At 42.5% G+C, this 258638-nt stretch overlaps 10 protein-coding genes across 16 annotated transcripts; 5 read left to right on the forward strand and 5 right to left on the reverse strand.

Annotated features, from left to right (window-relative positions):
• Nucleotides 1-8374: 8374 nt before the first annotated feature.
• Nucleotides 8375-51469, forward strand: LOC139479877 (cytosolic carboxypeptidase-like protein 5). 4 transcript variants are annotated; one of them, XM_071262789.1, is made up of 18 exons: nucleotides 8375-8458; nucleotides 10234-10371; nucleotides 13504-13611; nucleotides 14918-15017; nucleotides 15420-15591; nucleotides 17509-17675; nucleotides 17977-18157; nucleotides 20877-21998; nucleotides 25021-25190; nucleotides 26022-26157; nucleotides 26783-26967; nucleotides 27793-28013; nucleotides 28168-28397; nucleotides 29194-29546; nucleotides 29889-30085; nucleotides 37120-37204; nucleotides 47440-47518; nucleotides 48258-51469. In XM_071262789.1, exons 3-18 carry the CDS (start codon nucleotides 13512-13514, stop codon nucleotides 48348-48350), a joined length of 3591 nt encoding a protein of 1196 aa, XP_071118890.1. In that variant the 5' UTR covers nucleotides 8375-8458; nucleotides 10234-10371; nucleotides 13504-13511; the 3' UTR covers nucleotides 48351-51469. The 4 variants fall into 4 exon arrangements, with proteins under 4 accessions (XP_071118890.1, XP_071118892.1, XP_071118889.1 ...); XM_071262791.1 differs by lacking the exon at nucleotides 37120-37204 and having other exon boundaries at nucleotides 48258-48342; XM_071262788.1 differs by lacking the exons at nucleotides 47440-47518; nucleotides 48258-51469 and adding an exon at nucleotides 46955-47182.
• Nucleotides 51470-54652: 3183 nt separating this feature from the next.
• On the reverse strand, nucleotides 54653-77227 carry LOC139479074 (histone-binding protein N1/N2-like). The gene is made up of 17 exons (XM_071261827.1): nucleotides 77110-77227; nucleotides 71603-71764; nucleotides 70751-70869; nucleotides 70307-70387; nucleotides 67137-68072; nucleotides 64243-64388; nucleotides 63915-63988; nucleotides 63019-63092; nucleotides 61580-61670; nucleotides 60244-60341; nucleotides 59874-59921; nucleotides 58885-58970; nucleotides 58194-58277; nucleotides 57564-57602; nucleotides 56187-56234; nucleotides 55740-55862; nucleotides 54653-54820 (listed from the first exon to the last, which is right to left on the reverse strand). The coding sequence occupies exons 1-17, from the start codon at nucleotides 77148-77150 to the stop codon at nucleotides 54767-54769; spliced, it is 2304 nt and encodes a 767-aa protein (XP_071117928.1). The 5' UTR covers nucleotides 77151-77227; the 3' UTR covers nucleotides 54653-54766.
• Nucleotides 77228-77416: 189 nt separating this feature from the next.
• On the forward strand, nucleotides 77417-82216 carry LOC139479935 (transcription factor BTF3 homolog 4-like). Its single transcript, XM_071262871.1, has 7 exons — nucleotides 77417-77498; nucleotides 78768-78834; nucleotides 79114-79227; nucleotides 79912-80020; nucleotides 81114-81203; nucleotides 81563-81622; nucleotides 81896-82216. The coding sequence occupies exons 2-7, from the start codon at nucleotides 78772-78774 to the stop codon at nucleotides 81940-81942; spliced, it is 483 nt and encodes a 160-aa protein (XP_071118972.1). The 5' UTR covers nucleotides 77417-77498; nucleotides 78768-78771; the 3' UTR covers nucleotides 81943-82216.
• A 1781-nt stretch (nucleotides 82217-83997) lies between these two features.
• Nucleotides 83998-91009, reverse strand: LOC139478885 (required for excision 1-B domain-containing protein-like). 2 transcript variants are annotated; one of them, XM_071261559.1, is made up of 5 exons: nucleotides 90931-91009; nucleotides 89869-89981; nucleotides 87090-87294; nucleotides 86258-86346; nucleotides 83998-84570 (listed from the first exon to the last, which is right to left on the reverse strand). In XM_071261559.1, exons 1-5 carry the CDS (start codon nucleotides 90940-90942, stop codon nucleotides 84474-84476), a joined length of 516 nt encoding a protein of 171 aa, XP_071117660.1. In that variant the 5' UTR covers nucleotides 90943-91009; the 3' UTR covers nucleotides 83998-84473. The 2 variants fall into 2 exon arrangements, with proteins under 2 accessions (XP_071117660.1, XP_071117661.1); XM_071261560.1 differs by lacking the exon at nucleotides 90931-91009 and adding an exon at nucleotides 90601-90630.
• On the forward strand, nucleotides 90861-102685 carry LOC139478884 (phosphatidylinositol-glycan biosynthesis class W protein-like). Its single transcript, XM_071261558.1, has 7 exons — nucleotides 90861-91110; nucleotides 91519-91938; nucleotides 92361-92517; nucleotides 93447-93697; nucleotides 98039-98180; nucleotides 101452-101533; nucleotides 102410-102685. The coding sequence occupies exons 1-7, from the start codon at nucleotides 90941-90943 to the stop codon at nucleotides 102652-102654; spliced, it is 1467 nt and encodes a 488-aa protein (XP_071117659.1). The 5' UTR covers nucleotides 90861-90940; the 3' UTR covers nucleotides 102655-102685.
• Nucleotides 102686-103329: 644 nt separating this feature from the next.
• On the reverse strand, nucleotides 103330-116074 carry LOC139478759 (hydroxysteroid dehydrogenase-like protein 2). The gene is made up of 8 exons (XM_071261371.1): nucleotides 115947-116074; nucleotides 113722-113885; nucleotides 112889-113102; nucleotides 110858-110961; nucleotides 109440-109541; nucleotides 105966-106166; nucleotides 105538-105747; nucleotides 103330-104030 (listed from the first exon to the last, which is right to left on the reverse strand). Exons 1-8 carry the CDS (start codon nucleotides 115961-115963, stop codon nucleotides 103789-103791), a joined length of 1254 nt encoding a protein of 417 aa, XP_071117472.1. The 5' UTR covers nucleotides 115964-116074; the 3' UTR covers nucleotides 103330-103788.
• Nucleotides 116075-116319: 245 nt separating this feature from the next.
• On the forward strand, nucleotides 116320-125681 carry LOC139478794 (sterol carrier protein 2-like). Its single transcript, XM_071261420.1, has 5 exons — nucleotides 116320-116417; nucleotides 116796-116915; nucleotides 117999-118226; nucleotides 118940-119716; nucleotides 124743-125681. The coding sequence occupies exons 2-5, from the start codon at nucleotides 116810-116812 to the stop codon at nucleotides 124904-124906; spliced, it is 1275 nt and encodes a 424-aa protein (XP_071117521.1). The 5' UTR covers nucleotides 116320-116417; nucleotides 116796-116809; the 3' UTR covers nucleotides 124907-125681.
• Nucleotides 125682-131979: 6298 nt separating this feature from the next.
• LOC139478652 (tubulin polyglutamylase TTLL7-like) lies at nucleotides 131980-160321 on the reverse strand. 2 transcript variants are annotated; one of them, XM_071261214.1, is made up of 18 exons: nucleotides 160173-160321; nucleotides 158776-158956; nucleotides 154060-154278; nucleotides 153235-153292; nucleotides 152709-152840; nucleotides 151847-152005; nucleotides 148798-149014; nucleotides 145810-146133; nucleotides 145626-145720; nucleotides 144855-144996; nucleotides 143870-144082; nucleotides 142746-142844; nucleotides 142024-142341; nucleotides 139449-139583; nucleotides 137579-137659; nucleotides 136453-136613; nucleotides 135905-136108; nucleotides 131980-133489 (listed from the first exon to the last, which is right to left on the reverse strand). In XM_071261214.1, exons 2-18 carry the CDS (start codon nucleotides 158831-158833, stop codon nucleotides 133384-133386), a joined length of 2721 nt encoding a protein of 906 aa, XP_071117315.1. In that variant the 5' UTR covers nucleotides 158834-158956; nucleotides 160173-160321; the 3' UTR covers nucleotides 131980-133383. The 2 variants fall into 2 exon arrangements, with proteins under 2 accessions (XP_071117315.1, XP_071117316.1); XM_071261215.1 differs by lacking the exon at nucleotides 145810-146133.
• A 22781-nt stretch (nucleotides 160322-183102) lies between these two features.
• Nucleotides 183103-204188, forward strand: LOC139479111 (very long chain fatty acid elongase 2-like). 2 transcript variants are annotated; one of them, XM_071261877.1, is made up of 7 exons: nucleotides 183103-183219; nucleotides 196426-196496; nucleotides 199172-199362; nucleotides 199612-199698; nucleotides 200432-200603; nucleotides 202463-202587; nucleotides 203412-204188. In XM_071261877.1, exons 2-7 carry the CDS (start codon nucleotides 196445-196447, stop codon nucleotides 203694-203696), a joined length of 912 nt encoding a protein of 303 aa, XP_071117978.1. In that variant the 5' UTR covers nucleotides 183103-183219; nucleotides 196426-196444; the 3' UTR covers nucleotides 203697-204188. The 2 variants fall into 2 exon arrangements, with proteins under 2 accessions (XP_071117978.1, XP_071117979.1); XM_071261878.1 differs by lacking the exon at nucleotides 183103-183219 and adding an exon at nucleotides 190484-190600.
• Nucleotides 204189-208242: 4054 nt separating this feature from the next.
• On the reverse strand, nucleotides 208243-253583 carry LOC139479095 (regulator of MON1-CCZ1 complex-like). Its single transcript, XM_071261857.1, has 23 exons — nucleotides 253440-253583; nucleotides 253034-253144; nucleotides 252832-252908; nucleotides 250248-250332; nucleotides 248864-248926; nucleotides 248553-248639; nucleotides 246953-247024; nucleotides 246578-246646; nucleotides 245725-245828; nucleotides 243458-243541; nucleotides 240668-240773; nucleotides 238343-238454; nucleotides 236689-236742; nucleotides 233934-233987; nucleotides 232853-232911; nucleotides 231966-232139; nucleotides 231172-231276; nucleotides 226855-226932; nucleotides 219952-220056; nucleotides 217200-217268; nucleotides 213430-213500; nucleotides 211003-211157; nucleotides 208243-210402 (listed from the first exon to the last, which is right to left on the reverse strand). Exons 2-23 carry the CDS (start codon nucleotides 253142-253144, stop codon nucleotides 210320-210322), a joined length of 1977 nt encoding a protein of 658 aa, XP_071117958.1. The 5' UTR covers nucleotides 253440-253583; the 3' UTR covers nucleotides 208243-210319.
• Nucleotides 253584-258638: the final 5055 nt, after the last annotated feature.

The raw sequence follows: 258638 nt of genomic DNA on the forward strand, positions 1-258638 counted from the left end.
GAATGGGGTGGTCAGACTGAGTGACTTGGTTGTTTGAATGTCATCGTGACCCGATGACATGGATCATTGCTCATTATATCAATCAACCAACACTGCATTGTCTTGTCCAGACACGATTATTGACAGGTCTCCCTCATAATATTACTGACAACATTTACACACTGGTATTTGTATCAATTACTTCAGGAAAGTAGTCTACACAACTGAGTGAGTGAGTTAAAGTTTAACATCACATCGGCAATATTTCTACACAACTGAAACATCGTCAGTATAGTTGACAGTGTCTGATAAGGAAACACATTATTTCAATTTACCATCAGAGGGACTCCCACAGACCAACAGAATCTCGACACTGACTTGGTCACCTTGTTAGTGTGTTCATACAACCCTTGGCACCGATAACACACGCACGCACGCACGCACGCACGCACGCACGCACACACACACACACACACCAGAAAATCCGATTACCTGGTGAACACAACAAATGGATTAGATTTTTATCTGTTCAGAAACAGCTAAAAGTCCCCTATGTTATTTATGCAGATTTTGAGGCAATCACCAGGAAAGTTAAACATACTGAAAATAACACATCAAACACGACTGTTTATCAGAAACATGAGCCTTCCGGGTTCTGTTACAAAGTGGTCTGTTCAAAACCTACTGGTACAAAACCTGCAGTGACCTATAGAGGCCCTGTGGTGATTTCGCATTTTATTGAATGCTTGTTGGATGAAGCACATCTCATCTATGAAAAGCTTAAAGTTCCTGAAACTTTAAAAATGACTGCAACTGATGAAAGGTTGCAAAAAACAAAACTAAAAGAACAAAGAACTAGTATATTCTATATACATATTTTTATTACATAAATACAATACATATAATAATATGATATGTACAGTCACATAATTACAGAATAGTGTTTTAATGTAAAATAGTTCAATTATTATTAAATATACTCATCCTCATTATCATTATCTTGGTCATCATCAGATTGGTTGACCAGTTCTAAATCGTCGGCCAGTGACATGTCCACTTAAGAGAGGATATCTTTGACCACTGGTTTCATCCACCGATTGATTTTATGATCCATTTCACTGCGATCCATGTCAGGGTCTAACTGTTTCATATTCTCTAGAATAGGTTTGAAGAGAGGCCCATTTCCAAAGTAGCCTATATATCTAATGGCTGTCACAAGTCTTTCAAGAAAAGTAGTTTTCCAGAACTTCGTCAATTTCTTTTCAATCCATCTCTCACTCTTCCCTTCATCTTCATACTCTTCTTTCTTCTTCCAGATTTCTTCCCTGCGCGTTTTTAGTGTTTCTTCCCACATGTACTCTAAGCCTTTCACCTCCCACTCTTTATCAGCTTCACTGAATTTAGAGGTCATTGTAGGCTGTCTAACATCGCTCTCATCAGCTGTCTGAATTATAAGTCGTTTCCTTAGGGGTCCCCCTCCATTCTCAGGGCACCACGATCTGACATGACACTGAAGGTCATGATTATTTTCAAACACAATACCACACTCATCACAGGAAGGCATAGTTGTATCAGTAGTGTCGTCCTCTGATTCACTGTCCACTGGAGCGGCTACTTCTGAGATGTAATCTCTTCTGGTGTCTGGCTTCAAATGACACTGATTGACAGCCTACTCCTCTTTTATAGGCTGTGGGGTGTTGACTGTTTCAAGTACATTAGGTTGTAGTCTTCCTGATTCCAAGGTAGTAGGACGCAAGTCGATTGTCAGATTGCCATAGGGTTTTTCAACAGCTTCTTTATACACAGACATAAACCAGCCGGTATTGTTGGGATAGAAGCGCCTGGCAAACAAGTTGACTTGATGTCTGTCCACAGGGGAATTAAACAGTATCACGTAATGAGAATTCAAAGCAATATCACGTGATTCCTTACCTCTGGGAAACAGATTTTGTAACAGTAAGAAAATAATGACATTCTCATGGTGAGAGGTTCGGGTGAACAGTTGGGAGATGCGTTTATCATCTTTAGCCTCTGACATGAGGTCATCCAGTACAATCATGTTGTTATTCCGTGCATTCAGATAGTTATCCTCGTGCAGGTTGTAAGGAATCCCCTTCACAAATGTCACATAGGGTAACTGTCCACTGATTATCTGATACAGAGGCTGCCACTCCGTATAACACCAGATAATGTTATTGGGTACAGGTTGGATGCGATTCTGTTGTAAAATGTTGTACACAAACATAGTCTTGCCACTTCCACTTGGACCCACCACCACAGTATTGGATGGAATGGTAAAGTAGAACTGTTCTTTTAGTGCTGAAGGAGGTGGGGGAGGAGGAGACGTGGGAGGAGGAGGAGGTAAGGTTCCCGGAGGAGGAGGAGGATATGAATGCATTTGTCTCCTATGTCTATGCATATTATCATTTCTAGAGAATTGTCTCCCACAATCAGGACACGATGTGGACTCCATGACGATTGAAATGCAACTGACACTGGAACAAGAGGAAGACCCTTATATACTCTGAAGATCAGTTTCTGGGATCCAACTGTTAAACTTTTTGGGATAACCCATCCATTTCACAAACACCTCTTTTACGCCAGCTCGCTTCCTTTTCTTCAAAACCTTCTCCACTCTCCACACTGTGTCTGCGGGCTTGTCTACTCTCTGTAGTTCATTTGCATAGAAACTACCTTGAACTAGATCATAAGCCATATCTTTCAACAGATAGATAGGCATACCATCACGATAGAACCTTCTTCTGATAATAAAGATTTCCTCAGTCCATTTTTCTTGATAGTCTCTTTGAAATGTATGTCTCAAATGAGAGAGTCTTACTTGATCGCCCACTTTAAATTTAAAGGGTTTCTTCATTGACTTCTGTTTGACTGGCTTTATCAAAGTGTCAATGTATTGTTCCTTCCATACTAAAGCTTCATTAGTCAGATTAATATCTGAGGGTGATCTTTCATTCAATTATCTGTGAGGTCTGTGGTTATAATCCCGGACGAGATCTTGTAAAATGTTCAGGTAATGGTATGTTTGTTTGTAGGTGAGATATATGTACATCGTGGTCTTGAGGGTCCGTATCACTCTCTCGACATAAAAAGCCTTGGTTTCATTCTGTGTGACATAGTAAGTGATGCCCTTGTTTCTTAAATAAGACCTTATTTTCTTATTATCAAATTCTCGCCCTTTATCTGATCGTATAATTTGTGGCAGGGTAGCGCGGGAGAATATCTTCTTCAAGGCCTTAATGACCGCATCCGGTGTTTTATTTTTAAGGGGCTCGACCCACAGAAAACGTGTTAATACATTTATAGCTATGAGTAAGTATTTCACACCGTCATTGTCCGAGGCTATATTAGATACATCAGCCAAGTCAATATCCCATCGAGCATTGAGGCCTGAAGCCACCACTCTGTTCCGCTTGAACTTGTAGCTTAAAGGTCGCTGAAGCGAATAGGCATCTTGGGATGTCAACCACTTCTTTATGTGATGCAAACTAATATCAAATTTCCCCTCCTTTTTCACAATGTGATACAACTTAGTAGGGCAAGAAAAGGAGGCTGGGTGTTTGGGATTCAAATAAATACTAGACAAGTATGCTTTCCATCCGTCAGCAGGCATGGTTACACATGAAATGAAGCCTACACGATGTAAATAGAGCTTATATGTTTATCCACTACATAGCCTATCAAAACTACAGAGACGGGCCTGGGTTACCTTGAATAACAAACGTGCTTGTGTGTTTATGTTAACCCGTGGATACAGCTGACTGCCTTCATTGTATACCGTCTGGCGACGTGACCTAGTTCATCACACTGTTTAAAGTAACAAAACAATTCTCCTTTACCTATGCAACTAATGTAAACATAGAAGAACTGACTACATTGCTTCCTCACTATTCCAAAGGATTCCAAAGGAATTTCATACATACTATTCTACAGATTTTGATACTTATTAGTCCATGTTTGAATGTGTAACCGTTGATCTGTCTATAGCGCGGGGATTCCCCTCCACACCTGGCAATCTCATTCGGGTCGTTTCCTGTGACGTCATCGTGCACCACCGGTGAAGTGATGTGGTTCTGTCAGTTAGTATTCATCATGCCACGACTGACGGAGGCCAAAATTACACGATTACTGAATGGGAATTTTCACCTTAAGAAATAGACGACTCTTTGACCGAATATACCTGAAAGAAATAGGGTTTCTTTATAACAATCCTGCAGAAACCGGACTGCACTGTGTTCAACACAGTTGTGATCTCAAAGCATAAAATTCCTGGCAGGAATTGAACGTAATAGTTGCCAGCTTTGGGGGAGAATAGGTCCCCAGCAACTTTACTTATTGCCGTGGAGGGACTTAATTGATGAGCTTGTCAGGCCCAAACTCCACCTCGACATTACGGATTATCTGTCAATTGTGAACAATGATGTACAGGAATCCTTAGATCCCCTTTAGAGCTTTTTGGTTATTCTCTAATAATTTTTAACCGTTAATTAGGTAGGCATTAGATGCCATTGTAACATGCGTTAATGGAAATAAAAGCTACGAAACATTTCCACATTCATAAGAAAGCTCTACTATATAACGAACATGTGTAACAGTTTATGAACTACTGTGAAATGGTGATATATACCAGCCAGGGGAATAGGTGAGCGTATCCTGCCCCACCGCTGGCACCCGTCACAAACACATGCAAAGGCAATTCAAATGTTCAACGGGAACATATGGCACAAGTCAAAATTGACAATTGCATCGGACATCATTTTTGTCACTGATGTGTCAAATTTAAAGGGAAAGTCGCACCTCTTCAAGTCTCGAGTTTGCTTTTGTATTTTTGAATCTTTATGCACATATCAAAATATGAGAACAGATAAAGCGTCCGCCCGGAGAGCGGAAGGTCCGGGGTTCGATCCCCGTCCGCGTCATACCAAAAGACGTTAAAAGATGGTACTTGTTGTTACCCTGTCCTGCGCTCGGCATTTGGGGCTAAAACAAGGACTGGTCGGCTCAGAATCAGGATACTGTGTCGGAGCGGGGTATTCATGTTAAACTGCGGCATGGTATCTCAGTGTGCTAGCACTATAAATCGGCATTCGTCCGGACTAGTACAAGCAGCCACACACACACGTGCATGCACGTCGCAATATAAGTGCAATAATCTTGGACGCGACGTTAAACCCAATTTCACCTCACCTCACCTCACCTCACCTCACAGATAAAACGACCTCATTGGTCCCCTAATTTCGTGTTCATTTGGTTATATCAGTGGAAGGGAATAGACTATTTGATGGTTATTGTTTGTTTGTTTGCGCTCACCAATATCCCAGCTATATGACGGCGGTCTGTAAATAATCGAGTCTGGATCAGACAATCCAATGATTGACATCATGAGCATCGATTTAAGCAATTGGGATACGATGACAAGCATCAACCAAGTCAGCGAGCCTGACCACCCGATCCCGTTAGTCGCCTCTTACGACAAGCATAGTCGCCTTTTACGGCAAGCATTGGTTGCTTAAGATCTATTCTACCCAGGATCTTCCCTGACTATCATGGGAAATATAAAATAAACATGAATTCATCATGAAAGCGTCAAAACATTTACACGTCATCTCAGGCTGAAAGTAATGGGTGGTCACAGATGTTACATTTAGGATAACACTTTCTCAGTAAAGTACAGATTCTCTTTCTCAGTAAAGCAGAGATTCTCGAACTTTGTGTGCTGGCGATAAGGTGCCTCACTCTGGCAGTGTGGGTTCGAATCCCGGACGGGACTCAACCCCCAAAAAGTACGAGAATCTGTACTTTACTGAGAAAGTGTTATCGCAAATATAACATTTGTTACATTTGACCACTTTCTAAATGGCATTTTGTGTTCATAGTGTGGGGTCAGTTGTCAGTTCTCAAGTCAGTGTCCGGTATGCCCATCATTAGCAATGACACAAACTTGACACCGGCGCCGTATTGACGACACAAGCTGCTTGAGGAAGGCTTGTGGGATGTCATTCCGGTTGGTTGGAAGTCGGCGTAAACCACGATTCATTTCATCCATGACGTCATGGTTGACAGATCTGGCGAAACAGCGGGCCAAGGAGTGTTTGGCAATAAGGCTGTGAGCTGGCGAAACGGCAGGCCAAGGCGTGTTGGGCAATAAGGCTGTGAGCTGGCGAAACGGCAGGCCAAGGCGTGTTGGGCAATAAGGCTGTGAGCTGGCGAAACGGCGGGCCAAGGCGTGTTGGGCAATAAGGCTGTGAGCTGGCGAAACGGCAGGCCAAGGCGTGTTGGGCAATAAGGCTGTGAGCTGGCGAAACGGCGGGCCAAGGCGTGTTGGGCAATAAGGCTGTGAGCTGGCGAAACGGCAGGCCAAGGCGTGTTGGGCAATAAGGCTGTGAGCTGGCGAAACAGCGGGCCAAGGCGTGTTGGGCAATAAGGCTGTGAGCTGGCGAAACGGCAGGCCAAGGCGTGTTGGGCAATAAGGCTGTGACCACACGTGTAAGGTCCTGCTGTAACGTCATGTGACGCCCATGGGCTTAATGACCGAGCGGATGTGCGGACGGATACTTCGTCATGGTACCGTACACCTGTTAAATTGCTATCGATGACCACTAGAGGGGTCATGTGATGTGCAGTGATGCCTCCCAACACCATGACGCATCCACCACCGAATGCAACAATCTATGCGGAAGAACACACGCATCAGCATAACGTCGTGGGACATCCAACGTCGATAAACACGCTAACGGCCACCACTGCTGTCAAGATGAAACCAGGGCCACGTTCCACAATGCGACCATAGCACTTGGCTGGCCGTAAGTCTATGTTAAAGTATTGGAGTCACGATCGTCGTAGGCTAAGAATGATTTGTGGAACGGCACCCAGGAGTCGTCTGTGAAGAAGCCTGACTAACCTCCATTGTAGTCCTGTAACCTCAGATGTTGTCTCGACCAAGCCAGCAGTTCCGTGTGACCTGGCAGCAAAATTGGACGTCGTGGTCGGGTGTTGCGCTCTCGTGATCCGCGCAGTCCTTGCACGAATCGGACGGAAGCCAGGATGCTGCGGGTATGATAATGTTGCCGACGTGACGTTACCGGTGGAGCTCCAGAACGAGGTCGTTCCCTGGCGTTGCCAGTCTGTTGGTACCGACCCCAGAGTGACTACATGGTGTTACCATAGAAACCAAAACGTCTTACAGCAACTGTTTGTGCACTTCCAATTTCAAGCAGATTTCAATTGCACGCAACCGCTCATCTTCAGATGGGAGTTGCACAACCGCTACCATGTTTGGCCATCAACAAAGTGAAAGTTGCTTTTCACAATTAAAACACTTCAACGATTTATTTTGTTTGAATTGACTGCCCCTGTGTACAGTGATGTGTGATCTGGTTAACATGCAGAATTCTGATAAAACCAAGGCAATTTCCATTTCATGTGTGTTTGATTATAATGCACAGAATTTTGTTCCGATGGTATATGTACTTCGCTGTTGACGGGAACCAGTAGAAAGATGATCAGGGAACACATGTGTACAAGTTCCTGTGACATATTGTATTTCCTCTGAGCCAAGATAAGGACATAAAATTATACTGTCTGTCAATTGGTGGTGGTGCCACATTCTAAAAAAGCACAATCATCTACATAGGTGATACTATCATCTATACGTACGTAGATGAATTTGAGAATGTGTCACCATTCCGCTTCCATACTTTTCATTAGTGAATGTAGCCAATGCAGCACTGTTGTTGAAATATTAAGCGCCGGGTATATTACCTGCCGAATTTGGAAGCTTGTTCATAGAACAAGACCGCCGAGGCGCCTGTTAGGGGAAATACGGTAATCTTCTGATTCTGCTGTTTATATATTTAGTCACAAATTGCACTTTAAAAAGTGTCGGTCTCAAATACCCGGGGTCATAGGTGCGCGTGCTTTCAGTCACAGGTTTGTCTGGACCAGACTCGATGATTCACAGACCGCCGTTATGTTGCTGATCGACTGCTGAGTGTGGCATACAACAACAAACAAAAATGTTCATCTGCAAGCGCGGATAGTATTCAAGTACACCTATATGATTCCAGAAACAATTTTTATCTGATTAATTGTGAAGTGTAACAACATTCCCTCCATCTTTAGGAAGTAATCAATATGTAGATCTAGTCTGGACAATGTTTATTAACAACTGGAAGAAGTAAGAATAATTTTCCTGACTAAACACGAATACACCTGATGAACCCCATTCTACTCAGGATAGAACGAAGATTGTCACGTGCTGACTTTAACGGGATCGTCCATGTTTTGATCATGTGATTAAGGGCTTAAACTTGATTGGTTAGTACGGATCACATGGTCGGCAACCATGATAGTTTACAATATGTCTGCCGTAGCACTAAAAAACTACAGGAAGCTATGTGATTTATGATTTTTATACCCGCTTGGAAAAGGAATACCTTGCAGACATGTTGATTACATTTAGGTATGTTTTAGTCACATACTCGAACGATATTATTTGTGAAATGAGAGTTTTCCTGTTCGTACTGACAAGTCTGAATCCGTCCATAAACATGATTCGTTTCAACTTGTCAGAAGCACCTTTTGAGGTTTGTACCGGTGGATTGGAAAAAGTCAGCTGATAGAGTGTTGTAGTAGTGCTGACAACTTACTTCATGAAGTAATTTCTTTATCGACTGTATGTCACTTTGCATAACTGCGAAATTACGAACCCATCTCTTATATTTTGTGTCATCTAGATTGTTCCTGATAGTGTAGTTTGTTGTTACGCCGCACTCAGCAATATTCCAACTGTGTGATGGCGGTCTGTAAATAATAGAGTTCTGACCATACAAACCAGTGATGGACATCATGAGCATCGATCTATGCAATTTGGATACAATGATATGCATGAACCAAGTCAGCGAGCCTGACCACACAATCCCATTAGTCGCCCCTTACAACAGCATGCAGGGTCCACTCTAGGAATTTTCTGACGTTGGCCCTTTATGTGAAAATTGTAAATATTCCAGAGGTACGCCCATACATCACAATGTTAAATTAGCCCATTGTATTTGAAAATATGGGCCTTTTTTCAATTTTAGGGGCTATAAGCACAAGGCCCCACCCTAGAATTATCCGTGAGCATGGGTTTCTGAAGACCAATTCTAACCCGGAATCTTCACGGGACTTAAATGCCTTTTGTTCAAGGTTTGGATACCAGCCACATTACTGCTCACCGTTGATAATAATGCATATTTATAATGTGCCTGATCCATATCCTAGAATGTACTCATAACGCTACACAAAGAACTAGACTGGACAATGTCTAGTTGAGGCAGTGGAGAGTAAGGAGGTGTGTTTGCAGTCTGGACCTTGTATTGTTGTTGATCAGTGTTCCATAGAACTGTGTCAATGTGGGAAAATGATGCTAAGTGCCTGAAAAGTCCAAATCCAGAGGTCTTCCAGCACGCTGAACTGTTCATGCTTGTATAGGACCATGAACAGTTTTATTGAAGGACCAAGTTTATTTTGTCAGTGCCAGCGTTTGTTTTTCCAGGTTTGTTGCAGGTATTGAACTATTTCGTTATCATGTCATAGTCAGATAAACGATAATATGTGAAGAAATATTTCACATGAATTTTTCTCAATAGATGAGCACATTTGATCATGTTTACCATGTTTAGTATAATAAAAAAAAATATGTTTGACACAGTTTGGTAAGTAGTTGAACTGTTTACCGGATGTTAACATCATTAAGAACCACATAAATGCATTTCAATAAGTGCTCCTATCTAACCACGTTAACTTGTCTAAAACAGCATGATGCCACACTTTTTTTTATTTTATGTTTCACGGATCTATTCCAGTTTTTTCCACACAAGGTCAGTCGAAATAAAAATAAAAATAAATAGCTATGCCAATCATTTAAATATTTATATGAAAGTCATTCTGCCGTGAAGTTAAGACTGCAGCTGGTTCTTGAATCCTGGATAGTAGTGGAGACATGGAATTTATATATAACATTTTGTGTTGTATAAGACTAAAGAGGGTTAATATTACTATCGGGAGACATAATAAAAATACATCTTTTTATGTTTAATTTATTTCTTTTCCAGCTGCTTTTCAGTAGCCACAGCAGGCCCATGAAACAGTAAATTAAAATGCGTGGCCTGATGTTGTATTTCCCATGTACAACAACATGTACAACAACATGTACAACAACATGTACAAAATCATGAACAAGATCCTTTGTTGCAGCTGCTTCAACAATGTTGACAGTTTTTGGGGATGTGCCGTAGTGTCTTGATTGCACAATGGCATGATGCTGTTTGTAACGTCTGCATTACCAACAGCACAGCATTCTTTTCCCATCTACCTACTGTAGTGTTCTGTAAGGTAAGTACTTCTGGGACATGCTGCTTGTCATGTCATTCTTCATTAATGTAGTGATCATGTAGTCAGGCCAATGTCAGAATATTTCTAGAGTGAACCCTGTATTCTGAATAATCAAAGGCAAAGTCCTAAGTAGAATGTCCCACAGTCCTATATAATCCAGGTTGTCCTAACATGTGGTGATCCCACAGTCTTCTATAATCCAGGTTGTCCTACCATGTGGTGATCCCACAGTCCTATATAATCCAGGTTGTCCTAACATGTGGTGATCCCATAGTCTTCTGTAATCAAGGTTGTCCTAACATGTGGTGATCCCACAGTCTTCTGTAATCAAGGTTGTCCTAACATGTGGTGATCCCACAGTCTTCTATAATCCAGGTTGTCCTAACATGTGGTGATCCCACAGTCTTCTGTAATCCAGGTTGTCCTAACATGTGGTGATCCCACAGTCTTCTGTAATCCATGTTGTCCTAACATGTGGTGATCCCACAGCCTTCTATAATCCAGGTAGTCCTAACATGTGGTGATTCCACAGTCCTATATAATCCAGGTTGTCCTAACATGTGGTGATCCCACAGTCCTATATAATCCAGGTTGTCCTAACATGTGGTGATCCCACAGTCTTCTGTAATCCAGGTTCTCCTAACGTGGTGATCCCACAGTCTTCTGTAATCCAGGTTGTCCTAACATGTGATGATCTCACAGTCTTCTGTAATCCAGGTTGTCCTAACATGTGGTGATCCCACAGTATTCTATAATCCAGGTTGTCCTAACATGTAGTGATCCCACAGTCTTCTATAATCCAGGTTGTCCTAACATGTGGTGATCCCACAGTCTTCTATAATCCAGGTTGTCTTAACATGTGGTGATCCCACAGTCTTCTGTAATCCAGGTTGTCCTAACATGTGGGGATCCCACAGTCTTCTATAATCCATGTTGTCCTAACATGTGGTGATCCCACAGTCTTCTGTAATCCAGGTTGTCCTAACGTGGTTATCCCACAGTCCTCTGTAATCCAGGTTGTCCTAACATGTGGTGATCCCACAGTCTTCTGTAATCCAGGTTGTCCTAACGTGGTGATCCCACAGTCTTCTGTAATCCAGGTTGTCCTAACATGTGGTGATCCCACAGTCTTCTGTAATCCATGTTGTCCTAACATGTGGTGATCCCACAGTATTCTATAATCCAGGTTGTCCTAACATGTGGTGATCCCACAGTCTTCTATAATCCAGGTTGTCCTAACATATGGTGATCCCACAGTCTTCTGTAATCCAGGTTGTCCTAACATGTGGGGATCCAACAGTCTTCTGTAATCCAGATTTTCCTAACATGTGGTGATCCCACAGTCTTCTGTAATCCAGGTTGTCCTAACGTTGTGATCCCACAGTCTTCTGTAATCCAGGTTGTCCTAACATGTGGTGATCCCACAGTATTCTATAATCCAGGTTGTCCTAATATGTAGTGATCCCACAGTCTTCTGTAATCCATGTTGTCCTAACATGTGGTGATCCCACAGTTTTCTGTAATCCAGGTTGTCCTAACATGTGGTGATCCCACAGTCTTCTGTAATCCAGGTTGTCCTAACACGTGGTGATCCCACAGTCTTCTGTAATCCAGGTTGTCCTAACATGTGGTGATCCCACAGTATTCTATAATCCAGGTTGTCCTAACATGTGGTGATCCCACAGTCTTCTATAATCCAGGTTGTCCTAACATGTGGTGATCCCACAGTCTTCTGTAATCCAGGTTGTCCTAACATGTGGGGATCCAACAGTCTTCTGTAATCCAGATTTTCCTAACATGTGGTGATCCCACAGTCTTCTGTAATCCATGTTGTCCTAACATGTGGTGATCCCACAGTCTTCTGTAATCCAGGTAGTCCTAACATGTGGTGATTCCACAGTCCTATATAATCCAGGTTGTCCTAACATGTGGTGATCCCACAGTCCTATATAATCCAGGTTGTCCTAACATGTGGTGATCCCACAGTCTTCTGTAATCCAGGTTGTCCTAACATGTGGTGATCCCACAGTCTTCTGTAATCCAGGTTGTCCTAACATGTGGGGATCCCACAGTCTTCTGTAATCCAGGTTGTCCTAACATGTGGGGATCCCACAGTACTCTATAATCCAGGTTGTCCTAACATGTGGTGATCCCACAGTCTTCTATAATCCAGGTTGTCCTAACATGTGGTGATCCCACAGTCTTCTGTAATCCAGGTTGTCCTAACACTAGTTGATGTGTCTGTAACCAGCCAGGCTAAATGTGCTGGGAACAATTCAAATTTCAGTGATGGTATGGTAGTCCACTGTTAACCATTGAGCATGTTGATGACTATCATTCTTGATTAGATCTCAGTGCTTTGATTTTAAATAAATAACATTTCGAGCAAATCAGTCTGGCAAGACTAGCTATAAACTCTGAGGATTAGTTGAATAGGTTTTTAAATTAGCCCTTTGGACCTAAAATATCTGGGGCTGTGTAACCATGCCCCTCCTCAGCTCTATAAGTTGTCCCCAGTTTCTCCTGCTAGTTGTAAGTCATGTGGTTGTGTTATTCTACTGTGTACCTCAACAACATGGATCCGTGATGATTCTTTCAGTCTCCAGCCACTCAGTTATTGCAGGCTTTTTGTCACGAAGTGGAAGGGGGAAAAAGGAATGGGTGCCATCCGTCCGTCCGTCCGTCCTTCACGTTTCATTTTCAGAGCAGGCCTCAAAAAGCATGAGAGATATCACATAGATAGGTCTCGTCGTGAACTGGTGCCTTCTCAGTGTAAGGATTTTAGTAAAATTGATTTTTCAAGTTTACACGGACTGAATTTGACTTAGACTGAAAATAGTGGTGGTGCTTCTCTCCGGAGCAGATCTTGAAAACTGTAAATATTTCTTCAACAAACTGAGCACATAGATAGGTCTAGTGATGAACAGGCTCTGTGGTTTCTTTTTATAGTTAGGGTTTTTTTTTTCCCAAAATTATTTTTCTTAGCTTTGAGTTAGGGGCTCATGCTTTTTGACGACCTGACATGTCATATTGGCGGGGGATATGAGTATTTCGTGCTTGTTTTAGTTGGAGTATTTCTGACAACTGCATTAAACACCCTTCAGTTCATGTTGTCTCTCTGTTTGTCTGCAGCGGGTAACATGGAGAGTCGTGTTGGAGGACTACTGTTTACGTCAAAGTTCGACTCCGGCAACCTCACCTGTGTGGAAAAAGTTGTCAGGGAAGATGAAGATGAATCAAGTAAGTAAACAATGTTGATTTCCTGAAACCTTTGTCGCTTTTGGAAAACATGAACCATTTGTAACCATGGTAACACACAGAATATATAATAGTAGCATATTGAACCAGACAGTTGTGGGTAAAAAAGTATCCACGCTGAGTAATATCCCTGTAAATAAGTAGATTTGTCAGAAAGTGAGAAAAATAACAAGTATGTGTTTCCCAATAATCAGAGACATCACTCCAGTAAATGTAACCTGAAACCTTCATGCCAGGTAGGAGCTTCTACACCTGTTCTGTGTCGCCATAAGCTAAGGGTGGTTTCATCATTAGTTAATCTGCACCAGTGCACTGATATGACATCATGTTGTTAAAGAATGTTCCAGTCAGTAGGACAAAATAGTAGTTGTAACGTAGCTAATCAACATGAAGCAAAATGGCTGTCAGTGACCGAAAATAATTGCCCCGATATTCATGCCCATATGGGAAGTGTTCACGTGCATGCACGCAGTCACCTTGTGTTACAGTTATAATTACATTCAACTGAGTATGACAACTTGGTAAATATCCCAGAAAATGTCCAGGGACTCCACAGAGTTGTGTCACAACTACCACAAGTTTGTTGAGTATTCATTTATTGCAGCTAAAGGAGTCCTACTTTTACATTAACCAGTGAGGGCAGATAGGTGTAAGTATGAATCGCTGGGCAGAGATTGGTTTGGGTCAGCCCTGGGTCACAAGCAACAATGTCTGGGTCTTAGACGAGTATAGGGAATGACATCCTGATTCTAATGATGAAAGTCTTGTAACATAATTCAGCAGCTCTTCAGTTGGCATGGTTACTGAATGAAATAACCCTACTTTCTCTAAGATTTTAAAAACATTTTATCCTTTAAAAGTCAAGATTACTGTTATTATTTTTTTAAGATTGAAATTAATATGATTAATATATATAACTATATATGTTTACACTTCTTTGATCATTGTTGATTACAGAAAGAGCATTAGTGTTTAAGATCAGGTGTGAAATGTTGTAATTGAATTGTAACACAGAGTTTTTGGAAATTGACTCCTTGAAAAGCTGCATAAACAACAGTTGACCCTGGCTGAATAGGTTGTAGCTGTGTGTATGAAGTCTACTGGTTGTAGCTGTGTGTATGAAGCCTACTGGTTGTAGCTGTGTGTGTGTTGTATGAAGTCTACTGGTTGTAGCTGTGTGTATGAAGCCTACTGGTTGTAGCTGTGTGTGTGTTGTATGAAGTCTACTGGTTGTAGCTGTGTGTGTGTTGTATGAAGTCTACTGGTTGTAGCTGTGTGTGTGTTGCAGGTGGCAGCTACTACTCCGGACAAGAACCTCGGCCGGACTATGAGTTCAATGTGTGGACAAAACCTGACTGTGGAGGCACTGAGTTTGAAAATGGGAACAGGTAGGAGGAATTGAACAGGTTCAGTTAGCATGATTGGGATTTAGGAGAAAATATCTCATGGGTTCATTGTCATGACAAATAAGAGCAAGTGTTATTATCAACTAATGCTTTATCATGTTTGTATGTGAAGTATTTGTATCATTTTGCAATGGTTCAGTGCCATCGCCTAGTTTCTCAAAGCAATCTCAGCACTACGTTGGCTGTTACTCATATACTTAAACATGGACTTAACATAATGTAATAGATGTACGACAGTCATAGTGCTAAGATTGCTTTGTGGAACTGGACGCATGTAATTGAAAAATAAACTTTACAAAATGACATTGGGAGCTTAAACCATGTCAAAGTTGGACTGTTTCCCTGTCAAATGTTTTCCATCCTTGTGTTGTCATCTTGTTGCAGATCCTGGTTCTACTTTGGGGTCCGAGGCTGGAACCCGGGTCGCCTCATCAAGATCAACGTGATGAACATGAACCGGCAGGGCAAGCTGTACAGCCAGGGTCACACCCCACTTGTACGCATCCTCCCCAACAGACCAAAGTGGGAACGCATCAGAGACCGGCCATCTTATGAGGTAAATGGGAATTTCTTGGCTGAAAGGGAAAATCAGTTAGTGATACTGACGGCTTCTCGACTCACTGTGTATGAACCAGGTGAAGAATTTAAGGACTACGAGGGCTATGGTATTTGCTCTTGTGTTATGAATATTCATATTATTTGAATTAAATTGTTGTTTAACGGAACAAACATCTTGATAAATCAGATCACTCTTCTGAAATGTCTGAAATGCATTCCACCCCCTGGGCACGTGGGTGACAGCAGGGCACGTGTGTAACAGTAGGGCACGTGAGTGACAGCAGGGCACGTGGGTGACAGCAGGGCACGTGGGTGACAGCAGGGCATGTGGGTGACAGCAGGGCACGTGTGTAACAGCAGGGCAAGTGGGTGACAGCAGGGCACGTGTGTAACAGCAGGGCATGTGGGTGACAGCAGGGCACGTGGGTGACAGCAGGGCACGTGTGTAACAGCAGGGCAAGTGGGTGACAGCAGGGCACGTGTGTAACAGCAGGGCATGTGGGTGACAGCAGGGCACGTGTGTAACAGCAGGGCAAGTGGGTGACAGCAGGGCACGTGTGTAACAGCAGGGCATGTGGGTGACAGCAGGGCATGTGGGTGACAGCAGGGCATGTGGGTGACAGCAGGGCACGTGGGTGACAGCAGGGCACGTGTGTAACAGCAGGGCAAGTGGGTGACAGCTGGGCACGTGTGTAACAGCAGGGCATGTGGGTGACAGCAGGGCACGTGTGTAACAGCAGGGCAAGTGGGTGACAGCAGGGCACGTGTGTAACAGCAGGGCATGTGGGTGACAGCAGGGCAAGTGGGTGACAGCAGGGCACGTGTGTAACAGCAGGGCATGTGGGTGACAGCAGGGCATGTGGGTGACAGCAGGGCATGTGGGTGACAGCAGGGCACGTGGGTGACAGCAGGGCACGTGTGTAACAGCAGGGCAAGTGGGTGACAGCAGGGCACGTGTGTAACAGCAGGGCACGTGTGTAACAACAGGGCACGTGGGTGACAGCAGGGCACGTGTGTAACAGCAGGGCACGTGTGTAACAGCAGGGCATGTGGGTGACAGCAGGGCACGTGGGTGACAGCAGGGCACGTGGGTGACAGCAGGGCACGTGTGTAACAGCAGGACACGTGGGTGACAGCAGGGCACGTGGGTGACAGCAGGGCACGTGTGTAACAGCAGGGCACGTGGGTGGCAGCAGGGCACGTGGGTGACAGCAGGGCACGTGTGTAACAGCAGGGCACGTGGGTGACAGCAGGGCAAGTGGGTGACAGCAGGGCACGTGGGTGGCAGCAGGGCAAGTGGGTGACAGCAGGGCATGTGGGTGACAGCAGGGCAAGTGGGTGGCAGTGGGTGACAGCAGGGCACGTGGGTGACAGCAGGGCACGTGGGTGACAGCAGGGCACGTGGGTGACAGCAGGGCACGTGGGTGGCAGTGGGTGACAGCAGGGCACATTGGTGGCAGCAGGGCAAGTGGGTGACAGCAGGGCAAGTGGGTGACAGCAGGTGGGTGACAGCAGGGCACGTGGGTGATAGCAGGGCATGTGGGTGACAGCAGGGCACGTGGGTTACAGCAGGGCATGTGGTGACAGCAGGGCATGTGGTGACAGCAGGGCATGTGGGTGACAGCAGGGCATGTGGGTGAAGGCCCCCCTCACCCATTCATGATCGAGCATACATAGAAAGAAGGTTGCTACTGTGACAGATAACTTTATGCTTTAACACAGTGGATAAATTTTGAAATGTTTAACTTCTTGCTATACAACTATCAATGAAAGTTGAAATTTACAAAAACAAAAGGTATTTTCATAATTCAAAAATTCCATGATGAACATTGTAAAGAAGTTCCATTCAAATGAAGGAATGATCAGTGGAATGTTGGTGGCTGTCTGATGGATGTATCATATGTTTGGTCTCCAGACGGTGGATGGTCAGTTTATCCTGAGCTTCAGCTACCGGTTCCCGGACATCAAGGGAGCGACGGTGTACTTCGCCTTCAGCTACCCCTGGTCTTACACCGAGTCCCAGGACAGGCTGACCGAACTCGATAAAAAGTTTGAACATTGCAAAAACCTCAGCCCTGACAGGTAGGTAGTCAAAGGTGTCTTTCTGAAGTCTGTCGGTAGATTAAAGTCTACGCATAGTTTAAACATGGATATTGCTCCAGACCAGTGCCCTTGAGCCTTTCCTCACACAATAGGTTCACACGCCGTGATATGACTGAACTATTGTTAAAGTCATCATTGAAACCAGACTGAAATGAAAGAAAATTTTCTAGAAATGGGCTTTTATCTATTGGCTAAAGTGTCAGACTGGTTCAGTTACAGTGTACAACATTAAGTACTGCATGCAGAACATGTTCACCTTCCTTTGTGTTATCGGTTGTAGCCGACCTGACTCCATCTACTATCATCGAGAACTTCTGTGTAAATCTCTGGACAACCTGCGGGTGGACCTCATCACAGTCACGTCTTGTCACAAGCTCTGCTCACAGCGGGAACCCAGATTTGACGGCAAACTGTTTCCTGACAAGGCCACGCCCAGATGTAGACAGTTCAAAGGCAAACGGGTGAGAGAAGTTGTCTGTCATCAGTGTACTGATTTGGTATGATATCACAGTTGTATTCATTGTACTGATTGGCTATGATATCACAGTTGTATTCAGTGTACTGATTGGCTATGATATCACAGTTGTATTAAGTGTACTGATTGGGTTTGATGTCACAATTGTATTCAGTATACTGATTGGGTACGATGTCATAGCTGTATCCAGTGTTATGATTGTATGATGTCACAGTTGTATTCAGTGTAATGCTTGGGTATGATGTCACAGTTGTATGCAGTGTAATGATTGGGTATGATACCACAGTTGTATTCAGTGTAATGATTGTATGATATCACAGTTGTATTCAGTGTACTGATTGTATGATATCACAGTTGTATTCAGTGTTATGATTGATGTAACAGTTGTATTTAGTGTAATGATTGGGTATGATGCCACAGTTGTATTCAGTGTAATGATTGTATGATATCACAGATGTAGTCATTGTAATGATTGTATGATGTGACAGTTGTATGCAGTGTAATGATTGACTATGATGTCACAGTTGTATTGAGTTCAGTGGTTGGGTATGATCTTACAGTTGTATTCAGTGTAATGATTGGGTATGATGTCACAGTTGTATTCAGTTCAGTGATTGGGTATGATCTTACAGTTGTATTTAGTGTAATGATTGGGTTTGATGTCACAGTTGTATTCAGTATAATGATTGGGTTTGATGTCACAGTTGTATTTAGTGTAATGATTGGGTATGATGTCACAGTTGTATTCAGTATAATGATTGGGTATTTTGTCACTGTTGTATTCAGTGTAATGATTGGGTATGGTGTCAGTTGTATTCAGTTTAATGATTGGGTATGATATCACAGTTGTATTAAGTGTTAAGATTGATGTTTTTAGTGTAATGATTGGGTATGATGTCATAGTTGTATTCATTGTAATGCTTGTTTATGATGCCACAGTTCTGTTCAGTGTTAAAATTGACTGTGATGTCATAGTTGTATTCAGTTTAGTGATTGGGTATGGTGTCACAGTTGTATTGAGTGTAATGATTGGATGTCCCAGTTGTATTCAGTGTTATGATTGACTATGATGTCCCAGTTGTATTCAGTGTTATGATTGACTATGATGTCCCAGTTGTATTCAGTTTAGTGATTGGGTATGATGTCACAGTTGTATTCAGTTTAGTGATTGGGTATGATGTCACAGTTGTATTCAGTGTAATGATTGGATGTCACAGTTGTATTCAGTTTAATGTTTGAATATGATGTCGCAGTTGTATTCAATGTAATGAATGATGTCACAGTTGTATTCATTTTAATGATTGACTATGATATCACAGTTTTATTCAGTGTACTGATAACAAGTTATCCAGGTGTATTTACTGAGGAGTTATTTGTCATTCCAGGTGTATTTACTGAGGAGTTATTTGTTGTTCCAGGTGTATTTACTGAGGAGTTATTTGTTGTTCCAGGTGTATTTACTGAGGAGCTATTTGTCGTTCCAGATGTATTTACTGAGGAGTTATTTGTTCTGCCAGATGTATTTACTGAGGAGTTATCTGTTGTTCCAGGTCTATTTACTGAGGAGTTATTTGTTCTGCCAGATGTATTTACTGAGGAGTTATCTGTCGTTCCAGGTGTATTTACTGAGGAGTTATTTGTTGTTCCAGGTGTATTTACTGAGGAGTTATTTGTTGTTCCAGGTGTATTTACTGAGGAGTTATTTGTTCTGCCAGATGTATTTACTGAGGAGTTATCTGTCGTTCCAGGTGTATTTACTGAGGAGTTATTTGTTGTTCCAGGTGTATTTACTGAGGAGTTATCTGTCGTTCCAGGTGTATTTACTGAGGAGTTATTTGTTGTTCCAGGTGTATTTACTGAGGAGCTATTTGTCGTTCCAGATGTATTTACTGAGGAGTTATTTGTTCTGCCAGATGTATTTACTGAGGAGTTATCTGTCGTTCCAGGTGTATTTACTGAGGAGTTATTTGTTGTTCCAGGTGTATTTACTGAGGAGTTATCTGTCGTTCCAGATGTATTTACTGAGGAGTTATTTATTCTGCCAGATGTATTTACTGAGGAGTTATCTGTCGTTCCAGATGTATTTACTGAGGAGTTATTTGTTGTTCCAGGTGTATTTACTCAGGAGTTATTTGTTGTTCCAGATGTATTTACTGAGGAGTTATCTGTCGTTCCAGATGTATTTACTGAGGAGTTATTTGTTGTTCCAGGTGTATTTACTGAGGAGTTATTTGTTCTTCCAGGTGTATTTACTGAGGAGTTATTTGTTGTTCCAGGTGTATTTACTGAGGAGTTATTTGTTGTTCCAGGTGTATTTACTCAGGAGTTATTTGTTCTTCCAGGTGTATTTACTGAGGAGTTATTTGTTCTTCCAGATGTATTTACTGAGGAGTTATTTGTTGTTCCAGGTGTATTTACTGAGGAGTTATTTGTTGTTCCAGATGTATTTACTGAGGAGTTATTTGTTGTTCCAGATGTATTTACTGAGGAGTTATCTGTCGTTCCAGATGTATTTACTGAGGAGTTATTTGTTGTTCCAGGTGTATTTACTCAGGAGTTATTTGTTCTTCCAGATGTATTTACTGAGGAGTTATTTGTTGTTCCAGGTGTATTTACTGAGGAGTTATTTGTTGTTCCAGGTCTATTTACTGAGGAGTTATCTGTCGTTCCAGGTGTATTTACTGAGGAGTTATTTGTTGTTCCAGGTGTATTTACTGAGCAGTCGTGTTCATCCAGGGGAAACACCGGCAAGTTTTGTGTTTAATGGATTCTTGGATTTTATCTTGCGAGAAGATGACTGTCGAGCTCAACAGCTACGTAAACAGTATGTGTTTAAACTGATACCGATGCTGAATCCGGACGGGGTGATGCGAGGTCACTACAGGACTGACCAGCGGGGCGTCAACCTGAACCGCATGTACCTTGACCCAAGTTTCACCCTCCATCCATCCATCTACGCTGCGAAGAGCGTCATCATCTACCACCACGTCCACAACCGCATCAAGAAAGAGGGTGACCTGTCTGACATTCAGGTCAACTTCCCACAGGGAGAACTTGTGTCTAGTCCACAGCGACCAGCAACACGTACCCCGAGGCTCAACCTGTCAGGTCAGGGGGAAGCCCTGAGTTCTCGGACACTGGTCGGAGCTGACCCTCTCTCGTCAAGGACGCCGGGCAGTGGTGCTACAACTGTTGTGATCAGAGACCGTGTTGAACCAGTGGACAGTCATCGAAGTGACCGGAATCCGGGCGGAAGTGAGGCCACATGGCTTCATGAAACGAACAAGCTGCCCACGCTTGATGTTGAAGGACTAGACTCAAGTCACATGGATTCAGCTCAACCAAAGTCATTTCAGATTGAACCTCTGAACCTTGCAGATCTTGACGGGACAGACACATCATTGAGCGATGGTGGACTGGCTCCGGACACCATGCCTGCCAACCACGTGTCGTCTTCATGTTGTAGTGTACTCAGTAATCTCGACATGACCAAAGACCAGCGCCGCGTGGACAGCGAGTTGAGACTCCGCCTGTCAGAACTGAACATGTCAGATGACTTCCGATGTGATGGTGGCCCGGCCAATGAGTTGATGGCTGATACAGATGATGAGGGTGATGGAGACACAGACAACCTTGGCAACGAAGGGTCGGAGGATGAGGGGGCCGTGTACGTCACTAGCACTAACTCCCCTCATCTGTCAGATCCGAAACTCAAAGAGATTCCTCCTCATGAGAGTGGGATAGCTTTTTATGTGGATTTACATGGGCATGCGTCGAAACGAGGCTGCTTCATCTACGGCAACTACTATGAGAATGAAGATACTCAGGTGAGCTGCGACTGCTTCTTATTATGATCATGCTCAGTGCACTAGGGTCATGATGATGGTGAGTTTTGCTTATGAGTGTAAAAAGATCCATGTTTTCTTGGTAACATATTCCGTGTTACACATCCGTGGTTCCTGGGGTGCTTCAGGTCAACTCTTGTAGTGTTGGAATCTTGACACCCTAAATTTAAAACTTTCAACATTAGGTTTATGGAGCGGCCCATTGACTTGTTTGCATATTTTCAAACACTGCTTGATATTGTCTGCTCTTCTGTGTGGAACTGACATGTCCTTAGTTAATATACAGTGTCAGGTCATGTAAGTCGGTAAAATCTGTTGTTCTAAGACATACAAAAAAGTATTGTTTAGGATGAAAAGTTAAGATTAATTTGTTCTCATTTTCTGACTTTGGAGAAAGTCCAACATGTCTGAAGCTTAAAAGGTTCCTTTGGTCAGGTGAGCTATGCTAATAATCATCCTCATATTCACAATAAAATCTACTGGAAATGGAGTCACGAGACAGGTTCGGTCTGTAGTAGACTCAGAAGTTTCTATGGCAAACTGTTGAGGGAGGCAGGCATCTTTGTAAGATTCTTTTTTATTGATCATTTGATGTGGAAAAGACAGCTTCTCTCCATGAGGACTGACAAGCAGGACAATAGTCTTCATCTATTATGTGTTTCTGACTGTAACCATGTGTATCTGACTGTAACCATGTGTATCTGACTGTAACCATGTGTATCTGACTGTAACCATGTGTTTCTGACTGTAACCATGTGTATCTGATTGTAACCATGTGTATCTGACTGTAAGCCATATGTATCCGACTGTAGCCATGTATCTGACTGTAACCATGTGTATCTGACTGTAACCATGTGTTTCTGACTGTAAGCCATGTGTATCTAACTGTAACCATGTGTATCTGACTGTAAGCCATATATATCTGACTGTAGCCATGTATCTGACTGTAACCATGTGTATCTGACTGTAACCATGTGTATCTGACTGTAACCATGTGTTTCTGACTGTAACCATGTGTATCTGATTGTAACCATGTGTATCTGACTGTAAGCCATATGTATCTGACTGTAGCCATGTATCTGACTGTAACCATGTGTATCTGACTGTAACCATGTGTTTCTGACTGTAAGCCATGTGTATCTGACTGTAACCATATGTATCTGACTGTAAGCCATATGTATCTGACTGTAGCCATGTATCTGACTGTAACCATGTGTATCTGACTGTAACCATGTGTATCTGGCTGTAACCATGTGTTTCTGACTGTTAGCCATGTGTTTCTGACTGTAACCATGTGTATCTGACTGTAACCATGTGTATCTGACTGTAACCATGTGTTTCTGACTGTAAGCCATGTGTACCTGACTGTAGCCATGTATCTGACTGTAACCATGTGTATCTGATTGTAACCATGTGTACCTGACTGTAACCATATGTTTCTGACTGTAAGCCATGTGTTTCTGACTGTAACCATATGTATCTGACTGTAACCATGTGTATCTGACTGTAACCATGTGTATCTGACTGTAACCATGTGTATCTGACTGTAACCATGTGTATCTGACTGTAACCATGTGTTTCTGACTGTAACCATGTGTATCTGACTGTAACCATGTGTATCTGATTGTAACCATGTGTATCTGACTGTAACCATGTGTTTCTGACTGTAACCATGTGTATCTGACTGTAACCATGTGTTTCTGACTGTAACCATGTGTATCTGACTGTAACCATGTGTTTCTGACTGTAACCATGTGTATCTGATTGTAACCATGTGTATCTGACTGTAAGCCATATGTATCCGACTGTAGCCATGTATCTGACTGTAACCATGTGTATCTGACTGTAACCATGTGTTTCTGACTGTAAGCCATGTGTATCTGACTGTAACCATGTGTATCTGACTGTAAGCCATATGTATCTGACTGTAGCCATGTATCTGACTGTAACCATGTGTATCTGACTGTAACCATGTGTATCTGACTGTAACCATGTGTTTCTGACTGTTAGCCATGTGTTTCTGACTGTAACCATGTGTTTCTGACTGTAACCATGTGTATCTGACTGTAACCATGAGTATCTGACTGTAACCATGTGTTTCTGACTGTAAGCCATGTGTATCTGACTGTAGCCATGTATCTGACTGTAACCATGTGTATCTGACTGTAACCATGTGTACCTGACTGTAACCATGTGTTTCTGACTGTAAGCCATGTGTTTCTGACTGTAACCATATGTATCTGACTGTAACCATGTGCTTCTGACTGTAAGCCGTATGTATCTGACTGTAACCATGTGTATCTGACTGTAACCATGTGTTTCTGACAGTAAGCCATGTGTATCTGACTGTAACCATGTGTATCTGACTGTAACCATGTGTTTCCGACTGTTAACCATTTGTATCTGACTGTAACCATGTGTATCTGACTGTAACCATGTGTATCTGTCTGTAACCATGTGTTTCTGACTGTAAGCCATGTGTTTCTGACTGTTACCATGTGTATCTGACTGTAACCATGTGTATCTGACTGTAACCATGTGTTTCTAACTGTAAGCCATGTGTATCTGACTGTAGCCCATGTATCTGACTGTAACCATGTGTATTTGACTGTAACCATGTGTTTCTGACTGTAACCATGTGCTTCTGACTGTAACCATGTGTATCTGACTGTAACCATGTGTATCTGACTGTAACCATGTGTTTCTGACTTTAAGTCATGTGTATCTGACTGTAGCCATGTATCTGACTGTAACCATGTGTATCTGACTGTAACCATGTGTATCTGACTGTAGTCATGTTTCTGACTGTAGTCATGTTTCTGACTGTAACCATGTGTATCTGACTGTAACCATGTGTTTCTGGCTGTAAGCCATGTGTATCTGACTGTAACCATGTGTATCTGACTGTAGTCATATTTCTGACTGTAACCATGTGTATCTGACTGTAGCCATGTGTATCTGACTGTAACCATGTGTATCTGACTGTAACTGTTGTTATCGCCAGGTTGAAAACATGATGTTCCCAAAGTTGATCTCCATCAACACAGCACACTTTGACTTCACGGGCTGCAACTTCTCGGAGCGGAACATGTACTCGAAGGACAGGCGTGATGGGATGTCCAAAGAAGGCAGCGGCAGAGTCGCTGTGTTCAAGGCTATTGGCATCATACACAGGTGAGTTGGGAATCTATTCTACCCTGAAGTCCCCACAGGGGAGAAGTAAGTACTTGAGTGTGATCCTTGTACTGATTCTAGGAAATGAGTGTTAGTGTGTCATAAATACATTTCTGACACAAGTTTAGTTTGGGATATCAAAAGCAACATACATGATATCATAACTGTTTACGTCATCAGTGCTGTGTATGTCGTGTGTATTGTTATCGATGTCAACAGTGGCCTCTGCATGACGTCATCAGTGCTGTGTATGTCATGTGTATTGTTATCCATGTCAACAGTGGTCTCTGCATGACGTCATCAGTGCTGTGTATGTCATGTGTATTGTTATCCATGTCAACAGTGGCCTCTACATGACGTCATCAGTGCTGTGTATGTCGTGTGTATTGTTATCCATGTCAACAGTGGTCTCTGCATGACGTCATCAGTGCTGTGTATGTCATGTGTATTGTTATCCATGTCAACAGTGGTCTCTACATGACGTCATCAGTGCTGTGTATGTGGTGTGTATTGTTATCCATGTCAACAGTAGCCTCTTCATGACGTCATCAGTGCTGTGTATGTGGTGTGTATTGTTATCCATGTCAACAGTGGCCTCTACATGACGTCATCAGTGCTGTGTATGTGGTGTGTATTGTTATCCATGTCAACAGTGGCCTCTACATGACGTCATCAGTGCTGTGTATGTGGTGTGTATTGTTATCCATGTCAACAGTGGCCTCTACATGACGTCATCAGTGCTGTGTATGTCGTGTGTATTGTTATCCATGTCAACACTAGCCCCTGCCTTGTCTATGCCAGCTGACAGGAATACTGCTGTATGTGTTTCAGCTACACCTTGGAGTGCAACTACAACACCGGCAGAATGGTCAATTCTGTCCCCCCGGCCTTCCATGACCAGGGCCGCGCCACACCCCCTCCAATCGCCGGGTTCCCCCCCAAGTACACTCAGGCTCATTACGAAGAGGTATGTGACATCCTTATGGACTTTGTGTATAGGAAAGATCTGGTTGGCAGTGGAGTCTGTAGTTAGACCAAGGTTTGATACCTCACCGGTGAGGCAGTGGACACTTTAGTTAGACCAAGGTTTGATACCTCACTGGGGAGGCAGTGGAGCGTGGTAGTTAGACCAAGGTTTGATACCTCACTGGGGAGGCAGTGGAGCGTGGTAGTTTGACCAAGGTTTGATACCTCACTTGGGAGGTGGTGGAGCGTGGTAGTTAGACTAAGGTTTGATACCTCACTGGTGAGGCAGTGGAGCCTGTAGTTAGACCAAGGTTTGATACCTCACTTGGGAGGTGGTGGAGCCTGTAGTTTGACCAAGGTTTGATACCTCACTTGGGAGGTGGTGGAGCGTGATAGTTAGAACAAGGTTTGATACCTCACTTGGGAGGTGGTGGAGCTTTTTAGTTAGACCAAGCTTTGATACCTCACTTGTGAGGTGTTGGAGCCTGTAGTTAGACCAAGGTTTGATACCTCACTGGTGAGGTGGTGGAGTGTGGTATTTATGTCACTCCTTAATATGAAGGAACTAGTGATGTTGATAGATCCCTCTTGATGTTCAGTAGTACATCGTTGGCCTTGTGTTGCAGGTGGGGAGGGCTGTGGCTACAGCAGCGTTAGACATGATGGAGACCAACCCCTGGACCAGGCTCACCCTGTCAGAACATACCAGCCTGCATGGTGTGCGCGATGCCGTCCGCCGGTACCTGCGTGGTCTGCGAGGCGGGCCGCGGGTTCCACGCAACCCTGTCATCAGGAGCTACGGCAGGAACAGGTACTGCAGCAGTGTCTGCTACAACATCCACCACGGTGTCACTGGCGTCATTGTCGACTTTCTAGAGAAATAGTTTGTAAGAATCATGGTGACTGCATGTATCTGAATCATTGTGGTATTGTACTGAATATATAGATTGAAAATATTTTTCTAGAAAAGATCATCCTAATTGGGAGTGTGTTGTCAGTACAGGCTCTCAGATGATGAAGCTGGAGTTTACAGTATTGGGACATGAATGATAACAGCATCAGGGCTGTACGTGTCTAGTTGTGGGTGGCAGGAAATGAATCTTAACATGAGACAACTGTTTAGGGATTAGACTTCTTGAGTGGGGATTAGCTGTGTAACAACTGAGATCAATGCAATTTGTTTGTTGATTTAGAAATGGGAATCATCTCAATATGATTAACAACATTGCCAATTCTTTGTCAAATTTAATAATGGCATTAACCATAGTGGCATTATAACCAGGAATTGGAATGGTTGGTTTGAAAAACATTGGCATTGGCATTATAACCAGGGCATTTTGCACTTTGGTAAATCTGTTCTGAGAAAAACATGGCATTATAATCTTGGGGCATAGTATAACCAGGGAGGACTGTACATGCACTATTAAACAAGTCCCAAAGACTTCCCATTTAACAGTCTTTTTCAACCTACCAGAGCAAAAATACTCAAATATATTTGACATTCTGTAATAGGGGACTTGCATGTTGTGTGTGGCCTGTTGAGCCGGACACCCTGTTGTTGTTATGTTGGTCATCTTGTCTGTCTGTGGAAGTTGTCATTTTCTCATTGCATTTATGATACATTGCCTTTTCACAGTTTGACTGGCAGCAATTTGAACAACAATCGTCAGAATCGCGGGAACCTGAGTGAGTCCAACATCCATCAGAACAACCGCGGTGCATTCTCTCGCTCCACTGTCAGTGACACCAACACAGCCAGCACCTCCCGCACAGTGCGCGGCGGCGGCGGCGGCGGGTACACCAGACAGCCCACTCTGGGGCCGGGCAACAAGCGGGAGTTGGCGCCAGTCAGAGAAGGTAGGCCCAGTGATAACTATTGTTTTATTTTTGGCAACTTGTTTGTTTCCTTGCGAGTTATTTCAACATGAGATGACTTTGCTTCCGTCCTGACATCATGCAATATCCCTAGCGGCATCTCTCAGGGTTTCCGTTTCTATGTCTGTTGTTTCAGCTACCCGCGGCGCGCTCGGTAACCAGACCCGGCGCCGAGTCACTCTGCCGTCCTGTAGCTCACCTGCCAAGCCAACGTCTGCTTCCTCGGTCCCAGCATCCACCAAGATGGCCTTGAGAATAGGGTCAGGATCAGGGTCAGGGTCAGAGGAGAGGCGGCAGCAGTCCGCAGACTGTTCGCTGAGGATGAGGGAGGAGGACAAGTACCAGGAGCTGAAGAACAGTGGCCTGGTGAGATAGAGAGGCAGCCATCCTACAACTGTATCTGTGTCTGCTGAATGGCCCTTGAGGCCTTGTTTGATATTAAGGGAGCGATGAGTTTTATGGTCATATACCAATCAGTGGTATGAGGTATTTTGCATGTGTGATATTGCCAACATGGAGACTGTCATATCATAGGGGGTGTAATAACCAAACCCTTATTAAACCCCCTGCCGGGCTGATATGGCTTGTCAATGCATTTTGATGGGCGATCGAAATCAGCCCAGGTGCTAAGGAATTCCAAACAAGGTGAACATGTTAGAGATGTTTTACGAATGGATACATTTTACAATTTGATGTTATGGTATGTGATAACAAGGTTGTTATATGGCATTTATGTAGCAGGGTGTCGAGTCATCCTACAGATGACATCCTTACCTTGTCAGCATGCTGGCGGGGTTAACCTCTTCGGTCATGTGGACAAGGCGTCCGACCTCGGATCAGAAGGTCCGTGGTTCGAATCCCATCACGGGACTCGGAAATTTTATGGCCGCTACAGTTACATATCATATCCCATGTCAACCCTCAGGCTGATATGGCGGTCTAGGGCTGATATGGCGGTCTAGGGCTGATATGGCAGTCTAGGGCTGATATGGCGGTCTAGGGCTGATATGGGGTATGACAGCCATATAATAACCTCTAAACATCAACTAGGTCTGTAACATGAACGTTACGTTACGTTACGTTACGTTACGTTACGTATATCTATATGCACTGGCGCTTGGTTGAATGTTGGTGTGTGGTGAGCAGGACATTGTGTTTTCAGTTGGCTCTAGCCAAGAAGGGGGCCTCTCCCAGTCGGATCCCGCTCCCCACCAACCGCTCCCAGCTGAACCTCCTGACCCCCCAGAGCATGGATGTCCACTCCAAGTTCCTGGCCCAGGGGAACCTGCGCGCCACCAAGCCGGGGACCAAGTCAGGGCCGCACAAACCAGGGGAGATAACTCACCCAGCTGAGGTTGACGGCAGCATGCAACCAGGAGGCAGGAGTAATGATGGTCACAAGGGACCCGAGGACGCATCTCACCCGTGGGACAGCATCCCTATCACTCTCACTAAGGATGCAGTTCCCATAATACAGAGTACTGTCACAGTCCGAGACGGAACAGATGCTCATGGGTGAGTCCAGACATCAGAATGTCATACAGGTCATAGGTGATGGCAGAATGGTGCCCCTTATCTATGCCAGGATCTGCTGGTCAAACATGGGTGGGTTGGGAGTGTGTGGGGGTGTGCTTAGGACAAAACAGAGTCTCATGGTGAAGCAAGTGATTCAAATGTTCTCACAAGTCTTCGTATTCTTGAGCAAATAACATCATGTGTTTTCTGTTTCATGAGATAAAAAATCAGCAAAACTTTAACTGATCTTTGTCATATGAAAATGTTGAAAGTTGAAATGAGGAAAGTGTATGATCCCACTAAGCTACCGAATTGTCTTGAAAACTATACCACTATTTGCAGTGAGGTGCCTCGACGGAGGAGGTCGACTTTCGGACGCCGGAAGAGCTTGACTCGAAGCCCAAAGAACGGTGTGACCAAAGGTATGGGTAGCAAACAGGGGAGTGCGGACAGTGACTTTGAACGGCGGCGGAGACGGCGTAGGAGACAGCGCAAACGGACGACAGAAGCGAGCCCAGCGTCAGATGACGGGGGACAAGGTAATGGTTGACAGAGATGACAGTGATAGACCCATGTGCAGGGTGCAGTCAGGATAGGCAGGGTGTAGTCAGGATAGGCAGGGTGCAGTCAGGATAGGCAGGATGTAGTCGGGATAGGCAGGGTGTAGTCGGGATAGGCAGGATGTAGTCGGGATAGGCAGGGTGCAGTCAGGATAGGCAGGGTGTAGTCAGGATAGGCAGGATGTAGTCGGGATAGGCAGGGTGTAGTCGGGATAGGCAGGATGTAGACGGGATAGGCAGGGTGTAGTCGGGATAGGCAGGATGTAGACGGGATAGGCAGGGTGTAGTCGGGATAGGCAGGATGTAGTTGGGATAGGCAGGGTGTAGTCGGGATGTGCAGGGTGCAGTCGGGATAGGCAGGGTGTAGTCGGGATAGGCAGGATGAAGACGGGATAGGCAGGGTGTAGTCGGGATAGGCAGGATGTAGACGGGATAGGCAGGGTGTAGTCGGGATAGGCAGGATGTAGTTGGGATAGGCAGGGTGTAGTCGGGATGTGCAGGGTGCAGTCGGGATAGGCAGGGTGTAGTCGGGATAGGCAGGATGTAGACGGGATAGGCAGGGTGTAGTCGGGATAGGCAGGGTGCAGTCAGGATAGGCAGGGTGCAGTCAGGATAGGCAGGATGTAGTTGGGATAGGCAGGGTGTAGTCGGGATAGGCAGGATGTAGTTGGGATAGGCAGGGTGTAGTCGGGATAGGCAGGGTATAGCTACTCACTTGTTTCAGCAGTCTACAGCACTCATCTCTGTCTCCGGAGGCTCATGAACAGATGTCACATTGGCTGTTGAGTGTCAGTTCAGTGTCAGGCTTTTGACCACTGGTTTGTCTGGTCCCGGCTCTGTTAGAGTTAGTGTACTGTTAGTGTCAGTGTACTGTTAGTGTACTGTTAGTGTACTGTTAGAGTACTGTTAGTGTACTGTTAGTGTACGAGTACTGTTAGTGTTAATGTAATGTTAGTATTAGTGTACTGTTAGTGTACTGTAAGTGTTAGTGTACTGTTAGTATTAGTGTACTGTTAGTGTACTGTAAGTGTTAGTATTAATGTACTGTTAGTGTTAGTGTACTGTTAGTGTTAGTCTACTGTTAGTGTTAGTGTACTGTTAGTGTTAGTCTACTGTTAGTGTTAGTGTACTGTTAGTGTTAGTGTACTGTTGATATTGCGGACTTTGAAGGGTGTGCTACTGAGGTCAACTCAGGGAGTGGTGTTTGTTATTGTGAGGGAACTGATCTAGTGAGTGCTTGTTGATTACAAACCGTTCTGCCGTCCCCTGCACATTTGGTCATCTGCCGTCTCACCGGCAAACTGCAAACTTAGACAGTGATGGTGTCGTCATTCCAGACTAACTGTGTAGATGTTTTTCCATCACATTGAGACATTTTAGTTGGCTTGCTATTATTTATTCCCAACTTTAGATTTGCATGTTGCATGATTAGATACAGAGGAACAGAGTGGTGTCCGTGCTAGTCTTCATGTTTGTCTTGTTGGTATTGCTGTGACGTAGATGCCCTTATTTGATTTTTTTTCTGCCACTCCTGTGTTTACCTCCCTCATCTTCCTGTGAGATCAAAGTAAGAGAACACTGGAACATGTTGGTTTTAAGACAACAGAGAAATATTAGATTCATGATTTTAAATATAGATCTGAGGAAAGTTACTAGAAATGTATGTAATTTCTAATCCTTCCTCTTCTAGTGTATAGCCAGTCTGACTTTACTCTGAGCTTCCATCACGGCTTGCTTGATTTGTGTCACTCTCTCCAGGATTTCCCCTGTGATTACCACAATACAGCGCTTGTCTCCCTTTGATACCTGTCTCTCTGTGATAGTACAAATGTGTGTACTCACACTTGATACATAACTCCCTGCATTCACACTGGTCAACACTAACACTACCTCACACTGGTTAACACTAACACTATCTCACACTGGTAAACACTACACTACCTCACACTGGTCAACACTTCACTACCTCACACTGGTCAACACTAACACTACCTCACACTTGTCAACGCTAACACTACCTCACACTGGTCAACACTAACACTACCTCACACTAGTCAACACTAACACTACCTCACACTGGTCAACACTAACACTACCTCACACTGGTCAACACTAACAGTACCTCACACTGGTCAACACTTACACTACCTCACACTGGTCAACACTAACACTACCTCACACTGGTCAACACTAACACTACCTCACACTGGTCAACACTAACACTACCTCACACTGGTCAACACTAACACTACCTCACACTGGTCAACACTACACTACCTCACACTGGTCAACACTAACACTACCTCACACTGGTCAACACTAACACTACCTCGCACTGGTCAACACTAACAGTACCTCACACTGGTCAACACTAACACTACCTCACACTGGTCAACACTAACACTACCTCGCACTGGTCAACACTAACAGTACCTCACACTGGTCAACACTAACACTACCTCACACTGGTTAAAACTAACACTACCTCACACTGGTCAACACTAACACTACCTCGCACTGGTTAAAACTAACACTACCTCACACTGGTTAAAACTAACACTACCTCACACTGGTTAAAACTAACACTACCTCACACTGGTTAAAACTAACACTACCTCACACTGGTTAAAACTAACACTACCTCACACTGGTCAACACTAACACTACCTCGCACTGGTTAAAACTAACACTACCTCACACTGGTTAAAACTAACACTACCTCACACTGGTTAAAACTAACACTACCTCACACTGGTCAACACTAACACTACCTCACACTGGTCAACACTAACACTACCTCACACTGGTCAACACTACACTACCTCACACTGGTCAACACTAACACTACCTCGCACTGGTCAACACTAACACTACCTCACACTGGTCAACACTACACTACCTCACACTGGTCAACACTAACACTACCTCGCACTGGTCAACACTAACACTACCTCACACTGGTCAACACTACACTACCTCACACTGGTCAACACTAACACTACCTCACACTGGTCAACACTAACACTACCTCACACTGGTCAACACTACACTACCTCGCACTGGTCAACACTACACTACACTATGTCCCACATACCCCATGTTTGTTGCTTCCCCACCTGGCCATGTCCAGCATCAGTCTACCTCTTACTTCCAAACACAGTGTAGTATGAGTACACTATGAACCATACGCACTTCACACATGTCACATATTGACCACAGTTTCACCAATTACAACCACTGCATTCAAAATTATCCACACTCACACAGTCTCCATCAATTTACACCCACACAAAGTCTCCAACAATCCACACCCATACACAGTCTCCATCGATCCACACCCACACAGTCTCCATCTCTCCACACTCACACACAGTCTCCATCTCTCCACACTCACACACAGTCACCATCTCTCCACACTCACACACAGTCACCATCTCTCCACACTCACACACAGTCACCATCTCTCCACACTTACACACAGTCTCCATCTCTCAACACTCACACACAGTCACCATCTCTCCACACTCACACACAGTCACCATCTCTCCACACTCACACAGTCTCCATCTCTCCACACTCACACACAGTCACCATCTCTCCACACCCACACACAGTCTCCATCTCTCCACACTCACACACAGTCACCATCTCTCCACACTCACACACAGTCACCATCTCTCCACACCCACACACAGTATCCATCTCTCCACACCCACACACAGTCTCCATCTCTCCACACTCACACACAGTCACCATCTCTCCACACTCACACACAGTCTCCATCTCTCCACACTCACACACAGTCACCATCTCTCCACACTCACACACAGTCTCCATCTCTCCACACTCACACACAGTCACCATCTCTCCACACTCACACACAGTCACCATCTCTCCACACTCACACACAGTCTCCATCTCTCCACACTCACACACAGTCTCCATCTCTCCACACTCACACACAGTCTCCATCTCTCCACACTCACACACAGTCACCATCTCTCCACACTCACACACAGTCACCATCTCTCCACACTCACACACAGTCTCCATCTCTCCACACTCACACAGTCTCCATCTCTCCACAATCACACACAGTCTCCATCTCTCAACACTCACACACAGTCACCATCTCTCCACACTCACACACAGTCTCCATCGATCCACACCCACACAGTCTCCATCTCTCCACACTCACACACAGTCTCCATCTCTCCACACTCACACACAGTCACCATCTCTCCACACTCACACACAGTCTCCATCTCTCCACACTCACACACAGTCACCATCTCTCCACACTCACACACAGTCTCCATCTCTCAACACTCACACACAGTCACCATCTCTCCACACTCACACACAGTCACCATCTCTCCACACTCACACACAGTCTCCATCTCTCCACACTCACACACAGTCACCATCTCTCCACACTCACACACAGTCTCCATCTCTCCACACTCACACACAGTCACCATCTCTCCACACTCACACACAGTCACCATCTCTCCACACTCACACACAGTCTCCATCTCTCCACACTCACACACAGTCTCCATCTCTCCACACTCACACACAGTCACCATCTCTCCACACTCACACACAGTCACCATCTCTCCACACTCACACACAGTCTCCATCTCTCCACACTCAAACAGTCTCCATCTCTCCACACTCACACACAGTCTCCATCTCTCAACACTCACACACAGTCACCATCTCTCCACACTCACACACAGTCTCCATCGATCCACACTCACACACAGTCTCCATCGATCCACACTCACACACAGTCTCCATCTCTCCACACTCACACACAGTCACCATCTCTCCACACTCACACACAGTCACCATCTCTCCACACTCACACACAGTCTCCATCTCTCCACACTCACACACAGTCACCATCTCTCCACATTCACACACAGTCTCCATCTCTCCACATTCACACACAGTATCCATCTCTCCACACCCACACACAGTCACCATCTTTCCACATTCACACACAGTCACCATCTCTCCACACTCACACACAGTCACCATCTCTCCACATTCACACACAGTATCCATCTCTCCACACCCACACACAGTCTCCATCTCTCCACACTCACACACAGTCTCCATCTCTCCACACTCACACACAGTCACCATCTCTCCACACTCACACACAGTCACCATCTCTCCACACCCACACACAGTATCCATCTCTCCACACCCACACACAGTCTCCATCTCTCCACACTCACACACAGTCTCCATCTCTCCACACTCACACACAGTCTCCATCTCTCCACACTCACACACAGTCTCCATTGATCTACACTCACACACAGTGTCCATCTATCCACACTCACACACAGTCTCCCTTAGCCATAACAGGATTCAATATCTTAGTAACCCTGATTATTATCCTTGGTTTGTGAGCACCATACAGTCTAACTATGCTTGTGGGTTTCTCAAAAGTGGTAAATGTTTCTGACATTTATAATTTTGGGTTATCATCCCTCATTAAGCTGACACGTGTGATATGATGGGAATATTGTTCAAAGCTGTGTTTCACCCACTCACACACTCACCTACTCACCTGCCTGTAGCCACACTAACTCTGTCAATGTGGCGACATCATCGTTGTTGAAAGCTAATCTCTGTCATCATTACTGTGAGCAGGTCCTATCTGACGTGGGCTTGCAGTGCTCATAATAAAACTGATCTAATATTAACAGGGTCTTTACTGAATAAACAATCAGGCTACACCCAGGTACTATGAACTGAAGACACCAGGTGTTACACAATGTCTATGTCAGTAAGTGAAGACACCAGGTGTTACACAATGTCTGTATTCATAAAGTGAAGACACCAGATGTAACACAATGTCTGTATGTTCTGAAGTGAAGGGGGCGGTCGGGTAGCCTAGTGGTTAAAGCGTTTGCTCATCACGCCGAAAACCCGGGTTCGATTCCCGACATGGGTACAATATGTGAAGCCCATTTCAGGTGTCCCCTGCCGTGATTTTTCTGGAATATTGCTAAAAGCGGCGTAAAACCATACCCACTCACTCACTCTGAAGTAAAGACACAATGTCTGTATGTTCTGAAGTGAAGACACCAGGTGTAACACAATGTCTGTATGTCATGAAGGGAAGACACCAGGTGTAACACAATGGCTGTATGTCATGAAGTGAAGACACCAGGTGTAACACAATGTCTGTATGTCATGAAGAGAAGACACCAGGTGTAACACAATGTCTGTATGTTCTGAAGTGAAGACACCAGGTGTTACACAATGTATGTATGTCATGAAGAGAAGACACCAGGTGTTACACAAGCTCTGTATGTTCTGAAGAGAAGACACCAGGTGTTACACAATGTCTGTATGTTCTGAAGAGAAGACACCAGGTGTAACACAATGTCTGTATGTCATGAAGGGAAGACACCAGGTGTAACACAATGGCTGTATGTCATGAAGTGAAGACACCAGGTGTAACACAATGTCTGTATGTCATGAAGAGAAGACACCAGGTGTTACACAATGTCTGTATGTTCTGAAGAGAAGACACCAGGTGTAACACAATGTCTGTATGTTCTGAAGTGAAGACACCAGGTGTTACACAATGTATGTATGTCATGAAGAGAAGACACCAGGTGTTACACAATGTATGTATTCATAAAGTGAAGACACCAGATGTTGCACAATGGCTGTATGTCATGAAGACACCAGGGTTTTATGGTATTATTGAGTAGGCAACACGGTATTGTTGTCCTCTATCAGAGGTGACCATGGCAACACAGTTGTCAAGGTGATGAATATAAGGAATTGAATACAGTGCCATTATTGGTCACTACGAGCAAATATTCTGTTATCTTATGACAAAACAAGTTGATGTTGTGCTTAGAGTTAGCATCAGTGTCATGTCAGTGTACCCATGAAGGTGATTGACATGCGGTCCACTACGTGGTGAGTCTGGCTGTACATGTGTCAAGTGTATTTCACCCTGTGTTGTCGACCCACAGAGCATCACAGTGTACCCTACAATTCCCATGTAGCAGCAGCAGCAGCCCGGGGCTTGGAGGGGGCCGCCCTGAAACTGTCACCCAGGTAACCACTGGTAGTTGTGTGGCTGCTACTATAGTGTGGCCAGCAGTAGGTGTGTGGCTTCTAGTATCATGTAACCAGCTGTAGTTGTGTGGCTTCTAGTATCATGTAACCAGCTTTAGCTGTAGCTGTGTGGACGCTAGTATCAGGTAACCAGCGGTAGTTGTTTGGCCTCTAGTATAATGTAACCAGCTGTAGTTGTTTGGCCGCTAGTATCAGGTAACCAGCTGTAGTTGTGTGGACGCTAGTATCATGTAGTCACATGTAGTTGTGTGGCTGCTAGTATAGTGTAACCAGCAGTAGTTGTGTGGACGCTAGTATAGTGCAACTAGCTGTAGTTGTGTGGATGCTAGTATCATGTAGTCACCTGTAGTTGTGTGGCCGCTAGTATAATGTAGCCAGCTGTAGTTGTGTGGCTTCTCGTATTGTGAAACCAGCTGTAGCTCTTGGGCTGCTTGTATAGTGTAACCAGCTGTAGTTGTGTGGCCTCTAGTATAGTGTAACCAGCTGTAGTTGTGTGGCCGCTAGTATAGTGTAACCAGCTGTAGTTGTGTGGCTTCTAGTATCATTTAACCAGCTGTAGTTGTGTGGCCGCTAGTATAGTGGAACCAGCTGTAGTTGTGTGGCCGCTAGTATAGTGTAACCAGCTGTAGTTGTGTGGCCGCTAGTATAGTGTAACCAGCTGTAGTTGTGTGGCCGCTAGTATAGTGTAACCAGCTGTAGTTGTGTGGCCGCTAGTATAGTGTAACCAGCTGTAGTTGTGTGGCTTCTAGTATCATTTAACCAGCTGTAGTTGTGTGGCCGCTAGTATAGTGTAACCAGCTGTAGTTGTGTGGCCGCTAGTATAGTGTAACCAGCTGTAGTTGTGTGGCCGCTAGTATAGTGTAACCAGCTGTAGTTGTGTGGCCGCTAGTATAGTGTAACCAGCTGTAGTTGTGTGGCCGCTAGTATGGTGAAGCCAGCTGTAGTTGTGTGGCCGCTAGTATAGTGTAACCAGCTGTAGTTGTGTGGCCGCTAGTATAGTGTAACCAGCTGTAGTTGTGTGGCCGCTAGTATAGTGTAACCAGCTGTAGTTGTGTGGCCTCTTGGGCTGCTTGTATAGTGTAACCAGCTGTAGTTGTGTGGCCGCTAGTATAGTGTAACCAGCTGTAGTTGTGTGGCCGCTAGTATAGTGAAGCCAGCTGTAGTTGTGTGGCCGCTAGTATAGTGTAACCAGCTGTAGTTGTGTGGCTTCTAGTATCATTTAACCAGCTGTAGTTGTGTGGCCGCTAGTATAGTGTAACCAGCTGTAGTTGTGTGGCCGCTAGTATAGTGTAACCAGCTGTAGTTGTGTGGCCGCTAGTATAGTGTAACCAGCTGTAGTTGTGTGGCCGCTAGTATAGTGAAGCCAGCTGTAGTTGTGTGGCCGCTAGTATAGTGTAACCAGCTGTAGTTGTGTGGCCGCTAGTATAGTGAAGCCAGCTGTAGTTGTGTGGCCGCTAGTATAGTGTAACCAGCTGTAGTTGTGTGGCCGCTAGTATAGTGTAACCAGCTGTAGTTGTGTGGCCGCTAGTATAATGTAACCAGCTGTAGTTGTGTGGCCGCTAGTATAGTGTAACCAGCTGTAGTTGTGTGGCCGCTAGTATAGTGTAACCAGCTGTTGTTGTGTGGCTTCTAGTATCATTTAACCAGCTGTAGTTGTGTGGCAGCTAGTATAGTGTAACCAGCTGTAGTTGTGTGGCCGCTAGTATAGTGTAACCAGCTGTAGTTGTGTGGCCGCTAGTATAGTGTAACCAGCTGTAGTTGTGTGGCCGCTAGTATAGTGTAACCAGCTGTAGTTGTGTGGCCGCTAGTATAGTGAAGCCAGCTGTAGTTGTGTGGCCGCTAGTATAGTGTAACCAGCTGTAGTTGTGTGGCCGCTAGTATAGTGTAACCAGCTGTAGTTGTGTGGCCGCTAGTATAGTGTAACCAGCTGTAGTTGTGTGGCTTCTTGGGCTGCTTGTATAGTGTAACCAGCTGTAGTTGTGTGGCCGCTAGTATAGTGTAACCAGCTGTAGTTGTGTGGCCGCTAGTATAGTGAAGCTAGCTGTAGTTGTGTAGCCGCTAGTATAGTGGAACCAGCTGTAGTTGTGTGGCTTCTAGTATCATTTAACCAGCTGTAGTTGTGTGGCCGCTAGTATAGTGTAACCAGCTGTAGTTGTGTGGCCGCTAGTATAGTGTAACCAGCTGTAGTTGTGTGGCCGCTAGTATAGTGTAACCAGCTGTAGTTGTGTGGCCGCTAGTATAGTGTAACCAGCTGTAGTTGTGTGGCCGCTAGTATAGTGAAGCCAGCTGTAGTTGTGTGGCCGCTAGTATAGTGTAACCAGCTGTAGTTGTGTGGCCGCTAGTATAGTGTAACCAGCTGTAGTTGTGTGGCCGCTAGTATAGTGTAACCAGCTGTAGTTGTGTGGCTTCTTGGGCTGCTTGTATAGTGTAACCAGCTGTAGTTGTGTGGCCGCTAGTATAGTGTAACCAGCTGTAGTTGTGTGGCTGCTAGTATAGTGAAGCCAGCTGTAGTTGTGTGGCCGCTAGTATAGTGTAACCAGCTGTAGTTGTGTGGCCGCTAGTATAGTGTAACCAGCTGTAGTTGTGTGGCCGCTAGTATAATGTAACCAGCTGTAGTTGTGTGGCTTCTTGGGCTGCTTGTATAGTGTAACCAGCTGTAGTTGTGTGGCCGCTAGTATAGTGTAACCAGCTGTAGTTGTGTGGCTTCTAGTATCATTTAACCAGCTGTAGCTGTGTGGCCGCTAGTATAGTGTAACCAGCTGTAGTTGTGTGGCCGCTAGTATAGTGAAGCCACCTGTAGTTGTGTGGCTGCTAGCATCATGTAACAGGCTGTAGTTGTGTGGACGCTGGTATCATGTAGTCAACTGTAGTTATGTGGCCGCTAGTATAGTGTAACCAGCTGTAGTTTTGTGGACGCTAGTATAGTGAAGCCACCTGTAGTTGTGTGGCTGCTAGCATCATGTAACAGGCTGTAGTTGTGTGGCCGCTGGTATCATGTAGTCAACTGTAGTTATGTGGCCGCTAGTATAGTGTAACCAGCTGTAGTTTTGTGGACGCTAGTATAATGTAGTCACCTGTAGTTGTGTGGCCGCTGGTATGACATAACCAGCTGTAGTTGTGTGGACGCTCGTATCATGTAGTCAACTGTAGTTTTGTGGATGCTAGTATCATGTAGTCACCTGTAGTTGTGTGGCCGCTGGTATGATGTAACCATCTGTAGTTGTGTGGACGCTCGTATCATGTAGTCAATGGTAGTTATGTGGCCACTAGTATAGTTTAACCAGCTGTAGTTGTGTGGACGCTAGTATCATGTTGTCACCTGTAGATGTGTGGCAGCTAGCATCATGTAACCAGCTTTTGTTGTGTGGCAGCTAGTATCATGTAACCAGCTGTAGTTGTGTGGCAGCTAGTATCATGTAACCAGCTGTAGTTGTTTGGCAGCTAGTATCATGTAACCAGCTGTAGATGTGTGGCCGCTAGTATCATGTAACCAGCTGTTGATGTGTGGCCACTAGCATCATGTAACCAGCTGTAGTTGTTTGGCAGCTAGTATCATGTAACCAGCTGTAGATGTGTGGCCGCTAGTATCATGTAACCAGCTGTTGATGTGTGGCCACTAGCATCATGTAACCAGCTGTAGTTGTGTGGCCGCTAGTATCATGTAACCAGCTGTAGTTGTGTGGCAGCTAGTATCATGTAACCAGCTGTAGTTGTTTGGCAGCTAGTATCATGTAACCAGCTGTAGATGTGTGGCCGCTAGTATCATGTAACCAGCTGTTGATGTGTGGCCACTAGCATCATGTAACCAGCTGTAGTTGTTTGGCAGCTAGTATCATGTAACCAGCTGTAGATGTGTGGCCGCTAGTATCATGTAACCAGCTGTTGATGTGTGGCCACTAGCATCATGTAACCAGCTGTTGATGTGTGGCCACTAGCATCATGTAACCAGCTGTAGTTGTGTGGCCACTAGCATCATGTAACCAGCTGTAGTTGTGTGGCCACTAGCATCATGTAACCAGCTGTAGTTGTGTGGCCACTAGCATCATGTAACCAGCTGTAGTTGTGTGGCCGCTAGTATCATGTAACCAGCTGTAGTTGTGTGGCCACTAGCATCATGTAACCAGCTGTAGTTGTGTGGCCGCTAGTATCATGTAACCAGCTGTAGTTGTGTGGCCGCTAGCATCATGTAACCAGCTGTAGTTGTGTGGCCGCTAGCATCATGTAACCAGCTGTAGTTGTGTGGCCACTAGCATCATGTAACCAGCTGTAGTTGTGTGGCCACTAGCATCATGTAACCAGCTGTAGTTGTGTGGCCACTAGCATCATGTAACCAGCTGTAGTTGTGTGGCCACTAGCATCATGTAACCAGCTGTAGATGTGTGGCCACTAGCATCATGTAACCAGCTGTAGTTGTGTGGCCACTAGCATCATGTAACCAGCTGTAGTTGTGTGGCCACTAGCATCATGTAACCAGCTGTAGTTGTGTGGCCACTAGCATCATGTAACCAGCTGTAGATGTGTGGCCACTAGCATCATGTAACCAGCTGTAGTTGTGTGGCCGCTAGTATCATGTAACCAGCTGTAGTTGTGTGGCCGCTAGTTTCTTAGTCTCCACCCAGACATGTCTCACTGGCAGACATCGTGCAACCCTCATCAAGCCTGCAGATGGTCGCTATGGTGGAAGTTTCGCAGACATGTCTATCCTAATGATTTTAGTGTAAACAGAGCTAAGGATTTCAATCAAAAACCCAATTTTTCTCAACCCATTTCTATGGATTCTTTTTCAAGAGAGAAAATAAACAACTATCTCACTAAGCATTGTGCAATATAGGGGCGGTAGGGATCAGGTCAACTCTTCAGTGGCAGTCGAGTCAAATTTGGTATTGATAATTAACATGCTTAGAGAGAGGTTCCATTGTAGATACTTAAAGCATTTTGTAGGATTATAGCTGAAGACACTTATAATATTTTTTTTTGTCACTGGGGTCGGCTTGTCTGCAGAAATGTGGTAGGACTTACATCTGTCTGCTTGTCCGCTGATACTTGGCACCACGTGAAGACGGTTAGAATTGATCTTCAGCAACCCATTCTTGTTGCAAGAGGCGACTAACAGGATCGGGTGGTCAGGCTCGCTGACTTGGTTGATGTATATAATCGTATCACTATTGTGTAGATCAGTGCTCATGAAGTCAATCACTGGCTTGTCTTGTTCATGCTTGATTATTTACAGACTGCCATCACATAGTTTGAATATTGCCAAGTGCAGTGTTAACAATCAGATACTTGTTGAGTGACATCATTGGTCAGAGTTGGTCACATGTCCCGTGTCACGTGACACATGTCTGGTGGTGGTGGTGGTGGTGAGATCTACAGCTTGTTGGTCTATAGGCTGCCTTGTAGCATGTGCCTGCTTACAGCCAGATTCCTACTGGTTGGTATACAGCATGTATTGTGCTACAGTTTGGCTGAACATGCATGTGTGTAGATTGTAGATTATATAACATGCATGTATGTAGATTGTAGATTATATAACATGCATGTGTGTAGATTGTAGATTATATAACATGCATGTATGTAGATTGTAGATTATATAACATGCATGTGTGTAGATTGTAGATTATATAACATGCATGTGCGTAGATTGTAGATTATATAACATGCATGTGCGTAGATTGTAGATTATATAACATGCATGTGTGTAGATTGTAGATTATCAAACATGCTTGTGCGTAGATTGTAGATTATCTAACATGCATGTGTGTAGATTGTAGATTATCTTACATGCATGTGTGTAGATTGTAGATTATATAACATGCTTGTGCGTAGATTGTAGATTATATAACATGCATGTGTGTAGATTGTAGATTATATAACATGCATGTGTGTAGATTGTAGATTATATAACATGCATGTGCGTAGATTGTAGATTATATAACATGCATGTGTGTAAATTGTAGATTATCTAACATGCATGTGTGTAGATTGTAGATTATATAACATGCATGTGCGTAGATTGTAGATTATATAACATGCATGTGTGTAGATTGTAGATTATCTAACATGCTTGTGCGTAGATTGTAGATTATCTAACATGCATGTGTGTAGATTGTAGATTATCTTACATGCAAGTGTGTAGATTGTAAATTATCTAACATGCTTGTGCGTAGATTGTAGATTATCTAACATGCATGTGTGTAGATTGTAGATTATCTAACATGCATGTGTGTAGATTGTAGATTATATAACATGCATGTGCGTAGATTGTAGATTATATAACATGCATGTAATTAGATTGTACATTAATTCTTATTTACGATGTATGGTAGACTATGGCTATCGGCCTGTGCAGCATGTATTCTTGTCTAACAGCCAATGAATGTCTTATAAGCAAGAAGCTGCCTGGAGCCGTGTGTTATTTGCCAGGGCACTGCATGTATTCATGTCTAATAGCTAATGAATGTCTAATAAGCTAGAAGCTGCCTGGAGTCGTGTGTTACTTGCCAGGGCGCTGCATGTATTCACGTCTAACAGCCAATGAATGTCTAATAAGCAAGAAGCTGCCTGGAGTCGTGTTACTTGCCAGGGCGCTGCATGTATTTGTAGGGAATCCTTCAGCAGGACAGAGTCAATTACTATTATCAGATGACACTATGCACGATAGTGTTGAAAAATTATAAAGGAAACTGCTGGGTTTTTTTTACATCTTCTGCAACTGTAAATACATAAAAGATCAAATATTCACAGTCTATATGTTAGGCTGCGTGTGTATTAGGAAGCCCAGACCAGTTTGTTTTCTTGTTTTACAAGCCTACCACCTCTCTTACCCTTTATGTAAATTTGAAAACACACTCAAAAATTTGCCTTTTTTCCTCATCTCTTTGCTTGTATACACTGTATATGTTTGTGTGTACTTATTTTGAGATATATCTACGGAACCAACTCTAACCTGACAATGTTGTTACTTTGCACCCTGCATTTGGCAACTCTACCAACTGATGTGTAAAACAAGAATTTGAAATGGTCTGAAGCATATTAATCTGTGAGTGTAATTAGTTTCTGCATCATCATCCATGTGAGATGAGCACTGCTACATCAGCAGCAATCAGGGACTGACTTCCATGTTGTGTTTCTGTATGCTTGCCAGGATTGTGACTCTGTCCATGGTAGGTATGCAGTGTGCTGTGATGAAGGCCGGTGTAGCTGTCCCACAAGTGTGCTGCTCCTGGTGTACACTGGGACATTGTTTGCACTGGGACATTGTTTATATTGGGGCATTGTTTGCACTGGGACATTGTTTATATTGGGGCATTGTTTGCACTGGGACATTGTTTATATTGGGGCATTGTTTGCACTGGGACATTGTTTATATTGGGACATTGTTTGCACTGGGACATTGTTTTTATTGGGATATTGTTTGCATTGGGACATTGTTTATATTGGGACATTGTTTACTGTGGGACATTGTTTACTTATTATGGCTAGCTTCAACCTCCACCAAACACCACATTTAACACTGCCTTCAGACATCTGTCTGCCAGTTCACACATAGGGGACTATCATGGACACTTTTCATCCCTTAAGTCCCAAAACATTTACATTTAAGTGTCCCAAATATTTGGACTGAATATGTATTGTATGAATGATTCAATTTTTATCCTTGCTGATGTTTTCTATACACAATAACAGCATCCAAACCAGATGTTTGGTGTACTTAAAGGTGAATGATTTCAGAACTAGGAGGTGTAAAATGTCCGTGACATTCTCTGATGGTCATCTGATAGAGCTTGTGTGGAGTAGTATCAGCATCGGACTCCATAGGACCGTGATTGTGGGAGGGATCCACCGCAGAGTGTGATGACCGGTAGAGGGTTCTGACCAGTAGAGGGTTCTGACCAGTACAGTGTTCTGACCAGTAGAGGGTTCTGACCAGTAGATGGTTCTGACCAGCAGAGGGTTCTGACCAGGAGAGGGTTCTGACCAGCAGAGGGTTCTGACCAGCTGAGGGTTCTGACCAGTAGAGGGTTCTGACCAGCAGAGGGTTCTGACCAGCAGAGGGTTCTGACCAGCAGAGGGTTCTGACCAGTAGAGGGTTCTGACCAGTAGAGGGTTCTGACCAGTAGATGGTTCAGACCAGTAGAGGGTTCTGACCAGTAGATGGTTCAGACCAGTAGATGGTTCTGACCAGTAGATGTCTGATTGTAACAGGGGAGCAGCACATGGCGATGATTTGTCAGGTGGTCTACAGCTAGTTGCCGGCCTGACTATAGCCTCCGTGTGTGTGTGCTGGGACTTGTTGTTATCTCAATTCTTTAGTATTTGGAATGTGTTTGGTTGTGATGGATTTGCCTCTTTGTGGTAAACTGTTTTTCCCTAGTCTATTATCGCTGTTTCATCTTTTAATTTATAATAATCTGCAAGCTCACCTTGGCCACAGGTCCATGTGAATGTGTGGCATGGCATGTTGTCTCTATCTATCCATCCATCCATCCATCCGTCCGTCCGTGATACATACCACTAGAACAGTTTCCAAGGAGTATTTGTCAAATGAAATTTGAGAGTTCCATTTGACTGACATTTTGTTTTCCAAGTACATGTAACTTATTGCAAGGCATCAACAGAAGCTAATAGTAGCAGACACCAGTAACAGACTTCCAACATCTGATTAACACAATTACTCCACTTGGCCAGGTGAGCTATGGAATCCTTTGGTTGATGGTTACCTGTACTTCCCGTAGTCCTGCCCATTAATTTGTTACCAAAGTGCTAACTAATTAAACATGATATTAGAATAAATTATTCCTGCTAAAATAATAGTTTCCGATACAATTCTTCCGATCATTGTATCAAAATTCTTTAAAGTTCTATTAGTTGGTAATTTTTAACCAAATCACTGGTAGATTCCGAGAAACGCTGATTGCTACTTTTGGCTTACCGGTAGTTTACGAGAAAATACAGACGGTAATCTTAATCTCTGCATATTTAATAATCCTTATCAGAACTGGAAAAACAATTAAATAGGTATATCATCATGTCTAGTGTTTTTTTTATCTCTTTTTTTCAAATTTGTCTTGACCAAGTTTAATTTTTATGATCTGTTTGTTTCCCTGAATTTGCTGAAGGCATAAATGTAATTTTTTCTGGTGAAGACAAACACATTTCTATTGCAAATGTAGGGATTGTGTATGTGCTGGTGACGTGCTTCATTCCGATTCACTTTGTAGACGGGGTTTGTAAATTAGCATCCATTTTGAAGGCCTATACACGGGGTCACTTTATAGACGGCGATATACGGTAGGTCTGTCTCCACGGCCTACAGCAGCTCCTTGTGTTTGCTGTCCACATCCAGCAACTCACACTCATGTTCTTCAAATGGAAACTCTCATAATACAATGATGACATTATGTAAGACATGACCTGCTTTGAGAGTATGCGAGTTTGTGTTCCTCAACAGACAATCCTAACCCCCAGATGTATCTAGATGTCTCCCTGACTGTTTCTCACTTGCTTCCAACACATATTCTTGATGGTTGGCTTCCATTATTTGTGAGGCATTTTGTGCTCAGTGTGTTTTTTATTCATATTTTCTATTTCTTTTCTTTAATCTGATAACAAAATGTGTAAAGACAAAAACATTGTCGCTTGAATACATCATCACTGATGACATGAATTTCTCTTTTCACAGACACGTTGATCATCAATACCTACACACTGCTATTTCTCTGTTTACAGACACATCATCAATACCTACACACCGCTGTTTTTTTGTTCTCACACATTATCAATACCTAGACACCACTATTTCTTTGTTCTCACACATTATCAATACCTACACACACACACACTATTTCTCTGTTCACAAACACATTTTCAATACCTACACACCACTATTTTTTTGTTCTCACACATTATCAATACCTAACACACACACACACACACACTATTTCTCTGTTCACAGACACATCATCAATACCTACACACACACTATTTCTCTGTTCACAGACACATCATCAATACCAACACACCTCTATTTCTCTGTTCACAGACACATCATCAATACCAACACACCTCTATTTCTCTGTTCACCGACACATCATCAATACCAACACACCTCTATTTCACTGTTCACAGACGTATTATCAATACCAACACACCTCTATTTCTCTGTTCACAGACACATCATCAATACCTACACACCGCTATTTCTCTGTTCACAGACACATCATCAATACCTACGGCCCTTCCAGCTGGCACCGACTCCCACACTTCAAGCACACATCGATGAAAAGACAGTGGGTAAGCATAACCTGCCCTCTGAACCTGGTAGAGGTGGTCTGGTGGGGATTCTAGAGTAGAACAAGTCCCCAGTAGACCATGCTTACAGAGCCGACCAGGTGGAGATGTGTGGTCAAGCTGTGTGGACCTGGTAGAGGTGGTCTGGTGGGGATTCTAGAGTAGAACAAGTCCCCAGTAGACCATGCTTACAGAGCCGACCAGGTGGAGATGTGTGGTCAAGCTGTGTGGACCTGGTAGAGGTGGTATGGTGGGGATTCTAGAGTAGAACAAGTCCCCAGTAGACCATGCTTACAGAGCCGACCAGGTGGAGATGTGTGGTCAAGCTGTGTGAACCTGCTGATGGTGTGATTGTAACCCAGTGATGTCACAAAGGTGTCCCTTTGCTCTGTCAGGATCCATTGGTTGTGGGATTGATTAAGATGCTTACTTGGTCATTATTGTCTAACAAAGTTTTTTGTAAATGGTTCCAATCTGCGGTACTTTGGTCTTACCTCCCACATTATGCTGACACAGCATGTTATGATAACTAACCAGTCCTATCCACTACCAATGCTGTTATGCTGTTGAGGACCCCTAATGGCAACTAGATATCAGTATTTTATATGTCTGCATGACTCGATAGACGGAAGTGTTCATGCAATTATCAGCTACATAGCTTCACATGTGTTTTACTGCAATGAAATTTGAAGATAAGCAAATGTTATGAACTCCGCTTATTGAAAATGTTCTCCGTTGTGAGGACCCCTCTACTGCTGTTCCCCGCACCTTCCTCGGCCCCCCAGCAACTAGTCAACCCTCCAGCAACACTGACGTCTTCTGGGTCAACTTCTGATAGATGCCAATGACTGCTGCAATGAAAGACATCACCAGTGGTTGCCAGGGGAGGCAACTCATCATCCCGGTCTGTGCCAGAACATACCAGTGTACATCTATCCCCCGACCTGCTGGATGGTGGGTGTCGGTGATGTGTGTTGAAGCCTGTCTGGAAGGCAGTATTACAAGTTTATTGTTGAGGAACAGAATTGTCTTCATACTAACATCGAACTATAGTTTTAGACTAGAATTCTGAAGAAGGTGAAACTTCAGTCTCTCAGTTCATCCAACTGTAGACATGCAAGGAGCAAGTTAGGTGCCATGTTTTTTCAGAAACATTCTTTTTCCAACTTGATAAACATGGTTCAACATACTTGATTAAGGTAGAATACTCTCTATAATAAGATCATCATTTTACTAATGACATTTCTTCCTGACTTACATTTAAGTCACAAGCATTTCTTTTTACATATCGATAGGTGACAGTTCAATACTCTTGCTGTTGAATTAGTATGTATTGTTTAACATGTAACTATATGACATAACATTTAAACCCATAGCAGGGGAGCTGCCTTCAGGCCGATTACTGTTGGGATGTAGAATCGATTTCAACCATGTATGTGTTAGTCTGCATAACGTTGAGAGTTCTGATAGCAGGATGTGATATCATTGTCATCAAACCAGGATCAAACCAGGATATCACCAGGATATCACCATTGCCATGTTCACACAATGAGGCCCTGGTGGGGTGGGGAGTATATACAACATCACTTACCGGTATACAAGCCCATATCATATGTCATCACCGCATTTACATATCATGTGTGTCGGTCTTCATCACATTCACACATCACATATTGTCAACAGTACACCATGGACTGTATAATGTCTGTGGAATCAGATCATCTCACATCGAGGGTTACTCTACTGAACAACATATTCCTGTGACATTCAATAAGATTTAATGCAAAGTTATGTTTTTTACCAAATCTGAAACAATTTCGGTTTGCAACAGATAAAAGACTCCTGTAAGTGTTAAAATGGTTTAATTTGCAATACTGACTCCAGAAAATGCATGATTTCATAAAAAACATGAACATGCCAAAATATCAATTTACAAATCAATAACGTGTGTGTCCACCTCTCGTTGCGATGCAGGCAACACATCTTCGTCTCATGGAATGGACCAGGCGTCCGCCAAGGTCCTGCACATCTGAGGCGGCGACGTACAGTTTGTGAACATATTCGTCGAAGGCCAGGGATGCTTCTTGCAGTCACTGTTGCTGGCTGGAATCAATTTCGTAGGTGTGTTGTTCGAATCCAGTGGTCTTGTCGATTATTGGTTACGCGTGGCCTGCCACTCTGAGGATGGTCTCTGACTGCATTCGTCTGTTGCCAATGCTGCCATGAACACCAATAGTGTTTCTATGGACATTCAATTGTCTTGCAACATGACGTTGACTCGATCCTGCTTCAAGCATACAAATGGCTCGCAGACACTTATTTTGTTATTTTTCTGAGTGGTTGTTGTCAGCACGATGCTAAACAATGCATATGGAATCCAGTTAACGCACATGTTTTTATACCAATTCTTGGGTAGTGAAATGCATGGGGCTTGCATAAAAGTCAACTTTTGCATGGAATGCATGCTTTTCTGTGACTTGATTCCATACATGTACTACAATATTCAAAAACCAAACTTTACTTGTTTGAAAAATACTCTAAAATATTGGTGTCACAGGAACTTTTGTTGTTGAGTATATTTGGCTGAAACAATGCAGTCGAACATTAGATTTTAGCTCTCTTATGTCCAGAAATTCCATGTTTCAAAAACTATTGATGAACACTGACTGCATGAACACTGTTAGTCTGAGACCCCTGCTCACTGCCAACTGTCCTCTGTGAGTAGACACCAGGCTACAGGTGCCAGGTTACGTTCCTCGGGACAGTTGTCAGTCTAGCCGAGTTCATGACACACTCTAGTGTGGTGGGCTTCCACTGTTACTTCTCTTAAACATCGACATTGATACATATGTATATAACCACCAGCCAACTCTCCCCCACACCCACCCACAGAGCGCACAAGTTGCATGAAGTGTGTTGCTCAAGCCCCCACCCTGAACACACAATGTCTACCAAACTGTTTCATGTTGATATACCAAGAATCTCACATTCACTTCCACATCTCCACAGAGGTTGTGACTCTCAGTCAGCATTACGGCAGGGGTGCCAACGCGCCAATGTCACAGTTCTCAAAACTCAAGATCTGATCTGAAGTTGAATTTTGCGAAAAGATAAAAGTCCAGTCATTTGTGACTGTTGTTGTGGTCTCTGTACACTGGGATATGGTAAAATAGAGCCATATTTTGATTAAGATGGCAGCTATGTTTTCCACGCTAACATGCTACTGAGTGCATCGTGGGCTTGGCACCTCTGATTTCAGAGCGAACAAATCTGTCACCTTTGTAGGATGGATCTGAGTTATATTTTAAAATGTTTACGGTCTAGCATTTGCTACGCTTAGAAGAATTTCCGTCCAGCCTGGCTCTTGCGTCAACTTTTGCTTATGTTTACATTGTGTATATATAACATACCAACTGTACATACCAATCTTGCAATGATATGTAATTATTCTTCTAATTTATTACTGTTGATCAGTATTTTATCTATTTATTTCAAGTTTTAAATCAATGCTCTGAGGACATTTTTTTATGATGATTTATGCTCATTTTACCTGAAACTGACGAAGCAGATCACTTCCATATATAAGCCAAAGACCATGTGATCAGTATTGATGGCTGTTCGGCTGCTCATGGAATGTAAAAAAGAAGTTTCTATTTCACTGGAATGTGTCAACTCTGTACAACAGCCGTTTTATGTTCTTCACATGTAACTTGATGTAAGTCATCTTCAAAGTTAATGTTACAACAACATGGGAGTCCTGTCTCAACTTATCGGACCGCTGGTTTACAATCGATTTACGGCCTTAAAGCAGATAAATCAACAAGCTGTTTTTACCAAAAATTGTACATATATATGTGGATCGATTTGGTCCACAGCTTCTACCTACTGGGGTACAATGTATTGCCCATGTCTCGTGTCCTGGGAACAGGGGTACAATGTATTGCCCATGTCTCGTGTCCCGGGAACAGGGGTACAATGTATTGCCCATGTCTAGTGTCCCGGGAACTGGGGTACAATGTATTGCCCATGTCTCGTGTCCCGGGAACTGGGGTACAATGTATTGCCCATGTCTCGTGTCCCGGGAACAGGGGTACAATGTATTGCCCATGTCTCGTGTCCATGAACTGGGGTACAATGTATTGCCCATGTCTCGTGTCCCGGGAACTGGGGTACAATGTATTGCCCGTGTCTCGTGTCCCGGGAACTGGGGTACAATGTATTGCCCGTGTCTCGTGTCCCGGGAACTGGGGTACAATGTATTGCCCATGTCTCGTGTCCATGAACTGGGGTACAATGTATTGCCCGTGTCTAGTGTCCCGGGAACTGGGGTACAATGTATTGCCCGTGTCTAGTGTCCCGGGAACTGGGGTACAATGTATTGCCCGTGTCTAGTGTCCCGGGAACTGGGGTACAATGTATTGCCCATGTCTCGTGTCCCGGGAACTGGGGTACAATGTATTGCCCATGTCTAGTGTCCCGGGAACTGGGGTACAATGTATTGCCCATGTCTAGTGTCCCGGGAACTGGGGTACAATGTATTGCCCGTGTCTAGTGTCCCGGGAACTGGGGTACAATGTATTGCCCGTGTCTAGTGTCCCGGGAACTGGGGTACAATGTATTGCCCATGTCTCGTGTCCCGGGAACTGGGGTACAATGTATTGCCCGTGTCTAGTGTCCCGGGAACTGGGGTACAATGTATTGCCCATGTCTAGTGTCCCGGGAACTGGGGTACAATGTATTGCCCATGTCTAGTGTCCCGAGAACTGGGGTACAATGTATTGCCCATGTCTAGTGTCCCGGGAACTGGGGTACAATGTATTGCCCGTGTCTCGTGTCCATGAACTGGGGTACAATGTATTGCCCATGTCTAGTGTCCATGAACTGGGGTACAATGTATTGCCCATGTCTAGTGTCCCGGGAACTGGGGTACAATGTATTGCCCATGTCTAGTGTCCATGAACTGGGGTACAATGTATTGCCCATGTCTAGTGTCCATGAACTGAGGTACAATGTATGGCCCGTGTCTAGTGTCTCGGGAACAGGGGTACAATGTATTGCCCGTGTCTCGGGAACAGGGGTACAATGTATTGCCCGTGTCTCGTGTCCATGAACTGGGGTACAATGTATTGCCCGTGTCTCGTGTCCCGGGAACTGGGGTACAATGTATTGCCCGTGTCTCGTGAACTGGGGTACAATGTATTGCCCGTGTCTAGTGTCCCGGGAACTGGGGTACAATGTATTGCCCGTGTCTCGTGTCCCGGGAACTGGGGTACAATGTATTGCCCATGTCTAGTGTCCCGGGAACTGGGGTACAATGTATTGCCCGTGTCTCGTGTCCCGGGAACTGGGGTACAATGTATTGCCCGTGTCTAGTGTCCCGGGAACTGGGGTACAATGTATTGCCCGTGTCTAGTGTCCCGGGAACTGGGGTACAATGTATTGCCCGTGTCTCGTGTCTCGTGAACAGGGACATTGCATGGTAGAAGAGCAAACTCAAAATACAGCCACAGTTGAGAACCAAGGGACATAACTCTGTTGAATCTGCAGAGCATAGCCAACAAACCTAAAATTTCACTAATGAATGTGCAAACCACACGCAAGGATATGTTGGTTTGTTGTTTAAAGCTGCACTAAACAATATTCCAGCTATATGACGGCTGACTGTAAATACTGAAGTCTGGACCAGACAATCCAGTGATTAATATCATGAGCATCGATCCATGCAATTGGGATACAATGACATGTATCAACCAAGTCAGGGAGCCTGACCACTCGATCCCGTTAGTCACCTTTTACGGTAAGCATGGGTTGCTGAAGACCTATTTTACCCTGGATCTTCATGGGACCAAGGAAATGTAGTCACATTTACAGGTCAATGTCATTTTTAAAACAGATCTTGTATATACCGATTATTTCTTATCCAGAATACTGTCAAATTGACATTTTTACTGCAGGGTTGAAGATGGAGTCCTTGTGCTAATTTGTGTGAAGCTTTAATGGATTCATTTATTTTATGCAGTTGCTTTAATCATCTACATGTACGTATAAATAAATCCTTGCCTGTCATTTTAAGCCATATTGTACTTGCTCTCTGGTGTGATGTGTGTTGCAAGTGAACAAGATTACTAGACAATCTGTGATATGCAGTAAACAGTGAAATAAAATAACTTGTTTGTCATCATTAGCTGCTTGGGAAGACAAATAAATACAGTTGGTTTGTTCCATGTGCGACATGTTTCCAGTGAACTTGCTGACAGAACCAGTTCCAAGGTTCAAATATCTGCATGGTTTGCATGGCAGAACATGGGAGCTGTGCCACAACACTTGTGAGAGGGGTACAGAAAGTACCTGATCTAGACTAAGAGTTGTCAGACTTTCACAAAATGTGAGCTTTGACCTCACTGAATGTGCCAAACTTAATCCAAGGTCCATTGCAGGAAATCCTGTTAAATCTTTATGCCATATTCAAAAGAAACAATTACCTAAAATGTGTCCTTGACCTTTGACAAATGCAATTGACATAGGATTTAAGAAACATGTAAACAAAGATCCATGCCTCAAACTGATTGATATAAGCATGTTTTACATCAACCTTTAAGTGTCAAGCTGCAGAAACCATGATGACAGTTGACATGGATTTCAACTCTTAGTTTTTCATTGCAATGTTCCAGTACAGATGTTAGTATGTGGTGAGTGAGTTTGATTTTGCGCCACTTTTAGCAATATTCCAGCAATATCACGGAAGGGCACACCAGAAATGGGCTTCACATGTTGGGTCTCAAATACGGGTCTTTGGTGTGATGAGTGAACACTTTAACCACTAGGCTACCCGACTGCCCCTTACTGTATGATGAAACCTTGAGCATTCGCCAAAGCCTTTCAAATCAAGGCCCCCATCCTAAAAGGACTCCGATCTGCCCCTGGCCACGTCTGTCTCTGTCTCTGTGTGCGCGCTCACCACGCACGCACGCACGCACGCACGCACACATGCACGCACGCACGCACAGTCAAGAAGCTGATGTTCTCATTGCATCAATCCAAGTTTGACGTCTTTTATCTCAAACAAATCTTTCAAAATGAGAAAAAAATCAACATGACAAAAAATATGCAAACAATTTAATATTTGATTTTGTACAAATGGCAGATGAAATGGAAACAGTACAACTACGTATATACATGGACAACTGTATGTACAACGTTCTTACACCGGAGACTAACATCATGAGTTCTGCACTGGAGACAAAGGCACATTCATGTTGCCATGGGCTCCGCTTCTGTGGCGACAGCAGGGGTCTCCTCTTTCTTCTGAAACAAACAAAATTAAATATGTGACGGGTCCAACTTCAAAGTTAAGTAAAACTCCATTCACATGGATGCATCATCAGACCCACCATGGTATTACAAGCATACGTTGCTGACTAGAAGCATACGTTGCTGACTACAAGCATACGTTGCTGACTACAAGCATACGTTGCTGACTACAAGCATACGTTGCTGACTACAAGCATACGTTGCTGACTACAAGCATATGTTGCTGACAGTAACCTGCGTCCCAAGCTCAGTGATGTCTTACACAGAACAAGACTATAGTCACAACACATGCATGTCGGTCCCAAGGGTCAACCTCCAGGGAACGTGTTCTCACTGTGGTCCCTCATGACCAACCGCCCCACACCCCTCTACAATCAGCGTACCTCTGTACTGTTGGCATCAACAACCACCCCACACACCCCTACAATCAGCGTACCTCCATACTGTTGGCATCAACAACCACCCCACACACCCCTACAATCAGCGTACCTCCATACTGTTGGCATCAACAACCACCCCACACACCCCTACAATCAGCGTACCTCCATACTGTTGGCATCAACAACCACCCCACACACCCCTACAATCAGCGTACCTCCATACTGTTGGCATCAACAACCACCCCACACACCCCTACAATCAGCTTACCTCCATACTGTTGGCATCAACAACCACCCCACACACCCCTACAATCAGTGTACCTCCATACTGTTGGCATCAACAACCACCCCACACACCCCTACAATCAGCGTACCTCCATACTGTTGGCATCAACAACCACCCCACACACCCCTACAATCAGCGTACCTCCATACTGTTGGCATCAACAACCACCCCACACCCCTCTACAATCAGTGTACCTCCATACTGTTGGCATCAACAACCACCCCACACACCCCTACAATCAGCATACCTCTGTACTGTTGGCATCAGCAGCTGGTTTGTCATGGCCGTTCTGTTTGGGGGCATCTCCTGAGCCATCTTCCTGCCGAGATTTCTTCGATTCAGGGTCATCTGCATCCTCGTCAGGTTTACGCTTGAAATATACCAGACACCGTTTCATTTCTATCACAATGTGGAGAGAACACCAACATGGCACAGGTCTACATTCTTAAAGACATACTGAGAATGATAATGGTGGCATATTAGGGAGATTCAAACATATAAGGTATGGATCCTAACATGACAGGCACATAACTGACTAACAAAGTGCTGCCACCTGGTGTGTGTGGTCGTAAGTGAACAATGAGTTGTATCAGATAAGAACTGGCGAAGATTGCTGCCTGGAAGCCTGGGGTATTTTATTAGTGAAATCTAGATGCTTGTGAGAATCCCTACAAATGTGATCATGTCAACCTACCTTCCTCCTGATGAGATGGCTGATGTCAGAGGCTTTCTTCACTTCAATCTGGAACACAACATGAGACATGGAACAACATGAGACGTGGAACAACATGAGACGTGGAACAACATGAGACGTGGAACAACATGAGACGTGGAACAACATGAGACGTGGAACAAGATGAGACTCGGAACAACAAGAGACGTGGAACAACATGAGACTCGGAACAACATGAGACGTGGAACAACATGAGACGTGGAACAACATGAGACTCGGAACAACATGAGATGTGGAACAACATGAGATGTGGAACAACATGAGACGTGGAACAACATGAGACGTGGTACAACATGAGACGTGGAACAACATGAGACGTGGAACAAAACATGAGACGTGGAACAAAACATGAGACGTGGAACAAAACATGAGACGTGGAACAACACGAGATGTGGAACAACATGAGACGTGGAGCAAGCCATGAGGTGACAAACATCAACCCCAACTATCAGTGCAACGATGTCTGGAGAGTTAATGTTAACAGTGTTTAGTCAACTCACTGAGGTCAGTGATCCAAGCCCAAACTGGCCAGCTCCGTTCACCAGGTAAATAGCACTTACACCCATGTATGGAGTTGCCAGCTCCGTTCACCAGGTAAATAGCACTTACACCCATGTATGGAGTTGCCAGCGAGGTTAACCAGCACTCACACCCATGTGTGGAGTTGCCAGCGAGGTTAACCAGCACTCACACCGATGTGTGGAGTTGCCAGCGAGGTTCACCAGCACTCACACCCATGTGTGGAGTTGCCAGCTCCGTTCACCAGGTAAATAGAACTCACACCCATGTGTGGAGTTGCCAGCTAGGTTCACCAGCACTCACACCCATGTGTGGAGTTGCCAGCTCCGTTCACCAGCAATCACACCCATGTGTGGAGTTTCCACCTAGAAACTAATCAAACTGGGATTCGAACCCACAATCATAGGTTTCTGGGGCATGCCCAAGGGACGTAACTCTGCACAGAGAATCACAGCGCCTTACATGTTGATTTATTTGTCACATTAAGAAGCAGTTTTTTAAATGAGGCCGTAAGAGTTTAGTCCGGGCCTGAAGTTTGTTGTTTATTTCACACTGCACTCAGCAATATTCCAGCTATATGATGGCAGTCTGTAAATAATCAAGTCTGGACCAGACAATCCAGTGATTGATACCATGAGCATCGATCCACATATTTGGAGTACGATGACATGCATCAACCAACGGGTCCAGGGCCTGAACAGAACAGTGTGGGTCCTGATGGCAGCCAGGCAGTTTAATTTTATTTCAAACACTGGTGCGCCGCTCAGAGACAGGACCGTCAGATTGGAGCTACAAGACATGCTCACTCCTCACACTCACCGGGGTTGCTGCTGTCGTCGTTTCACTGGTTGACGTAAACTGAAGCAAGATTTGAAGACAAGATTTACAACATCCATTAGCAAACATCTCAACATTTGAACCAATTTCACAATATTTACGTTTCTTATTGAGCATTGGCCGATCCTCAAAGTTCGACCATTGAAATCCCTACCTATATAAACCTAGAAGAAAAGCAGGTCCAACAACAGAAAGAAGAAAACAGCCTTATTACTCCCTGCCATGGGGCACATTAGAATTGTGTATGTTCATATGGTAGTGAATATACATGGAGAAAGTGAGGGAACTCCAGAACAAAAACATTACTGCATCAACTTCAGAGAACGTTTAGTGAATGGCCAAATTGCAAGCACTATAGAGCCGATATGTCACATTTCCCGCTATTCATTTCACAGAAGCGAGCAGTCACATGACAAGCAGGAGAAATATGATTGCGATAAAAAGTAAAAACATTATTTCAAAACATCAAATGTAACTGTTTAAGTTGTTTGATAGTCTTGTAGACAGAATTTATATTATAACTTTAATCTGATAATTCAGAATACATCATCAATGCACCCCATAAAGCATGGTTGAACACTGTCATATAAAACAGGGACCCTCTCCACTCACTGTGGTCAGTGTTCCTCCAACAATTTCTTTGGTCATCGTCTTCAGCTGTTCGAGATTCTTCTTCTCCTCCTCTGCGTCTTCAATCTGCAAATAAAAAACATCAGTAGAAACAAACTGATAAAAACCCTGGCCAACCCTTCCGTTAGCTACAGTAAGTGTAGGTTTGGCTGTAGGGAAGTCCCAATAACTAAAATAGCAGCAGACATCACTGCAGGGTACTGTGCCTCAGGTCACTCAACCCTTCATTTCTTTTCCAATTTGTTTAACGCCGCACTCAGCAATATTCCAGCTATATGACAGCGGTCAGCAAATAATTGAGTCTGGACAAGACAATCCAGTGATTGACATCATGAGCATCGATCCACGCAATTGAGATACAATGACATGCATCAACCAAGTCAGCAAGCCTGACCACCCCATCCCGTAAGTCGCCTCTTATGACAAGCATGGTCGCTTTTTAAGGCAAGCATGGGTTGCTGAACTATTCTTCCCTGGATCTTCACGGGTCTTAAAAAGATGAAATTGGCCGTCACCTGTACGTCATCACGTCCTGTGTGAAGAAGTTGAAATCTAACATTGCAATCACAAGGACCCCCTTGGTCACAATCTAATCTAAAGGTCAGAAGGTCAGATCAAATGTTCTCATTTGGCCAAGGACATTCCCCTAACTGAAACTGACAAGTCTGTTTACCTTGGATGCAATATCGGGCAGGATTTCCTTTAACTCAGAGATTTCTTTTGTTGCCTGTGTAACTGGGTCATCGGAACTTGAGAGTTCTGAAAACACAAAGGAAAATCTCATTTAAAATATAGTGAAGTCAGTTTGGTTTTACGCCTCTTTTAGCGATATTCCAGCAATATCACGGCTGGGGGACACCAGAAATGGGCTTCAAACATTGTACCCATGTTTGGAATCTAACCCGGGTCTTCGGTGTGACGAGCAAACACTTTAACCACTAGGCTACCCCACCACCCCATTTCAAAAATAATTGTAACATTTCACATTAAACTGCCAGCAATTAGTGCAAACATTGTTTACTCCTTAGGGACCAGGAAAGTACACACTGAACACCCTTGACGATCCAGTGCATATCTCCAATATCTGCCATTACCACCTGCCCCAGGTCCCCACCATAGCTCCATCCATCCATCCATCCATCCATCTCTACAGCGCTAAAACTAAACGGCCAATCAAACTATGGTGTGAAGAGTGAAACACGACTTGTTTTGTACCGTCTCATACAACTGGGACTCTCAACACTCTGTAAATCGTTAGTGTGCCAGGTATTTGGCCATGCTGTATGACAAAGATGGCTCATGCACCATATTGGATCGTGAGCGAGGTATTGTGGTATCTATCACATCGCACAGGTCGTGTATCGTCCAAGCCCTGGTAATTACATGATTAATTGGTTGATGCATGTCATCGTATCACAATTGCTGGATCGATGCTCATAATGTCTATCACTGCTTGTCCAGACTTGATTATTTACAGACCACCGTCATATAGTATGGTATTTCCAGTGTTACATGCTTGCTGTATTAGAGGGTAAAATCATCAAAACTCTTCTACCCTGTGTATAGGGCGACCCCCTTTGAAAGCCTCCTAATTCTAGGAATGAATAACTCACCTTATTCATGGCCCTCAATGGCAAGTATTTCTTCTAAATCGGTGCTTACCTTTTCCCTTTCCCTTGGACTGCTCTTCTATGACCTTCTCAAGGTGACCTGGAAAAACAGGGAATGATTTATGCAAACATTTAATCTTTTATTTTCTAAAACAAATTCTCATCAATTTCTTACAGGCAAGTAAGTCTTGATATCATTACTAAGTGGGTGACAAATTCACTTCCCACGTTGCAACCCCAGGCAACCATTGGAGCCACACACAGCAACCATCTGAGCCACACACGGCAACCATTGGAGCCACACATTGCAGCCATCGGAGCCCAGACAGGCAACCATCGGAGACATTCGAAATTTGGTCAAACAGGTCTTCTACGTCAAGCTATGATTCAAAGAAACTTATGGTAACAGATTCACGACTCACCAATTTTTTCTTCGATGACTTTTATTGCTGCCCTGTAGTGTTCGACCGACTCCTCATACTTCTTATCAAACCCGAACGCTAGTCCCAGCTGGTAATGTCTCACAACGTTAAGGCACAACAGCTCACCAGCACCAGGGACACTAAACAGCTCACCAGCACCAGGGACACTAAACAGCTCACCAGCACCAGGGACACTAAACAGCTCACCAGCACCAGGGACACTAAACTACCTGCCCACACACTGCCACGAATAATCTCAACATGGATGCCATTTGTTTGTTTCTTGTTTAATGCCCCACTCAGCAATATTCCAGCTATATGACGGTGGTCTGTAAATAATCAAGTCTGGGCCAGACAATCCAGTGACTGATATCATGAGCAATGATTCACACAATGGGGATAAGATGACATGCATCAACAAAGTCAGAGAGCCTGACTACTCGATCCCATTAGTCGCCTCTTATGACAAGCATAGTCGCCTTTTACAGCATGCATGGGTTGCTGAAGACCTATTCTACCCTGGCAAGCATGGGTTGCTGAAGACCTATTCTACCCTGGCAAGCAGGGGTTGCTGAAGACCTATTCTACCCTGGCAAGCATGGGTTGCTGAAGACCTATTCTACCCTGGCAAGCATGGGTTGCTGAAGACCTATTCTACCCTGGCAAACATGGGTTGCTGAAGACCTATTCTACCAGTGAATGAAGTATGACAGACACACATCTCCTGAGAAAAGCTGGTTTCCGGTGAGCTAAAAACAAGTGCTTACCGGGTGAGCTAAAAACAAGTGCTTACCGGGTGAGCTAAAATCAAGTGCTTCCCGGGTGAGCTATTAACATGTGCTTCACAGGCAGGAATATCTGCACAACGTAGACTTGCATATTTATTGCACTACACTTGAGGACAACAGATCATTCATAATCAAATCCTTAAGACATTGCACCCAACAACGTAAATGATTCTTGTATTAGCGAGGCTTAACACCACTGAGTATTTCAGCAGTGTATAATCACAACTTCAGTGATATGACGGTGTGTCAGCTGAATGTTGGTGTAAAGTTTGAAGTGTTGCAGGTCCTGAATTCACCACGCTGGTGAAACCCAATAGGACAGGTATGACAAATTAGGAATGTCATGAGCATAGGGACCTGAACCCATGGTCATAGGTTTCTGGTATGCTCAAGCGACGGCAGTCTGTACAGCGACCTGCTGTCCTCAGGTGACAGGGCCGCCTGTGCCTCGCACGATGACATCCAGGCATGATAGGAGCTATGGAACTGGTGCTGAAGCCTAACACTGAATGTGACAATGTTTCAGACAGTGATCATCCAAAGGATACGATTCAGCAAGCAATCTGTCAGTGGCTTCAAGGTGTTTCTTTTGGATTTCCAGACAAGCCTTGAAGTCCTCGGTAGCCTGCTCGTACTGCTCTGAAACACAATGTCAACAACCGTATTGTTGTGTGCGGACTGTGCCAAAACCCAATCCCCACCATGTCTCTATTACATCAAGCATATCTGAGTCTTAGGACACGCATGAACATATGTTGTAAATATTATATATATGATCGTAAATACTAATGGACTTGGGCTTGAGACTTGTGCCTAAAGGCGCAGACTGTCATGTTGAGGCCTTTCCGCTCTCTGGGCAGACAATCTCCGACCAGACCACACAGGGAGTTGCTACCTAGCCAGGGATCAAACCCCAGGCCTTTCCGCTCTCTGGGCAGACAATCTCCGACTAGACCACACAGGGAGTTTCTACCTAGCCAGGGATCAAACCCCAGGCCTTTCCGCTCTCTGGGCAGACAATCTCCGACTAGACCACACAGGGAGTTGCAACCTAGCCGATTCTCACCATGCACAAACTGGAATTCTGGAGACTTCTCTATTGTTTAATGATGTTTTGGGTGTTATTTATCATCAAACATGTGAGTATGGTATTATGCCGCTTTTAGCAATATTCCAGCAATACAATGGCGGGGGACACCAGAAATTGGTTTCATACATTGTACCCATTTGGGAATCGAACCCAGGTCTTTAGCATGATGAGCTAACACTTTAACCACTAGGCTACCCAAACACACCTATCAAACATGAAGAGTGCTAACAATGCATGAAAGCTGAGAAATTGGATAACATTTATATGAAGTTATTTATGGTCTAGTCTCCCCAAACCAATGTTGTGACATCCCTGGTGTGTCTGTAGAACTAGGTACAATGTTGTGACATCCCTGGTGTGTCTGTAGAACTAGGTACAATGTTGTGACATCCATGGTGTGTCTGTAGAACTAGGTACAATGGTGTGACATCCATGGTGTGTCTGTAGAACTAGGTACAATGGTGTGACATCCATGGCGTGTCTGTAGAACTAGGTACAATGGTGTGACATCCATGGCGTGTCTGTAGAACTAGGTACAATGGTGTGACATCCATGGCGTGTCTGTAGAACTAGGTACAATGGTGTGACATCCATGGCGTGTCTGTAGAACTAGGTACAATGGTGTGACATCCATGGCGTGTCTGTAGAACTAGGTACAATGGTGTGACATCCATGGCGTGTCTGTAGAACTAGGTACAATGGTGTGACATCCATGGCGTGTCTGTAGAACTAGGTACAATGTTGTTACATCCATGGTGTGTCTGTAGAACTAGGTACAATGTTGTGACATCCCTGGTGTGTCTGTAGAACTAGGTACAATGGTGTGACATCCATGGCGTGTCTGTAGAACTAGGTACAATGGTGTGACATCCATGGTGTGTCTGTAGAACTAGGTACCTGTTTCTAGGCTGACTTCCCCCAGCTTCAGGTACGCTTGTGCTGCCTTCAGTTGGGCTTCTTTTGTAGTTTCCCTGAAGAGAAAGTGGCATGTGTAGAATCTAGAGATGTTTCCGACTGACAAATCTATGGAATCCAGCATGAGCATCCGTGATAAAACATCTGACTGCCGAAACTTCATCAGCTCGCTCTTATGTGTGAGGACAACAAAAATAATGAAGTCAGCAAAAAAAGCAGCAATGTATTTCATATTGGTTGGCTGAAAACTTCTAAATGGCTTCGATTTAACAACAGAATGAATGCTTCTGTGCCGGAAATCCAGAAAATCTCTGCTTAATGCTTTTGACACTTGGATGAGAAATGGTAAAAAAAAATCTGATCTTAAGGCTAAAAAAATATAATAGTCTTGGTTCTAAGGCACCGCCCGCAAGTTCGCCGCACGTTTCATTTTTATTTCCATTTTTAAAAACAAAACACACCAAAAAACCCTTAAATATTCCAAGTCTAACAGTAGTCAAATACTGTATTCCAGTATTTTACTTACCAAGGAATACATTTATGTAGGGAGGTTGATTGTTGATTGTACACAATTGCTTATTGATTACACAACTGTTTTTTGATGACATACTAGTTTTAACAACAAAAAAAAGGACACCGCCCGCACGCACTATATTTTCAAAAACCATTGTCTGAGAACCATTTCTTTTATTTTTTTAAGCCTAATATACACTGCATACACAATTGCCAAAGATGAGTTGCCTTTCACAAAGTTCAAACTGTTTCTGACAGATGTGATTAGCATTAATAACATGAATTTACTGGTTATGTTTTTAAAGGCTTCTATAAGGAAAGAAACATGTCCCCCGCCCGTCCCCCCGCCCGCCCTGTCGACTCACTTGAGGTAGATCATCTTGGCGAGTTCCAACATCTCCCAGGCCAGCTGTAGGTTGGACACATCGTCACTATCTTCCTGCACACAGAGAAAACACAGGCGTAAACAACAGATTCTGTCTGACAAGCAAACAATACAGGACAAGCATGTACATTCGCTGTGCACCTCAGTCTCAATCTCTCCCCCTCCCTGGACGATATTACCCTCCTCTTCCCTGGACGACATCGCCTCTCCCCCTCCCTGGACGACATCGCCTCTCCCCCTCCCTGGACGACATCGCCTCTCCCCCTCCCAGGACGACATCGCCTCTCCCCCTCCCTGGACGACATTACCTCTCCCTCCTTTGGCTCACTGGTTCCTTCAGCCCCCTCTCCCTCTGCTGTCTCTTCACCTTCCTCCTCCTCTTCTTCCTCCTCCTCCTCCTCTTCACCATCTTTAGTTTCTTTGTCATCCTTGGTTGCCGAGGATTCACCAGTTTCTTCAAACAAAACGACAAATTTAAAAAACTTCTACAAGAGCACCCATAAAAACATTTGACCTGTCCAGGGGTGTACTCAATTTATTGAAGCCATTTGAGGATTATTATCAAACAGTTTGATGGCATTGGAGAGAACTAATTCCTGACTCCGAGAACGTAAGAATCAGAGCGCGTGCAGCTCATACATGCATGACATTGATCCAGGTCATCCTCCATTTAAAGGAGAAAATAAATTCCACAATGTAGCGGTGGACAGTTTGTATAATTAACTTGAGGGTGGAGTGAGTAGGGCCGAGTGCTGCATTGGACTTTCAAAGCTGTATTGTACGAGGGGCGTTCAATAAGTTTTGCGACTTGGGCATTTGTGTTTACACAAACAATGTCAACCCAACTTGTGGCAGGTGTGACACTAGTCATAACATCAGGCTGACATGTGTCATAACAAGTTCCAGACACAACAATAAGTCAGATGTGATGGCTTCATTCACCAAAGGATCACAGTCATGGATTCTCTCAAACATGAACAATGCGCTGTAATAAAGTTTCTTACGAAGGATGCAAAGCCAAAGAAATCCATCATCACATGTGTAAAGTGATGGTAAGGACAGTTAAATCACCTTCCCTACAGCCCCGACTTAGCCCCCAGTGACTATTGCCTGTTCCAGCGAATGAAATCTGCCCTTCGTGGAAGACGCTTCCAGGATGATGAGGACATAAAGGCTGCCACAGAGGCGTGGTTAGAGGGCCAATGAGCGAAATTTATATAAAAGTGGTATTAAAAGCTTGAAGGACAAATGGAATAAGCGTATTGAATTGAATGGAGATTACACTGAAAAATAAAAATGCAAAAGATATTCTGCTACTTGGTCATATATTGAAGTTGCAAAACTTATTGAACGCCCCTCGTAAGTAAAGATGGCTGTAATTGCAGCCATTTTTAATTTATCAACATGGAAAAAGACTGTTGCAGCAAGGGACACACTACAGTGGACATACGTACATGTAGCCGAGGACATACGTACATGTGGCAGAGGACATACGTACATGTAGCCGAGGACATACGTACATGTGGCAGAGGACATACGTACATGTAGCAGAGGACATACGTACATGTGGCAGAGGACATACGTACATGTAGCAGAGGACATACGTACATGTGGCAGAGGACATACGTACATGTAGCCGAGGACATACGTACATGTGGCAGAGGACATACGTACATGTGGCAGAGGACATACGTACATGTGGCAGAGGACATACGTACATGTAGCCGAGGACATACGTAAATGTGGCAGAGGACATACGTACATGTAGCAGAGGACATACGTACATGTGGCAGAGGACATACGTACATGTGGCAGAGGACATACGTACATGTGGCAGAGGACATACTTACATGTGGCAGAGGACATACTTACATGTGGCAGAGGACATACGTACATGTGGCAGAGGACATGCGTACATGTGGCTGAGGACATACGTACATGTGGCAGAGGACATACGTACATGTGGCAGAGGACATACGTACATGTGGCAGAGGACATACGTACATGTGGCAGAGGACATACGTACATGTGGCAGAGGACATACGTACATGTAGCAGAGGACATACGTACATGTGCCAGAGGACATACTTACATGTAGCAGAGGACATACATGTACTTACATGTGGCCGAGGACATACGTACATGTGGCCGAGGACATACGTACATGTGGCCGAGGACATACGTACATGTGGCCGAGGACATACGTACATGTGGCAGAGGACATACATACATGTGGCAGAGGACATACGTACATGTGGTTGAGGACATACGTACATGTGGCTGAGGGCATACGTACATGTGGCTGAGGACATACGTACATGTGGCTGAGGGCATACGTACATGTGGCTGAGGACAGGACCTGGTTTTGGCCTTCAGCCATACTCACGGATGAACAACCAGATCGAGGTTCCATACGGTATTAATGCAACTACTTTTCCCCATTCTTACATGCACATAAATGTTAAAATAATGTCAGCAATTGTGTCAAACTTGTCCCACATTCTTCTAACATATAGAGAATCTCACCCCTCGTGTCTTTTGATATCAAATATATCAACGACATGATGGTGAGATTGTATTTATCAACCAACATCATTCTTCCAACTTTTTCTCTTAAGTGTAAATAAAAAGTACTGCTTACAGCTTCAGTAGCAGAGCCATTGGTGATGTCATTTGATTGCGACCTCATGGTAACCAATGACATCAAAATGATCTGCAAAGCATTGTGATGCAAGTTCATTACAGCGATATCTACAGTGTAGATATCGCTTGATCTCACTCCAGCGATATCTCCTGTGGGAGCCAGTTTTGGATGATAAATTTTATTTGCAAGAAAATGTGTTACCCTATAACTCTTCTGCTAGTAAACAAACATGGTTAGTTGGAGTGGAATGTGAAAAGACAAGCAGCATGCCGGTGCAGGGTGTAACCAATGAAGTCCTGTACAAGAACAATGAAGTGCTGTACAAGAACAATGAAGTCCTGTACAAGAACAATGAAGTCCTGTACAAGAACAATGAAGTCCTGTACAAGAACAATGAAGTGCTGTATAAGAACAATGAAGTGCTGTACAAGAACAATGAAGTGCTGTACAAGAACAATGAAGTGCTGTACAAGAACGCTGTCAGTGTGTTGTGTCATCAAATAAAATAACAAGGTTAGCCAAAACCATTTGCCTGGTAATCTTAGAACCAATGTCCACCTTTCTCACTTGTTTCCATAGCTTCCTCATCGTCAGCTTCCATTTTCTCCTCCTTCTTTGCTTCTGTGGCAGCATCCTCCTTCACTTCTTTGTCTCCCTCTCCTTTTGCAGCCACATCAGTTTTTCCATCACCATCTTTCTTATTGTCGCCTTCTATTTTGGCGTCCCCATCTTTCTTGGCGTCGCCTTCTGTTTTGGCGTCCCCATCTTTCTTGGCGTCGCCTTCTGTTTTAGCGTCGCCTTCTGTTTTGGCGTCGCCTTCTGTTTTGGCGTCCCCATCTTTCTTGGCGTCGCCTTCTGTTTTGGCATCCCCATCTTTCTTGGCGTCATCTTCTGTTTTGGCATCCCCATCTTTCTTGGCGTCGCCTTCTGTTTTGGCATCCCCATCTTTCTTGGCTTCGCCTTCTGTTTTAGCCTCGCCATCCTTGGCATCAGGATCTTTCTTGGCATCAGGATCTTTTGTGTCAGCATCTTTAGTATCTGTTGATTTAGATTCCTTTTCTGTAGACTCATCTTTCTTTTCCTCGTCTTTCCTTGTTTCCCCAGCCTCCATGTCGGTGCCTTGTTTGGCAGCTTTGTCATCTGTTTCCATGTCCTCCCCCGCCGTCTCCCCCTCCCCTTCGGTCTTGTCACCCTTCTTCCCCTCCCCTTCGGTCTTGTCACCCTTCTCTGCTGCACATTCTTTCACAATTTCGTCAGTATTTTCACTATTTTTCACCTTTTCTAAAACTTTTTCTTCTATATTTGCATTTTTTTCTGTTAAAACTTTATCAGTTTTATTTTTGGAACCATCCTTATCAGTCTTTGTATTTTCTACATTCTCCTTGTCCTCCATGTCTACATCCATGCCGCCATCCTCCGCCTTCTTCACATCCGTCTTATCTTTCTCAGACATGGCATCATATATCTCCATTCTTAGCTTCTCCCTCTCCTCTCCTGTTGAACATCCAGACTCAAAGTTACGTTGCAATTCAGGAACCAAAACAAAAGACTCCGGAACAGCCAAGACAAGTTACCATGGTTACTGACTCCTGCTAAAACTTGGGTCAGTATACAAGAACCAATAATAACCAAGCAATCACATCTCATTTCACATTAACATCCAAAAACTTCATGCAATGTGTTTCACTGTTCCTAGATGGACCATTCTGCCATATTGCTGGCATAGATCTCACAAGTCAAATACATTCAGTGGTGAGAGTTGATCTGCCATATTGCTGGCATAGATCTCACAAGTCAAATACATTCAGTGGCGAGAGTTGATCTGCCATATTGCTAGCATAGATCTCACAAGTCAAATACATTTAGTGGTGACAGTTGATCTGCCATATTGCTGGCATAGATCTCACAAGTCAAATACATTCAGTGGCGAGAGTTGATCTGCCATATTGCTGGCATAGATCTCATGGCAAAGGCAATCAGTAGTGAGAGTTGATTTGCGCAGTACTAGACAATATTTCAGCTTTATCACTGCAGATATTATCTTGGCTATGCAAACAAGTGGTTGATCGATGTCCCATGACATCAGTTGTCGATGTCCCACAGATGGACCATGTTCAGGGTGGCGGGATCTCGACCTGGAACCTTCTACAGGGCAGTCCTCAGGTCCTCAGGTCCCACCAACCTGCCCATGCTGCCACTACCAGTCACTACGGACACAGAAATACTAAAGCAATGCCAAAGTCCAGAAGCAGAGGAGAAAGGAAGACAAAAAGCAACATTTGTCAAAATTCATGTCCAACTGTTTCCACACCGGGGTCCCCGAGTCCAAACTTTGCTCGCAGCATTCTCTACAGTTTCACATTTTAACACTAGGATCCTAAACTTTTCAAACCTGATTAACCATCCCAAAACTCTTTCATGCTAAAAATAAACCGTTCGAACCAAGCAGAATTGTTAAAAATGTGAAAGCTTACAATATCAAATGAAATTTAACACAATGGTGACCCTGTGTTCGGTCTCGTGGTACTAGTGACAGGCAGCCTACTGTTAAGCACGGCATTCTTTCTAAAACAATCAACTGCACCTGACGAGCAATGGATGGACAAATTATTCAAAAAAATATTGCATGCCAAAGATTGGTCTAAACTTTAAAGTAAATGCTAATACTAAAACTACAGTGTTCCCTCGCTATTGTTCCCTTCAAATTCAATATGGCACTAACTATAGTAACGTGCAGTAACGGATGACAACACCATCATATTTGTGGCAATTGACTTTCATGTCAACATGACATTTTCAAAATCGAAATGTACGTAGCGTGAGAGGTCTCCATGGTGACTGGTCAAATTGTTACGCGTTTAAAAACATATTTAGCAATGGCATCAGCGTTACCAAAGTGACATGCTTATGGTTCTAGTAATCATAAACATGTAAAATAGCACGACTAAAATAACACCTGACAAAATAATTTCAGATACAATTTCTTCAACATTTGATTAAAGTTCTTTGATGTTGTGTCATTGGGTAGTTAACTAACTAACTAGTAGATTGTGAGATAACGGGTTTACTGCTGATGGCTTTTTCCAGCTTAGTTGACAAGAAATACACTCTGTAATCTTTCATTTCTGCATAAAAAACAATGCCTTGTAGAGCGGTAAATACAACTTGTAATGGTGAATCATCATGTCTAGTTATTGACCAATGTTTGTTCGTTCACCTGAACTACCTGAAGGGATACGATGTAGGTTTTTTCTGTGCATAACACTCAATAAATGTATGCTAACACTATTAATCATAAACAACTACTATGTTTTAATCTTTTTTCAAACTCTGACGTGCAGCGCACTTTGTGACAGGTAGGCTGTGCATGTACTGTCGTGTTGATCATCAACCCCTAGCCTTGCTCAACACCATCCCTGTCATTTCTGATGGCCACTGTATCCACGACAACCCCCAGCCTTGCTCAACACCATCCCTGTCATTTCTGATGGCCACTGTATCCACGACAACCCCCAGCCTTGCTCAACACCATCCCTGTCATTTCTGATGGCCACTGTATCCACGACAACCCCCAGCCTTGCTCAACACCATCCCTGTCATTTCTGATGGCCACTGTATCCACAACAACCCCCAGCCTTGCTCAACACCATCCCTGTCATTTCTGATGGCCACTGTATCCATGCCAACCACCGGACTTAGTCTCGCTGAAGGATGGAGGCTTTACTCACCTTCAAGATTTTCGGGTTTCTCAAACTGTTCATTTTTTGCTGCCTCCTTCTCCTCCCCATCATCTTCTGTGTCAACATCAACTGCAGAATGTCAGTTTCCATGGTTACAATGTCATGCCAGAATGTTTAGCTATCACTGTGGTAAGTCATAATCAAAGAAAGAGCAAAGGAGTACTGAACATGGTTTGCACTGAGAAACAGATCTCCAGGACTGAAGAGTTCTTATGGCTGCCTTCATATACAAACAATGTTACATGTAACAGAACAAATATTAACAAGGGCAAAAAACACAGCAACCTACAGCGACCATTCAATAACTATCAACTGTTCAGATCTCACAGTAGAAAACGTGACTCGGGTGTATCTGGGGGCCACAGCTTAAGGCAAAGATTGTTTAGCTCAGTAATAATGGATCATAGACACTGAAGTGATTTAATACCACACCTCCTTGCAAAGCGTTGCCCAGGACCCCGGTCTCCATGCGAGCCAGGTCCAGCAGCGACTGCCCGTAACAGAAGTAGGCCTCGGCACACTCCGCCGCCGTCTCCCCGTACTGCTTGGCCCTGGCAACAACAGATTCAAATACTTACAGGAGTTCCATGAAGATCTGCGGGTAGAATTGGTCTTGTGCTTGTTGTAAGAGGTAACTAACAGGTAGTAAAGCTCGGACTTGGTTGATGCATATCAGCTGCGACGACTGATGCTCATGATGTCAATCACTGGACTGTCTTGTCCAAGTTTGATTATTTACTGACCGTCGTCACAGAGCTGGCTTACTGCAGAATGTGACGTTAAACAACAAACTACATATATGTCAGAAGGCACTACACTTGTAACCTAGGGAACAGATACGTTCAGTCATAACATCATCATGAAAGAATGGAAACTCAACTAAATGAGCACTGGCTCCTTGTTTACCAGGGACAACCTGTGTATGTTTACCAGGGGCAACCCGTGTGTGTGTACCAGGGGCAACCCGTGTGTGTTTACCAGGGGCAACCCGTGTGTGTGTACCAGGGGCAACCCGTGTGTGTGTACCAGGGGCAACTCGTGTGTTTACCAGGGGCAACCCGTGTGTGTTTCCCAGGGGCAACCCATGTGTGTTTCCCAGAGGCAACCTATGTGTGTTTACCAGGGGCAACCCGTGTGTGTTTACCAGGGGCAACCCGTGTGTGTTTACCAGGGGCAACCCGTGTGTATGTACCAGGGGCAACCTGTGTGTATTTACCACGGGCAACTCTTGTGTTTACTCAGGGCAACCTGTGTTTATTCTGGGCAACCCGTGTGTTTACTCACAGCATGGCACATGCCTCCTGGAACTGGTTGACAGCCACTGGGATCTCGCCACAGATGATGTTCCTCTTGCCTTGGGCCAGCATGTTGATAGCCAACTTGGTCTCGTCAACATTCTCACCAACTTTCTCGACAACTTTCTCATCAGGTGCTTCCTCCTTCGCACTGAAGATAAACAATTATAGGATAAACAGGTCAGCAAGCAATTTCAGACTCATACTATGACAACCTGTCAAGTATTGCACCATCTCATCCATGAGCGGAGTTCTCTACCTGGCTCCCCAGGGTACATTTTGCTAGTGTGTTCAACATGCATCCAGCTTCTTACCTCACCTATCAAAATGTTTCCTTTTGTGCCCAGGTTACCATGTACTGAAGCATCAGGTCTCAAAGTTTAAATATTTACCAAGCAGCCATATGGCTACAAGTAGTTTTTAACAGGTAGCCAGTGGTAAAATCAAGAGATAAGCCAACATTGTAGGAAGGGGAAAGCATTTGAAATTATCTTTTATCAAAAAACTATTATATGTACAAGTCATAGCACTAGTCTTGGAATTGCATATTAGTGGAAACTGTACTTGAGTTTTGTTATTTGTGTCTCGAACAATGATGCAATTTAGATAATATAGGTATATACTTGCTTATCAAATAAACTTACCAACTAAAATAAAATACTAATGACATTAATATTTATGTATTTCGGTTCATTGTTGACTTAAGGAGGAATTTTTTGCGAGTATAATTAGTAAGACGTGTCTTCCAAGATCAACTGTCATTTATTTTCTGCAGTCTGCAGAAGTCACAAGATATTTTTCAAGGTAGTCATTTGGCTACCTCTGTATTTCAGACAGTAGACAAATTGAAATTTAGGTCGCATAGGCTACAGTTTTAGTCGCAACTTTAAGGCCTGAGCTAGTGAGCACTGAAGGCTTCCGGCATTTACGCCACCACAAACTTTATGGTCGCAGTTCACGCAGACAATTTGTGTAGAAGCTACACTCGGTTAACTGGAATGTTGCCATTTAGTAATCCCACAGATGATATCCTCACCTTGTCAGCTTGATGGCGGGGTTAACCTCTTTGGACATGTGGACAAGGCATCCGACCTCGGACCTACCTTTAGAATACAGTACCACAAACTTTTCAAACACATGACAATACCCAATGACGGAATTTGTAGTATTTTGTTGCCAGTCACACAGGCGAAACAATGCCCTGTGACGTCAGTGATTTACGTGTTATCGCGGTAGTTAATTTATAATGGATTGTAATGGGGTACGTTTACAAACTTATTGAATGTGTGATTTACAAAATGTTTGTTGTTCATTGGATTGAACGATGCTGATTTTCTTTAACGAGTTTGGTAAACAAAGTACCTGTCATTGGTGAATCTTATCGCAGTAAGTAAAGCTGTGTGGATTATATGGTTTACATCACTTTCTGTTTTTGTATTTTGCATACGACCAAGGTTTGGTCAAGGGACTTCGTTTGAATAAATGGGTTCTTTTTCTAATCCGTTTCGAATGGAGGTAGGGGTAATTCCACTTCAAAACATCCCAGAAACTATCTGAAAAAAGTTAACGTGTGTACAAGTAGCTGTGACATACCGCAATGAGTCCTGTATTCAATCATGCAATGAAATATATCGTGCTTAGATTTGCCTAAATAAACAGTCGACAGGTTGTATGGATTATGAGATTTATCGATACCGCGATACTGTATATGATAGAGAATAAATGCGAACAGTTGAATGTAAGCATTGTTTTTATTTAGGGGACTCTGAGTATTTAGTTATTCTACAACAGAATTATCAAGCTGATAATAATTCAATCTCTTGTGAGTTATATTAAGAATTGCAATTGTTATTCTTCCCCGCCCTTTAGGCGCGGAAGTATACGGGAAACGTTAATTTTGTAGCATGTATGTTGACATGTTGGTTTATTTGAAATTTCAAGCTACGCATTTACGGAAACAAAACAAATCATGTGCGTGGAATGTTGATGCTATTCTTTTCCAGCAATAAGAGATACTTCAAAATCGTCTATATGTAGCTAATTGATGCATCTGACCGTTTCTGGTCGTTAGCTGACATTGTTAAACCATTCATGTGTAATCTGACGTCCTTTTTTCCTCAAGGACTAATTTTCTGATTTTCACGGTGCATACAAAAGAAGAACTGTGCTCCGGAGATCGTAAATAACAGCATAATATAAAATATGTTCTGAGTGTTTACTCATGAACAACGACAACATTTCAATTTAAATGTAATATGGCTGAATTCCACATTCTACATACCACACTTTTGATTGCTTGGATGCTCATGTACACTGGAAATATTTGGAATAGTAATATTCCGTATTTTGAATTAACCCAGTCCCCAGTGTGCGGCGTTAATCAGTGCACCGCACATAGCCACATGTGAAACGTTTGGTAGCAAAGTCGAAGCAAAATCGGAGTAGTCTGTCGGCGAATTTGCATCAAGGCTGTAGTATTTTTCATTCGTTTAATGGAATTCAATGTACAGCCGTAGCTCTGGTCGCTATCATATATTTTGTGTCCCATGGCTCAAATTTATTTGCGTCTGTACCGTGTTCCACTGACCTCGATAATCTGTTGGATGAAGGCACAGCTCTCTACAGCCACAAAGTTATCACCGAAGGCTATGAGGGGTATTTAGGTCATAATCAGTTTTATGGCCCCGTCACATGTGCTCCAAATATTGAAGCACGGAAAACAAATTTTATAGAATCATTTCAACAAGCAATATTGATATCCCAGTCACTTTTGGTAACTTTAAATGTCTCTATTGCAATTTTTACGGATTTTGATTCGTATGCATTATTTGACTCATCAGCGGAATGGTTTGGGTCAGACTCATCCGAATGGACAAGCAGTTTTACTTCTGTTTAGTAGTATGGATGAACTGTTATGTTACATCTGAACAGTATATCAGGCGACTATGCTTCTCATAAGAGGCGACTAATGGGATTGGGTGGTCAGGCTTTGGTTGATGCATGGCATCGATCCCAATTGCGTGGATCAATGCTCATGATATTAATCACTGGATTGTCAGGTCCAGACTCGATTATTTACAGAACGCCGTTATATAGCTGGAATATTGCTGAGTGCTGCGTTAAACGACAAACTAATCAATCATCATCATATGAACTCAAACCAGTCATTGTTACAAGTAAACCACATTCCACAACAGTTACGGACACTGGATAAAAAAACAGTACATAGAAAAAGACCAAGTAACTCAACTCATCATGATCACAATTACTTTTCTTTGAAAGAAAGAAATACAAAAAGGAAACTGACCACAAAACGTAAAAGAAGAGACGAGGAATCTCTGTTATTGATTAGTCCCGGTATTGAAATGTTCTCCAACTACTTGATAATATTTTGAGTATGTGCATCTGTGATTGTGACAAAGAGACCTTATCTAGTATGACTTTTTTGCCATATGGAGCCCTTAGTATTTTCATTTACATTATTATAACCAAATGCCAAGTGTAAAAAGAATGTGATCTATTATTTGAGTAGGTTCATCTGCCAATGTTGTTGGCAGTTTTGATACTATTTCCACTTGTTTACATTTGTGCCAGAAATTGCTTCCATTTCCTTCGATCTACTTTTTAAATAATGACCCAGGTTAGAATAGGTCTTCAGCAACCCATGCTTGCCGTAAGAGGCGACAACAGGATTGGGTAGTCAGGCTCGCAAATTTGGTCGATGCATAACATCATATTCCAATTGCGTAGTTCGATGCTCTTGGTGTCAATCACTGGATTATATGGCTGGAATACTGCTGAGTGCGGCATTAAACAAGAAACTAATTTTAAATAGACCTACCCTATACAAATGTATCAACTGTATTGCCCAATACTCAAAAATAATATTTTTTTCCACAACAGCGTTGTGTTATTTGTGGTTAATTTAATTATGCTCCTTCATGCCTTTCAGTAACATCCTAATTATGCGTTTGTGAGGCATCCATAATTATGCGTTTGTGAGGCATCACATATGGCGGGGAACTTTGATGCTCTGCATCAATGTTTTCTTGTTAGTGTAACTGACATGTTTAAACATTTATAGCACCTGAAACATGTTGACAAGATTTAGCAAGGAAATGCTGGATCCTGAACATACTCTGACTAAAAAAACGTTTGATATGCCAATTATGTTATGACTCATTGATAATTGTGACAGTTACATGAACTCACTAGTCAGCACAGTGGCATCAGAACAGCCATTGAACTTGACTGAATCCATAAACTTCAAATCATTGGTAGATTTCTAGATCTAGATATAAACATTCACAAATGTCTGCCCCAATGACCCCCTACCAATGGCTAATAACCTGTGTACTGCCTTTTCATTTACGAAGTTAGATATTAACATGGATAATTTTGTGTTAAAATATTCATTATTATCAAATGTCCCTTTTAAGAAATTGTTTGTCCCTTAACGTAAACCTCTTGGTCATGAGAGCAGGATCTGCCCTGATGTGAACCTTTCTCTCACTTTGCCTGTTTGTTGATATTTTGCAGTTGGGAAAAGAATTCTGATTTTTCACAACCACTGGGTTCTGTTGTTAATGTTATGTTATAATGCTCTAAATCGGACCTCTCTATTTTTGTTTGAGACCCCTATTTTTATGATGAAGGGGTCCAAGTGACCCCAAGAAAATTTAAGCCAGAGCAGACACTGCATGTCATTCACGCATACTTGCGAGTTCAACGCCTGACGCCTGGAGCCGTTTTTTCAGTCCGCGCCATATTGGCTCATTCCTGACCACTCGGTATCTTGTAGATAACAGAATAGGACGAGTGCGCCAAATGGCATCGGGATCATTTGTGAGTGTCTGTAGACTAAAAAAGTCACAAGACACCATGCTTACCCGTAACCTTCGTAAGTGTCCATCACCTATTCGAACCCTTTTCGTTCAGTTCCATTAAGTCATAGGCAGGACTAGGTATATTTGCACTTGTTTTCACGGTGTGGACATAGCTCAGTCGGTCAGCTGTCAGGCTACCAATCCGAAGGTCGTGGGTCCGACGGATTCTCACAAAAAGATGTGACCTAGGGTGAGATCGTCTTCACCTGAAGTTGTGGTGCTGTATTCTAAAGGTACTCCGAATCCAGTGCCGTAGCCAAGGGGGGCAGCAGTAGAACAATTTTCCTTGTAAAGTTAACTGGAACTTGATACTTGTACAAATGTCTTCATACATTGAACCCATGTCGGGAATCGAACCCGGGTCTTCGGCGTGACGAGCGAACGCTTTAACCACTAGACTACCCGACCGCCCCCAAAATCTTTCAGATAAACTATCCCAGGCTAATAGAAAGAGCTCTGATTCGAGTCATGTCGCCGGTGACTTCCTTCTCCAAAACTGAACAGCCAAATGCTGTTCATAGAAAATAAACAATCAAGCTGAGCCAAAATAGGAACTAAAGTATTGAATGTAGGTTGTGTTGCTATGCGTTTCAACTGCGTAACAGAATACCTTTCTTGTGTTACTGCGGGTGTCTTTTCTTCGGTGGCCATCTTGATGAGGAGACTGACTGAGTTGTAAGCCCGTGCACAATGTGTTGGAAGAAAAGCATGAAACTTCGCGCGTAATCTTTGTCACCTGGATACTCTCTAACCAGACCTCTTTTAGCACGTACAGAATATATCTTCATCATTAATATTACTTAAGCAATAAACGTAGAAAGAGTTATGACATAGGTTGATATATGTAGGAATTATTTAGGTGATAGTAAAAGTAAATGTTCAATAACATATGGATTTAGAGTATTTATCAGTCTACGCAAAAAGTCATGACGTCAGGACCTCTTTCACAGCGGCCATCATAAGGACCTCGTGGGATTGAATTTGTCCCGCATTGTTGAGGTATTTATATGTTTGTTGCATACCTATGGTGATGATATTAATATGTTTCACTCTCGTCACGTTTGTAATCACTAAGAACACTTCTTTGTTTGCTATCATGATATTATTGATGAAAGTAGGGAAGTGGCAGCTAGCACCATGCTTTTCCTCGTGGGTTGTGTTTTTCGGGTCAACATAAACATGAGCATGCTTGCCTAAAACGGAATGACGTACGTACCGCTGTCAAACATAAGAGATTTTATCAATTTTAGAATGTGTAAAACTCTTTAACTTTAACTCTTTGACACGATTTCTCAAATTAGTCAGTTAATCCCACTTAGTTGAGGTTATATTTAGAAACATGTTTTCTACAACTTATTATTCAGGAAATGTTACAGCCATTTATTCTTATATGTCAGTATATATGTATGTCATACGAATTTTATCACGAAATAATTTGTACTTTTGATGGATGTTACTATGATATAAAAGGGGATGTTTACTTTTTATTGTAAAAACACAATTTGATCATCAGTCCCAGATCTATCAGTTAACATTCAGATGTGCCATGAACATTATGTGTAACTTCTTTACATTTTTCTGCTGATTTTATTTAACACATCAAAAACAATATATGATAAAGTTAACTATAGTTATCATTAGCATTTTCATTACCATAGCAGCATGATGCAAACCTTACCTTATATGGTCATTGCTTGACAGGATAATATATCATCGGATTAACCTCATTATAGTACATGTAGTATTGAGTTTGTTCTTCAGTAGTGATTTTCACTAATTTTCTCATCTTGTGTCAAAGGGAAATATTTCTTTTATCTGTTGTTATTGAGACTTGTTGTTTTTCGTAAGGACTCCTTCAGTCATTAGTACATGTAATAAGTCTATAGTTTAATGCTGCAGAAGACAATAATATTCCAACATAATCACAAGGGCCTGTAAATCCATTCTGATAATATCAATAACATTTCCATTTTTGGGGGAATTACAATGACACAAATCGGCCAGGTTACATGTTGAAACGAACCAATTCTTATTTTCTATTAGTCTCTAGATAAAGTATGAAGTACTGGGAATCTGTTTTGCTCTGGAATCCCAAAGTTTCAAGTGGCCAATTTCACGTGAAACTTCCTTGATACTGGGGAATCGTAAGCCTAATAGAAATAATGGGTTAGGTATATTTGAGAAGAAACTTCAACTTTGTTGGAGAATTGCTGTACTTGACAACTGAGTGAATAATAATTATTATTGAATCTTTTTCTTACCTTTCAGGAACATGAATCCAGAGAAGCTAAAAGCTTTACAGGCTAAGGCCGATGCTGTTCGAATTGGGGGGAAGGTATGTGTTGACCAGTGTTTGTGTATCAATTAGTTCGACCAAAATGGTAATAGACCTATTTTTCTGAGTATTTTAGAATGCTTCTTGCAGTTAAAGTATTCATGGGTATTGGAATCAATATGAACGCTTCATGAAAACACTGTGCAGCTGTGACATTTCTTCATACTCAGAAGATTATTTCGTGACTGGAATTGTATACAATAACTACATACTTAGTGTACAATTTGTGGAAGAACAATTTATTATCTGAAAATAAAATGATCTTATTTTTTATCTCAGGGAACTGCAAGGAGGAAAAAGAAGGTTATTCACAGAACGGCAACAACTGATGACAAAAAGTTACAGAGCTCTTTAAAGAAGCTCTCTGTTAATGTTATTCCAGGAATTGAAGAGGTTGGTATAAGTTCTAACATGTCTGACTTAAACCAATCCCATCTACCTCATTTGGCACCTAGTATCAACAACTGTTGCATGATTTTACCCCATGTCATTTTGGTAACATTTCTGTAAAGCTGGCCTGACTGTCTAGTTAATACATATTTATTTCTTCAAATCCTCAAGTCAGTTTGGCCATCATTAGTCAAAGTCTGTTGTCACTAAAGGTAGACTGTAGCCATAAAGTAGGGCTAGTAATGTAGGATGTGGCCACGCAATTGTCAATAGGACATTCCAAGGCAGAATTGGTCCACAACACCCCATGCTGGTTCGCAAGGCGATTCTGTGCATCCTGCCATGAAGGATGGGATCGTTGCTCTTGTCGTCGACCAATGTGCTTTCCTCAACCAGACTCCATTGTTTACAGGACAGTGTGATGTGGATTCAGTATCACTTTGGCATGAAACAGCACACACATACAGGCAACCCAGCTACAGTAGTCTTGTGTCAGAATAAGGTTCCCAGTACATGCTTGCCAGATCATCAGATGCATGTCCTGGCGGTTTGTCAACTTCTGTACCTGCCTATCTAAAAGATGCGAGTTGACACATCACAGACAAAGATGTGGGTTGACGCTAAGCCAAAAATGTTTAGATGAAACCAATTACTGAATGAATCATGAGGTACGTTGTTTGTTTGCAGGTTAATATGATCAAAGATGATGGTAATGTGATCCACTTCAACAACCCTAAGGTTCAGGCTTCACTTGCTGCCAACACATTTGCAATCACCGGACATGCAGAAAATAAACGTAAGATATGACATGTATAATTGCATGTTTGAACTTTTATGAATGTTTTAGGTTGTTTACAACTTTGTAAATGATAGTCCAGGATTCTTTGTAAGAAAGCCTAGAAATAAAACAAACTGATACCTGGACAGAGAGGGGATGGTCAAGACATTTTGAGAACATTTGTAAAATTACAAAAATCAATGTCAGATGACTGACTTATTGATGCCTGGCCACATTGTTTGGCTTGCTGTTTTTCAGAATCAGAATGGGAGTATGGAATTTACTTGGGGTACCTTGAAGGGTTTATGCATGAATCTCAACATACTATGTTTATGATAAGAGGCTTTTGTGTCATATGAACCATTGTCCAGCTGCTACAAGTAGGAGATAATGGTTGTCTTGATAGAAAATGATGCAGTTTTCACTCAAGCATGCCCACTGATGCCAGAGACTTCACAGGGCATCTTACATTGCACTGGCATTGATGTCAATTGGCATGGCTCCAACTTAATCTAGAAATAAGGAAACTCTAAAATTACAAAAATGAATCTTTTGTGACTAGTCTTAACTAGAATTTGATGTCTTTATCTGAAATCAATGAATTGTTTGGGTAAAATTAAAATTATTAAAAAAAGATGGTGAAACAAGACCATTGTCCAATGATAATGTTGTTTCATCTGATGAGATGAGCTGGAAGTGAGCTGCCCCCTGACAGATAGTCAGTAGATAATCAGGTGTTCATTGTAAGTCAGTTAAAGTACACTTGTACCACACATACAGAACCCTCTTGCAGTGTTTGTCCCTTCATGTTCATTTGCCCTGCCCTGCCCTGCAGAGTTGTGAAGATGTCATGGTTACCATGAATGATTGAACATGAATGTGAATTTGATAAGTTGAAAAGTTTAATGATAAGTTTTAAAGCATTCTTGTTCTGTATCGTTCATGTAAGTAACATAAAATGCAAACACTTGAATGATATTTTACTTTACTTGGAAATCCACATTAGAATTTGTCTTCAGCAACCCATGCTTGCTGTAAGAGGCAATTAACTGACTGGAATTATTCACCAGTTAGAAGGTCAGTGACTGACTTGATAATGCTGACTTTGCAGAAATAGCTGAAATGCTGCCAGGTATTCTCAACCAGCTCGGAGCAGAGAGCTTAAGTAGCCTGAAGAAGCTGGCATCAACTGTAGCAAATGGTGAGTCTTTTCTATAGAACAGAGGAGAGGAGAAGCACTTGAATAAGTGCGCCCAGCATCCTATAGTTGGTATTGGTGGGGTACTGCCCATGTACGGCTCTTCTTCTTCTAGCATTTGAAAAACTCTGTAATTTCATCATTCTTGAAAATTGTTTAAATCAAATTGGAAAAGCATGTATATGGCTTATTTATGCCTTAAGCAACTGGTTGGTCTGGATTTTGTAATAAATAGATCCTAAAGCCTTCAGCAACTGGTTTCTGTCGACAGTGATCTTTTACTTTCATTACCTTTAAGAAAACGACGTGCAACATTTGAGTATGTAAGCCAGTCATATATTAATGTGATTGTTTTCCTTCAGCTGCTGGAGAGGGAGGGAAGACCTCGACGGGAGAAATCGACGATGATGATGATGTCCCAGGTTAGTCCATACTTGCCATGGCAATCTTGGTTTTGAATATATCATATTTTCTATGTTGATATATTTGAGATCTTTTATTGCCAACACATTGGCTGCTGTTCATATAGGCCATTTTAGAAGTTAGCCTGAAGGTTTTTGAAACCCCAGGGTGTAGTTTGTTCAGTTTGTCTTCTAATTGGCGATATTGTGTAAGAAACATTAAGCCTTTTTTAGTTTTCAGTGAACATGCCATATATCTGACGTTTGTAATTTTCAAATTTGTTTCCATTTTAGATCTTGTTGAAAATTTTGATGAACCATCTAAGGGTGAAGGTGTGTGAGGACTGGCCTGGCTGCCCGTGAACCAACTTTCATTTTGAGTGCTCCTAAATCCCAACAGTCGAGGCATGAGGCCACGTGTACAGTGCATATGTAAATCTATAAGACCTTCATCAATGTTCTGTTTTCTTATAGTTCTCTTGTCTTACTTGTGAAGCTTATGCATCGGGAGCACTTGAATTAAGTGTGACTGCTGCATTTTACCAATTATTTGTGGTATAATCAATTGCACTTGATTCAAGAGCTAACATACTGGAATAAAAGCCATATTCTTAATACATGTATTTGTTGTTGATCGGTTACTGTAACATTCAAGTATGATACAGGATCATATCTTATACATGGTATGCAGAGGCCTTGAGACATTTGCGTTAAAAGCAAAATTAGCTTGAAAAAGGCCTGGAATTCACACAAATTTCCTTGAAAGGCGTGGAATTAACAGTCAAAGTCAAGTCTTTTTCAATTTCGCTGTTCATTATGTTCATATTTTTAAAGGAAAAACATTACCTACATAGAATGCGAAATATTGATAAAACGTTTTTTGTTTGTTGAATCTAATCTGTTCAAGGATTACCAAACTCTGTTCAGTTTTAGGTAATTAAACCTTTTAAAAGTATGTCGTGTTTTCATTATTAGGGTCTTAAGTCTTGTGCAAATTTGGTGACTGAAACTCGGAACCTGTCATGCCAAGGTGGAACAAGTGAACAGACCTAAGGATACTGACTCAGATGGCTAGTGATGTCACGAGACTATGGCATTAGGACATTTTTTAGGATACTCCCAACTTTCATTACCTGATTTGAATGAAATCTTTGGTGTATTTTGGACATGAACCAATCTATTTAATTTGGACAAGAAGGCAGCTACGCATTGGGACTGCCCAGCATTCCATCATGGTGACAGTCTGTCTTGGTGGGCGTGGCTTATGTGTTCGCATTTATTAAAGATGAAAGCAATAGTAATTGACACATTCAGCCAGTCAGATGGCATGAATTACAATGAACACTAATTATGTACATGCATAAAGTATATACATAGATTGCTTTAGGGTCTTTGAACAATTTATGAAGACTGGATGTCAATGCATTTTCTGAAGTACTTTTACTAAGGCCAGCACTATGAAGTAACAATCAGATGGCCACTGTAACAAACCCATTGATGGACACCTGTCATTTGTATGTTGCGTCCATAGCCATGAACACTGCCTGCTGAACACGAGCAGGTTCCACTTGAATTGGCCGTGATAACATCGTGATATTGGAAAACCAACTTTTGCTGGTCAGGGGTTGAACCCCAGATTTGCCCCAGTATCTAAGGATGACAAAGATGACAAATTGGCAGGAACAAAAAAGAGCTGATTGTTGGCAAGATAAAAATTGTCTGATTTTGACAATAAGCAAAAATAGTTGTGTTATATTGTAGTGTGAGTTTTGTACCATGTAATGCATGCATCCTAACGCCCCACCACAATAGCCCTTGCTCCCTCTGGGTACACTGGTTGTAGGCTCCAGGATAATCCTTGGTTCAGGCCACCCTCTTAAAGTGAGTGAACACCATACGCTCCAGACCACAGTATTTCCTCTAGACCACAGCAGCCTACAACTCAAATCTGCATCAGACCAGTGACTGAAAGCATGATCACTGATCTACCTGGCCAGTCACAATGGCCTGTTGTTTAAAGCCACACTCGGCAATATTCCAGCTATATGCCACGGCCTGTACAGTAAGTAATTAAGTCTGGACCAGACAATCCAGTGATTGACATGAAAATCGATCCACACAAATGGGATCGATGACACCAAGTCAGCAAGCCTGACACCCGATCCTGTTAGTCGCCTCAAACGACAAGCATAGTCACTTTTTACAGCAAGCATGGGTTGCTGAAGACCTATTCTGGTCCGCAGCAATCTGTGCTGTTGACTGTGTGCCTTCATACCTTGTGGCATGGATCATTGCTCATAATCATTGGTTTATCTGGTCCAGACTAAAAGGCTGTTGTCTTATTGCTGTGTGCCCTAATAAACAACAAACCAATCAAACGAGTAGTATTTGTTGTATCAAAGTTATATTAGCTAATATGTAAAACAGTTATGACATTTTGCTAATTAAATGTTCAGCTTGATGATCTTGTATGAAATGATAACCTGTTTCTGTATTTGCTGGTACAGATGTATGTGTTTTGATATGATGCTTGGTGTACTGAAATAACATCTGTGTGAATGTGGACCCACAGAATGTCATTATGTCAGTAGTCGGACCTTGATATAGCACCAACACAATGTACAAGTCCAGAACATGACAGCTCTCACATGGGAACATGTTTTCCTCCACTCAAAAACAGACGTGTGCCAGTGAACCGAGTGTGTTAGTCTGCCTTGATACCATGAACAACAAAGTCTCCAGGAGAATGTTCTGTAACATCAACACTTTAGCTCCATGTGCAACAGCATTGTCAGTCACAACTGCATCCAGGGCTTTGCTGCATGAGTTCTTCCCTCACTCATCGCTTCCTTCCAGGCTTGGACTCTCCATGCTACCTCTCCTCCTCCTCCTCGTCCTCGTAGAGATTCTCCGACTCGTACTTGAGTTCCTCTAAGTACTCATTGATATTCTGTATCCTTTCACTCACTCTGGAAGAAAAATGAGAAGTAAAACTTTAGAATATTACACAAAACACATGACCGAAAGTGAGAACGAATGGTTACTTGCCCTGCTGTCCATGACTGTAGCCAGTACATACATCTGCTGTCTGTGACATGCTGCACCAGTGTGGCCAGTACATACGTCTGCTGTCTGTGACATGCTGCACCAGTGTGGCCAGTACATACGTCTGCTGTCTGTGACATCACACTGCACCAGTGTGGCCAGTACATACGTCTGCTGTCTGTGACATCACCCTGCACCAGTGTGGCCAGTACATATGTCTGCTGTCTGTGACATCACACTGCACCAGTGTGGCCAGTACATACGTCTACTGTCTGTGACATCACACTGCACCAGTGTGGCCAGTACATACGTCTGCTGTCTGTGACATCACGCTGCACCAGTGTGGCCAGTACATATGTCTGCTGTCTCTGACATCACACTGCACCAGTGTGGCCAGTACATACGTCTACTGTCTGTGACATCACACTGCACCAGTGTGGCCAGTACATATGTCTGCTGTCTGTGACATCACACTGCACCAGTGTGGCCAGTACATACGTCTACTGTCTGTGACATCACACTGCACCAGTGTGGCCAGTACATACGTCTGCTGTCTGTGACATCACGCTGCACCAGTGTGGCCAGTACATACATCTGTCTGTGACATCACACTGCACCAGTGTGGCCAGTACATACATCTGCTGTCTGTGACATCACACTGCACCAGTGTGGCCAGTACATAACGTCTGCTGTCTGTGACATCACACTGCACCAGTGTGGCCAGTACATACGTCTGCTGTCTGTGACATCACACTGCACCAGTGTGGCCAGTACATACGTCTTCTGTCTCTGACATCAAACTGCACCAGTGTGGCCAGTACATATGTCTGCTGTCTGTGACATCACACTGCACCAGTGTGGCCAGTACATACGTCTACTGTCTGTGACATCACACTGCACCAGTGTGGCCAGTACATACATCTGCTGTCTGTGACATCACACTGCACCAGTGTGGCCAGTACATAACGTCTGCTGTCTGTGACATCACACTGCACCAGTGTGGCCAGTACATACGTCTGCTGTCTGTGACATCGCACTGCACCAGTGTGGCCAGTACATACGTCTGCTGTCTGCTGTCTGTGACATCACACTGCACCAGTGTGGCCAGTACATACATCTGCTGTCTGTGACATCACAGTACATATGTCTGGGCAGTCTAGTCAGTGGTTGATATGACTATGACACAAATGTCAGAAAACCAAATTATATCTTTTGACAAACATGAGATACTGGGGACCTATTCTAACCCTGATCATCGCGGGGGACCAACATGAGCTACTGGGGACCTATACTAACCCTGATCACCACGGGGGACCCACATGAGATACTGGGGACCTATTCTAACCCTTATCACCGCGGGGGACCCACATGAGATACTGGGGACCTGTTCTAACCCTGATCACCGCGGGGGACCCACATGAGATACTGGGGACCTGTTCTAACCCTGATCACCGCGGGGGACCCACATGAGATACTGGGGACCTGTTCTAACCCTGATCACCGCGGGGGACCCACATGAGATACTGGGGACCTGTTCTAACCCATGAGCACAAACAGATGTTATATACATAACAAAGACATGTTGTGAGAGTAATACAACTTGTCGCTCACTTCAGTTTCAGCTCCACTACTTCTGCCTTGTAGCATTCATCGGTGGGATGGTCCACAGCGTTCTGCTGGGCAATCTGGAGACTAGCCGTCTGCAACATGGATGGGAGTTTGAGAAACTCCTGTGTCCAGATGAGGTCTTGCACACCTTTGACTTTATCTTCTGTGTAGTAGACATAGGTGTGTGACCCTCTTGTGGGGAGTAGGGGTGTTAATGTAGATGTGGGGCCAGAGTAGGGGCGTTAATGTAGATGTGGGGCCAGAGTAGGGGTGTTAATGTAGATGTGGGGCCAGAGTAGGGGTGTTAATGTAGATGTGGGGCCAGAGTAGGGGTGTTAATGTAGATGTGGGGCCAGAGTAGGGGTGTTAAGGTAGATATGGGGCCAGAGTAGGGGTGTTAAGGTAGATGTAGGGCCAGAGTAGGGGCGTTAATGTAGATGTGGGGCCAGAGTAGGGGCGTTAATGTAGATGTGGGGCCAGAGTAGGGGTGTTAATGTAGATGTGGGGCCAGAGTAGGGGTGTTAATGTAGATGTGGGGCCAGAGAAGAGGTGTTAAGGTAGATGTGGGGCCAGAGTAGGGGTGTTAATGTAGATGTGGGGCCAGAGTAGGGGCGTTAATGTAGATGTAGGGCCAGAGTAGGGGCGTTAATGTAGATGTGGGACCAGAGTAGGGGTGTTAATGTAGATGTGGGGCCAGAGTAGGGGCCTTAATGTAGATATGGGGCCAGAGTAGGGGTGTTAACGTAGATGTGGGGCCCGAGTTTGGTGTATGGGTGTTAAAGTAGAGTATAATCTCATTATGTAATCTGCTATCCAGGATAAAAGCGGGTATTACCAGTTCCAGCTTGTTCCTCTCCTCATCTTGCACCTGGTCCAGGATGTTTGCAATCTGGTTCATGTTACAAACATTCGCCAACCTGTCCTTCACCCCGATCACATCCTGAGAGATCTTCTGGAAGGTCTCCGTGATCTCATGGACCAGCTGCCGGTACATGTTGAAGTTGTAATTTGGGGCTCCCTTCAAATACGCTTGGAAACCCCTGGAACAGAGTCTTACTCTCAAACCAAACAAAACTTGACTCTAAACATAATTTTCAGTCGAGTTTAGTGTTAATATATGTACTATCACTAGCTGAGCTTACTAGAATTTTACTAGACTCAGGCTTCGGACTAGTGGTTAAAGTCGCAGACAGTGATTTTTGACTGGGCTCCTGTCTACACAATGGACAGGTGTTAGTTACTATTGGCTCAGGTCAACCAGATTATTATGATGACAAAGACTGGCAACTGATCTCCCTGGGGGTTTGCATTATGAATGAGGTAATGGGACCTATATTGCCGTGTAATCACCAAAGAGTGAGTTAATGTTGTTTCAGATGACAGTCAGAACATTATAAGTCTGGGTCTGGCAAACAAATGCATTAAAAACATGAGCAACAATTTTCCCTAGGAGGTGTGACAAGCATTGGATAGGTCACACATATAATCACCTGCAACCTCATTCATCATCTCTTACAAGCATGGGATAGGTCACACATACAATCAGCTGCAACCTCATTCATCATCTCTTACAAGCATGGGATAGGTCACACATACAATCAGCTGCAACCTCATTTATCATCTCTTACAAGCATGGGATAGGTCACACATATAATCACCTGCAACCTCATTCATCATCTCTTCCAAGCATGGGATAGGTCACACATATAATCACCTGCAACCTCATTCATCATCTCTTACAAGCATGGGATAGGTCACACATACAATCAGCTGCAACTTCATTCATCATCTCTTACAAGCATGGGATAGGTCACACATATATTCACGTGCAACCTCATTCATCATCTCTTACAAGTATGGGATAGGTCACACATACAATCAGCTGCAACCTCATTTATCATCTCTTACAAGCATGGGATAGGTCACACATATAATCACCTGCAACTTCATTCATCATCTCTTACAAGCATGGGATAGGTCACACATACAATCAGCTGCAACCTCATTCATCATCTCTTACAAGCATGGGATAGGTCACACATACAACCAGCTGCAACCTCATTCATCATCTCTTACAAGAATGGGATAGGTCACACATATATTCACGTGCAACCTCATTCATCATCTCTTACAAGCATGGGATAGGTCACACATATATTCACGTGCAACCTCATTCATCATCTCTTACAAGCATGGGATAGGTCACACATATAATCACCTGCAACCTCATTCATCATCTCTTACAAGAATGGGATAGGTCACACATATATTCACGTGCAACCTCATTCATCATCTCTTACAAGCATGAGATAGGTCACACATACAATCAGCTGCAACCTCATTTATCATCTCTTACAAGCATGGGATAGGTCACACATATAATCAGCTGCAACCTCATTTATCATCTCTTACAAGCATGGGATAGGTCACACATACAAATACCTGCAACCTCATTCATCATCTCTTACAAGAATGGGATAGGTCACACATATATTCACGTGCAACCTCATTCATCATCTCTTACAAGAATGGGATAGGTCACACATACAAATATCTGCAACCTCATTCATCATCTCTTACAAGAATGGGATAGGTCACACATATATTCACGTGCAACCTCATTCATCATCACTTACAAGCATGGGATAGGTCACACATATAATCACCTGCAACCTCATTCATCATCACTTACAAGCATGGGATAGGTCACACATACAATCAGCTGCAACCTCATTTATCATCTCTTACAAGCATGGGATAGGTCACACATACAAATACCTGCAACCTCATTTATCATCTCTTACAAGCATGGGATAGGTCACACATATAATCAGCTGCAACCTCATTCATCATCTCTTACAAGCATGGGATAGGTCACACATATAATCACCTGCAAACCTCATTCATCATCTCTTACAAGCATGGGATAGGTCACACATATAATCAGCTGCAACCTCATTCATCATCTCTTACAAGCATGGGATAGGTCACACATACAATCAGCTGCAACCTCATTCATCATCTCTTACAAGCATGGGATAGGTCACACATATAATCAGCTGCAACCTCATTCATCATCACTTACAAGCATGGGATAGGTCACACATACAATCACCTGCAACCTCATTCATCATCTCTTACAAGCATGGGATAGGTCACACATATAATCACCTACAACCTCATTCATCATCTCTTACAAGCATGGGATAGGTCACACATATAATCACCTGCAACCTCATTCATCATCTCTTACAAGCATGGGATAGGTCACACATACAATCACCTGCAACCTCATTCATCATCTCTTACAAGCATGGGATACTGGGCACTGTCCCAGGCTACGTGATCCCTGACCTGGTATTGATGTGAAAGTTGTGCAGCATTCAGACTCTACACAAGTTAAAGTAAGGCCCTGAACTTTTAATGCGTGCTCCAATCATTGCAATCGTGTTCAGCCTTCAAGTTAAAAATTACTTTTAAACTGATTTATTTGTTCTCAACAAGTGTCTTCTCCAATATGCTTTGAAAGAAATTTCACAACTTATCCTTTGCAACTTATACCTGTCCTAAAAATGAATCTACATATTTTTCGGCAATTGCCCCTAGGAACATACTCATCAAATAGTAGATATGTCTGGACTCGCTCAGCTTGTAAATCATAGAATCTCCTCAGCAACGATCGGGGACTCACTGCAGTCATCTCATCCATGGGTGTTGAATTATCAACCTGAAAATGAAGAACAATAATCAGTAATGTCCTCTCCTAGTATTCTAGTAGTGCAGTCCATTGCACACACACACTCCCTCGCACACACACACTCCCTCGCACACACACACTCCCTCGCACGCACACACTCCCTCGCACACAAACACTCCCTCGCACACACACACTCCCTCGCACGCACACACTCCCTTGCACTCACACACTCCCTCGCACGCACACACTCCCTCGCACGCACACACTCCCTCGCACTCACACACTCCCTCGCACACACACACTCCCTCGCACGCACACACTCCCTCGCACGCACACACTCCCTCGCACACAAACACTCCCTCGCACACACACACACTCCCTCGCACACACACAACATTGCTACTGGCCCATGCACAGATAACACTTCTTTTGGTGTAGCTACGTATTCCGTGCCTCATCAAGTTCACTCAGACAAAGCAAGGGTCTAGTTCTGTTTCGTTCTCGTGTTGTTCATAACTTTATTCAGCTATGATAATTCTATATGCAGTCAAATCATTTGCACTGATTATCTGAGTACATAGGAAAATGCTGTCATTCTTGAAGAAAACAGCTATTGCGTGAAATATGTGGAAAATGTTTCGCCATATACCTCCATCCTCCAAATTGCTGTGTCATTCACAGTTATCTGCCCTTTTTTGGATCGGTCCGGAAACGACATATGATTTCTTTATATTCATTTTGTGTGTGTTATGATAGGTTCATTGCTATTTATTTGTTATATAGATGAAAGTAGAAATATTGGTTCTGTAATATGGACAGAAAAGGGCTGATAAAACATCACAACTGATCTCAGATTCCTGTCCATTAAATTGATCCATTGATCAATTTCTATTCAACCAAGATGGCCGCGCCCATGAAACAGGAAATGGTATTTTTAACTTAAAAGTATAACATTTGCCATTATTTGCTGTTCACCTACCATTTGGACCATGGATGTGCCTGTTAGCAATGTATCGTACAAGCAACTACACGAGGAGTTTATGAGTGGATTGAATGGGTCGTCTTTGGTGGAAGTTTCTGTACTGACTCTGATCCCAGTCGGTTCAACTCTTGTCCGTGATTTGTTTTGCCTCTTCGTCAACGACTTCACACAACCATGGTAATGGCACCTGTCACCAAGGATACAGTTTAATTGTTCCAGGATTACCAGTTTAACTGAAAACCTGTCAATAAATATTTTTAGACAATACATAACTCAACCGAAGACAAAATAAAACTCAATCTAAATAGTAAACATGTACCTTAATGACAAATCACACATGATCCGATTGTCTTAACATATTTAGCTTGAAGAAAGGAGTAAGCATTCTAAGGACAATGATCCTGACAATACTCTAAAATACATAAAATCAAAATAAAGCTGAAAAAGTCCATAATTGAGATACAGTTGACTATTGTTGAGTAAATTCTGCTGATCGAGCAGAAACAGATAGCTCAATACTTGGGTTGAGTCTTAATCTCTTGAACTGCCTCTTGATGAATCTGTACTCCCATTTATTGTTTGCAGGTTGATTGTGGTGAATGTGATGATCATCATTGTCCCCCTGCTCCTCAGTTTCACCGTTCTGAACTTCACGGACTTCACTGTGCTGGTGTCCCTCTTTACCACAGCTGCAGGCATGCTAGGACTCATCGCAGCCAGGCATTCACAGTCCAGGAAAACACAGCAGTCAAAATCTGGGTCACTTTTAGAGACATTCCTGGATTTGGAGATGAGTTCCAGACGTCCATTTATTTCCTATTTCCGAGGTCAGACGCTGCTGGCAACTGCGGTTGCCATTCTGGCTGTGGATTTCACTATTTTTCCCAGGAGATTTGCTAAGACTGAGACGTATGGAACAGGTTTGATGGATACAGGAGTAGGGTTGTTTGTTGTTGTAAATGCAGTTGTCTCACCTGAAGCACGGGGAAAAGTTACAACTAAAAGGTAAATATTTATATTGAGTTGTTTACTGTCATGACTGATATTTGCTACCTTGATTGTCTTATGAAACCAGATATAGTTTCGTTAACAGGTTCTTGACCTACTTTCTGTGAGAGGTGGAGATGAACAATTTTAATGTTTACTCACAACACATTTTGTGCAGGACATCCATCATGTTTAGGGAGTTTTGTTTACTTTTCCCGATAATACCCAACCCACCGAAAGTCGTTCATAGTGAAGACCAATGTGAAGAACGTAAATCTGAACAGTTTCCCCATTTTGTCAGCATTTACCAGGAATTGTTATTTCTTCTGAATTGAGTCTAAATAAAATTGTTGTGGAAATGTCACAGCCGTTGGCATTGTGATGTATATTTTAAGGTCATACTCTGTCATGATCATGAAGTGTGTTTGTTGATGTGCAAGTCCTGTGCTGGCCGTGATGCAGGCTGTCAAGTCCAGCATGCCACTGGTGGTGATCGGAGCTCTACGACTGCTTGCTGTGAAGAACATTGACTACCAAGAGCATGTGTCAGAGTACGGTGTTCACTGGAACTTCTTCCTGACCTTGGCTGCGGTCAAGGTAATGGCACTCAAACAGGGCGGGGATTTGTCACATGATATGCTGTTTAGTGGCATTAACAATAAAACTCCATGGTTACGCTACAGGTAGCTAATGTTCACATTTCTTTCTGACTATGCAAGCATTCATTCTGACTTTTATACAGTAAGGATAAAGCGTCTATCAACTTCAGTATTTTTGGGCAAGACTGTGGTAAAACAATTCCCATTCTGACATTTTGTAACCAACTCTTAAGACCTATAGTGGGTACATGGGTAAGGCCGGATAATAGAGTAACCATGGTAACGGGTACCCAGGTAGTAAATTAAGAATGGCCCCAGCCCTACCCTCAACACAGAGAGTGATGTCTTTGAATCGGCTTATTGATAACGATCTGTTAAGACTGACATGTTTTGACATGTTTGTTCAAATAATAAATTCTTCCTTAACTGTTTGACAAAACATCTTGTATTATTATAGCAAAAGGACTTCATTTTAAAATATTATGATGTATTAATATGATCCGAACAGTTTGTTTGACTGAAAGTGATGATCAATCCAGGTTTTCAGATCATTCTCATTACAAAATACCTTATAACTACCGTACATTAAAATATATCCTCAATTCTTTCTGTTTAACATATTTAAGGAGGAAAACAATAAATACACATGTAATGATATGACATACGGTGGCATTGATTCAGATTGATTTCTCAGTGTCATTAACAACATTGGTGGGAAGCTGTTTCTTGTGTGACATGCATCACTCAGCCAAGTAGTTGGGGGCTTCAGTTCCTTGCCATGAAAACGCTTCCATGACTCTTATCACCACAATCTGTCGTTTAATGTTGGGTCAGGATTGTCTGGTCTGGGTTTGTTCAGCCGATGATATGATTGACATGCCATTCTGTCAGAGCAGCAATGAACCTTTAACCATCTTCTGGTCCCAGGTTTTATCAGCCGTGATTCTGTCGGTGTTCCCTGTGCACTTGAGCGGCCTCCTGTCCATCATCATCGCTGCAGGGTATCAGTACAGCCTGACGGCCACCAGTCTCACCCACTACATCCTGCACGGGGCAGACGGGCGGGGCACACGGGGGGGCTTCCTTGATGCCAACAGGGAGGGCTTGTTCTCCTGTATCGGCTACCTGGCTATATACTTCGCCGGGGTGGAGATTGGAAGCTATATATTTAGAAAAAGGTGAAATTTTCAAGCTTGTAATAATGTGTGGACTATTCCTTTATGTTTTTTTCTTTTTCATTTATTGTTTTTAAAAAAGAAGTACCTGTTACATAAAATGCAGAATGCCCATGACATATAGCACAACTTATTAGTACATCTTAGTCTTTTTACAGAAAATATAACATACTTGTCACTCATACATTCACTCTAGTAAGACAAACACACTGCATATATCAAGTATGCATAACTATTAAAGCTTATATCTGAGATTGCAGTGTTGGAAAGTAAATGTTTTCTAACATTAAAGACTTAAGTATAAAACTGAAATTAAAATGAAAGCTGCTCCTCATTTTGAAAAGTTTATGATACAGCACCAAGCATCATAGAATTTCTGCTGATTACCTGTCTTGAAAGCAATATCTCTTTCCATGTTGTATCATGAAAAGCTTCCTTTTTATAAACATGAAAATAAGGTTTTGTATTTTGGAATTTGCATCTATAAATGTAGAATTTTGCAATAAGTAAAAGTAAATAGACCACTATATCTGTTTTTATGTTCTCTTTAACTCTAAAAAGTATCAATTCTGCACAAAATGTCACATAAACATGAAAGCACTGGTATATCAACACTGACATTTATCCTAAAATCGTTCTATTACATCACATTCCCAAAACAAGTGAGCATACGGTACATGTATGTTTGTCTGTGATGTATGTTTTGGCCATCATCTAGCCACATGTGGTTACCTCCCTTGTTCCTGACGAAGCAAACACACTTCTCTCCAAACACACTTCTTCTGAACATCTGAGGAGTCACCAACGATACAATCTGAACTGTAGAGGTGTCACCATGTCTAGAACAACGCCCAATGATACAATCTGAACTGTAGAGGAGTCACCATGTCTAGAACAACACCCCCCGGTACAATCTGAACTGTAGAGGAGTCATCGTGTCCAGAACAACACCCCCCGGTACAATCTGAACCGTAGAGGAGTCACCATGTCTAGAACAACACCCCCCGGTACAATCTGAACCGTAGAGGAGTCACCGTGTCCAGAACAACAGCCAACGATATAATCTGAACTGTAGAGGAGTCACCGTGTCTAGAACACCACCCCCCGGTACAATCTGAACTGTAGAGGAGTCACCGTGTCCAGAACAACACCCAATGATATAATCTGAACTGTGGAGGAGTCACCATGTCCAGAACAATACCCAACAATATAATCTGAACTGTAGAGGAGTCACTGTGTCCAGAACAACACCCAACGATACAATCTGAACTGTAGAGGAGTCACCATGTCCAGAACAATACCCCACGGTACAATCTGAACTGTAGAGGAGTTACCATGTCTAGAACAATACCCAATGGTACAATCTGAACAGTAGAGGAGTCACCGTGTCTAGAACAATACCCTATGGTACAATCTGAACTGTAGAGGAGTCACCATGTCCAGAACAACACCCAACGATACAATCTGAACTGTAGAGGAGTCACCATGTCCAGAACAATACCCCACGGTACAATCTGAACTGTAGAGGGGTCACCTTGTCTAGAACAATACCCCATGGAACAGTCTCAACTGTAGAGGAGTCACCATGTCTAGAACAATACCCCATGGAACAATCTCAACTGTAGATCAGTCACCATGTCCAGAACAACACCCCCCGGTACAATCTGAACCGTAGAGGAGTCACCATGTCTAGAACAACACCCCCCGGTACAATCTGAACCGTAGAGGAGTCACCGTGTCCAGAACAACAGCCAACGATATAATCTGAACTGTAGAGGAGTCACCGTGTCTAGAACACCACCCCCCGGTACAATCTGAACTGTAGAGGAGTCACCGTGTCCAGAACAACACCCAATGATATAATCTGAACTGTGGAGGAGTCACCATGTCCAGAACAATACCCAACAATATAATCTGAACTGTAGAGGAGTCACTGTGTCCAGAACAACACCCAACGATACAATCTGAACTGTAGAGGAGTCACCATGTCCAGAACAATACCCCACGGTACAATCTGAACTGTAGAGGAGTTACCATGTCTAGAACAATACCCAATGGTACAATCTGAACAGTAGAGGAGTCACCGTGTCTAGAACAATACCCTATGGTACAATCTGAACTGTAGAGGAGTCACCATGTCCAGAACAACACCCAACGATACAATCTGAACTGTAGAGGAGTCACCATGTCCAGAACAATACCCCACGGTACAATCTGAACTGTAGAGGGGTCACCTTGTCTAGAACAATACCCCATGGAACAGTCTCAACTGTAGAGGAGTCACCATGTCTAGAACAATACCCCATGGAACAATCTCAACTGTAGATCAGTCACCATGTCTAGAACAATACCCCATGGAACAATCTCAACTGTAGAGCAGTCACCATGTCTAGAACAATACCCCATGGAACAATCTGAACTGTGGAGGAGTCACCATGTCTAGAACAATACCCCATGGAACAATCTCAACTGTGGAGGAGTCACCATGTCTAGAAGAATACCCTATGGTACAATCTGAACTGTAGAGGAGTCACCATGTCTAGAACAATACCCTATGGAACAATCTCAACTGTAGAGCAGTCACCATGTCTAGAACAATACCCTATGGAACAATCTGAACTGTGGAGGAGTCACCCTGTCTAGAACAATACCCTATGGAACAATCTCAACTGTAGAGGAGTCACCATGTCTAGAACAATACCCCATGGAACAATCTCAACTGTGGAGGAGTCACCATGTCTAATACAATACCCCATGGAACAATCTCAACTGTAGATCAGTCACCATGTCTAGAACAATACCCCATGGAACAATCTCAACTGTAGAGGAGTCAACATGTCTAGAACAATACCCCATGGAACAATCTCAACTGTAGATCAGTCACCATGTCTAGAACAATACCCTATGGTACAATCTCAACTGTGGAGGAGTCACCATGTCTAGAACAATACCCTATGGAACAATCTCAACTGTAGATCAGTCACCATGTCTAATACAATACCCCATGGAACAATCTCAACTGTGGAGGAGTCACCATGTCTAGAACAATATCCCATGGAACAATCTCAACTGTAGAGGAATCACCATGTCTAGAACAATACCCCATGGAACAATCTGAACTGTAGATCAGTCACCATGTCTAGAACAATACCCCATGGAACAATCTCAACTGTGGAGGAGTCACCATGTCTAGAACAATATCCCACGGTACAATCTGAACTGTAGAGCAGTCACCATGTCTAGAACAATACCCTATGGAACAATCTCAACTGTAGAGGAGTCACCATGTCTAGAACAATACCCTATGGAACAATCTCAACTGTAGAGGAGTCACCATGTCTAGAACAATACCCCATGGAACAATCTGAACTGTAGATCAGTCACCATGTCTAGAACAATACCCCATGGAACAATCTCAACTGTAGAGGAGTCACCATGTCTAGAACAATACCCCATGGAACAATCTGAACTGTAGATCAGTCACCATGTCTAGAACAATACCCCATGGAACAATCTCAACTGTGGAGGAGTCACCATGTCTAGAACAATATCCCACGGTACAATCTGAACTGTAGAGCAGTCACCATGTCTAGAACAATACCCTATGGAACAATCTCAACTGTAGAGGAGTCACCATGTCTAGAACAATATCCCACGGTACAATCTGAACTGTGGAGGAGTCACCATGTCGGAAGTTACCTACTCAAGTAACACAAGTTGACAGAGGCAGAGAGGAATTCACACAATACAGTTTGTGCAAGACATGCTCTCAATATACAATGTAGTTGTGCTCTGGATTTTGTGTTTCTCACGAAGTACGTGTCAAGTGTGATCAGTTTATTTACACAGGTTGCAAACCAATCAAACCGTTAGGCTGTTGACAACCATTTTCTTGGCAACATTGTCAAGTAACCATATCATTGTTTTATTTCAAAGGGAGGGAAAGTTGCATTAATTTCATGATCTTTTTTAGACTAGGGGTCGGCCCTTGTGTTACATGATGACACATAAGGCTAAAGAAAATAATAGTCTTGGTTATTAGGCACCGCCCACCTCATCATAAAGTCTGCCATAAAGTTCCGTTTTTATTTCCATTTAAAAAACACTCCTTAGATATTCCCCATCTGGAACCCAAGGAGGAAAATGCTACAATATTTGAATTAAAAACAATGCGATAAATTATAGCTCACAGTTACTTTCCTTTACACGTGCACTGCTTTACTACGAATCTCGTGTTATGGTCATGGCGGCAATAGGAGTTTATTTGCTTGTGTTGGTCCATTGAAACATAAAATTAACGATAAAGCATCACTAGACATGATGATTTACAAATTCAAATTCCAGACGGCGTGTGCGGGACTGGATGCTGGTTCTGTGTGTGTTCGTCAGCATGTCACTACTCTCATGGATAGTCCTGGGGATAGTCAGCAACACTGTGGAGCCTGTCTCACGCAGACTGGCAAATGGACCTTTTTGTATATGGACGGTGAGCATTTCTAGAATGATGTACTGTCACTGCCATTTACTCTTTCTTAAAACAACCCCACCCCCACCCCCACATGGCGTGACATAGTTGTGTCCAGTATTGAGGTCAGTGGTCCATGTATGTAAAGCAGCATTCATTATGTCAACAAACAAACAAATTATACAAGAAGAGAGAGATAAGATAAGATACGACTTAATTTCTCATGGGAAATTAATATTTGACAGTTAATTAGCACTTTAATATGAAAAAAGAGAAAAATTAGCCTTTTAAATAATTATCTGTTTAATACATTTCTACATGTACTTGTACATACATTCCTTGTTGTCACTGTCATAGTGTTCACTTCTCTACATGTCTTTACATGCGTTTGTGTTAGTAAAAGTCTAATACTAATAGTATGAATTCATTATTCTTTCAAACTGACTTTTTTTTGTAAGTGCTTCTTTGATCAATTTAGTACAGTTGTTTGATATGATTGATTTACTAATGACAATCAAATTGAAATATTTCTTAATTGTAGCATTTACTGTTTTTGTTGATGATAATCTTTATTCCTTAGATTAAAAAACTTTCATACATGTATGTCCACCATCTCCAGAAGCTTGGGACAATGATATGATACAGCCCTCAGCAAACACATTTCTAATCTCCAGTGAGTGAATGAGTATGGTTTTATGCCGCTCTTAGCAATATTCCAGCAATATCACGGCAGGGGACACCAGAAATGGGCTTCACACACTGTACCCATGTCGGGAATCAAACGCGGGTCTTCGGTGTGAAGAGCAAACGCTTTAACCACTAGGCTACGGGACTGCTGCTCCGATATCCAGGAGTGTAAATTGGGATGCATAAGGTTTTGTCTGAATTTGACCGACACTGCCACCTCATTTAGTTCTTGAAACTACGAGGAGCTTGGACACCCACAGGTATCATGTCATATGTATCTCCTTTATAGTTGGGGGCACGGGTGGTCCAGTCGTCTAAGGCGCCTCGATTCGCTGTGCAGAGTTGCATCCTTTGGGCACGCCAGAAACCTGTGATTGTGTGTTCGAATCCCGGTTCGCCCCAATTATGTTTCTATGTTTGTCAGCACCATACCCGTGCTCCTGGGTTTCACCGAGGTGGGAAACGTCAAAGACCTGCATCACTTCAGGCTTTCCTCCCACATTAAGCTGACACACCACGATATTACTGGAATATTGTTAAAAGCGGCGTTAAACCCAAGTCACTCACTCACTCTTTATGGTCATGTGAGTTTATTTGACACATTGACCCGTCATGTAAAAGTTCAAGGTCACCTCCATGGTCATTGCCTGAAGAAAAGTCCAAGAATCAATTACCTAATGTCCATGAAACTTGGTACATGTGTAGGTCAATATTGAGGTGTGGCCACCATCTGAAAAGGTTGTGAGTGACCCACGTATAAGGTCAAGGTCACAGTGAAGGTAATAGTATGTTTGCCATTTTCACTGAAATGCCTTTTCTACAGATATTTTTAAAGTCATATACATGTAGTGGTTACATCATTAGAATCTTATGTATTGCAAGTGATGACAATCTATGATAAGTGCGGCAGGTCACTTTGTCTTAGTTTCAATGAGCTGCAGATCCCTGAAGATCCGGGTTAGAATAGACCTTCAGCAACCCATGCTTGCTGTGAAGGTCTGGGTTAGAATAGGCCTTCAGCAACCCATGCTTGCCGTGAAGGTCTGGGTTAGACTAGGCCTTCAGCAACCCATGCTTGCCGTGAAGGTCTGGGTTAGAATAGGCCTTCAGCTACCCATGCTTGCCGTGAAGGTCCGGGTTAGAATAGGCCTTCAGCAACTCATGCTTGCCGTGAAGGTCCGGGTTAGAATAGGCCTTCAGCAACCCATGCTTGCCGTGAAGGTCTGGGTTAGAATAGGCCTTCAGCAACCCATGCTTGCCGTGAAGGTCTGGGTTAGAATAGGCCTTCAGCAACCCATGCTTGCTGTGAAGATTCAGGTGAGAATAGGCCTTCAGCAACCCATGCTTGCCGTGAAGGTCTGGGTTAGAATAGGCCTTCAGCAACCCATGCTTGCCGTTAAGGTCCGGGTTAGAATAGGCCTTCAGCAACTCATGCTTGCCGTGAAGGTCCGGGTTAGAATAGGCCTTCAGCAACTCATGCTTGCCGCGAAGGTCCGGGTTAGAATAGGCTTTCAGCAACTCATGCTTGCCGTGAAGGTCCGGGTTAGAATAGGCCTTCAGCAACCCATGCTTTCCGCGAAGGTCTGGGTTAGAATAGGCCTTCAGCAACCCATGCTTGCCGTGAAGGTCCGGGTTAGAATAGGCGTTCAGCAACTCATGCTTGCTGTTAAAGACTATGCTTGTTGTAAGAGGCGACTCGGGGGTCAGACTCGCTGACTTGGTCAATGCATTTCATCGTATCCCAATTGCGTGGATCAATGCTCGAAATATCAATCACTGGATTGGCTGGTCCAGACTCGATTATTTACAGACTGCCATCATATAGCTGGACTATTGCTGAGTGCGGCGTTAAACAACAAACCAACAAAACAAACAATCAATGAGGTGTATATGTTATTTTTTGTTACATTGAATTCCAGCAAGGGACATCATATTTGGTTTATATGGAGGCTAGTCCTTTGGAATGTTCATATGGCATGCATTTTCCCAAACCGGAAGTGATGTCATCAGAAGTGCCCTTAATATGAGGTGGCATAGGTGCCCTGTTGTTAAGATGCCACAATTCGCTATGCAGCATTGCATCCCTTAAGCATGCCAGAAACCTATGATCGTGGGTTTAAATCCCAGTTTACCCCGATTGTTTCTAGGTGTGTCAGCACCATCATCGGAGACCTGCATCATTTCAGGCCTCCCACATGAAGCTGAAATACTCTCCAAAGCGGCGTTAAACCCAACTCCTACCCCCCTCCCTCACTCACTCGCGGTTGTAGCCGACATATTCCACCATACCAAGGGCAAGGGTATGACGCTGGAAATGTTGGTATGTGAGGAGGGACTACAAATGGCAGCAATGGGCTGCTTCTCTTTTTGCGAACATGTTCTAGTTAAAAGTTGCTCTTGACTTCGTGAATAAGCGTCATCATAAGTGTTGGCATTCTTCCTACATCATAGACAGATATCTAGAGTAATGACATGTCTACTGCTGTGCTCCTCTGTGTTGATGTCCACGGTGTTGATTCCTGGTGTTGATGTCCCAGGTGTTGATGTCCCAGGTGTTGATGTCCCTGGTGTTGTCTTTCATTAATGCTTCGGTGACACATTTCAGGTTGCGCTGTCCTTCCTGCTGCTGACAGTCAACTTGGCTGGAGACATCGCTGTGACCTGTGCCCAGTCCTTGTGTCCGAGAGGTGAAGGTCTTCTTTCTACTCCTTAATTCAGTCAGGTGTTCAAATACTTTAACGTTGAAACTGTTGCCTTCTGTAGGCTGTAACATGTAACCTGTAAGATCTGACTGTGGATTGAGTGAGGACATTGTGTTATCTCACACTCGGTCCTCTGTCAGTTCTTTATGTGTGACCTGTAAGAATTGACTGTGGACCGTGTGTCTATGTGTGACCTGTAAGAATTGACTGTGGACCAAGTGTCTATGTGTGACCTGTAAGAATTGACTGCGGACCGAGTGTCTATGTATGACCTACAAGAACTGACAGCGGACAGAGTGTCTACGTATGACCTACAAGAACTGACAGCGGACCGAGTGTCTACGTGTGACCTACAAGAACTGACTGCGGACCGAGTGACTACGTATGACCTACAAGAACTGACTGCCGACCGAGTGTCTACGTATGACCTACAAGAACTGACTGTGGACCGTGTGTCTATGTGTGACCTACAAGAACTGATTGCGGACCGAGTGTCTACATGTGACCCGTAATAACTGACTGTGGACCGTGTGTCTACGTGTGACCTACAAGAACAGACTGCGGACCAAGTGTCTACGTGTAACCTGTAACAACTGAGAATCAGGTGGCTGCAATGTGTGACGTATAATTTTAAGATTTTTCTTTGGACAAGATGGGCATTGATTTTCCACATCTGTATGGCCATAAGTATTCACGGATGATGGGGGAATGTTGTGTAGTAGACGGTGTAGTATTGACGATGGACCCGGGTATCGTCTCCCAGATGTCAGTTGTTTTCTTCCAGATAATTTCAGAGGGCACTTGCAAAAGTTTAAAACATTTTAGACAGATTTGATAATCCTCATTGCTTCAACATTCCAGATGGACGTGAGAGCAAGACGTTCCCGGAGGATCTGAGTACCACGTGTCTTCTGTCGGCCATTAACTACAACAGTCTGCTGTACTTCCTGGTCGCCAACCTACTGACCGGGCTGGTCAACATGTCCCTCCAGACACTCTACGCCCCTCCCTCACTGGCCATCACCATCATCACTGGCTACATGCTCGTACTCTCAGGCCTCGTCATGCTGCTCTACAGGAAGAAAATCTCTACTAAGTTTTGGTAGCGAAAGGTTTTATATTGTTACAATCTGTTGTTTCTTTCCCAAGTTTTTTAAATAAAATATTATATATTCGTAAGTATTCGGATGTCTGTTATTTGTACAAATTTTTAGGGGGCTTGGTGCTTTAATTCACAATGCTGAACTCTCCCTTCACAATTAGCTGACACACCATGACACAAGCCAAACACTTATAACCAGCGACCCCCTGTGTACATCTGGGATACAATAGTCTTCAGCAACCCATGCTTGTCATAGGAGGCAACTAACTGGATCGGGAGGTGAGACTCGCTGACCTGGTTGATGCAAGTGATCGTATCCCAATTGGGTAGGTCAATGCTCATGAGGTCAATCACAGGATTGTCTGGTCAGACTTGATTATTTATAGACCGCCGTCATATAGCTGGACTATTGCTGAGTGCAGTGTTAAATAAACAAACCAAAGCAGTGATAACCCAGTTCACTCACTGCCAGTTTTCAGTACACAGAGAACCACAGAACCAACCAACACTTCAGAGGAGGCAACACTTCACTCAAAGATCCAACTGTCCAAGTTGGCAACACAGAACACAGCCAAGCAAATAGTACATGTACTTCTGACTTCTGAATACAACGTCACATGTAAACCGGCTCTCACACTTCACAATTAAACGAAAAGGACTCCTGAGACAACAGAACACAGACAGTAACAGTAACTTTATTACAAATTACATGTACTTGAAACAGTATAAAAATAAATACAATTTGCAAATTGATCGTGGAAGTCCTGGCAATTCCCTGACCACAGCATGCTGTGATTCATACAAACACTGCATGTTACAATACTCCTTGAAACAAGCTTGAAACATAACAGCCAGAATGAGGAGCCTGATACAAGAACCTGACTCTGTCAACTGAAGCAGACAACGACATGTTCACCATTCTCACTCACTCGTATTTACACTGACATTTCTCAATCAAAATTTCACTGCCTTGTTTTTGCTCACAGTTCCACTAATCACTTGTAGATAATGTCATGTAACTCTAGTACACTGTATGGACGTCATATTTGTACACTGTACCGTCATGTCACTAGTACACTGTACCGACATGTCACTAGTACACTGTACCGACATGTCACTAGTACACTGTACCGACATGTCACAACTTGGCCCGTGTTTTACTCATGAGTTTCTCCAGCTTCATGGCCATGCCCATGTCTCCCTTGATCTTCAGCTTGCCGGACATGAAGGCGTTGGTGGCGTTCAGCTGGCCTGCAAACATCTTGTTGAAGTCGTCACTGTCCAGCGTCATGGTGCACTGGGAGCCGTCCGGAGCCTCCCCCTCCCCCACAGACCCCTCCCCCGTCTTCAGATCGAGGTACCAGCTGCCTTCATGGGCTCCTGCAAAGGTCAGTCATAGTCAGTGGTGAAGTGTTGAAAGGTTAATGAATAAACTGCAAGTGGTTCTGTGCCATTTGATTAGCTAACCAAGCAATTTGTGTTTCCATACACACACCCTCCACCCAAAAGGCCACTGTTGTATCCTGACTGGCTGATAACGGAATGGGCAGGGCACGTGCTGCATTACTGCGCTGAACGATGTCAATGATTACATGTATATTGTTTTGTGTTCATGGTTAAATGTGCTGCCTGGGAAGTTTCATGTGATGCTTTTGCATAAATAGAGTTATAAATTGTCAATGTTACATATTTCAGTAATATGGTGTGTCACATTGATCATATTAGAGGAAAGGTCAAAGTTCACCACTATGAGTCATACAGCAATGCCATTAAAATCTGATCTTCGTTCTCGCCACGGCTAAGCAAAGATCTGAGAACATCCTATAATAGGTCACGCCACCTTACGCAGTCAAATTACAAAAAATGACAAGTTAACATTTGCCTATAAGAAAGCAGTTTTCTGGAGCTTTACAACACTAGTACCAAACTGTGGACTTCCATATCTGATGACGATTTGAAAAATATTCTGACAAAGTTCACGATTCAAACTGAAAACTGAAACAAAGAAAATTCTGGAATGTCTAATTGATGCCTGAGATTGTACAGCAGTACTTCCCACGAGCTATGGAAAGTCTCTTCCATTTCAAACGTTAATCCCATTAAAATGAGAGATAGACGATGATTTGGCGGAATCTGTCGTACAGCCCATAAAAAAAACCTGTCACTCAGAATACCCAGAGTTTACCTTTTCGAGGTTGCATGACATGAGAACATTGTGACTGTCACTTTCTTGATCTGGTAAGTGACGCTCTTTGGTTACAGATGATTTAATGAGACTGGGCACACTGTGGTTGAAGGGAAATGTGACAGTAAGCCCTATTGAGAGTAAAACGTCAACCCTTCACTCCAGCATCTACAAACCACTGCCTTCACTCCAGCATCTACAAACCACTGCCTTCACTCCAGCATCTACAAACCACCGTCCTCGTCACACATCGCTGTGATCAGAGTCTCAAGATGCAGGCGGCAAGACACCTACTGTTTTATCATGTTGTAAGTGGCCGGCAAGATTGTGGCCGGCACCTACGGTAACTCACATGACTGGATAATGGACCCTTGGTCTAACTGTATCATACTATCAGATTTAACTTGTTTTGTGACAGGTGATAAGATGAAGCTAGTCCAAGAAGTTATCAAGTCATATTCTGCAATACATTCCAAAATTAGTTAAATGTAAATATCTTTTACATTTGTACACTTATCCTGCATTACTCCTTACTGCATTCACTGCTCACCTTATGACAAGAAGAAGGAACAGCGTAATGGCGATGTTTCTGGGTGAAGAAATAAACAGCATGTAACTAGACGTGGGCTTCAGACTCGTGGCCAAGTCCAAGGCGGATACGATCAGGTGTAAATTCGTGGCACTCCTAGTTAGTGTACGAACCTGTGAGTTTGAACTGGAAGATGCCATTTACACTGTCAACCAGGTCCTTGCCGAGCATTGACTCAATCATCTGGAATGTTTGGCCGGGGTTGCCAGCGCCCCCTGATGGCGAGGCTGCAAACTTGGGCTTGAGTCCCTGCTGGGCCATTTGGTCGTGCAGGCTCTCCGGGGTCTTGCCGTCCAGGAAGAAGTCCGGCAACAGCTGGGATCCTGAAACATCCAGATATACAGTCCTGAATGAAGGGCCCCTGTATCATGTGGAAGCTGACACGGACATAGGAACAACCCAACTCAGTGAGTGAGTGAGTGAGTGATGACACATGCTAGTTGTGACACAAGCAATGATTGAAAAGAAATGGTCAAATATGACAACAGGTCAAACAACTGCACAAACAACGGCTGTATGGACAGATCTGCCCTGTCGTTACCTGGCACGCAGGAGTACTGGTCGATGTCTTTAACTCCCGCTTCAGCAAGGACCTCGTCGTCAATGGCGAAGTTGCCGGTGTAAGACTTGCTGTCTTTGCACAGCATCACATATGCGGCATCGCTCATGATGTCTGCCTTTCGACACTGAGTGGCCACACCGTCTCCCCCACCCAGCATCTCCATAGCTGCAGTCAGGATGGCTGAAATGACATATTGATATCTGAGAAACAAACAGACAGACAGTCTCCATCAAGAATCATATATTCATTAATATTTGTCACTATGTTATACTTTGGACAAGCTTTTATGACATTTGAGGTTTCCTAACACTGCCATAACACATTCACCCTTACAGTACAACAGACAGGTGTCGAGACTCGGCGTTTATAATAACATCGAAAGTGTCTGATATACATGTATCAACATGATCACCATAGGAAACATGATCTATAAGTATTAAGTGTATCATAATGAGGTAAGTATCATATCGTAGATAAGAGTCAAGTTGTTTCATATTATGAGGTAAGTATCAAGCTGTTTCATATTGTAGATAATTGTCAAGTTGTTTCATATTATGAGGTAAGTATCAAGCTGTTTCATATCGTAGATAAGTGTCAAGTTGTTTCATATCATGAGGTAAGCATCAAGATGTTTCATATCGTAGATAAGTGTCAAGTTGTTTCATATCATGAGATAAGCATCAAGCTGTTTCATATCGTAGATAATTGTCAAGTTGTTTCATATTATGAGGTAAGTGTCAAGATGTTTCATATCGTAGATAAGTGTCAAGTTGTTTCATATCATGAGGTAAGCTTCAAGCTGTTTCATATCGTAGATAATTGTCAAGTTGTTTCATATCGTAGATAAGTGTCAAGTTGTTTCATATCATGAGGTAAGGTTCAAGCTGTTTCATTTTGTAGATAAGTGAAAATCTGTTTCATATCGAGAGGTAAGTGTCAAGCTGTTTCATATCGTGAAGTAAGCCTCAAGCTGTTTCATATCGTGAAGTAAGCCTCAAGCTGTTTCATATCGTGAGGTAAGTGTCAAGCTGTTTCATATCGAAAGGTAAGTGTCAAGCTGTTTCATATCGAGAGGTAAGTGTCAAGCTGTTTCAATCATGAAGTAAGCCTCAAGCTGTTTCTTATCGAGAGGTAAGGGTCAAGCTGTTTGATATCGTAGATAAGTGTCAAGTTGTTTCATATCATGAGGTAAGTATCAAGCTGTTTCATATCGTAACTAATTGTCAAGTTGTTTCATATCATGAGGTAAGCGTCAAGCTGTTTCATATTGTAGATAAGAGTCAAGTTGTTTCATATCATTTGTAAGCGTCAAGCTGTTTCATATTGTAGATAATTGTCAAGTTGTTTCATATTATGAGGTAAGTATCAAGCTGTTTCATATCGTAGATAAGTGTCAAGTTGTTTCATATCATGAGGTAAGCGTCAAGATGTTTCATATCGTAGATAAGTGTCAAGTTGTTTCATATCATGAGGTAAGCTTCAAGCTGTTTCATATCGTAGATAATTGTCAAGTTGTTTCATATCGTAGATAAGTGTCAAGTTGTTTCATATCATGAGGTAAGGTTCAAGCTGTTTCATATTGTAGATAATTGTCAAGTTGTTTCATATTATGAGGTAAGTATCAAGCTGTTTCATATCGTAGATAAGTGTCAAGTTGTTTCATATCATGAGGTAAGCATCAAGATGTTTCATATCGTAGATAAGTGTCAAGTTGTTTCATATCATGAGATAAGCATCAAGCTGTTTCATATCGTAGATAATTGTCAAGTTGTTTCATATTATGAGGTAAGTGTCAAGATGTTTCATATCGTAGATAAGTGTCAAGTTGTTTCATATCATGAGGTAAGCTTCAAGCTGTTTCATATCGTAGATAATTGTCAAGTTGTTTCATATCGTAGATAAGTGTCAAGTTGTTTCATATCATGAGGTAAGGTTCAAGCTGTTTCATTTTGTAGATAAGTGAAAATCTGTTTCATATCGAGAGGTAAGTGTCAAGCTGTTTCATATCGTGAAGTAAGCCTCAAGCTGTTTCATATCGTGAAGTAAGCCTCAAGCTGTTTCATATCGTGAAGTAAGCCTCAAGCTGTTTCATATCGAGAGGTAAGTGTCAAGCTGTTTCATATCGAAAGGTAAGTGTCAAGCTGTTTCATATCGAGAGGTAAGTGTCAAGCTGTTTCAATCATGAAGTAAGCCTCAAGCTGTTTCTTATCGAGAGGTAAGGGTCAAGCTGTTTGATATCGTAGATAAGTGTCAAGTTGTTTCATATCATGAGGTAAGTATCAAGCTGTTTCATATCGTAACTAATTGTCAAGTTGTTTCATATCATGAGGTAAGCGTCAAGCTGTTTCATATTGTAGATAAGAGTCAAGTTGTATCATATTATGAGGTAAGTATCAAGCTGTTTCATATCGTAGATAAGTGTCAAGTTGTTTCATATCATGAGGTAAGCGTCAAGCTGTTTCATATTGTAGATAAGAGTCAAGTTGTTTCATATCATTTGTAAGCGTCAAGCTGTTTCATATTGTAGATAATTGTCAAGTTGTTTCATATTATGAGGTAAGTATCAAGCTGTTTCATATCGTAGATAAGTGTCAAGTTGTTTCATATCATGAGGTAAGCGTCAAGATGTTTCATATCGTAGATAAGTGTCAAGTTGTTTCATATCATGAGGTAAGCTTCAAGCTGTTTCATATCGTAGATAATTGTCAAGTTGTTTCATATCGTAGATAAGTGTCAAGTTGTTTCATATCATGAGGTAAGGTTCAAGCTGTTTCATTTTGTAGATAAGTGAAAATCTGTTTCATATCGAGAGGTAAGTGTCAAGCTGTTTCATATCGTGAAGTAAGCCTCAAGCTGTTTCATATCGTGAGGTAAGCCTCAAGCTGTTTCATATCGAGAGGTAAGTGTCAAGCTGTTTCATATCGAGAGGTAAGTGTCAAGCTGTTTCATATCGAGAGGTAAGTGTCAAGCTGTTTCATATCGTGAAGTAAGCCTCAAGCTGTTTCATATCAAGAGGTAAGTGTCAAGCTGTTTCATATCGAGAGGTAAGTGTCAAGCTGTTTCATATCGAGAGGTAAGTGTCATGCTGTTTCATATCGAGAGGTAAGTGTCAAGTTGTTTCATGTCGTGAAGTAAGCCTCAAGCTGTTTCTTATCGAGAGGTAAGGGTCAAGCTGTTTCATATCGAGAGGTAGGCTCAAGCTGTTTCATATCGTGAGGTAAGTGTCAAGCTGTTTCATATCATGAGGTAAGTGTCAAGCTGTTTCATATCGTGAAGTAAGCCTCAAGCTGTTTCTTATCGAGAGGTAAGCGTCAAGCTGCACTGATGTTTTTGCGTTGATGATGACATTCGAGCAGTTACTGTCAGGGAGTGGGGCCAGCAGATCCCTGACAGGGCTCCCTGACATGACAGAGGTGTCTCAGGCTCCCTGATACAGGTGAATCCTTCACATACCTGTTCTTGGCCACAGCGCATTCACTGCCACACCGTCAGCTTTAAACTCTTCCGCCATCCCCAGCACACACATGGACATGCCATACTTGGCCATCGTGTAGGCTGGAACAAACAGCTAAACTAACCAACAGATATATTGTGATGACAAATGTTTTGTTTGTTTGTTTCTTGTTTAATGCCACACTCAGCAATATTCCAGCTATATGGCGGTGGTCTGTAAATAATCAAGTCTGGACCCGACAATCCAGTGATTGACATCATGAGCATTGATCTACGCAACTGGGATATGATGACATGCATCAACCAAGTCAGCGATCCTGACCACCCAATCTCGTTAGTCGCTGAATTGCTGAAGATCAATTCTAACCTAGGCCTTCACTGGTGAGAAATGTTTTGAACATGTTGAATATGCAGTGCCACCAACTTTCTCAACTAGATATATATCGCTCAAGACAATATAACAGCCATTGGCTGGATGTGTGTTTACGAGAATCATTATTTGACCAAATGTCAAGGTCAGATGAATCACCATGTCAGAAGACAACATGAGTGAGTGAGTGAGTGACTTGGGTTTAATGCTGCTTTGTATTTCAACCCCAGTGTGTCAGTTTACCCATGGCAAAAAACAGATCACAATGTTTCAGTTGGAGCATTGGCGGCAGCTACAATTTGTTCATCTTCCTGAGGCAAGAGAGTTCACTGACTAAAAAAAGTCCAGTTTCCACCCTTGCCGAAACTAGGCTGGTATTATGGAGTTAAATGTTGGCTGGACTAACGAGTCTATGCACAGTCTAATCAAGTTCGCGCACTGAAATCGAAATCCGGTTCATACACTGCCGTGTAGATTACGGTCAATTGCATTATTTGCAAAGCATGTGCACCGCCAACTCGTTGTCAACAGATATTTTCCAAATCTTTTCATGTTTTTAATCAAGGTGCTCACGTGATTTGATGCACTTTGCGATGTAAGACCCATTTTATCACAACATAGATCTTGATTATCGATCAGATCATCTTGACTGGGTGCCACCATTTTGTGTGAAGCAAACGCAAGTGATATGAGAGGTGGAATCTGATTGGTCCATAGGAGAGGATTAGAAGGGACATAACTGGTAATGGCCACTGGTGGCGCTACGATCGAGCCCAGTAATTCCAACCTAGTTCGGCAAGGGTGGAAACTGGACTTTTATAGTCAGTTAACTCTCTTGCCCTGGGAAGATGCAATTTGTTGTGCAGAGTTGTCTCCCTGTAGTGTGCCATGACCATGTGTTGAAAGGTTTTAATCTCAGAACCTTGGTGTGTCAGCACCCTATCCATGTTTGTGAGTATTAAGTATTAAACATCCACAACCTGTTTCACAGTTAGCTGACACACAGTGATTGCCCGGAAGCCGCCTGTCTAACAACTTTCACCCTTACCAACATGTCCCTTGAACCACAGGGGGTTGAGGTTGAGCGGTGGGCTGAGGTTCAGGATGTGTGGGTTGTTGCCCTTCTTCAGATAAGGCAGACACACTCGAGAACTGAATGAGAAATAATACTTCAACATCAAGCTCATTGCCTCAATGTATGTTAAACTCAATAATAGGCTAACTACCTACAGGGGAACCTTGATGACCCAAACAGTGCAATTCTGGTGACATTGTTAACATTAGAAAATGTCCTGATTATAGAATCTAGGTATGTAATAACACATTTCTGTGTTTCACTGTTTCCATTTGTGTTTACTTAATCTCGGACTCCAAACTCAAAGGCAGGACCATAGGGAAGACATTGTGATATTGTTGCTTAAACGAAAACAATGCCATAGTCAACAGTTGTGGGAAAACAATCTTAACAAAACACTTTGGTCTGCATCTACAAGCCGACATGCTAAACTGGAGACAGAATTAATCAAAAATATTCAAATTGTAAATTTGTTTTCTTCTGTTTCAAATCATGTATCTGGGTGGAGGAACAATTGCCATGGTAACATGCCATTACAGGAGAAACAGGTCAGTGAAAGCAGCATCACTCTGCCAGCATTTTTAGCATCACCTGTGTGGAACCCATTTGTTTAAAGACACCAGGACTGTTTTTCATGTCAGACATTTAAACATTGCTTCTAATGCCACCTAATTCTCACTGGTCTGCTGCTGAGTTGCAAAACCCATACAAGTCCCCCGACACAGACATTGTGACGTCTTGCTGGGATGTCACGAGCTTGCAACCCAACAACTGACTGTTGTCACACTTTGGTTACACACAACAGCTTACTATAGATTTCATTGTTACACAAAACACTTCCTCAAATAATAATTGATAAATGAAAGTAAGTATCGATCAATTCGATCCATGTGACACAAGTTTGGTGTTTAGGACATTACGAGCTGTCCATGTGACATCACCTTGTGACATCGCCTTGTGACATCACCTTGTGACAACACCTTGTGACATCGCCTTGTGACATCGCCTACACCTTGTGACATCACCTTGTGACATCGCCTACACCTTGTGACATCACCTACACCTTGTGACATCGCCTACACCTTGTGACATCGCCTACACCTTCTAGTGACATCGCCTACACCTTCCAGTGACATCGCCTACACCTTCCAGAGACATCACCTAGTGACATCGCCTTGTGACATCACCTACACCTTCCAGTGACATCACCTTGTGACATCGCCTACACCTTCTAGTGACATCGCCTACACCTTGTGACATCGCCTACACCTTCTAAGGACATCGCCTACACCCTGTGACATCGCCTACACCTTCCAGTGACATCGCCTACACCTTCTAGAGACATCACCTTGTGACATCACCTACACCTTCAAGAGACATCGCCTACACCTTCTAGTGACATCACCTTGTGACATCGCCTACACCTTCTAGTGACATCACCTTGTGACATCCCCTACACCTTCTAGTGACATCGCCTACACTTTCTAGTGACATCACCTTGTGACACTGACTACACCTTCTAGAGACATCTTGTGACATGGCCTACACCTTCTAGTGATATCGCCTTGTGACTTCGCCTACACCTTCTAGAGACATCACCTTGTGACATCGCCTACACCTTCTAGTGACATTGCCTACACCTTCCAGTGACTTTGCCTCCACCTTCTAGTGACATCACCTACACCTAGTGACATCACCTTCTTGTGACATCGCCTACACCTTCTACTGACACCACCTACACCTTCAAGTGACATTGCCTATACCTTCTAGTGACAACGCCTACACCTACAAGTGACATCACCTTCTTGTGACAACGCTTACACCTTCTAGTGACATCGCCTACACCTTCTAATGACATCGCCTACACCTTCTAGTGACATTGCCTCCACCTTCTAGTGACACCGCCTACACCTTCTAGTGACATTGCCTACACCTTCTAGTGACATTGCCTACACCTTCTTGTGACATCGCCTCCACCTTCTGATGACATCGCCAGCATCTCACCACATGTAGGTTCCTCGTGCATTGATCCCATTCATCAGGTCGTATTTCTTCATGGGAGTCTCTAGAGTGCCCGTCAGACTAATAGCACTGGCGTTGTTCACCAAGATGTCGATGCCACCAAACTTTTTGACTGTCTCTTCCACGGCCTTGACAACGGACTCCTCGTACCGGATGTCTACTACACACGGCAGACACTTCCCGCCAGCCGCCTCCACTGAAACCACAACATGAATCATGACAACACCACATACAGTGAAACCAGCAGTAGAAACTAACATTATGTCCACTAGTCCTCATAATGATAATATATAGCAAAATCCCTGGCAAATACCTACTAGTCCTTATGATACGCTTAATTATTGGGCACTTTGGCAAGGACTATAGGACTAGTGCCAATTTCTACCACTGGAAACCACAAGATGATTCATGAACATATAAAGTATTTCACAAACTGGGACTCATGTTGACATTCCAGTTTTATTTGAAATAAAGTATTGATTGAAAGAGATATTTAGGAAGATGCATGCCGTTTTAATCATGTTTATGCCCTATGAAGTACAAAAATCATGCAAAACTATCCCGAATTAAGTATCACGATAACAATATATATAATTGGGATATCACGATACAAAAATCTCCCAGGATAAATAGTTCAAAGCTTATGAACTTTGGCTTACTATAGACGGTTCACATTTGCAAGTAATAAAATATTGAAGAAGACAAATAGTGACTAGGCTTGCGAAATAGTCAAGTCTTGCATTGTCCAAGATTTCTTCATCTTTAAGAATTCTTTAAAAAAAATGCTAACACAGTTCCTCATTCTTTTGTTGTACCTTCTTTGGCAGCGGTGTAAATGGTGCCAGGCAGCTTTGGGTGTGGTTCGGCTGTCTTGGCTGCAATAACGATGTTGGCTCCATCTCGGGCAGCCTTCAGAGCAATGGCTTTACCAATACCCCGACTAGCCCCTGTGATGAAGATTGTCTTCCCAACCAATTTCCTGTAAGCATACAGAACATAACTTCAGATCAAATTTGTTTATATGTTGTTTGATGCCAAGCTCAGCAATATTCCATCTGTATGGTGGTCTGTAAACAATCGAGTCTTGACAAGACAACCAAGTGATTGACATCCTGAGCATTGATCAACGCAATTGGGATACCATGACATGTGTAGCAGGGTGTGGAGTCATCTCACAGACAACATCGGGTCAACTGCAGTATTTGGGTCCCCACTTCGGGGGTTTCCGTAAGGCAACCGCTGCCTTTGGCAGTTTCAGTACAGAAGCTGCGGAAGGCAGCTTCGCTTACATATAAGCGCGCACGATAAGCGTATATATAAGCATGCCGAAATCCGTTAGGAGACATATTTTAGCAAAAAGGACCCCAAAAATGAGCTGGACGTGAAAAGTATGGTCTAAAACTCCGCCCCTGTGGGGTCGAGAGTTTTACGATAGAAAGTGAAGCCGAATTATTGTACTGTCAACTTCTTGTTGTTTGTGGGCGGGACATAAATGACGTAAGACGTCACGTGTCTGATCATGTGACTTTCCTTATATGGACTCGTTACTACGAAAGCAACTTCGCTCATAACTTGTAAATTCATAAAGTGTGGCTTGTACAAATAAACAGAGTCGACTTGGCGTACAGTGAAGACATCTTTGCATAGGTATGGGGCGAATGCGGGAATGTATGACAATCATTTTGTTCAAAACATTATCAGAAAAGAAATATTTCAGTTGTTCAATTGATCAGTTTCTAAGTTCACCGGCCGTGTTTACATTTATTAAACTTAGGAAGCAAAATGATCGTTTAAGAAAAAGATGAAAAAGAAGCAGAAAAAGCAGAGCTAGGTCTATATGGATCCACAGACTTAGGTCCTAGAATCTATATGACAGTCAAAACGAATTCAACGTTTCAAATGATTTGTTTGAATGAGAAAGTATCTATCGATGATCATTTTCCTATGAAAATTCACATGCTTTCATGAATGAAGTTATACCATATTGCGATTTATTTGAAAATGGGGGATCCTCCCCCTTTACCCCCTGTATTTTTCTTTAAAAATGTCATCAAGGTGGGGTTGTACCTGCCTTGAACCCCGCTGTGTTGTTCCCCAAACAAAATATATTGTTTAAGTAACAGAATGAACTTACCGTCGTGCGATTTATTTGATAAAAGGGGGGTGTAATCCCCCTTTACCCCCCATTTTTACTTTAATATTTCGACAAGGAGGGACAAACCCCCCTTGTACCCCCCGTGTGTTGTCTGTGTAAGAAAATACTGAACTGCAGACAGCGTTCGGTAGAAAAATGGCGGCCAACAAATCCTCTCGCTTCGACTGTAAATAACGAACTGCGCATGGGTGGAACGTTTTTCATTCGACAACTTCTGTAATTACGTAAAAACGTTCCTTCCGAAGTGGGGACCCAAATACTGCAGTCTACCCGACAACATCCTTACCTTGTCAGCTTGCTGACGGTGTTAACCTCTTTTGTCATGTGGACAAGGCGTCCGACTTCTGATCAGAAGGTCTGTGGTTCGAATCCCATCATGGGAATCGGAAATTTTATAGTCGCTACACATGCATAAACCGAATCACCGTGCCTGAACACCCAATACTGTGAGGACCACTATTCTAACCCAGATCTCCACTGGAGGAGACAAGCATGGGTTGCTGAAGACCACTCTTCTAACCCAGATCTTCATGGGAGGAGACAAGCAGGGGTTGCTGAAGACCACTATTCTAACCCAGATCTTCAGGGGCAGAGACAAGCATGGGTTGCTGAAGACCACTATTCTAAACCAATCCAGATTAAAGCTGCACACAATATTCTGTGATGACTCTTACAGCAGAAGTTTTATAACTGACTTAAGGTGTCAGACAACAGCATGCATCAGTGCTCATGCTCTCAATCTGCTGTCTGCTGCTGACAGGTTTCAAAATGAAAAAAAGACGAGCAATGCAGTGCAGGCCACATCAACGTCACAGTCACAGTCACAGTCACAGTCATCACAAACACCATGTATGAACCTAGGATTGAAACAAATGGAACAATTACCCTGTGTTTGCTGCCATTTTGAGGTGCACCAAGGTAGCGTGTAAGCGAACTGTAGTTCAACCGTGTTATTTAGTCGACTGTGCACACCACACGACGGTAGATACTAAACTGCTGAACTTTGGACTGTCTGCTAGCTACCGGAAGTGAGTAGTGAAATGTTAAAAAGTTAAACCTTCCCAGGAAAATGAAAAATAAATTGCATATGTAAATAATGAATAAATCATTCATACCTTCTAAATATGCTTTACATCTGCAATATTCAATCAGATTATATTTGATAAACATACTAATGTTAACAACAATATGATTTTGGGACATTCATTGTATTATCATTTCGATTTAAATCTCCCGATCTAGTTTTGGATGTGTGGTATAAACAAATGGCATGTGCTTGTTTGACAGGGAAAATAATTGTGGTTTTGGACTTTGATCAGCCTTGGAACTAGGTTGAGTGTCTGATATAAGACCAAGGTATGTGTCCTCCATTAAACGGCTGACAAGTTATGATGGCACGATCAGTCAAAAAGGGATAGCAGATAAATGCTTCTTGATAACATCAACAATTTTCAAAATATATGTTTACAGATACATGTATTTATTTATAGAGATCAAATCGATCAGTACATCACTATGTAATCTGTAGTTTACTAAGATGAATAAATACTGATGCACGTTCATAACTTAATTAATCAGACAATATTATTATAAATTAGAGTTACCACCATTTACCCTAATGCAATCTTTTGGAGCAAGAAGTGATGGTGTCAAACAGAAACAGATTTTAAAGAATTTTCCATAGAATATTCCAGGAAATCTTTCAGGAACTGATTCAGTAAAGTTATTATGCAGGTGAGCGTGTGGAGATGTCAACCAATGGGAGTCCAGCGTATGTTGTGGGCGTGGGGATGACCAAGTTCCACAAGCCCCTCAGCAAGCAATGGGACTACCCTGATATGGCCAGGGAGGCAGGTACGAGCTGACCAGCACTTGTCATTGTAACACATGATAGATAAGTCCCGTGACTTCCCGTGAAGATCAGCATTAGAATTGGTCTTCAGCAGAGCTACAGATTATTAGCGTAAAATACCCCCCAAAAATATTCAAAATTCAATTCAGAAACACAAGTAGCAACCCATGCTTGTCTCCCCCTGTGAAGATCCGTGTTAGAACTGTCTTCAGCAACCCATGCTTGTCGTAAGAGGCCACCTACGGAGTCAGGTGGTCAGGCTGACTGACTTAGTTGATGCATGTCATTGTATCCAAGTTGCATACATCAATGCTCATGATGTCAATCACTGGATTGTCTGGTCCAGACTTGATTATTTACAGACTGCCATCATATAGCTGAAATATTGCTGAGTGTGGCATTGAACAACAACAAAAAACAACATTATAGATAAGTAGCATTGATGTATTCAGTCCGTGCCAAACACTTATGATTTTACAAACTCCAAGTTGTATTTTGTTATTATTTTCAGTAGATATTAGGGGCGTTCGGGTAGCCTAGTGGTTAAAGCGTTCGCTCGTCACGCCAAAGATCCGGGTTCGATTCCCGACATGGGTACAATGAGTGAAACCCATTTCTGGTGTACCCCGCCATGATATTGCTGGAATATTGCTAAAAGTGGCGTAAAATCATACTCACTCACTCACTCAGTAGATATTAAGGTTAGTGTGTGGCCTCATCAGGGATTTATCTAGACTGCTCAGGAGCTGATATTAGGCTGGACATCTGCAGCAAATGTCAGTAATACTTCCCAAATTGGAATTAATCATTTCCCAATTCATGTTTATATTGTTATGACTAATATCCTGGCTTTGTTGAGGTGACTTGTATTTCCATGGTAGCAGGACCAGGAGAGAAGAAGAGGCTTTAATGTTTACTGTTACGTTTATACAGCATTGAATGTACCGTTATATACAATACCTAGGAATTGAAGAAAACAAGAACTTAAGGCTGATATCATTACTCTGTTCTGACTGTATCTTGCAATTGAGTGTCCGTGTCTCATCACTGACTGACTTTGTCATGACTGTTGAGGTTGTCTCCAGGTACAGCTGCACTGAGAGATGCTGGTATTCCCTACAGCAAGGTGAAGGCCGTAGTGGCCAGCTACTGCTACGGCGAGCCGACCAGTGGACAGCGGGCAGTGTACGAGCTCGGCCTCAGCGGTGTTCCTGTGTTCAATGTCAACAACAACTGTTCCTCGGGGTCCACGGCGCTCATGATGGCTCGGCGCCTGGTTCAGAGCGGGGTGGAGGACTGTGTGTTGGCCCTCGGTGAGTTACACACATTCCACTGTCACATCAAGATGTTTCCTGAACCTTTCCCTTGCCAGCATTTACTCATGTATTTATTTTTTATTGACCGTGGGTACATTGCCATTTAGATTTGAAAGAAGAGCTGAACAAATAATTTTTTGTTCAGATCAGTTGTTCCTGGACTTACAGAATTGTGCTGGGAAGTTGGCCCAGAGAAGTTTGCCATCATACCATGGGTTTATCTAAACTTTCTCAGAGGCAGATATTTGCCCTCAAGTCAGTCAGTATGAGTTCCCAATTGAATTAAATATTCCCAAATTCCTCAGAATTTACAAAAATAAGAACATTAAGAAAATCCAATTTATAACAGTATCATAATATTTACCCAATTTCCCTGCCAAGGGAACTGAGTTTTGAATCCTAGATAATTCCCTGCATACTGTGACAGCATGGGTCTACACTGGTCTACATTTGTCTACACCTGTCTACACCAGTCTACACCAGTCTACACTGGTCTACACCAGTCTACACTGGTACACACTGGTGTACACTGGTCTACACTGGTCCACACTGGTCCACACTGGTCCACACAGGTCTACACTGGTCTACCAGACAAAGATTTGATCAGTTCCAGACCCCCATCATGCACCAGGGAACCTACTCCCTCCTCCCTCCCTCAGGTCAAACATTCCGACAAATGTCCAGAAAGGATCAATATTATTGTGTTCCAGGGTTTGAGAAGATGGAGGGTGGATTGTCGGAGCGATACACTGACCGCATATCACCAGTGGGGCGACATATGGACCACATGGTGAATCTCGGAGCGACACCTGGTGTCGTCCAGCCTAGGATGAACAACATGACTTCTGATGTTATCAAACTCTTTGCATATGCAGCCAGAGAATACATGCAGAAATACCCCGACGTCAAGATGGAGGATCTGGTGAACATCGCTTTCAAGAACAGGAAACATGGCCTCAATAACCCCTATGCATCTCTGCCGAAGTTGCCGCCTAAAGAGGTGATTGGCAAGAAGATGATGCTGTGTTACCCCTTGACGTTCTGGATGACAGCGCCCACAGCAGATGGCAGCGCGGCAGCCATTGTGTGCAGCGAGGCCTTCATGAAGACAAACAACCTTGAGAACAAAGCTGTGGAGATCATTGCACAGCACATGGTCACCGATCTCCCCTCCTCCTTTGAGAAGAGCTACATTGACCTGTCTGGAGTGGGAATGGCGAGAACGGCGGCAGAGCGTTGCTATGCTGACAGCGGGCTGCGACCTCGAGACGTGGATGTGCTGGAGGTCCACGACTGCTTTTCCAGTAATGAGCTGTTGATGTACGAGGCTCTGCAGCTTGCTCCTCCTGGCCGGGGCTCGGATCTCATCAGGAACTCCTCATGGAGGCGGAATGCAAATGGGGGTGACATCTGTGTCCTGAATGACCGCTGGGTGGTGAATCCGTCAGGAGGCCTGGAGTCCAAGGGTCACCCTATCGGGGCTACAGGTGAGACTTGAAGGACCATTGTTTAGGGTTACGCTATCAGGGCTACAGGTGAGACTTGAAGGGCCATTGTGTACCCTATTGGGGCTACAGGTGAGACTTGAAGGGCCATTGTGTACCCTATTGGGGCTACAGGTGAGACTTGAAGGACCATTGTTTAGGGTTACCCTATCAGGGCTACAGGTGAGACTTGAAGGGCCATTGTGTACCCTATCGGGGCTACAGGTGAGACTTGAAGGGCCATTGTGTACCCTATCAGGGGCTACAGGTGAGACTTGAAGGGCCATTGTGTAGGGTCACCCTATCGGGGCTACAGGTGAGACTTGAAGGACCATTGTGTACCCTATCGGGGCTACCGGTGAGACTTGAAGGGCCATTGTGTACCCTATCAGGGGCTACAGGTGAGACTTGAAGGGCCATTGTGTAGGGTCACCCTATCGGGGCTACAGGTGAGACTTGAAGGGCTATTGTTAAGGGTCACCCTATCGGGGCTACAGGTGAGACGTGAAGGGCTATTGTTAAGGGTCACCCTATCGGGGCTACAGGTGAGACGTGAAGGGCCATTGTGTAGGGTCACCCTATCGGGGCTACAGGTGAGACGTGAAGGGCTATTGTTTAGGGTCACCCTATCGGGGCTACAGGTGAGACTTGAAGGGCCATTGTTTAGGGTCACCCTATCCGGGGCTACAGGTGAGACGTGAAGGGCCATTGTGTAGGGTCACCCTATCAGGACTACAGGTGAGACTTGAAGGACCATTGTGTACCCTATTAGGGCTACAGGTGAGACGTGAAGGGCCATTGTTTAGGGTCACCCTATCGTGGCTACAGGTGAGACGTGAAGGGCCATTGTTTAGGGTCACCCTATCGGGGCTACAGGTGAGACTTGAAGGGCCGTTGTTTAGGGTCACCCTATCGGCGCTACAGGTGAGACTTGAAGGGCTATTGTTAAGGGTCACTCTATCTGGGCTACAGGTGAGACGTGAAGGGCCATTGCTTAGGGACACGCTATTGGGGCTACAGGTGAAACTTGAAGGACCATTGTGTACCCTATCAGGGCTACAGGTGAGACTTGAAGGGCCATTGTTTAGGGTCACCCTATCGGGGCTACAGGTGAGACTTGAAGGGCCATTGTTTAAGGTCACCCTATCGGGGCTACAGGTGAGACTTGAAGGGCCATTGTTTAGGGTCACGCTATCAGGGCTACAGGTGAGACTTGAAGGACCATTGTGTAGGGACACCCTATCGGGGCTACAGGTGAGACGTGAAGGGCTATTGTGTAGGGTCATGCTATCGGGGCTACAGGTGAGACTTGAAGGGCCATTGTGTAGGGTCACGCTATCAGGGCTACAGGTGAGACTTGAAGGACCATTGTGTAGGGTCACCCTATCGGGGCTACAGGTGAGACTTGAAAGGCTATTGTGTAGGGTCACGCTATCGGGGCTACGGGTGAGACTTGAAGGGCCATTGTGTAGGGTCACGCTATCGGGGCTACAGGTGAGACTTGAAGGGCCATTGTGTAGGGTCATCCTATCGGGGCTACAGGTGAGACGTGAAGGACCATTGTGTACCCTATCGGGGCTACAGGTGAGACTTGAAGGACCATTGTGTAGGGTCACCCTATCGGAGTTACAGGTGAGACTTGAAGGACCATTGTGTACCCTATTAGGGCTACAGGTGAGACGTGAAGGGCCATTGTTTAGGCTCACCCTATCGGGACTACAGTTGAGACTTGAAGGGCTATTGTTTAGGGTCACCCTATCGGGGCTACAGGTGAGACTTGAAGGACCATTGTTTAGGGTCACCCTATCGGGGCTACAGGTGAGACTTGAAGGACCATTGTTTAGGGTCACCCTATCAGGGCTACAGGTGAAACAGGTGAGACTTGAAAGGCCATTGTGTAGGGTCACCCTATCGGGGCTACAGGTGAGACTTGAAGGACCATTGTTTAGGGTCACCCTATCGGGGCTACAGGTGAGACTTGAAGGACCATTGTTTAGGGTCACCCTATCAGGGCTACAGGTGAAACAGGTGAGACTTGAAAGGCCATTGTTTAGGGTCACCCTATCGGGGCTACAGGTGAGACTTGAAGGACCATTGTTTAGGGTCACCCTATCGGGGCTACAGGTGAGACTTGAAGGACCATTGTTTAGGGTTACGCTATCAGGGCTACAGGTGAGACTTGAAGGGCCATTGTGTACCCTATTGGGGCTACAGGTGAGACTTGAAGGGCCATTGTGTACCCTATTGGGGCTACAGGTGAGACTTGAAGGGCCATTGTGTACCCTATTGGGGCTACAGGTGAGACTTGAAGGGCCATTGTTTAGGGTCACCCTATCGGGGCTACAGGTGAGACTTGAAGGACCATTGTGTAGGGTCACCCTATCCGGGCTACAGGTGAGACTTGAAGGGCCATTGTTTAGGGTCACCCTGTCAGGGCAACAGGTGAGACTTGAAGGGCCATTGTGTACCCTATCGGGGCTACAGGTGAGACTTGAAGGGCCATTGTGTAGGGTCACCCTATCGGGGCTACGGGTGAGACTTGAAGGGCCATTGTGTACTCTATCAGGGCTACAGGTGAGACTTGAAAGGCCATTGTTTAGGGTCACGCTATCGGGACTACAGGTGAGACTTGAAGGACCATTGTTTAGGGTCACCCTATCGGGGCTACAGGTGAGACTTGAAGGGCCATTGTGTAGGGTCAACCTATCGGGGCTACAGGTGAGACGTGAAGGACCATTGTGTACCCTATCGGGGCTACAGGTGAGACTTGAAGGACCATTGTGTAGGGTCACCCTATCGGGGCTACAGGTGAGACTTGAAGGACCATTGTGTACCTTATTAGGGCTACAGGTGAGACATGAAGGGCCATTGTTTAGGCTCACCCTATCGGGACTACAGTTGAGACTTGAAGGGCTATTGTTTAGGGTCACCCTATCGGGGCTACAGGTGAGACTTGAAGGACCATTGTTTAGGGTCACCCTATCGGGGCTACAGGTGAGACTTGAAGGACCATTGTTTAGGGTCACCCTATCAGGGCTACAGGTGAAACAGGTGAGACTTGAAAGGCCATTGTGTAGGGTCACCCTATCGGGGCTACAGGTGAGACTTGAAGGACCATTGTTTAGGGTCACCCTATCGGGGCTACAGGTGAGACTTGAAGGACCATTGTTTAGGGTTACGCTATCAGGGCTACAGGTGAGACTTGAAGGGCCATTGTGTACCCTATTGGGGCTACAGGTGAGACTTGAAGGACCATTGTTTAGGGTTACGCTATCAGGGCTACAGGTGAGACTTGAAGGGCCATTGTGTACCCTATTGGGGCTACAGGTGAGACTTGAAGGGCCATTGTGTACCCTATTGGGGCTACAGGTGAGACTTGAAGGGCCATTGTTTAGGGTCACCCTATCGGGGCTACAGGTGAGACTTGAAGGACCATTGTTTAGGGTCACCCTATCGGGGCTACAGGTGAGACTTGAAGGACCATTGTTTAGGGTCACCCTATCAGGGCTACAGGTGAAACAGGTGAGACTTGAAAGGCCATTGTGTAGGGTCACCCTATCGGGGCTACAGGTGAGACTTGAAGGACCATTGTTTAGGGTCACCCTATCGGGGCTACAGGTGAGACTTGAAGGACCATTGTTTAGGGTTACGCTATCAGGGCTACAGGTGAGACTTGAAGGGCCATTGTGTACCCTATTGGGGCTACAGGTGAGACTTGAAGGACCATTGTTTAGGGTTACGCTATCAGGGCTACAGGTGAGACTTGAAGGGCCATTGTGTACCCTATTGGGGCTACAGGTGAGACTTGAAGGGCCATTGTGTACCCTATTGGGGCTACAGGTGAGACTTGAAGGGCCATTGTTTAGGGTCACCCTATCGGGGCTACAGGTGAGACTTGAAGGACCATTGTTTAGGGTCACCCTATCGGGGCTACAGGTGAGACTTGAAGGGCCATTGTTTAGGGTCACCCTGTCAGGGCTACAGGTGAGACTTGAAGGGCCATTGTGTACCCTATCGGGGCTACAGGTGAGACTTGAAGGGCCATTGTGTAGGGTCACCCTATCGGGGCTACAGGTGAGACTTGAAGGGCCATTGTGTACTCTATCGGGGCTACAGGTGAGACTTGAAGGGCCATTGTTTAGGGTCACCCTGTCAGGGCTACAGGTGAGACTTGAAGGGCCATTGTGTACCCTATCGGGGCTACAGGTGAGACTTGAAGGGCCATTGTGTAGGGTCACCCTATCGGGGCTACAGGTGAGACTTGAAGGGCCATTGTGTACTCTATCGGGGCTACAGGTGAGACTTGAAAGGCCATTGTTTAGGGTCACGCTATCGGGACTACAGGTGAGACTTGAAGGACCATTGTGTACCCTATCGGGGCTACAGGTGAGACTTGAAGGGCCATTGTGTAGGGTCACCCTATCGGGGCTACAGGTGAGACTTGAAGGGCTATTGTTTAGGGTCACCCTATCAGGGCTACAGGTGAGACTTGAAGGGCCATTGTGTAGGGTCACGCTATCGGGATTACAGGTGAGACTTGAAGGGCCATAGTGAAATATAGTGTGAGAGATATGATTGGTGAAATCTTGTGAACCCCATCAACCTGGCAGAATCTTTATAAGCACTATGTCAGTGGTCCCCACATCTTCAACTATGAATAAGTCAATATTATACATGGGAGATTTGAAGGGTCATATTTTTACAAAGAAATTGGTAGAATATCGTATGTATTGTGAAACTTAAAGAAAAGAAAATGTTAAGATGACTTGATACTTCTGTCACCTTTAGGTGTTAATATCGACAATCTGTCATAAACAAGGGATAACTCGGTATATTTTCGAAAGTCCCCAGAATTTGATGAGGTCTCATTGTAATAATATCTTGTCATTTTAAAATAGGTTTGAATGTTTAGCTCATCTTGCCATATGTCAGTTTACTATGTGCCAGTTGTCAGACCGCCTCCATTGTGTAATGAATGCAGCTGATGAATGTATTCTGTCATCTGAGTTTAATGTCCTGTTTTGTAAAGGTCTGGCGCAGTGTGCCGAGTTGTCATGGCAACTACGAGGGGAGGCCGGGAAACGCCAGGTGGATGGGGCAAGGGTTGCTATGCAACACAACTTCGGCATCGGTGGCGCTGCAGTGGTGACAATGTACAGGAAATATGGGCAGCAGTTGACCTCCAAGCTGTGACGCCGCGCCAGACGGAGGACATGGCAACATTCAGGGATAATATTGTATGAGCTGCATGAATGAAGTGATCTTCTTTTCTCCTACCTGACACCTGTTTCAACTGATTATGTACATGACTGATATGGCTGAATAATGTTTGATGTCATTTGACCAGTGTTGCTTGTCTGGTGCTGTGAACGTCTGTGTTGTATTCAGAGACAATAGTATGGAATATTTAGTTCATTTCTTCACACTTCCTGTAGACCTGGTGAAGTCTCTTTGGCAATTAATATTTTATTAATATTAATATTTCTCAAGAATTTGTTACCAAGGAGATAACTCCTGACCTAAGATTGGCATTATTGTAACTAAACCCCATGAAGTCATAAAATCTCCCTCATTGCCTCTGTGTGCACAATGTGACCAGCAAGTCTTTTTCTTGTGATTGTTTATGTTACAAATGACCAACCCTTAATCGGGTTTCAGATCTATCAAAGATCAAATGAAGATCTTAACAATAACACGTGTCTCGGCTGCTGAGATGTCTCTCATAAGCTAAAAGTAATTTATTTTCATACAACCACAAAATCGGTTTATTCCAAATGCCAGTCCTTCTGTGAAGCACACATCTGATGACCGAGATCAGGGGACCAGACAGTCCCCCCAAAGCGTCCATCACACCGTACTACGTGGGATGACAGTGATGAGGAGGAAGCCACGCCAACTCTTGCTCCATGACTTGACACCAAATATACCAAGGAAACATGTTGATAGAGTCCGGACAATTACAAATAAAGCTGTGATATACTTGTGTGGTGTCTGCTGTTGTTGATAGTGTCCTCTAAGTGCCAACTGGTTCAGTGTTTGAAATAATCTTAAAACCCAACAACAGTCAGTCAGGTGACCCATAAATGTTGCCTGCCAATCTTCAAAGTTAACAGGCCACATTCAGATATTGAAAAATCGCAAAAAGAAAGAGACAGGTCGCGTCTTGATTTAGTTGAAATAATGCTAACAATTACTTGAGAATCTAGGAGGACTTATGATAAACTGAACACGTGAGTTGGCTAAAAATTAGATGTCAGACAGTCGGGCAGTTGGAGGAAAATTTCCTGCAGCCCGACAGAATTCATCAATAGTCAATCTGAACAAAAATTAACATAAATTGAAAGAAATGTAAGCGCAACACTGAATGAGCTTGTTAAGCTTAAGACACATCTGTGACGTCATTGTATTGTGTGAACACTCCATTGTTTTTCAGGAATGGATAACAGTTCAATTAATTTGCTCTTGGAATTAACAGAACTATTTTTTAAATATTTTGACAAGAGAATGATTTCAAATTTTGTCAGAAAATGTGGACATGTTTGTGGACAAGTAATTGTCAACCTCCGCTACGGAGACATGAAGGTATGGTGTGAAATTAACTATTAAACATTTCATAATTTTGCATAACGCTTAAAAGCTCAAACGTAATATGCATATGTATCTAATGTTGTGTTAGAGCAGCTACCTATAAGAGATGTTCATATTTACAGCAATAAGATAAACCTTCAGGTAAACATGTATACATATCCTTGTTCGGGGCTCTATATTTCCCATAATCCCCATCAGCATGTATATTTACAATATTCAAGCAAATGACTAGGACTAGGACTGCACAAAATTATGAAGAGCCGTCTCCTATGCAGTGTAAATGTCAGCTCGTGACGGAGCTTGGTGCACGTGCAACAGCGGCAGAGTATGCATCCCTCTTGCATCCCACAAGGGCAACTCACACAGTATAAAACACACTACAAAGAGCCCTGGTTTATTTTTCAAATATTCTCCACAAGAGAATATTTTGTCAATGTAGGGATGTGTTTTAAGTTGGGGAATATGCTTGTAACTCTCCATTCCTTAAAAGCAATGGGCCTCTGCTCCATTATTTTAAAGGAACTGAGAGTTACTCGGACATACCCTTCTACATAATGACAAGATAAAATTATGACAGAAATAGTCATTGACAATACTGCCCTCAGTGTGGTTGATCAGTCGTGTTTATACAAACGCTGACTTTCTAGAAATGCTGTTGCAGCTCGGCATTAGTGTCTGGCAGAAATAACTCAACCTTTCATCAGGCACAGCTGCTGCTTTCATCAGACACAGCTGAACCTTTCATCAGGCACAGCTGCTGCTTTCATCAGACACAGCTGAACCTTTCATCAGACACAGCTGAACCTTTCATCAGGCACAGCTGCTGCTTTCATCAGACACAGCTGAACCTTTCATCAGACACAGCTGCTGCTTTCATCAGACACAGCTGAACCTTTCATCAGGCACAGCTGCTGCTTTCATCAGACACAGCTGAACCTTTCATCAGACACAGCTGAACCTTTCATCAGGCACAGCTGCTGCTTTCATCAGACACAGCTGAACCTTTCATCAGACACAGCTGCTGCTTTCATCAGACACAGCTGAACCTTTCATCAGACACAGCTGCTGCTTTCGTCAGACACAGCTGCTGCTTTCATCAGACACAGCTGAACCTTTCATCAGACACAGCTGCTGCTTTCATCAGACACAGCTGAACCTTTCATCAGACATGGTTGCTGCTTTCATCAGACACAGCTGCTGCTTTCAATGCCAGTGTACCAGCTATTCATATACAAAACCAATTCAAGTCAAACAAAAGCAACAGCTTATTATGTAAAATTTAGCGTGGGATTTTTCATTTTTTTAATAAAACATTTGTGTTTATATAATTATTTATTTTGAAAAATATCATTGGGATATATATATTCCACAGTTTGAGCCAATCTGAAAGTTTGCCCATCAGAACATGGATGCAAGCTGAATAACAACAACCCATCAATGAAAATAAGTTGATTTATTAAAGTCTTATATTGTATTGAAAAGCATGCCTGGTGTTGTATGTTGCTGTAAGGAGCTCTCGGTAAGCACGAGAGAGCAAGCATTGTCAACAGAAACAGCCAGAGCTCTCAACATCACCAGTCATAGGACGGATGCACACATTGTATCACAGTCTACGCAATAACAGGTATATATAGCAGCATTGTGCACGTTTTATACACAACTAGTGTTGATAAATTAATACCCTTGACAGTGGACCAGATGTTTACTGGTATCAATTATACCAGTACGGTGAATTGTCCAGTAGAATAGTGACCACTTATTGTACATAAATTATGTAATGTGTCTGTTACAAATACCCACACAAGCTATGATCTCCAGTTACACATGTTGCCTACTGTAGAAACATGGGGTACGAGATGGGAGATTATATCAGCCAAAGTTGGACATACATCCAGGTTCAGTCCACAAAGGACAGCAAATGGTAACCATGGTACCTGTCGTTCAGCGTCGGAAACATGGCTTCCTCAGCTTGGACGGTCTGCATTTCTGCACTTTATTTCTGACATCGGTATTTCTAAAATGTCAAAGTAGAATAAGAATGGTGACTGCAATCTATTGTGCTTGGCCCAACTACAGAACCAATTCACACTTTGCTACAGTGATATGTAGTCAGTCACTGACTTTATTGAAGGTTTTACATGAAGACATAATTAACAGCACTTAAGTTATCCATTTATGAAAAATCAGTGGATAGTCAGATAAAAATATACACATTTAGCATTTACATGCATGTTTCAATTCTCTGTTTATTGAGCTTCCACATTCACCCCGGGGTGAACCAATTCCCCATCAGGTGATGTAGCTGGAGATCAATCTTTGTGAAGGTGAGTTGTACTCACTAACAACGCCAACAAGGTCAGCAAACAATCCTTATTTCAAAATTATCCCATTACTTTACACATGTTACAAACTTGTTAAAATACTTTGGATTTTAAAAAAAGAAGCCTCAAACATAACCCCCAATTTGGGACAATACAGTTATTTCTAAAGAATGCCTTCCAAGACGCTTCATCTAAAAGAATAAAATAATTCCAAAAAAATTAAAACTGTTCCACATATTTGTGTGTGTAAAGTAGTACAGGGTAGTATGTGGTTATTAATCATGTTCTTATTTCAATCAAAGACGTATATATACGTCCGTGTTTCAATATATTAAGAATTATATTGAGAAAATATGTGTGTAACTAAATACATGTCACTTCATTACACATTTTTAAGACCATTCTACATACGTGAAAGTGAACTTGCTAGCACAGCGATGAGAACGCTATTGTCCGGCGTCACAAGGTACACTGTATTGAGACGGGAGTTGAATGCCAAGGTAGACTGACCACTGGTCAGTGACATGAGCTAGCAGTGGAAACCATGTTGTACACGTGGGATTCTACACTCCCGAGCTTCAACTCCGAGAGAGTGGTGCAAGATGTCCGTCAAGTCGTACAACTATTGAGGTGCAGGTGACAAGATGGGTGCAGGTGACTAGACACTATACAGGTATCCAGGAACTAGACACTATACAGGTATCAAGGAACTAGACACTATACAGGTATCCAGGAACTAGACACTATACAGGTATCCAGGAACTAGTCACTACACAGGTATCCAGGAACTAGACACTATACAGGTATCCAGGAACTAGTCACTACACAGGTATCCAGGAACTAGACACTATACAGGTATCCAGGAACTAGACACTACACAGGTATCCAGGAACTAGACACTATACAGGTATCCAGGAACTAGACACTATACAGGTATCCAGGAACTAGACACTACACAGGTATCCAGGAACTAGACACTACACAGGTATCCAGGAACTAGACACTATACAGGTATCCAGGAACTAGACACTATACAGGTATCCAGGAACTAGACACTATACAGGTATCCAGGAACTAGACACTACACAGGTATCCAGGAACTAGACACTACACAGGTATCCAGGAACTAGACACTACACAGGTATCCAGGAACTAGACACTATACAGGTATCCAGGAACTAGACACTATACAGGTGTCCAGGAACTAGACACTATACAGGTATCCAGGAACTAGACACTATACAGGTATCCAGGAACTAGACACTATACAGGTGTCCAGGAACTAGACACTATACAGGTGTCCAGGAACTAGACACTATACAGGTATCCAGGAACTAGACACTACACAGGTATCCAGGAACTAGACACTATACAGGTATCCAGGAACTAGACACTACACAGGTATCCAGGAACTAGACACTATACAGGTATCCAGGAACTAGACACTATACAGGTATCCAGGATCAGTCAGTTTAATGTACAACGTACTCAAGTACAGCTAACTACTTCCGATATGAACAAGCTACAAGGACGATATATTTACAGAGCATACGCATACTAGGAAATATAGGACTTAGGAATACAGGAATTTCATGAAATGAACATTTTTATAGTTTTGACTGTAATGCTTTGTTTTGTACAAGGTAAGAATCCAGCACTATCAGAGCAGAAATATACAAGTTTATAGGCGGCCATTCGGTCAGAAAATACAAAGTTGAAAAAAAAGGACAAAAGTACACCATAAAGGTCAAATATTACGAATACAGAACTAAATGTTAATACTAAAGGTCAAAATACAAAACAAAGAGACGCCGGTTAAACAAATACAAAGTTGAAACAAAGGTCGAAAGTATTAATATTAATAGTCAAATGTTACAAAAAGACGTCATAAGAAAAGAAAGAACAATGTGTTCTAAAGAACGTCTGTGAGCTTGAAATGACGTTTACAATAAAGAACGTCAGTGAGCACGAAAGGATGTTGACAATAAAGAACGCCAGATGGCGCTGCAATTTGTAAAACATTTCGAGTTTAATCGGCTTATGATAACTGAATGCATGCCGAGGTGCACAATGTATTACGTTCTTTCTTTTCTTATGACGTCTTTTCGTAACATTTGACTATTAATATTGCATACTTTTGACCTTTATATCAACTTTGTATTTTTTTAACCGGCGTCTCTTTGTTCTGTATTTTGACCTTTATTAGTAACATTTAGTTCTTTATTCGTATTATTTGACCTTTATTGTGTACTTTTGTCCTTTTTTAACTTTGTATTTTTTAACCGAATGGCCGCCCATACAAGTTGGCTCCTCATATAGGACAATATACAAGTTGGCTTCTAGCATAAGACAATACATTATGGCTCCTTGTATAAGACAATACATTATATGGCTCCTTGTATAAGACAATACATTATATGGCTCCTTGTATAAGACAATACATTATATGGCTTCTTGTATAAGACAATATACAAAGTGGCTCCTTGTATAAGAAAATATACAAATATCAGTAACATTGTAGACATATCGTGGTTGTATATTATTGAACACAACACAAATCATTTCATGACCTACACATATTCTGCTCAAGATACACTGTGATTATTTCAAGTACACACATATAAACATGTATATATATCTATATATACACCAGACTGTAGGCATAATGTCATCCCAAGTGGCCGCCATGGCTTCCATCTGGTCAAGGCACAGCTTTGTTCTCCAACACTGGAAGTGTCAAGGGAGACAAAGAAAGTTTATCCTTATTGGTATCGGCATTGTCAGCAATACAGCGACCTACGTGCCAGACACAGCAGACACATGTCTAGTTGTTTCATTGTTATGGCGTCGAGTATGTTCACATGGCTGCAGGCCAAAGTAGTACCAGTTCATACAGTACACCATCAAAAGTACCAAGTATTGGGTTGTGTGTTGTGCTCAATTGATACCACAGGTTTAGAGGCCATAGCGATTATACACTAGGGGCCACAGCGATCATACACTAGGGGCCACAGTGATCAAACACTAGGGGCCACAGTGATCAAACACTAGGGGCCACAGCGATCGTACACTAGGGGCCACAGTGATAATACACTAGGGGCCACAGTGATTATACACTAGGGGCCACAGCTATCGTACACTAGGCACCACAGTGATCAAACACTAGGGGCCACAGCGATCGTACACTAGGGGCCATAACGATTATACACTAGGGGCCACAGTGATCATACACTAGGGGCCACAGTGATTATACAGTAGGGCCACAGCGATCGTACACTAGGGGCCACAGTGATGATACACTAGGGACCACAGTGATCATACACTAGGGGCCACAGTGATCAAACACTAGGGGCCACAGCGATCGTACACTAGGGGCCATAACGATTATACACTAGGGGCCACAGTGATGATACACTAGGGGCCACAGTGATTATACAGTAGGGCCACAGCGATCGTACACTAGGGGCCACAGTGATAATACACTAGGGGCCACAGTGATGATACACTAGGGGCCACAGCGATTGTACACTAGGGGCCATAGCGATTATACACTAGGGGCCACAGCGATCATAGACAAGGGGCCACAGCGATCGTACACTAGAGGCCACAGCAATTGTACACTAGGGACCACAGCAATCATACACTAGGGTCCACAGCAATCATACACTAGAGGCCACAGCAATTGTACACTAGAGGCCACAGCAATTTTACACTAGGGGCCACAGCGATCGTACGCTAGGGGCCACAGTGATCATACACTAGGGTCTAGGGGCCATAGCGATCATACACTAGGAGCCACAGTGATTATACACTAGGGGCCACAGTGATGATACACTAGGGGTCACAGTGATCATACACTAGGGGCCACAGCGATCATACACTAGGGGCCACAATGATTATACACTAGGGGCCACAGTGATCATACACTAGGGGTCACAGCGATCGTTCGCTAGGGGCCACAGCGATCGTACACTAGAGGCCACAGCGATCGTACCCTAAAGGCCACAGCAATCGTACGCTAGGGGCCATAACGATAATACGCTAGTTGCCACAGCAATCATACACTAGGGGCCACAGCGATCATACACAAGGGGCCACAGCGATACACGGTACATAGTTCAGCTATTTGTTGTGTCTGCAAGAATCTAATAAATAATCTAAATATAGGCTAAAAAGTCATAAGGCCGATATTTCCACAGTTTTTGATGTTTAAGATGATGTTTTCACTGATGTTAGACCATTTATATTCTTGTTTAAACCATGAGCCACCAGCCCATCATTTTGTAAAATGTAAGTAAAGAGCCCGACTTCTATTTCTGATTACTCATATGTTTGTTAATGTCAAGGTGTACTTCAGGAAATTGACCTCAACACAGACATCATTTTTATCTCAACCCAGAAAATCTGTAAAACAAAATTAGCCTGTCCTTACAATCACAGGATTCTACTTGGGAATGTGAGATTTGTCACACGTTTGTGTCATCACTAGAAGTAGTTGTAGTCCCGTAGTGACAAGCAGTATGGTGGCAGCCGGCCTCCAGGGACCCATTCCACAAAGTGATCTTAGCACTAAGACCATCGTCACTCCCATACTTTTTCACAGCCTTACAATGATCACAGCACTAAGATCGCTCGGTGGACCAGTGCCTATGTGCCACACGTTGCCACCATCTACACTGCAACATCTGGACTGCTACAACTACGCTGCTACATCCTCGTTGCTACATCCGGGCTGCAGACATGGTGTTCCCAGCTGGTGTGTCACGAGCCCATCCCCTCGGCCCTGTTGTAGAGCTTGGAGTAGCGCTGACTGAAGGTGTGGGGGTTCCAGGTGGCCGGCGGCTTCATGTCTCGACTGGCCAGGAATCTGTGTGAGTGAGGCAGTTGCACTTGAAGTCAGTTTGATCAGTACAGGGTCACATGTAACAAAGCAGTCATAAAGTTACGACTGTTGGAAAATCGTCTTGGCGCTACGAAGGTTTTAAGTCTATGTTAAAGTATGGGAGTTACGATCAGGTTAGCGCTACGATTGTTGTAAGTCTATGTTAAAGTATGGGAGTTACGATCAGGTTAGCGCTACGAAGGTTTTAAGTCTATGTTAAAGTATGGGACTTACGATCAGGTTAGAGCTACGATTGTTGTAAGTCTAAGTTAAAGTATGGGAGTTACAATCAGGTTAGCGCTACGATTGTTGTAAGTCTAAGTTAAAGTATGGGAGTTACGATCAGGTTAGCGCTACGATTGTTGTAAGTCTAAGTTAAAGTATGGGAGTTACGATCAGGTTAGAGCTACGATTGTTGTAAGTCTAAGTTAAAGTATGGGAGTTACGATCAGGTTAGCGCTACGATTGTTGTAAGTCTAAGTTAAAGTATGGGAGTTACGATCAGGTTAGCGCTACGAAGGTTTTAAGTTTAAGTTAAAGTATGGGAGTTACGATCAGGTTAGCGCTACGATTGTTGTAAGTCTAAGTTAAAGTATGGGAGTTACGATCAGGTTAGAGCTACGATTGTTGTAAGTCTAAGTTAAAGTATGGGAGTTACGATCAGGTTAGCGCTACGATTGTTGTAAGTCTATGTTAAAGTAGCTGAGCTACAATCAGGTTAGAGCTCATTTGTTGTAAGTCTAAGTTAAAGTATGGGAGTTACAATCAGGTTAGCGCTACGATTGTTGTAAGTTTAAGTTAAAGTATGGGAGTTACGATTAGGTTAGAGCTACGATTGTTGTAAGTCTAAGTTAAAGTATGGGAGTTACGATCAGGTTAGAGCTACGATTGTTGTAAGTCTAAGTTAAAGTATGGGAGTTACGATCAGGTTAGCGCTACGATTGTTGTAAGTCTAAGTTAAAGTATGGGAGTTACAATCAGGTTAGCGCTACGATTGTTGTAAGTTTAAGTTAAAGTATGGGACTTACGATCAGGTTAGCGCTACGATTGTTGTAAGTTTAAGTTAACGTATGGGACTTACAATCAGGTTAGCGCTACGATTGTTGTAAGTCTAAGTTAAAGTATGGGAGTTACGATCAGGTTAGAGCTACGATTGTTGTAAGTCTAAGTTAAAGTATGGGAGTTACGATCAGGTTAGCGCTACGATTGTTGTAAGTCTATGTTAAAGTATGGGAGTTACGATCAGGTTAGCGCTACGATTGTTGTAAGTTTAAGTTAAAGTATGGGAGTTACGATCAGGTTAGCGCTACGAAGGTTTTAAGTCTATGTTAAAGTATGGGACTTACAATCAGGCTGGAGGTCAATTGTTGTTAGTTTAAGTTAAAGTATGGGAGTTACGATCAGGTTAGAGCTACGATTGTTGTAAGTCTAAGTTAAAGTATGGGAGTTACGATCAGGTTAGAGCTACGATTGTTGTAAGTCTATGTTAAAGTATGGGAGTTACGATCAGGTTAGCGCTACGATTGTTGTAAGTTTAAGTTAAAGTATGGGAGTTACGATCAGGTTAGCGCTACGAAGGTTTTAAGTCTATGTTAAAGTATGGGACTTACAATCAGGCTGGAGGTCAATTGTTGTTAGTTTAAGTTAAAGTATGGGAGTTACGATCAGGTTAGAGCTACGATTGTTGTAAGTCTAAGTTAAAGTATGGGAGTTACGATCAGGTTAGAGCTACGATTGTTGTAAGTCTATGTTAAAGTAGCTGAGCTACAATCAGGTTAGAGCTCATTTGTTGTTAGTCTAAGTTAAAGTATGGGAGTTAAGATCGTGTAAGAGCTACGACTGTTGTAAGTCTATAGTAAAGTATGTGAGTTACGATTGTCTTTGCGCTACCACTGTTGTAGGTCTATAAATCTCCCCTGCAACAACACCCACACCCTCACCACACACACCCCACCTCCTCAACACCCATCCACACACCCTTACCACACACACCCCACCTCCTCAACATACACATCCCACCTCTTCAACACCAACACACCCACCCCCTCACCACACACACACCCCACCCCCCTCACCACACACACCCCACCTCCTCAACACCCACCCACACACCCTTACCACACACACCCCACCTCCTCAACATACACACCCCACCTCAACACCCCCTCAACATCCGCACCCCACCCCCTCAACACACACACCACACCCCCTCAACACACCCCCCCCCCACCTCCTCAACTTACCCCCCACCCCCTCAACACACCCCCCCCCCCCCCCCCCACACACACACACAATCACAAACACACACACACACAATCACACAATCACAATCGCAATCACAAACACAATCACAATCACACACACAATCACACACACAATCACACACGCAATCACCCTCACCCATTGCTTGTTGGTGGTGGTGCTGTGGGAGGCTCCTCGCTCTCACTAGAGGGCGCTGTCTGTGACGTTGATTTTGCCTCGGCAGCGAACTGGTACACGATTAAGAGACAGTCTCGACACAGCTGTACGATTCGCCGGCAGCAGTTCATCTCCGCATCACTGATGTTCTCCGAACTCTTGTTGAATATCGTCTCCCACGAGTTGCTGTCAAAGTATCCAAACAGCTAGTTGATCACAAACAGCGGCCAGTGGGAACACACATTTCTACTGATAGATACCCGGTAGATCATGCTTGGACTTTTTCTTTCAATGAATGAACAGTACCTTTTTTAAATTGACCAATCACCGGATTTTCCGACAGGCAGAACAATCATTTAAACTTATAAGCAGCCATTGTGGCCTAGTTTAGTCCAAGAAAGATAACTCTGCATTACAATCTGGATATTTACTAAATAAATACAAACACATTGATCTTTCACAAGCCAAAAACAAAAATTATCTTAAAAAACATTGTTCACACATCATATTCTTAACTGTGAAGAACGTACCCCGTTGCGGAGAAGCAGTTCCACAGCCCCTGGCCGTGACTCCACAACAGACGGTTAAACACCCGGCTGAAGATCCGATACAGGCGCAAGTTGTCCACATCCGAACATCTCCAGATCCTTTGTAATACAGCCTTGACATTGGACCTCACAATGTCAGTCACCTTGAAAAGACATTCTTCAAATTACAAAAACTTCAAGCATACTTACAACCAGTCCTCCTAAACGTGTTTCCCCCACATTTGTTATTGTTAGATCCAGTGAAATGTGTTTAAGTGATTATATCAGGTATATCATGTAGTAGCTGGATCACGAGGGGTTCAGGGAGTTTAACGTGTCCTACAAGCCGGAGGCGGGTGGCACACAACGCGGAACTCATAAAACTCAACGCTGAACACATAAAACCCAAAGCTGAACACATAAAACCCAATGCGGAACACATAAAACCCAACGTGGAACACATAAAACCCAACGTGGAACACATAAAACCCAACGTGGAACACATAAAACCCTATGTACCCCTTGTGATCCTGCTACAATGAATGTTTCTTACTGACATGTTTTATTAAGACATTGTAAAAGAATTAAAACAAATTCTAAATTGATAGAAAACACCTGTTCCATAGAGCTGAGGTTAACTTGTGCTATATCATGTGACTTTCATTGACTCGGCAAAAGCATGTGACTTTTTACTTGGAAACAGAGTTTAAGGGATTCATTCCTTTCAGAAATCCACATGCAGCCTGACTTGCTTGTGGTGGTGTATAAGGGATTCATTCTCCTGCTGAGAAATTTATTTCCCTCCAAGATGGGATCCATAGTATTTTGTCAAGGTCATGTGGACATATCAGATCTCATCATTCGGACATGGAGGTATGATAACATAGTGTGTCAACTTAATGTCAGTGATGGACATTTACAACTCTGGTCAACCCACAAGTATTGGTGCAGACGAACCGAGGACCATAATCAGGGCAATTTTGGGATTTGAACTCCATGAAGTCCTTCGCCTTGACGCGCCACCTCCATTTACCTATTCTGCATCATGGAATTATAATATAAACATCTGACTGAACCACGTTGCTTCATCAGTTTCTCATGTTTACTGTCTGCCAACATGCATCCTCACCTTCCTCCTCTTGATGGAGTCCAGTTTGACCAGCCAGTAGGATGCTATCCGCGGCTTGTGGAACTTCCAGTTCTCATTCAGCTGCAACAAACGACAAGTGCACATACTTCAACTTTAGGCTTCAAAAAATAAAAGAATTGGTTCTCAGGCAATGACTTTTGAAAATATAGTGCGGGCGGGTAGTGTTTTTTTTTTGCTTGTTCAAACTAATACGTAACCAAATAAACAGTTGTGTACCATCAACCTGGGAAAGGGCCTCCCTACATAAACAAGCATACAAACTCCTATTGCCGCCATGACCATAACACAAGACTAGCAGTAAAGCAGTGTGCATGTAAAGGGAAGTAACTGCATGCTATATTGGATCGCATTGTTATTACTATTTTTTAAAAAGAATTTGAAAATGAAATAAAAACAAAACGTGTGGCAGACTTAATGATGATGCAGAACCAAGACTATTATTTTTTTATCCTTACATTCCTACATCTGACATTATCACATAATCATGGCCAGTTTCAGGAAGCAATGATAACTCTACCACTGTCATATATCTAAATGTTTGATCACTGTAACTGTTTACAAGAGAAACACCAAATGCCTCTAACTATTCCAGGGTTGGAGGAGGCCATGGATGGCCCAGTCATCTAAGGTGCTGCGATTCGCTGTGCAGAGTTGCGTCCCTTGGGCACGCCAGAAACCTATGATTGTGGGTTTGAATCCTGGCTCATCCCGATCATATTTCTAGGTTGTCAGCACCATACCCGTGCTCGTGGGTTTCACCGAAGTGGTGAACGTCTGAGACCTGCAGCACTTGGGTCTTTCCTCCCACATTAAGCTGACACGCCGTGATATGACTGGAATACTGTGAAAAGCGGCGTTAAACCCAACTCCAGGGCTGTGAGGCATATTTCTGATGTACCCTGCTGTGATATTGCTAACAGCGGCATAACCTATCCTTACTCACTCTAATTAGCACACCACATTCCCTTAGTAAAGGGCGACTATGCTTGTCGTAAGACGCGACTAACCGGATCGGGTGGTCAGGCTCGCTGACTTGGTTGATACATGTCATTGATCCAAATTGCGTTGATCGATGCTCATGATCAATCACTGGATTGTCTGGTCCAGACTTGATTATTTACAGACCACCGTCATATAGCTGGAATATTGCTGAGTGCGGCATAAAACAACAAACAAACCAATCATATCATTGCTTCTAGTAATCACCTTGCACCAACAGCAGTTACTTCCCCTACATTAAATTCCAAGGTGCCATCACTCTTATCCCAATGATCTTTTGCCACGCTTGTCATCAATAACATTTACTGCTATCTTATCCCGCTGAATCTTACATCAGTTATCTCCCTTATCACTTAAAGACAACAAGCTCCTTCCAAGCTAGTGATACCTTTGTTACAGTGTTGGTAACGTCGCTGCCACCAGTGTAGGCACTGCCACTACAAGAATCTTGAAATTTATACTTTTGTTTCTGTCTTTGGCAATGCCATAATGGTGAATTTTGAAAAGGTTTACAACTGACCATATTTCCCACATGAATTTACCTTTTTGATTGTTTGATCAGATTGGTTCAAGATTTCAGACAAATGCAAAATCACCCAAATCCCCCCTTACAGTTGAAATGAAATAGAAATTCAAATTGACAAACAAAGAAAGTAATTTAGCTGGGGTAAGAGTATTCAGCGTCAAGGCAGTCATCACTTGTTTATAAACATAACAATCCGTTGCGGAGCCAAGCATGGTTGTGGTCACCTATCACAGTGACAGGTGGCAGCAATAGTACTGAGATCTCTGCAAATGGGCTATCACTGTGAGGAGCTTGTTGACGACATTCTCGGTGAGTCTCCCCTACCTTGTCTAGAAGTGTGTCAGCTTCAAGGTCTGTCTTGCCGGGGAACTTGATCCGCATCTCATTGAGAGATGACAGCGTCTTCTTCGTCAGCTCCTCCTCCCGCTCCTTCACCATCGATGACAGGAAGTTATCATCCTGCAGACACAATCAAACAGTCGCACGTACTTGAGCCAGTGGTCTAAAATCTCAATCTTGTGCCACCCACATCCCTGCCACACATTCCGTCAGCATAAAGTCACATTCTCCCACTACTACATCCCTGCCACACATTCCGTCAGCATAAAGTCACATTCTCCCACTACTACATCCCTGCCACACATTCCGTCAGCATAAAGTCACATTCTCCCCACTATTACATCCCTGCCACACATTCCGTCAGCATAAAGTCACATTCTCCCCACTATTACATCCCTGCCACACATTCCGTCAGCATAAAGTCACATTCTCCCCACTATTACATCCCTGCCACACATTCCGTCAGCATAAAGTCACATTCTCCCACTACTACATCCCTGCCACACATTCCGTCAGCATAAAGTCACATTCTCCCACTACTACATCAACATCCCTTCCACACATTCCGTCAGCATAAAGTCACATTCTCCTAATTCTACTTCAACATCCCTTCCACACATTCCGTCAGCATAAAGTCATATTCTCCCCACTACTACATCAACATCCATTCCACACAAGTACAGGTGCCCAGGTGTGTGCTGCCTGGTCATATTCTCCCCACTACTACATCAACATCCATTCCACACAAGTACAGGTGCCCAGGTGTGTGCTGCCTGGTCATATTCTCCCCACTACTACATCAACATCCATTCCACACAAGTACAGGTGCCGACGTGTGTGCTGCCTGGTCATATTCTCCCCACTACTACATCAACATCCATTCCACACAAGTACAGGTGCCCAGGTGTGTGCTGCCTGGTCATATTCTCCCCACTACTACATCAACATCCATTCCACACAAGTACAGGTGCCGACGTGTGTGCTGCCTGGTCATATTCTCCCCACTACTACATCAACATCCCTTCCACACAAGTACGGGTGCCGACGTGTGTGCTGCCTGGTCATATTCTCCCCACTACTACATCAACATCCATTCCACACAAGTACAGGTGCCCAGGTGTGTGCTGCCTGGTCATATTCTCCCCACTACTACATCAACATCCATTCCAAACAAGTACAGGTGCCGACGTGTGTGCTGCCTGGTCATATTCTCCCCACTACTACATCAACATCCCTTCCACACAAGTACAGGTGCCGACGTGTGTGCTGCCTGGTCATATTCTCCCCACTACTACATCAACATCCCTTCCACACAAGTACAGGTGCCCAGGTGTGTGCTGCCTGGTCATATTCTCCCCACTACTACATCAACATCCCCTCCACACAAGTACAGGTGCCGAGGTGTGTGCTGCCTGGTCATATCAGGAACCGGGATTAGCCCACACTAAGTTATCCAAACTTACAACTGACGCTAGGACCAGGCTACTGAGATGTCCAAACTTACAACTGACGCTAGGACCAGGCCACTGACTTATCCAAACTTACAACTGACGCTAGGACTAGGCTACTGAGATATCCAAACTTACAACTGACGCTAGGACTAGGCTACTGAGATATCCAAACTTACAACTGACGCTAGGACTAGGCTACTGAGTTATTCAAACTTACAACTGACGCTAGGATTAGGCTACTGAGTTATCCAAACTTACAACTGACGCTAGGACTAGGCTACTGAGTTATCCAAACTTACAACTGACGCTAGGACTAGGCTACTGAGTTATCCAAACTTACAACTGACGCTAGGACTAGGCTACTGAGTTATCCAAACTTACAACTGACGCTAGGACTAGGCTACTGAGATATCCAAACTTACAACTGACGCTAGGACTAGGCTACTGAGTTATCCAAACTTACAACTGACGCTAGGACTAGGCTACTGAGTTATTCAAACTTACAACTTACGCTAGGACTAGGCTACTGAGATATCCAAACTTACAACTGACGCTAGGACTAGGCTACTGAGTTATCCAAACTTACAACTGACGCTAAGACTAGGCTACTGAGTTATCCAAACTTACAACTGACGCTAAGACCAGGCTACTGAGTTATCCAAACTTACAACTGACGCTAGGACTAGGCTACTGAGTTATCCAAACTTACAACTGACGCTAGGACTAGGCTACTGAGTTATCCAAACTTACAACTGACGCTAGGACTAGGCTACTGAGTTATCCAAACTTACAACTGACGCTAGGACTAGGCTACTGAGTTATCCAAACTTACAACTGACGCTAGGACTAGGCTACTGAGTTATCCAAACTTACAACTGACGCTAGGACTAGGCTACTGAGTTATCCAAACTTACAACTGACGCTAGGACTAGGCTACTGAGTTATCCAAACTTACAAAACGAGTCAAATAATGATAAAAATCTTATGCACAGGCATCTCAATCTCAATCAAGTTTCTAGCGACCATTTCCCTCACAAAAGGCTTGAAAAAAGCAAAATATTTTCTTTCACCAGGAGTTTCATACACTGTGAAAGCAAGCCCGTTCTTACAATGCCATTCCTCTGCATGATGGTGAGTTTGTTGGAGGTGGCCGCCCGGGACAACGACTTGGAGCGCTGCTGGGCCCCGGGGAGTGACGTGTTGCTGGAGGGACGCTGGGTCATGCGTAGAACCCCCGACGTCGGCCGCGAACTGCGGTTGCTGTGGACGCTGTCTGGTCGGGAAGAAGGTCGTGGTGGTGTGTGTGCTGAGCGGCGCCGGGGAACTGTAGAACTAGGGGGAGAGGCACTGTCACTCAACTCGTCTTCATCATCGTCGTCTAGCTCGTCACGTGGTGCTGGAATACTCTCTGGCATACTCTGAAGAGGCTGAAGGCAGAGAGGTCCAGGTTGTATGGACACATAAAGAATGAGTGGGTGCTGTTCTAAACCTCAGTCAGCAATCACGGCTGCCATTACATGATTGAATCTTAGCCAGGAAAACCAGTGACAACAGCTTAACAGTGAAACAGTCACATCACAAACTGTATCCAAGGATCCTCACTAGTCGGTTTCTACGACTGAAAAATACTGCGTGGAACAACATTTCAGTTAAATGACAGAATATTGGCCTAAAAAACCCAAAGACTGCATCTGTAGACGCCGACCACTCTGAGATATAACCAAGAGTATTTCTTCAACTGCTTCTGGCGACCACCATTCGTTGTGTATGGTAAACAACTACATTGGAACTATGGAACTAAATCTCCTACAGTTTGGACTGAACTCCTGACCTTAGGTCCTCTAGGTCGCGATGACCCGGGGTTGGTGAAGACACGCCCCTCCTTCTCATCAGCCTCACACTCAGCCAGCATGTCCATGATCTCCTCCTCCTGAAACAGTGACAAGTCAGACATACAGTGACAAGTCAGACATACAGTGACAAGTCAGACATACAGTCATACAGGTCAGTCATAGAGTCACAAGTCAGTCACACAGTCACAGGTCAGTCACACAGTCACAGGTCAGTCACACAGTCACAAATCAGTCACAGGTCAGTCACACAGTCACAGTCACAGGTCAATCACACAGTCATACAGTCACAGGTCAGTCACACAGTCACAGGTCAGTTACACAGTCACAGGTCAGTCACACAGTCACAAGTCAGTCACAGGTCAGTCACACAGTCAAACAGTCACAGGCCAGTCACACAGTCAAACAGTCATAGAGTCCCAGGTCAGTCACACAGTCACAAGTCAAGTCATAGAGTCACAGGTCAGTCACACAGTCAAAGGTCAGTCATACAATCACACAGTCCCAGGTCAGTCATACAGTCACAGGTCAGTCACAAGTCAAGTCATACAGTCACAGGTCAGTCACACAGTCACATGTCAGTCAATCAGTCACAGGTCAGTCACAAGTCACAAGTCAGTCATACAGTCACAGAGTCACAGGTCAGTCATACAGTCATACTTTCACAGGTCAGTCACAGTCACAGGTCCTGAACCTGTTGTTGTATGTGGTCTGGATCTCTGTACCCTGAACCTGTTGTTGTACGTGGTCTGGATCTGCTTACCCTGAACCTGTTGTTGTACGTGGTCTGGATCTGCTTAACCTGAACCTGTTGTTGTACGTGGTCTGGATCTCCTTACCCTGAACCTGTTGTTGTACGTGGTCTGGATCTGCTTACCCTGAACCTGTTGTTGTACGTGGTCTGGATCTGCTTAACCTGAACCTGTTGTTGTACGTGGTCTGGATCTCCTTACCCTGAACCTGTTGTTGTACGTGGTCTGGATCTGCTTACCCTGAACCTGTTGTTGTACGTGGTCTGGATCTGCTTAACCTGAACCTGTTGTTGTACGTGGTCTGGATCTCCTTACCCTGAGCCTGTTGTTGTACGTGGTCTGGATCTCCTTACCCTGAGTCTGTTGTTGTACGTGGTCTGGATCTCCTTCTGCATGGAGCTGCCCCGGCCGGCGAGGAACACAGTGAAGCAGGAAGACAGCAGGCTGCAGTACTTCTCCTGCCGGGCCCGGTCGTCTGACGGGAAGATGCGGCGGAACCTGCCACAGTTGCGGTTCTCATACTCCTCCCGCGTCGCCGCCCTCCTGATGCGAGACAGCAGCTCCCTCTGATGAAACAATCATGGACGAGATAACTGCACATGTATGTAGAATGAGAGATAACTGCAGGTGTATGTAGAATGGGAGATAACTGCAGGTGTATGTAGAATGGGAGATAACTGCAGGTGTATGTAGAATGGGAGATAACTGCAGATGTATGTAGAATGGGAGATAACTGCAGATGTATGTAGAATGGGAGATAATCGCAGATGTGTGTAGAATGGGAGAAAATGGAGTGAGACATGTTTAGAGTGAAACGTGTTGCTTGAGATGTTTGGAGAGAGACGTGTGTTGAGTGAGACGTGTGTGGAGTGAGACATGCGGAGTGAGACGTGTGTTGAGTGAGACGTGGAGTGAGATGTGTGTAGAGTGAGACATGTGGAGTGAGATGTGTGTAGAGTGAGATGTGTGTAGAGTGAGATGTGTGTAGAGTGAGACATGTGGAGTGAGATGTGTGTAGAGTGAGATGTGTGTAGAGTGAGATGTGTGTAGAGTGAGATGTGTGTTGAGTGAGACATGTGGAGTGAGATGTGTGTAGAGTGAGATGTGTGTAGAGTGAGACATGTGGAGTGAGATGTGTGTAGAGTGAGATGTGTGTAGAGTGAGACATGTGGAGTGAGACGTGTGTGGAGTGAGAGATGTTGTGGAGTGAGATGTGTGTGGAGTGAGACGTGTGTGGAGTGAGACGTGTGTGGAGCGAGATGTGTGTGGAGTGAGACATGTTGTGGAGTGAGACATGCGGAGTGAGACGTGTGGAATGCGACATGATAAACAACATACAAGTTCCTCTTTCCTCCGTTCAATGGTCTGACGTTTCTTCTCCAGGTCTGTGACATCGACTTCCACCTTCTTCGTTGACCGGAACAACCTCTTCCTGGCCTCTGCCTTCTGGGCAGCAATGTTCCGCCGCTTGTCACTCGACCTGCACAGCAATAGATGACAATAACCTTCAGGCTCAGACTTCCAGACATCCCAGGTATCACAGCCCCATTCCAATACGACATATATTCTGGATCCATTACTTGATGCAATGTCAAGGCACTCAGCCATCGGCGACCTGAGAGGTCAGCCAGTTTGTTGACTTGACAAATTAGCTCCTCTAAGATTAGCACAAGTAAGGAGGGAAAGAGATAACAAAGAGATGTTGTGTTTATATCCATGTCATAACTTTTAAAGAATAAAAGCATTGAATCAAAATCATGTCTCCTACTGAATAAGCCGTTAACAAGAAATACAGTCAGGCCTAAATAAATATATACTTTCTCTTCGGACATATTTCAGAAATAGTCAAATTCAACCTCAAATCCTGTGACAGGTCCTACTCATTTTGCAGGTGTAACAGCAGACTCTGTTTTAGTTTTAAAATGTTGCTTTGTTTGATTGTTGTTTGACGTCACACTTGGCAATATTCCAGCTATATAGCTGCAGCCTGAAAATGTTCAAGTTTTGACCTGACAATCCAGTGATTGATATTGTGAGCAATGATCCACGTCATCAGGGTATCGATCCAATTGGTCACCTGTTACGACCAGCAAAGGTCGCCGTACTTACTTGATATTGAGCAGTCTGAGTGTGTCTTCAACAAGACCAGATTTGATGTCGTAGTCAATTTTCTCATCTGTACCAAAACTTGGGGATCGATTAATCTGAAAACAACAAGAAAAGATATGTTGCAGATTTCTCACAAACAGATGTAAACATCACAATATTCTCCTCGTCAACAACAAGGCCTCACCTCCAACAACCAAGGTCTCAGCTTTCTGTCAATCATGACGTCAAATCCAAGGATCTCGAAGCACACACTGTCACTCCCTGTCGCGGCCCCGGGACGACACATGCGGTATGAGTGCAGCACATGAGGCTGGGCCACTAACATCGTCTTGACAATCATGTCGGAGATGTTGCGCCACAACAATGCAACATCAATGTCATTGCGTCGGAGGAAGTCGTTGAAGTAGCGTATAGAGCGTTTACTCCCAGTGTCCACGGACGCACTTTTGTCGTAGAACTGGTTGTGTTTGTTGACGGAGTAGTTGGTGAGATGCATGTAGAGGTGGTTCTGTGGAGCAAGGAGGACATAACAGCATCACTGACCAGACAACGTCTCTTTCTTCAACTATTTGCTATACAATCAATGATATGCCAAAACCATAGTGTGAATGGTGCGAATTGGTTTTAAAAACTGTTCTTTGTTAAGCAAACTCTTAAACATATTGTTGTTGCACAGAAAGATAAAATAAATTGGAAGAAAATGTTTTATTTTGTTTTATAACCCTTCTTCCTGAACAACACTCAACAACACTCATTCTTTCCACAACTGGAAAAACAGGAGCATATATAATTATTTTTCAGATTTGCAGGTAGTTGTAAATATTTGATGCTTGTCATTGATGAGCAATGATCATGTTCGAAGGTCTCCTCACAATGTTACTCTCATGTGGGGGAAGGTACATAGTATTATCTACTCACAATGTTACTCTCGTGTGGGGGAAGGTACATAGTAATGTCTACTCACAATGTTACTCTCGTGTGGGGGAAGGTACATAGTATTGTCTGCTCACAATGTTACTCTCATGTGGGGGAAGGTACATAGTATTATCTAATCACAATGTTTCACTCATGTGGGGGAAGGTACATAGTATTGTCTACACACAATGTTACTCTCATGTGGGGAAAGGTACATAGTATTGTCTACTCACAATGTTACTCTCATGTGGGGAAAGGTACATAGTATTGTCTACTCACAATGTTACTCTCGTGTGGGGGAAGGTACATAGTATTATCTACTCACAATGTTACTCTCATGTGGGGGAAGGTACATAGTATTGTCTGCTCACAATGTTACTCTCGTGTGGGGGAAGGTACATAGTATTGTCTACTCACAATGTTACTCTCATGTGAGGAAAGGTACATAGTATTATCTACTCACAATGTTACTCTCATGTGGGGGAAGGTACATAGTATTGTCTGCTCACAATGTTACTCTCGTGTGGGGGAAGGTACATAGTATTGTCTACTCACAATGTTACTCTCGTGTGGGGAAAGGTACATAGTATTGTCTACTCACAATGTTACTCTCATGTGGGGGAAGGTACATAGTATTGTCTACTCACAATGTTACTTTCGTGTGGGGGAAGGTACATAGTATTATCTACTCACAATGTTACTCTTGTGTGGGGAAAGGTACACAGTATTGTCTACTCACAATGTTACTCTTGTGTGGGGGAAGGTACACAGTATTGTCTACTCACAATGTTACTCTCGTGTGGGGGAAGGTACATAGTATTGTCTACTCACAATGTTACTCTTGTGTGGGGGAAGGTACATAGTATTGTCTACTCACAATGTTACTCTCGTGTGGGGAAAGGTACATAGTATTGTCTACTCACAATGTTACTCTCATGTGGGGGAAGGTACATAGTATTGTCTACTCACAATGTTACTCTCATGTGGGGGAAGGTATATAGTATTGTCTACTCACAATGTTACTCTCGTGTGGGGAAAGGTACATAGTATTGTCTACTCACAATGTTACTCTCGTGTGGGGAAAGGTACATAGTATTGTCTACTCACAATGTTACTCTCATGTGGGGGAAGGTACATAGTATTGTCTACTCACAATGTTACTTTTGTGTGGGGGAAGGTACATAGTATTATCTACGCACAATGTTATTCTCATGTGGGGGAAGGTACATAGTATTGTCTACTCACAATGTTACTCTCGTGTGGGGGAAGGTACATAGTATTGTCTACTCACAATGTTACTCTTGTGTGGGGGAAGGTACATAGTATTGTCTACTCACAATGTTACTCTCGTGTGGGGAAAGGTACATAGTATTGTCTACTCACAATGTTACTCTCATGTGGGGGAAGGTACATAGTATTGTCTACTCACAATGTTACTCTCATGTGGGGGAAGGTACATAGTATTGTCTACTCACAATGTTACTCTCGTGTGGGGAAAGGTACATAGTATTGTCTACTCACAATGTTACTCTCGTGTGGGGAAAGGTACATAGTATTGTCTACTCAAAATGTTACTCTCATGTGGGGGAAGGTACATAGTATTGTCTACTCACAATGTTACTTTTGTGTGGGGGAAGGTACATAGTATTATCTACTCACAATGTTACTCTTGTGTGGGGGAAGGTACATAGTATTGTCTACTCACAATGTTACTCTTGTGTGGGGGAAGGTACATAGTATTGTCTACACACAATGTTACTCTCGTGTGGGGGAAGGTACACAGTATTGTCTACTCACAATGTTACTCTCATGTGGGGGAAGGTACATAGTATTGTCTACTCACAATGTTACTCTTGTATGGGGGAAGGTACATAGTATTATCTACTCACAATGTTACTCTTGTGTGGGGAAAGGTACACAGTATTGTCTACTCACAATGTTACTCTCGTGTGGGGGAAGGTACATAGTATTGTCTGCTCACAATGTTACTCTCATGTGGGGGAAGGTACATAGTATTATCTACTCACAATGTTACTCTTGTGTGGGGGAAGGTACACAGTATTGTCTACTCACAATGTTACTCTTGTGTGGGGAAAGGTACACAGTATTGTCTACTCACAATGTTACTCTCGTGTGGGGGAAGGTACATAGTATTATCTACTCACAATGTTACTCTTGTGTGGGGAAAGGTACAGAGTATTGTCTACTCACAATGTTACTCTCGTGTGGGGGAAGGTACATAGTATTGTCTACTCACAATGTTACTGTCGTGTGGGGGAAGGTACTTCTCAGTGCCAAGTCGGACAAGTCCATCATTGAAGAGAAAGATGCGGAGCGGGTCACATGACGTGACGAGGACGTAGACGCGCAGGTCGAACTTGTAGCCATCAAGGAGTAGGGGCTTGTCAATATACTCCTGGACGATGAAGTGCTCAGTCGGGGGAATCTTCTCCGCATTTCTGTATAGACATATGCTGAAGGGCAAATAATGAGAGTTGAAATAAGTAAGAGAAACCTCTTTTAATGCTGCAGTCAGCAATATTCCAGCTATACTATAACCAATTCTTCATATTATTCTTGTCAGTCTGTCATGGCATGCCACATTTACTTTAGTAATATGAAAGAATCAGTTGTTCCTTTACTTCTTTGGAGTGGTATATTTCCTGGGAGTCGGTAAATCATCAGGTCTGGGCTAGACACGAATGCACAAGTACGGGTTCACTACGGGGTCCTATGACACGCAGCCACAGAGCTTGATCGGCCAATCAAAATATCACCTGGGGCACACTGCATGCCATTAATCGCTTTGAGTACGCAAATTAATAGCTCATCCCAGGGTCTGGTACCATTCCAAGCGACTGAAAGTTTGCGCCCTTTGGTAAGGCCATTCGCTGTACATCACATGCAAACCACTGGCACTTAGCACCCCTGGTATCTTCAGACAAGCAGGAGGACCCTACTCTTGCCGGAAACCATCCATCATATGGAACAGGAATTTACCCTCTCAAGATTTCTACAAAATGGTGTTCAATTGTAGTGAGTGAGTGAGTTTGGTTTACACCGCTTTTAAAAGTATTCCAGCTATAACGCGGCGTGTCAGCTTAATGTGGGAGGAAAGCCCGAAGTGATGCAGGTCTCAGACGTTTTACCACTTTGGTGAAACCCATGAGCACGGGTATGGTGCCAACTAACCTAGAAACATAATCGGGGAGAACCAGGATTCGAACTCATGGGACACAACTCTGCACAACAAATCGCGGCGCCTTCAAAGGGGTCATACATGCCCCTGTGTTCAATTGTATTCCTCTATGGTGTTTCAGAAGAAACGCCTCCCAACATAATCTGAATAGCCTTTAAACCATTCTTCCATTCATCCCTCCATCCATTCATTTATGTTTTCATTCTTCTTGTGTCTTACCCATGCCCCCCATTCATCATGTGTCTAACCCATGCCCCCCATTCATCATGTGTCTTACCCATGGCCCCCATTCATCATGTGTCTTACCCGTGCCCCCATTCATCATGTGTCTTACCCATGCCCCCCATTCATCATGTGTCTTACCCATGGCCCCCATTCATCATGTGTCTTACCCGTGCCCCCATTCAACATGTGTCTTACCCGTGCCCCCCATTCATCATGTGTCTTACCCGTGCCCCCATTCAACATGTGTCTTACCCGTGCCCCCATTCTTCATGTGTCTTACCCGTGCCCCCCATTCATCATGTGTCTTGCCCGTGCCCCCATTCAACATGTGTCTTATACCCATGCCCCCCATTCAACATGTGTCTTACCCGTGCCCCTATTCATCATGTGTCTTGCCCGTGCCCCCCATTCATCATGTGTCTTACCCGTGCCCCCATTCAACATGTGTCTTACCCGTGCCCCCATTCTTCATGTGTCTTACCCGTGCCCCCCATTCATCATGTGTCTTGCCCGTGCCCCCATTCAACATGTGTCTTATACCCGTGCCCCCCATTCAACATGTGTCTTACCCGTGCCCCCATTCAACATGTGTCTTGCCCGTGCCCCCCATTCATCATGTGTCTTACCTGTGCACCCAATTCATCATGTGTCTTACCCATGGCCCCCATTCATCATGTGTCTTACCCATGCCCCCCATTCATCATGTGTCTTACCCATGGCCCCCATTCATCATGTGTCTTACCCGTGCCCCCATTCAACATGTGTCTTACCCGTGCCCCCATTCATCATGTGTCTTACCCGTGCCCCCATTCAACATGTGTCTTACCCGTGCCCCCCATTCAACATGTGTCTTACCCGTGCCCCCATTCATCATGTGTCTTACCCGTGCCCCCCATTCATCATGTGTCTTACCCATGGCCCCCATTCAACATGTGTCTTACCCGTGCCCCCCATTCAACATGTGTCTTACCCATGCCCCCATTCAACATGTGTCTTACCCGTGCCCCCCATTCATCATGTGTCTTACCCGTGCCCCCATTCAACATGTGTCTTACCCGTGCCCCCATTCTTCATGTGTCTTACCCGTGCCCCCCATTCATCATGTGTCTTGCCCGTGCCCCCATTCAACATGTGTCTTATACCCGTGCCCCCCATTCAACATGTGTCTTACCCGTGTCCCCATTCAACATGTGTCTTACCCGTGCCCCCCATTCATCATGTGTCTTACCTGTGCCCCCCATTCAACATGTGTCTAACCCGTGCCCCCATTCAACATGTGTCTTACCTGTGCCCCCATTCAACATGTGTCTTACCCATGCCCCCCATTCATCATGTGTCTTACCCGTGCCCCCCATTCATCATGTGTCTTACCCATGCCCCCATTCAACATGTGTCTTACCCGTGCCCCCATTCATCATGTGTCTTACCCGTGCCTCCATTCATCATGTTTCTTACCCGTGCCCCCCATTCATCATGTGTCTTACCCGTGCCGCCATTCATCATGTGTCTTAACCATGCCCCCCATTCAACATGTGTCTTACCCGTGCCTCCATTCATCATGTGTCTTACCCGTGCCGCCATTCATCATGTGTCTTACCCGTGCCGCCATTCATCATGTGTCTTAACCATGCCCCCCATTCAACATGTGTCTTACCCGTGCCCCCATTTATCATGTGTCTTACCTGTGCCCCCCATTCATCATGTGTCTTACCCGTGCCCCCATTCATCATGTTTCTTACCTGTGCCCCCCATTCATCATGTGTCTTACCCGTGCCGCCATTCATCATGTGTCTTAACCATGCCCCCCATTCAACATGTGTCTTACCCGTGCCCCCATTCATCATGTGTCTTACCTGTGCCCCCCATTCATCATGTGTCTTACCCATGCCCTTGTGCGCCATTGGAAGGTTTTACGATGAAAGTTTTCAGTTTTTTCTTTGCTTTGAGTTCTTTGGCGTAGTTTTGCAGTGTACTGTAATCGGTCGGCAGAATCCATGTTCGGGGCACAAAGTTGTAATCTTCAGGAAAAGATTTCTGAATTCTGGAAAACAACAACATTTTTAAATCGGATAATCTACTTCCGACTAGGTAGCTTCTCTATTGAGGCCACTTTAGGGTGAACTTCTACGTCACCAGGGTGGCGTCGTACAAGGCGTAACTCACATACCTTAACATAGACTTACGACAGTTGTACCCTGAGGTTGTTTTGTACAACGGCACCCAGGTCCCAAAGTAGCTTGTTGCTCATATCCTGTTTGTGGATTTTAGTTAGATTCCAGCAATATCTCGGCAGGGGCTACACACATTGCACCGACTCGTACGTGAGGAACCAAACCACACTATCGTCACGATGAGTCAACTCTGACCGAGGTAATCTAAGTCTGACATGCATTTCATGATCATCCCGTCATGGTTGGAAGCAAGACTGTCCATCATCAATCAGACAACAGACATACATACACTGCCGGCTACCACAGGTTGGATGTGGGGACGTGTCAATACATTTGGAATAACTGTCCCCAAGTTCAGTGACCTTCTACAAGGCCAGCATCGTTCACATGACCCAAGTGTTGTACATAACTCTAGTCAACAGCCAATCTGCTGGCTGTGGTCCCAAATTGTTATGACCTTAGATCACAATGGCGTTGACTCCCTAAAAGTTCACAGTCTAACCCTCAGCTCCCAAACAACAGAAGGTGCCTGAACACACTTGATTTGTGTGACAAATCTCTGACACAACTCACTTGAGGAAGTTCCTGGCGAGAGCGTCCTTCCTCGTCACCTCCCCCATCCCAGGGAAGTGGTTCAACTTCTGATAAGGCTTCAGCTCGGAGACTCGCTCCGTCGACACAAAGCTGTCATTCCACAAGATATAGCTGGAAGAAAAAACATGACATCCTTGTACAAGATACAACATGCCCATCCTTATATAACATACAACACGCCCATCCTTTTACAAGATACAATACGCCCATCCTTATATCAGATACAACACGCCCATCCTCATACAAGATACAACACACCCATTCTTATACAACATACAACACGCCCATCCTTATATAAGATACAACACGCCCATCCTCATACAAGATACAACACACCCATCCTTAATATAAGATACAACACGCCCATCCTTATATCAGATACAACACGCCCATCCTCATACAAGATTCCACATGGCCATCCTTATACAAGATACAACCCATCCTTATACAGAATTGGAAGCAAAGGAAGTTGAGAACATCCAATGATTCGGTGCCGACTACCCACCTGAGAGGATCGTCGTCCCGCGATGCCGTGAAGCCCAGCTTCTCCACCATCTGCCGCACTGCAACACAACACACAACATGAAGGAAGGGGGGGGGCAATGCCAAGTTCAGGAAGGGGGCCAATGCCAAGTTCAGGAAGGGGGCCAATGCCAAGTTCAGGAAGGGGGCAATGCCAAGTTCCTCCAACAGTCAGAGTATGTGTGCTGATACATTTTGATAATGGATAATGATAGATAATTGGAATTATTGTTGATGGGAAGATTATTGATATGAAATTGTTGTTATCGATAATAACTTACAACTATTGTGATGGAAGAAGTTTAAATTTATGTTAAGAGACTAGTTATTGTCAATCATGTCAATTGTCAACATGGTCAAAGACGAAAAGCAACTGTTTTTGTTATATCTTAAATGTCCATAAAGTAATGCATGCATAAATGTGTCACTGCTCACAAAGAGTGTGAAATATGTCAATTTCTTTCGAGATTTTCGTGCATATTTGCTTAAAGTTATTTCTTTGACATTTATTGATAATTAATCAATATTTAGTTAGCGACTATCAATCTCTATGCTCTATATCTATAGCCGGCCCTAGTCTCAGGGAGGAGCTAAGTTACCTGTACATGTAACTATGCTAAATGTAACATTTGAAACCTCATGTGGCAGTCAGTTCCAAATTGAGTTCAGCTAACAATCCTATCTACAGACGACAGAGTTCACACGGAGATGCTACATTCTCACACAGGCCAACCTGAAAACGACATGATTTGCTTGTCAGCCGACATCACTGATAGACACCCATGCACAAGATCATCTAGCAACATACCAACTTCATATCTGGTTCCTGAGAGATTCGCTGTCACTAGGTGGCGCTTCTTCCGCTTTTTCTTTGCAGCATTTCCACTCCCTCCTCCTCGGTCTCCTCGGTCGCCCCGGTTACCATTGTTGGGGTACAGGTCAATGTTCCCATCGTCACGGTCATACTGCTGGATGTGCAGGCCACTGGTTTTCTGCATGTGAGGTGGTATGGACGAAATCCCCACATCTGCAAGGAATATTTCCACACTGTACAGAACTCACCTGGGTCTATAATGACACAGACCTTACATGGTCTATAATGACACAGACCTCACATGGTCTATAATGACACAGACCTCACATGGTCTATAATGACACAGACCTCACATGGTCTATAATGACCATAATGACACGGACCTCACCTGGTCTATAATGACACAGACCTCACCCGGTCTAAAATGACCTCGACCTAAACCAGTCTATAATGACATGAACCTCACCCAGTCTATAATGACATGGACCTCCACCGTTCTATAATGACACAGACCTCACCCAGTCTGTAATGACACAGACCTCACCCAGTCTATAATGACATGGACCTCACCCTGGTCTATAATGACACAGACCTCACCTGGACTATAATGACACAGACCTCAACTGGTCAATAATGACACAGACCTCACCTGGTCTAAAATGACATGGACCTCAACCAGTCTATAATGACATGGACCTCACCTAGTCTATAATGACACAGACCTCACACAGTCTGTAATGACATGGACCTCAACCAGTCTAATGACATGGACCTCACCTAGTCTATAATGACAGACCTCACACAGTCTGTAATGACATGGACCTAACTTGGCATCCATTTACTTTGAATATATGCCCTTTGTCTGTATCGGGTCCTGTTTACTTTGAACATGCCCACTTCAACATCACAGCTGGAATGACATCATATCATGTGGCGTCTATAACATGTCGGGCTACAAATGGATGTACATTTCTGCCTGGAATGAAACATTTGACCCAAATCACAGAGTGTCTCAGACACGCCCCGTCCCCACCCAGCTGCTGACCAACAACTGCAATCTAATACCACCATCCTCCTGCTCCTGTCCCCGCCCAGCACTGGACATGAAATACATTTCCTGAGTAGAAGAGTCTTAGAAAGAAATCTACCAAGAAACATTTTGTTACATATTGCTTGGTTTGTATAAATTAACCTAAAATTTCACAAAACAAAACTATATTCTTCAGTTCACAGTACAGTGATATGAAAGAGAAGCAAGTCTTCAATCGGTAATTCAATATAACAATCCAGTACGTCACTTTCATTTCTAATTTTACATTTGAAGATCATGCCTATGAAGAACATATTTAATTACAATTGTGTTTTAGTTTTAACCAAAGATCAAACCACTAAACATATCTGAACAAATCAACAACAAAAATATAGGGCTGAGATATTTTATCAGACAAGGGGGACCTTCACAATCTCGCTTGACTAGAGCGATGGAAAGTCAGTTTTCCATGACACAGTGATCAAGGACAGGTGTACCCAAAATACATTGGCACCATTTGACCACTGCTGTCATATAGCTGGAATATTGCTGTTATGTTGGGAGATTTAATGGTTGATTTACATTTTTAGTGTTACGATATGGCAATGCGTTTTTCATTATTAGCGGTATGCAAGGACGAGTTATGTCCCTCTGGACAGAAGCGACGACCGAGAGCACATGTTGAGTTGAAGAATACGATACATTGTATCAGTCATACATCCATCCAAATTCATGAAGTGTGTTGCGTCTCATGGTTACATCACTAAGGGCATGGAACATCATCCAGGTGTGTGAAATAGGCCAAAATCACCAAATCAATAACCCTTATAATTGCTGAGCTTGGCATTAAACACCAACCACACACAAACACTTGACCACCTGAGAAAGGACTACAGAAGTAGCATTATCCCTTGTTGTGTGATGCTTGCTGCCTGTAGTTCACATTTGACCTTGACCGGTCACCTGACAGTGGTGTGATCTAATGTGTAGTAGAGATGAGGTGATCATCAGATGACAAGTCAAGTTGTCCTCCTTCAAAGTACAGAGACAGTGGATATCTGGAGGTTGTATCAAAACCTCATGTCAGTTGTTGACTTTTGGTTATCCACTGATTACAAAGAGCACTTACAACAATGTCTCAGTTTAACACAGAGCACTTACAACAATGTGTCAGTGTAACACAGGGCACTAACACCAATGTGTCAGTTTAACACAGGGCACTAACAACAATGTGTCAGTTTAACACAGGGCACTAACAACAATGTGTCAGTGTAACACTGGGCACTAACAACAATGTGTCAGTTCAAACAGGGCACTAACAACAATGTGTCAGTTTAACACAGGGCACTAACAATAATGTGTCAGTTTAACACAGGGCACTAACAACAATGTTTCAGTGTAACACTGGGCACTAACAACAATGTGTCAGTTCAAACAGGGCACTAACAACAATGTGTCAGTTTAACACAGGGCAATAACAATAATGTGTCAGTTTAAAGGGGCACTGATCTAACGCAATTCCCCGGGACTGGTTGTTGCCTTTGTTATTGTTTTTTCCCAGTGAGTACCCGGATGTAGAGCAGAAATCTAGACTAGCTCGCGACCTCTGTTGCGCCATTCGTAAGCGCATTAGTCACTTTTATGGATACCGGTAGTAATAAGAGCGTATGGTCACATTGATCAACAAAATGAAATACAGTTTTCGAGATAATAAGGAAATGTAGGCATCTTTGTGGGTAGCATCGGTAATGGTGACGAAGTTTTGATAAGTCACTTGCTTGGTAATTTTGCGATATTCGTTTACACTATTTTGACTTGCAACACAAAGTAAATATTTCACCTGAGCATTGCTTTTTTTATAGTGTGTATATTTTTTTACTGTCAAAATGTGTAACATATTTATTAAACGTCTAAATATTCAGTTATTTTACAAAGTGACTGAAAAACATTTCCATCTGTATTATTATGATAACGAATTCCAAACATTTTGATGTTTAATGTCATCACCAAGAGACTGAAAATGTTACGTTGAAAAGTACATTTCTATGTTGTTTGGCTTCTAATCCTACATAATAATCTGTTGTGATGTTTGTAGGCCCTTTTGATCGTCTTAATCAATCTGGACAGATTTTTTTAGTCAAAATGACTGAAATATTTACACTTTTTAAAAATTGCCTGAGAGAATCACATTTTACAAATTGACGGTAATCTATACTCGCTTACAAAGGAAATGACCTGTGAAAACGTCTATCGCGCATTGAAGAATAGACGTAGAAAAACAAGAACGAATCGGTTCAAATGAAGGAAAACAAAATGCAAATACTATAATTACAACTTACCAAATTTATGTGTATAAATAGGCAGCTTCCTTATTCGAGGAATGTATCCGTGAATATCCACGCAAAGGAATAATATCCCACTCGTCTGCAGCTATACAAAATAACTTATTCGATGTCACGTGTCTCTGTAACTATCAAATATTCTAAAAGATATATATCGTTTCGGGTGTCAAGTCTCAAGGGTCGGCTGAGAAAGGCCACGTGACAACTATTTTCATTACGTCGACGGTTCCTAAAAAATCCATTGAGTTTGATAACAATGAGCAACCAATCAACGTATTATCAGTTAACCCTTTGAACAAATTGTATGTTGTTTTTACATCGGCACTTCACACCATGATATGAGTGTATTATTCCCTTTGTTTTAGTAAACCTAGACATGTAAACACTCACTTTTGACATATCCACTGTGCAAGATAACAGTGATTAATCAATCAACGTATTTTCTGTTAATCCTTTGATGACTAGGAACGATCCGTTGATTTACAAAAAAAAGTAAATCAACTGATCATTCATCTCTTGCTGGGCTGCCACGTGCATATTACATAACCTCACTTCAAACCTGGATTTAGATTGAATAATTACCCCGGACACAATAAATGCCAAATGAGAACCTATGTCAGGTAATCTAAGTGGTGCTACCACTAATTGTACCTGTAATAAATTCATTAACTGAGCATCAAGTGAATGACGACAAATACACAAGTGTAGGGTTATACGAGAAAACGTGTATGACAACAAGGGAGTAGTAATCGTATTACACAATCCGAAATCCGAAAATACTTTCACTGCATGGGTACTTTTTTTAGTATTAAACTATAACCATCTGGGGTATTTCCAAATGACGACTTCCGATGAGCTCCGCCGTTCTTTTTGTCTGTTTGTTTAGGCTGAAGAAATTATTTAACATGCGCCCTTTGTCGAATCTTTATAGATCACAGTTAACCAATCAGTGTTTATGCAAAAATGCGTAAAACAAATATTGCCTCCAGCCTCCAAGTTTATTTAGCTGTCCTTGCAGACGGTAGCCCAGTCACGCTCAGTTGCGTTGCGTATCATCCGGGTACTCACGGGGGAATAAACAATAACAAAGGCAACAACCAGTCCGGGGAATGGCGTTAGATCAGTGCCCCTTTAACACAGGCCACTAACAACAATGTGTCAGTTTAACACAGGCCACTAACAACAATGTGTCAGTTTAACACAGGCCACTAACAACAATGTGTCAGTTTAACACAGGACACTAACAACAATGTGTCAATGTAACACAGGACACTAACAACAATGTGTCAGTTTGACACCGGCACTGTGACAACCATGTGTGTTGCCATGACAACGTACCTCCTCTATCCATTGAAGACAGTGAAGACATGGATATACTTGGCCGCATCCCCGACATGACCTTCACCTTCACACTTCTGTTAAACTGTATGCAGTGTCACCAACGTCAACAACAACAATGACGGTGGCGTCACATCGTGTCCAATACCAGAATGAGGCAGAATGAGGTCGGTTGATGAATCTGAAACAAAGGAAAGTATGACGTAGGGCTGCTGATGCTTGAGACATGGAAGTTGAAAGCACAAGCAATAGGCATAGACTATGATAGAGAGTCCCACAGGGCCGACACCAGTATGGATGATGGAATCATTAAGATTAACTCAATCACAATCCAGGATTGAAAGCTCAGACTGCCCACTTCAGAAATTCTTCGCTGACATCAACAAGTTTTGTTTCCAACAGGGACATCAGTATAGTTAGTGCAGCCCTAATATCCACAACATTGGGCAATGAAATTGTTGGAATTTATTTGTTAAATGTTCAAGTTATCTTATCACACCAGAAAATGATCAGATTAATTAAGAACATCATAAAGATAAAAACTGGATCAAACCACCACCATAGATAAATGGGTTTCACTATTCTTTATCAGTTTAAATAATAATCATCATACAGTTTTACTTTATCAATACTTTATCAATACACAAACACATGTGTCACCTGAGGCACTGCATGGTGATGTGTTATGTAGGGGATGGTTGGATGGTTGGAGGGTGGGAGTGTGGGTGGTGGTGGTGTGGTGTGGTGTGGCAGGTACATTAAGCAGGGGTGGGAGGGCACAAAAAGACTGACAGTACTAATTTGTCAAATAGAAAAGTAAAAATTTGTACACTTCTGAGGTGCTGGTAATTTTTAACAGGAGTTGGGGTCATGAACAAATGAAACATTAAATGTGTGTGTGTGTGTGGGGGGGGGGGGGGGGGGGGAGCTTTGAGACCGATCGCTTCTCAATAAACTTCCAGAGTTCTTTAAATAGCAGGTGAATCTTTGTGTAGGTAACACATACGTCATACCGATTTCAAATAGATGACATGAGTTTTGATGACTATGTTTTATATTAGATTTGACAAAAATACAAACACATATTATATATGTTCTGAACAACACTGAGTCAGTAACTTTCATTGGTTGCCACGGCTATCGGACGGTGGGGAGTCGATCTACCCTATCAACAATCTCTCATACCCGTCACCTCGTCACGTGTACGGTTGTCACTGTTATCAACGCGTCAACACCTCGGATATTGATCAGATTAACAAGACAACAACATCAATAAACAGTATCGCCGAATGACAGCGAAAATCAACACATGTATCAGTGAAATCCTGGTGAAAGTGGACAATGTCCAACATCGAGGTCGGTGAAACTTGGAGATTATTCCTCTCAGAAACACCTACCATATCGCCACGGTGCACATCCTTAAATCTCCCTTTATCGTACAGAAGCACGTAATTGAAATCCAATGTTTTAAGAGGTAAATATTTTCCAGATAGCCCCACCACTGCTTTTGTTTTACTTGATAAATCTTTACGTGTCGGAGGCCAAATCCGCCATCTTTGTTTGATCACGTGACATAAGCACCTGACAACCTCATTCCAGAGGACGCTTTCGCCTAGCAACTGTCAGACCGTGCGGTCCTTTATTGACAATCGCAATGAATCACTTTCGGTCATAATGTAAACCCGGTGTTACATCTCACAGCAGATGTGACAAATTACAAAGTAAATGATTATTAAGGAATGGTTGTGTACATAGTATTTCATTCAAAACGTCGTTGTGTTGCAAGACTGGTTGAGGCGCGAATCAAGTGTTAACCGACTCAGTGTTCTGATTTAAATCAGACATATCACACCCGGAACCTTCCCATATGAAAATATATTTTAAATGGTTCGTTAAAAAAAATCCTTTGTTCTTTCGGGTTCTGCACACACTTTTAAATAGTGAGACCACGCACATGTAAATAGTGAGACCATGTCCATGTTAATAGTGAGACCACGCACATGTAAATAGTGAGATCACTTGTATGTTAACAGTGAGACCACGTCCATGTAAATAGTGAGATCACGTACATGTAAATAGTAAGACCATGTACATGTAAATAGTGAGACTACGCACATGTAAATTGTGAGACCATGTACATGTAAACAGTGAGATCACTTCCATGTAAATAGTGAGATCACTTACATGTAAATAGTGAGACCACATGCATGTAAATAGTGAGACCACGTACATGTTAACAGTGAGACCACGTACATGTTAATAGTGAGAAATGTACATTAAATAGTGAAACCATGTACATGCTAATAGTGAGATCATTTGTTTGTAAATAGTGAGACCCCGTGCATGTAAATAGTGAGATCACGTACATGTAAATAGTAAGACCACGTACATGTAAATAGTAAGACCACGTACATGTAAATAGTGAGATCATGTACATGTAAATAGTGAGACCACGTACATGTAAATGGTGAGACCACGTACATGTAAATAGTGAGACCACCTACACGTAAATGGTAAGACCACGTACATGTAAACAGTGAGACCACGTACATGTTAATAGTGAGACCATGTACATGATAATAGTGAGATCACTTGTATGTAAATCAGACATATCACACCCGGAACCTTCCCATATGAAAATATATTTTAAATGGTTCGTTAAAAAATATCCTTTGTTCTTTCGGGTTCTGCACACACTTTTAAATAGTGAGACCACGCACATGTAAATAGTAAAACCATGTCCATGTTAATAGTGAGACCACGCACATATAAATAGTGAGATCACTTGTATGTTCACAGTGAGACCACGTCCATGTAAACTGTGAGACAATGTACATGTAAACAGTGAGATCACGTACATGTAAATAGTGAGATCACGTACATGTAAATAGTAAGACCACGTACATGTAAATAGTGAGACTATGCACATGTAAATTGTGAGACCATGTACATGTAAACAGTGAGACCACGCACATATAAATAAAGAGATCACTTACATGTAAATAGTGAGACCACGTACATGTAAATAGTGAGACCACGCACATGTAAATAGTAAGACCACGTACACGTAAATAGTGAGACCACTTACGTGTCAATAGTGAGACCACGCACATGTAAATTGTGAGACCACGTACATGTAAATAGTGAAATCACGCACATGTAAATAGTGAGACCACGTACATGTTAATAGTGAGAAATGTACATCAAATAGTGAGACCATGTACATGCTAACAGTGAGATCACTTGTATGTAAATAGTGAGACCACGTACATGTAATAGTGAGATCACGTACATGCAATTAGTAAGACCACGTACATGTAAATAGTAAGACCACGTACATGTAAATAGTGAGATCACTTCCATGTAAATAGTGAGATCACTTACATGTAAATAGTGAGACCATGTACATGTAAATAGTGAGACCACACACATGTAAATTGTGAGACCACGTACATGTAAATAGTGAGACCATGTACATGTAAATAGTGAGACCACTTACGTGTCAATAGTGAGACCACGCACATGTAAATTGTGAGACCAGGTACATGTAAATAGTGAAATCACGTACATGTAAATAGTGAGATCACGTACATGTAAATAGAGGGATCACGTACATATAAAGGGTGAGACCACGTGCATGTAAATAATGAGACCACGTATATGTAAATGGTGAGACCATGTACATGTAAACAGTGAGACCACGTACATGTTAATAGTGAGACCATGTACATGCTAATAGTGAGATCACTTGTATGTAAATAGTGAGACCACGTGCATGTAAATAGTGAGATCACGTACATGTAAATGGTGAGACCACGTGCATGTAAATAATGAGACCACGTATATGTAAATGGTGAGACCACGTACATGTAAATAGTGAAATCACGTACATGTAAATAGTGAGATCATGTACATGTAAATGTGAGACCACGTGCATGTAAATAATGAGACCACGTATATGTAAATGGTGAGACCATGTACATGTAAACAGTGAGACCACGTACATGTTAATAGTGAGACCATGTACATGCTAATAGTGAGATCACTTGTATGTAAATAGTGAGACCACGTACATGTAAATAGTGAACCAAGGAAATAATAGGATAAGTATCAGACAGACAGACAGACAGAGAGACAGTTTAGGCATTAAGGCCCATAGTACAATGCAGATTGGATATTAACATTTGTCACGTGATGCACATGATTAGATTTCAAATATATTTACACATTGCTCATTATAAAGACATGTTTTAAGAATACAGAAACAGCATGGATCAAATCAGGATTTTCAGAGTTTAGCAGATTTATCACTAACTGACGGTCTTTAAAAATACCTTGCAACATGGGGAGAGATTTATACCTTAAATGGGAATACGTTCAACATATAAGTAAGACATTTTAATCATCCTCTACTTCTCCGGATGAACATCTTCCCGAGGCAAGTGAGTTAACTGACTTTAAAAGTCCAGTTTCCACCCTTGCCGAACTAGGCTGGTATTATGGAGTCACAATTCGGCTGGACTAACGAGTCTAAGCATCGTCCAATCAAAATCGCACAAAGACATCGACATCCGGTCCGTAAACTATCGTGCAGTTTCGGTCGATTGCAGGATTTGCAAAACATGTGCACCGCCAACTCGGCGTCAACAGATATTTTCCAAATCCTTTCATGTTTTTAATCAAGGTGCTCATGTGAGTTGATGCACTTTGCGATGTAGGACCCGTTTTATCACAATATAGATCTAGATTATTGATCAGATCGTCCTGACTGGTCGCAAATGCAAGGGATACAAGAGGTGAAATCAATAGGAGAGGCATAGAAGAGACACAACTCGTAATAACCATTGGTGGCGCTACGATCGAGCCCAGAAATTCCAGTCTAGTTCGGCAAGGGTGGAAAGTGAACTTTTGTAGTCAGTTTGTGGCAGGATGTATATATTTGGGATTATTTTCAAAAAGTGGTTTAGTAATAAACTTATCCAAAACATAGGTATTTGTGTATTTATTAAATAAATTAGTTTACTTAGTCCACTAACTCACACCTCAGTAACATAATCTAACATGTGGTGATTGATTCTTTGTGCTAAGGCTACTGCGGTCTCAGCCTAGCTTATTGTTCTCTGCCGGTCAGCTTGGCCTGGCTTTGTATTTCCCGCGTCACATGACCACCTTGGTCATGTACTTCATACCTTTACTATGTGCACCATTTCTAGTCACAACTCTCACTGGTAAAGGACAGTTCAGTTTGGGGTGAGTTAAATATATTTATTATCATTGTACTTAGGTTTCTAGTATATATAATGTATTTTAGTACACTCATATTAAGTCATTTATGTTCCATAAGAACAGTATATCATGTATATGTTATAAACATGAATTATCAGTATATTCATGTTAGTGCAATATATATTTAAATATTGTAAGATGTTACCATTGAGGTATATGCAAAATGAGTGTACTAGACTTAAGCATGTATTGGTACTGTTTTATCTTGAAAGTGTAAAATATCAAAACATTATAATTGTTGATTTTATCATACATATGAAATGCCTAAAAATGTTGATTGTTATACTGCTAGATGAGTTTCACATGCCATGTATACAATGTATGTGATGTTTACCATACCAGTAAGATTCATGTAGTTATATGTCATTTATCAGGTCACGTAAGATACTGCATGACCAGTTTTGATGACATCTGGTGGTTTGGCCTCCGTCCCTTAGACGAGGTGAGGGTTACTTCCCTTAGTTATACGTATATTTATGTCAACATGTCATGGCATAATTGTCTATACTATTGTAATGTTATATTGCTTAATATAGTATTATTTAATTGCTTTGTAGTGTATTCAGTGATATCATCCTCACTGAGGAGATATCCGCCATAACATGCTTTACCGTACTAAATGTAAAGTAAGCGTTCACATTATATCTTATTGATTGGTATATCAAACACATGTAATAGATATATAATGGCAGTATTTTTTTAATGATCTATTGGTTATGATGTTTGCCTACATTTTGTAAATATTGTGTTTTAGGGTTTCTTCATCATCATCATAACCACTGATTGTGGACCATCATTGGAATAAATCCAGTTGTAAAAACAGCATACTTTTGTGTCTCCATTACCCTGCATAAGCCTCTGCGACAAATGGCATCCCTGGTGGGATTATTCCAGCTGACAAGATGGACACATCAGATAGCCTGACCCCACAGACATCAGAGTTGTGACGTCATTGAGCCTGCCCACATTCATAATGGCTTCCGTGTATGCTTTATATTTATTCATGTTTTAATTCATAAGTGAAAGTGACACTTTATTTCTGTGATATAGACGCTGGTGATATACTGAGTACTGTGATATTGACACTCCTCTGTCATGTCAAGACCTATATTTTATTCTTCTGTGATATCAAGACTTATATATTGAAGTACCTGTGACTGAATTTGTGATATGTGTTAGTAACACATCGTGGCGCCTGGACACAAGAAGAAGATTTACGTACGTGATATCTGACATTTGTGTGAAATAGTTTATTTGTACAATTACTCTGTGATTATACATTGTTAAACGGTAGCTACCTGTGATAGATAAACATGTGATAATTGTGATTATACATTTCCTTGCTGTGATATATACTTGTCTACATTTGTGATATTTAGACTTAGTGTTATATCCTGTGACTGTTGCGCATACTGTGATATCACCATTTGATTATATACTTAGTACATACATATTTCATTGTGGCCACTTAGCATTTTACATCTTGCGTGTTGTAGTTTTATATGTGACCGGTCTTAGAAATGTTTACATAGGTATTACATTTTTTTGTACTTGGGTATTACGGTATTAGATCTTTGCACAGCACCCTTGTCTTAACCTATTACTGTCTGCTTTGCTGTCAAACTTTAGTTCTTTGCCTTCAGTCAGTTCAGTTACTAACCACGTGATTATTACTTGTATCACTTGTTGTTGACTGACAATGAAATAACGTTTATACCAACAATATCTAAATAAAGGTTAGATTTATATCATGTCTTAGTACTTTACTTATATCACTAAACCAAACTTAGGCTTATTTATTTTATAAGTTTGCATATACTGGGGAAACTTTAGTTATATAAGCCCACATTGGTAAGGACGTCCTGCGCGCTGCTACTGCATTGCTATTAACTTTCTTTTTGTTTTGATTGCAGCCATGTAAGTGTGAATCAATTTATTTGCCTTCATGTTGCATACTGCTTTGCGCGGCCTGCAGCGTTTGTGCTTTGCTTCACCTGCTTAGTACACTGAGTCCTCTTTATTGTTTATACTTTTGTTTTCCCCACTTATTTTCAGCTGAATCACAGCTTACACTCATTTCTTTTTGTTTGGGAGTGTGCCCCTCTCACCTTTTGAGGGGACACATCATATATTGCTCACTTTGTTATTTCCAGGTTGCAGGTACATTCTTCATTTCAGTATTCAATTTATTACCTTGCACTCTATGTATTATCAGCATGGCTGATCTATCCGAGGAGGAGTTTGAGACAGTCATGGCTTCTCTTCAGAAGCTGGGAGTTGACCCAGATGTAAGATCTGGTGTTGAACTCAAACAGTGGATGGAGAGCCATTCGTCTGTCCCAACTCAAGTGAAGACAGAAGAAGTACCATATGCCTCGTTCAGACATAACCCAATAGAACCACTGCAGAGTTTTAAGAGCCTAAGTGTCAGACAGACACCAAGAGTGTCCTCTTTTTCAGGTGATCCAGCAGCCAAGGGGGAAGCTTCTTTTGATATATGGCAGTATGAGGTTGAGCGTTTGTTACAAGATGAGACTCACCCTAGAGAAGATGTCATCCAGGCTATACATCGTTCTCTTCGTGGTAATGCAGCCAGAGTAGTGATGCGACTTGGACCTTCAGCTTCCATTTCCCGAATATTTGAGAAACTCAAGAGTATCTTCAAGCCTAGCGAGGTAGGAGAGACCCTCCTAGCCCAGTTCTACAGTGCAAGACAGGGTCCTTCTGAAGATGTGACAACATGGGGATGTAGACTTGAAGACCTCTTGTATGATGTCAAGAGTCAAGGTTTCTTGAAGGACATGGATGCTGACCAGATGCTCCGTAATGTGTTCTGGATGGGTCTACGTCAAGAACTGAAGGACATTAGCGGCCACAAGTTCGATACCATCACAGACTTTGACCGTCTCAGGGTGGAGATCCGTCGAATAGAGTATGGACGAGAAGTGAGGATGAAGGAGTTCAAAACTCAACCCCAGAAGACCTCGTCAGCAGCTCCAGCTAAGCAAGCCATTGCTACACCCACAGCCGAGAACTCCGAGATATCAGAGCTGAAGGGGATTCTTTTCAAGCTTTCAGCTAAAATGGATAACTTGGAGCACCGACTTCCTCCAGCACCACCAAGGATATCAGGAGCCATGCAAGGCCTGGACTTTGCACCTGAAGAGGAAAATGAACAGTTACCTCATAGACCACCGCGTAGGGAGGAGCGTTGCTGTTACAACTGTGGACAACCTGGACACCTTCAGATTGGTTGTTTGATCAGGACAGACCACAGACGAGGGTATTTAAACCGGAGAGGACCTATGTCAAGGGGCAGACGTTAGGTTCATATAGACAGAGCCCCACTGAAGTTCGTCCTCAGCTACCTCCTGGACTCATTGGATCAGCAAGTGAAACATCAGTTACAATCAGTGGATTATCATGCAAGGCTCTGCTTGATACTGGATCCACTGTTTCTACTGTTTCTGAGTCATTCGTAAAGGAACATCTTTCAGGAACAGAGATCAAGCCCCTGAAGGACTTTATTCATATAGAGTGTGCTGATGGTAAATCTCTTCCGTATAGTGGTTATATTGTTGTAGAAGTAGGTACTTGTGGAATGGAGGCATTGAAGGAACCAAGCATGTGTTTGTGTTTAGTTGTACCTGATAGTGCCTATAATTCTACTGTACCAGTCTTGTTAGGAACAAATTTCCTTTATCCGCTTATGGAAGACTGCAAGACAAGGAGTGGGACCAACTTCCTTCAGACAGTTGAGCTACATACTTCCTGGTATTTAGCTTTTAGGAGTATTTTGCTTCAGGACAAGGCTCTAAAGAAGAACTTTGGGAAGCTGGGTGTTGTGAAGTGTAATGAGCGTACCAAGATCATTGTCCCTCCTAACACTACAACCACCATCCGAGGCTACATTGACAAGGAACTCCCCTATCGAGATACCTGTGTGATGATACAGCAAACAACACATGCCGCTGTGCCACCTGGATTGGAGATAGCCCCTGCTATTTTCAGATTCAACTACAAAAATAAGTACATCCCGGTCCAGGTATCTAACTTGTCATCTCAAACTGTAGTCATTCCCCCGAGAGCTTTGGTGTGTGAGATTCAACCAGTTCGGATTGAGGAGGTATCAACTATTAACCTTGAGAAGATGGTGAAGGAGGACATGGAACATCCTTTGGACAAGGTGGATATATCCCCAACAATAACTGAAGATCAACAGAAGTTATGTGAGGATCTGTTAAAGAGATACAGTGATGTGTTCTCTACTGGGGATATGGACATTGGTCATTCTACAACTGTACAGCACAGGATCGAGCTAACAGATGAGGTACCCTTCAAACAGAGACATAGGAGGATACCACCAGCCATGTTTCCTGAGGTCAAGGATCATCTCAAGCAACTGTTAGCTTGTGGAATTATTCGACGCTCACACAGCCCATGGGCTTCTAACATCGTGCTTGCTCGCAAAAAAGACAATTCCCTGAGGATGTGCGTGGACTTCAGATTTCTTAATAATCGGACCGTTAAAGACAGTTACGCTCTACCCCGGATCGATGAGATTTTTGATAAGCTAGCAGGGAGCAAATTCTACTCTGTCATGGACATGAAGTCAGGATATCACCAGATTGATGTTGCTGAGGAGCACAAGGCCAGAACAGCTTTCACGGTTGGACCACTTGGGTTCTATGAATATAATAGACTCCCATTTGGACTTGTGAACGCACCTGCTACTTACCAGAGACAAATGGAGGACATGCTTGGAGATCTGCACCTCGAACTTTGTATGATCTACTTGGATGATCTCATCGTCTTCTCCAACACCTTTGAGGACCACCTAGTCAGACTAGAGAAGATCCTACAGAGACTACGGGAGAGTGGAATCAAGCTGAACCCCAAGAAATGCGAATTCTTCAAGGAGAGGGTGAAGTTTGTTGGTCACATTGTTTCAGCTGAGGGGATCCAGACAGATCCTTCTAAAACTGAAAAGATTGTGAACTGGCCTACTCCACGCAGCCCTGAAGAAGTTCGCCGGTTTCTTGGCTTTGCTGGCTATTACCGGAAATTTGTGAAGAGCTTTTCCAACATAGCCCGACCACTTAGTGATCTCTTACCTCCAACAGTGAAGAAGAAAGGACCGAAAGGAAAGAAGCCGGGAGCAGGATTACCTTGGCATTGGGAAGCTAGTCAGCAAACTGCATTCCAGAAGCTGAAGGAGGCCCTTACATCACCTCCAATCCTTGGGTATCCGGATTATTGCAAGCCCTTTGAGCTACACACTGATGCAAGTTCTTTTGGATTAGGAGCAGTGCTGTACCAGGAGCAAGAAGGAACAAAGCGAGTGATAGCATATGCCAGCCGAGGACTCAACAAGGCAGAGAAGAATTATCCAGCGCATAAGTTAGAGTTCCTAGCACTGAAATGGGCAGTGACAGAGAAGTTCTATGACTACCTGTACGGACACCACTTTACTGTCTACACCGACAACAATCCTCTTACTTATGTCCTAACATCTGCAAAGCTGGACGCCACTGGACATCGCTGGTTAGCAGCCCTAGCTTCCTTTGACTTCAACATCAAGTATAAGCCAGGGAAACACAGATGCTGATGCCTTATCCAGACTGCCAAAGACTGAAGACAGAGACATTGCAACAGATGAAGTACAAGCCATTTGTGGAAGTTTGCAACCAAGGAACTACGTGGAGAGTCTCTGTTTCAGTGCAGAAGTTATTGATGAAGATGAAAGTGGTAGTGAACTATCAAGTCTATCTACACGAGATTGGCACAAGGCTCAACGCAGAGATCCTGAACTAGGTCCTATTATTGCAAATCTTCAGAACAGGAGGAGACCAGATGTCCCAGTAAATCTTCGCCGGGAGATAGACCACTTACAACTACACCATGGAGTGCTTTATAGGTGTACCAACATCAATGGCAAAGAGAAGAGGCAACTTGTACTACCACTTGCATTTAGGAACAAGGCTCTAAGAGGACTACATGATGATGTTGGCCACCTTGGACGGGAACGTACCTTATCCCTGTGTAGAGATCGATTTTACTGGCCAGGGATGTCACGTGATGTCGATCTATGGATCAAGAGCTGTGAGAGATGCATCAGGAGAAAGATCCCAACTAATGCAAGAGCTCCACTGCATAACATCAGCACTAGTCAGCCACTGGAGATGGTCTGCATCGACTTCTTGACCTTGGAAACATCAAAAGGTGGATACCAGAACATCTTGGTACTTACGGACCATTTCACTCGTTATGCACAAGCATTCCCTACAAGGAACATGACTGCCCGTACGACCGCAGACGTCCTTTTTAACAGTTTCTTCGTACACTACGGTTTTCCTCAAAGGATACATTCTGATCAAGGTGCCAACTTTGAGAGTCGACTAGTGAAGGAACTGTGTCAAGTGGCTGGAATTGACAAATCGAGGACAACACCGTATCACCCCCAAGGAAACGGCATGTGCGAGCGATTTAATCGTACTCTGCTTGACATGTTAGGAACATTGGAGCCAACGAAGAAGACAGACTGGAAATCCCATGTAGCAAGCCTTGTCCATGCCTATAACAGCACTCATCATGACTCCACAGGAGAGAGCCCTTTCTTTTTGATGTTTGGTAGACAGCCTAGACTGCCAGTTGATCTTGCCTTTGGGATAGACAGGCCAGAAGAAAGGAAATCTCTCACTGATTATGTGCACTGTCTAAGGAAGAGACTTTCGGACTCCTATCAGACAGCAGCCACAGCAGCAGAGAAGGCAAGACAACAGCAGAAGAAGAACTATGATCTCAAGATCAGAGGTGCTACAGTACATCAAGGGGACAGAGTTCTAGTCAAGGTTGTTGCTTTTGATGGTAAGCATAAGATTGCTGACAGATGGGAAGAGGACACTTACATTGTGGAAAGTCAACCGAATCCTGAGATACCCGTCTATGTCGTCCAGAAAGAAAATGGTGATGGGAAGAAGAGGACCTTACACCGGAATCTCTTGTTGCCCATCGGCTCCTTGTTACCATCATCTCAACAACGACCAACACCAACGCCAAGGAAGAGAAGGCAGGAACAGAAAGAAAAGAAGGACCAGACAGTTGTCAGCACAGAAGAGCCAAACTCAACTGATTGCGACAGTGTCGATGGTGAAGTAGATGTAACTCTACTAGTGACAGAAGTTCCACCTGCTGAGTCAGTCCCGAAGACTTCAGTCATCGCTGTTGAAGGGAACAGTGCTGAGGTTGCTGAAGATGACTCCACTGAAATAGTCTTGGATCAGGACCACTCTACAGCGAGTTTACCTGATGCCGTGACTCAGGGGAGGGAGGAGGATGTGACACAGACAGGTGAGACAGAGCCTCAGGTGCAACCTGTGGACGAAGAGGAGACATTACCAAAGGAAGGAGATGTTCCAACAGAGGGAGAAATTCACTCTGAAGAAAGCCTGCCAACCAATGAGGAGACAGCAACTTCTCCTTCGACGCCACCAAGACGATCTGGAAGAGAAAGGCGTCAACCAGTTTGGATAACCAGTGGTGAGTATGCTATGGCACAAACAGTGGTACCACCAGCAGATTGGGAGAGAAGAGCCAACTACCTGAGATCGCTAGCAGAAAATGGAACATTGAAGGACCTCCCCGCCGATGCCTACAGAGCCATACTCTCACTGGTCACGAATTCTTAGAAGTCTACACCTCTGATTGTGAATTTGTATATAGCCTGATATCTGTATTTGTATTTGTTTCAGGAAATGCCGGGACGCCATTTCACAATAGGGGGGAGAATGTGGCAGGATGTATATATTTGGGATTATTTTCAAAAAGTGGTTTAGTAATAAACTTATCCAAAACATAGGTATTTGTGTATTTATTAAATAAATTAGTTTACTTAGTCCACTAACTCACACCTCAGTAACATAATCTAACATGTGGTGATTGATTCTTTGTGCTAAGGCTACTGCGGTCTCAGCCTAGCTTATTGTTCTCTGCCGGTCAGCTTGGCCTGGCTTTGTATTTCCCGCGTCACATGACCACCTTGGTCATGTACTTCATACCTTTACTATGTGCACCATTTCTAGTCACAACTCTCACTGGTAAAGGACAGTTCAGTTTGGGGTGAGTTAAATATATTTATTATCATTGTACTTAGGTTTCTAGTATATATAATGTATTTTAGTACACTCATATTAAGTCATTTATGTTCCATAAGAACAGTATATCATGTATATGTTATAAACATGAATTATCAGTATATTCATGTTAGTGCAATATATATTTAAATATTGTAAGATGTTACCATTGAGGTATATGCAAAATGAGTGTACTAGACTTAAGCATGTATTGGTACTGTTTTATCTTGAAAGTGTAAAATATCAAAACATTATAATTGTTGATTTTATCATACATATGAAATGCCTAAAAATGTTGATTGTTATACTGCTAGATGAGTTTCACATGCCATGTATACAATGTATGTGATGTTTACCATACCAGTAAGATTCAGGTAGTTATATGTCATTTATCAGGTCACGTAAGATACTGCATGACCAGTTTTGATGACATCTGGTGGTTTGGCCTCCGTCCCTTAGACGAGGTGAGGGTTACTTCCCTTAGTTATACGTATATTTATGTCAACATGTCATGGCATAATTGTCTATACTATTGTAATGTTATATTGCTTAATATAGTATTATTTAATTGCTTTGTAGTGTATTCAGTGATATCATCCTCACTGAGGAGATATCCGCCATAACATGCTTTACCGTACTAAATGTAAAGTAAGCGTTCACATTATATCTTATTGATTGGTATATCAAACACATGTAATAGATATATAATGGCAGTATTTTTTTAATGATCTATTGGTTATGATGTTTGCCTACATTTTGTAAATATTTTGTTTTAGGGTTTCTTCATCATCATCATAACCACTGATTGTGGACCATCATTGGAATAAATCCAGTTGTAAAAACAGCATACTTTTGTGTCTCCATTACCCTGCATAAGCCTCTGCGACAAGTTAACTCTCTGGCCTCGGGAAGATGTCATGTCATAGACCATGACAGTCTAGAGGAGAACATAGAACCTAAATATTTATAGTAAGTGATTACACTCAAGGCAGACGAGCCAAGAGACCACATTTCATGTTTTCAACAATACCACCTTTTCTAAAAACTACAGCATTGGTTTTATTCAGATTTTCTTTAAGACTCCATTTTGAACAGTAACTCTGTAACACATTTAGCTGTTTTTGCAAACCATTTACAGAATAGGACAAAATTACAACATCATCAGCAAAGAGAAGGAGCTTAATGTCCATTATTTTTTGTGTTACAAATATCCCCTGTTTGCAACTATTTGCAGCTCTATAGCAAGTTCATTTATAAAAAATATAAACAACAACGGACTTAAAACACAACCTTGTCGTACACCGGCGGATGCTGTAAAGCAGTCCGTACGTTCATTTATTGTCCTGTATACATGCGATGACCATGTCCATTTGGAAGTACAGACATCTTACCACGACATCTTTTGGTAATACGTAAATACAGCAATATTTTCCTATGTACATTGTCAAAAGCTTTTTAAAAGTCAATAAATACACTATAAAACGACCTCTGTTTTTGCACAAATATTTAGAACAAAGATCTTGTAAAACAAACAAATTATCAACAGTAGAGTAGTTTGGTCGGAACCCTGCTTGGGACTCGGACAATAAATCATTAACTTCCATCCATATTCTCAAACGTTTTTCTATGATTGACGTGAAGATAGACGTCTATATACGTCCGTGATATAATGAAATAATCATACTTATATTCCAAGATTCTGGAAACACACCCATGTCTAAAATCTTATTGAACAATAACTTCAAGTATTATGCAAAGAGATGTGAAGCAGTATCGAGATCACGGTGTTACATCTCCTACAACACTCTGATCGTCAATGGCGATGTATATGCATATGATTGGAGTAACAAATCTTAAGTCAAAATAGGAAAGCGTAGACGTCCCGACGATACTCCACCGGTCAACATCCTCACTGGAGACCACAGAGTTGGAGACCACGGGGCTGGTGGTAGCAGACGACATATGCCTCTTCTACCCCGGATGTAGCGAGGGACAGTGAGCGGGAGACTTAGCAGGGGGCCCGAGGCCGAGCAAACAGTTTTACTAAATCAAAGTTGAGCACAAATAGCCATACTTATGATGCACATCCAGTAAATGTATTGAGATATTGAAATTGTTTACATGGAATGTAGATGGGTTATACTCGAAACTAAATCAGATAAAAATGCATTAAAATATTGTTCAAAGTATGAAAGTATCTGAGAGACTTGGGCAAAAAAGGCTTCCGACTTTGAAACTTTATTTTCAGAACACCAATGTTTCCAGTGTACTAGAAACCGTCGCTTTCATCGGGGTAGATACAGCGGAGGTGTTGCCGTATACATCGCTAAGTCGATTGTCAACACCTTCACCAGACTACATGCTGACTGGACAGACTCTATCTTTTACTTGTGTCTACTCCTCACCAGTTATATTTGGTTTTGTGTACGTCACCAACTCTGAAGCATCTGTTTCTCCGAGTGAACACCTCAAGGGTATGGACTTGTTAGATAGTAGATTACATGTCTTACTAACGGAACACCCAGGAACCTCATTTGTACTTCTGGGGGATATGAACGCTAGAATAAGTTCAGAACAATGTTACATTGAAAATGATGACGTGTCTCATCTTCCACTTGATGAATTTGAATATGATAATGATTATTTTGATATACAGAGAATATCCAAAGATGAAGTTATAAATGATGAAGGGAGACAACTGTTGACTCTATGTCGAAACTTCAATATGCACGTCTTAAATGGAAGGGTAGATAATGATAAAAATGGAGATTATACTTATATTGGTACTCAAGGAAATAGTGGCATAGATTATTGTATAGTTTCTACCTCTTTGTTTGGAAAAGTAATTAACTTTGATATTTTAACCGCAACTGTATCAGATCATCTTCCGATAACAGTAAATTTATCGTGCGACACTGCTAGGTCACGTGAGCCAGTTCAGCCACGGGATGCACGTTCATGTGCTCACCGCGTGGCGAGGTTAACGTGGAGACCGGCTTGTCGTGGTGAGTTCAATCAGTGTTTCCTAAATATTGTTGAGGAGTATTCACAAAAATTCCATAACGTTATTGATGTGGATATTGATGTTGCAGTAGAACAAATCAACTCCTTGTTTGGTGACTGTTTTAATGCTGTCATGAATATATACCCACGAAACATGCGTGTAAACAGTAGGAACGGAACATACAAAGAGCAACCCAAGTGGTTTGACAGTGAATGCCAACAACTTAAACAATACAAATATAAGCTACTAAATACATGTAGGAAGACAACAACACCGTACATTGTCAAAAATACCTTGATGCTGAGAGAGAATTCCAAAGAGTTTGTAACGACAAAAAGATAAGATATGAAAAAAAAGGATACTTGAGGATAGTATTGACGCCGCTAAAGATAAACATTGCACTAGATTCTGGAAAACTATTAAGGGCTACTGTCAAAATACTCTTGATGAGAGACAGGATATTGATCCACAATCTTGGTATGAATACTTTAAACAACTTCTTAACCCAGAAATGAGATCTGATACTGAGTGTAACGATCATGTATTGACTTTCTCTCAGTCCACAATATTGAGGAGTGTAAATATTGTAGTGAAAGTGATAATGAATTGGCATCCATTATTACAGAGCAGGACATTTTACGGGCGATATAAAGTCTAAACAATGACAAGGCACCAGGGGAAGATGGTTTTCCTGCCGAAGCCTTTAAAGAAGTATGCACTATTATTCTACCGTTATTGAATAAGTTATTTAATAAAATCCTTGAAACCGGATCATTTCCATCATCTTGGAATGTAGGGTTAATAGTACCTCTGTATAAGGCAGGAGCTAAAACTGACCCAGGAAACTATAGAGGAATAGCAATACTTGACGTTATCAGTAAAGTGTTTTTAACTATCATAAATGATAGAATTAAGTTCTGGATAGATACACAAGATCTTATTTCTGAAGCGCAGGCGGGCTTTAGGGAAGGTTTTACCACCAGTGATCAAGCCTTTATCTTACATTCAGTAATTCATAAGTATATAAGAAAGAAGAGGGGTAAATTTTACTGCATATTTGTTGACTTCCATAAAGCATTTGACTCTGTTGACAGGAATAAATAGTTGTATTTGTTATTGAGGTATCCATGGAAAAGTATATAATTTGGTAAATGGCATATATCAGAATGTAAAAGCATCTGTTAGGTACAATAAGCAAACCATGACTAATGTATTTAATACAGCATGTGGAGTGCGACAGGGGTGCATATTGTCACCGGTACTTTTTATAATGTACATTGATGAACATGTAAATGATATATTAACATCCGATACCAGTGGCATATTCATTGATGAATCTCTAAAAGCATTGTCTATACTGCTTTTCGCAGATGATGTAGCAATATTTGCAGATACTGTTTTAAATCTTCAAAAGAAAATAGATATTTTACGCACCTACTGTGAGAAATGGGGATTAAAAATAAATTCTAAGAAAACGAAAATTGTAGTTTTCAAAAAAGGTGGAACCTTATCTAAATATGAGAAATGGTTTATAAATGGGGAAAAAATAGAAGTAACGTCATATTATAAATATCTAGGTATTGTCTTCTCTTGCAGGAAAATGTTTACGAAAGCGTGTGAGACATTATCCCAACAGGCTGAAAAAGCAGTATTCCCAATCAAACGCTTTATGTATGGATTTAAAAACCTACCGGTTAATGCTATCAAACTATTTGACTGTAAAATTAAGCCAATTTTGTTATATGGCGCAGAACTATGGGGTTGGGAGCTCCGAAAATCTATTGAAAAAGTCCACACAAACTTTTGTAAAAATGTTTTACAAATTGGCTCCAGATCCCCAAACAAAGCTGTTTTAGCTGAGTGCGGGCGTTATCCGCTATGTTTATTTGCAAATGTCAGATTACTTGTATTTTGGATCAGGCTTCTCCGTCATCCAACACACAGATACACCAAGAAGTGTTATGAAATGTTAAAAAGATCAGACAAATCGGGTGATGAAAACTGGGTCCCGAAAGTACGGAAACTGCTTTGCAAATATGGTTTTGGTAATGTGTGGGTAGCCCAGTCAATTGATAACAGAAACTACTTCTTAGAATTATTTCAGCAACGATGTAAAGGAGTATATTTCCAAGAGTGGAGCAATGAAATATCCATATCAAGATACTTAAAATTCTACTCAATGATTAAATATGACTACAATCCCGAGAAATACTTATTTAACAATAATGCAGGTTTACGGAGATGCCTGACAAAGCTACGTTGTAATATTCATGGTTTCAGTGTAAATTCTTATAGAAAGTACCAAACACCAGATACATCTTGTCATTATTGTAACGCACAAGTTGAAGATGAACTCCATGTCGTGCTGGTATGTCCGGCTTTTATAACCATTTACGGCTGGTATAACCATTTACGTGTTAAATATCTTCCAACTTATTATTATCAACCAAATATGTACAAATTTATCAACTTGTTGAATATGGTTGATTATGATAAGTTACTTAAGCTCTGTATTTTCCTTGATAAAGCCTTTAAAATAAGAAATACTATGAATGTATTGTGAAACATTCTAGAATCATGTTAGTGGCGCCGTATCATTATATTGTCCCATAGTTTACACATGTTGTACTGTTGGCCTCATGGCCATTTATACGGAATAAATGACTTGAAATGACTTGACAAAGAGATCCGATTCAGGGGGTTTCCCCAGCTTCATCTGCGGACTTGTCTGTACTCAGATTATTGATGGCGTCCGTAACCTTCTCTTTCAGTGATCTCACCAGACAGGAGTTTATCCGAAAAGGGAAAATCATTACAGAACAGAAAAGCAGAAACTTCTCCACAACACGATCAACTCATTATTATCAGTTCCCTGTAAGGGATTAAGAAGATCTCTAAAGTAAATCAGCCGGTCACTTGGAGATATATCACTTCTCAGTGGACGTCTCTGTATGGCCTTTATCACTGTCTTCCAAAACTGTTTACAATCACTGTGTTTAGCAGTGGCATTGATTTCTTCATTTAGATGTAAGTCATACTTAAATTTCTTTTTGTTGAAACATTTCTTTAACCCATCTTTGGCTGATATGTACTGCTTTAAGTTTGAATCACACTTACAACTTCTAAATTTATTCAAAAGTCTGTATTTCTCGGACTTAAAAAACACACACTCTTTATTAAAACACAGAGGCTGATAGCTTTGTCTACCTGAAGTTCCTATAGAAACAGCTGACTTTGCACAGAAGCGTACGATATCTCTGGCCTTACAAACTGCAGCATTTACGTTTTGATCTACCAACAATATATATTCTTCAAACATCCCTTTACAATTATCATCGCTGAGATACTTAACATAAGATGAAAACTGTTCTGAAGATAATTTATATTTAGGAACATATGATAAATTAACAGAAGCAGTTCTTTCCTTGCAGACTCCACCAGTAACAATATCCTTGAAACTGCAGACAATAGGTAAGTGATCAGACTCTGCACAGTGCATCTGACATATCTAATACATTTGGAAATAACTCAGTAGATACAATAAAATAATCTACAACACTGCAATCTGTATGGGAGATGAAAGTAAAGTTGCCAATACAACGAAAATAATCTGACTTGTAATCTTCATCTGTGGTTAGGTATTCAGTACCATCATCCAAAATATAATCTAATTCACACCCGGTTCTAGCATTAAAATCGCCAGACAGGATAAATGCACATGTTTCTCCATAGTCATACATAATGTGCATCAGTTGTTGTTCCAAGTGATCAATGCCGTTTGCTTCACTGTTACTGTACATCGGTGAGCATGTTTTTTTAGCTATATGTGGAGCCCTGTGATTGGTCAACTGTCGACTCTAAGACCTGAACCACTTCGGGCTTCCCGCCCACATGAAGCTGACACATCGTGATATGGAATACTGTTCAAAGCGGCGTTAAACCAAAGCAGGGTAACAACAAGTACCATATTTTAACTTTTTGTGATATGATGCGGCCAGGAGATCTAACCACCGCCCTTCCGCTGACCCAAGCTGACACGCTATCCACTAGACCACGGAGGCAGCCAGGGGATTGAACCACCGCCCTTCCGCTGACCCAGGCTGACACGCTATCCACTAGACCACGGAGGCAGCCAGGGGATTGAACCACCGCCCTTCCGCTGACCCAAGCTGACACGCTATCCACTAGACCACGGAGGCAGCCAGGGGATTGAACCACCGCCCTTCCGCTGACCCAGGCTGACAAGCTATCCACTATAAACCACGTACCTCTGATTAATAATCCTCGGATCGGATTTACGCGACTAAAGATGGCGTCCTACATCGATTGTAAAGTTGAGAGAATATTGTGAAAGAGATTGAGCTCAGTCGGTTAATACACAAGATAAAAAAGTGCATCATTTTGTCTACTCATTTGGCATAACAAAAATGTTTTTGATAGCATCAATTAGGTAAGGAAGATATGGAAAACGTTTCCTTTTGGTGCATATCACGGCCTGTTTATACTTGCAGATACAGAGATGGAGCTCTGTGGAGGACACGTGTCATTAGGGCGCGGACTGTGTTAACATGGAGGTCGTCGTTGGAATGGCATTATTTATTTACGACCCATCGACAGCCGATTAGGCGCTAATCAACAACAGATTAAAAGTTAATTAGAACAAGTCAGAGTATATACAAGGATTCGTATCGACCAGGGGAGTGATATATTCCAGAATAAAATAGGCTATGCAGAATGATCTTCTAATGTACAATGGAAATAACTTTAGCACAGAGCATCGTCCACGTTCATCAGCAACCCTCGGATCTCTAGATCTCTAATAAATCTTGCCCATTCATTCCATCTGGGGGGCGGTCGGGTAGCCTAGTGGTTAAAGCGTTCGCTCGTCACGCCGAAGACCCGGGTTCGATTCCCGACATGGGTACAATGTGTGGAGCCCATTTCTTGTGTCTCCCGCCGTGATATTGCTGGAATATTGCTAAAGGCGGCGTAAAAGCACACTCACCCACTCATTCCATCTGAAGATGACATATTAAGCCATTTTCGTTTAGCTACAAAGACTGTCAGTAAGAATGTTCAGGATGAGCGGATATTGCTTCTACCCCAAACTCAGAACCAAACTGATTGGCTGAAAACTTTCAAAACAGTTTGTTTCTAACTTCTTTCAGTGGCATTTAGAAGTTGGAGTGATGAAGTAAGACGAGTTCTATGGATGAACAATTTCTTTATTACAATTAGTGCGACGTTTCGGTGTAGATCCTAACACCTTTATCGACCGAAACGTCGCACTTATTGTAATAAAGAAGTTGTTCATCCATAGAACTCGTCTTACTTCAGTTTGTTTCTATGTCAGACGGTGACTACGCCTGTTTCACAAAGAGGCGACAGAGCCGTTTCTACCTCGGCGACTGAATAATTAACGACCAACCTGTGTTGACCTGACCATTCAAGCCAGTGTACATTGGAGCTGGTCAGGGTATGACACCAGTGATGCATCCCCACCCACCCCCATACCTATGAAAAGCTCAAGCCTACTGAAGTGTCCTACAATCCTTGTCGGTAGTTTGGGATGAGAGGACTTGATCGTGGAATGTCTCCGTGTTTGGCGACAGGACTGGACTATTTCAGCGGGTGTGTCAGGCCTTTCAAACATCAATTTATCTGTGTGGAACTCGACAATATCCTCGAGAACAGCTAGTCTTCCAATAAACAAGATGTTACACACAGAAACTGTTCACTGTTTCACTGGCATTTTTAGAAGTTAGAAAGCAGCAGTAAAGAAAAGCTATTTTTATGACAACTTCTGTATTGATGACAACATCTTTTATTCTTGATTTTTATATATTTATAGAATTTAGAAGTTGCCATTCATAAGATACTGTGTCTTTTCAAAGAAACGGACTCAATTTCATACACTGCACAGCCTCACAATGGTCAAAACTAGTAATCTACATGTAAAATGAATGTTGTGGCCGTTCATATAGGAACCTGGTTTAGAACCGGTCCCCAACACTCAAATGTCCGTCCTATGAGGCAATTAAAAAGATCGAAAGTCAGGCTCCTAGACGAGGCTGATGGCGTGATTTCGTAACCCGACGACGTAGAACGATGCTCATGATTTCACTCACTGGTTTTCCTGAATCAGACTCGCTTATTTATAAGACGGTATATAGCTGGCCTATTTCTGCCTGTCGCGGCACACAAACTCACAACAACAAAACCTATGATCTCCGCTACATAGCCCAGTGATCCGGCATCCCGGAAATATACAAATACGTCTTCATATACACTGTATTAACAAACGTGCCAGCCGCCGATGATTGACGTCGGACGAATGGTCAGGCTCGGTGACTGCGTGTCATCACAGTGCGTGGATTGATGCTCATCGTGTTAATCATTGGATTGTCTGGTCCAGACTTGATTATTTATAGCCCGACGTCATAATATAGCTGGAATACTGCTGAGTGCGGCTACTTTCTAACTTCTAAAAATGCCAGTGAAAAAGTAAACAGTTCCTTTGTGTCATATGTTGGTAATTGAGCAAAGAAACCTATCTAAGTGAGCAGTGAACATGTGTCACTAGGTTTCTGTAGAAACATTTACAGGCCCGTCACTGTTCCGCTGTGACGTCTTTTCCAAGCCAACATGGCCACTGTTATGAGGTGAGGTGAAATTGGGTTTAACGTCGCGTCCAAGATTATTGCACTTATATGGCGACGTGCATGCACGTGTATGTGTGTGTGTGGCTGCTTGTACTAGTCCGGACTGATGCCGATTTATAGTGCTAGCTCACTGAGATACCATGCCGCAGTTTAACACGAATACCCCACTCAGACACAGTATACTGACTCCGAGCCGACCAGTCCTTGTTTTAGCCCCTTAATGCCGAGCGCCAGACAGGGTAACAACAAGTACAATCTTTTAACGTCTCTTTGTATGACGCGGCCCGGGATCGAACCCCGGACCTTCCGCTCTCCGGGCGGACGCTCTACCACAAGACCACGGAGGCGGTCGCCACTGTTATGAAGCTGAGAGCAAAATGAATAAAGTTGTATAGGATTGTCAGTCGTCAATTACAAACTTAAAATTATCTAAATATAACGAATATTCGGGCTATACACTATTTTGAAAATACCTGCTTAGCACAAGAAGTATTGCTTGAGTTCATAACACAGTCTCTAAAGATTAAAACAACTGTTTTCCATGAGGATTTAATAATCACCGACCATACCATTTACCATTAAAACATAGTGTATATAAGCACATCCAGCTACTGTGAGGACCAAAAAAATGATTTAGCATTAGTGATCAAAAAACACAAAATAACACGGGGTGAAACTATATTCGTAGTCACGTGTCAGAACTCTGACAGTTACTGTTAAAGAACGTGACAGGGATATCAATATGTCACACTTGTATATGCATTCGTTTTACGTTTAATCATAGTATTTCCTTAACACTGAACAGTAAACACACAGTGACAGCTTGTAATATCGTTTATCGATTGAAAGATTGTTTCTGAACATTTATTATTCATAACAGAGACCATGCATACACATTATATCTGTTGACAAAGAATGACACGCGCCTATTTGTTTGAAAGTAGAAACATTATATTGTTCATGTGATTTTCAAAAGTATTGTGATTGTGATATTGAAGATTCTGTTGGCAAGGTTCAAGGGCGTTCCGGTTGTGTTCAATATAAAGAATGCTGCTGAAACAGTTCCACATCGCCCATTATCCGGATAGAGACGAATCGTTGCCGAGGCCTTCCGAATTTTCCCCAAGAGTCGGATGATTGATGTGACCTTAAATGACCCTCAGCCGATGCGCGTAAGGTCATAATACTCAAAGCTGATTGGACGAAGTTGCCGGTTACTCCATTGAACATCCTCGCATGTGATTCTTGCCATTGAGACAGCGGCAGAATTGACGCTAGTGTTATCACCGCTGGCTGGATATAAGCCTAGTTTTCCATTGTCAAACATCCACACACAAGCTCCGTGCGCCTTAACGCAGAGGTAAGATAACAAGATCGAAGAACAATAGCCATTTGCCATTTCTCGACTCATGGATCTTTCTTTCCGCAGAGGAAAATCTATGCGTCTGTAAGTCAGACAGTTCGATGCCGACAGCATGTCTGTTGATATACTGTGCATGATTTAGTTTTCCACTGTTCGTTAATATTGCCCAGTCATATCGATGGGAATTTCATTTCAACGACCGTCAGCGTTCATGGCCGGATTATTATAATTACATCATCGATACTGTTGTTCGCACGGCCGATGTCTGCGAACATTCAGTGTCATTAAGAGAATTAGAATCGTGTTCAATGAAGTGCAGTTTGGCTCTTATAATTTATTCTTCAATTCTTCCATTCATGAAATGATCCATTTCCACTGACATAACTGTTTGTAGGTGCTGGTGTTTGCCCCATGTGTACACGACGTCTCTGTTATAAACATGATAAAGACTTGCCGGCATTGCAGTGGAGCGGTAGATTTCAAGACAACAGGCGTGATACTATCACTGATATCAAGGCGACAGGCCTCTAGGTGAATGTCGTCTGTCGCAACAAACGAAACACGCAATATATCGGCATTGGTAGTTTGGATGTTTTGGTGATGCATGTAGCACAGTTATGACAAATTTAGGTTTCAGTGACTTGTCAGACTCATTTTAAAATTATATAAGCATGGTTAGAAATGGGGTCCTGACAGCAGAGATGTCTTGCAATGGAAGGGAGCATATTTCAAATGTTTGGCCTTGTAAGTTTCATGTTTGAAACCTGATTATTTGGGTTGGTGGGTGGTTAACCAGTTAACAGCTGGTCTGTGTACATTTTCCAGTGAAGATCCTGATTAGGATTGTATTGAGCAATCTTTGCTTGTCGAAAGAGGTGACGAAATTGGGGGTCAGTGTTGCTGACTTGGTTGATGTATGGCATTATATTCCAATGATACCAACTCGATGTTCATGATTGTAGTGTTTACAATAGTACTGACGTCATGTCGCAGGTCATATGTCAAAGTGCTATCCTGTAATATGTCATTATTGCTGTAAGTGTTGTATATTGGGGCAGGGGCAAATAACTATGTAGCCTGCAACCTCAGGGTATCGCGGTACTTGTCATGTACGCTGAATGGAACAAATTGCACACACTAACCTTTATGATTATTCGTGTTCTCTATGTCAGATGTCATTTATTTTATCTAACAGTTTATATTTTACTGATAAAAGTTCATTATTTACTTTAGTAGCTCCGAGTAAAAGCCGGGCCTCGTGCCCAGTTTGACAAGGGAGAGAACTCCATTGTATCGTGGTACAGATAAAAGTTGTGTATGGAGGTCCGAATTGGACAAAAAGAGGACATAATTCTACCAACCACTTGGTATGATCATGCCAGACATCAGTGATTTGTCCAGACAAGTGCAAAGACAGCACAAGTAAAATTCTATATATGTTATCAGCAATAGGTGTTCAATGCATATTTACCGAAAAGTAAGAGAAAAATATTTTTATAAGTCGTCAACAAAATATCAGAAATGATATTCTAAGATTCTTTATAAAAAAATTGGATGACAATAATTTGTCACAAAATGGAAAAATGTTTTACGTCAACAATAGATATATAAAAAGCACTCCTTGTATGCCCAAAGTATGTATTTATCTTTTGGCTACTAGTGAAGAACGTATTTCTAAGTTTGGCATTATGGCCCTTATGATCTCCCAATAGATTCTTGGCATAGAGCGTAGTGCGGACTACGTAACTTCCGTTACCTTATTAGTTGCCATGAATGTGCAGATGATCTAGTTCAGGTCGATAGAGAAAGTTTACTTGGGGAACTGCGGGTTATATCGTTGTCCATTGATAGATGTGGGTAAGGCAATATTTTTAAAAATCACAGAAGTATGTATCAACGCATTAATAACTCCTTACTTACAGCAGACGGAACATTCCGTGAAAATTGAAATTGTTTACGAAGTGAAAACTTCCTGGTTACTGATTTGCATTAACAGACAGCTGCTAAGAGGCGTGTCCGGTGTGAACTACTGGAAATCACAAATGCCGCGATACGATGAATGCCGCGGTACCATGGGGTCCAAGTATGATATGTCATGGCAGGTTCTATCATTTACTGAGGATGGCGTCAACCCAATACACTGATGTAGTTCATGCACTGTAGGCAAGGCGCTGCTGTAATGTAAACAATACCAGCTTCTACAGCACTCAAGAGCAAGCAGTCGTACAAATACTACAGTAAGAATATGATGTCATAATATGTCATTTACAAGATGTAGGGCCGCCATGTTGTCAGGCCAAAGCAGTGTACCAAAAGAACAGAGAATAAGCCAAGTGTTACAAGCAACACAGACGTCTTTATTCCATATCCAGTGCTGCAGCCAACTGCGCCCCCCCCCCCCGGGATTTTTTTTATATAAAGAGTTTTATTGGAATCAAGTTGGGGACAAGTGATACTTGTACAAATATTTGCCCCCCTGTCAAAAAAAAGTTAACGACGGCCTTGATATCAACCTTACAACAGCGGTAATGATCATATCTTTATTCCGAAAATGAACGCTGTGAAAAGAAATATGATATTACTGGAATGTTGGTGACTTGTGTTCAACCATTGAAGGATCCGAGTGAAGATCATTGTAGTTAAGATACACCTCGATGTGTTGAATCAAAGTTGGTCAATAATGTGTGTTCTGTGTCAGTTACATGAATCAATGGTATTGCGCTCTGCTTACTGAAATAATTCTTGAGGTCAATATTTCCACAATTAAGTGTTTTAGGGAATTTCTCAAAACATCTGGAATTATATTTTGTTAGCTGATAACAAACTTTTGAAATGCTCCCCAACTGTATCTTGACAGGAATTATTTTGAATTGTGATAATTATGTGAGTGAGTGGGGTGAGTGAGTGAGGTGGTTGAGTGGTTGAGTGAGTGGACTTGGTCCTCCCGCTTCTCATATTGTATGTTGTAGTTGTAGGGAATCAAACCTGTCACTTTAATGATTTTATATCTTAACACGATTTTGGTGGCTCGAACAACCTGTCTGAGATGGTCTGGCAGGCAGCCAGGTATCTCAAACGCTGCTCCTAGGTATGAGATATTACATGTCATAGTATGTGTATGTGATATTACGCGGCAGACCTCTATATGAGATATTACATGTCATAGTATGTGTATGAGATATTACATGGCAGTCATCTATATGATATATGAAATGGCAGACCCCTATATGAGATATAACATGGCAGACCTATATGAGATGTAACATGGTAGACCATTATATGAGATATAACATTGCAGACCTATATGAGATGTAACATGGTAGACCATTATATGAGATATTACATGTCATAGTATGTGTATGAGATATTACATGTCAGTCATCTATATGATATATGAAATGGCAGACCCCTATATGAGATATAACATGGCAGACCTATATGAGATGTAACATGGTAGACCATTATATGAGATATAACATGGCAGACCTATATGAGATGTAACATGGGAGACCATTATATGAGATGTAACATGGGAGACCATTATATGAGATATTACATGTCATAGTATGTGTATGAGATATAACATGGCAGACCTCTATTTGAAATATTACATGTCATAGTACGTGTATAAGATATTATATGGCAGATCTCTTTATGAGATATTACATTGCATTCCTCAATATGCGAAATAAATGTCATAGTTTGTGTATGACATTACATGGCAGACCTCTCTATGAGATATTACATGGCAGACCTCCATATGAGATATTACATTGCATTCCTCAATATACGATATAAATGTCATAGTTTGTGTATGACATTACATGGCAGACCTCTCTATGAGATATTACATGGCAGACCTCTATATGAGATATTACATGGCAGACCTCTATATGAGCTATTACATGGCAGACCTCTATATGAGCTATTACATGGAAGACCTCTATATGAGCTATTACATGGCAGACCTCTCTATGAGCTATTACATGGCAGACCTCTATATGAGCTATTACATGGCAGACCTCTATATGAGCTATTACATGGCAGACCTCTATATGAGCTATTACATGGCAGACCTCTATATGAGCTATTACATGGCAGACCTCTCTATGAGCTATTACATGGCAGACCTCTCTATGAGCTATTACATGTCAGACCTCTATATGAGCTATTACATGGCAGACCTCTATATGAGCTATTACATGGAAGACCTATATGAGCTATTACATGGCAGACCTCTATATGAGATATTACATGGCAGACCTCTATATGAGATATTACATGGCAGACCTCTATATGAGATATTACCCTCAGGGTAAGAAATAACTAAGTACATAAAAATCGTATGTGCACTGGTGTAAATATCACTTCACACGCACCAGTGTATTGTTTCTATCATCTGGACGGCATTGTTCTCTTCATTCGAATGTTATTGTGACAGAAGGATGGAAAGACGTCACTCTAGAATGGAAGTCATAGCTGAAGATGTTTTACATCTTTTGACAATTGTTGTGGTTTTCTGGAAGAGCTTTGGCGATTAGTGCATTTTTTGGAAAACAAGTATGACACACATGCTAGTATCATCTCTATTAACATTGTAGGTATATGAGATTTTACATCGTAGGTATATGAGATATGATTATAGCAGGAATACAAGACATTACATGACCCGTGAATATCCAGGTTGAATAGGTCTTCAGCAACCCATGCTTGCCATAAAAGGCGACTATGCTTTTCGTAAGAGGGGACTAACAGGATCGGATGGTCAGGCTCGCCGACTTGGTTGATGCATGTCATCGATCCCAATTGCGTGGATTGATGCTCATGATATCAATCACTGGATTGTCTGGTCCAGACTCAATTATTTACAGACTGCCGTCATATAGTTGGAATATTGCTGGGTGCGGCGTTAAACAACAAACAAGCTAACAACAAACAAGATATTACATAATAGGTATATGAGATATTACACTCTTGGTATACCAGATACTGCACAGATTGAAGGTGTCTTGGCTACCTCACCTGGTCATGTGAGTGAGGGTTGTTGATAGGTTTGACACATACTGCAGCTGGGGCCAGTGATGTGTGTGTTTTGTAAGACAGATGTTTATGAAAATGTGTTCTGTTATGACATCTGCTGTTAACCATGTTATCATTTCATGTCATTAAGTCTAATTCTATATGTCCGTATTGTGAGCAGTGAAGTTTCACTGTTGTGATGTCATAAAGTCTAACCTTTTTTTTTTTAAAATACATGTAATATATATATATATATATATATATATATATATATATATATATATATATATATATATATATTTATTTATATATATATATTTATTTATTTATTTATTTATATATATATATATATATATATATATATATATATATATATATATATGTTCCCAGAAACCCAAACGATAAAGGCTGAGAGAGCAGGTTATGCAGCACTACGGCTGAGTTTAAAATTTAATCCTGGCATTTGAGTCAAGAACATAAATTAAATAAATCACAGCATGATGGGCAAGTGGAAACTCATGATGCAAGGTAAGATAAACAATGTTATTCACAGTTTCAACAACCAGAAAGGGGTATGTTGATGCAAGGTAAGATAAACAATGTTATTAACAGTTTCAACAATCATTTCACAGTTCCAACAATCTGAAAGGGGTATGTTGATGCAAGGTAAGATAAACAATGTTGTTCACAGTTCCAACAATCAGAAAGGGGTATGTAAATGCAAGGTAAGGTAAACAATGTTATTAACAGTTCCAACAATCAGAAAGGGGTATGTTGATGCAAGGTAAGATAAACAATGTTATTAACAGTTTCAACAATCATTTCACAGTTCCAACAATCAGAAAGGGGTATGTTGATGCAAGGTAAGATAAACAATGTTGTTCACAGTTCCAACAATCAGAAAGGGGTATGTAAATGCAAGGTAAGATAAACAATGTTATTTACAGTTCCAACAATCAGAAAGGGGTATGTTGATGCAAGGTAAGATAAACAATGTTATTCACAGTTCCAACAATCAGAAAGGGGTATGTAAATGCAAGGTAAGATAAACAATGTTATTAACAGTTTCAACAATCAGAAAGGGGTATGTTGATGCAAGGTAAGATAAACAATGTTATTAACAGTTTCAACAATCATTTCACAGTTCCAACAATCAGAAAGGGGTATGTTGATGCAAGGTAAGATAAACAATGTTGTTCACAGTTCCAACAATCAGAAAGGGGTATGTTGATACAAGGTAATATTAACCATGTTAACTATGTTGTTCACCTCGATTTTAGACATGTCAGTCCTGACAACTGAAAACCTCCACAGAAGACAAGCACAGATAGCACCTTCTTTAGGTAAGGATTACTGGATGGCATGACACTTGGAAACAGGGTGTATTAAGTATCCACAGCAGTAGGATAGCGTGGTTTTGTTTACATGCAGTACCCCCCTGATTACATTCATTTTGGAGATACAGAATTGAGATAAGCCTGATACAGATTATACAGATAAGTACAAAATGTCATGACATTCTTACATAAAATACCCGAGTAATGACCCAAAGAAACAAACAAATCCTACAAAATAATATTTATAAAATAACTTTTAACATGTTACACATTTGATCAAATGCATTGAAGTCTTAAAGAGAAACAGTGCTTACCTAAACATCCTGCACTTCAAACAGAAACAGTATTTAATTAACCCACTTGACCAAACAAACCAAAATAAACTGTATAAATGAACAGTACAAATGTATTTATTTTCCACCAAAGTATTACCTTGCATAAAGTCCGTATAACCACAAGATATAGCCAGTGTGGCCCCGAGTTTTTTTTCAGTAAATAATTTCCGAACTTGATCCGTCCCTGCTCCAACTGCTGCATCCCTGAAAGCTATGTGCCTATTCCCAAACAAAGTGTTTGTGCTATATTGCTTTGTTTAGTCAGGTGATCATCAAACATTGTTGCTAAGTTTGCTAGGAGCTCAACAGGGAATAGTGGCTGCTGGACTATTCATGAGTTTACGTTTTCGCCTTGCTAGTATTAACACGGACGTAGACCTCATGCTGTAATCCGCTCGCATGTTCCCCGGCAAACAAACAACCACATCTCCTTTGTGTTGATGTGTTTGAAGTTTGCCGTATATATGCTTTACCCACGAGATACGTACAGGGCATGTCTCATGAATATTCATTGGTCTGATGGAGCTAGTGGGTGCTGCTGTAGCCGAGTCGGTTGTACTGGGAGATTGCAACTCGTGGTATGTTGCAAGCTATAATTGCAGCTCATTACAACTAACACATTAGTCTGTGAGGCAGTTCAGGGCCATAGGGCCACTTGGTTGAAATACTTCTACACATATCTACTTGGTAAGTACCAACAATAGTTTCTGGTGGTTGTGTGTGACTGTTGTAGATTTCATGTATATTTAGTTTTTTAAGTTTTTGAATTTTCAGGCCGGTTATGATTAATAGACGCACACTCACACACAAGCCCACTGACACGGACACACATGGACAGACACACACTCACACACGGACACACATGGACAGACACACAGACACATGGACAGACACACTCACACATGGACACACATGGACAGACACACACTCACACTTGGAAGGACAGACAGACAGCACCCATTCCCATATCCCCCTTCCACTTCGTGGTGGGGGATGATAATGGCAAATTACAGCCTGAAAAGAAAATGTTGTCATGCAGAAATAATCATTAGCGGTAGAGTTTGGGCAGGAAACAAAAGCTACTTGTTTGAGACTGTCCAAATTGTTTCCATGGAAACACAACCAAAAAAAAACAATAAATTGAACAAGAGTCATCAGATGACAAATGCCCCTGGCCCCAACAAATTCAAAAGAAAAAATCATCTGTTTGCTACTTTTTTGAGAGAATTTCTATCTAATCTGTCTATATTTACAAGAGTGGTTATTGGGCTATCAAAACAATACCATGGAATTGGGATTCAGAAGTTTCTATTTCTATGTCAGGTATACACCAATATGAACAGAGTCAAAATCAAACTTGTTGCCATTGAAACAGAAAAAATATTTGTTCTAAAGTGTATTAAACATGTTACATAGCAGTTGACAACCTGGTCTTTGTGTGTGCACAGTTTCAAGAAACAATACCAATCAGTTTTAGAGATATGGTCTGGACAAACGCACCACTAGGAATATTAATAAGAGTCAAATGTCAAACTTTTCAGCACCTTGCTCCAATAAGCACCCACCTTTTAGACAAATCTGTTCGTAATCTTTATAACAGCCCCTACTATGACCAAACCCTTACAAGTGTGTGCAAGTCTTTTACAGAAACATCAGCTGAGGAAGTACAACCCAGAAGGTTTAATTAAGTTTTATTGACTACGTTTGTCCTCTACTGCTCAATGAGTGTGTCTGCCTGTGAGTGTGTGTCAGTGAGTCTTAGAGTCTGTGTCTCTGTCTGTCTGTGTGGGTCCATGTTTCTGTGGGTCCATGTGCGTCTGTCCATGTTAGTCTGTGTGTGAATGTGTCCATGCGAGTGTGAATGTGTCCATGTGAGTGTGTCTGTCCATGTGAGTGTGAATGTGTCCATGTGAGTGTGTCTGTCCATGTGAGTGTGAATGTGTCCATGTGAGTGTGTCTGTCCATGTGAGTGTGTCCATGCGAGTGTGAATGTGTCCATGCGAGTGTGAATGTGTCCATGTGAGTGTGAATGTGTCCATGTGAGTGTGAATGTGTCCATGTGAGTGTGAATGTGTCCATGTGAGTGTGAATGTGTCCATGTGAGTGTGAATGTGTCCATGCGAGTGTGAATGTGTCCATGCGAGTGTGAATGTGTCCATGTGTGTCTGTCCATGTGAGTGTGTCTGTGTCCATGTGAGTGTGAATGTGTCCATGTGAGTGTGAATGTGTCCATGTGAGTGTGAATGTGTCCATGTGAGTGTGAATGTGTCCATGTGAGTGTGTCTGTCCATGTGAGTGTATCTGTGTCCATGTGAGTGTGAATGTGTCCATGTGAGTGTGTCTGTCCATGTGAGTGTGTCTGTCCATGTGAGTGTGAATGTGTCCATGTGATTGTGAATGTGTCCATGTGAGTGTGTCTGTGTCCATGTGAGTGTGAATGTGTCCATGTGAGTGTGAATGTGTCCATGTGAGTGTGAATGTGTCAATGTGAGTGTGTCTGTCCATGTGAGTGTGTCTGTCCATGTGAGTGTGAATGTGTCCATGTGAGTGTGTCTGTGTCCATGTGAGAGTGAATGTGTCCATGTGAGTGTGTCTGTCCATGTGAGTGTGAATGTGTCCATGTGAGTGTGAATGTGTCCATGTGAGTGTGTCTGTTTCCATGTGAGTGTGTCTGTCCATGTGAGTGTGAATGTGTCCATGTGAGTGTGAATGTGTCCATGTGAGTGTGTCTGTCCATGTGAGTGTGAATGTGTCCATGTGAGTGTGAATGTGTCCATGTGAGTGTGTCTGTCCATGTGAGTGTGAATGTGTCCATGTGAGTGTGAATGTGTCCATGTGAGTGTGAATGTGTCCATGTGAGTGTGTCTGTCCATGTGAGTGTGAATGTGTCCATGTGAGTGTGAATGTGTCCATGTGAGTGTGAATGTGTCCATGTGAGTGTGTCTGTCCATGTGAGTGTGTCTGTGTCCATGTGAGTGTGAATGTGTCCATGTGAGTGTGTCTGTCCATGTGAGTCTGAATGTGTCCATGTGAGTCTGAATGTGTCCATGTGAGTGAATGTGTCCATGTGAGTGTGTCTGTCCATGTGAGAGTGAATGTGTCCATGTGAGTGTGTCTGTCCGTGTGCGTGTGTCTGTGTGGGGGTCCATGTGTGTCTGTCCATGTGTGAGTGTGTCTGTCTGTGTGTGAGTCCGTTCTTCTGTCCTTCCCTCCACAATTTTTCGTTTCCGGAGCAGAACTGAAAAACCATGAGTGATATCTTCAACCAAATTTGGCACGTAGATAGGTCTAGTGGTGAACTGATGACTTCTGACAGTTTCCACGGCAACGACTATGACTTAGACTGAAAATGGCGGTAGTGCACGTTTCCGGAGCATATCTTTCAAACCGTACAATATTTCTTGCCTTGCACACAACAGGACTTGTTATATTATATTAGCTGGGGATATTAGTATTTCTTTCTTGTTTTTGGATTTGCAAAATCATATACAGCAGCAACTTGAACTAATGTATCAAAAATAGGAGGGGGAGATGTATGTTTTTGAGTAAAACCACATTCAAGTACAGTACACTACTATTATAACCAACACACTTATAATGAAGCAACAGATACAACTAACTGTATTGTTAGTGTACTAGTATGCTTATAACGAACTACGGTTATAACGAACTAATATTAGTGTTCACTTTGAGTTTGTTATAACAAAAGTTTGTTATTTGTTTTAATTTCCTATCACATTGACATTAGTTGCCATGTCAGCTGCACAAGTGCTTGTGGGAAGCCTTCAGTCTGTAGTGTGGGAGCTACATAGGGAGGCTGGACAACATGACATGAACTAATACTTTTGCCGATAATCATACGGAATTAAGAAATAATTACAGACAGGGCTAATATAACTGTCAGGTTGTAGTTTAAATTAATGATTTTTCTGTACTCGCCAAGAGATAAGTGCTTTAAAATATTTTGTTGCATTTCTCAATCTCCTGTCATGCCTACAGGGTTATTAGCCATTCAGACAAAGGTGGTCCCAAATCAAACGCTATGGCAACAACGCATCTCCTCCAAATTATCAATGGGTAGGTGTGACGTTGATTTATGTTTATTTGCATACATATATTCAAGGGGTCAGCATATGGTTCTCAGTTGGAAGTGACAACATGGAGCCTATGGCTTGCGTTATATACAAGTTTACTTTATACAGGTAGATATATATGAGGTCTTTGAAAGGTATTTAGAAGTGATACACATAAGGAAGAGAATATATGGATGTCAACTTCTTTTTAATTTTAGCATGATGAAGAACTGGGGTGATGAAGGAGTAAGCATATACTCCGAAACGTTGTGTTCATCAGCTGATGAAGGAGTAAGCATATACTCCGAAACATTGTGTTCCTCATAATAAAGAAGTTGTCATCCATATATTCTCTTCCTTAGATATATATGCATGATGTATACAAGAAGCACTATGTGCCAGGTCAGACTGAGGGTAAAAACCTCCTCTCTTTTTTTATCAATGGACAAAAAAGCATGTATATAGCTAAGGTCACCTGACATGGATTAAGTAAAAAATATATGCAACAGAAATTAATCAGTGACATAGTTGCACATCTGGTGACATTCAATGTACAATACAATGGGGATTAACAACTGACCATAGTTAAGTAATTCTGGGCATGTACAGGTCTTGGCTACAGGGTAATTAGCCTTTGTTCATTCAGACAAAATCTGTCCCGTCACGAATGTAACCAATTCACTTACTATTTGGGGCATTGAGTGGAAGCCAATCATATAGGCCAGGTAGTCAGTGGAGGCCGGAAACAGGAGGACTAAGGGCTGGAATATTGTGGATCTATACCTGGTAAACGTTATTCATTCACTTTGTGGATTGGTGAAAGTCAATGCTTCATCGTCAGCCTCTGTCCCTGTTATATGATGTAATTATGATGTTTCAGGTCCTACTGTTGTTGACCAATGTAATTATCGTGTTTCAGGTCCTCCAGTTGTTGACCAATGTAATTATCGTGTTTCAGGTCCTCCAGTTGTTGACCAATGTAATTATCGTGTTTCAGGTCCTACTGTTGTTTACCAATGTAATTATCGTGTTTCAGGTCCTACTGTTGTTGACCAATGTAATCATGATGTTTCAGGTCCTACTGTTGTTTACCAATGTAATTATCGTGTTTCAGGTCCTACTGTTGTTGACCAATGTAATTATCGTGTTTCAGGTCCTACTGTTGTTGACCAATGTAATTATCGTGTTTCAGGTCCTACTGTTGTTGACCAATGTAATTATCGTGTTTCAGGTCCTACTGTTGTTGACCAATGTAATTATGATGTTTCAGGTCCTACTGTTGTTGACCAATGTAATTATTGTGTTTCAGGTCCTACTGTTGTTGACCAATGTAATTATCGTGTTTCAGGTCCTACTGTTGTTTACCAATGTAATTATCGTGTTTCAGGTCCTCCAGTTGTTGACCAATGTAATTATCGTGTTTCAGGTCCTACTGTTGTTTACCAATGTAATTATCGTGTTTCAGGTCCTACTGTTGTTGACCAATGTAATTATGATGTTTCAGGTCCTACTGTTGTTTACCAATGTAATTATCGTGTTTCAGGTCCTACTGTTGTTGACCAATGTAATTATCGTGTTTCAGGTCCTACTGTTGTTGACCAATGTAATTATCGTGTTTCAGGTCCTACTGTTGTTGACCAATGTAATTATCGTGTTTCAGGTCCTACTGTTGTTGACCAATGTAATTATCATGTTTCAGGTCCTACTGTTGTTGACCAATGTAATTATCGTGTTTCAGGTCCTACTGTTGTTGACCAATGTAATTATGATGTTTCAGGTCCTACTGTTGTTGACCAATGTAATTATGATGTTTCAGGTCCTACTGTTGTTGACCAATGTAATTATCGTGTTTCAGGTCCTACTGTTGTTGATCAATGTAATTATCGTGTTTCAGGTCCTACTGTTGTTGACCAATGTAATTATCGTGTTTCAGGTCCTACTGTTGTTGACCAATGTAATTATCGTGTTTCAGGTCCTACTGTTGTTGTCCAATGTAATTATCGTGTTTCAGGTCCTACTGTTGTTGACCAATGTAATTATCGTGTTTCAGGTCCTCCAGTTATTGACCAATGTAATTATCGTGTTTCAGGTCCTACTGTTGTTGACCAATGTAATTATCGTGTTTCAGGTCCTACTGTTGTTGACCAATGTAATTATCGTGTTTCAGGTCCTCCAGTTATTGACCAATGTAATTATCGTGTTTCAGGTCCTACTGTTGTTGACCAATGTAATTATGATGTTTCAGGTCCTACTGTTGTTGACCAATGTAATTATCGTGTTTCAGGTCCTACTGTTGTTGACCAATGTAATTATCGTGTTTCAGGTCCTACTGTTGTTGACAATGTAATTATCGTGTTTCAGGTCCTACTGTTGTTGACCAATGTAATTATTGTGTTTCAGGTCCTACTGTTGTTGACCAATGTAATTATCGTGTTTCAGGTCCTCCAGTTGTTGACCAATGGCCAGCAAGATTCAGCAGCTGCTGCAGCAGTATGAAGGCGCGGTACCAGGTTGGTGGATCTGGCTCATCCTGTCTTTGGCCGGGTCAATGGCACTTCTCCTTGGTTTATAAAAAAAATTTGGACATGGCAGCTAGAGGAGATATAAATTTACAGCTGGCATGTACACTATTCCACAGTGATATCATCTCATTATGTCACTGATAGATCCTCCCAGCTTAGCCAGGCTGGGGAACAGTGGATGGGAGGAATCCTTGGGTGTGATAGAATCAATCAATCTGCAGTGTGCAGGTCCTTGTCAGTTGTTAATGAGGCAGTGGTGGCCAGATTGTCAGTGTCAGTTCGCCTGTTTACATGAGGATCAGTTTATTGATAAGGCGACCCCTGTGTAATATGCTATTGATGTTTGTGATAAACTGGCCTCACATCGGACAGTGTGATATTATCATGAATGTCCTCAGTGGCAATACACTTTGTAAAAGCGCAAATGAACTTTGTGTGGCCACTCATGGGAACTTGTTTTGTCTCCTCAGGGTGTTAGATGAAACTTGATAGTCCAGGGGTCATTGTGATAACCCTGATGTTGAAAGTTAGACACTTGCTGCTAACTGTTCCTACATGTTTGTATTTGTCACCAGTTTGCAACTAAACTACAAGAACAACTTCTTCCTTAATCCATGTGGATATATGGCAATTAACAAAATGAATGACACAAGGACTAAATTGTCATAGACACTGTAAAGAAAGGGTAGTTATTAAGCCTCACACCGACTGCTAGGAACATGTCTCTTTTATCGACAGGTATGAATTCTATTTATAGTGTTACACCTGTCAAATCAACACTCAACACATATTTTCGGGACCTCTGTTGTAGAAATAGTAACTAGGTAATGAAATTATCAACTGAGTTTTGGAATCACATGTCTGTACACAGTTCATATTGTCAGGCTTTGATGTCGTCATCAGAAGATCGCAACAAAATACTAATTGTAAGTTGGCAGAGTTAGTGGCTATGCTGATGTTAAAACTATCTATAAAAGTTAAACTCAAAAATATGTTCAGTGCATCGTCAAACTGTTTCCACGTGCACATGACTTAATGTCCAAGTGATGAGAAATAGATCTTGATGTTTACTTGTAGTTTTATATTTTTACATACACTTCATAGTTAAAATGCCTCGATTTTGAAACTAACACAGATGTTTAGCCATGTTCCCAGGGACACTCAGTTTGGTGTCTCTATGTGCTGTACTGACGGTGTGGTGCTGATGGTGTGGCTGTACTGATGGGATGGCTGTACTGATGGTGTGGCTGTACTGATGGTGTGGCTGTACTGATGGTGTGGCTGTACTGATGGTGTGGCTGTACTGATGGTTAGCTGCTGGTGTGGCTGTACTCATGGCGTGGCTGTACTGATAGTGTGGTGGTACTGATGGTGTGGCTGTACTGATGGTTAGGTGTTGGTGTGGCTGTACTGATGGTTAGGTGCTGGTGTGGCTGTACTGACGGTGTGGCTGTACTGATGGTTAGCTGCTGGTGTGGCTGTACTCATGGCGTGGCTCTACTGATGGTGTGGTGGTACTGACGGTGTGGCTGTACTGATGGTGTGGTGGTACTGACGGTGTGGTTGTACTGACGGTGTGGCTGTACTGATGGCGTGGTGGTACTGATGGTGTGGCTGTACTGATGGTGTGGTGCTGATGGTGTGGCTGTACTGATGGTGTGGTGGTACTGATGGTGTGGCTGTACTGATGGTGTGGCTGTACTGATGGTGTGGTACTGATGGTGTGGCTGTACTGATGGTGTGGCTGTACTGATGGTGTGGCTGTATTGATGGTGTGGTGGTACTGATGGTGTGGCTGTACTGATGGTGTGGCTGTACTGATGGTGTGGTGGTACTGATGGTGTGGCTGTACTGATGGTGTGGTGCTGATGGCGTGGTGGTACTGATGGTGTGGCTGTACTGATGGTGTGGCTGTACTGATGGTGTGGCTGTACTGATGGCGTGGTACTGATGGCGTGGTGGTACTGATGGTGTTGCTGTACTGATGGTGTGGTGCTGATGGTGTGGCTGTACTGATGGTGTGGTGGCACTGATGGTGTGGCTGTACTGATGGTGTGGCTGTACTGACGGTGTGGCTGTACTGATGGTGTGGTACTGATGGTGTGGCTGTACTGACGGTGTGGCTGTACTGACGGTGTGGCTGTACTGATGGTGTGGCTGTACTGACGGTGTGGCTGTACTGATGGTGCGGCTGTACTGATGGCGTGGTGGTACTGATGGCGTGGCTGTACTGATGGCGTGGCTGTACTGATGGCGTGGTGGTACTGATGGCGTGGTGGTACTGATGGCGTGGTGGTACTGATGGTGTGGCTGTACTGATGGTGTGGCTGTACTGATGGTGTGGCTGTACTGATGGTGTGGCTGTATTGATGGTGTGGTGGTACTGATGATGTGGCTGTACAGATGGTGTGGCTGTACTGATGATGTGGCTGTACTGATGGTGTGGCTGTATTGATGGTGTGGTGGTACTGATGATGTGGCTGTACAGATGGTGTGGCTGTACTGATGGTGTGGCTGTATTGATGGTGTGGTGGTACTGATGATGTGGCTGTACAGATGGTGTGGCTGTACTATGGGTGTGGCTGTATTGATGGTGTGGTGGTACTGATGATGTGGCTGTACAGATGGTGTGGCTGTACTGATGGCGTGGTTTGCGGTTCCAGATCCACGGACACGGCACTGGCTGCTGGTATCCGACAGCCCGGTACCGGTATGGGTGGCGACAGGGCTCTACCTGATGATGGTACTGGTGGGGCCGCGCATCATGAAGAACCGGCAGCCGTTCTCCCTGCAGTGGCTCATGGTTGTCTACAACCTGGGGCTGGTCGTGCTGTCCACCTACATGTTCATCGAGGTACAAGGAAAGAAAGTCTTGGTCAGAACGTTATGAAATGTTTAACTGGACGTGGTTAAGCCTAAATATTAATCTCATGTAAAATCAAGAAAATGTATGTTCTGAATGAAAACTTGAAAACTTGAAAGAGTTCTTTGATGCTATCGTAAGTGGAACTTCAGTGACTACATAGATATGTGACCATGGGCCTGCACAAGTGATGAATAACTTTGACTGCGTGACCAATTCAATAATTCTACTTGATTGCAGATCATCGTGAGCGTGGTGGACGCGGGCTACGACATGTGGTGCGCCAACTACAACCAAGGCAGCTGGGCTAACCCGAAGGAAATGAGGGTATGTTCCCGGGTGGGCGTGACCCAGTCACCTCGGAGAAAGGGTACCACCCTCCTTCATGGTTTGGTGCTGGTTCCAGTCTGTGGCTTGACATTGAGTGATGTGTTGGGTGGAGACAATAGGTTACAGTTTGGATCAACACGTTTTGATTTCTCAAAGTGCATTCTAACATCTTGGTGAAATGTACCAGAATGCCAGTTTGCCCCAGCCACGCCCACTGAAAGAGTGGCTCAACAGGATCACTTGTCACTCAGACAAGTGTGTGTCTTGTTGTTGAGTATCCCACTCTCCCATCAGTATCAACACCCCCTCGCTCCGAGCTGAGCCAGAGCAAACCCGGTGGGGATATCCATGGAGGTTCTGGGTTGTAATGGTGATGACGGGGATTTCGGTGGTGGGATCTGTAATGGCTGATTGTGTTTTTGAACTCTGATGGCTTGGCACGTGGTTCACTTTATGTCATTGCTGGAATATTGCTAAAAGCGGCGTAAAACCATAATCACTCACTCACTTTATGTAACTTGTTAACCTGGCCCAGATTAATTCATACACAGGCGGCCCTGCCATAACTGAAATGTTACGGACTGCGGTGTTAAACAATTCAACTGTGAACCATTGCCTGCCTCAGCATCTCTCCGTTGACTGGAGCAGCTGGTCAGGAGAGATGTAGATGAGATGTAGTAGGTGTTTAGTGGTTCTGTGTCGATGTTGCTAATACAGATGTTCTCTTCAGGTTGCCAAGGTCATGTGGTGGTACTTCTTTTCCAAAGTGATCGAGTTCAATGACACACTTCTAATGATACTGCGCAAAAAGTTCAACCAGATCACATTCCTTCACGTTTTCCACCACGCCACCATGTTGAACATCTGGTGGTGGGTCATCATGTTCATCCCTGGGGGCATGTGTGAGTATATTCATATACCTGTAGTGTTGGGGCATGTATGAGTATATTCATATACCTGTATTGTTGGGACATGTGTGCATATATTCATATACCTGTAGTGTTGGGGCATGTATGAGTATATTCATATACCTGTATTGTTGGGGCGTGTGTGCGTATATTCATATACCTGTAGTGTTGGGACGTGTGTGCGTATATTCTTATACCTGTAGTGTTGGGGCATGTGTGTGTATATTCATATACCTGTATTGTTGGGGCATGTGTGCATATATTCATATACCTGGAGTGTTTGGGCATGTGTGTGTATATTCATATACCTGTAGTGTTGGGACGTGTGTGAGTATATTCATATACCTGCAGTGTTGGGACGTGTGTGAGTATATTCATATACCTGTAGTGTTGGGGAATGTGTGAGTATATTCATATACCTGTAGTGTTGGGACGTGTGTGTGTATATTCATATACCTGCAGTGTTGGGACATGTGTGAGTATATTCATATACTGTATTGTTGGGGCATGTGTGAGTATATTCATATTCGAAATGCTTCTACAACTTACTAATTTCAGATATCACTACAAAAAATGTACTCAATGGCTCAGTTAACTGGTCCCAATACAATAGAATGCCTTTTCGATGTACGAGAGAAACTAAACTGCAATGGCTCCAATACAAAATACTTCATCATATACTTCCGACTAATGTTTTGTAGTGTAAATTAGGTTAAAGTGAAAGTCGAAATTGAAGTTTTTGTTTAGTTGATATCGAGACCCCAATCCATCTTTTCTGGTCCTGTAATATGGTTCAGCAAATCTGGCGTCAACTTGAAGTTTGGCTACTTCAAAAGGCTAACATCCAAATCGAAATAACAAAGAAACATGTGATGATTGGTTTTCCAGAAAAGCGCAATGACCCTCTAAATATCATCTTTTTGATAACAAAAGACCTTATATTTAAAAGTAAGTTAAATAAGAGACTCCCGTCTTTTCAAGTCTTTCAGAACGAAAGAAGAAACTACCACAACCTTACTAAATGTTCAGCGATTATTGAGTGTGACATTGGCTTATTCTATAAATTTTGTGTATATCATGATAAGTGAGTATATTGATCAGTGTGACCCTATGTTGTGTATATCATGATTAGTGAGTATAATGATCAGTGTGCCCCTATGTTGTGTATATTATGATTAGTGAGTATAATGATCAGTGTGACCCTATGTTGTGTATATTATGATTAGTGAGTATAATGATCAGTGACCCTATGTTGTGTATATTATGATTAGTGAGTATAATGATCAGTGTGCCCCTATGTTGTGTATATTATGATTAGTGAGTATAATGATCAGTGTGACCCTATGTTGTGTATATTATGATTAGTGAGTATAATGATCAGTGTGACCCTATGTTGTGTATATTATGATTAGTGAGTATAATGATCAGTGTGCCCCTATGTTGTGTATATCATGATTAGTGAGTATAATGATCAGTGACCCTATGTTCTGTATATTATGATTAGTGAGTATAATGATCAGTGTGACCCTATGTTGTGTATATTATGATTAGTGAGTATAATGATCAGTGTGACCCTATGTTGTGTATATTATGATTAGTGAGTATAATGATCAGTGTGACCCTATGTTGTGTATATTATGATTAGTGAGTATATTGATCAGTGTGACCCTATGTTGTGTATATCATGATTAGTGAGTATAATGATCAGTGACCCTATGTTGTGTATATTATGATTAGTGAGTATAATGATCAGTGACCCTATGTTGTGTATATCATGATTAGTGAGTATAATGATCAGTGACCCTATGTTGTGTATATCATGATTAGTGAGTGTGTGAACCAATGTGTTGCAGCCTGGTTCGGCAGCTGGCTCAACTGCCTCGTCCACATGGTGATGTACTCCTACTACGGCCTGTCTGCCATCCCCGCACTCCGAGGCAAGCTCTGGTGGAAGAAGTACATCACCAAGTTTCAGTTGGTCAGTTAGAGTTACCTCCCTTTCTACAATTTTAGGTCACCTGACTGCTTTCATGGCATCCATCTTTGGTGTTACCAGTCTCCTCAGAAGTCACGGGACTAAAGATGCTGAAACTTCGCAGCTATCTTTGACACCTGAATTTATTAAAGAATCATCGTGGCTACCACAGCAACCATAGTGATAAACACTTTAACTGATCCCGTGCATCAACCAAGTCTAGTGCAGCCCGATCCTGGTGTAGGCATGGGTTCTACCCCGGATCTTCAAGGTTGATGTAGCTAGTAGTCAGGTACATCTGGTGTAGGCATGGGTTGCTGAAGACCTATTCTACCCCGGATCTTCACGGTTGATGTAGCTAGTAGTCAGGTACATCTGGTGTAGGCATGGGTTGCTGAAGACCTATTCTACCCCGGATCTTCACGGTTGATGTAGCTAGTAGTCAGCAGAGCTCCAGATAAGCTTTTGGTGTGGTGGGTATTTTACCCATGCATTTTAAAATCATTGGGTATCAGTAATTCAATCTGCGTATTCAAATTTCTGTTACCCACTAGTTTTTACAGATGTGGGTATTTAGTTAAATATTTAAAAACACTATTCATCTAGTCCCTGCAAACTGGTGTAGTGTGGGTTCGAGAGCTTTATAGGACTCAAAAATACCACGATACTTCCACAAGAAAGTGTGATGGCAAATGATCATGATGTAACTGTCATCAGACTCGATTATTTCCAGGCCGCCGTCATATAGCTTGAACTCTGCTGAGTGCGGCATTAAACAGAAAATGACAGCAAGTCAGCAGATATCAATGATGTTTCTTCTCTTCCAGTTTCAGTTCTGCGTCACGTTCACCCACACGGCCAACTCGCTGCGTGTGTCATGTGACTTTCCGCGCTGGGGGCAGTGGCTCCTCACTCTCTACATGGTCGTCATGTTGTGCCTGTTCGGGAACTTCTACATCCAGTCCTATATACGCAAACATAAAAACACTCACTCCGTGGCGGATGTTCCCAGAGTGAATGGGGTCAACAAGAGAGGTGTCACCCCTGTTAATGGGAAGAAATTTTTGAATGGACAGACAAACGGCTATATACAACACATGAAGGGAGAGTAGTGTCATCTTAGTCTATAGTCTTGTTTACTGATGTGTAAATAGTTGCTTTAAATGATGCAAGGTTAGAGGTCGTCTGGCAAGGTCGTCAGTTGACCTCTGAACCTTGTACTGGAAAAAGTATGAACAGCGATTTGTTTTTGTTCTTGTAACCATAGTAACTGTTTCCGGTGATATATTTTTGTTTAATCGAAAAGTGATGGTTGGGAGTACAATTAATATGTCTGTATGGTTCTTCGGTAGGTAATCATGTTGAAATGCCACTGATGGTTGACTTGATGTCAGTGACAGTATGGCTATTAGTGTCTCCGTACCAAATTTGGTCATCACACGAGCTGCCATTTGTTCAAAATGATCAATCTGATATTGTAAGTATGTGTTATAGTATGGGAGTGAAGGTAGTCGTAACACTATGATCAGACAGATGTGTTCATCTTCAGTTTGTGTAGGGATGTCCTGTACCAGAGCAGGAGGGCAGGGCAGGGCAGGGCAGGGCAGGGCAGGCCTGGAGTGGGCGTTTGAGTTGCATTCGCGTTGTTGTTTCCTGTCAGCTGTATATGTTGTGGTTTCAAACTGCAGTAGAACATGGTCATAACAAACATTGATATGACATTACATAATGTCAAGCCAGTAACAAATATCTGACAGTTTTGTCAAAATTTATGGTGACAGAAACCAGACGTTTAACCCCAACCACACCCGAATATCAACAGGTGTACTTACTCCGCAAGTAACAACTGGTCAGTCAGTAACACGAGATGCATATGACTTCCAGTAACAAATACGTCACGGTCCATGCCTGGTTATCTACAGTTCTCTCAGTCATACATAAACCAAATACTCCAGTGAATGACATTTAATCAGGGGGTGGGGTGGGTGTGTGGGGGGACAAGTACTGCTACACATTTCAAAAGTCCGTTAGTGTTACGTTCTAACCATGTTTTACTGTGTCTGTTTAATATGCATCAGTTTGTTTCCCATGTCAGTAGTCAGACAAGGGAGGTTGTAGGAACAACTTGGGTCATAATTACAACTGTGTTGTGTTCAAGTAGCAGTTGTGTCGACCTTGACACTGTCTAAGTAAGGAATAGATATGTGGATGAACAACTTCTATATTACAAAGGAGCGACGTTATCTTTCGAGATTTCATCAAATCTTGATTGGACATGATTATATCATCAAATCTAAATTGATACCTTTGGGATCTTCATTGCTGTAGAATATACGACAGGAAGCAATCTGAAATCCTGTGTCACGGTGGCGGTGACTGTTTGTTGATCGTGTTGTTTTTACCATGGTTACAGTGTCGTTATTCCTGGATGTAAGTTGTTACAGTTGATCGAGGTCGTCAGTTTCTCACTTTGTTGAAATGTGTTAGTTATATTTTTGTTTGCATCACTGTTTATGTCATCTGAAGATTCCACGGTCGTCCAGACCCAAGTCATGTACACTCCGTCACACCGGTCCATCACACCGGTCCGTCACACCGGTCCGTCACCCCGGTCCGTCACCCCGGTCCGTCACACCGGTCTGTCACCCCGGTCAGTCACACCGGTCCATCACCCCAGTCCATCACACCGGGCCATCACACCGGTCTGTCACACCGGTCCATCACACCGGTCCGTCACCCCGGTCCGTCACACCGGTCAGTCACCCCGGTCCGTCACACCGGGCCATCACACCGGTCTGTCACACCGGTCCATCACCCCGGTCCATCACACCGGGCCATCACACCGGTCCATCACACCGGTCCGTGCAGGAGGAAGTGTTATGATGCATAATACATGTGGATGTTGTTCTTGTTGTATACCGGTGACTCTGGGAATTTGTTTTGATTTCCAGTTATAGAATGAAATGTACGGTGAAGAAAATATATTCAAGGCAAGTATGTAAGGAACAAACATACGACTTACCAATATTGTGTTCTTGTCCAATAAATTCTTAAGAGTTTACAATATAATTTTGTGTTTTACAGATTTTCATTCTTGATGCAAAATATTTGTTTTTTAAAGTAATTTTCGTAACTTAAAGTCTTCAAACAAGTTTTCATAAAAATACAAGCAAATATGTTTATTAGACATATTTTCGTTCAAACACAGCGCTTTTGATTTAAAAATATTTTCTTCACTTTTGCAACAATAAGCAGGCTTGTCATAAATGAAAAAATGTCTAACATCAGAGCTTTTACAAACTGTTTTTGTTTTTTGATGTAACAATGCCCTGTAGTATAGTCTACATGTTTTTTGATGGTTGTACAGAGCTGTGTGCCCCACATCGATGAATCACAACAGCTGTTGGCTTCCCAGACTGTTGAGAAAAGTCTCGGTGTATTTCACTCACATATTGACGAGTCAGCATTATTTACATTGTGTGTACATCAACCTAAATGTGTTCGGAGGCAGACTGTGTGTCAGTGTGTGACATTAAGTTTTCAGTTTTGTATGGTTTTGTTTGTAGTCAGTAGTGCAGCATGTTTCCATTTTGTTCCATGGCTGTACTGGATCTCAGACTTTGGACTGAGCAACTGTGATTCACGAACGCAACCATGGTGGTAAGTGTTCTATATTATAGAGGTGTTTCATGACAATCGGCAACACTTTCCTTAAATATATGCAAGTATACTACTCCAGAGGAGCTAAGGAATACCACCTATTTCCATGAGACTATAGTTAGCCTGTCATGGTTTGTAGGTAGTGCAGCACACAGGCTTCCCATTGTGGGTGTTATTTAACTTGTTTTGAGTAGTATATATGTATAAGCAAAACATGTACTTACATGTATCAGATGGTTTTCTGAGAACTTAAACATAAGTGCCCATTGCATTATTTTGTCCAAACTTGAGATTACTTATGAGTTCTGATTTTCTTAAATTCAGAGAAGTGTAATCCATGTATTCAATGCAGTTATGCAAAGTATAAAATTCATATTAGCTGTGCTGTCAGTGAATACGATTCACTTTGCAAAGTCTAACTATAATCATAGCATGGTCACCTAATTCATGAATATATCATTCCTATACGGGAACACTTGTTGTCGACCTGGGCTGGAATATCGGCCTGACCACACAGATCCCTGGATGTTGAAACAATTTGTATCAATACTTCAGTATGTCAGCATGTTTTATATTGCCTCATCCTTCATAAATCTGTCCTGCAAGAGAGCCGAGATGTGTAGGTGAGGAACAGTGTAGTATCGACATACAAAGTCAGTACACAAGCGTTCTGTTCATGCTGTTCCACGTTTATATCCCAATGATGTAGCTATAATTATGTTGTTGCAGTCTGGAAATAAGTTCACCAAGCTGTTTGAGTTCGCTTCTCAGAAGACTTAAAGTATGAAATCCCACCGTCTAGAACTGATTCTCAACTAGTCTGATCAAGTCCACTGAAAGCAATCCTTGCAACCACCATATGTATTTGAGATTGTCTAGTTCTTGGTCCTGATAAGGATTCTGCAGGGATCAGATCATATTACAGTTTCCTAAGCAGCATTCAAATAGTTGCCTGCACGCTATCTGGGCAAGTAATTTTCTAGGGGGGCAAGTAATCTTTCAAACTCCCCATCCTGCTTGTATGTTTTTAAATGATTAAGTTTGAACATCAGTAAACAAATCTCTCTAATTGCGATAACCTTGAGCGTGACATTCAGCCCCCATTGACCTCATCTCGCCGATACATGTATTTCCAGTTGTTTTCCAGTTTTGATGTAAGCCGCCTGAACTCCAGGTAGTGTCTAGTCGTGTTCACGTATCTGTGCAGTGTTGCTGTATCCTCCTTTCACTGATGTCTACTGTAGTCCACAACCAACTATGCAGCCTGACTTAGTACTGATCATGTGTGTTGATGTTCAATAAAGATCTGCGGTGAGCACTTCCAGATATCTTGTTGTTTGTATGTCATGGAGGAAGAGCCTGACCATGTTATAGGTTCCAGCACATCCAGGACATACTAGTCAGCCAGGGATTCCAGGACAGACTAGTCCTCCAGTGCATCCAGGACAGACTAGTCCTTCAGTACATCCATGGATTCCAGGACAGACTAGTCCTCTAGTGCATCCAGGACAGACTATTCCTTAAGTACATATAGGGATTCCAGGACAGAACAGTCCTACCGTTCATCAATCCAGAATAGTACAAGCAGGCACACATGCTACTAGATCATGAACGCAATGTTAAACCCAATGTTAAACCCTTACACCTCACTTCATAACCGGGGGCATGGGCCACATTGTCTAAGGCACGGCAATTACTATGCAGAGTTGCGTCCCTTGGGCACGCCAGGAACCTATGATAGTGTGTTCGCCCCAATTATGTTGCAAGGTTAGTCAGCACCATACCCGTGCTTGTGGGTTTTCACCGAAGTGGTAAATGTCTAAGACCTGCATCACTTCGGGCTTTCCTCCCACATGAAGCTGACACATCGTGATATAACTGGAATACTGTTAAAAGTGGCGTTAAATCCAACTCACTCACTCCATAACCAGAGGCCGATGTCATATTGCTGAGCACAGTTGTTACACAACACTCACAACAAAAGAGCTCTCCCAGTGAAGTAATTTATTCCTTCATATAAATAATGTACACATATAGATATATACAAAGTAATTCTCTGCTCATCAGAAATCACAGGCCCCAACATATGGAAGTAGGAGGAAGACCAGTGTTACGAGGGGTGTTCATTAAAGATTTCCCCTGACCCACTTCCGATGGACCTAGTGGAATGAAACTTGGCATAGGTATTAGTCTTTCTCCACATAGGAACCACCAAGAGTTACACACTTCTCCCATCGTTTTATGCAACTATGGAGACCTCGCTTGTAAAAGCCCTCATTTTGCGTCTCAAACCAGGACTTGACTTCAGAAATCAGTGTTTCATCATCTGTGAAACGTTTTCCCTTCAAAAATGACTTCATGGTTGGAAAGAGGTGGAAGTCAGATGGTGCAAGGTCAGGAGAGTAAGGAGGATGTGGAAGGATTTCATAGCCACAGGACCGCGCTTCTGTCTGGGCAACATGAGAGTTGTGTACTGGAGCGTTGTCTTGCAGGAGACAGACACCCTTGGTCAGCATGCCACGCCTCTTAAGCTTGATAGCGTTCCGCAATTTCCGCAGCAGTGAAGCATAATAAGCTCCTGTAATTGTGGTACCCTTTGCCAAGAAATCCATCATCACTACTCTGTGCTGGTCCCAAAACACCGTGAGCATGACCTTGCCTGCAGAGGGTTTGACACGTGCCTTCTTTGGGGGTGGTGACTCCACATGCTTCCATTGCATCGACTGAACTTTAGTCTCAGGATCATAGTGATGGACCCATGTTTCATCCTGTGTGATGTCCTTCAAAAAAGTTTGCCTGTTTTTTTTGGCACGTCCAAAAGATCCTTTGAGCAATTGACTCGTTCCTGCTTTTGGAAAGGTGTGAGCAACCTGGGAATCCATCGTGCAGACACCTTATGCATGTTCAAATTGTCATGTATGATTTTTTCCACAGACCCTACACTGATCTTGACATCTTGTGCTAACTGGTGAACAGTTATACGTCGGTCTGCCAAAATGGCGGTCTCCACTTGATGGATAGTGTCCTCATCAATGGCTGAATGGGGGCGACCAGGAATGGCAGCTGTTTCCACAGATGTCCGACCACACTTGAACTGGCGATGCCAGTGTTTAACAACGTCATATGATGGGGCATCTTCCCCATAAATTGCTTTCATTTCATCGAAAGTTTCTTTTGGTGTGCGACCTTTCAAATATAAAAACCTAATCACTGCTCGGTATTCTACTGGCTCCATTGTCACACCCTACTCGATCATAACACCTGTAAAAGTGGTAAGATTAATAGTTCGGAGCTGCAAATTCAGACATAACCCATAGATACATGTATCATTACACATGTGAAATTTCAACCAAATATGATAACCCTAAGTGGTTTCGGGGAAATCTTTAATGAACACCCCTCGTATGTTAGTACCACAGTAAATTTGAGGCTTAATATTTTTACAATTTAATGAAGTTCTTCCCAAACTTGGTTATGATAACACAAAGTACATCATCTCCACAGTTTCACAAATGATTTTATTTGTGTCCGTGCATTCACAATAGGTATCTGCCACCTTCTGCTTCACAAGGATGTCGCTGGGTACTGAACTACAATGTGACAACCACAGTGTGTAGTTGTAACTCGGAAAGTTCAACTTTTGTACTCTGGACAAAAAATTGTTAAAAGGTATAAACAACATTATATTCAGGTCAGCTGCGAAAAAAAAGATTGAGAAAACAATATATTCAGGCCAGACCAATTCACAAAGCCAAACAAAAATGAACCCTAACATTGTTTTGTCCAGCCTCTTGGCATACTGCCAGAAAGTTGGGAAAGCCTCATGTTCAGTGGTTGTTGATTCTTTTACACTTTACCATATCTCATGAATAACAAGTATGTCATTACTGATGGATGACTTGGTTTGTACATGGAGGTCTGGCCAATGTTATTTATGCAGCATATTTGTTTCTTATGAGACTGGTCTGTGTGCCAGGTGAGCGGAGATTGCACATGTTCCCTGAAGAGCTGATCAGGTGATGTTTACGCTGGTGATGTTGACTCCGGTGATGTTGACTCTGGTGATGTTGGCTGATCACGCCAGGGGCGGGATGGGAGACAGGGCATCCGTGCCGAACAGCGACTCAAACTGCCTCACATACTGCTCACAGTAGTCCCCTGGAAAATGAAGCAGGTTTTGATGGAACGTGGAGGCTCAACAAGAGACTTAACCAGTGGGTCTGCACCAGGAGGCAAGGAAGGGAGAAATACTATGTTGGTATGTGTATCCCATGGTGTGCGAACGATGCAGGTGTCATTGTTTTAACCAAGCATCTGCATGCAATCTGGTCCCTTGATTCATTGTTCATCACCACCCACAGCAGTATTATTCCAGCTATATGATGGCGGCCTTAACTAATCAACCCTGGACCAGAAGATCCTGTGATCGATGAACAAGATGCCACATCGTCAGGGTATGTTTCCATGCAATCAATAGTTAAAGGGCCAACATACTCTGAAGCTCACCTAAATGAAGGAACAACAGAAGCTGTTGAAACTCACCTGGATAAAGAGACAACATACTCTGTTGAAACTCACCTGAATGAACGGACAACACTTTCCGTTGAAGCTCACCTGGTTGAAGGAACAACAGAATCTATTGAAGCTCACCTGAATGAAGGGACAACACTTTCTGTTGAAGCTCACCTTGTTGAAGGAACAACAGAATCTATTGAAGCTCACCTGAATGAAGGGACAACAGAACCTGTTGAAGCTCACCTGGTTGGAAGCGGGGGTTGAGCTTCAGCTTGAGGTTTCTCTGCTCAAAGAACTTGAAGACGGTGAAGAACAGCATGTTGTCCTGTGTGTGCATGGCTGTCTCCAGGAACTTACGGGCTGACACCGTGTCCTGGATCCCCACACTCCGGATAAACCTGGCATGAACACCAACCATTAACTGTTGAGCACTGACAACACACTGGCACATTGTAGGTCAGTTACTGCAAAGCCATCATAAACAAACAATATCACACAATACAAAAGCACTATTTCCAATACTTTACCTAGTGAGGGTCCTTGGGATAAGTGTCCCCTGTCATGTTGTTAATGGAATACTGCAAAAAACGGTGTAAAACCATACTCACTCACTCATAACCAGCTCGGCATGATACCACTACTTAAACCAGCGTATAGTTGACAAAGTCATCTATGTCCCCCACCCATTTTAACATCTTATGGTCCCAAACCAGGTAACTGACCCAACATTTCTCTTAGCCGATGTCAAAATAGCTGCAATGGAAATTCTAAAATAAACATTTCTAAAACTCTAAAACTCCTTCCTCCTCCTTAAGTAAACCAATCCTATATTAAAACTTAAACCCAACTTATTGCCATGGAAACGTAAAAATTAAAGATTTATACAATTCCTAAATAGCAAAAGGCACCAGTTCAGTATGTGCCTAGTAGACATGCAAAGTTCGGTAAGAAAGTATTTAATGGTTTTTGAGTTAAGCTCCGGAAACAAACTCTACCCTATAGAACCTAAGTCCAACTTGTTGCAATGGAAATAATGGTTTTTGAGTTACGCTCCGGAAACGAACTACACCCTTATAGAACCAACTTGTTGCCATGGAAACTTAAACAATAAAATTTGTAAAATTCCTAAATAGCAAAAGGCACCAGTTCAGTATGTGTCTGGTAAACATGCAAAGTTTTGTAAGAAATTATTTAACCGTTTTTGAGTTAAGCTCCGGAAACGAACGGCACCCTTATAGAACCTAAGTCCAACTTGTTGCCATGGAAACGTAAAAAATTAAAATTTGTAAAACTCCTAAATAGCAAAAGGCACCAGTTCAGTATGTGTCTGGTAAACATGCAAAGTTTTGTAAGAAAGTATTTAATGGTTTTTGAGTTAAGCTCCGGAAACAAACTCTACCCTACAGAACCAACTTGTTGCCATGGAAATAATGTTTTTTGAGTTACGCTCCGGAAACGAACTACACCCTTATAGAACCAACTTGTTGCCATGGAAACGTAAAAAATTAAAATTTGTAAAACTCCTAAATAGCAAAAGGCACCAGTTCAGTATGTGTCTGGTAAACATGCAAAGTTTTGTAAGAAATTAATTAATGGTTTTTGAGTTAAGCTCCGGAAACAAACTCTACCCTATAGAACCTAAGTCCAACTTGTTGCAATGGAAATAATGGTTTTTGAGTTACGCTCCGGAAACGAACTACACCCTTATAGAACCAACTTGTTGCCATGGAAACTTAAACAATAAAATTTGTAAAATTCCTAAATAGCAAAAGGCACCAGTTCAGTATGTGTCTGGTAAACATGCACAGTTTTGTAAGAAATTATTTAACCGTTTTTGAGTTACGCTCCGGAAACGAACGGCACCCTTATAGAACCTAAGTCCAACTTGTTGCCATGGAAACGTAAAAAATAAAAATTATAAAATTCCTAAATAGCAAAAGGCACCAGTTCAGCATAAATCTGGTAGACATGCAAAGTTTCGTAGAGAAATATTTAACGGTTTCTGAGTTATGCTCCGGAAACGATTTTGGGACGCACACACGCACACACACACACACACACACACACAATCACACACACACACACGAACGGAACCCATTTCTATATCCCCCGCCCCCGCTGAGTGAGACGGCAGCAAGTGAGAGGGTAGCGCCACCTACTTGAGTGAGAGGGCAGCATGTGAGGGTAGCGCCACCTACCTGAGGGAGAGGGCAGCAAGTGAGAGTGTAGCGCCACCTACCTGAGTGAGGGTGCAGCATGTGAGGGTAGCGCCACCTACCTGAGTGAGGGTGCGGCATGTGAGGGTAACGCCACCTACCTGAGTGAGGGTGCGGCATGTGAGGGTAACGCCACCTACCTGAGTGAGGGTGCGGCATGTGAGGGTAACGCCACCTATCTGAGTGAGAGGGCAGCATTTGAGGGAAGCGCCACCTACCTGAGTGAGAGGGCAGCATGTGAGGGGAGTGCCACCTATCTGAGTGAGAGGGCAGCATGTGAGGGAAGCGCCACCTACCTGAGTGAGAGGGCAGCATGTGAGGGAAGCGCCACCTACCTGAGTGAGAGTGCAGGAAGTGAGGGTAGCGCCACCTACCTGAGTGAAAGGGCAGGAAGTGAGAGGGTAGCGCCACCTATCTGAGTGAGAGGGCAGCAAGTGAGGGTAGCGTCACCTACCTAAGTGCCGGCAGGAGTTGCTGCTTGGACAACAGGACCTCGATGATCTCCTCATTGGCTGTCTGAAGTCTCTGTGAAATACACATCACACTCCGTCAAGAGATACATGTCAATAATTACAAACAAATATTGCTGCAGGTTATAAACAATTTGGCCTTGATAAGAAGGCTGCACAGTCAGTTGTCACATCAACAAATAGAACAGAGTTGTTGGGGAAATGTTGAAGGTTGCAAGGCAACTTTGTTCAATGCCACACTCGGCAATATTCCAGCTATGGCAGTCTGTAAATAATAATCTGAACCAGACAATGAGCACCGATGTACGCAATTGGGATACAATGACATACAACATGTTTTCAAGGTTCCTAAGATCTGTCAGGTTGCTTAGCAGTGTTTTAGGTTTCTAAGGTCTGTCAGGTTGCTTAGCAATGTTTTAGGTTCCTAAGGTCTGTCAGGTTGCTTAGTGATGTTTTAGGTTCCTAAGGTATGTCAGGTTCCTAAGCAATGTTTTAGGTTTCTAAGGTCTGTCAGGTTGCTTAGCAATGTTTTAGGTTCCTAAGCTCTGTCAGGTTGCTTAGCGATGTTTTAGGTTCCTAAGGTATGTCAGGTTGCTTAGCAATGTTTTAGGTTCCTAAGCTCTGTCAGGTTGCTTAGCTATGTTTTAGGTTCCTAAGGTCTGTCAGGTTGCTTAGTGATGTTTTAGGTTCCTAAGGTATGTCAGGTTCCTAAGCAATGTTTTAGGTTTCTAAGGTCTGTCAGGTTGCTTAGCAATGTTTTAGGTTCCTAAGGTCTGTCAGGTTCCTAAGCAATGTTTTAGGTTTCTAAGGTCTGTCAGGTTGCTTAGCAATGTTTTAGGTTCCTAAGCTCTGTCAGGTTGCTTAGCGATGTTTTAGGTTCCTAAGGTATGTCAGGTTGCTTAGCAATGTTTTAGGTTCCTAAGCTCTGTCAGGTTGCTTAGCTATGTTTTAGGTTCCTAAGGTCTGTCAGGTTGCTTAGTGATGTTTTAGGTTCCTAAGGTATGTCAGGTTCCTAAGCAATGTTTTAGGTTCCTAAGGTCTGTCAGGTTGTTTAGCAATGTTTTAGTTTTTTAAGGTCCGTCAGGTTGCTTAGCGATGATTTAGGTTCCTAAGGTCTATTCAGGTTGCTTAGCGATGTTTTAGGTTACTAAGGTCTGTCAGGTTGCTTAGCGATGTTTTAGGTTCCTAAGGTCTGTCAGGTTGCTTAGCAATGTTTTAGGTTCCTAAGGTCTGTCAGGTTGCTTAGCAATGTTTTAGGTTCCTAAGGTCTGTCAGGTTGCTTAGCAATGTTTTAGGTTCCTAAGGTTCCAGGTTGCTTAGCAATGTTTCAGGTTTCTAAGGTCTGTCATGTTGCTCAGCAGTGTTTTAGGTTCCTAAGGTCTGTCAGGTTGCTTAGCAATGTTTTAGGTTCCTAAGGTATGTCAGGTTGCTTAGCAATGTTTTAGGTTCCTAAGGTCTGTCAGGTTGCTTAGCAATATTTTAGGTTCCTAAGGTCTGTCAGGTTGCTTAGCAATGTTTTAGGTTCCTAAGGTCTGTCAGGTTGCTTAGCAATGTTTTAGGTTCCTAAGGTATGTCAGGTTGCTTAGCAATGTTTTAGGTTCCTAAGGTCTGTCAGGATGCTAAGCAATATTTTAGTTATCTAGGGTCTGTGAGGATGCTGTGAATATTTAAGGTTTCTAAGGTCAGACAGGTTGCTGGACACTGTTTTAGGTTCCTAAGTTCAGACAGGTTGCTAGGCACTGTTTTCGGTTTCTATGGTCTGTCATGTTGCTAAACAATGTTTTAGGTTTCTATGGTTTGTCAGGTTGCTAAGCAATGTTTTAGGTTCCTAAGGTATGTCAGGTTGCTGTGAATATTTGTTCCTAAGGTATGTCAGGTTCCTAAGCAATGTTTTAGGTTTCTAAGGTCTGTCAGGTTGCTTAGCAATGTTTTAGGTTCCTAAGCTCTGTCAGGTTGCTTAGCGATGTTTTAGGTTCCTAAGGTATGTCAGGTTGCTTAGCAATGTTTTAGGTTCCTAAGCTCTGTCAGGTTGCTTAGCTATGTTTTAGGTTCCTAAGGTCTGTCAGGTTGCTTAGTGATGTTTTAGGTTCCTAAGGTATGTCAGGTTCCTAAGCAATGTTTTAGGTTTCTAAGGTCTGTCAGGTTGCTTAGCAATGTTTTAGGTTCCTAAGGTCTGTCAGGTTCCTAAGCAATGTTTTAGGTTTCTAAGGTCTGTCAGGTTGCTTAGCAATGTTTTAGGTTCCTAAGCTCTGTCAGGTTGCTTAGCGATGTTTTAGGTTCCTAAGGTATGTCAGGTTGCTTAGCAATGTTTTAGGTTCCTAAGCTCTGTCAGGTTGCTTAGCTATGTTTTAGGTTCCTAAGGTCTGTCAGGTTGCTTAGTGATGTTTTAGGTTCCTAAGGTATGTCAGGTTCCTAAGCAATGTTTTAGGTTCCTAAGGTCTGTCAGGTTGTTTAGCAATGTTTTAGTTTTTTAAGGTCTGTCAGGTTGCTTAGCGATGTTTTAGGTTCCTAAGGTCTATTCAGGTTGCTTAGCGATGTTTTAGGTTACTAAGGTCTGTCAGGTTGTTTAGCGATGTTTTAGGTTCCTAAGGTCTGTCAGGTTGCTTAGCGATGTTTTAGGTTCCTAAGGTCTGTCAGGTTGCTTAGCAATGTTTTAGGTTCCTAAGGTCTGTCAGGTTGCTTAGCAATGTTTTAGGTTCCTAAGGTCTGTCAGGTTGCTTAGCAATGTTTTAGGTTCCTAAGGTTCCAGGTTGCTTAGCAATGTTTCAGGTTTCTAAGGTCTGTCATGTTGCTCAGCAGTGTTTTAGGTTCCTAAGGTCTGTCAGGTTGCTTAGCAATGTTTTAGGTTCCTAAGGTATGTCAGGTTGCTTAGCAATGTTTTAGGTTCCTAAGGTCTGTCAGGTTGCTTAGCAATGTTTTAGGTTCCTAAGGTCTGTCAGGTTGCTTAGCAATGTTTTAGGTTCCTAAGGTCTGTCAGGTTGCTTAGCAATGTTTTAGGTTCCTAAGGTATGTCAGGTTGCTTAGCAATGTTTTAGGTTCCTAAGGTCTGTCAGGATGCTAAGCAATATTTTAGTTATCTAGGGTCTGTGAGGATGCTGTGAATATTTAAGGTTTCTAAGGTCAGACAGGTTGCTGGACACTGTTTTAGGTTCCTAAGTTCAGACAGGTTGCTAGGCACTGTTTTCGGTTTCTATGGTCTGTCATGTTGCTAAACAATGTTTTAGGTTTCTATGGTTTGTCAGGTTGCTAAGCAATGTTTTAGGTTCCTAAGGTATGTCAGGTTGCTGTGAATATTTGTTTCTAAGGTCTGTCAGGTTGCTGTGAATATTTAAGGTTTCTAAGGTCTGCCAGGTTGCTAGGCAATATTTTAGTTTCCTTAGGTCCGTCAGGTTGCTAGGCAATGTTTTAGGTTAATAAGGTCTGTCAGGCTGCTAGGCACTGTTTTCGGTTCCTATGGTCTGTCAGATTGCTAAGCAATGTTTTAGGTTTCTAAGGTCTGTCAGGTTGCTGTGAATATTTAAGGTTTCTAAGGTCTGTCGGGCTGCTAAGCAATGTTTTAGGTTTCTAAGGTCTGCCAGAATGCTGTGAATATTTAAGGTTTCTAAGGTCTGTCAGGTTGCTAGGCAATGTTTAAAGTTACTAGGATCCTTCAGTGTTTCATGTTGCTAGGGAGTGTTTCAGGTAGCAAGGGAGATGTTCTTAGTTGCTAAGGGGTTCAGGTAGAAAGCAGAAAAACACAAGTATGGGAACTGACCTTGAGCATATCGAGAGCCAGTTGGTGGGCTGGCTGATACACACTCTCCAGTGACAGCATGAGACAGGCCTGCAACACACAGGGATAGAGCAGTGTAGGTACAGTGTGCTTGCTTCATCACTGGGCACTCTCATCACCCCAGTTGTGGCACCAGTAGTAACGGCTTCGGATCTTGCAAGTGTGTCATTTGCAGTTCCACTTTACAGATTATTTCCCCAGTTGATATTTTTCTCTTAAATCTCCGAAGTTTTAAAGAAGTAACTCACAAAGACAGAAAGAGGAAGTTATTCCTCCTTTTTATTTGATTTACAAGTGGAAACTGCCTTTTCATGCCACTCGCACATGTACGAGGATCTCCTACCCCTCAAACCAACACATGATATCAAAGCCATGCTAACTCACACATGTACGAGGATCTCCAACCCCTCGAACCAACACATGATATCAAAGCCATGCTAACTCACACATGTACGAGGAACTCCTACCCCTCGAACCAACACATGATATCAAAGCCATGCTAACTCACACATGTACAAGGATCTCCAACCCCTCAAACCAACACATGATATCAAAGCCATGCTAACTCACACATGTACGAGGATCTCCAACCCCTCGAACCAACACATGATATCAAAGCCATGCTAACTCACACATGTACGAGAAACTCCTACCCCTCGAACCAACACATGATATCAAAGCCATGCTAACTCACACATGTACAAGGATCTCCAACCCCTCAAACCAACACATGATATCAAAGCCATGCTAACTCACACATGTATGAGGATCTCCTACCCCTCAAACCAACACATGATATCAAAGCCATGCTAACTCACACATGTACGAGGACCTCCTACCCCTCAAACCAACACATGATATCGGCCATGCCACTCACACATGTATGAGGATCTCCTACCCCTCAAACCAACACATGATATCAAAGCCATGCTAACTCACACATGTACGAGGATCTCCTACCCCTCAAACCAACACATGATATCAAAGCCATGCCACTCACACATGTACAAGGATCTCCTACCCCTCAAACCAACACATGATATCAAAGCCATGCTAACTCACACATGTACGAGGATCTCCAACCCCTCAAACCAACACATGATATCAAAGCCATGCTAACTCACACATCTACGAGGATCTCCTACCCCTCAAACCAACACATGATATCAAAGCCATGCTAACTCACACATGTACGAGGATCTCTGACCCCTCAAACCAACACATGATATCAAAGCCATGCTAACTCACACATGTACAAGGAACTCCTACCCCTCGAACCAACACATGATATCAAAGCCATGCTAACTCACACATGTACAAGGATCTCCAACCCCTCATACCAACACATGATATTAAAGCCATGCTAACTCACACATGTATGAGGATCTCTGACCCCTCAAACCAACACATGATATCAAAGCCATGCTAACTCACACATGTACAAGGATCTCCAACCCCTCATACCAACACATGATATTAAAGCCATGCTAACTCACACATGTATGAGGATCTCCTACCCCTCAAACCAACACATGATATCAAAGCCATGCTAACTCACACATGTATGAGGATCTCTGACCCCTCAAACCAACACATGATATCAAAGCCATGCTAACTCACACATGTACAAGGATCTCCAACCCCTCATACCAACACATGATATTAAAGCCATGCTAACTCACACATGTACAAGGATCTCCAACCCCTCATACCAACACATGATATTAAAGCCATGCTAACTCACACATGTATGAGGATCTCCTACCCCTCAAACCAACACATGATATCAAAGCCATGCTAACTCACACATGTACAAGGATCTCCAACCCCTCATACCAACACATGATATTAAAGCCATGCTAACTCACACATGTATGAGGATCTCTGACCCCTCAAACCAACACATGATATCAAAGCCATGCTAACTCACACATGTACAAGGATCTCCAACCCCTCATACCAACACATGATATTAAAGCCATGCTAACTCACACATGTATGAGGATCTCCTACCCCTCAAACCAACACATGATATCAAAGCCATGCTAACTCACACATGTATGAGGATCTCTGACCCCTCAAACCAACACATGATATCAAAGCCATGCTAACTCACACATGTACAAGGATCTCCAACCCCTCATACCAACACATGATATTAAAGCCATGCTAACTCACACATGTACAAGGATCTCCAACCCCTCATACCAACACATGATATTAAAGCCATGCTAACTCACACATGTATGAGGATCTCCTACCCCTCAAACCAACACATGATATTAAAGCCATGCTAACTCACACATGTATGAGGATCTCCAACCCCTCAAACCAACACATGACTCACCAGTTTTGACTCACCAGGGGTTGGACTCACCAGGGGTTGGACTCACCAGGGGTTTAGACTCACTAGGGGTTTAGACTCACCAGCGGTTGGACTCATCTGGGGTTGACTCACCAGGGGTTTAGAATTACCAGGAGGTTTAGACTCACTTAGGGGGTTTAGACTCTCTGGGGTGTTTAGACTCACCAGGGGTTTTGACTCACCAGGGGTTTGACTCGTCTGGGGTTGGACTCACTGGGGGTTTTGACTCACAAGGGGTTTGGACTGACCAGGGGTTTGGACTCACCAGAGGTTGGACTCACCAGGGGTTTGGATTCACCAGAGCTTGGACTCACCAGGGGGTTGGACTCACCAGAGGCAGGTTTAGAGTCACCAGAGGTTTGGACTCACCAGGGGTTTGGAGTCGCTGAGGACGTGGTACTGCAGAAACTGATGGAGCTGGTAGAAGCAGTTGTTGTGGACGAGGATATTGATGATCAGCTCGTACAGGTAGTGCTGCAGATATACTATACTTAGTTACGAAGTCTGAGTTTGCTTGTACAGACAATATGTATTATACTTAGTTACGAAGTCTGAGTATACTTGTACAGACAATATGTATAATACTTAGATACAAAGTCTGAGTATGCTTGTACAGAAAATATGTATTATACTTAGGTGTGAAGTCTTAGTATGCTTGTACAGACAATATGTATTATACTTAGTTACGAAATCTGAGTATGCTTGTACAGATAATTTGTATTATACTTAGGTACGCGGTCTGAGTATGCTTGTACAGATAATATGTATAATACTTAGGTACGCGGTCAGAGTATGCTTGTACAGACAATATGTATTATACTTAGGTACAAAGTCTTAGTATGCTTGTACAGAAAATATGTATTATACTTAGGTACGAAGTCTGAGTATGCTTGTACAGACAATATGTATAATACTTAGTTACAAAGTCTGAGTATGCTTGTGCAGACAATATGTATTATACTTAGGTGTGAAGTCTTAGTATGCTTGTACAGACAATATGTATAATACTTAGTTACGAAGTCTTAGTATGCTTGTACAGACAATATATATAATACTTAGTTACGAAGTCTTAGTATGATTGTGCAGACAATTTGTATAATACTTAGTTACGAAGTGTTAGTATGCTTGTACAGACTATATATATAATACTTAGTTACGAAGTCTTAGTATGCTTGTACAGACAATATGTATAATACTTAGTTATGAAGTCTTAGTATGCTTGTACAGACAATATGTATAATACTTAGTTACAAAGTCTTAGTATGCTTGTACAGACAATATGTATTATACTTAGTTACGAAGTCTTAGTATGCTTGTATAGACAATATGTATAATACTTAGTTACGAAGTCTTAGTATGCTTGTGCAGACAATATATATAATGCTTAGGTTCAAAGTCTTAGTATGCTTGTACATACAATATTATGCTTGTACAGACAATATGTATTATACTTAGTTACGAAGTCTGAGTATACTTGTACAGACAATTTGTATTATACTTAGTTACAAAGTCTGAGTATGCTTGTACAGACAATATGTATAATACTTAGGTGTGAAGTCTTAGTATGCTTGTACAGACAATATGTATTATACTTCGGTACGAAGTCTGAGTATACTTGTGCAGACAATCTGTATAATACTTAGTTACGAAGTCTTAGTATGCTTGTACAGACAATATATATAATACTTAGCTACGAAGTCTTAGTATGATTGTGCAGACAATTTGTATAATACTTAGTTACGAAGTCTTAGTATGCTTGTACAGACAATATATATAATACTTAGTTACGAAGTCTTAGTATGCTTGTACAGACAATATGTATAATACTTAGCTATGAAGTCTTAGTATGCTTGTTCAGACAATCTGTATAATACTTAGTTATGAAGTCTTAGTATGCTTGTACAGACAATATGTATAATACTTAGTTACGAAGTCTTAGTATGCTTGTACAGACAATATATATAATACTTAGTTACGAAGTCTTAGTATGATTGTGCAGACAATTTGTATTATACTTAGTTACGAAGTGTTAGTATGCTTGTACAGACAATATATATAATACTTAGTTACGAAGTCTTAGTATGCTTGTACAGACAATATGTATAATACTTATGTGCAAAGTCTTAGTATGCTTGTACAGACAATATGTATTATACTTAGTTACGAAGTCTTAGTATGCTTGTGCAGACAATATGTATAATACTTAGGTACAAAGTCTTAGTATGCTTGTACAGACAGTATATATAATACTTAGTTACGAAGTCTTAGTATGCTTGTACAGACAATATATATAATACTTAGTTACGAAGTCTTAGTATGCTTGTGCAGACAATATGTATAATACTTAGGTACAAAGTCTTAGTATGCTTGTATAGACAATATATATAATACTTAGTTACGAAGTCTTAGTATGCTTGTGCAGACAATATATATAATACTTAGGTTCAAAGTCTTAGTATGCTTGTACATACAATATTATGCTTGTACAGACAATATGTATTATACTTAGTTACGAAGTCTGAGTATACTTGTACAGACAATATGTATTATACTTAGTTACAAAGTCTGAGTATGCTTGTACAGACAATATGTATAATACTTAGGTGTGAAGTCTTAGTATGCTTGTACAGACAATATGTATTATACTTAGGTACGAAGTCTGAGTATACTTGTACAGACAATATGTATTATACTTAGTTACGAAGTCTGAGTATACTTGTACAGACAATATGTATTATACTTAGTTACGAAGTCTTAGTATGCTTGTACAGACAATATATATAATACTTACTTACAAAGTGTTAGTATGCTTGTACAGACAATATATATAATACTTAGTTACGAAGTCTTAGTATGCTTGTACAGACAATATGTATAATACTTAGTTATGAAGTCTTAGTATGCTTGTACAGACAATATGTATAATACTTAGTTACGAAGTCTTAGTATGCTTGTGCAGACAATATGTATAATACTTAGGTACAAAGTCTTAGTATGCTTGTACAGACAATATATATAATACTAAGTTACGAAGTCTTAGTATGCTTGTACAGACAATATATATAATACTCAGTTACGAAGTCTTAGTATGCTTGTGCAGACAATATGTATAATACTTAGGTACAAAGTCTTAGTATGCTTGTATAGACAATATATATAATACTAGTTACGAAGTCTTAGTATGCTTGTGCAGACAATATATATAATACTTAGGTTCAAAGTCTTAGTATGCTTGTACATACAATATTATGCTTGTACAGACAATATGTATTACACTTAGGTACAAAGTCTGAGTATGCTTGTACAGACAATATATATAATACTTAGTTACGAAGTCTTAGTATGCTTGTGCAGACAATATGTATAATACTTAGGTGTGAAGTCTTAGTATGCTTGTACAGACAATATGTATTATACTTAGGTACGAAGTCTGAGTATGCTTGTGCAGACAATATGTATAATACTTAGTTACAAAGTCTGAGTATGCTTGTACAGACAATATATATAATACTTAGTTACGAAGTCTTAGTATGCTTGTGCAGACAATATGTATTTTACTTAGGTGTGAAGTCTTAGTATGCTTGTACAGAAAATATGTATTATACTTAGGTACGAAGTCTTAGTATGCTTGTACAGACAATATGTATTATACTTAGGTACGAAGTCTTAGTATGCTTGTACAGACAATATGTATAATACTTAGTTACGAAGTCTTAGTATGCTTGTACAGACAATATATATAATACTTAGTTACGAAGTCTTAGTATGATTGTGCAGACAATTTGTATAATACTTAGTTACGAAGTCTTAGTATGCTTGTACAGACAATATATATAATACTTAATTACGAAGTCTTAGTATGCTTGTACAGACAATATGTATTATACTTAGGTACGAAGTCTTAGTATGCTTGTGCAGACAATATGTATAATACTTAGGTACAAAGTCTTAGTATGCTTGTACAGACAATATATATAATACTTAGTTACGAAGTCTTAGTATGCTTGTACAGACAATATATATAATACTTAGTTACGAAGTCTTAGTATGCTTGTGCAGACAATATGTATAATACTTAGGTACAAAGTCTTAGTATGCTTGTATAGACAATATATATAATACTCAGTTACGAAGTCTTAGTATGCTTGTGCAGACAATATATATAATACTTAGGTTCAAAGTCTTAGTATGCTTGTACATACAATATTATGCTTGTACAGACAATATGTATTATACTTAGTTACGAAGTCTGAGTATACTTGTACAGACAATATGTATTATACTTAGTTACAAAGTCTGAGTATGCTTGTACAGACAATATGTATAATACTTAGGTGTGAAGTCTTAGTATGCTTGTACAGAAAATATGTATTATACTTAGGTACGAAGTCTGAGTATACTTGTACAGACAATATGTATTATACTTAGTTACGAAGTCTGAGTATACTTGTACAGACAATATGTATTATACTTAGTTACGAAGTCTTAGTATGCTTGTACAGACAATATATATAATACTTAGTTACAAAGTGTTAGTATGCTTGTACAGACAATATATATAATACTTAGTTACGAAGTCTTAGTATGCTTGTACAGACAATATGTATAATACTTAGTTATGAAGTCTTAGTATGCTTGTACAGACAATAGGTATAATACTTAGTTACGAAGTCTTAGTATGCTTGTGCAGACAATATGTATAATACTTAGGTACAAAGTCTTAGTATGCTTGTACAGACAATATATATAATACTCAGTTACGAAGTCTTAGTATGCTTGTACAGACAATATATATAATACTCAGTTACGAAGTCTTAGTATGCTTGTGCAGACAATATGTATAATACTTAGGTACAAAGTCTTAGTATGCTTGTATAGACAATATATATAATACTAGTTACGAAGTCTTAGTATGCTTGTGCAGACAATATATATAATACTTAGGTTCAAAGTCTTAGTATGCTTGTACATACAATATTATGCTTGTACAGACAATATGTATTACACTTAGGTACAAAGTCTGAGTATGCTTGTACAGACAATATATATAATACTTAGTTACGAAGTCTTAGTATGCTTGTGCAGACAATATGTATAATACTTAGGTGTGAAGTCTTAGTATGCTTGTACAGACAATATGTATTATACTTAGGTACGAAGTCTGAGTATGCTTGTGCAGACAATATGTATAATACTTAGTTACAAAGTCTGAGTATGCTTGTACAGACAATATATATAATACTTAGTTACGAAGTCTGAGTATGCTTGTGCAGACAATATGTATTTTACTTAGGTGTGAAGTCTTAGTATGCTTGTACAGAAAATATGTATTATACTTAGGTACGAAGTCTTAGTATGCTTGTACAGACAATATGTATTATACTTAGGTACGAAGTCTTAGTATGCTTGTACAGACAATATGTATAATACTTAGTTAGGAAGTCTTAGTATGCTTGTACAGACAATATATATAATACTTAGTTACGAAGTCTTAGTATGATTGTGCAGACAATTTGTATAATACTTTGTTACGAAGTCTTAGTATGCTTGTACAGACAATATATATAATACTTAATTACGAAGTCTTAGTATGCTTGTACAGACAATATGTATTATACTTAGGTACGAAGTCTGAGTATACTTGTACAGACAATATGTATTATACTTAGTTACGAAGTCTGAGTATACTTGTACAGACAATATGTATTATACTTAGTTACGAAGTCTTAGTATGCTTGTACAGACAATATATATAATACTTAGTTACGAAGTCTTAGTATGATTGTGCAGACAATTTGTATAATACTTAGTTACAAAGTGTTAGTATGCTTGTACAGACAATATATATAATACTTAGTTACGAAGTCTTAGTATGCTTGTACAGACAATATGTATAATACTTAGTTATGAAGTCTTAGTATGCTTGTACAGACAATATGTATAATACTTAGTTACGAAGGCTTAGTATGCTTGTGCAGACAATATGTATAATACTTAGGTACAAAGTCTTAGTATGCTTGTACAGACAATATATATAATACTTAGTTACGAAGTCTTAGTATGCTTGTACAGACAATATATATAATACTCAGTTACGAAGTCTTAGTATGCTTGTGAAGACAATATGTATAATACTTAGGTACAAAGTCTTAGTATGCTTGTATAGACAATATATATAATACTAGTTACGAAGTCTTAGTATGCTTGTGCAGACAATATATATAATACTTAGTTACGAAGTCTTAGTATGCTTGTACAGACAATATATATAATACTCAGTTACGAAGTCTTAGTATGCTTGTGCAGACAATATGTATAATACTTAGGTACAAAGTCTTAGTATGCTTGTATAGACAATATATATAATACTAGTTACGAAGTCTTAGTATGCTTGTGCAGACAATATATATAATACTTAGGTTCAAAGTCTTAGTATGCTTGTACATACAATATTATGCTTGTACAGACAATATGTATTACACTTAGGTACAAAGTCTGAGTATGCTTGTACAGACAATATATATAATACTTAGTTACGAAGTCTTAGTATGCTTGTGCAGACAATATGTATAATACTTAGGTGTGAAGTCTTAGTATGCTTGTACAGACAATATGTATTATACTTAGGTACGAAGTCTGAGTATGCTTGTGCAGACAATATGTATAATACTTAGTTACAAAGTCTGAGTATGCTTGTACAGACAATATATATAATACTTAGTTACGAAGTCTTAGTATGCTTGTGCAGACAATATGTATTTTACTTAGGTGTGAAGTCTTAGTATGCTTGTACAGAAAATATGTATTATACTTAGGTACAAAGTCTTAGTATGCTTGTACAGACAATATGTATTATACTTAGGTACGAAGTCTTAGTATGCTTGTACAGACAATATGTATAATACTTAGTTACGAAGTCTTAGTATGCTTGTACAGACAATATATATAATACTTAGTTACGAAGTCTTAGTATGATTGTGCAGACAATTTGTATAATACTTAGTTACGAAGTCTTAGTATGCTTGTACAGACAATATATATAATACTTAATTACGAAGTCTTAGTATGCTTGTGCAGACAATATGTATTTTACTTAGGTGTGAAGTCTTAGTATGCTTGTACAGACAATATGTATTATACTTAGGTACGAAGTCTGAGTATGCTTGTACAGACAATATATATTATACTTAGTTACGAAGTCTGAGTATGCTTGTACAGACAATATGTTTTATACTTAGGTACGAAGTCTTAGCATGCTGTAGGGCTGCCTACCTGCACTGGAATGTTGAACTGGTTCAGTGATCGGATGTACTCTATGAGGACTGCCACCATAAACTTGTACTTTATGTCCTAAGCAAACAAACACAAAATATCCACAAACATTCATATAACTTGCACTCAATGCCCTTGGCAAATACACCTGTAATATGTACTTGATGTCTATGTACATGATATACGTATTTTACAAACTTGAACATTAAGAAATGGTCAGGCATTTTCAAAGACACCCAGTACATAGCATGAAACCATATGAAACTGTCCTATCTGAGAACATGAAACCATATGAGACTGTGTCCTATCTGAGAACATGACACCATATGAAACTGTGTCCTATCTGAGAACATGACACCATATGAAACTGTGTCTTATCTGAGAACATGAAACCATATGAAACTGTGTCCTATCTGAGAACATGACACCATATGAAACTGTGTCCTATCTGAGAACATGAAACCATATGAAACTGTGTCCTATCTGCCAACATGAAACCACATGAAACTGTGTCCTATCTGAGAACATGAAACCATATGAAACTGTGTCCTATCTGAGAACATGACACCATATGAAACTGTGTCCTATCTGAGAACATGAAGCCATATGAGACTGTGTCCTATCTGAGAACATGACACCATATAAAACTGTGTCCTATCTGAGAACATGAAGCCATAGAAACTGTGTCCTATCTGCCGACATGAAACCATATGAGACTGTGTCCTATCTGCCGACATGAAACCAAATGAAACTGTGTCCTATCTGCCAACATGAAACCATATGAAACTGTGTCCAATCTGCCGACATGAAACCATATGAAACTGTGTCCTATCTGAGATCATGACACCATATGAAACTGTGTCCTATCTGAGATTATGAAACCATATGAAACTATGTCCTATCGGCCAACATGACACCATATGAAACTGTGTCCTACCTGCCGACATGAAACCATATGAAACTGTGTCCTATCTGAGAACATGAAACCATATGAAACTGTGTCCTATCTGAGGTCATGAATCAATAGGAAACTGTGTTCTATCTGCCAACATGAAACCATAAGAAACTGTGTCCTATCTTCCAACATGAAACCATATGAAACTGTGTCCTATCTGAGAACATGACACCATATGAAACTGTGTCCTATCTGAGAACATGACACCATATGAAACTGTGTCCTATCTGCCAACATGAAACCATATGAGACTGTGTCCTATCTGCCGATATGAAACCATATGAAACTGTGTCCTATCTGAGAACATGAAACCATATGAAACTGTGTCCTATCTGCCAACATGAAACCATATGAAACTGTGTCCTATCTGAGAACATGAAACCATATGAAACTTTGTCCTATCTGCCAACATGAAACCATATGAAACTGTGTCCTATCTGAGAACATGACACCATATGAAACTGTGTCCTATCTGCCGACATGAAACCATATGAAACTGTGTCCTATCTGAGAACATGACACCATATGAAACTGTGTCCTATCTGAGAACATGACACCATATGAAACTGTGTCCTATCTGCCAACATAAAAACCATATGAAACTGTGTCATATCTGCTAACATGAAACCAGATGAAAGTGTGTCCTATCTGAGAACATGACACCATATGAAACTGTGTCCTATCTGAGAACATGAAACCATATGAGACATAGAGATTACTACATGAGTGTCTGTCAGATACCATTGATCTTACAACGAGTTGTTTCAAAACGTATCTAATGAGCGAAAGCGAGTTAGATACGCTTTGTAACAACGAGTTGTAAGATCAATGGTATCTGACAGGCGCGAGTGCAGTAATCTGTTTCTTACACACCCTAAAATCACACCTTTTTAGCATCGAACCAATGAATTTTGTCTATTCTCATGATTGCCGTAGCGCATTAATACATAAACACCACTGTCATAAGTGACGTCATCCTATGTGCTGCTTACTACTCATAAATAATGTGACCCTACACAAAAAGGTTTCCGTCATATCGGTGAATTATCAAGGCGATGATGAAAATGGAAACCAGACAAAAACCAAGGACACGCTGGGTGCCAGGTTGAAAGTTTACACCTGAAAGAAATTACCAAATATGTACGACAATGTTTACTTCCGTATGACATCACTACCGGTGACCGACTTTTACAAAATGGCGTGTTCACTGACAACAACAGTACGCGGGATTTCCAGAGAAGGTTTTCGTTGATTGAGGGATCGTATACACATAAATGTATCACGTTAGTAATCAGAAACATTCTGACAATTTGCGTACTGTTATTTGTTTACCATGTTTTCCAATGTAACAAAGAGAATGTCAGAAATGCAGATATAACTACCGTCGTCGTTGTGCGCGATTTAGCGTCAGTCATGGCGTCACACAGGACGGAAACTCTTACGGCTTCTGTTGAATTTACCACATCATTGTAACGTATATATGTGCAATTCCATAATTAGTGCAACGATAATCTTCCCATGAATATTCTCTAACGCGTGATCGAGCCAATGTATGCAACAATTAGACGAAAGTACCTCTAAAAATGCTAGACAGTGTAAAATCTGAATTTTGCTTTGTTTACATTTCAGCAAGTCAAGTTTTCCGAGCACAGTTTTCGTTTCAATACCTAATTTATTTCGCATGATTTCATCTAGATAATTTGCATTGGTGACAAAGTCCATTTATCCATATTGTTTCGAAAATGTATGAGGAATTCGGGGATGCATGTATAGCAGCTGAGTTTGAAATATACCTGATTGAATAGGCGTCTCATAACCGGCATTTTATACACACAATCCAATATGGCGGAACGTCGGCGTTCGTGTATGAGTATATTCCAAAACATTCTAAACGATTCTAGGCTTATCAGCGACGTTTCAGAATTATCATATAGTGATTTGTTACCCGTGATCGCTAATATGCTATTTTTCTACTTTAATTATTCGAGTAAATATCTGATATTGAGATTTCTAAACACACAGTAAATATTTATATAACGCCGAGATTTACAATGTACCTAACTTTCAGTCACTTTCAGTAATTTTGAATTGCCTAAAATAACAGTAAATGATAAACAGAAGGGGGAATTCTAAACTGTGAAGTGTATTAGTCTGCGTGATGTATTTTGAATTTTATTCGATTTCGAAGTGAGGGTTGAAGAGGAGGGACAAATGTGTCGCTGTGGCATCCAGGGGGTTAACACTCTGAAAAAAACGATAATGTTGACATAACAACAGATAATGTAACTGATAATAACAAACAAACTTGCAGACGAGGACGAGTTTGTTTATTTTTATTATTAATTGCACGTCCTGTTGTTAAACAGACGTAGGTGAACATTCGACTGAAGCACGAGCAACTCACTAATGACTTACACTCAGGAAAGTAGTCCGTCATCATCTGATCCCAGGTCATCACCATGGAGTAGCCAATCACGGGCCTGGAATTTCGATCTCACACATATGTTTGATACCAGTTATCTCAAATGGGTTTCTCACCCACAGGTGTGTAAGAATGTGTCCTATCTGAGATCATGAAACCACATGAAACTGTTTCCTATCTGAGAACATGAAACCATATGAAACTGTGTCCTATCTGCCGACATGAAACCATATGAAACTGTGTCCTATCTGCCAACATGAAACCATATGAAACTGTGTCCTATCTGCCGACATGAAACCATATGAAACTGTGTCCTATCCGCCAACATGAAACCATATGAAACTGTGTCCTATCTGCCAACATGAAACCATATGAAACTGTGTCCTATCTGCCAACATGAAACCATATGAAACTGTGTCCTATCTGAGAACATGAAACCATATGAGACTGTGTCCTATCTGCCAACATGAAACCATATGAAACTGTGTCCTATCTGAGAACATGACACCATATGAAAGTGTGTCCTATCTGAGAACATGAAGCCATATGAAAGTGTGTCCTATCTGCCGACATGAAACCATATGAAACTGTGTCCTATCTGCCAACATGACACCATATGAAACTGTGTCCTGTCTGAGAACATGAAACCATATGAAACTGTGTCCTATCTGCCAACATGAAACCATATGAAACTGTGTCCTATATGCCAACATGAAACCATATGAAACTGTGTCCTATCTAAGAACATGACACCATATGAAACTGTGTCCTATCTGAGAACATGAAACCATATGAAACTGTGTCCTATCTGAGAACATGACACCATATGAAACTGTGTCCTATCTGAGAACATGACACCATATGAAACTGTGCCCTATCTGCCAACCTGAAACCATATTAAACTGTGTTCAGTGTACAATGCCGGCCACCCTCCCCTCACCTTGCAGTCCTCGAACACGGAGAAGACATGCGTGTACATGTCCGACTGGTCAATGATCACCTTCCTCTTCCAAATGTTGGTCATGGCTGTGGAGATCTCCCCTGCCTGGGGACAAATACGTTCTGTGACTTGATTAATCCCTCAACAAGTCTTGGTGCCTAGTGCTCATGTACTAGTCATCATAATCATGTGTTGCATGTGTTTATTTGTTTGTTTGTTGTTTAACACTGCACTCACCAATATTCCAGCTATATGACCACAGTCTGTAAATAATAGAGTCTGCACCAGACAATCCAGAGATTGATATCATGAGCATCGATCTACACAATTGGGATACGATGACATGCATCTACTAAGTCAGCAAGCCTAGCCAACCGATCCCATCAGTCTCCTCTTAAGACAAGCATAGTCACCTGTTACAGCAAACATGGGTTGATGGAGACCTATTCTGGGCCGGATGTTCGCAGATCCACATGTATTGCAGCAACAACATGCAGTTGAGCATTAAGTAACCTCGACTTTGATTGGGTGAACATGAAACGTGAGCCAATCAAAATAAGTGCAGCATTTGCCAAGATTCAGCTTAACACCTGGAAAGGAATGTGATATGATCCAAAATACACAAGAAACAGATAATGACAAAAAATATCCAGAATATTTGAAAAATGAAATGGGTGTAGCATAAATTACTGGTAGTTAAAAATTGATTGAGAAATCATTTCCAAGATTGTTGATTGTTTTGCATTGTACTAAGTGTGATGTCACTCCGAGGTACAAGAAGCATGAGGACTGACCATGGCCTGCGACTCCACGTCCCGGTACGCCTTGTACACGTGGTTCAGCATGTCGTACACCTGGGAGATGATGTGCAGGTTGACCTGCTGCCCCGGCACCAGCATCTGCCGACACACGGAGAGGATCACCATCTTGCTCTCCTGGCGACACAGCAGGAACTGGATCAACTTGCACTGAAACAACAGGAGATGACTGAGGCACAACGTGAAACTATAGGAGATGAATGAGGCACAACGTGACATAACAGCAGATGACTGAGACACAACGTGAAACTATAGGAGATGACTGAGGCACAACGTGAAACTAATGGAGACGTCAGAGGCTCAATGTGAAACTATAGAGGACTGAGGCACAACGTGACATAACAGGAGATGACTGAGGCACAACGTAAAACTATAGGAGATGACAGAGGCTCAATGTGAAACTATAGAGGACTGAGGCACAACGTGACATAACAGGGGATGACTGAGGCACAACGTGAAACTATAGGAGATGACTGAATGCTTAAAGTTACAGATTTGAGGGTGCAAAACCTGGAGGACCCCAGGACCTCCTTAATTTCAAACACTGCATGTAAATACAGTATCTAGAAGATACAAAATAAAATTAGACTTACATGAATGACATTTTCAAGAAGCATAAAATCTGCCTCAAGTCTCACTTCTAAACTAAATTCATAAGAAGCTCTCTGAATTAAATAACTGTGGTGTTTAATCCCAAATAGAGAATATCCAGCTTATTAAACTCAAAACTTTTGCAAAATGCTTTTCATTATAATTATCCTACTTTCAGGCAAACATCTAAAGACTTTAAAACATCACCTTGAACTTTTAATGATTTCATAAATAGTCAATGAACAATCAAAGGGAGACAACTGTGTACAAACCTTGTCGGGCAGCATGGTGACCAAGGGCTCCAGATGAAGCTTGATATACCACAGGCAACCTGTCACAGGAGACAATGATATATATCACACAGGCAACCTGTCACAGGAGACAATGATATATATCACACAGGCAACCTGTCACACATTGGAATATGACAGATATCACACAGGCTACCTGTCACAGGACACAATGATATATATCACACAAGCAACCTGTCACAGGGACAATGATATATATCACACAGGCAACCTGTCACACATTGGAATATGACAGATATCACACAGGCAACCTGTCACAAGAGACAATGATATATATCACACAGGCAACCTGTCACAGGAGACAATGATATATATCACACAGGCAACCTGTCACAGGAGATAATGATATATATCACACAGGCAACCTGTCACAAGAGACAATGATATATATCACACAGGCAACCTGTCATACATTGGAATAGGATATATATCACACAGGCAACCTGCCACACAAGCAATAAGATATATATCACACAGGCAACCTGTCACACAAGGAATAGGATATATATCACACAGGCAACCTGTCACACAAGGAATGGGATATATATCACACAGGCAACCTGTCACACAAGCAATAAGATATATATCACACAGGCAAACTGTCACACAAGGAATAGGATATATATCACACAGGCAACCTGTCACACAAGGAATAGGATATATATCATACAGGCAACCTGTCACACAGGGAATAGGATATATATCACACAGGCAACCTGTCACACAAGGAATAGGATATATATCACACAGGCAACCTGTCACACAGGGCAAGAACATATCATGACCTTCACAGACCTTGCACACATCTATCAATCATCCATTAAGTTGTAACATTTCTATTTAGGTGAAATGTAATTATCTTTAAGAGATCTCTGGGTACACAGAATAACGACGACCTGAGCTTACGGGTAATACACAGATTTCAATTTCACAAGTTCTTTTTTTAATACATATGATTAACTTTCCTCTCTTTTTCAACAAGAACTTAAACAACCGTCATCCTGTCATTACCTTACCGTAGACACCACATCTTCCCACTTACCCAGCTTGGCATCAATCACGACATCGGGCTGGAACACAATCCAGTTGGCAGAGTCTACGTGAGTTAAGGTCAGGGCAGTGGAGGGTGCTGACATGGAACATTACCACAGACGAACCACCGGATGCTGACATGGAACATTACCAGAGACGAACCACCGGATGCTGACATGGAACATTACCACAGACGAACCACCGGATGCTGACATGGAACATTACCACAGACGAACCACCGGATGCTGACATGGAACATTACCAGAGACGAACCACCGGATGCTGACATGGAACATTACCACAGACGACCAACCAGATGCTGACATGGAACATTACCACAGACGAACCACCGGATGCTGACATGGAACATTACCACAGACGACCAACCAGATGCTGACATGGAACATTACCACAGACGAACCACCGGGTGCTGACATGGGACATTACCACAGACGAACCACCGGATGCTGACATGGAACATTACCACAGACGAACCACCGGGTGCTGACATGGAACATTACCACAGACGACCGACCAGATGCTGACATGGAACATTACCACAGACGAACCACCGGATGCTGACATGGGACATTACCACAGACGAACCACCGGATGCTGACATGGAACATTACCACAGACGAACCACCGGATGCTGACATGGAACATTACCACAGATGACCAACCAGATGCTGACATGGAACATTACCACAGACGAACCACCGGATGCTGACATGGAACATTACCACAGACGAACCACCGGATGCTGACATGGAACATTACCACAGACGAACCACCGGATGCTGACATGGAACATTACCACAGACGACCAACCGGATGCTGACATGGAACATTACCACAGACGAACCACCGGATGCTGACATGGGACATTACCACAGACGAACCACCGGATGCTGACATGGAACATTACCACAGACGAACCACCGGGTGCTGACATGGGACATTACCACAGACGAACCACCGGATGCTGACATGGAACATTACCACAGATGACCGACCAGATGCTGACATGGAACATTACCACAGACGAACCACCGGATGCTGACATGGAACATTACCACAGACGACAGACCAGATGCTGACATGGAACATTACCATAGACGACCAACCAGATGCTGACATTGAACATTACCACAGACAACCGACCAGATGCTGACATGGAACATTACCACAGACGACCGACCAGATGCTGACATGGAACATTACCACAGATGACCGACCAGATGCTGACATGGAACATTACCACAGATGACCGACCAGATGCTGACATGGAACATTACCACAGATGACCGACCAGATGCTGACATGGAACATTACCACAGACGACCAACCAGATGCTGACACTGAACATTACCACAGACAACCGACCAGATGCTGACATGGAACATTACCACAGACGACCGACCAGATGCTGACATGGAACATTACCACAGATGACTGACCAGTGCTTGAAGACACCCGCAGGTCTCCTGTACCAGACTAATTATCCCAGATCAGTAACCACTAGGTAACAGGAAATAATGTATTTGTGTTGAAAAGATGGAATGTGTGTTTTGAAACAGTGATCAGTTCGTGTTCGTCACATCAGTGATACTATTCATCCGGAGTGTGACTGTGAATTCCACAAATGTGCACATCAACTAGAAGCTGTCAACATGCTATAACAGGATAAGACAGACTCGACTGTGAATTCCACAAATGTGCACATCAGCTAGAAGCTGTCAACATGCTATAACAGGATAAGACAAACTCGACTGTGAATTCCACAAATGTGCACATCAGCTAGAAGCTGTCAACATGCTATAACAGGATAAGACAAACTCGACTGTGAATTCCACAAATGTGCACATCAACTAGAAACTGTCAACATGCTATAACAGGATAAGACAGACTCGACTGTGAATTCCACAAATGTGCACATCAACTAGAAGCTGTCAACATGCTATAACAGGATAAGACAGACTCGACTTGAATTCCACAAATGTGCACATCAGCTAGAAGCTGTCAACATGCTATAACAGGATAAGACAGACTCGACTGTGAATTTGAATAAGGTACAGGATAACAGACACGCAGCCATTTCATCCTGTCAGACCAGAAGAGAAAATTCAGTGCCTCACTTGACATTGTTTGACAGTTCCCGTCATGTCTAGCACTAAACCGTATGTGATGTGAGACATGAACTAAACCGTGTGTGACGTGGACATGAACTATACCGTGTGTGATGTTAGACAAGAACTAAACCTTGTGAGACATGAACTAAACCGTGTGACGTGGACATGTACTAAACCATGTGTGAGACAAGAACTATACCATATGTGATGTAAGACAAGAACTAAACCTTGTGAGACATGAACTAAACCGTGAGTGATGTGTGATGTGAGACAAGAACTATACCGTGTGTGATGTAAGACAAGAACTAAACCTTGTGAGACATGAACTAAACCGTGAGTGATGTGTGATGTGAGACAAGAACTATACCGTGTGTGATGTAAGACAAGAACTAAACCTTGTGAGACAAGAACTAAACCTTGTGTGATGTAAGGCAAGAACTAAACCTTGTGTGATGTAAGACAAGAACTAAACCTTGTGTGATGTAAGACAAGAACTAAACCTTGTGTGATGTAAGACAAGAACTACACCGTGTGTGATGTAAGACAAGAACTAAACCTTGTGTGATGTAAGACAAGAACTACACCGTGTGTGATGTAAGACAAAAAGTACACCGTGACGTGGGACAAGGATACAGAGTTCACACAGGTACTCCGTCTTCTCCGTGCCTGCTGCCGTCAGATTCAGGGCTGCAGAACAGACACAGTTCATGTACACAAACTACCTCCAACCAAACTGTTCTGCTTGTCTTCCTAGCATGACAGGTCTACCACTGATCCCATGCCATCTCAGTGTTAAAGTGTAGGAATCTATTCCAATTTTAACTTAACCCAGGAAAACAAATTCTGATTTAAAACAAAAAGTTCACATTATTTGAAGGGTTCATTTTCAGGATGGTGACCAACAGATTTTTCACAAATGCCACACTGGGACGTCGTGCCAATTTTTCTCTCGAAATAAGTCATGTATGTCTTACTTAATCTGGATTAAAGGCGGGATGGGGTGTCGTCTCCAAAGCAAAGAGGAAATAATTTAGGGTTCACCGAATTACATGTTATTACATAGCCTACATGAGCGTATACATAGATGTATATCACAGTTTATTTTGATTATTTTTCATTACAAAATCCATATAGAAGTACACAGCCTAATTGCTTATATGTATTCATTTGGACATTCAGAATTGAAGCAGGTAGGAAGCACTGTCAGCATGGTGACTGATGTCGATTTCTGCCTCTCCAAACGCACAAGTGAAATCTATCTCCCTTCCTCCGACAGTACTTACCAATCTGACCCTAATTATTAGAGTAACGTACCCATTAAGATCTCACACTAAATGGCTCCACATTTAACCCTTTAAAGCAACAACAGCATCAAAGGATAGTGCACTAGGACTTTATGCGATTAATTTTGGTCAACAGGTCGATGTCCTGCGAAATACCCCATTTCAAGATCCTACCACTACTTGAGGGCCAGTATGTCACAAGTTCTTGGTGTTTATAAATCATGCATGAAATAATTTCCATGTGTAGTACCTAGTTTCCAGCCTAGTAGCTTTGCCACATTGTCACATCTTACACAGTCCATTCAAGATATTTCATATGTTTTCCATCTAAACATTTAGATAAACATATGTCATGAAAAGCATTTTGTTGAGAAAATATCCTAAAATGCGAAGAACTATTCCATTTGCATATTTATCGTTTGTTTACATTAATTGTACGTCTCCACATGCTGAAATCGAAGCCCTATGCAGAAATAGCTATATGGTCACTTGAATGTGTAAAATCTATACTACATCTCACTGTCGCAGTTTCAATAGTATAGATATACAATTATGCAAAACAATACGTAAAGTGCAAAGAAAGGCTTGCATTGGGCCTGTCTCATCTTATTTCAGAATAAGTGAAAATATATTTACAAAAAAAAGAAAAGCCTACACCCATGGTATGGTCACTGTAGCAGAAACTTCTCTTGTGGAACGAGCCCAGCAGAGCCAAGTGGTGCTTATTGGCTATTGCTTGCAAACAATGATTCAGAACGGTCGACATACTGGCCCCTTAATAAGACTTAATAATGGACTTCTCATGATAACAGCAAGACATGGATCAGTGCCAGCTTGCTGGCAATGTCATGTGCAGATAAAACACTTGGAGAAATAAACAAATAATATCAAGTGTCTCTGATATTAGAGACAATGACACTGGAATATGTGATCTGCAGCTTTGACATGATGAGATAAAACCAATGCTACAAATTTGAGATCAGTGTTGGGTTCCTCATACTCACAGGGCAGGAGGAGTTTGAATGGCTTGATGGGCAGGGGCGACAACACTGGGAAGTGGTACTTGACGAATCCGTCTGAGTCTCCCTCCATCTTGATGTCAAATATCATTGACGTCTGGAACAACAGACAGCATACACAGAATCTACACCACAACTCTGTCACGTCATTCACCCCCACTCACAATAATACACCACGACTCTGTCATGTCATTCACCCCCACTCACAATAATACACCACGACTCTGTCATGTCATTCACCCCCACTCACAACAATACACCATGACTCTGTCACATTATTCACCCCAACTGACAATGATACACCATGACTCTGTCACATCATTCACCTCCACTCACAACAATACACCATGACTCTGTCACATTATTCACCTCCACTCACAATAATACACCATGACTCTGTCACGTCATTCACCCCCACTCACAATAATACACAACGACTCTGTCACGTCATTCACCCCCACTCACAATAATACACCACGACTCTGTCATGTCATTCACCCCCACTCACAATAATACACCACGACTCTGTCACGTCATTCACCCCCATTCACAATAATACACCATGACTCTGTCACGTCATTCACCCCCATTCACAATAATACACCACGACTCTGTCACGTCATTCACCCCCACTCACAATAATACACCATGACTCTGTCATGTCATTCACCCCCACTCACAATAATACACCACGACTCTGTCACGTCATTCAGCCCCACTCACAATAATACACCACGACTCTGTCATGTCATTCACCCCCACTCACAACAATACACCATGACTCTGTCATGTCATTCACCCCCACTCACAATAATACACCATGACTCTGTCATGTCATTCACCCCTGCTCACAATAATACACCACGACTCTGTCACGTCATTCACCCCCATTCACAATAATAAACCATGCCTCTGTCATGTCATTCACCCCCACTCACAATAATACACCACGACTCTGTCACGTGATGGTGTCTATCTGTGACAGTTGTGTCTATCTGTGACAAAGTTGTGTCTATCTGTGACATAGTTGTGTCTACCTGTGACAGAGTTGTGTCTATCTGTGACATAGTTATCTGTATCTGTGGCATAGTTGTGCGTATCTGTGACATAGTTGTGTTTATCTGTGACATAGTTGTGTTTATCTGTGACATAGTTGTGTGTATCTGTGACAGTTGTGTCTATCTGTGACAAAGTTGTGTCCATCTGTGACGTAAATGTGTCTATCTGTGACATAGTTGTGTCTATCTGTGACAGTTGTTTGTACCCGTGACATAGTTGTGTCTATCTGTGACATAGTTGTGTCTATCGGTGACATAGTTGTGTCTATCTGTGATATTGTTGTGTCTATCTGTGACATAGTTGTGTCTATCTGTGACATAGTTGTGTTTATCTGTGACAGTTGTGTCTATCTGTGACATAGTTGTGTCTATCATTGACATAGTTGTGTCTATCTTTGACATAGTTGTGTCTATCTGTGACATAGTTGTGTGTATCTGTGACATAGTTGTGTCTATCTCAGACATAGTTGTTTCTATCTCAGACATAGTTGTGTCTATCTGTGACATAGTTATCTGTATCTGTGACATAGTTGTGTGTATCTGTGACATAGTTGTGTCTATCTCAGACATAGTTGTTTCTATCTCAGACATAGTTGTGTCTATCTGTGACATAGTTATCTGTATCTGTGGCATAGGTGTGTATCTGTGACATAGTTGTGTCTATCTGTGGCATAGGTGTGTGTATCTGTGACAAAGTTGTGTCTATCTGTGACATAGTTGTGTCTATCTGTGACATAGTTATCTGTATCTGTGACATAGTTATCTGTATCTGTGACATAGTTATCTGTATCTGTGACATAGTTGTGTGTATCTGTGACATAGTTGTGTGTATCTGTGACATAGTTGTGTCTATCTGTGACATAGTTGTGTCTATCTGTGACATAGTTATCTGTATCTGTGACATAGTTATCTGTATCTGTGACATAGTTGTGTGTATCTGTGACAAAGTTGTGTGTATCTGTGACATAGTTGTGTGTATCTGTGACATAGTTGTGTGTATCTGTGACAAAGTTGTGTGTATCTGTGACATAGTTGTGTCTATCTGTGGCATAGTTGTGTCTACCTGGGACATAGTTGTGTTTATCTGTGACATAGTTGTTTGTATCTGTGACATAGTTGTGTCCATCTGTGACATAGTTGTGTCTATCTGTGACATACTTATCCGTATCTGTGACATAGTTATCTGTATCTGTGACATAGTTGTGTCTATCTGTGACATAGTTATCTGTATCTGTGGCATAGTTGTGTTCACCTTGGAAGCCTGGTGGTGCACCATGATGAGGTTGTCGACGATGTTGATGGCGAAACGGCCACTCATGTTCAACTGGAGCACTTCGGTTCTCTTTGCTGGACTCTCCCTGGGAAATCAACATGACACCATGTAAACAGTTCTCCCGGCTCTAGAACACCGAGCCTGTTGCTGTTGTCTGGACATGATGTCTAATGAGAATTAAAGCATCAATTTGTTTCAAACTCTCAATAAATCTTTCTGACAGAACAATGCTAATGATGAAATGAAAGATAGTTGTTTCACCTCATCAATATTCAACTGTCTTGGCAGCCTGTTATCAATTTTGGGCAGTCCAGTTTAATGATGGACTGATGCAACACAATGAGCACTAAACAGCACTCATAACAAGCATGGGATGCTTCTGACTGAAACTGACCCAATCCCCACATGTGGACACGATGTAGTGTTTTAGGGGAGAAACTGACCCACTCCCACAATTGGACATGATGTAGTGTGTTTGGGGAGACACTGACCCACCCCCACAAGTGGCCATGATGTAGTGTATTTGGGGAGACACTGACCCACTACCAACAAGTGGCCATGGTGTAGTGTGTTTGTGGAGACACTGACCCACTCCCACAATTGGACATGATGTAGTGTGTTTGGGGAGACACTGACACCCCCCCACAAGTGGCATGCTGTAGTGTGTTTGTGGAGACACTGACCCACACCCACAAGTGGCCATGCTGTAGTGTGTTTGTGGAGACACTGACCCACTCCCACAAGTGGCCATGATGTAGTGTATTTGGGGAGACACTGACCCACTCCCACAAGTGGCCATGCTGTAGTGTGTTTGTGGAGACACTGACCCACTCCAACAAGTGGACATGATGTAGTGTGTTTGGGGAGACACTGTCCCACTACCAACAAGTGGCCATGATGTAGTGTGTTTGTGGAGACACTGACCCACTCCCACAAGTTGCCATGATGTAGTGTGTTTGAGGAGACACTGTCCCACTACCAACAAGTGGCCATGATGTAGTGTGTTTGAGGAGACACTGTCCCACTACCAACAAGTGGCCATGGTGTAGTGTGTTTGTGGAGACACTGACCCACACCCACAAGTGGCCATGATGTAGTGTTTTAGGGGAGACACTGTCCCACTACCAACAAGTGGCCATGGTGTAGTGTGTTTGTGGAGACACTGTCCCACTGCCAACCAGTGGCCATGATGTAGTGTGTTTGGGGAGACACTGACACCCCCCCACAAGTGGCCATGATGTAGGGTGTTTGGGGAGACACTGACCCACACCCACAAGTTGCCATGATGTAGTGTGTTTGGGGAGACACTGTCCCACTACCAACAAGTGGCCACGATGTAGTGTGTTTGGGGAGACACTGACCCACTCCCACAAGTGGCCACGATGTAGTGTGTTTGGGGAGACACTGACCCACCCCCACAAGTGGCCATGGTGTAGTGTGTTTGGGGAGACACTGACCCACCCCTACAAGTGGCCATGATGTAGTGTGTTTGTGGAGACACTGACCCACCCCCACAAGTGGAAATGATGTAGTGTGTTTGAGGAGACACTGACACCCCCCTACAAGTGGCCATGATGTAGTGTGTTTGAGGAGACACTGACACCCCCCCACAAGTGGAAATGATGTAGTGTCTTTGGGGAGACACTGACCCACCCCCACAATTGGCCATGATGTAGTGTGTTAGGGGAGAAACTGACCCACCCCCAACAAGTGGCCATGATGTAGTGTGTTAGGGGAGACACTGTCCCACTCTCACAAGTTGCCATGATGTAGTGTGTTTGGGGAGACACTGTCCCACTACCAACAAGTGGCCATGATATAGTGTGTTTGGGGAGACACTGACCCACTCCCACAAGTGGCCACGATGTAGTGTGTTTGGGGAGACACTGACCCACCCCCACAAGTGGCCATGGTGTAGTGTGTTTGGGGAGACACTGACCCACCCCTACAAGTGGCCATGATGTAGTGTGTTTGTGGAGACACTGACCCACCCCCACAAGTGGAAATGATGTAGTGTGTTTGAGGAGACACTGACACCCCCCCACAATTGGCCATGATGTAGTGTGTTAGGGGAGAAACTGACCCACCCCCAACAAGTGGCCATGATGTAGTGTGTTAGGGGAGACACTGTCCCACTCTCACAAGTGGCCATGATGTAGTGTGTTAGGGGAGACACTGTCCCCATCCCCACAAGTGGACATGGTGTAGTGTTTTAGGGGAGATACTGTCCCACTACCAACAAGTGGTCATGATGTAGTGTGTTAGGGGAGACACTGACCCACTCCCCACAAATGGACATGGTGTAGGGTGTTTGTGGAGACACTGTCCCCATCAACACAAGTGGACATGATGTAGTGTGTTAGGGGAGACACTGACCCACTCCCCACAAGTGGACATGGTGTAGGGTGTTTGTGGAGACACTGTCCCCATCCCCACAAGTGGACATGGTGTAGTGTGTTAGGGGAGACACTGACCCCATCCCCACAAGTGGACATGGTGTAGGGTGTTTGTGGAGACACTGTCCCCATCCCCACAAGTGGACATGGTGTAGTGTGTTAGGGGAGACACTGACCCCATCCCCACAAGTGGACATGGTGTAGGGTGTTTGTGGAGACACTGACCCCATCCCCACAAGTGGACATGGTGTAGGGTGTTTGTGGAGACACTGACCCCATCCCCACAAATGGACATGATGTAGGGTGTTTGTGGAGACACTGACCCCATCCCGACAAGTGGACATGGTGTAGTGTGTTTGTGCAGCCTACTTACTTCTGTAGCTGATACAGCACGATCTCGGCCCCCACGGCGGCCTTGGGCTGGTGGCGCAGCACCACGATGTACAGGTAGTCGTAGCTGAAGCAGTCACAGGTTCCTACATTTATTGTGGGTTCCATAAAACATATTTCATATTTGCTGGATTGTTTACTCACATCTCATGAAAAATACTTTGTGCTTTATGAATCATATGATGGCTAACTAACAAGTCATCTTTGCTCATGTTAGCCATATTGACAGCTAACTAACAGGAAGTGTATCTATGTCCACATGTTGGTCACGTTGACGACTAACTAACAGGAAGCGTATCTATGCTCACATGTTGGTCACGTTGACGATTAACTAACAGGAAGCGTATCTATGCTCACATGTTGGTCACGTTGATGACTAACTAACAGGAAGTGTATCTATGTCCACATGTTGGCCACAATGACAGCTAACTAACAGGAAGTGTATCTATGTCCACATGTTGGTGACGTTGACAGCTAACTAACAGGAAGTGTATCTATGTCCACATGTTGGCCACAATGACAGCTAACTAACAGGAAGTGTATCTATGTCCACATGTTGGCCCGCTAACTAACAGGAAGTGTATCTATGTCCACATGTTGGCCACAATGACAGCTAACTAACAGGAAGCGTATCTATGTCCACATGTTGGCCACAATGACAGCTAACTAACAGGAAGTGTATCTATGTCCACATGTTGGCCCGCTAACTAACAGGAAGTGTATCTATGTCCACATGTTGGCCCGTTAACTAACAGGAAGTGTATCTATGTCCACATGTTGGCCACAATGACAGCTAACTAACAGGAAGTGTATCTATGTCCACATGTTGGCCCGCTAACTAACAGGAAGTGTATCTATGTCCACATGTTGGCCAGAATGACAGCTAACTAACAGGAAGTGTATCTATGTCCACATGTTGACCCGCTAACTAACAGGAAGTGTATCTATGTCCACATGTTGGCCCGCTAACTAACAGGAAGTGTATCTATGTCCACATGTTGGCCCGCTAACTAACAGGAAGTGTATCTATGTCCACATGTTGGCCACAATGACAGCTAACTAACAGGAAGTGTATCTATGTCCACATGTTGGCCCGCTAACTAACAGGAAGTGTATCTATGTCCACATGTTGGCCAGAATGACAGCTAACTAACAGGAAGTGTATCTATGTCCACATGTTGACCCGCTAACTAACAGGAAGTGTATCTATGTCCACATGTTGGCCCGCTAACTAACAGGAAGTGTATCTATGTCCACATGTTGGCCCGCTAACTAACAGGAAGTGTATCTATGTCCACATGTTGGCCCGCTAACTAACAGGAAGTGTATCTATGTCCACATGTTGGCCCGCTAACTAACAGGAAGTGTGTATATGTCCACATGTTGGCCACAATGACAGCTAACTAACAGGAAGTGTATCTATGTCCACATGTTGGCCACAATGACAGCTAACTAACAGGAAGTGTATCTATGCTCACATGTTGGCCACAATGATAGCTAACTAACAGGAAGTGTATCTATGTCCACATGTTGGCCACAATGATAGCTAACTAACAGGAAGTGTATCTATGCTCACATGTTGGCCACAATGATAGCTAACTAACAGGAAGTGTATCCATGTCCACATGTTGGCCTGCTAACTAACAGGAAGTGTGTATATGTGCACATGTTGGCCACAATGACAGCTAACTAACAGGAAGTGTATCTATGTCCACATGTTGGTCATGTTGACGACTAACAGGAAGCGTATCTATGCTCACATGTTGGCCACGATGACAGCTAACTAACAGGAAGTGTATCTATGTCCACATGTTGGTCACGTTGACGACTAACTAACAGGAAGCGTATCTATGCTCACATGTTGGCCACAATGATAGCTAACTAACAGGAAGTGTATCTATGTCCACATGCTGGCCACGATGATAGCTAACTAACAGGAAGCGTATCTATGCTCACATGTTGGCCACAATGATAGCTAACTAACAGGAAGCGTATCTATGCTCACATGCTGGCCACGATGACAGCTAACTAACAGGAAGTGTATCTATGTCCACATGTTGGTCACGTTGACGACTAACTAACAGGAAGCGTATCTATGCTCACATGTTGGCCACAATGATAGCTAACTAACAGGAAGTGTATCTATGTCCACATGTTGGCCACAATGACAGCTAACTAACAGGAAGTGTATCTATGTCCACATGTTGGTCACGCTGTTGACTAACTAACAGGAAGCGCATCTATGCTCACATGTTGGCCACAATGACATCTCGCTCCAGCAGACTGAGTTTAGCAGGTTTGGGGACAACCGGCAGGTCCACCTCGAACTTGGGCAGTCGATTCACCAGACCTGGCTGCAAGCACAAGGACGAGGATGTACGGTTCTGGAGTCTATATTGGTTAATGCGCGTTGTTGTTGGTTTGTTTTTTGGTCAGCAATATTCCAGCTTTATGGTGGCGGTCTGTAAAATAATCGAGTCTGGACCAGACAATCCAGTGATTGATGTCATGAGCATTCATCCAGGCAATTGGGATTGATGATATGCATCAACCAAGTCAGCGAGCCTGACCACCTGATCCTGTTAGTCGCCGCTTACGGCAAGCATAGTTGCCTCTTACGGCAAGCATGGGTTGCTAAAGACCAATTCTACCCCTGATCTGCACGTACACAATACAATAGCTACATAGTTCAAACTTTAAGAAAGTGTCCTTGTTTAAGATTAATGTTTGTGTTTGTGAATGGGAGAATCTCCCGTCAGGGGACAATAAATAAACCAGGGCACAAGAGCTCCCAACCCCAAAAGGCATGCTGGGACAATTCCTCTCATTTGGCTCCACAGCACTGTAGACCTAGTTCCCAGGATGTGGGATTTCCCCAGGGGTCTATTAGGGTCTAGTTTTATTAGGGTCTATCACTAGGATTGTCTGGTCCACACATGATTATTTACAGGCCACAGTCCTGTAGCCGGAATATGGCTGACTTGGCATCAAACACACACACACAGACAGCCATACACACACATACACACACCAAGACACAGACACACACAGACAGACACAGACGCACACACTCTCTACATCCAACCTTCAAGAAGAGACTGACCCTGAACTGGAAGGGATGCAGTGTGTTCCCCAGCGTCCCGGACGACAGCACCAAGATGTACGTCTCTGCCTGGAAACAACCAGCAAACACAGGCTACAATCTGACACTTACACCATGGTGAGATTCTCTCTGAATTAAGATATATTTCAGCATACTCTGCATCTTTGACCAGTATTCAGTTACATGATAGTTTATCAACTTAATGTGAGAGGAAATACTTCAGTGAGTCTAACAACCAGGAGTTTCCCAGTGTGACAGTATCTACAAATACACAGCTATGTATGAATGCTTATGTATTGATAATGTGTGGCGCCACAGTGACATGAAAGTGCGATAATCACACTTCAAAGTCTTTGTCCTTTTCAGACCACTCACCAGCCACACGAACCAGTTGACCTGCAGACTGACCGTCTTCAAGTTGCGCAGACTTCTCCTCTCTGGGGTGATCTACAACAAGTCACCAGGGATAGTAGAAGCTGTAAAACGTGAGAGGGAGTGTCCCAAGTCTCTACAATCAGTAGGTCTATCCATGTCATGTACCAGTACCTTCCTGGTAGTGTTCTATGTCATGTACCAGTACCTACCTGGTAGTGTTCTATGCCATGTACCGGTACCTACCTGGTAGTGTTCTATGCCATGTACCGGTACCTTCCTGGTAGTGTTCTATGCCATGTACCGGTACCTACCTGGTAGTGTTCCACACCATGTACCGGTACCTACCTGGTAGTGTTCTATGCCATGTACCGGTACCTACCTGGTAGTGTTCTATGCCATGTACCGGTACCTTCCTGGTAGTGTTCTATGCCATGTACCGGTACCTACCTGGTAGTGTTCTATGCCATGTACCGGTACCTACCTGGTAGTGTTCTATGTCATGTACCGGTACCTTCCTGGTAGTGTTCTATGCCATGTACCGGTACCTACCTGGTAGTGTTCTATGCCATGTACCGGTACCTTCCTGGTAGTGTTCTATGCCATGTACCGGTACCTACCTGGTAGTGTTCTATGCCATGTACCGGTACCTACCTGGTAGTGTTCTATGCCATGTACCGGTACCTTCCTGGTAGTGTTCTATGTCATGTACCAGTACCTACTTGGTAGTGTTCTATGCCATGTACCGGTACCTACCTGGTAGTGTTCTATGCCATGTACAGGTACCTTCCTGGTAGTTTTCTATGCCATGTACCGGTACCTACCTGGTAGTGTTCTATGCCATGTACCGGTACCTTCCTGGTAGTGTTCTATGTCATGTACCGGTACCTACCTGGTAGTGTTCTATGCCATGTACCGGTACCTACCTGGTAGTGTTCTATGCCATGTACCGGTACCTTCCTGGTAGTGTTCTATGCCATGTACCGGTACCTACCTGGTAGTGTTCTATGCCATGTACCGGTACCTACCTGGTAGTATTCTATGCCATGTACCGGTACCTACCTGGTAGTGTTCTATGCCATGTACCGGTACCTACCTGGTAGTGTTCTATGCCATGTACCGGTACCTTCCTGGTAGTGTTCTATGCCATGTACCGGTACCTACCTGGTAGTGTTCTATGCCATGTACCGGTACCTACCTGGTAGTGTTCTATGCCATGTACCAGTACCTACATGGTAGTGTTCTATACCATGTACCAGTACCTACTTGGTAGTGTTCTATGCCATGTACCGGTACCTACCTGGTAGTGTTCTATGTCATGTACCGGTACCTTCCTGGTAGTGTTCTATGTCATGTACCGGTACCTACATGGTAGTGTTCTATGCCATGTACCGGTACCTACCTGGTAGTGTTCTATGCCGTGTACCAGTACCTACCTGGTAGTGTTCTATGCCATGTACCGGTACCTACCTGGTAGTGTTCTATACCATGTACCAGTACCTACCTGGTAGTGTTCTACTCCATGTATCGGTACCTTCCTGGTAGTGTTCTATATGTACCAGTACCTTCCTGGTAGTGTTCTATGCCATGTACGAGTACCTACCTGGTAGTGTTCTATGCCATGGTCTGTGATGAAAGCAATCTCGTTAACAGAGGTCCATATGAATCCAATGATCTGGGTCGACTTTCCCTGGGAAATAGAAACAGGAACTGCTACAGTGAATTATCAAACTTAAACAGACACTTGAAGTTTGAATGTTCTAATAACGAGAAGCATGCTTGTTTGTTGAAATGAAATACACAATAACTCCAATAATCCATGTTCATTTTGCAAGAAAAGCCATAACACTTTAACACCCAATACCTTTCCAAATACATATGGTGAACAGACGATTTAACTTTATTGATACTAACCTTGCATATTTGTGAATACTCCATCTGATCTGTTGACATGTCATTGTGGAAGTTGATGAACTCCTGAATAATAATAATAATAATAATAATAATAATAATGTCATCAGGAAAACCTCTATCACATGTAATCATGCTATCAGGTCACAGGTGGTTATGGCACTGTGATTCATTGTGCAGAGTTACATCCCTTAGTTGCACCAGGATCTGCTGTTGGAGAGTTGCAATCCCAGATTCTAAATGAATGGTTTGCAGGCACGATACCTGTGCTCATGGGTTTCACCTACGTGAAAACTTGGACATTTGAGAGTGAGATGCTGTACTACTGTGTATGACAGTCATTGGTGTGCTTTATTCATGGACCAGTGAAGAACCAGGCTAGAATAGGTCTTCAGCAACCAATGCTTCCGTTACAGCAGACTATGCTTGTTGTAAGAATCAACTAACAGGATCAGTAGGTCAGGCTGGCTGACTCTGTTGATGCATGTCATAGTATCTCAATTGCGTACATTGATTCTCATGATGTCAGTCACTGGATTGTCTGGTCCAGACACGATTATTTACAGACTGCCGTCATATTGCTGGAATATTGCTTAATGCAGCGTTAAACAACAAACAAACTTAGTTCAGCACACAAGACCTCAAACCTGCAGCATAACATACACTGTGCAGTTTGTTTCTTCAAGGAACATGAATGTTGTGTGAACATGTACAAGTAACTAACTACATGTCATGTATCCCTGCACCAGCAAGTACCAGAGCTAGGTGTACAGTCAGGAGACATCTACAGTCAAGTGCCAGAGCTAGGTGTACAGTCAGGAGACATCTACAGTCAAGTACCAGAGCTAGGTGTACAGTCAGGAGACATCTACAGTCAAGTACCAGAGCTAGGTGTACAGTCAGGAGACATCTACAGTCAAGTGCCAGAGCTAGGTGTACAGTCAGGACACATCTACAGTCAAGTACCAGAGCTAGGTGTACAGTCAGGAGACATCTACAGTCAAGTACCAGAGCTAGGTGTACAGTCGGGAGACATCTACAGTCAAGTACCAGAGCTAGGTGTACAGTCGGGAGACATCTACAGTCACTTCTAGCCATACAAATAGCCAAAAAGGAATTGCAGGTCAATCAGCAAGTTTGTGTATTTCTGTTTTTTAACAGCCTCCATGACCATTTTGTACACTTGGTCTGCCATATTGGAGGTGATAGAGTGAATGTTGTTTTATCCTGCAGCCGGGAATCTGGACCAGACATGTGACTGATGACTACAACAACAATACACAATCAGCCATACTCTATTCTCCAATGGGGACAATCATGCAACATAATCTTATGCGTCACCATCAACAAATCAAACTATACTCAGCTATGACAGCTTATAACTCACCACTGATTTTTGAGATCTCTGGATGGCTAAGATTTTCTTGTCAGGAGAAAACTTTATTGAAACAACATCACCCCTGTCCTCGATTCTGTGCAACATAAAATAATAACAACTGGCATTCTTTTTGATAACGAAAAAATCTTTTAGAAATTAGAGCTTCCATAATGATCTCTACACAGCCTCTGTCAAGGGTGCTGACAGGATTTTAGAAGATGTGATACATAAAAACTTTACATATTGGCTGTTTACATTGCTAATATGGACAATGCACAGTTCACTTAAAAGCAAACTACACTCAAAAGCTGTTTGAGGTAGTAGTCCTACAGTCCTATAAGCACCATATCAATTGTGAACTTCCTCTCAGGATAGAGGAGTTCCCTTAGATGCTGAGCATGCAGTCAAAGACGATGTCTCACTTCATGATGTCTCACTACCCACCTGAATGACACAGACGATGTTTCACCTGACGATGTCTCACTACCCACCTGAATGACACAGACGATGTTTCACCTGACGATGTCTCACTACCCACCTGAATGACACAGACAATGTTTCTCTACCCGCCTGAATGACACAGACGATGTCTCACTACCCGCCTAAATGACACTGCAGATGTCTCACCTGATGATGTCTCACTTAACACTTGAATGACACAGACGATGTCTCACCTGACGTTGTCTCAGTACCCACCAGAATGACACAAACAATGTCTCACCTGACGATATCACAACCCACCTGAATGACACAGACAATGTCTCACCTGACGATGTCTCACTACCCACCTGAATGACACTGCACATGTCTCACCTGATGATGTCACTACCCACCTGAATGACACAGATAATGTCTCACCTGACGATGTCTCACTACACACCTGAATGACACAGACGATGTTTCACCTGACGATGTCTCACTACCCACCTGAATGACACAGACGATGTTTCACCTGACGATGTCTCACTACCCACCTGAATGACACAGACGATGTTTCACCTGACGATGTCTCACTACCCACCTGAATGACACAGACGATGTTTCACCTGACGATGTCTCACTACCCACCTGAATGACACAGACAAAGTTTCTCTACCCGCCTGAATGACACAGACGATGTCTCACTACCCACCTAAATGACACTGCAGATGTCTCACCTGATGATGTCTCACTAAACACTTAAATGACACAGACGATGTCTCACCTGACGATGTCACTACCCACTTAAATGACACAGACAATGTCTCACCTGACGATGTCACTACCCTCCTATATGACACTGCAGATGTCTCACCTGATGTCTCACTAAACACTTGAATGACACAGACGATGTCTCACCTGATGTTGTCTCACTACCCAACTGAATGACATAGACGATGTCTCACCTGACGATGTCACTACCCACCTAAATGACACTGCAGATGTCTCACCTGATGATGTCTCACTACCCACCTGAGTGACACAGACGATGTCTCACTACCCACCAGAATGACACAGACGATGTTTCACCTGGTGATGTCTCACTACCCACCTGAATGACACAGACAATGTTTCACCTGATGATGTGTCACTACCCACCTGAGTGACGCAGACGATGTCTCACCTGATGATGTGTCACTACCCACCTGAATGACACAGACAATGTCTCACTTGATGATGTCTCACTACCCACCTGAATGACACAGACGATGTCTCACCTGATGATGTGTCACTACCCACCTGAATGACACAGACGATGTTTCACCTGATGATGTGTCACTACCCACCTGAATGACACAGACAATGTTTCACCTGATGATGTCTCACTACCCACCTGAGTGACGCAGACGATGTTTCACCTGATGATGTCTCACTACCCACCTGAGTGACACAGACGATGTCTCACCTGATGTTGTCTCACTACCCACCTGAATAACACAGAAGATGTTTCACCTGATGATGTGTCACTACCCACCTGAGTGACGCAGATGATGTTTCACCTGATGATGTGTCACTACCCACCTGAGTGACACAGACGATGTCTCAATACCCACCTGAGTGACGCAGATGATGTTTCACCTGATGATGTGTCACTACCCACCTGAGTGACGCAGACGATGTCTCACCTGATGTTGTCTCACTACCCACCTGAATGACACAGACAATGTTTCACCTGATGATGTGTCACTACCCACCTGAGTGACGCAGACGATGTTTCACCTGATGATGTGTCACTACCCACTTGAGTGACGCAGACGATGTTTCACCTGATGATGTGTCACTACCCACCTGACACAGACAATGTCTCACCTGATGATGTGTCACTACCCACCTGAATGACACAGACAATGTCTCACCTGATGTTGTCTCACTACCCACCTGAATGACACAGACAATGTCTCACCTGATGTTGTCTCACTACCCACCTGAATGACACAGACAATGTCTCACCTGATGTTGTGTCACTACCCACCTGAATGCCACAGACAATGTCTCACCTGATGATGTGTCACTACCCACCTGAATGCCACAGACGATGTCTCACCTGATGATGTGTCACTACCCACCCGAATGACACAGACAATGTTTCACCTGATGTTGTCTCACTACCCACCTGAATGACACGGCAGACTTCTCATCTGGCCCCTTCACCGTGACGCCCATGGCTCCACCAGATCTCACTGCAAACACCTGGAGGACAGAACACACAGCTTGTTTAATCAACATTTTGTATCAGTATATATCAGTATTTATACTAGATAAACCATGACACTAATTGAGATGTAATAAAAACAAGAAGAAATTAATTGACAAACCTGTTTGTTGGCATCGTCAAAGAAGATGTTGTTGGCCTTGTTGATGGGCTCAAATCGAATCGGCGTTTTACATAGCTCGATGTAAAACTCTCCATCGTCTGATGTCGCCATCTACAAGTAGACATTAGCAGTCAAATGTCACTTAAGTGAGACTAGCGTGATAACACACCCCTTCAGCTGACGTGCGCGTGCGTGTCCTACACAATGTTACCACATATCTAACGGGCTATTCGTATCATGTAGACGCTCCTTGAACGAACTAGTATACTTATGTAAGACCACACGAAATGTAAGTAACTGTTATTTGACTTATTGAAATAACAATGATTAATGAAATATCATTATCAACACAACAGGAAATGCAGACGACGTGTTTAGTGTGGTCCATTTTTCATCTTAAACTGACCGTATGAGTCTTTGTACTTCTCTCCGGATAACAAATAAACTATCTAAAATGCAAGATCAAAATAGCAGTTGGTTGTTTTGATCATCTATAACATATGAAGTGAGGAAATATACAAAAGTCACCCAACTATTGAACCTGCGGGTGCCCCTTGCAAGGGCGATAATTCTGTGCTTCCTGTGAAAATCTCCCAACAGTGACCAAATTCAAAGCCCTGTTATTGAGCGTACAGCTGCTGCGTTTGTGCGAGGATAGCGACAGACAGAAACCGGGTTTTAATCACATCCAAATACATTGCATTGATGTATTGAAAACTAAAACAAGTTTGATAAGTTCTGTTGACGAAGACTACAGAAGTCATGATCAAAAGTAGCCAATATATTCAATGTAGGCAAAGTAGAGATAATTTATGGATGACAACTTCTTTATTTATAGTTAAGGTGACGTTGCGGGAGGGATCCTTATACGTTGTCAAGAAGGTTCAAGAATGACTTACTTATAATTAGCTTCTGTTTTAATGTGCGCTTTCCGACATATGCGTATTTCGCGCACGGGCCTGTCAGGCCATTTAGTGATGTGGTCGAGAAGGGTATGTCCCAAAGGTAAGGCAACCTGGAGGGGCTTTATGGTTGCTTAATTAATTCTGACGGAAATAAGGAATTATGCCATGCTGATAAGGTGGGGGACCTAAAGGAGCGTGCGGGGTTGTGTAGTTGTGTGTTTTTATTATTTATGATTTAGGCTAAGTTTTATTGTGTTTTCTGTTTTTCCCTTTTTTAAATGCGACCGAGTAGGCCTGTTTTGATTAGATAAATACATGGCGCTTTATAGTTTTTAATTAATTTTTTTAAAACTTAAAGTGGTTTAGTAGAGTTGCTAGTGTTATTTGGTGGTTGTAGTTTAGTGAGAATTTGAGTGTTGTTCTGTGTTGTTGTTAATGTATGCAGTAAATCTATTACGTGTTCAGGAGTTGCTATTTGGTTGCAATGTGGGCATCTACCGGTTTGAAGTGTTTTTTTAATGTGGTGTAGGTGTGAGTTTAACCGTTTGTGGCCTGTTTGTGATTTGGTTGCCCTGTCGATTTGTTTTGGTTTTATGATGGATTTTCGTTTTTCTGAGAGGCTTTTGTAGCAGGTGTTTTATTTTGCACTTTGATTTCTGTGAGTTGTTTTTTAATTTCGTATTTAGATATTGGAAGGCTGGTTCTTACGTCTTCTAATTGTAGTGCCGATTTAGCTGCTGTTACCAAACACACCGACATGGTCAGAGATCCAAACTATTTCAATGCCATAACGGGGATTGTCGGAGCTTTCAAGTTTTTGAAGTATTAGTTTATGTGGTTATGTGATTTGAAGCCTTGTCAATGGGAACAACTACAAACTTTTCATGTAGGACAGCCAGACTTTGAATGACAGCTGGCTGGGACAGAATGCGTTTATTCCATTTCTGTTTCCGCTTTTTCAATGTGTGCATTCTACCAATGACAACACCATGCACTGACTCAACCGACCCTGAAAGACATTAAACAGGTTCCTCTTCTCTTTTGGCCCATTGTTTGGCATCCATAGCTATTTTAAATTTGTGATCCCGATTGGTAGGAGGCTGCTCACAATATTTCGGTCCATATTTGAATAACTGACGAAGGTTATCATTGTTAACAATAATGAATCCCCTGTGATTATATGACAACAGGTTGATAGCAGTATGATGAGTCTTGGCAGCCACACGCAGTAGAATTTACATCATGAGCTGCCAAGTCCACGTTATGGAACACCTTCCTATAATTGAACAATCTTGATGAAATGGTGTTCATATGGGAAAATAAAATTGTTTGTGGTTCCTGAAATTTGAAATATTTTGGGACATTGTGGGATAAGAAATTGGCAGTAACCCTATGACAACATAAAATGACTGTGACGCACAGTGTTAGATATACATGCAATTATGAAACAGTCACCAGAAATCACGTACATATTTGGGACCCTCCTAAAGAATGCCGCTTTAAAACTTTGATGAGAAATATGAAACAGACGACGACGGACAAGCATGCTGTGACATAAGCTCACGTTACTCTTACGCTGGCGAACTAAAATCAAGTTAAAAAGATCTGCTAGAATCGTCTTCATTTGAAACTATAAGATCTATGAAGCTGACACACTGGCAGGATATGAAACAACCCAAAACATGGCGGATATTTAATTTCCCCAAAACATATAGTTTATGATTTCCCTTAAAAATCACCCTTCATTAAAACCAACGGTGGAAAATGTTTAAGCATCTTCTTAAGTAGCTGCAAGGACGAGGCGCGTAAAATGGGACTAAGAATAATGCTGTCTAACTCAGGGAACCCTGTAGATGATTAAGAACACCACAGCGGTCAAGCTGAAACATTTGTGTTGTAGATAACGATTGCAAGAAAGTTCACGTTTCTCTAAGGCGTCATCATCTGCCTTCAAGTTAGGCAGTTCTTGGCGATACTGTGAAAACTTACATTTGACATATCGATGTCCCAGATGTGATGATATATACTAGTAACTGTTTTATAAAACCTGTAAACTCTCAAACAAGCAAGGTTGTTTTATTGATGATACACGATTTCAACAGATTACCATTTCAGCACACTCAGAATTTATCTTGTGAGTAATAGTGTATTGGTGTTATTTATAACATTGTTAATCTGAATTAATGATAGCGTAAAAGACTTTCTCTAACCCATTATCATTTCTTACTTTCAAGTTGTGAGCAGTTCGTCTCCAGTCACAAGTATATCCCCAGCAGTAGCTGGCATCATTGGGTCTCTCACTATGCTGGTAGTCTTGGTCGTGGTTGTGGGCGTGGTCTGTCTGTGGAGGAAGGGAGACTTCAGGTGCGTTACCTTGGACAAGGGATATTTGCTTGTAGTTGTATATGTTGTATGATAATGATGATGATGATGATGATGATGATGATGCTTCGCAAAATTCAGCGACGGAAATTTTGATTTTATTGTAAATGTTTCAGGATGAACAAGAAGTCATCAAGAGAGAAATCTAACACCCCTGAAACTAGCCCCGCCCCTCCTGTAGAACTGCCCACGTTTGATGTACTGCCTGATCAAGACTACACCAAGCTAGACAGGATCCACACAGATTATGAGACGTTACAGCCTACAGTTGACTACCAGAACAGTGATGTCCGCATCTAGCTGTACAGGATCCACACAGATTATGAGACGTTACAGCCTACAGTTGACTACCAGAACAGTGATGTCCGCATCTAGCTGTACAGGATCCACACAGATTATGAGACGTTACAGCCTACAGTTGATTACCAGAACAGTTATTCTGCATCTAGCCAGACAGGGTCCACACAGAACATTATGGGATGTTATAACCTACAGTTGATTACGAGAACAGTGATGTCCGCATGTAGCTAGGCAGGGTCTACAATAAACATTATGAGACGTTACAGCCTACAGTTGATTACCAGAACAGCGATGTCCGCATGTAGCTGGACAGGGTCCACACAGAGCACTATGAGACGTTACAGCCTAAAGTTGATTACCAGAACAGTGATGTTCGCATGTAGATAGACAGGGTCCACACAAAACATTATGAGACGTTACAGCCTACAGTTGATTACCAGAACAATGATGTCCGCATCTAGCCAGGCAGGGTCCACACAAAACATTATGAGACGTTACAGCCTACAGTTGATTACCGGAACAGTGATGTCCGCATCTAGCTAGACAGGGTCCACACAGACCATTATGGGACATTAAGGCCTACAGTTGATTACCAGAACAGTGATGTCCGCATCTAGCTAGACAGGGTCCACAATGAACATTATGAGACATTAAGGCCTACAGTTGATTACCAGAACAGTGATGTCCGCATCTAGCTAGACTGGGTCCACACAGAACATTATGGGACATTAAGGCCTACAGTTGATTACCAGAACAGTGATGTCCGCATCTAGCCAGACAGGGTCCACACAGACCATTATGGGACATTAAGGCCTACATTTGATTACCAGAACAGTGATGTCCGCATCTAGCTAGACAGGGTCCACAATGAACATTATGAGACATTAAGGCCTACAGTTGATTACCAGAACAGTGATGTCCGCATCTAGCTGGACAGGGTCCCGACTGAACATTATGAGACGTAACAGCCTACAGTTGATTACTAGAACAATGATGTCTGCATCTAGCTAGACAGGGTCCCTACAGAACATTATGAGACGTAACAGCCTACAGTTGACTACCAGAACAGTGATGTCCGTATCTAGCCAGACAGGATCCACATTAAACATTATGAGACGTTACAGCCTACAGTTGATTACCAGAACAGTGATGTCCGCATCTAGCCAGACAGGGTCCACAATGAACATTATGAGACGTTACAGCCTACAGTTGATTTCCAGAACAGTGATGTACGTCACCAGACAGGGTCCACAATGAACATTATGAGACGTTACAGCCTACAATTGATTTCCAGAACAGTGATGTACGTCACCAGACAGGGTCCACAATAAACAATATGAGACGTAACAGCCTACAGTTGACTACCAGAACAGTGAGGTCCGCATCTAGCTGGACAGGGTCCTCACAGAACATTATGAGACATTAAGGCCTACAGTTGATTAATGTCTTATAATGTTCTGTGTTGTTAGCATGAAAATGTATTATTTTTCTGCAAACCTGATATGACATTATATACGGCAACTAAAGACACCATATCAAATTTTCTTGCCGAACATTTTACCCTGTTTGGTATCTTTGTCGCACATGTCATGTCAAATCTTAAAACTCAAAACTTAACACTTACAACCTACACTTACAACCTAAGACGTAAAGGGTCAAAGGGAGACTTCTCTTCAAACTTCAGAGGCCCAACTTTGTTGATAATTTTAACTTTATATAATCTGTACTAAAGTCACGAACGTGATAAAAAACAACATTAACGTCCTTGCACATCAAAATTTATGATATTAAAATACAAAACAGTGTCGAATAACGAATTTATGTACCAGGATATTCATGTGAAATATGTGAGGTGGGTGTTGGAAAATCCAAAATGGCTGTTACTGACGATACGGTCTCATATTACGTCAGTAACAACCATCTTGGATTTTTACTGACGGTATACGGGCTCATATGGTGTCAGTAGTTCTGCTCTCTGATTGGTCAGTCTTACTTTGAGGCATAACAAAGATATAAAC

Source organism: Haliotis cracherodii, unplaced genomic scaffold (genome assembly GCF_022045235.1).
Source record: "Haliotis cracherodii isolate W230 unplaced genomic scaffold, xgHalCrac1.p SCAF_4, whole genome shotgun sequence".
NCBI lineage: Eukaryota > Metazoa > Mollusca > Gastropoda > Lepetellida > Haliotidae > Haliotis > Haliotis cracherodii.

Bases quoted from the DNA above. Each gene is read 5' to 3' on its own strand.
- LOC139478652 (XM_071261214.1), bottom strand. From the start codon at position 158,833: ATGTCGGGGATGCGGCCAAGTATATCCATGTCTTCACTGTCTTCAATG. The intron at 154,279-158,775 runs GTACGTTGTCAT...TATTCCTTGCAG, and splicing joins GTCTTCAATGGATAGAGGAG to ATGTGGGGATTTCGTCCATA. The intron at 142,342-142,745 runs GTCAGGAGTTCA...CTCTGCCTTCAG, and splicing joins CGCGACCTAGAGGACCTAAG to CCTCTTCAGAGTATGCCAGA.
- LOC139479935 (XM_071262871.1), top strand. From the start codon at position 78,772: ATGAATCCAGAGAAGCTAAAAGCTTTACAGGCTAAGGCCGATGCTGTT. The intron at 78,835-79,113 runs GTATGTGTTGAC...TTTTTATCTCAG, and splicing joins CTGTTCGAATTGGGGGGAAG to GGAACTGCAAGGAGGAAAAA. The intron at 79,228-79,911 runs GTTGGTATAAGT...GTTTGTTTGCAG, and splicing joins TTATTCCAGGAATTGAAGAG to GTTAATATGATCAAAGATGA.
- LOC139478759 (XM_071261371.1), bottom strand. The intron at 113,103-113,721 runs GTACAACAAAAG...TTGTGGTTTCAG, and splicing joins TTACACCGCTGCCAAAGAAG to TGGAGGCGGCTGGCGGGAAG. The intron at 106,167-109,439 runs GTATGTGAAGGA...ATGTCATTTCAG, and splicing joins TGCGCTGTGGCCAAGAACAG to CCATCCTGACTGCAGCTATG.
- LOC139479111 (XM_071261877.1), top strand. From the start codon at position 196,445: ATGGCCAGCAAGATTCAGCAGCTGCTGCAGCAGTATGAAGGCGCGGTA. The intron at 196,497-199,171 runs GTTGGTGGATCT...TTGCGGTTCCAG, and splicing joins GTATGAAGGCGCGGTACCAG to ATCCACGGACACGGCACTGG. The intron at 200,604-202,462 runs GTGAGTATATTC...AATGTGTTGCAG, and splicing joins GTTCATCCCTGGGGGCATGT to CCTGGTTCGGCAGCTGGCTC.
- LOC139479074 (XM_071261827.1), bottom strand. From the start codon at position 77,150: ATGGCCACCGAAGAAAAGACACCCGCAGTAACACAAGAAAG. The intron at 70,388-70,750 runs GTGTGGTATTAA...GACATTCTGCAG, and splicing joins GGGCAACGCTTTGCAAGGAG to TTGATGTTGACACAGAAGAT. The intron at 57,603-58,193 runs GTGAGTGGAGAG...ATCTTGCTTCAG, and splicing joins TTGGAGGAACACTGACCACA to TTTACGTCAACCAGTGAAAC.
- LOC139478885 (XM_071261559.1), bottom strand. The intron at 86,347-87,089 runs GTAATACCCGCT...TCCATGTTGCAG, and splicing joins AGAGGAACAAGCTGGAACTG to ACGGCTAGTCTCCAGATTGC. The intron at 84,571-86,257 runs GTGAGCGACAAG...TTTTTCTTCCAG, and splicing joins GTAGTGGAGCTGAAACTGAA to AGTGAGTGAAAGGATACAGA.
- LOC139478794 (XM_071261420.1), top strand. From the start codon at position 116,810: ATGTCAACCAATGGGAGTCCAGCGTATGTTGTGGGCGTGGGGATGACC. The intron at 118,227-118,939 runs GTGAGTTACACA...ATTGTGTTCCAG, and splicing joins GGACTGTGTGTTGGCCCTCG to GGTTTGAGAAGATGGAGGGT. The intron at 119,717-124,742 runs GTGAGACTTGAA...TGTTTTGTAAAG, and splicing joins TCACCCTATCGGGGCTACAG to GTCTGGCGCAGTGTGCCGAG.
- LOC139478884 (XM_071261558.1), top strand. From the start codon at position 90,941: ATGGATGTGCCTGTTAGCAATGTATCGTACAAGCAACTACACGAGGAG. The intron at 98,181-101,451 runs GTGAGCATTTCT...GACACATTTCAG, and splicing joins GACCTTTTTGTATATGGACG to GTTGCGCTGTCCTTCCTGCT. The intron at 101,534-102,409 runs GTGAAGGTCTTC...TCAACATTCCAG, and splicing joins CCAGTCCTTGTGTCCGAGAG to ATGGACGTGAGAGCAAGACG.
- LOC139479095 (XM_071261857.1), bottom strand. From the start codon at position 253,144: ATGGCGACATCAGACGATGGAGAGTTTTACATCGAGCTATGTAAAACG. The intron at 248,927-250,247 runs GTGAGTTATAAG...ATTATTATTCAG, and splicing joins AGAGATCTCAAAAATCAGTG to GAGTTCATCAACTTCCACAA. The intron at 246,647-246,952 runs GTGAGTGGTCTG...GGTTGTTTCCAG, and splicing joins TCAACTGGTTCGTGTGGCTG to GCAGAGACGTACATCTTGGT.
- LOC139479877 (XM_071262788.1), top strand. From the start codon at position 13,512: ATGGAGAGTCGTGTTGGAGGACTACTGTTTACGTCAAAGTTCGACTCC. The intron at 15,018-15,419 runs GTAGGAGGAATT...ATCTTGTTGCAG, and splicing joins GAGTTTGAAAATGGGAACAG to ATCCTGGTTCTACTTTGGGG. The intron at 26,158-26,782 runs GTATGTGACATC...CTTGTGTTGCAG, and splicing joins CTCAGGCTCATTACGAAGAG to GTGGGGAGGGCTGTGGCTAC.